Source organism: Numenius arquata, chromosome 4 (assembly GCF_964106895.1).
Source record: "Numenius arquata chromosome 4, bNumArq3.hap1.1, whole genome shotgun sequence".
NCBI classification, from domain to species: Eukaryota; Metazoa; Chordata; class Aves; order Charadriiformes; family Scolopacidae; genus Numenius; species Numenius arquata.
The window spans coordinates 17,171,328-17,459,685 of record NC_133579.1 but is presented as its reverse complement, the minus strand read 5'-3'; the positions used below and the strand labels follow the sequence as shown (position 1 = coordinate 17,459,685).

Genomic DNA, 288,358 nt, shown 5'->3' with positions numbered 1-288,358 from the left:
ATAATGTACATCCCCGTAGTGAAATGAGGAAAATGCATCAGGTATTAGGCTTTCTGAGCCAATGTACGAAACATGAGGAATGTCTTTTCCTTTCAATAGGCAAAGAGCAGCATTATGTAGTCTCGTTCAGAATGTCATTTTAGTTATGCTTTGAGAAAAATACAAAACAAGAAGAATAAATAAGGATTTTAAAAGCTTATTTTGATTTCACTTTAATATTTATAACTCACTTGGTTTCCATGTAGAACGAATCATACATGCCTACAGTAAAAGTCTGAACAGGCCTGAAGTCTAAAAACAAATACAGTGTGTGTACACATCTATGTGGTTTTTTTTCACTTTCTCCATTCAGTAAATACTATCTGTTTTCAGAAAAGAGAAAGGACTGGGAGTCTTCTACTGCCGAAAAGAAATCTTTAAACAATCTGTAACAATTCTTGAGGGTTAGCTCCACAAAATAGTGATCATTGTGCTTAAAACATCTGTACCTTAGTTTCAAGTATTATTACACTTTATTCTTAGTGTGAATGCAGATGTAAATGGGTACGACTGATTGTATTCAAGAATCAAAATAACATATAGGTGGATGAACACAGAAAATGGGGTTGACCAGATCTAGTTTGTTAGGTCCAATACCCTGCTGTCACAGGGTCACAGGGTCACAGGGTACCCTGCTTTTTTTAAAACTAGGAAAAACTATTTTCAGAACAGTTCTGCTTTTTTTTTTTTTTTTTTTTTTAAATCCCTATTGTTAATGGAGGATCATACTAGACTTCATTTCTCTTACTAGACACCAGCTGATTCTAATTTCTGGTCTGAATTCTGTCTCTGTGAAACTGCCAAAATTCTCTGCTAGCTTAAATAGCTTCTCTTTCTTCTCAGAGTTTACTTCCATGGTGCATGAATAGTCATATCCCTTTTCAGCCTTGTCTATATCTGACATGGTCCTCTTGCAAAACAGGGTCTTGTAAGATACAATCTAGACCTTAGCTGGTGGCTCTCTTCTGAACATGTTCCAGTTTTCACACTTCATGTAGAAAACCATTACTGTTTACACCTCTTCAGATGAACTGTGCCAGTGCCTTACACAACAGTGTCATGTTTTGTATTCTCTCTGCCAGAAATAATGTGCCCAATACACACACCTTGTGCAGGTTTTCTTCACAGCGATATCTACCTATAGCAGATCATGATCTGCCATCTGTAACTGGTAAGACTTTGAGCTTAGATGTTGTTGCAACAATTAGTGGTGCATTCTTTACTGCTATCTATGATCTCATTTCTCTTACTTTAGTTCTCAAGGTCTTTTGCTTTTGTGCTATGACTCTGGTCCTCCCACCCAGTGCTGTTTATGCCTGTGCCTCCCTGTGTTGCATCATCTACACGTGTACTCATTAGCAGTACATTTACCTTTTACTGCTTTGAGCTACTAAAATCTAACTTTGAGGTAGACCACAAATAACTTCTCTGTGATAATTTCCCTTTCAGAGTGTCTACCAGTGTAACTGTAGAAGTTTAAAAGCTATCACACATTTAGTTACCATGGTGGCTGTTATTATATAGACAGTGTGTCACCATGCCAATATCAGGATGAATGGATCTGGAAAACTACTTAAATTAAAAGAAAAATTGACAATGGCAATGACATCAGTTGAAAAGAATATGTATTCACTTGAACCCTTGTTCCTTCTCAACACCTCATTTAGCCTTAAACTTTCATTGGGCTTGGGAAAAATTCAAGACAAAACAAAGTATTTGATACTTTATAATTAAACAACATAGCAGAAAAAAACAACATAGAGAAAACCTCTTTTAAAATCAAATTCTAGCATATGAGGTGCAGAAGTTCAGGGGATTTGGGAAGGAGAGAAACACAAATAAACAAGCTGTGTATCTCAGCAAAGCCAACTATGTATTTATAAATCATTAGCAAGTTCTACAACACCCCTGGTCCCCTGTGACTTGAGTTAAAAGGCCATTTTAATTCAGCTCCACAAAACCTAGGGAGAAAGAGGAGAAGAGAGAGAAGCCAGGGAGGTCCAGTTAGCCAGCTGCAATGCCACATGGTTTTAGGTTCTGCTTGCTGGAGTTCTCTATTTCTCCTTTCTAAGAAACTCAGGTGATGGGTACCTGGGTATTGGGGGAACACCTGGGTTACTCAGGCACAAGTAAACAGTCCCTGTCACAATCTTATGCCACAGGGATTACAGAGAGACCTCTGATTGCCACCAAGAGTGAAAAGACAGTTATACATTTCACCACTCCCTGCCTTGAGGCTGGCACCATTTTCATATCCAAGAGATGTGAAATGGTAAATTTTCACAAATAGAAATAAGGAACAATTCTGGAAATATTAATATGCTACTGTGATATATATTATACAGATAGTCCCAGGGACATAATTCAAGAATGCAGAGAGAATAACTAGTCACTGCTGGGTAGCAGACATAAAAATGGTCCCTCATACCAGCTTGGGATTGATCTGGGCTCATACGTCAAAGGGCAAATAGAATGGACGTAGCAATTTCATTACTGCGTCTGTCAAAAGAATGTATTAATTGATCCAAATTCTTTACTGTCTTTAACGGATTGAGCTGCCAGAGAGAATTAATGCTTCACAAATTTGGGTGAATTATAGGTTAGGATGCTCACAAGCTTGTCAGAAGAAAAATGGCCTCTTTACAATGAAACTGATGGCTAAGGTTAGGTCCTCCAAGTGCTAAAAAGAATTTGTGCTAAAGGAATGTCTTTAAAATAGTCACTTAAAACAAAACAAAAGGAATAAAACAAATAAGCTTCTCTCCTATCAAATCTTACTTTAAATACTGTGTTTTCAAATTCAGTATTTCCTGGCATAAAGATCTGAATAACAACAACACTGCAGAATGGTATTTAAAGAAAAGTTGCCTTCTGGATGGATTAGAGGAGTGCACAACAAAGCATACCATTACTCACATGTGGAGAACTCCCACTATTTTCTTACAAAGTAAGAAAATTCTATGCATAGAAGTAGTATCCCTGAGAACATAAACATCCCTGAAAATTTAAACTGAAAAGAATCCTGTTCATAGTGAAAACCAGCACTGACGGATCCTGCATATGGACATAGGAGTTGCTTTGTGTGTGTGGTTCAAGGTCTGAGCTTCTGAAAACTTTACAGCACTCATTGATGCTCTAGGACAGGGAAGGACCATGGCTGATACAGTGAGGAGTGTATGGATGCAATGACTGAATCTTTCATAAGGACTGAATCTTTCTATACCACTGCCATAGCCCGCCTCTGCAGCTCTATCCTTATAAAGGCTTTGTTTGATAGCCTTTCTTCCTCCGCTGTCTCGTGTTTGGGGCAGTGCTTGTTGGTTTTTTATATTTTGGACAGAGAGAGAGAGAAAAGCCAGAAAGAACAGGGACTGAAATGAAAATAGTCTTTTGATGTGTAGTGTTATTTGTCACTCTTCACCCAAAGCAGCAGAGGTCTGGAAAACGTTAACTGTCTGGAAAATGTTTTCCCACCTCTTAGCAAAAAGTCCTTATGATGCATGATCTGCCAGCAAGTCAGATTTTGTGTAAAAAAGGTCATACATAACTCTGACATTTTTATTCAGAAGTCCTGCAATGAAGCTTCATAGCTAGAGTCAGCTAGCTGCTTTCTTTTATGCAACAAACTTCTTTTTGGAACTACACCAATGATCATATGCCACATTTTCCTCTGTGAAATCCCTGCCCATGGGGAGTTTTAACAGTGGATGTTCACTTGGGATTTCTGAGCCACAGAAGAAAAGCAAGCACACTATAATGAAAAAAAGTAATATCTGAATCCAAGTCTTCAGATTTGGCCAAAAGCAAACATTTCAGCCAATTAATTATAATTTTTGCGGACTGCAGTCAGTATTTGCACACATTCATTTCAATTAATTGTTATTGCCACTGTTAGAAATGTTATTAAAGGTGGTGTTGATGGAAAGCGTCTGTCTATCTCTCAGAGTGCTCCTGACAGAGGACTCTGGCTTTATAAATGTTCAGTGGGATGACAGGGTCCTTGCCATCTCCCTGCACTCTCTCTTAAGGCACAAGGACTTGCAGACCAGTAGGGTGGGGAAGCACCAGCAGTGGTTCCGAGGGAAGAAAGTCATGCTGGCTGGCTGCGATCCTGCAGTACCCTTCCAGGATGGGGAGGGCTGTGATGATGGAGGTGACCTGGTACTCACTGGTGACCCGCTTCCTTCATAACGGAAGGTCTGGATTTTCCATCAGCTCCTGGATCAAAACAGTTTGTTACTTGCCACAGGACAAGGCACACAGGCTGCATTCAAGCTTCTCAAGCACTACGCATTACTCACAAACTGTCTACCCTTGCCCTAAACTTACAAGCTCATTGAACTCCTTTTGTTACTCCGTACTGCCTTACATAGTATTAAATAGGTGGAGATTTTAATTTAAAGTCACTGGCATACATGTTGGCAATCTGTTAGAGAGGCTGACATAAAGAGATGAATGCTAGTTACATCTTGCCTGTAGTGTTCACAGGGTCAATTTCAGTCTTAAAAGACAAATTCAGTTTTGCCTACAGGCACTGAAAATCAGTGAATCCAGTCTGGTTGCTGGACAACCACAATCCGCAGGCAAACAGGTGGACACCAACATAACCAGGACCTATTCTGTTCAAGGATTTAAAACTGAAGAAAACCACTTTCAGTCTAAGCAGGAACTGCACGTGGGTGCCAAGAAAAGCAAAGGAGAGCTGGACTGATAGCTCTCTTAGCTGTCTGGTTTGGAAGATGTGCAGCGGCATCATAGACCAGCTAAGCTTTCACAGAGGTTGTTTTGGTATATCCAAGGAGAAAGGATTGCAATAATCCATATCACAGAAAACCAAAAACTTGGATTACAGAGACTTGGTTCCCCTCCAAAGCTGGGTTTATTTGCTACCCACAGGCATTTCTTTCAGTAACTATAATAAGCACCCAAGAACAGAGGAAAACCTGAGACTGAATCCAGTGCTATAACCTAAACAAGGGATGACAGCCGTCCATCTATGAGGCTACGCGTGCAGCTTTTTCCTCTCACCAAAGCGGTGGCCCCTTTTTAAGAAGTTACAACTCTCAGTTCTCTTCCTTCAAAGAAGGACCTTGAACCAGGTCTTTTTCATCTCAAATCCCATTTTTCACTGAATTAGAAGATCATTCATGTTTGACATTTAAGACACTATGAAAGGACGTTATCTTCTGTGACACAGTATTACATATATGCTCACCAAAATGAAGAAATGTGGCATTTAACAGAAGTTTTCCAGGTGAGAGCGCTTGGGGGAGGAGTAGAGGAAGTTCCTAGTAAACAGCCCCAGACTTGTCAGAGAAAAATGGAAGAAGGCTTTCTGAACAGGATGAGATCATCCCACTCTTCCAAGTCTCTCAAGCAAGTCAGCTGCATCAAACACCACGTAAGCTAAAACAGTAATTGCATCAAGGGCGCACCTGCTGGTAGCCATAAGTAGATCATCCATCAGTGGCAAAGGACTCTCTCTATATGCCTAAACCAGCATGAAACTTCACTGGCACTCACTGAAGCCTAACGTTGCAAAACATGGCCTGCCACCAGCTCCTTGGTGCCGATGTGAAGCAAGACACAGCTGGTGCTGTGGAGGACGCTGGTGTCAAAGTGACGGCTTCTTAGTCAGGGGCAGGGGCTATCGGTTAAGAACTGGGAAAATCAACAAGGGAAAAAAAGAAAACAAGAAAACCCACTGGTGGTTTCAAGGCCCCTGCCTGATCTGCAGAAGACTAGCTGCTGTTTTAATATCATTTTTCTGTGAAGCTGAGAAAACCTGAGGCTAATTTCAAAAGCCGAATGTCCTTATAGGGTAGCTAAAAGAAATGTGCTAGTGAGACAAGGTCTTGAAGGAGTAGTAGACATCCAAGTTTTCAAAGTGACAGAGAGAGTTAATGAGTGCAACAGGAGAACACATTCCCCAGCCACCGAATTACGGTATCTTTATTCGACAGCATTTCTAATTATCATCTCTGTCTGGAGTTTGAAACTAAACTGCAGAGCTTAACGCAATGACTACCTCTCAGTACATATCAGCCTTTGTTTATTAAAAATCCTTCATGAATTAGATCTGCAAGCATCAGAATTTTTATTGAAAGCCAAAGCCTTATCTATCTTACCGATGACTTTGTAGATTTGACTCCTAGGAAAGTGGTGGGCCCATGTCAGACAGTTATTTTCAACTTTTGGGCTTAGAAAAGTGCTAAAAAGGAATTAGCACTAATGCTTTTCCAAGGTTTGTTAACCTTGCTTGCTCAACAGCTGCTCTCTGTTCATTTTAAGGCTGAAAAGGAGCTATAATGGCCTTGATGTTGCCAGAATTTGGGGAGCAGTGCTCTAAAAGCTTCAGACCAATTTTCCTCTCAGTGAAGGATGATTGGCAAACGTCGGCAGTCTGAGGACATTTACATTGTGCGATGATGAATGCCACAGACGTACAGTAAATAGGGCTGCTGCGAAATTTAATGGCTGCTTTAGATGTTTCATTTCTTATTAGAAAAGGTCACCCATTGTCCTAGCTCACATGATTAATGTGAGCTCCTGTATCTTTATGGGATATTTCTACAATATGTGCTTTGCAAGTGACTGTTTGTTCGTCATTTCAGACTATACCAAGGTTTACTACTGAATGTGAATTTCGATTTGTTGTTGAATACAAGCATTTTTCCAACAGGCTTGTGTAAGCTGTCCTACTGGGAAAAGGCTTATGTCTGGGGCCTAAACAACACTTGTAGTCCACTTTAGTACAATTTACTCCAGCAGGATGGCTGAAATTCATGCTTACAGTGCCATTTTAAATAAACAAATTACTAAATCCGTGCAGCACTTCTCTACCTGCATTCCGTGAATTTGAAACAGAATTTATTATTTTTTTTATCATTGTTATTTTCCTGAGATCTGGGCAGCTTTAATGCCATCTGTACAAACAGAAAACATTAACAAGTTCTAGTTTCCTTATTCCAAAGTTTTTTATCTTATACCTAGCAGCTCAGCTCTTTACAATAAGTCTCATTGCTTGGATATTGTGCAATGAAAGACCCTTTTTCTAACAGGGACAAGTGCCTTTGAATAAGACCTGGCACAGACTGTTAGGCAAGGTCACATTTGATTTAAGAAACCTAGTTTGATTTAGGAACCCTCAATCTGTTACTCTACAAGTTCAGTTCATACTTAATCTTAAATACTTAGGCTTAATATCCTTTACTCAGAAGTCCATCGCTAGACATTGTTAGAGGTAACAGGCACAAACTTGAACATAAGAAGTTCCATGTCAACATGAGGAGAAACTTCTTTACTTTGAGGGTGGCAGAGCACTGGAACAGGCTGCCCGAGAGGTGGTGGAGTCTTCGTCTCTGGAGACATTCAAAACCCACATGGACATGTTCCTGTACAACGTGCTCTAGGAGGACCTGCTTTGGCAGGGGGTTGGAGTAGATGATCTCTAGAGGTCCCTTCCAACCCCATATCATTCTGTGATTCTGTGACAGCCAAATCGAGCTGTACACCAGTGAAAGCTGGAAAAAGCCGTGAGGTCTTTATACTGGCTACATTTCCCAAACAAACTATATTCCTTAAATTATTCCATGGCAGTTTTACATTTCAGATAAGGTCTATCTTATGCACAGTCCCTCAATCCGTAGTTATTGTCAGTATTTTCCTCTTTGCTTCACAGGCTTTTATGGAGGGAAGGCACTAAACAAAGAAGACTGAACAGCTAAGCTAAATATCTACTGCAGGAGTTATACTGTGTATATGAGCTATATGTAATACAGCTTTATCCATAAGAAAAAATGTGCCAATTTTATGACAAACTAATGTCACTGACAGGCTATCCTTTCAAACTCCTGAATTATTAATAGATATGCCGAACCCATGAGGACTTCTGAAAGGTAGGCATTTATATAACAATTTTCAGATTATTAGGGAATAAAAATAGAAATATGGATGAGACATGTCTCTCATATATTAAGTTTCAGTCAACTTGAGAATCAGCAACTTGATTTTGCTTCTGAGTTCGAAGCCCTGAGCTTTGCTTAGCCTCCATTTATTGCTATAGCTGCCCGTACACCCAGTCCAGCACAAGCATTAAAGCACAAGAAATGTCTGTCAGCAATTGAGGGCTTTTACCCAATATTCTTCAAGGTTTTATAAGTATGTCTTCCACTAAAATAAGATCAGCTTATGTTGGTATACTGAACTGCTGAATATGGATAGCAATTATTTACCACAATTTAAAGACATTAAGAACTTGTCAGAATCAAATCAATTCTTGGTTAAGTAAGGTACATTAATAATTGCCAGTTGATGAAACTAATATGGATTTTATTTTAAACTGAGAGAGTAAGAAAATGTTCATCATCCTTGCCATTTTTATGGAGTTATTCAGAGAATGAATTATTGATTATAGGCACAGGATGAGTGAATAGACTGTAGATGTTTAGGTACTTGTCAAATTAAGAAGTACAATTACAATCAAATGTAGAATTATGACAAAAATGGGTGCAGTGGCTGACAGTTCACTGCCAGTGAAGAACAGGTACAATGGTTTGAAGTCATTGTACAGACTCAGCCAAAATGAGAAAGGATTTGGTTCAGGGTCCTGTATGATTCAGAAACAAAAGACTCTCAAAGGCTAATGTCAAAACATTACCAAAAATATTACACACACACATAGAGCTTCCATAATTTCTGGGAGAAAGGCATCATTCACAACTGGTCCCCAAGGTGTCAGACCCTGAGCTGATCCAGAACTTCTTGTCCTCACACCGAGTTGGCAAGGCATGGGAGAAGGTGGTGTAGCTTGGGTGGCCACCTTCTCTGAAACTCTGTTTTGACTCTACAGTGCTCTGATGAGATCAGATGCAATTGCATAGCTGTGGGCCAGACTGATTAGGAACAAATAATTAATTTTTGTTAAGTGCTTTTCTTATTATTTTTCTTTAATTGTGTATGAGGGAATTATAGTATTAGAAATAATTTGCCTTCAAATGTTTCCTTTCTATCAAAGGCCATTTTTCTGTATTTTGGGCTATATGTTGGTAGTCATGATCTTTCTTTGTGAGATAACCTCTCCAGCTAATATTATTTTTCAACTGTGCTTATTAATGATCACACAACGATGTGATTTAGGTAACAGAATAATGATAAAATAAAATAAAATAAAATAAAATAAAATAAAATAAATTGTTACTTTTGGTTAATGTTGTAATTTGTTGGTGCAGCTGTACTTGTGTGGCTCAGGTCACCGTATTCACAGCACTGTGTAGCAAGCATAACTTTTGATCAGTGGCTATGTGAAAAAAGATCCCACTGTTGACATTTTATCAGGAATGTTTTCATGGGGCTACTGAATGACACACAAACTGCTCTTTGAAAGGTCATACATATGTGTGTATTGATTTAATATTTAGAGATGTTTTCAGCAATCAAGAGGCACAGGATTCTGTGAGCATCTTTTAAAAGCTCCACATGGGTTTCTTTTAGAACTGCAAGTATTGTGTTCACAAAGCTAAATTAAAACTGTGATTTAATTCTAATTATGTATTTGCCCTTTAAGAAATATTGAGCATTGGGAAGAAATTCAAGCTCATTTTTGTTCGGAAAAATTAATCTCAGTAGTTAGACTACAATTATAGCTCCACTTTCAGTCACTGACCCCCTGATAGAGTTAAGTGAGTAATATTTTACTGTAAAGCATTTACACCACAAATAATGTGTTATATTGCAATATATTTCAGACCCCTGAACGGAGATTTTTTAAGCCGATTATACAGATATACAGCATTTATTTGAAAATTTAAGAAGATGTTTTCATAGGAGTTTACCATATAATGGGGACGAATTTAAAGTTTCATTTGCACAAATACCATCAAAACGAGATAGTAGATGCATGTCAGTTACAAGTAAATAAATCCTAATCCTTGAGGCGAAGATGGGCATTGGATTATCCAGTGCAATAGCTCACTTGTCAGCCCTTTGGATAAACTGCTGATTAAGGAAAAGCACTTTGTAATGCGTGATTTAACCCTGCTGATTTCATTATAATGATCTGAATGAGACACGTATGATGAAGTGACTTAAGACCTATGAATCTCTGGACTGTAAAAGGAGCCCTGGTGAGACACCCCTGCAACTTGAGACCCTGCTAATCTCTCCTAAATTTGTTGTGGAGGAAAATACAGGTCTAGAGGTCTGGAGTCTAAAGAAGACTTCATTGCCATAGTGGTGGTGTTACGTTATTTAACTTACGGTGCTTGATCCTCCAAGCCTGGTCCACAACTCTGACTAGAGTGACAAAAAAATATATAGGGAAACCAGGTGCCTAAGAACGAGATTCACAAAGAGGCCTCCCACTCAACTCATACTCCCCACACAAAATCCTCTCCCTAATAATCCAGAAAAAACCCCATATTATTTCTCTCTTGTGTGCTAATGTTGAACTGGCAGCTGTTGAAAGAGTGCACCAGCCTCTATCCAAACCTCTCAGGATAGGAAGAAAACACAGATCCTAATCTAATTTGGCTATGAACTGGGCTCTGGACTGGTTAACTGCATCTCCTGCGTGCTCTGGTCATGCTCAAAAGCAGATCTTTGTGTGCAGGGAGCCTGCAGCAGCCCACGTACAGGGGAGCTGGGTGGCAACACAGCTGCAGTCCCGAGGATTGCAATTTTTCATTGAGAACTGTAAATTATACTTCAGCCACTTTTGGGATCTGTGCCTAAGTTTCCTTCTGGCGTTTTCTCTCCAGGTTCCACATAACTGGAAGGCTTTTTTACAGATCCTGTAAAAAGTCCACTGTGGGGGTGGAAAGCAAAGGCTGCCAAGGAGATGGGAAACATAGATGAAGGCAGAGGCATAGCTGGTGGGCGCTTGGGCTGGAACGCACCTTGAGGCCACAGTGGCATCATTTCCAGGTGGCTGTGTTGCCCCACCAGTTGCTCAGCCGGCACGGTCTTTTTCTTCGTAAGTTCAGCAGAGGCAAACATATAGAAGGTCAGGAAAGTAAACATCCTTCCTGCATCCGACCCATCCACTGGTCCCACAGCCCACTCCTATCTCTACATCCATGTGTGCAAACTGTCATCTGTCACAGGGTGTGCATCTTCCTGGGACAGATTTTTCATGGCTGGAGAACAGAATCTGAACAGAATCTTTTCAAGTACATATCCTGTAGTGCAAAATCCAGGCCAAAAGCATATCTTATTCCCTTCCTTTATGTGCCCTTTTAGTAATTTCAAAACCTGTCCACCTTCCCTACATTTTATGGCTCTTTTTCGTACAACTTTTAATTAACAATAACTTTTCACATTAAAATTTAATTAATTTTTCCCCCCATAGTGAATCATTGGTCAACAATTCACAGCAAGTCTTATTAAAATTCGATGTAATTACTCTCTATGCATCCTGAGAACATTACAAACACTTGGTTCTTACGGTCACAATGATTAAAGAATCGAATTTGCTGAATATTATTGTTAGAGCTTACATATCCACCAAACCAAATGTATTGGTGCTTTGTGCTAGACTTGTAAAAACTACACTTCTCTCAGCCAAGCTACTCAGCTAAATCCTTTCTATCAGATTGGAATTGGAAAGGACTGTGGAGTTTGTAGGAAAATTTGTAAGTGCCATTCTTCTTTTTGTTCTTATTGCTTGGATTGCTGATTGCATTCTCCCCTGTCTGCCTCACTGGATTTTCCACCAGGGATTTACGACAGCTCACCGTATAAAGGAGGAAATAACAAAATAATTAATGACCCATTGAAGCCTGCCAATTCTGAAGAGGTTATTTACCTGGGGCTTTCAAGTATTTCATAATTATTTGACGCTACTGACTGCTTTTGCCAAGTCCACATATTTCCGTATGCCTGCTGTAGACTACAAAAATACATTCCAGGGTTCCAATTATGCACCAGCTCAGCCCAACACGTAGCTCTTCCACTCAATTTACGATGCTCACAGGTGTTCCTTAGGATTCAGCGTGCACTGTGCCACTCATCACATACCTGCCATCACTTCTTAAGTGTCAAAGGCTCATTTTTCCTTCTTTGTCCCTCCTTGCTCTCTGTACTTGCACATAAATCACTCCTATGTTAATGGTGCACAAACAAACTGCAAGATTCTTGCTGTGATGCTTCACTGAGACTACTTTGCAATGAGTTTAGAAAATAAACAGGTAGAAAATTAATTATTTAAAATGCTGAAGACCTCTGGTCTATGTTTCTAAGAGCTGGCCTACATTTACAGAGTGAAAGCCCTGTTTAGCAGAACTGAATTAAATGTACAAGAGATCTCCTCAGCATTTGGTTTCTCAATAGCTTTTGAGACAGATGGACCCCCATGCTGCTGAGTGAGGATCAGTGCCTTCCCGAGTCTGAAGGCAGATTGCATTTCTTTTGTTTTCCTTATAAATCACAGGTGTTGCAGACCCTTCACATCCACCCACCACATTGCGGGTATTAACATTAAACCCCGCTCTCCATTCCACAGGGGCTTGATTTTGATTGACTTTGACCTCCTCTGTACTGGTAAAGGTGCCCCTTTGGGTGTTACTGCAGGTGACCGGGACAACTGAAACTTGGTTTTACAGAAATGAGGATGTACAATCTGTCTCGTTTCTCAAGCTAGTAGCGAATCTCAGATCTATTCACAGTCTCTCCATACTGATGACAACATATTATATTTCAAAAAGTAATCTGATGGGGGAAAGGCAAACACATCAAGACTGTCATAACTAAAGAAAAAGGGAATTAAAAGATATTTCCCTTGCAGGACTAGTTGCCAGTTTCAAAATTCAGCTTGAAGGATTGGTGTACAAAGATCTATTTGTTTGTTCAAATGATTCAGAGAACTGGCCAACAAAAACAAAAGCCTTGAAATTTATAGCCCTTTAATGGAGGATTCACTAGAATGACTGACAAGTCCTTGTATACGCACAGCTCCCCATGAGGTACGTCTTTCTTTTAAAGAGAGGGAAGATAATTTTCCAGGTTTTCCCTAGTTGCCATTATCAACAGGCATGTTTCCTAGGACAAAATTATAGTGCCTGTATGAAAAGATGACTAGAAGATAAGGGGAGAAAAAACAAAAACCCCAAAAAGGAACTACTAAATCACACTGCTATGTGATCTTCCAGTCAAGATCAAGCTACAAAACTAGCTACTAGGGGAAACCATTACAGCGGCGTTTTGTGCTTTTTGCACAACGTTGTTGTTTTCCTTCCCACCAGTGCTTTGGCTACCACTTATTAGACCGCTCCTGACATAGCAACATAACCAAGAGATGTACTTGGACAGAGCACAAAGACGCAGAAGCGCAACAGGGGAGAACAAGAACAGTTCGTGACACCAGGACAATTTCGCACATTGATGCTCTTCAGATCAAAGAAGTAAAGTCTGTGGGGAGGGCAAGGGGCTGAAAAGGCAGTTATATTAAGTATCACATGAAAAATCAGTTCCAACCAGAGCTTTCAACTAATTAGTTTGTCCCTCATTTTATTGCCTTCCAGTATTGCTTATTTACTTTATATTCCAGTATATTCCAGTATTTCTTATTTACTTTTTAAATCTAAAAATTGGGTCACGTGTTGGCAGGAATTTTTACTCACAAAAGGGAGAACAAGACCTTTTCTAAACCGCAGCTAAAATCTAGCATCCACATTTGCACATTTGCTGACAAACAGAAGCAAAATTTGCACTTCCTTTGAAGACAGACAGAAAAGTGAGATGACAAAAGCTGTGTGAAACTTGATAATAACAACAGCAACAGCCTGCATGGCTGAGGCAAGAGTTTTAAACTGCTTTGCTGCCTCTGTGAGCTCACAGCAATGTGCACTTTTAGTTTTGAAAGTTACAAAAGAAAAATTACACCCTCTAGCTGGGAATGAAAATGCATAAAGACACTGTGAGCCCAGGGTAAACTTTGTGATGCAGAAAAAGTCTGCTAGGTGAGACTTGCACACCATAAGCAAAACACATTCCAGCTGACTAGGTCCTCCATCATGTGCTTTTTTGCACATGAAATTTTACTTCCTTAAAAATACTTCCATAGTTAATTTTAATGCCTGTCAAATAAACTATTAATAACAGGACTCAAAATGGTGCCAGCGCAGCCAGTTGTAAACCACACTAGTTTATGGCTAAATACTAAGTACAAATATGAATATGGGATTGGAACAGGACTGGCTCAGCATTGTTTAATATTGAGTTTAGACTCTCTCCTTCAGAGCACATGTAACTGGTTTCTCTTTCCACATTACTCTTCCCTTAGGTGTGTTTGATAGGTGCGTAAATGCATCTCGTAACCCTGATGAAACAGGTCCTCATATAATAACCTCAGAAGGGCCACTTTTCAGAGAGAAATGAATGACAGCAGTGCCAACTGCAGAACAAATATGAGTTGGCTACTGCAGTATTGTCATGGCAAGGATTAATCCTTATGAAAACTCTATTATGGTTTGTCATATTTGTGCCTAGGCAGCTGTGGAAACATCTAAGAGGCCTACACAGATTTTCCATTTCCTGCCAGCTCACAAAAACAAAGCAGCGTGGCTCAGAGAAGGGGAAGGAGGTACAACATAAAAATGTGGTAAAGCTTAGCAAGCATGTTCAACCTTAGGGATGCTGCATGAGTGAGAAGCTCCAGAGGTTTGTATTTATCTGGTTCTGCAAGGCAGCTAAGTTGAACATCACTCACTGCTCCACTGAGGGAGCTCTTGTTTTAGCATTTGCAAACAGGAGAGCTGGAGTGATTTCAGCACACCAACTCCCAGAGCATGCCCTTCTCCATCTCAGAGCTCGGCAGCAGCTATTGCTCATTGTACATTCACAACATGGCCCAGACCCACCTCCCACTCCTTGCTTCATGGGCTGGAAATGCTGGTTGTGTGCAGCTGGTCAGCGAGTGCCTCAAGCACCTGGTTATTCTCATTTCCCCTCTGCACCTTCCCCACTACTCTCACTGCTGCTCTGATTGCCTAGTGTGGCTGCAGAAGAAGATTAACAGAGACAAGCTAAATGAGTCTTCTTTAAGGCAGATATGAGAATTTCACCGCAGTGGCACCATCTCTGTTTTCAGCCCTGAAGTAGTAGCAACCCAAGAAGAAAAGCACAAGGAGAATCAGGAGTGAGGGAAAAAGTGGTTACTGCTGGACTGCAAACTCCCTTAACACCCTAATTTCCCACAAAGCTCTGCAATTCCCTCCCTCTACTCCCAAGTAATGATTATACAGATACCCACCTACCCACAAAAGCACAAGCCTTTTACTAATGCAGCTTGATAAAATAGCCAACAGTAATTCTTGGTAGTTTGTTTTTTCCCCAATAGACAGAACTTTCTCAGGAGTTTATCTGAATAGGTTCTCCGGGGAACTACAAACAATCATGAATCCTAGCACTTTCTCTCTTAGGGAGAACCCTAAGAAGTATATAGTATCTTATATGCAAAAGATGAAACAAAAAATCCTTAGTAGCCAAACAAAAAGAAGAGACACCGCTGTCCATGCTTCTCTGCAGAAGAACAAAACAAATAGAGGACAGGTGGTAGACACATTGCTTAGGCAGTATGGGAAGTTGCTCAGAGGCCATGTTTGTAAATGAAATATAAGATTCTGTGGAACAGAAAATAGAATTAGAGGTTGATGATTGTTATGGGGTGGTTGTGTTTTTTTTTTCAGGAAATTGGAATCATGTTCCCAGTACTGAATGCATTAAGTGGCTTCATTTTTCACTTCAGTTGTGTTGAGTATGCACCTGAAACTCTATTGGTATGTCATTATTTTGAAATTTTCTGATTTCAGGACAGATCCCAGAAAATCTAAATAAAATAGCCTGAGATGTTTCTAAGATATCCTGGAGTACCACTGGGCTACTGTGCATTTGCCACTTTCTTTTAATGAAGTCACTGCAACATGACATTCTGTCTTGCAGAGCAGCAAAAGCCTCATTACATGCTGCAATAATTTAAGCTCGGGTATTTATTTTTAGATTTAATATATTTCCTCATTTTTTGATGCTCTGCTTCCTCTCTTTGGTCATGGTGAGTGTCTACATTAGTAATTTAGTTCAGTTGTTTCACTCCACAGATCTGTTCCTACTGGGCTGCATTCCCTGATATATCAGCAGTACCCAATACCAACTGTTGGATTTGTCACAGCTGTTTTATTGAGTTTACCCTGATACTCCGTGGCAAATTATTGTTCTACAATGTATTGCCTACTTAGTTTTCAAACGTATCATAGACCTTGCCTACCTTGCTTTTGTAAGAGACCCTATTATTAGTGGTATTGGTTTCATATTATTCTCACATATGTTACAGACTATAAAGTAGTCACAACAAATATGCCAGTGAAAGCTGTTCTCTGATCAGCCTTTCTTTTTCTGCTAAAGAAGTTTCTTTTCTGGACAAGAGAAAGTCATTAAGGATGTTTTTATTCAAGGAAGAAAACAAGTGAGCAAAAGGTTGGATCAGAAAAAATAAACATCAGATAAAGTGAGGCAGAGGACTCCAGATAAATTGCAGAATAATTACTGTCAATAACTTCTTATTCATTTTATTGTTGCCAATCTAGTGGTTTTTCATTGTATAATATTGAGATAAGAGATTACTGTTGGGAATTACAAGGAGGAAGACGGGAAGGATAACATCCAGCTAGCCAGACTGTAAATAATCTCAGTCAGGCTGCATTTGCAAAAACCTGGCAGTGGAACAGCATTAGACTATACTATGATCATAAGAGCAGCATAAAAATGCCCTGAATCCATCCTATGTACCTGTCTACTCAAGTGTAGGCTAAGCAGTGACAGATGTAGGGCAAGGACACATCAGTCTCCCTCAGCATTTCCCAAGCTGCAAGCAGCCCTACCCCAACCGCAGAGAGCAAATCAAGTATTTCCAGGCTGGAAAACTGCTAGGACCAGCTCTGCATCCCAATCCTCCATGTGTACGTTGTAGAACCGTGATGCAGTCAGGACCGAAGAAAGAGAGCAAGGCAGCTCTGTGTAAGCTCCCTGTCAGGAAAGGGAGGAGGGGATTTCGGGTAGGTCTGTCTCACAGATGGCTATCATGACGGACTGACAGCCAGCAGACTTGTAGTTTTTGCTCAGTCTATGACCCTTTGTGTTGTGTTAAGCCTGATCACATGGCAAGACCCAGAGCACTCTGGATTCAAGCAAGCCTTTCTGACCTTCAGGGTGTACATGAACTTTATTAATACAGCTCTGCCATGAAAAAATAAACAGAACCACTCTACTATCTCTTTTTTAAACAGAAAGAAGCAAACAAACCTCTGTGTCCTTCACATCTGTGAAGCTGTGGTGAAGTGATTCTGTGTATCTGCCAGGTGGAGAGCATCCTCTCCACCTGTAAGAAGGTAGATATCCCAGCAGTGTCTCCCCTCGCACAGACATGGGGCGGGGAGGGGGGGTATGGCAGCTGAAACCCTTGCCCAGCTGTGCCCGCTTCCCCAGAAATGGTCACAAACCACCCCATGCTGGGGAGAGAGGTTTCATATCCCCTTCATGCAAAGATGTAGATACACACATGAAAAATTTTAACTACACTACCTTGGGAGTAGATTAAAACTCCTTGATTAAACCTCAGACTTCAGTGGAAACTACTAGTGTTTGACAGCCTCTTGTGGTGAATCTATAAGTATTAATTCAGAATGGGTAACTGGTGGGGGCTACCTAACTGCTCCGGTCCTTCTACAGCGATTCATGCAGCCATGATAGCAGTAATGCCAGTCTGTGTATGGGAATTTCCAATCCCAACTGCAGACTGGGGTCCATGTTGTGTACCCACAGAAGATAACCAGCAGAGTGAGACATAGGCTCAAAAATATTAAGCACTTTGCACAACTTGAAGATAAGTTTATAAATAAAACTGTGAGTACAAAAGTGGCTAAAAAACTATATTCAGGGGAGTTCCTAATGGCATCAATATGGTGCCCTGTAAGGATCTGTCTTGTGTTCACTATCTTTCAATATTGTTGTTAATAGGCTGGATGATGGAAAAGACAATGTTTCCTAAATCTACAGGTTGCACCAACATGGAAAGAGAGAAAGGGAAGAAAGACTGAAAATTCTGACAAATTGGAAACACAAACTGAAAAAATGTGGAAGTTTCTAAAGTAGGCAGAAACAATCATCTGCATGAACACAGCTGGTAAACATCTGGAAAGGTAAGAGTTCTGCAGAAAAGACCTGGGGTTCTGTGTCACATGAGTAAATAATATCAGACTGTTGTCAAAAAAAAGCCAAAAAAACCCAAAACCAAAAAAGGTAAGCACCGTACAAACAGGACCCAAACCTGCAAGAAAGTGGCATTTTTTCTTTTCTTTCAGTTGTAAAGATTCAAGTGAAATACTACGTACATTTTTATGTACTGTGTTAGAAAAGGGAAGGGGGAGGGAGAAAAAAGAGTAAAAGTGAATACCAATAAACCTAACTTTCAACACAAGAGATTTGGCACAGACATGGGGGAAAAACTTTCTAGTGGTAAGTATAGCGAGGCATAGGAATAGATTGCCTGGGAAGCCTCCCAGAATAGGTTGGCATCTGTCAGCTAATGATGTAAGTATAGTTGATCCTGCTGTGGGTAAAAGGATGGATGGGATGATCTCTTTATTCTCTAATTTTTGACAAAACACAGTATTAAATATACATTTAAGCAGAAGCCAAAAAAAACCCAATGCTGCTGGCTTCTAATGAGCATGTTACATTGCATAGCTTAAACTGCATTTTAAAAGAAAAAAAGGAAGAATTTTATGTGTTTAGCCTTCTAGAATCTTTTTTAATTATTGTCATTTAAAGGAAAAAAAAATCTCATGCATAATGAGATGTTAGCATTTAAACAACTCTGGCTGCGTACTAAAGCTTGTATCTTCCAGGAAATAAGTAATGTCCCCTCTTTGACTACTAATGTTTGCACAGAGACAAATTATCTGTGCACGTGGCTGTAGCCGCATGATGAAAGAAAGTTAATGTAATATGAAGAGTAAAGGAGGACAAAATGCTGAAGAAACTTAATTCATGACTTCTTTGACTTTTTTATCAGATAGAGAACGTGTCTCTGTGTGTGTGTGTGTGTGTGTGTGCATGCGCACCCACACAAATATATGTAGTGTTTCTATGTGTATACCCATTCATAGCTACATTCACATTGTATCACAGTTATTTTATATTTTGTTGTGGGTTTGTTTGTCTGTTTTTCTTTTAAATGCTATTAAAGGACTCTGGCTTTACATCTTCATAGTGGTTTTAAGTAGCTAATGGCAGTTTGAGTGTGGTGGTCTCAGTACCAGCCTCTCATCCACACAGGCAGAGCAAATTTTTATAGAGATGGTTGTAAATGGTTCTTTGCACTGAGTTGCAATCTAAGCAAAACACTCATCGTGCACACACAGAGGTGGTCTTATTTTAAACCTTCTTCCTTCATTTCCAGCCAAAGAAAACCTTAGCAGTTGCTATATCCAGGCCAAGCTTTCATCTTCAGCTTGTTTTGCAATATTATTGTACTATGAAAACATAGGGAGAATATTTGGATAATGGATTATACTTTTCAACCTGAGGTAATTCAAAAGGTTGAAGGGATTTTGCTCAGTGTTACATCCAGTAAACAGTATCACCTTTCATCACAGCCAAGAATGGAAATGTTCAGCTGAAAATGTAAACATGTTAGTAAGTTATGAATGTGAAGAAAGGAAATTATATCGTTTTGCTATAAAGGTTCAAAATAACCACTGAAATGGCTCTAAGCAAACCTCAAATCTTCCAGTCACATACAATTCTCAACACTTCTTATTTACCTTGCTATTAGGACTAAAAAAAGGAAACAGATTTTTATATTAAACAGCTTCTCTTTTTTAGAGTTTCCAAAATGCTTTTAGGGCTCATATACAGCAATCAAATACAGCTATGAAGCGAAGCCACAGTTTCAGAAGTGCACAAGCTGCATGTGCCAATTTTTCTAAATGCTTAACTGAAAACTGAAGTTCTAAACCCAGTAATGGCACAGGTTATCACAGGGGTACCTGGAAGAACATTCTGTTACTGCGACACGGAGCTACAGGCTCCAGGGCTATGGCAGGTCATGTTCTCAACTCCTGTCAAGGATCCCTTGATTAAGAAAATAGCCCAGCTAAGAGATCATTTACATTTCCTCCAGCACTTCTGGTGTCTGTGATTTTACATGAAACAAACCTGAGCTGGGGCATAGGTCTTGCAAACCACATTACTGAGACTGTCTACAGCCACTAATTTATAAAGTCTTTAAAAACGATGACCTTCTAGTGCTCTCTTGGTGGAAGTTTACTTCGCAATAAGCTGACGGTCATCTCCTGCACCTACCCTGCTCACCCCCACATCTGCTCAGGTAAGTTCCTCCTGTGTGTGTGCACAGAGCCAGGGATGTGTTTTTATGCATCTCCAATAATTTTCCTTTCTTCATCTCTCTCCCTTTTTGTTTCAGCTGGGCTTCTTAAGGTTGTCAGGAACTTCATGAACACTCAGATCTGCAAAAACACATGCATGTTCTTCTGTACTACACACTGCAGTCTGCATACAGGTTTATCATAGAGCCATCTGTGTGAATAACCAAAATGGTGAGAATACACCTCATTATTAGGTGTGTATGAATGGCTGCTGAGGTACGCAGGAGAGAGTGGAAACTCTCACACTTGGACCTACAGGGCAGTCAAAGCCAGCCTGACCTCTTAATAGACTGGCAGGGTCTGTAAATATCATTCATTCATTTTATCAGCTTATTCGTTAGAGCTTGAATCTCTTTCTGATATGTTTGCCTACTCCCAATTTTCAAAGGTCAGTTTGGCTAGTATGAATCATATTCATGATTCACAGAATTACAGTCTGTAACACTGCCAAGAAAACAAGCTGAAACACAGTATAACAGCCCTAGGACTAGCATTCACTCTTTACCAGTTATTCTGGGGGCTATCTCTAACGCTGCAAGAAGAAACCACTTCTATTGCTGCCACAAGTAGCAAAGAGATTCACATTCTGATGAGCAAGCTCTCTCCAAGCTTGAGCGGCTGCCGTTGTTCATCCATTAACTGTAGGTCTTGTTCATACTGTCCCTTCATGCTTACTGAGTTTTGATTGCTTTGGCTGGGTGTAACAGAGAGACTGTGGTTGTTATCAGCAAACACTGTCGATCAGCTTATTTGTTGACTTTGGTGCAGAAATTCACTGGCTTGGCTTTGTACTCCATACACAGCCCTGCTCATGCATTCCTCTGTAAAACAAATGTGTTCCTCCATATTCCTCCTTTTTGCTGCCAAATCTCATCGATACTGAAACGGTGGCCTGGTATATGGTGATAGAAAGCAGCACACAGGCAACACATTTAATCCACAGGATTTTGTTTCTTCATTTTCAGTTTACAACTGGCTGTTTCCAAGTGATGGATCTATCAGTGTTTACCTTCAAATTAAAAGATATAACTGCCTGGAATTTCACCACTAGATATGAAAGCCCTGTAGTAAATACTGCCTTTGGATATGAAGTTTAATAAGCTTAGTGCGATTGCTCTGTACCATTAGGGATTAACTTGAATACTGCCATATTTCTAGATAGAGAAACGTTGTCTATTAATTGCCTGTTTAACATTATGTATTAAAGACATTTACTGCAGCCTAGTATTAAGGTAAGTAAATACTATTTTCCCCTCCTCAATGCAGTTACCAAAGAGCACGCTGTTTCATCAGCCTACTACAGACAGCCTGCCTGTGCACCATGGCCACCTTCTTGTGCCCCACAAATGCCTGCCTGTGCCCCACAGCTGCCTGCACCCCCATGGCTACCTGCCTGCACCCCATGGCTGCCTGTTTGTGCCCCACGGCTGCCTGCCTGCCTGACGGGCATCCTGCAGTGATAAGCACCAAAGAGGTGGGGGGTCTGACACCAAGTCTCTCCCCTTCGCTGTGAAACTCAGCCCTCATCTTGATCATAGCGATTCCTTCTTAGGATTACTTAGCCTGTTTAAACATTTCTATTTTTCCTTGCAATGTTACACAGAATGCTGCACAACTTCAGTTTCCTGAGTTTTTCCCACTTTTCCAGGCACGCCGCATGCCTGGCTGCTTGCAGGCATCTTCCTCAGGAGCATGAAGTGCCATCAAAATGTTCCTTGGAGAGGTTTTTTGTTCCTAATGGCCTTCTCAGACATGCCATGGTGGAATTAGGAGTCAGTGTGGTGATTTAATTGGACAGCTTGCTTTATTTTCTGCACACTAGAGATTTCCCGTCCATCTGCTTTCATGGGAATCAGAACTACAGTCCTTAAATGGAGGACTTGGGCTGAAATTGGTGTATTTTACTAGCATGAGAGCTGAGCAGAAATGAAAAAGACAGATCCTGAAGGAGTGTTATATTGAGATGATTCTCAATGAGTCGAAGCTGCATGCGGTGAACTGTTGTTTTTCTTTTTCTTACTTTGGTACAAGCTGGGAATGCCTGCTCTTCAGTCAAACTACACATGGTGACATTGAAACCTGGGTGTAAAATACCTTTGCCTGGCTTCGAAGAAGCTCCTGAGCTCTCTCTGCAGTGTCTACTTCTATCAGTGTTACTCTCTCAAGCTCCCTTTCCACATTTGTGGTGTCCCTCCCTACACTTTGCGGTTTGCTGGCAATTTACTAGTGCTAATATTTAGCAGTTACTTCAGCAATAAGAAAGTATAGAATAGTGCCAGATCTCTTCTAATGTTTAATGATGGGTAAGCCTACGTTTCAATACTCAAAGCACATTGTAACAACAAAGCATGTCAAGACTAAGGGCAGAAATTGGTTTAATCACATGGCACACTCTACATGAAGGAAAGGTCTAATGCTACTTTGAGTATGGTAAGACAGCATTAAATCAGTGATGCTATCTTCATGCAGAGTTAATCAGATCTATTAAAATCCTGCTTTATACAAATTAACTTTTTCTATAGCAAAATATCTACTGTTAGACTACTTCCATTTTATTCTTCTGTCAGAAAAAAAAAAATTACCCCTAGATGGATCGAGAACATTTCCAGTTTGAACCACATTACTTAGCAGACATTGATTTTATTAGTCACATGGTGTTGTTCCTATTACCCAGCTGAGTGCATATTCAAGCTCCTTGAGCAACAGTGCTTGCCTGGGCAAAATATAATATTTGGTTTCCAAGGACACTTTTAAATAAATTGCTAAAATTGCTTTTCTACAAACGTGGAGGACAAAAGCCTTTTCACTTGAATGTTCACAGAAAGAAAAAACAAAAGGAATAGAGGCAAACATTGTTGCTTTCAACCCAGCTCTATGTCACAGTAAGCAAATAGAAAATGTTTTTACTGTCTCAAATCCCAGATTTCAAATACCTGTTCTTTCTAGATTGGAGGGAAAGAAGGCATTTCAAACTAGGATGAAAAAGAGACCTCAACACATAGTGGTGAGGTTCTTCTTAAGGGTGATGAAACTGAGTCTCAGTTACCAGTTTGTCAGCTCTACAAACCAGAACTACTACAGGAAAAACTGAGTCAATACTGTCATAGCACAGATGGTGGCAGAGGTTTATGTTGCTGATTTGAATTAGTGGCTCAAATTCTGAAACTTTAAGCCCCTAGTCCTTGTTCTAGCATAGGATTATTTCTTATGCTGGGACACGTGCCTTGTTCTTTCCAGAAACTCCATCTTATTCACTCAAAAAATTTTGGTCTAGAAGAATCAAGAATTCCCAGCAAAAGACAGTTTTGTCAGATAGGTGCGATTTTAAAGGGAGGAGATTGTGAGTTGGGTGAAGATCATCTGCTTATACCTAATCTCAAATTTACCAATGGATTTTCCATCCAATCCTGAATGAATGTAAGTGTGGCAGGGAAAGCTCCTTCTCAGAGGAGGACAAACAACATTTTTAAATTACATTGCTTAGAGATGGCTCACTATATCAGGATGGTTCTTTACCTTTGAGACTACAGAAATTCACAGAAATGCAGCCTCCTTAGACTCAAACTCCGTTCATCCAAAGGCAAAAGATCACTATTGGTATGCATTAGAATTGAAGTCCTCAACACAGTAGTCCCACTACAAATACATTTTCTCATTTAACTCTAAGTATCTCTAAGCCTTACTATTTGATAGATGAAACCTCTTCAGATGTTTTATACACAAAACAGGCACCATTAATAAAATGTTGTTCTGTATCATTTGGCAAATCAGGAAAATTCTGGCCACATTAATCAATGGGGATCAATCACTTCAAAAAATCCATGTTTCTGACTAAATGCATGCATGTTGAAATTACTGTAAATGGATAACAAAAAAATATTTTCACACTTTACTGACAAGTAATGGTAGAAATCATTATCCTTATGGCTTATGAACTTTTTATGTTAGAGAGTGACGTACAGTGGAAATATTATGATCAGCAGCAGACTTTCTATTCTGCACTTGACGTAATAAATTAGTGGAAATCATTAATGCACAACATTTCATCTCTGTGTATATTTTACGTTAACTACAGAGAAAATACAAGTGGTGTTCTGTCCCTCATCAAGTCTTAACCTCAAGTCTTCATCTACACTAACACAATAGTTTCTCTAGCTACACTGGACTTAAACCAGCACAGCTTCTCTAATGTGGATGCAGTTAAATCTTTCATACCAATAGAGCTGTTCCCACAGGAGGAAGAGAGTAAATTGGTTTTATATCTTATCCATGTCCGCACCTGTGCCGTCAACAACAGAGACCTCTTTCATTTATTTATAATTGTAATGTGATTGATATTTTCAGCACATATTAATAGCTTCTGTGTTTGGATCAGACCATTTCTAAATGGACAGGAGTATTTCTCCACCACCAACTCCACATGCACTTATTAACTTGATGCTGTGTCCAGCGCTACCATTGATATTTCAGGTAAGCATCGCTGTACTGTTGGGAACAGCCACTGGTGTCCACAGGGACAGCTGCTGCAGCTCAGCAGAATCACAGCAGCATATCAAACTCAACTATCCTTGGAGTTGCAACAGCCTTGAGTGACATATTTTGCTGGAATTACTGGAAGCGAGTGATCCTATACCACCATAACTTTCACACCCTGTACTTGAGGTGGTTCTGCTAGTACAATCCTAACACAGACAGTTGTGACCTTGATACCCTTGCCACTTAGGCTGTTCTGCTACATCACCATGAACTGCTTACCTATTATACTACAGTTAGAGATACACACTGGAGATATATTCACAAATTAAGTTGTGTAGGACCTTTCTACTCATATATCTGTGTCCATATTTTTGGGAAAGGGGGCCCTTATGCCAGCCAAGTTAAAGCAGAGTAAAGGAATATGGCTTTTCAGGCCGAAAAACAATAGACTGGGGGCTAACTGCCTTAAAGTAAGAAAGAGGAGGGGTTTGAATTTTCTACCACTCTCCTAACGCGTCATTGACCTGCAGAATAAGAACTCGGTCAGCTCTCCCTCAAAGAAAAAAAAAAAAAGCAACTCGCCACATTTTCATGAAAACACAGTGACGTTTGAAAAATCTAGAATAATTACTGCACTTCAGATAGATTGAGCCATTACCAGAAAGAAAAAAGTTTGACATTCAGAATCTCACTTCCAAACAGCTTCCTCATCAGCGTGTCCTTGCAGGCAGGTAGCCAGTGGGACAAGTCAAGGAAGCTTTTGCGCTCCTCATGCGGGCTCGCTCCCAGCTGTCAGTGCATCCAGAGCCAGGAGGGGACCGCAGGGACATCACCTCTAGGGATGCTGACAGAAATAGACATTTGCGTGCAGGGTTTTGTTCTTATCGGCAGGAAAACGCCTTTGAGGAATAAAGCCTAGATTACACAAAAGCATAAAAGCAGAACTTCTTTTTTTTCTGTCTGCGGGTACTTCCATTAAAAAAGTTTGGGCCTGCTGCTCACAGAGGCCTCTGCGTAAATGAGAGTCTGCCCTCACACAACGGCGGCAGAAGAAAGGAGTCTCAAAGCAGAAGTTAGCACACGCCGGTTTTAAAGCTCCTTGGAAAGGCCACAGGGGCAGCAAAAATCACGTGCAAGGTGTTTGTTCCTCTCGTGTGTGTCCACACATGCAGGGTGGGTGCAGCCTGCTGTGCCCGTGCTTTGCCCTGGGCAGCCATGACTGCTTTCCCATTAAAAAGCCACCCAGCAGCAGCAGCATTCGTGTGACACCGCAGTCAGACTAACGAAAATGTGATGAATTACAGGGCTTTCATGTGAGAGCTGACTCACACCCAGCTTACTCACAGCACAGTATGCTCCCTGCGCTGGGCCTTGTAAATGTACCCTCAGAGACACTGCAGATTGCTATTATAAACAAGTAAATACAGACAAGCAACTTTCTTTTGTAAGCTTCTCTCTCTCTTCCCTCATTTCAGAGCTTTCTTCCCCATCAAGCCCTGGTATCTTGCTGTCTATTCCTCAAAAGCCAGGAGAGAGTAAATTTAAATGCTCTCAGGGATAGACTTAGAATGAGAACATGCACAGAGGAAAGAAGAAAAAAAGCTTTTCCAGCTCACATAAAATTGGACTTTTTAGTTAAATACAAATTCTCTGCAATTACTATTGTCTAGTACTTCAGCTGACTCAGCTATTGCCTATAAACACAACTGTTACCAAAAGATTCTCAGTCTCCAGAACAGTCAATTTAACAAAAAGCTGGAGCCTTGCAAAAGCATGATCAGAAATGTAGTAGCATTTAACAGAACTTAAGAGAGGAAATAAAGCAATGACTTACTGCCGAGAGACTTCACAGATAGACAGTAAGCTACCAAGCACAGCTCCATTCACTGAAAGAAGGAAATCTAATGTTTATTACAGAGTTTGAAGAATAAGACAACAAACATGAGTGCCTTGGCTAACACTGAGCAAGCTACAAGGCGTCTTTTCAGGGTATGACCCAAGAGGTAAAGGGCATCAAGCTACATGTTTTACAAACACAAAGGACAGGACCCCCCCCCCCCGCTCTTGCTAAGGCTTCTACTTGTGTCAGTGCTGTTTGATGGCAGTGACACTGGGCTAGAACAAGCAGGAAGGAACTAACAAATCCATCCACATTCATTGAAGATGAGTTCAGGAGTTCCCCAGTGAAGGGGCACCGCTTGGTTCATGCCAAAAGATGAGATGCACCTGCAAGGAGAAATGAACTATTCCTCTCTTCCCTACCACTGCATGTCACCGGCATCTTTTTCAAGGTCATTTGAGACATGAGTCTGGCTTCTCAGGTGCAATTTTTTTCCTCTTCTTTAGCTGTGTAACAATATTGGACAGCTCAGTGACGTGAACAATGTATTTCAGATGTTCCCTGAACCGGTTTCTTGCTGGTGAAGTTGAAACCTGACTCATGTAGGAGGGCAGTATATAATGATGCTGTTTTGCTTTACAGCTAGAGCAGACAGGCAAGGATGATACAATGCCTTCAGGATTCTTGACATGATTGATATGTGCGCATATTCCCAAGTGTAATAGTGCAAAATAAAACTAGAAGGAAGTAAGCTCCGGTGAGGGTGTACCGTAAGCACAGCAGTAGAGCTGGTTGCACCCCTGCTTTGTGAAGACAGGAAAGATTGGCTAATACACTAGTGGGCACACAGCTACCTAGCTAGCACAAACAAACCCTGCAAATGCTGCCATTAAATAAAAGGAAAAAAACACAACTAAACAGTCTGTCAAAGTACTATCAAGAGAAGAGAAATATTGAGGCAATGTCAGTCTGGTTGCCACCAGGCATGGCTTGATGTTTGTGGAGAGTGACATTGTGAAATGCTCCTGAGAAATCTCCCTTTGGCATGGGGGTGAGTTTTCACATTTACCCTAGAACCACTTACTGAGCTATTTGCACTCACTGCCACAAGAGTTTCTGTCAAGAGGACAGCTGGGAGCTCTGGCAGGAAAACGTTTCTTAGGGTGCCGTTCTCTAAGAAATACATGATGCAAACAATCCAACTTTTCTGGGTTGTTTCAACCATAATGCAAACACTGCCCAGCTTGAAAACACAGTGGTGGTCTGGATAGAAAACAGAATTTTGATGAGACCAAAGGGGAGCCAAAACCAGGGAATGTCAGGAGAAAAATGTGCCCCTTTTGTCCTGCATGGCAAGAGTGAGATACTGCTTCAAGAAGCTTTCTCCATTCTGCAGTTCCAAAATGTAGCAAAAAGGGAGCTAGAAATATTTTGGTGAGGGTGAGGAGGAAAGAGAAGCCTTGCTTTCTTACTGTTTTAAAAAAATAAAAAAAACTCTTTTGAAATATAAACCTTGGAAACAAGACAAAAGGCACATTTGTAGAAACATCAGCTTTTTAGAGACAATGTACAGCTTGGTTTGTGTAGATCCTAGTATCTGGTCATTTTTCACTAATGCTCATAATCTGGAACAGTATTATTAATAATAACAAGTAGTCAAGGTAACTATGGGATGGTGCTTGACAAGATGAATTGATCAACCCTATCACACTGTTGAAAAGTTATCTGTGCCTTGATTTCCTAGACTTTTAGGTAGCTCTTCTTTCAGAAATATATGCTTTTAAGTATTGTATGTTTAAAGAATCGTAGCCCAGCTGACATGCCTGGATGTTACACACCTGCCTAAATGTTTCTGCTCCACTAGGTCATGCCAGATTATTACCTGACTGCACAAGGTTTCGTTATCCAAGTGGCAAAACTTCCAATGCTTTTGGATTCAGAGTCAGGCTTTCAGATCAAATTGCCTGTCTTCTGCAAAATTATTCTGCCGAAGTGGGAGGAGCATGGCTGGGCATGTTAGACAAAGCCTTGCATTGCAATGCTTTTTCTCCTTCACAGTTCTTTTACTTTAAGCAACAAAATCATCTACAAAACATGTTTTCTATTCATTAAGACAATGATTTTGGCCCTGCTGCCCTCCTTGCTTCATTTACATCATCTATTGAAAGTTGCTCTGCTGATGCTAGTCACATACTGCCTTGTTGACAAGCCAGCTAAGCTGATTTCTGCCCAAGTAATGCACTGGGATTGTAAAAACCCTGGATTTCAGCTGTCTAGCACAAGATCCAATGCAAGTTAGTCACTAACCAGAATGCTTCATTCAAGCAAGATATTAGTTAACTTCTTACTTGTCCTAATATGAGGGTATCAAGTGATTGCTCTTTTGAGGCACTTGTCCCAAATCCTGGCTGCACAATTCACATGCTCGCTGCATACGCAGTCTGGATTTTAAAAGGTAAAAGCAATGGGGTATATCTGCAGCTCTATAACAGTGGGAATTAAAAGCATAAATCCTATCACTGTGTACAGGAGCTGTGTAACTTAGTCCCTGTTAAGTGTATGGAAAATTTGAACTAATCAGGCCATCACTGAGAGGTACAATTTGCAGGGGGGCCACTCAGTTTAAAACAGTTAGGACTTTTCAGGTTCATTCTCTCTTCCATGCATTTTAGACCTTTTGCCTTACTTTGACCCTATCCAGCTATTTAAAGGATGTTAAGTGCTTTGTTCATTGCAATTCACAGTCCATAGCTCCTATCCTTTCTTTCATGTCTGAAAAGAAAGACAAGAAAAAAGGAAAAAGGGGGGGAAAAAAGCCCCTCTGTCCTCTGTACGGTCATGTGGCTGATGCTAACGCTTTTTAGAGAAGTGTCTCACCTGGGATGTTGTACTTGTTCCCCTTCGACTGATGTTATTAAAGGTCTTTGGAGATACTTTTGTTTCATCCTTCTGTTCTAGTTTAGCAAGGGTGATGACATACCAACTGAAATGTCTGGAGGCTTGTTAGCAAAAACCCTGTCACTGGGAGGGATCAAAGTGTTTTTGTGCTGAGTCCCTAGGGCACTGATCCTGGCAATACAGCTGGACTCAGATGCAGCCTCCACATGGCCTAACATGACAAGCAGCTGGATCCTCAAGCCAACAGACAGAGCGTTGTTTTCTCAGGATGAATAGCGTTTCCCAAAACCGAGGGGTGAAATGAGCACTACTGTTAGAAAACCTTACTTAATTTATTTCAGGATATAAGGGGAAAATACTACTTCTTTCAGAGTATTAAGAAGAAACTGGTTCTTTTCTCTGGGAAAAAACAAAACCAAAAACAAACCAAAAAACACCAAACAGAATGAGGACCTGAGAAAACTCATCACCGCACATCAAATTTTTGAACAACAGGGGAGTTGGGAACAATTCGCTTCAATGAGGCCAGCCCTCTGTGTTGATAAGTAATGGTTTTAAGCTGAAAATAAGCCTGAGACTGACTGTCAAATGTATATGTAATCATTGCAGTCTAGCTGGAGGATGATCCACAAACGCAAGCTGGCTGTACATCAGTAATCAAATAGTTGACTGGCTGACAACTGAGACCAGTATTTGGCTTGATGCCCCTGACTAGACGGGAAATGGCATTTCCTGCATCTTGATAAAGCAGATGTCACTTGGTCCCTCCAGCAAAATACATGGCACCAGGGGCATCTTTAGTAAAGGTTCCTTCCCACACGTGTAATATTGGTCAGTTAAAAAATGGCCCTCTCCTCCTGCGGTTTTATTAGGCAGTAGCTTTCAACAGGCTAAATGTTTAGGGGAAAAATTTGTACAACAGATCTATCTTCATAGCTGATTAAATCTGTTGCAGGGCTGCTTTCCCTAGCTGGTGTTCCTGCTCTCATTTAGGTTATGCCCTTCCCTGAGGACACACTCCCTCCTGCACAGAAATGCAGCACTTTCTCAAGAAAGCAGGCATTTGGCAGGGGCTCACGAGTTCAGGGAGACTTGTGAGTTAACTACATCTTGGGCACTCCGTAGTCCCGAGCAAGTTGTTTTGCTGTCTGTCTGGGTTTCCATTAATTTAACCTACAAGGTTTCATTCTTTTTGTGGTTTTCAGGTACAGAAATAGTAACTGTTACTGCAGTTAGTAAATAGCATGTGATTGACGTTTTCCAGTTTTTCCCTGTATTTGTGAATAATATGTGTGCCTTTCTCTAGCAGTTTACTACATAGACATGGATTTAAGTTAAATCCCTTAGCCGTCTTGCACATTGTTTACTTACTGCCCAGCACTTCAGACAGTCATGTGGAAGGTAGAGTTGGCTTCTCTGGGGGCGGCCAGAAACGCGGAGGAGGCAACATGCAGTATGTGCAAGCATCAGACTCTTCTGTTCCTATGATTAGTTTCAGCTGGTTTAATTCCCTGGACCAGCTCACCTCAAAATCACACAAACACCAGCAAGGAAGGGAAGAGCAAAGATGAAGAAGGGACAGGTGGTCAACTGCAATCCCAGCCGGCAGCTGCCTTTGCAAAGGTGAGATCAGGCTCCCAGTAGACCTCTATTCATAGACTTTCCCAGAGGGTAGTTTAGTTCTGGCCCTCTGGGAGAAATAACAGTACTGCCATCTTGCCAGAGCTCAGCGCTGCCAGTCTGTTCTGCCAAGAAGCATTTGGGACCGCAGAGTAGATGCTCCCTTGATTAAATATGAAGAATTTGCATTACCAGATTACTCCACTAATCCATCCGGCTCCACTTTCTGTCCCTGACAGCAGCCAGCACAGGTTCTTCGGAGACTGGAGTGGAGTCCTCATTATAGACAATTTTACAGCTAATAAAATTCTAAAAGCCTGTATGCGGACAAATCCCTGCAGTTTTCACATTAGGAGTTTATGCAAGTTAAAGCTGAAAGCTGACCACAGGATTTGGCCTAGCACAAAATGTCAAGCCCCTGTTCCCCTTAAAGCTTATGCTGCTAATAAACAATGAAAACACAGAAACATAACTAGTGTTATCTGCACAATAACAAAGGACTGTCCATAAAGAACATTGCCTTTAGAACTACATTTAGAGGGAAAAAGGGTACATCTTCCTGTGGATGCCTTTTCCTTCCCACCCCAAGTGCAGATGTCTGAAAGCATCTCTCCAGGATGAGCACTGCATGCAGGATTCCAGATGCAAAACATAACCCCTGTGTAATCCGTCAGGCTGGTTACAGTGCTTGGTATGCTGCGAGGATAGCCAAGCTGAACTTAAGGAGGCAAAAATCGATTCATAAACAATGTTTAGATTTGATAACTGTCCAGACATTCACCGCTTGGGTGAAGATAATTGTACTTTCATGCATTTCTGAAATCTATGGCCAGGGTGAAAATAGGTTTCATTCAATAACTCATCTCTCAACAGTAGCTGTAAATACACTGGGTGATCTATAAAGGTGGCTTGGATTATTTTTTTGTTTTGCTTCCTCCTCTAGTTCTTCATCACCTCCTTTTTCTGATACTCTCCCCACCTCCCTGGAATTAGTTTTAATTTGCACAATCCCTGTAGTACAAGCATGTCATACATTTATACCACCGCTTGTTACCACCCCACATGATGAATACAAAAGGCTTAAGGTTGTTCTCAGCATTAACACATGCAAGCGACAAGAAATCTGCCAAGGACTGCTTTGGTGGGTGGAGGCAAGGTCTAGTGGGCTTTTCATTCTGGATCAATGGGAGTGATAGAGATTTCTAGGCATGTCTTTGGGCCAGACAATTGTTTAGGCATAGTCTGTAATCAAGGGCTGTATATAGCTCACTTCTGCAGGGCCAGAAGCAACATGCAGCACTCAGAATACTTAATGAATCTGCAATGCCTTAGTAGGTGAGGTTTATCCAAGTCAGCTGTGCCCCAGCCCAACATTGTATCCAGTGGCTCTGCCCCCAGCTCTGCTCTTGCCTCCTCCCACACACCACGATTGATACCCACACAGCTGCATGAAGAGCTTGTTTGGGGAACTGAAACTGACTGTATAAAACTACAAAAAAAGAAAAAAAACAACCAAAAAAAAAGCTTCAAGAGCATTCAGTTGGTTCAGATCTCATGCCATGAAGTTACAAGCAGCAGCAAAAAAAAAAAAAAAAAAGGAAGGGTGGGAACATAAAATTGGGGTCAGAAAGGATGGAGGAGTCAGAGCAGCCCTGTTTTAGACTAGCTTATGCTGCGTTGCGTTGCATTCTCACTCACTTCAGGGCCTTCACTTACACTGCTTTTGGGGGGCAAAGAGAGTTCAGCATATACCCCTCAGTCCCCACACCTACCACGTTAGTGTCCCTCAGGCCTTCAAATGTAAACAAATGTGCACCTTTGAGGGAAGAGTCTGACTCAGACTGCAGAACAGGGCTTCTGGTAACACTGAGTGAAGGGGTTTGTGGTGGCCGGTGCCCCCAGTCCTGGAGGAGAGGTGTAGTGGGGGATACAGAAAGGCATCTGCACTGGTTTTGCCTAGCCCTGCACCCCTAGTCCTGCAGTTCTGCTTACTTGCATATACCTATCACCCTGGGGACACTCAATTACTGTATAAATTTATTTATAAATTCTCTCCATTACATTTACTGAGCCACCCATTAGAGTTATTTGCATCCCATGGTCTGCAGAAACTTGGGGATCTGTGTCTCTTAATGGTCGTCCACAAGGCAATTGTGGCTCTAGGGCTTAAGTCAGCGTAAACTTGTCTATTCAACAAGTATTGGGACAATAGATCTGCCCACTTGGGCTTCTCATTGCCATCCCCACATCATTTCTTCTTTTGCATGAGGCGCAAGAAAGGAGGTGATGCAAGGGCAGGACGAAGCAGCTGAGCATGGCACAGCTTCATCTGGCTGGGGTACAGGTCTTACACTGTCTGAAAGCAAAAGTGAAACAATAGCCTAAGAAACTCGACATATTAGTGTAGGCTTAAATTTGCTGTCTGGGGATCTCCTGCTCCTCTGAAAACATTGTCTAAGCGTTCACAGAATAGAGGAGGCTGTAACACCATGGCATTACACTACCCTGTGTGTATCAGAGCTGCTTCAAAGAGGAGGAGAACAACTGCCATCTGACACAATGCAATCAGACCTCTGGCTTCTTCTCCATACCTTTGGGATTTAAGGTCTTTTTCTTTTTTTCAACCTTCAGTCCTCCTGCAAACCTAATCTATCTCTTATCCTACACAAGCATGTAAAGGTTAAGCTTGAGTGACACAAAGTTCATAGAGAGGCAAGCGTCTATTATTACTTCTAAGCACCAAAAGTCAACTTGCTTCTCTACTATCCTCATGTTAACGTTTCACCTTTGTTTAACACAAAGGAGTTCTGCAAGGCAGCACAAAACACATGGTGGGGGCAAGGAGTATATGTTGAAGCAGGTGTATTCACTGCTTGTCCCTTGAAAGTGTGAGAGGTACAAGCAAAATCTTGCATCCTTTTATGCATTAACCCGATTTGCAGTTGTACAAGTGACTACGTGGGAAACAAAAAAATTGAGGGGGGAAAATAAAGAGACGTGGCCCTTAGCTGCTCCTTTCTAACCAGCAGGCTGATGAACAGCAATTGCACAGTGCTGTATTACTGCCTGGAGACTGCCTAAATCCTGGATTAAACAATCATGGACTGGACTGCTGACTCCACTACATTCCTGTGCAGCCCAGTGCCACAGATATCCGTCCTGTTGTCACTTCTGTTTAATAATAAAAGCCCTTTCTGCTTTGTATTGTGCTACATGCAAAATAAACAACAGTAAAAGAACATTGTGGGTGCAAAGTCAACTGTTCAAAGGTTAGGAAATGGCAGGTTTAAGATTTTCTGCCCCTCTTCCTCTTACACTACAGCCTTTAATTATAAGGCCACATGCTACTTTTTTCTGATGAAACCCTGTCCCTCACTCAGTGCAATAGATGGTGCCAGTGCACAGCCGTGCAATATATTGTTTCATTCTCTTCACCTACCATCTAGTTCCAGGCTATGCTTAACTGTACACTAACCTAATCCCTCCCCTCTGTATAAAATAATTTATCTCTTCATGGACTCTCCCGTGGTGCTCCTCAATATGCCACCTGAACGCTTCAGAAGCAGAAGTTAATTTATCTTTAAATTAGAGAAGAGTTTATATTCCCTCCATTTTAAAGATGGGAAGCTGATGAAGTGAGGCTTTGCTTATAAAGCAAAGCAACCCACCAAAATGTGCCCTTGCACCCCGTTTCCTCCAGTCATCCACCCAGGTGCCCAGGCTGGAGCACACGCCTGTCTCAAGGTCTGCATGCAGGGATGGATGTCGACCCCCAGAAACAGGGCTGTGAGAAGGGAGGCAGGAACCTCCACTGCATCCCTCTGACATGGGGCCACAACACAGCGCATGCAGCCACCACCCAGGGGAGCTGCAGATGTCCCATCCTGGAAGTGTTCGAGACCAGGCTGGATGGGGCTTTGAGCAACCTGGTCTAGTGGGAGGTGTCCCTGCCCATGGCAGGGGTTGGAACTGGATGATCTGTAAGGTTCCTTCCAACCAAAACCATTCTATGATTCTACTGTGCACTCCTGGCTTATGCATAACTGGAGTGAGAGGAAGTTAAAAAAACAGCAGATATTTCTCAAGAGTCAGAAAAATAGGTCCCAGATTTTCAGAAGACTTTTACTTCAATGCTATCAAATATGGCCACCCTTGAGTTTATGTACAAGCATAACTGCTTGACATTTTGGTGGGGGTATAAAATCTCCACAATCTCTGGTCAGGAAACTAGGGAGCACAGTCAAAACCTGTGCTGCTGGATTTTCTCCGATGCTATATTTAGTCCAGCATTTTTACAAATGGAAGGGTGTCCACAAGTAAAATACAGGATCTTTAGGGTGAGCCAGACACTTCCAAATGACAAGCAGTTCCGTGGTCGCGGCGGCACAGGTTATCAGTGCTTTGGAGTCTGGACAACCACTGACAGCGCCTCGATTCACAGCAAGCAGCTCTCAGTAATGACTTGGCTGTTCGATAACTAGATCAGCAGCAGAAAACACCCATGTCCTCTGGAGGAAGATTTGTAGATGTTTGCTCGTGCCTGAGGCGCAGCAAGGTTAGAACTGTGGTTACTCTGCCCAGCAAGGAGCTCCTTCCCGTGTATCCCAATATCCATAAACACTCCCTTTTGCTCTCCCAGGGCTCACCCCTTTCAATGTTATCCCCTCCAACCAAGTCTGGCTGGCTTTTCCCAATGCTGTCTCTTTTTTCTAGCCATAGCAGAAATAAAAAGCATCTGTTTAGTTACTCAGAGTGGAACGTTTTATGCATTTCCCAGTCCTTTCATTAGTACGCCTGTCTCATAATGTTTATTTTGTTCACCCCAAGGACTTGGAAGAGTCTTCTTACCTTTCAGATCTTTGAGTACCCTTTATGTATTTTTTGTTTTGTCTGCCTGCATCTCCTCCCTGAAAGTGCTGACCAGTCACTTTATCACAGCTGGGTTTTTTTAATCCGGTTTTCCTGGACCCAGTGTTCTTTCAGCACCTGGTCTTTCTTATTTTACCTTCAGATCTCAGAGCAGTCTCTCATAGCCTCACTGGCTCCTCTGTATCATTTGAATTTTTCATTTACAGTGAGATTGTCTTCGATGGTACTGTAATTATTGTTGCATTTATAATCTAGCCTACTTTTACCTTCTGAGGTAGCGGTCCCGGTGCTGTGTTTGCTGTCCATGGAGATTCGCTCCCTGGCAGGCTGCGTTTATTGGAACATTTTGCTTCAGCCACCATATCGTTTCCTTGCCACAGTCAGGGAGAGACTTTAGGGAGGACTCCTTGCACTGAATGACAGCCACCTTTCATTTTCAAGCCTCTGAGATTTCAGGGGCTCCTGTGCAGCCAGGAGTCATTGCTGTGCTTAGAGCGATCACCTCTTAAATAGCACCGAATTAGAACATCTTGTGCTTGTTATACCCATAGTTCTCTCCACTCTCAATCAAAAAGGAAAAGGTACTTTTTTAAGATCTGCTCTTTTCTTGAGAGCCTGTCAGGTGATGTTTATGCTGGAGCGAGGACTCACTGTAATAATCTTTCTTTGGCAGCATTTACCGCACAACTCAACTGGTTCCTACCCCAAGAACGTGTGTGATCTGACAGCTCTTTCCTTTCTACTGTTCCTCTCCCACCACTAACGAGTTTTGTCTTCTCAGTCCCTGTGAGCTAATCTTAAGTTTTCCACCCGTTTCCACCCCCCCGTTCCCAGGTTTCGGTGCCTGTTTGTGAGCAGCGGAGGGGCTGTTGCCTGCTCCCGCTCTGCAGGGCAGCTCCCAAAGTCATTATGTCCAGCACGTAGTGAATTTATTTGTCAATTATTGTTCCTTTCTTCCTCCTCTTTTTAACTTCCTGTACTCCTAACACTGATGTTTGGGCACATGTTCATATTTCTCAATTTTAAATTTTTTTCTTTTTCAAATTAAGAAAATATAATAATTAGAATTTTTTTTTTCATAATTTTGTTTCTTACAATTTTTCTCATTTTCTCTTTTTTAGGAATTTTCTCACCATAATTTTTCATAATGGTGAGAAAAAATTCAAAATTTTTTCTCACCATACTGCTAAAGAGAGACACTTCTCCCATGCTGCATCACTCACAACTAAAACATGCAGCTACCAAGCTTCCCAAAATAAGCAAGAAAGCCCAATGAGGGAATTACCTTCCCTTTGTCCCGCAGTTTCTTTTCACCCCATAAACCAGCCCGTTCCCTCTCAGTCTCCAGCTGCTCCCAAGGCAGCTGTGCCAGCGGCATGGCAGGACCCATGGCACGTTACTGGGCAAGTGGTTTGCCCTGCAGCCGGCAACTGGGCATGTAGCCCCACGCAGGTGGGACAACAGGGCTCTGTTTGCTTGCGGGCAAAGGGAGAGGAGAATGTTTTGCTGATAAGGGCATAAGCAAAGAGGAGAAGAGAGAGAGGAGGCAACCTCTGCAGGGAGGAAGAGAGAGGAAGGACTTAAAGGCAAGAGACAGTTTTGGAAGGAAATAAAAAATAAAGCCCACTCCTAATTTCTAGACAGTGCCATTCCTGCCCCCCTCCACTTACCACCTATCACAGCAACTAATAATTTCATCACATCGCTCAGAAGGGGGAAAGGATGGAAAGCTAGAAAAGCAACAGCTTGAATCCTGAGAAAAAATCTCTGCTTGTAACCTGGTGCTTCTCTCACATCACTGCTGCCTGCCGCTAGTGCTTTAAGATAGTAATAACCTTCCCGGCATCTGTTTATGTGGAAACTGTCTAATCCAGTCACTTCATCACAAGGAACAGGCTGTGGCACCCCCACCCGCTCCAGCATGAACCTTTTGCCTTCCTCCTTCACGTGGCAGCAGCAGGATCGCAAAGCATTCACTTAGTCCTCAAGTCGCTACCCAAGTCTCAAAAGTCATATTTCACTGTATCAAATACTAAACGTGGGATGACATTTAATTTTCAGCACAGGTTATATACCATTCCAGAGCAGCAATCTATAGATCTAACACTCTGATGTGTGCCATATACCTGTTGAGCATATAACCACACATTTAGAGAAATACTATTGACTTGTGATGTAGCTATTTAAAATGAATTAAAAGCAGCCCCAATTTTCACATCTGCTCCCAAATCTCCTTGCAAATTTGCAACCTCAGTTTTCTTTAGACACTTTTTTTTTTCCCTTCTCACACATATCACCTGTCTTGGAGTACAAGAGATGCAAGATAACAAATTAAAACTGACTATTCAGGGAGAAGCTGTGTGAGTGATCATTCTCACACATACCTGGCACTTGCTGGCATCTCTTTTGATGAGACGCAGCCCCCACAATACCTGTTTGGGACTCACCTCACTGCATCTGGTACATTTTAAGCCTTCGGAGTAGAAACAGAAACCAAACCTCAACTTAGCTTAAAAAAAATATATGCCCGCTCTAGGGGTGCAGTCCATCTATAGCACCAAGTCTCTTATGGCCTTCTCTCCTTCCCCAAAGACTAATCCTGACTTTTCTGGCCTCAGACTCCTGAGCTCTGTTGATTTACACAGAGACCTCTGAGGAACTGGAGACAATCAGCTCTTGCATGTTTTTTTCTCCTCCTGAGTGGCTGCACTAGTAGTTGGAGCCCTTACAAGAAGCTCCAGAGCAGCTGTACTTGGGTCACATCAAAGGTCCAGCAAGTCCAGTACCTCATCTTTAACAGGAGGCAATAGCAGATGCTCATTATAAGCTGCTATCAGTTTACATTAATATGCCAGGCTGCACAAATCACAGCTGAAGCCTCTGACTCATCATCTGTCTTGGAGTTAGCTGTCCTTGTTACAATCCTCACTCCTGCTTTTGGGAATAGATGTGGTGGGGAGAAGGTAATTGGTTGAGCTGCAGCTATATATAAGGAAAAGTGAAGCAAAGCCTATAGATTCTTCCACACGTTTTGAACGTGACTTCTTCCTTTCCAGTCAGAAATTGAACCGAGCCTCCAAATTGCTCTCTGCCTAGCCTCATTCTCCTGCCCCTGTCCCCAAAAATGAAAGTATTTATTCTAAAGCTTTTATGTACTGTAGATTCACCTGGAAAAAGAAAATGTATCTGAATGTGTAAAATAAATAGTAGAATTAAAAAGCAGGGGTTTTTTTTACCTTTGTCAGTTTGAGCATGTAGGTGCTACTTGCAATAATAAGAGCTGGCAAATTCTTAGATCCAGGTATTTATATAAATTTGAAGCTGTCCCTGCAAGTTATCCCCTTAGGGTACAGTTTCACACATTTGAAGGTCAATTAAATTCCACAGAAATCCTCACGGATTGTTCCTGGTGGGAAAGGCCATGGATGTACAGTTTCTTGCAGGAATGGGCGTTTTCATTTGGAACTGCAGCTGGACAGATAAAGTTTGGATCGAGGTTGACTTGTATTAGATCATCTGGTAAATTTGCTTTGAGTAATGGGCTTTTATGTGTTTAAATAATTTTAAAACTACACTGTTGCCTCATGAAGCGTTGAGAAGTATGGAGGTGAGTAACAAGTGTTACTTCTTTCAGAAGGAAGGATATGTAAGAAGAGACAATAGAAAAAATCCTACCTTTGTAACATTGGCATGGTACAAGAATAGCTTGATTACTAGAAGATGGCAGGACAGGTTAATAATTTCAATTTAAACTCATGAACTTTATGGGCAAGTAGTGTATGCTTAGCACTGGGCCTGAAATCATAACTTCTTTACTCTTACTTTGTTTGGACTTATGAAAGACTATAGGGAAACAACACTGGCCAAAATCTGAATGCAGTACTAGATAAAAAAATGAGCTGTCAGTTAAAATCATATTTTTACAGAAAGTTCCCAGCCTCTTGCAATTTTTTTTTTTTTTGCATTGTCAAAATACTGAATGCTCGGACAGCACCAAAACTCTCTCAATTTATCTCTGAAAACTATTCTTTCCCTTTCCCTCCTCTCCTAGACAGAAAAGCTCCCTATGTTTTCCTTGCATGGAACCTAGTTTCCTAGCCAAGCCCCCTAGTAAATCAAAAAATTTTACTACTTTTGCATGTGTGTAAATAACTATGCAAAGTAATGAAGATAGGGGCTGTGGGCCTTCTATGTACTCTGTTTTTTTCAAACCCATTATCCTCCCTGGTTACTGCATTTTTCTTCTCTATTCTCCTTATGCCTTCTTTTTGCTACACTGTAAACATAAAAAAAATAATACTTGAAGGCAAAATTCATAACAACAATGGGTTGGAACTACTGCCGGCTTTTAAAAACCATTGTTTAATTGAAAAGTTATAAAGTAAAAGCAAGTACATGAATTGTTGAAATTGTCTGCATGAAACATTTACAGTGAAAAACTACATTCCATAAAGATAGATGGAAGAACATCTCTTATGCAAAAATAAAACAATTTATTTGCCTGCAAAGTTGACATCTTGTAAGCGTGCCTCTGGAGAACAAACTGGAACACAGATCTGCAGAAAAATGCAACTCCTACTTGCTGAAGCATTCCTGCATCCACATGAGTGACCTAAGGGAGGGGATGGGGAGCCAAAGGTGGCACTGAGATGTAATGAATTAACCTGCCTCCTCCCATGTGAAGAAGTGTAAATAAAAATCAAAGGGATCTTTATCCCACTGACAATATGGTATGCAAGGTCACATGCCCTAATATTTTAAGAGGATTAGAGCTAAATCTCTGCAAACTTTGAAATGGCCCAACCAAGCCTGTGAGCTTTTCAATTTAAATGGGTGCACAGCATGACTTCTACGATCAGCTGGAATTTGGCAGGATGAGATGTAGTGAAGTGGACTCTGAAACAATTCCATCCTGTGGTGGTTGGTTTTAGAGGGTATCTGTTAATTTGGAGCTGTGCAGGAGGTAGAAAACAAGCGGATCACCAGAAGCGCTCAACACTTAATTATGAACAAAGTTTGCACGAAAAGGGAAAAATCCTTGATACTTATTATTCACCAAATTAGGAACACCACTTCCGTAGTTTTGCATCATTTATAGGAGAAATGCAAAGACCAGGGTCTAACTGGAGCATCATAAAACACTTAAACAACACTTCCATGACTCTCAAAAGCCATAGTTCCCTGAAAACATGCAAAGCATACAGGAGAAAGCCCTGCTCTGGAGAGTGAAGAACAGTCTTTTACCGAAACATCTCTAGTTGAACCTCAGATATTACCACATGCAAGACGCATGCGGAGTAAATCTATTCAGCAGATGGGAAAAATTGCTAATTGTCCAGTGGAATCTAGCCACCAGCTGGCAGGCAACTACCATCACGCGAACAAGAAGCAATCGCAATAACCACACGTAAAAATAGCATAACAACATGCATTCGACCTGAACCATCAATTGTTGTTAGGGGCACAGCTGACATACACACACACAAAAAAAAAAAGCATCTTCTGCGAAAGCAAAGTGTGTGGGTTCATGTGCTTGTGTTTTAGGAGTATTGGGAAACGTTTCCACACTAAGAGCAGTGGTAGTAGAGCAGCTGGGGAGTTACATTCCCTCTGATACTGATGGCTGCCCTTTGGAGCCCAGACTTGATCCTCCACATATGGAGAGATGTCAACATTTGCTTTCCAGAGTGGCGTCCCAGGCAAGTACTCTTCAAATATTTGTGCCAACACGGTACTTGCAATTACCTCGGAACTGAAACTGCTGCTGATCTATCAGAAAGTTTGGAAAGATTCAACAATTTTGGCATGAATGCAGCATCCTTCTAGATCTTAAGAAAAAGATTTATTTTCTGAAAAAAGGGGAACAACTTAAATTATTTATAGAAAAGAAGCAGCTGATGAATTCCGGTTAGCTCTGTACCTTTTATCCTTTCATGTGGAAGGGCTGATGTGGAGATGCAGCATTTCCTTTGCTTTGCCACAGCCAATTGGTTTTTTTACGGCTCTGTCATGTCCACTTTCTTCCAGCCTTCCTGTTGCTTCTGCTAAATGAATTCTTGAGTTAGCCAGGAGGCCCTTGGGTGAAATGGAAAGCTACAGGAGAGACAGTGAATTTTTCAGGAGAAAATGTACGGAGTTTTTAACCAACCCCAAGACCCGCTCAGAAGGCAATGTTCAGCGTGTGTGGATTGAGAGTCTCTCAGTAACCCTTAAGACAACAAAAAAAAAAAGTGCTGCTTCAAAAGTTTTTTTTTTTCTTTTCAATGTTATTCAGTGCCAGTGTGTTCCCAGAGGCTTCCCTGGCAAAACACGTCGGAGGCAGCAGGACCAAGAAACTGCAGGGTTGGCTCAGAGTTCTCCAGCTGCAGCTCATTAGCTCAGACTCTGCCCTGTACACCTGTGTGTCCCGGAGAGGTCAAAACAGAAGTGTTGAAGGGTGGAGGGAGTAGGTTAAAAAGAAAAAAAAACAACAAAAAACACTCAAGAAAACAGCATTTTTAGAAGGCACAGTCAAGTAAGCAACATTCTACATAATAACCCAGTTTTAAGCACCTATCTGAAGATCTTAATTAGCCCATTCTGCTGTTAATTTCACATATCCCCTCTTTGCCTTCAGTATCTTTATAGAACAATTTCCAGGCAACTGCATCTATGTTTAAACCCATATCCATCTAGGCAGGATATGATTATGATTATTTATGATTAGTCCTCCAAGCATTCCCACTTGATCAGGGTAAGAACACTAAGAAATTAACCCCCTGCACTCCTGTCCCTAAATATGCCCCTGTACTCCACTAAAATAATAAACTTTTAATGAGTTATTTTTCCTTTTCTGATACACTCTTGTTAAGAGTTTTACAGAATAGTCTCAACTATGTTTTCACTTGAAAGAAGATAATTATCTTTTTATTCTTAGATATTCTTGGGACAAAATGCCAGTCTGCAATTTGGGGCCAGGAGTTTTAGGTTTTCCTGTCCCATGTAGGTGTCCCAGGACCATAGCTGTCCATGTTAGAAGTGATGGCAGCTGCCAGCTCCCTCAAGACTGGAATGGGCAAGGACACAGTGACACTGGCATGACCCATCAGTTCACCCAAGTGTCCCCTTATGGGCCCAGGAAACCACCCCTTCCACCACCCTGGACCTCCCAGACACAGCTTGGACCTCTGTGGTAGGGTCAGAAGAAGAGGTTTGGTTTATTTGTGCAGAGCTGACCATCAGGTAACACTCAGGCAGCACTGCTCATGGGATTTGTCCACCTTATTATCCCCTGTTCCATTTTTGATCCTCCTTTCTTCTGCCCTCATACCTCCCTTTGCCTACCGCAGCCTCCTCCCAAGTCAATGGCTGCTCTTTTTTTCCCATGGGCACCAGTTTTGCTACATCTATACCCAAGTAAAGTATTACTGATATGGTTACCTAGGCGCTGGTGGCCCTGCAGGACTATGGCAAGGTCCCCAGCACTCCCCAGCTCAGTGAAGCCTGGCCGCTTCTCACATAACTCTCCCTCAGCCACCTGTGAAATCCAGCCATCCCTCATGGCGCTGTCTCTGACTTCTGTCAGCTCCTCACGCAGTTATCTGTCACATCCAGCAATTGTCATGTCTCATCCTTTTCCACTGCACATCCCACTTGTTTTACTTAACGCCAGGGCAGGACCCAGCCAGAGGTCCAGTCATTTCCCTGCGGCCCTAAAAATCAGGTGAGGAGACCCAGTATCCAAGTCACTTCTCTCTTCCAAAGTGGAACGTCCTTTTTTGCACAAAAGATACTGGAAACTTGCATCCAGCATTTCCTGACCAATCCTTCCCCAAAGGCCACTTCGAAGGCGCACTGCAGCACAGGACAGTTAGTGCTTGAGTTTTTTTCTGGCCTACAATTCATTGCTCCTTTTTCTGGGCCGTAACTGAGGCAATACACTGCACTTTTTGGAAGAGTTACTTTCTATCATCAGTGTGTTTTTGTGTAATAGGACATATGAAAACAGGAGGCCCTTCAGATCTTGTACGTAACACACCCATGGAGTGGCCTGGCTGAAGTTTAGCTGCTCAGTGAGACGAATATAAAATGAAGCTTCACTTTACAACTACTGACAATGTAATCCCTTCCCCTTGCCTCAGCTCTGGTTGTTCATCTGATCCCACAGCAGGCTGTCACAAGAGGGAAAATACAGAAAGAAGCTCTTCAATAGCATAGACAGCAACTCACTAACGCAAGCTCAGTTTAGGCTTTAAGCTCAGTTAATTTTTTACTTGAATCGTAGTCAGAGATGCCTCTTCAAAGTAAACACAGTCTGGAAGACAGACTTCTGCACCCATGCTAACACCCATATGGGAAGCCAGTGGAGAAGCCAACTGTCCCAGAGGTGGAAGACCTCTCTCACCAAATGGAACACGAGTGGTTCTTTCATAAACTCCAGTTCTTCATGCATGGCTACTTGCTGCTAGACTACTTCTTTTTGTGGCAAGCAGATGTGACGTTATGTTTCCCAGCTTATTTTTGCTTTTCCATAAGCAGGACAAAAGTTCCACCTTTCTAAAAAAACTGACTTCCTTCCAGATTTATCTGGATAATTACCTCAAAGAAGAAAGCATTGCGTGTGGGGGAAAGAGTCATTTTTGAAAGGTCCTGAGATATATATATCTAACTTAGAACTATAAATATCTTTATTGGACAGCACATCAAAATAGCATCTGAAAGAAGCCAATATATTTTCAACATCAAAGAGGCAGAACACTTTATACTAAAATTACAGTATATTGACTTTGCTGCCATTGGCTCCTTTCATTGATAAGCATTTGAAGTCCTCATCCTCTGCTGTGGATGTCCAGACAGTAGCTTTATAAAGCAGAAAACATTTTCTCTTGTAAATTTACATGATATCAACATAATCCCACCTAACAAAATGCAAAGGGAGGAAAATAAAGGCTGTGAAATTACCTTCTCTGGGACTGGAAGTGCATTATGGGTAGCAATTAGAAATTGCCTGCACTAACCATCAACCAAGTGAGCAGATTTAGCACATCACAGAAATTAATGAGTCTGCATGTAAAAGATGATAGCAATTCTTTCCTCAAAACTACCTCCTTGCTTGCAGCACTGAAAATGCAATTTAGCTTCTTGAGGCAGCAGAGATGGTCCGCATTGAAATGCAGAGGGGTGAATGCAGATGCCATGCTCCTTAATGTAAGGAATGCAACAGGACCCGCTGTCCTAATTTGCTCTGCCTTCCTTCAGCTTGACCTCCCTGGCCAAGGGGGTCCTAGCTGCAGTCCGGCATGTTTTATATGCTGTGTTCCTAGTGAAATATCTGTTTGCTGAAATACTTAATCCTTTCATGCTGTGGTTCTCCCTTGCATCCTCCTAGTGGCATTTCAAAGTAAAGGCTTCCTTTACTAAAAAAAAGGACAAAAAAATGGAGGAGAACTAGCAAAGGGAATGAAAACAGAAAGCTGAAAAATAAGAGAAAGAACAGCCTGGCTTTGTATCATCAAGAGTCCCATGATGGTTTATTTCCAATCAGTATCAAAGTTCTCCAGGCAACATTCACATGCTAGAGATGGTCCACCTGGAATAAACAACCTATCTCCTCATTGAGAAGATGCCACAGGCCTAGAAAACAATCAACCACAAGGGAGTGAAATAAAACAATGAGAAGAAAGTAGGGATCATAACACTAGTAGAAACACTGAACCAAGATAGAACAGAGAAGTCTGGAGCATCATCATCTCTTTGAAAGGAACCCGAAGGGAGAGGGCTCACAGCTTCCAAGGAACAACATCTGTTTGGATGCTCAGCACAGGCTGCAACTTGAGGTAGGTCCCTGACACAAAGCAACTGCATTTCAAGCTGTTTTGCCATAATCAGGCAGTTGGCCATCTTTCTTGGTAGAAAGAAGAAGCTGAGGAGTGGCAAAAAGGACTACTAGAGAGAAAAAGAAAACAGAAATGAAACAGCTGTAAGACTGTGATTTTCTGTACTACAAAAAGAACACATGCTTGTTTCCTACCTCCCTGAAAGAGACAAATGTCTAGGGGATAAGGGAATTTCATCATAATAGTGCACAGGTCTTGACTGAGGAGTTACAAGGGCAAGAATTTGCCTTAGGAATGATGAGCGGAAAACTGATCTGAATAAAAATATTTAAGTATATTTAAGAATTAAGACTCATTAAAGGAAATTCCTCCTTTGCTATCTCATTCCATCACCTCCGTCAATTTTACTTTGGTCATGAGAGGACTTGTTCTAAGGGACTTTTTCCACAGGGCCTCTCTTTCTTTCCCAATGTGGTCTTTTCTCATCAATCACTCCCAGCCTCTCCTCTCTGTCCTCTAAAGGTCTTGCTCCAACCGATTGGCTTCACCCTTCCTGAAGAGTAGCTGCCTCAGCTCATGCTGCGTTCACACCTTTCCCCATCTCCTGCAGCCTGCACAGCTATGCCCTGCTGCTCCAATCACTCAAAGACTTCACACGCACAGCAGTCGTCTTTCTGCAGAGCGACACCCAACTGCATCATGCAGAACCGTGAAATCCAGGAATTACACATGATATTCTGCAAGAGAGTGATTAGAAGAGGACTGGGTGTTCGCTCAAAATAGGACTGATCACAGTAATGCACCATTCAAACAGTGACAGGTGATGGCAGGGCTACGTACACCCAACATATTGTCGTGGGGATTGGAGACCTCACTCGTTAGAAGTCCTACTACTCAATTTAAAGAACAGTTGAATAGCTTTCTTCATCTCTGACGGAGTCTGCTGCTTGTCTGCCAGCTGTCATACTGTCCATACATGAGAGAGTTCATACTTCTGATGAGCTCTCTTTACCTTTATAACAAGACAGATTATACTATGCTGAAGATATTTTCAGACATGTTCTCAAGGAAAAAATAAATCCAGTACTCCAGAGAGAAGCTTCACCTGAAAACTGAAGCTGAAAAAATGGTGCATATCTTAGTCCAATCTTAGGAGTGTTGACTGACAGCCATGGTTTGGGCTTAGCAAATGTTTAAATGACCTTCAAAGGTTTTGAGGATAATCCTCACGGGCTGAGATTGGGAATAAGACACTTTGTGGCCTTGAACTTCTTCTTGTCACACCAGTAATTTGCTCTCGCCACAGGGCAGACAGTGGGGGTGGTTTTCTGCACCCCCAGGGGACCTTAGCTCCCTCTTGGCCTATGTTGTTTCACCACTTGCTCTTGGAAGTCTTATAGGAGACAGCAGGACTGCACAGAGAACCAAAATGAATTGGGCAGTGAGTGAAACAGAGAAGGGGTAGGGGAAATATCAGATAAGATATAGTGCTACAGTATTTTTGACCAAGAGTGAAGGAGCTTGGTACAGCCCATCATGACAGCAATTTCTTCTCTTGGTCCCAGCCACTTTTTTATTTCTTTCTCCTTTTTCTCTCACTTCAAATTTCTTCTCAATTTTTCTCCTCTTAACAGTATATCTGCCTCTTTTGCTGTGACTGCAGCTTGTATCTATAGTCAAAATACCTCGAATCAGTGAACTTGCAGTAGCTCAAAGTAAAAAGCAAGCTAAGGAGATGGGTAACTATTTGGGCAGTTACACAGCTGCTGGTAGCTGGGCTAGTTAGTTTAAGGCCATCTTAGATCTCCTTGCACTCCTGTCCTGCACTGTCACTATGACTGCATCTCATAGTAATTGGCATCCATGGTTGAGTTTTAGTTGGTTTTCTATTAGTATTTCCAAAGGCTTTACCATGGAGGGGTAGAGCCTGTTGGAGAAAGCCCTGTGCAATGGATAGTGTTGATATTCCCTGCAAACTACAGGTCTGTAGATGCAAGAGGGTCAAATGAATAAGGGAAGTTCAGTCATATATATATATATGATGCATGCATCTATTTGGTTATATCCCAATTCCACGTAAGGTGATAACTGGTCTCACATAAAGAAAAAGCACTTGCATGGGGCAAACAGGAGCCAGAGCTTGCTCCAAGAGGCAATCAAGAAGCAACCATCATATCTTTTGCTCTCCTAATCAAGTTTTAGAAGACTATTAATAATCAGTTTATTCACATAAGTGTCCGTTTCCTTACTCAGATTCCAGTCATCTGTAATACAACTAAATGCACAAAATAAGAGAGTTTTCCCTGGACAATGCTAAATTACTGTCTAGTGGAAGGGAAAGTTGTTTTGAAGAAATTCACATTAAAGGCAAGGCTGTTGATCTACATAAGCAGAAAGACATATCATGCCAAGTTTTATTTATGTATGTTTTTGTTTTTTCACTGTTTTGTCAAGCACCCTGCAGCACAGTTCAGTGATAGCGGGTAGTGTTTGAATGAGTGGGTAAAGGATGTCAAACTGAGTGTACAGAATGAAAGCATTGGCCTTGCCTATGGAAGGTCTGGTTGATTTAAAAGCTAATTCAATGATACAAGCCTTCACTCAGCTGGTTGGCTGAAAGTATGCAAACAGACTTTTTTTCTTTTCTTTTTTCCTTCCCGTCTTTTGAATGTGTTTTGTAGGCCCCAGGCGTCTGTTCACAGGCTTTCTCTTTCTTACCATGGAGAAAAAGCTTCTCACCTGTCTGAAAGATGGAGTTAGGACACCAGGCCGTTCTAATTAGTTGTGAAAGAGTTTTCTTGCTTCCGTTTGGTTCTGGGCATGCCTTTTTTTTCTGTCTCTCATGCCTCCTAAGCCTCCCTCAGCTACATCGCCTCAGGACACTCACAGCCTGGTACAGCAAGTTGTGGGATGCTCAGTGTTTGCCTCTGATCAGTGCTGGTCCTCTGTGAGTTGACTGCTGTGCTGCGGGGAGGATGGGGCGGGCATCAGGCAGGGAGGGGAATTCTGGATGCTCAGGGATGGAGCCAATCACCTCCTCATTAGCCTTATTTCCAGCCCACTGGCCTGCAGAATGACAGTCTGGAGGTCACTTACTGGTCTGGATCTCCAGCCGGGCTCACTGGGACACCTAATTGGGAACTAGGTCTGTCTCATCCTGTTATAATTGGATCAGTCTTCTGACTGCTGGGCAATGGAGGAGTTTTGTAACATTTTCATGTATATTCCGATACTGTATGTACTTATTTATCTTGTCACAACTAAAGTGACTTAGTCACACAGGAAGAAAGGAAAAGAATAAATCCTTCAGATCCTGCAGGATAAAAATGGCCTTCTTGAATCAATCTTCGTCTGACGGTAGTGTAATTATGGATTATTTACCAAGATCCAGTCTGCTACTCAGAGCACAAAAGTTGCCAAGGTTCCTGGCGCTAGTAAATTAGATAACACACAGGGTGATTTGTCATTATTACAGATCATTAGTTCTTTTCATGTTTAAACTTGCCCTTTCCAAAGATAGACTTTTTTGGGGTGTCTGGAAGATACAATATGCTTCAATCATGACTCAACTGGTATGTTAATCATTGCACTGGATTGATTCTGGCCTCTCCCAGAAAACAGCTTTAAAAGCTTTATAAAGTGAGAGCAAAGAAAGCAAGCCACAAATGGACAAATAAGCCTTTGCCAAGAGAGAGACTGTAAGGTCAGGAACTTTATCAGCAGCCACAAAGTGAAAGTTACTGCTCTTTCACCTATTCCTGTGACCAACACTGTCCTCATCCCCTGTTCCCCAGTCCTTTAAGAAAAGAGAGATCTCTTAATGGGAGATATGTGAAACTCCTGGAGGTCTGACAGAACTGTTTGAACTGGACCACTTGGAAGAGATGGCATCCTAAAATCCTTTCCTTCCAGGTGGGAAAGTGTTACTGTGCTGCCCTCTAATGCTCACAGCCTTGCATTCACTCAGGAATGGTGAGGTTTAATGTTCGTGCTGCTGAATAGGCAAAACATTGGGGGTTTTTTTGTTTGCTCTCATCACAAGAAATTGGAAAAGCAAGGCTTTATGCTAAATTCAGTGTCGCTTTTCCTATGCAAGCACACTTGTTATTACGCAGTGAAAGCATGAATTACTGAGTGCTTTGGGGCTGTAATCCAATTTGTGGATATTTCATTTAAAGTATGCCATGAGTGAATTATCCCACAGTGATATATTGATAGGCCCTAGGCTGATACTGTCACTGAGAGGTAAAATAAGGCAACTCAGCACAACTGGAAAAAATAGGGGAACTTTTCTTGAACAAAATCATGATAGACGTGTGAGGTTCCTGTTCCTTTAAATTTTAGAGGGTATAAAAATGAGGCTCCCTGGTCTATTATATCTTGCAGAACCATTTCACAGGATCACTTAATCTTTTTCAGGAGCTTCCCTACCCTGAGTTTCTTATTGTTCTCCTTCTGCATCACCTAAAACCCTGTCAAAACTTAAAACCACTATCCTAATCCAAGATTGACCGTCTGAGCTTTGTGCTTTCATACATCCTGCTTTGCACTTAAATAGATGCCAGCAGATCCCCCTCCTCTTCTTCCTTGCAAAGAGGTACAGAAAAGTGGGGGGAGAAAGGGGGCAGGAGCTCCAGTTTAAGGCTCATCAGCATTCAGTGCCCTCCTAGCATCAGAGCTTGACCTTGAGAGCTACAGCAGCGGCAGCAGCCACACAATTACTCCCAGGGTGGGGGCAGGAGGAGGAGGAGGAAGAGGAGGGAAGGAAAGGATGCAAGCAGGGAAACATGTCCATAGAAACCCAGTGAGGACCAGGATCTAAACTAGCTTATCAAGCTGCATAAATATTAATCGTATCGTTTAAGCTGACATTCTGCCCCATCTGCAGAGTTTCACTATAAGAGGTTTCTCTAATAGGGCATGATGTCTCCAAGTGCCTTTTATTAATAATTAAAATGTTGTATCTCACATTACCACACGGTTCATGGAAGACAACACTGTGTTGGCAGTGTCAGGCAGGGGAGATCCTAGTGCATAATGCCGAGGTGAAGGGGTTAGGTATGCAGCCTTTTGCCTTTCTCTTCATTATTTACATTTCAGTGCTTCCTAAAAGCTGTGAGATCATGCCCTTCTTGTGCTAGGCTCCTGCTCCATGCTTCTTTTCCCCATCTGCAAAATGACAAAGCTTTCATTTGCTAAGCACTTTGAGGCCTACCAATGAAAAGCATCATGTATGAGCTGGTCTGAAAAAGGACTTGTGTGCCCAAGAGTTTGTTTGTTAGAATATACCAGTGGGGTTATTAAATGCTACTACCAAAAAATCTTGCCTTGGTTGTGTCCTTAGACTGCCACGGGCAAGCTCTCTTCAGGCACATAGTAAGAGGTGGTTCTGGAAAATGAAAATACAGATTAAGGAAAGGAAACACACATTTAGAAATTCCTTTTTGCCGAGGAGGGATGGGAGACAAACGCAGCACAGTGATTCAGCAGCACTTCAGGTGGTAGCACTGCAGGTCACCAACAAGGCTCAAGCAGTGATGGTGGAGGAGTGTTAGTGCCATGGACTGGCCAGAAAGATAGAAAGGTAAAGCACCAACTCATTGTATGGCTTGTAGCACACCGGAATGCATGTGCGACCAGCAGCAACCCTCCTTCAGGGACCTTAGCCATAAGGAGAGGGAGAAGAGTAGTCATTAAGAGAGAAGATGCAATCAATCTAGATGCAAAATATTTTACTTGCGAATTTGTTCTTCTTTTTTCCTTTGGAGATGAATTTACATCTGGCAATAGGCATAAAAGTCTGTACAAAGACAGGCCCATGGCTACTGGTCTGCCATGGCAATAAAGTGCAGGGAATGAAGTAGAGATGGCACAGACAAGACCGAGCCCACACAGTGCAAAACAGACACCAGCACAAAGATGTCTAAGGAAAAGACAATCCAAGCATTATGGTTAACGTGGTGTAATCCATGATCTATCATGTATTTAGCTCTGGATGTGGTGAAGCTGGAATAACCAGAACTCTGCTGCGGTGTGGCATTAGAATGCGTCTATGCTCAGAGTGACTTTTTTCTGGCCAGCTGGGATGTCCCTGGATCACCCTCTGCTCTGCTTTTGATCCAAAATGAGCAGAGCAACCCAATTTGTGAGGACCTGCAACTGGGTCTGTATTTAGAGGTCTCAGTGTTTATATCAGTGCAAGCAGGTCATGCATCTAGTTGTGTTTGAAATTCCTTGTGTCAGAAATCTCTTTTTGTGTCTAGAATGGAAAAGGGTTTTGGAACTGGGCTCACATCGTTTGCAAAACAGTGTATCCCACATTTTTAACTACTATACAGATTTACTTTACATGGTGGGGGGGAGGGGAATCACTGATGGGAGTTGAAGTTGCCAACACAGCTTTCAGTGAGCTACCAGATTTTTCCAGACATGGAAAGCTAGTTGTTCTCATCTGCTCTAGCCATAAGATTACATTAATACTAAGAGGAACCTGGATGCCAGATTTATTAGTCAACAAATCTGGAAGAAGAAAAAGAAATCCCTAAGAAGCAGATGCTGATCAGACTGTTTAGAAAAAGGCTTGTTTAGTATTAAGCAGCAGACAGTGTAACAAGACACTCACACAAATGGAGATGAACATTTTTATTTCCTTTTTGGTAACTATTTGAGCACCCATTTTTACCTTCTTCATTTTCTTTTTGTGCTCCTTTTGCCACTGTTTTCTAATTCTGTTCTTAGGATAGCTGGTTCACAGGAGGCTCTTAATCTTTTGGCTAGGTGTTGTAATTGTTTGAAAACAAATTAGATAGCTAAACTGTGGGACAGGAGAATTAAGAGACATGTCTGAGGTCACACAATAGGTTAATGGCTAATCACAGTTTGAATCCAGGAACTTCTAGTTATTAGACTTTTGCTGCAATTGACTGTTGTCTTCTGCAACTCTGGAGTGCTATAATATCACTTGAAAATTGGTGTAAGGGTCGCATAGGTGAAAATTAAAAATACGGTTACGAGAGAAAATTGAGTTATCGGGAATCACTAAGAAGCATCCAACACTGATCACTTCTTAAACAAACAGGCTGGACTCTGCTGAGATATATTTGATACCCCAGAACAATTAATCAACTCTCAGAAGTGGCACGTGTCAGTAATAATATTTTACCTGTAGATCACTGAATACCCAGTGAAGACTGTGCTTGTGGTAAAATTTTTCTTCCTTTTGTGTCCTTGGTGGAATATGCTGGCACTTACTGCTCAGCTGGGAATGTTATGTGGGAGAAATTCTGGAAGAAGGCAGAGTACTGCTCTCCTTCACCTGTCTCCTTCCAATTAAACCTCCATGGATTTATGTCTTAATAAAACGGCTGTTATACTTTCTTTTTTCAATTCATCTTTGCTGTTAAAAACCACTACTCCAAACATAATAGGTATTGTCTGCAATTGCTTAAATTGGGCATAAACATTTATTGCCTCCCTAGCTAACAAATGCAACCTTGCCGTTCACAGGAACGAGGAAAATTCCACTCAAGGTCAAGTGACCTGATGTTTTCAGGCAGCCTCATTACCCACATTAGCACTGTAGAAGATGAGGCAGAACATCTGGTAGTGCCATAAAAATGATAGAAATGTATGTATATTTGCTTTAGTTCTTCATGCCAACATTGAGCCTGTGCTCCCATTTCGGGTCAATGTTCTGAAGAAACGCTAGAGTCTCACTGTTTAAGGTTTAGCTCAAAAGGTTTCTTGGTCTCTGCAATTCCCTATATCCGAAACAAAATCATGGGGATGGTGAAATTGGCATCTCTTGCTCCTTGTTCATACTATCAGATTTCAGGCAGAGATGGCTTAGCCAATCTGATATGCGTTTTGTCTGATGCGTCTGACACCAGGGAGGTAGCTGTTTATTGGAGAGCTATCAGTATTCCTCTGTCATCACGTCTATATAAATGAAGTTTGCTCACCACAACGAAAACGAGTAACAAAACTGGAAGAAGAGAGGATGCTTGGCAGCATGACAATTTCTGTGCTCCTCTGTTCGTGCCCTCTGATGAGTTTCTGCCCCAGTGGCAATGCAGTATGACTTTCAGACCTTTTGAAGGGCATGAAAAGGCAGCAGCATCTCACCAACCCCTGCAGGAGGAACTCCTCTAGTTCATTCAAGGTGTAAGAGTGGAATTTACCCAGCAACTTGTTTTTTTTTCCTGACTCCGACCCAGATAAGAGTAGTTCTGGGTCGATTTTGCATCAGTAGGTTATGATCACACACTGACAGCTGAAAGACATTGCTTTCTGGCTTTGCATTCCTCCTGAAGTCTGACACATCTGAGATGTGGAAGGAGGGAAGTGCAAGATCTGGCTCTCCAGCTCCTTGTCATATGGCAACACTGCTGTTCGGAGTATCTTTAGTACAGAAATTAGAGGAGCTTCCCCTCCCTTTGAGGCAGGGGAGCACTGCATAAGAGTGGTACTTGGCTGAAAAGCTGCCTGAAATAGATGTACAGCATGGTCCATCCACACAGTATGACTGCTTCGTATCCCATTAGCACTCCTGTTCATTTCAGTACAGTGCAAATGTCTCTATTCAACATTTAGGAACTCCTGCTGCAGGTGCCGTGATCATCAAAAGCTGGACCTTTTGAAACTCAGTCACTCCCAGAAGCTCCAGAATTAAGGTACTGAAAGCAGATGGATATCTACCAAAGGGTTGCTGTGGTGTATTCTGTGTTGGTCTGGACCTGTGATGTAGAAAGTAGCTAGCAAAATAGGGAAGAGCCTGGCAGGAAAGTGTCAGACTGCTCCTCTCCTACTCCCACCCATTCCTTCCTGACCTGCATGTTTTCAGCTTAAGTATAGAAAGGATAGTGAGGTCATCCTCCAGTGAAAATATTTCAGCCTCAGTCATCGTACTTCTGTGGCCAGGGATAATAAACACAAGCTCTACACACTTCTGGTGACTGGTTGGAAACTTCTGCAGACAACAGAGTGTAGGAACAACACTGTGATTTACAGTGGACAATGCTGCCCTTTCCAAGGTGGCCTTAGTGGAGTTCCACGCAGAGATGTGAAACTGAGAAAATCTAACCCCACCACCTCACTCCATCTGATGTATTGCCTTAGCACACTTCTTTGCCTTTATTTTAAAGTGCTTGCAATTCAGAGTAATTTAAAACCTCATCAGTACTCACTAGAGGGTTGGGGTTTAGAACCTCAGTCAATTAAGTCCATGTAGATGAGTAATAGGAGTAAAACTCATAGTTTTCAGTGCAGAAAAAGAAAGAAAAAAGAAGAAAAAAGATTCTATAGCATAGCTATTCAAAAGCAATTATATTTTTAGTTACACGGAGAGACATTTTCCGACTTCTAATTGCTCCAAATCTATCTGCTAAAGAGTCATTACATTCCATTTTAACCCCTCTCTGACACCAGGAACTAATGCCGTAATTGAACTGTGTCACCAGTGATCTCAGTTCACAATCATTAGTAGAGTTGTTCTTTTTCATATTTGCTCTAACATTACTGCTCATTGCCTACAGGCATGGGCCCAGGTTTGCTGCCAGCATATGTGGGTATAACACCACTAAGATCAGTGCTGTTGTGTCCAATTAGGCCTGTGATGAAGCTGGCCCCATGTGCTATGAGGTTTCATTAACCAATATATTCCCATTACAGACTGTGTTCTCTTCACCCAACTACATTCTCCTAAACGTGTGGCAACGCAGTAGAATAAAACTCAGTAACATCATGCTTTTGAATTCTCCCCAATATTTTTTATGTCCTAACCCCATTTTGGGGCAATTTCATAGCCACACACGTGATTATGATTTCACGTGCAGACAATAAAGGAACAATACTTTTAAAGAATTTGGGCTGCAGCATGCTCTTAGAATTGTGATACCTTGTTGATATTACTGTGTGTATGTGAAATACCCTGTGATCATCTCTTTCCTCTCCACAGACCTTCTCTGAAGAATGAAAGAAACTGAATCAGAATAATCATAGTAAACATGTTAGTAAGGTTACACGCAATTTACGTATCAAATTAAAGTACAGGTTTTGTTGTACTTATAAAAAAGAAATATTTAATGTCAGGGATATTGCTAAATGCAGGCCTAGAAAGTGATATTTAACCACATACAGTATGACAGTTATTGGTAACCAATAATGTGAGTCCTATAGCAATCCTTTAATTAAGATTCTACCCACATTTCTACTTTAAACCCTGCCATAAAAATATGCTCTGTACTATAATTTGGAATACAGATTTTAGCACAGCAGTGAATTTTTTTTGTTTTGTTTTTAATTCCAAAAAATCATTCAACCATTTTATAGCAGAGAAAGATAAAGAGTAAACTGGAAGTTTCCAAGTCCTCAGTTATGATCTTACACAACTCATCTGAGCCCAAGATTAATGCTCTCAAATGCAATAACTCAATCTCAATCCCGTGGCATTAGACAGTTTAGCACCCAGCACTTAGTGAGTACTGGAAGAGTTTGCTCGTGCCAGTGTCCATCAAACCAGTTGATTCATAACCTGCCTCACCACTCTGAGCACGTGTTGACCAGGCAGATGTCATTATTTATGGCCTAACTCTGCCTGTGCTCCCCCCAATGGAGCGGACAGCCTTTAGCTGCGTTAGCATATACTGCAAAGCTCTTGTCAGTACAACTCACTGGCTTGAGCACAGCCACGCGACTAACCTTTGCAGGGCCGGAGCTGGGTCATATCTCATTAGGGCAGGGGACAGGAGAGGGTGGTTTGCAACCATCTACACATGACTGCATAGACAGCACCTGAGGAGAAACTGCTTTCTGGGCCAGACTGGCTCATGACCTCTTAGAAGTGTTACACTGAGACGAGTAGCCCCATTTCCATTTTTACCTACCTCATATTGAAACCAGGGACAGAAAGCTGAGCTTGTATCTGGGCCAAGATCTTGGCTAACTAGGTCACCGCCATGACTGTGCCACCTGCAGTCAGCTCCGCTCCCCAGGGAAGAGCAAATGCCGTGTGGTGGCAACCACAGTGTCACACATGCTTTGAACACCACTCCCAAAGGAAACAGTCCTGCTCTGCCCTGACTCCGGTGGCTGAACGGCTCGTTCTTCTCTGTGGAGAGAGCACTAATGCTAGTGAAGGCACATAGTGGTACGGAGCGGGGAACCCATTGTGGGTGAAGCTGAATCAGAGGTGGTTAAAAAGAGAGAGAAAGAAACTGGTTAATATTAACCTGTTTGGCTTCCCAATCCTATTCCCCTCCAGCCACATGAGCGCTTACAGCATCAGCCACAAGCAAAAGCTGATGCCAGCGCAATGGGGGAGTGAGCAGAGCGTGGGAACTACGGAGGGTAACCCATAACAGCCCTGCTGGCTGATGGCAATGATGTGAGGTGTACGGAGAACTACAGCTTGAAAATTCAGGCACGGCGGGTTAGTGATGACCAGCATCGCTCCCTAATCTACTGTGTCTGGTCTGAGAACCTGGTTTTTGACTCAGTCTATGATCAATACATAACAGCTTTTGTAATTTTGAGGAAATAGCAGCATTAGAAATGACTAACTTCTGAGCCTTTGGGCTAGCTCAACATGTATATACATGCTTCTTTCTCTGAAGCTTAATAAGAGCTTTTATGTTATTATTACACAACTTTATCTAAATATACATCAGTTCTATTATTATGTTACTACCAAATCAATATTATGATCCATTTTCAATATTTACTTAGCATAATAAAACCTGAAAAAATAACTAAAAACAAAATTAAAAAAATTCCCCAGGCACAAATCGACTATAAAGACTCCATACTCCCAACTCCTTTCACTTTAGGTAGGCATTAGCCTGAGCTTTTCTAAAGCACTCAGTGCTTCTTTGGCTTAGCTCCCCAAGATCAGAACCCACCCACTTAAACATCCCTGACCTTTTTGTGGCAACTGGAGGGAGGCTGTGTGAAACGCCTCTGCCAGCGCTCCTCTACAGCGTGCCACGGGCCTGATTTTCCCCCACTTTCCTCATTCACCCAAAAGGTAGCTTCGCTTCAGTAGTACAAAATACATCCAGATCATACAGGAGGCAAGCCACTAGTAAAAGCGCCAATTGTTTTTATTAGCTGTTGGAGAATAATCATTATCATTATGTTTCCAAAATTAGGTTCCACATTAATGTCTTCCTGTGGTGCCCTTTATATTAAACCATAGAGGTTTAATCTGCAACTACAGTTTTTTTCCTGCTTCTGTGGGATTATTTTGTCGCCTTAATGTTCCTCTAATAGATGGTATTTTTGGCATGTGAAATGATGAGTGTGTATTGTAAACCAATTGGGTTTTATTTAAAAAAAAAAAAAAAAGTGATTGAATTGAAAATTGAAAACTACCATGAAGGACTGAGAATTTTAATTTCTTGACAGTTCCTGCCTTCAGAAACACTGTTGTTTAGCCAATCTGCTAAACCATTGGAACAGTTTTATTTTTAGATTATGTGGCTCCTCTGCTAACATTTTTCCTTCTCTGTAGAACTAATTACCATCCCATACACTATTGTACATACCTTCAGCTTAAATCAAGAGTTAGATTTTTTCAGCAATTCTTTCTAAAGGACCAGGGGACAAAGAGATGCATGCCTGCGGACTAATTTTGTCCTGTGGAAAAATTCATTTTATCTACCTTCATATTTTAAAGAGTTAATTTCCATTTTGACTGTGTTTTATTAATAGGCCACTGGAAGCTTATAAACACTTCAAGGCTTTTAAGATTGTGTTTTTGCGAAAATGATTAATTATGCAGTGTTATGGATTATGATGCCCTCTTTTCCATGGTTTCCAGACTTCTTGCTTGTTGTCGTGTAGCTCCAACAGTTTGATGAACACAAGAATACTTTTTCCCTGTTTGTTCTAAAAGAAAGTGTGATTCTTTATAAAGGACATATTGCAAATTGAAAATCTGCCACTCACACAGTCAGGTTGTCCTGTGGTGCATATCATATACAACTGCTCGACACTTTTTTAAAGACTAGTTTGGTACTTGTGCAAAACCCCAGACTATCAGCTGCAGAGATTGACAAGCTTAAAGCCAGCAGGGACAGTGGCAATCATCGAGACTGATTTCCCACACAGTACAGACCATATACATTCCCTCACTAATTCTTCCAAAGCAGAGAATTTTTCTTCCTGGAACACGAGAGCTATTTTATCTATGAGACAGCAAAGGGACAGTGTCACCTTCTACCATGTTGTCTCATTCTTTGCTGAAACAATGTCTGAATAGTTTCTTTACATAAGTAATTCTCAAATTCTTTATGGATCATGTGAAACAGGGATCTCTACTGGAGAGTATCAATTTCAATTCTTAATTAATATAGACAGTCTCTGCCACCACTCCTAACATAGACATACCTTTTCTACTATCTTCCTGAGAATATCACAGTGAGTGACTTTATTCCCAGGAATATTAACGCTTTTCTCAATACACAGACACTCAGAGAAATTACACTTTTGACTTAATTGCCAATTCCCACATCAGAAACCTTATCTAACAGGCCTATTTTACTCTGCTTGGAGGACACCCCCGCGTTGCAAAGAAACGGTTTTTCAAATGCAGTCAGGGAATAACTGATATACCAGGAATTGTGCACCGATGTTATCTGTCTGTAGGGCGGTCTGATGGCCAAGTGCATTCAGGAGCCCTGGGGCTACTACACTGATGAGGCACCAACAGAAAGATGTGCTGCTTGTGAAGAATCACATTCTGACCTGGCTTGTCCATCTGCACAGTGAAGCATGGTGGGGAGGAAAAGAAATCTCTTGTTCCCTCAGGGATTTTTCTTGTTACAGGAGACCAGCAATCTATATGTTCTGCAGTAAACAGGCAGACACGGGTGCCCATTCCTCTTGTCCCTGATGTAGTAGCAAACCCAGCTGAGCTTGTATGGACAAGAAAGTAAATGAGCCTAGAAGGCAAATATGACCTATCTCCTCTCTAGTCTGGGGGTGGAAGGGATTGACTGTGACCTACAGACTGGCGTGCACTTTGCATGCAGAGCTGGACAGGCACATGAGGTCTTTCCTCTAGGGGCAATGGGAGACGCAATTCTTATCTGCCGTGCACAGTTAACATGGAAACAAACCATTTACTTATTTTCATGGCTGAAATTTAGTAGCAATACCCACCATCATATCTCTGTTAGGATCTGACATACCAATTCATAATCATGCTTTGACTTTTCTTTGTGCTCTCCACCCTTATTCTTGGAGTGGTTTGCATACATTGGTGAACTCTACCTTTGCAGGGGATCAGTATTAACCCTATATTTCAGAAGGGAAAGGCAAAGTAGGCTGACCAAAAAGGTGAGGACGTGTCATCTTTTACCTACACCTAAGCTGACTGAAGGAGATACTGCAGCTTACCCAGTGCCCAAGGCTAATCATCACTCTCCCAGCAGAAGCTACTGCTCTCCAGGCTGCCTCAACTGCTCACGGCAAAGCTCCCCAAACCATTTCAGCCTAAACAAGTGGGCCTGGCTTAAGAGGGTGGTGAGTAAATTTCTGCTAACCCAGCTGGATGCAAGTACATTCCGGAAGGCAGCTCGGGATGGATTGCCTCTGGCAAGGATGGGTAGCTAGGAGGCAGGGTCAGGCTGGTAACCCTTTTCAGCTGGCACTGCTGCAGCTGGAAAAAGGACGTGTGCTCACACGGTGGCTTGCCCAGGGTCAGACTGTGGCATAAACAGACGTACAGTTGCTTTAATTAATAAGCAGAAGATAAGCACGAGGAAGGCAGGGAAAAGTTCACAGCAGAAATTCTACAGTGCAGTAAAAAGAGAAGATGTAAGAAAAGCCAAGGGGAATAACAGTTTTCTTTGTTAGAATAAAGTCCCTTATTCAATATTAGAAGAAAGCACCTTTTCTGTGATTCTTCACTTTTTGCAACAAAGTCTTTAGACGAACAACTCCAGTTGTAACAGTTTTATGAGGCAGCAACAAAACAATCTTTCCCCAAAACTGTCAGACAGTGATAATTAAAGCTGCTATTGAGGAGACTGTATTTGAACCACCGCTTGACAGGGAGAGAGCATTATGTGGTATCCTGCACCCCCTCGGCATCACACAGCCTTTCCATTGCAATGTACTCACTAAAAATGAAAGTTAAATCACATCAGACAAACACATAATGAGCTTGTGCTGCAATGTTTAATAAGTTAATCAAATATGTTAATGATACATATTTACAAGAAAGGAATTTGACTCGAAATGAAGTCAGGAAACAACAAAGGCTAGTAATAAGAACAGCTTTGCATTGACAAAGTCCAGATGAATATGAGATAATTTGGGAATCAAAAAGAGAACAGAGAAACTGGTAATAGATGGAGCTATGAAGAAGAGCTGAATTTCACAGCATATCCAGTTACAGAAGTCATTACTGATGGGAATAGCAAAACAACTTGTCTATGCAGGATATGAGTAGAATTCAGTGGATTAAATTGTCCAAATCTGTACCACATTTCATATTTATTTTTAAAAGTGGCTTGATACCGTGAAAATTGTATCTGAATCCCAAAGTCTTGGAACATCTGGAATATCTCAGGTCTTTGGCTGTTTCATTAGAAATTGAGGCAGTTGTGAAATTAAGGTTTCAAACTTTATTTCCCCTCTACAACATAAAGCATGTTTGGAGTTGCTCAGGTTAAGGTTTCTTTTTTTCTGGTCAATTCTCATGTCTTCAAAAATAAAATGACTGGAGTAGAATCAACCCGCTGTAAAAGCCTCAATTTTAGATAAGGCACTCTCTCTTGATCTCCTCAAAACCGTGAGACTCATTTAGATGGCTGAAAATGAAGGAAGACCAAAGAGCATCCCAGCTGGGACTTAGCAACATTTTAACAAAGTGTGAGCACTGCCTAATATTTTATTTCTGAAATTCAACTTTACCTGTATTAGGGGCTGCTTTAACAGCTACGAGCTAAGCATCTAACTGAAGGACAAAAGACAGTGTGACAGTGCTTGAACGACCAATAATGCTTTTTTCTAGTAAACTTCATAACTCAGGTGTTAAAACCACTTGGAGCTCTAAATGATGACTCATGTTAACTCATCGTGTCTCATTGTCAGTGGCTTCCAAATGACAGCTTCATAAAATCCCACCTAAGACCAGCACCAGCAGGGCAGACCATCTGATGGCTTTGACAGGTTTTGGTTAGGCTGCTTTTGACGGCCAGAATTCAGCATGTTTCAGACCCTGGCAGAGAGGGAGACGGGAAGCGACTGCATAAAGGAACAGAAGGTTTCCTAGTGCAGCTTTTCTCTTCCTTTGTTTCTTTCCTGTTCTCATCTCAAGGGCTACTTTCACTTGGTCTTCCTGACAGTTGCACTTTTGCCTCCCAGTTCCTCTCTCATCAGTTGTTCCGCTTTTTAGAGTAAAACACATAGACTAGATGGCAAGGAGATGTTCTGTGGACTTCAGTGAACGTCTTTTTCCTTCAGGGTTAACCTCGTTGCACACACTGAGGTTTTCCTGTACTGTCTTTGGCTCTTTTTTTTTTTAACTTTCTCTACACTGAAAGGCTTAGCCTCAAAGTGCATTTTTGTTTCAGCTCTTGCAGCAGGAAAAAAGCAGCTGTGCCATAGCTTTATTTTTTCCAATTGTTGGAGAGACTATTTCTTTGCCTGGTTGTCTATGTCTAGCTAGGAAATAGCTGAAAATAATAATAAAGCAGTTCAACACATTGAATATCTGTGCTAGGCATGCACTTCATCCCGAGTCTTTTCTCCTCTTCATATGCTCCTGTTTAGCCCCTGTTATTGTTCACTCAGCATTTTATAATGACAGGCGTATAAACATTATAGAACCGTGCAGCTGGAGCACGCCTGAATGCAAATTACCTCACACAGGAAATTGTGTAATGCACTCAGTACCTGAAAATAAAGATCCAGATAATGAAAATGGAGATTGTGCTCTGGATGTGAGTGGAATTACGCTAATTTACAGCAGCTAAGGATTTGCCTATGCATATGCCTCAACAAGCAGGAGAAAAAGTTTGTCTTGTTCATAATTGACATCTTTCTTGGCACAGTTCCTCCCACTTCCCCCAGAATTAGATGTAAATTGCCTCCCCCCTTCCCTCAGGACTGAAATACGGGGCTTGGGAGGTTTGAATTGGACATGGTTTAGGTATAAAATGGTTTTAAGAGCACAGACGTTTCAACCCAGCACAAAGGTTAAATTTCTTGAGGGAGAGAAAGCTCTACAGTCCTGTGCCTTGCCTTGAACTGATATGTCCTCCAGATAAAATGCCAAAGAGTTCAGGAGGTAAGGATCAGATTTAGAAAATTGTAATGAAGGAAAGTGAGGCTCTTTGGCAAGCAGCTGATGTGGTGTAGCCACCGGAGAAAGCAAGTCCATTAAGCTATGACGACAGAAATTGAGTCCTTCTCAGTAATTCTTTTCTCTGCCTGCCCTTTACAAAATTTAAAAGGGATTATTATGTCCCCTGGACAACTAATAAAAGCAGACCTAAAATTAATTAATTTTACAGTGTCCTTTCACAGAGCAAATGAGTTCTGCACCAAAGACCCCCAAACAGTTTGTTTTTGATGTGGCAAATGGAAGTAACAAATACCACAGAGAGAATAGTTTGTGCTAAAGTTCCTTTATGGAGTTTTTGTTTATATTGAGTATGTGCTTTGGTTTAATTAGTGCTTTATGAAGAACTCCAGTTGCCTTATATGCCACACAAGCCTTAAGGAGGCATTTGTAGTGGTTTTTGCCCTTCAGTTTCCCTCACAGAAAATGTTGATCCATCTGCCTGAGGAGCTATTGAGGTTCTGAATCAATGTGAGGAGGCAAATACTCCATGCCTTACATCTTGAGTGGCTATTTACACCTCAACAGAAGCAGACTAAATCAAAATGACACTTTTTGATACTTTCTGTTATGCAAATTGTTCCACAAGGGGTAATACCAGCACAGAATGAGGTCCAGGGACCCACAGGAAAAGACTTGCACAGTAATTAAATGCGAGCTGAGTGAACAGTTGCTGATAATTCATAGGGCGAAGGGCTAAATGTCTTCATTTTGCAGCATGTGGAGGAACACTCAGGAACAAGGCAGTCACTTAGAGCAAAACACAGCCTTCACATAAACCTTTAAAGACATTGCACAGGCACTTGCAATGAAAAAACTGTGTGATAGCAGAATATATCATTCTACCATCACAAAAATTCTCACACCTTTAATATCAGATGAGTGGAGATGTCTCCAATTGATAGACATGAATTCTTTTGTACCGATTTGCCCAGAGCATTATCACCCTTGGCACACTGTGACAGCAGTAAAAAGCATGTTGTACACAAACTAACGCACACAGCAAGTTCCACTGCAGGTTGGGAAACATAATATCTGTCAGCATAACACCTATCCATGCATGTCCACACTCTTATTTTATTTTTATTATTTTTGTCAAAAAACATGAATTCATTCACAATCTAAGAGGCAGTTTGCGTGTAAAGAAAGCAGAATTAAGTTCAGAAGCTACATGATACTACAGATAGAGCCAGTATCCAAGTAATATCTATCCCAAAAGGCAGTAAAAGACTAATTAGGAAAATTCTTAAAAATGCACGTCAGAACTTAATCTTCAGTGCTGTGTAAATAATATTCAGTCATGGTGTCCCTCAGTCTGACCTGAAAAATAACTGCCTGAATGTTCAGTTGGACTTGTCTCTTCATTATTCAACACCATGGCTAATTCTTCCCCAGACAGACCTGAGATAAAAGTGAACTAGAGAAAAAATGGAAAAGCCTATGCAATTGTGCTCTTGAATGTCTGTCTGGGTTTCCTGGTAACGTGACATCAGTGGTGTGAAAATGTTGGTTTTAAATTCCTTCAGTGGTCATCAAGCAAAAAGTGCAGAAAGGTCAGGGTAGCACAAAGCTAATACTGGTTCTATTGTTATTTTTGTCCTTATTAGCTCCCTAACAGGAAGAAACTGCTACCTCAGTCTCAATGAAGAGCAAGAGAGGAGCAGGGCAACTTTCTGAGCTTGTGCTCCCTGACACATGCATCACTTTGGTTTATTTCAGAAGACTCCTTTAATTATACTACACTAGACACCAAGACACTTCAGCTGGCTTTTGGGGTGAAGTGTGTATTATATTATACTGTATTGTAGTGTCTTGAAAAGTGCATCTATTTCAAGCTCTATGGAGGTCAGCAGAGGAAGATGTTATTAAAAAGATTTGAAGAATGGAATGAAAAGCATGGCACGTTTCAGGGTTTTGAGTCAGTCCTGAATCCTTTAATGTTGGCACACAAATTGGGTGTGATAAACAAGAGCAGTCGTATGGCTAAAATGAGGGGGCTATCACTGGGGTAGGCAGCAAGGCCCACTGCAATTTCAAAGCTAATGTCCCTCCATCCATGGGGAATTTTGAGGAATGTGAAGTCAGAAATTTGAATACGGGATTTTTCTCCTGTGTACCATCAAATTCCTGTTCTGTTTCACTTGATTGAATGGGATCTGCATCAGGGACTTCCTATATTCCTGCCTAATCAGGTGAAAACACAGTGAAAGATGTGACCAGCCATCTGTAGGGAACAATTTCTGGGCAACAGATAGAAGCACACATTTGCCTTGCTATAAACTGATTCAGCCTGGGATTCATCACCCATCCTGAGGCCCTGCTCCAAAATTCACTGTGATGGATTATATATGCCATTACCAGAAACATCTGAGAACATGTCCCTGTGGGCAACATTATCAACACAAACCCAGATACCCTTTGTTACAATGGATCTCATGCCTGGTCTAGGCTAGAAGTAAGGTTGATTGCTGCAACACCTTGGTTTTTCAGTTGTTTTCATAGGAGGAATGCAAAGAAGTTCAGGAATGACAGTTATATTGGCTTTTTTTTTAGTTTTTAGTTGGGAAAGGAGGCATAGGCCAGTCAAAAAAGATGTCCCATGTGACCAGATATGAAATGAGCCCAACTCAATCAGTCACAGAATGGTTGTTCCAGATGGTGGGAAGAACAGGAAGAAAGGGTCTACCACCCACTGTGGAGCAGTACAGGAGGAGAAAAGAGAGGAAAGAAGCCCCATAGGTGCAGAGAAAAGGCTGAATTTGAGGGGAAAGAGGTCTGACTGTGACTTAGCTGGGTAAGAGAAAAGGTTTTTGAATGACTGGAAGATTAAGTGATGTGCAGAAGTTCTCAAGCAGCAGCTTTCCACATAAAGGACAGGTTTTGTTTTCTCCTGTTCTTTGTGCTGGGGATACAGGTGACTCCTCTGTCAGCATGGGAAATAATACTGCAAGACAGCACACAATGTGACTGAACAAAACTTTCAAGACATGGACTCAACAGTAAATAGCCACTTTTTTACCTTGTATTCAAAATAAGTGTCGTCTTTGCCATCAACACGGCTTATGATGTGGCATCTGTGACCAATTTCCACAAAAGAAGACTATACAGTCGTCTCTTTTTGTTTTAAGTCTCTGTAGGACTGGGAGATGTAGCGACTTATAGAATCCCAGCAGTGAGTTTATGAATGATGCATGAAACAAAATCTCTCTCTGCCTGACGCACAAAGGGAATATCAGACAGGGTTGCGAGACCACTGCTGGGCTGGGCTGCTTGATGTAATATTCAGCTCAGACACAGCCAGGGAAGCCCATCAAGCACACTAGTTTCAAAGTAAATGTGCAAAAACACAATGAGAAAAAAACCAAAGAGATAATGATATTAAGTTGTTTGGCATAGTGGGGTTTTTTCCCCTCTTCCTCTCTCTCCCTTGCTACCCTTCCCTTTCCCAAAGCAGCTGCCTTCACAGATTGGGTAAGTGTAAAGAGCGTTTTCATCACTTCTTAAATACATTCTTTAGAAGCATACCTTAGTGAAATATGCCAACTACATTTCCAAGAGAGGTCTTTCACTTAAAAACAGTGATCTTTGACCCTTTTAATAATGAATTCACTTCCCATATTGTTCAAACTAGTAGAAGGATTTAAGAAATACTGGAAGTTATTTCTGTGGTGTGAAAAAAAAACCCAGTCCATTCTGCTTTTTCAGATGAAAGACCAAGAAACACTGGCTATATAAGGACCTGGTTCCTATGTGCATGTATCTAAAAGGCGGGGGTTTATTTCTTAAATTATGATGACCAAACATTATCTAAAGCCTAGTGAAGTCAAAAGGTCAAAAGGTGTCTTTCAACTTCAAGATATTTTGCATGAAGATTTCATTTACACTGTTTTATACATCACTTGGAGTTCTAAATTCTAGGTCACAGAAACTGTATCTGCAAAATATGGCACAGGAGGTGGAAACCACACTAGAAAATAATTTCTTTTCTGCTGTATATTTCAGTATAGGCAATTATTAGTTACCAAAACCTGTTACTGGTTAACAGGCAATTATAACAGCCTCTAACTGAATTGCTTGTGCTAATGGAGAGATGGAATCAATACACCTGGCAGTTCCAGCAAAGATGACAAATCAACAAGCAGAATAAGTCATCTTCCTACTCTCATGAAAAAGACAAACATGGAAATGTATTTTCTTGTTGTTGATGCACCATCAAAAATTCCACATCAATGTAATCTGAAAAGAATCCTTTTGTTGCCTGCTTCCTGCATCTCCACACTGACAATCTTCAAAATGTAAGTGCTAAGACTGACTACCTTCTCCACTATTTTGTTAAGATGTAAGGCTGCAAGAACTTTTATCTTTTATTAGATTTACAAAACATCTAGTGAAAAATAGTAAGTACAGACTTTGGAGTTCTTTTACGAAGTCTGCTAAGAAGCATCACATCAAAAAGAAAGCTAAAAACAAGTTAGATATATTTGTTTGTAGCTTAATCTAATTTTGCTAATTGATTAGATCACTTGAGAGGAAAGTACTGACAGAGATGTGACACACATTAGCAGAGAGAGAGTTGACAGATCTTATGGAACAGACACAAAAAAGAAACCATTCATGTCCATGAAAATAGGGTCAGATGGCAAATTGTAATGGCACATAATGTAATATCTTCATTATCCCCCTTTTTTGTATCCAGAGGAGCTACAGATTTTAATTCTAGACTTATTATTTGAAGGGATTTGTAGGTCTCCCTTGAGGTTTTGAACTGAGAAGTCAGAGATGCTTTGTAAAAAGTACTGGAACTGAAGATTTCTACCCTTTATTGATTATCTGCAAAAGTTCTTGTTTCTGTACACTGATTATTCAGTTTCAAAATGACAGCACTGTCTTCATGGGATATCACTTTTCAAGAAGAGTACATGTAAAATCAAAGTATTTCGATGGGTCTATTTATGGGGACATTCTAGATGTTTATTAAGATTTGGGTCCATTTATTAAGTACTAGTGTGTGGAAAGTTTTCATGAGTTTGCTGAGGATCGTGTTATGCAAGAAGCAGAAATGAAGATTCTGAAAAGTCGTATTTACATGCAACAAGTGCACAGAGACTCTGAAACCCATTTTGCAGAAACTGAGGGAGTACTAATCAAGATATACTTGTGGACACTCTTCCACCAGTCCTTTAAGTATACTCTTACGTACTTAAGAAGTGAGACTGAGGAACTCAAAGCGGCAACTCAGATATATGGATCAGTTATATCATTCAGAAATGTTTATAGAGAGGAAAAAGTGGAAAAAGCCTGTGCTATCTCAGAAGATGAGAAGAACTTTAAGGCCAGCCTTGAAGGGTTGGCCCTTTAAGAGGGCCTAAGCTGGGGAAGTATGGAGTGAACTGTTCCCCTTAGATCTGTCAGAAAAAAATCTAGTGTCAGTGTTGTTTATGGAGTACACCTAAGCCCCATGACTATCTGCAGTCCACTCCCTCCCATCCTACTCCTTAGCTTCCACAGTTGTTCCATCAGGTGTCACAGGCTGCATCCCTGCCTGTTCTCTTAGCATCTGCTTATGGACCTGTGGTTGATGAATCAGTCACCCCTTTTCAAACCCATTGAAAATATCTGCCTCTACAACCTCTGTAGCAACAAATTCCAGAAGGTCATTATCGCTGTATAAAAAGTACTTTCGTTTATCTGTCTTAAGCCCAACTCCTACTAACATTCCATGAGTGCTCCCTAGTTCAAATATTGCAAGTTTGATCAGCAGCAGTTCTGCATTCATCTTATCCACAGCTTCTGTGATTTCATAAACCTTCATTTATCCATTCATTATCCCCCTGTCCTATTTCTGCTGTACGGCACAGAATACGATGAGCGTATCTAACAGTGGTCAAGTAGATCTGTGGTTGGAAATAAATTATAATGGCAGATAAAAACATTACATTCCTTGCTTTCATATGTCAGTGCACAATTGTATTTGAAGATCAGCCCTTCAGTGGGGGCTGGGTACCTATTTGTTTTTTTGAAGTTTTTCCAGGGAACAGCTGCTCATTCTGTGGAATGCCTATCATATTTGAAGCACTGAAGCAACACAATTTTAATCCAGAGATGTGAGTGCAGACCAAAAGGCAACCTGAAAACAGGAAACCTTGGGGCAGCTCCTGTATTATAGTTCATAGGATGCCCCTCCAAGTCTGCTGTTACTTGCATGGAGAAGTAAGAAAAAAGCAAAGCTAAACGCTACACAGAACAGAAGTCTAGGGTTCAAAACCAGTCCCTGAGTATTCAACTTATTCCCCTGGAGTGAAGTGAGCTGCTACCTTCAGCAACCCAGCATTTAACACATCTGACACAAGATAGCAAACTAGCCAGCTGCTTCCAACTCATGTTGTCAGTGGCCAGGAGAGAAGAAGACAGGAGAAGGTGGTGCGTAGGAGCACCTGCTGAGATGAAGACAAAAATGGTGAGAACAATTAACCTCTGACATACAATATAACATATTATGGTCATCTCCAGCTTAATTGACTATAGTGGCTGCATCAGGAATATGTTCTTACATGTGCATAAGTCTTGCAAGGTTCATTTGCAAAATGCCATGTTTTTGCATTGTCTGGGAGTAATTTGCATTTCAGTTCCCCAATCGTTTTCAGACAGGTGAATGTTAATGAAGCTCCCCAGGTAACAAAACATTAAGAAGATTTAGAATGTGGAAAAAAAGCCCCAAAACCCTTGACACACATTAAAGTTCAGGGCATATAATAGTTTAAAGGAGGAGGCAATTCTTATCAGGTCTCAGGAAAACTTTACTCGTGAGAGTGCTGTGACGGGCACAGGCCAGCACATAGTATGGTATCTCAGAGCCTGGAGACCCACGTCCTCTTTCTAGATCCATCAATTTTTTCATCTTCTTGGGCACATTGCTTTGCCAGTTATCCTGGGGAGAGGGAGGGAGGCTGTACACAAACTTATGCTGCACCTCGGCATACACAAGCTCTATAAAGCACCTTCCTGACAGGCGAGCGGGGAAGAATGGGTGGTTTGGTGCAAGTATATAGGAGCTGGCAGAAAATGGGTAATATCTGATTGGGTCTGTCTGCAGATTCCTCATCCCTAAAATGAAGCCATTGGCACTTCACTCCATTGTAATACAGTTTCAGATCATGAGGGTAAAAGCACTACAAAATGTTTGGGATTTCTTGAATTCTCCTTATTAATAGGGTGACCTCCCATCTGCTTCTCTGCCCATACTTATGGGCTGTTGCTCCATACTTTAGCACCCATTCACACGAGAGGAATGTTTGTGTGACAGGCAGCTAGCGCTCTATTGTACGGGGCTTTACAAACATTGCAGCGTGTTTTCCCAGGCATTTTTAAATCTGTCTCCAAACACATCAGTTTGCCTGTGTGGTTTTGTTTTGTTCTTTTCTCAAGGAAAACAAATCTCACATCTTAATGAGACACTAACAGTATTTTCCAAATGCAGAGATATACACACACACATATATAATATTTTATATATATATTTATATACATATATACGCATGTATAGAAGTGCAATGACAGAGAGTTGGGATGCATATCAACCTTGGAATTAAACCCTGCTGTAACTCTGAATCCAGAGAGAGACTTGTGGGACAATTAAATGTTATTTTTGCTGACAAAACTGCCTTGGGAAGTTTCTCTGCGCTGCCCTGACCCAGCTGCTGTCCCTCCGCAGCAGTTTGCTGTCTCCTTGACGGAGGCAATGCAATTGTTTGTGGAACACTCTGTGTCTTAGACCCTTGATAGAGTCCAGGGCAAAAAGAAAACCTCCAGATAAAAAAGCTTTTGTCCTTGTTTTTGTTTGATTGCTTTTTAACACAGATCTCCCAAATCTGGTCCACAAAATGATCCCACAAGCTGTTGTGCTGGCACATCTCAACGAGTGTGGGAGCAGGCATAAAGGGCTGAAGGGCAGTGGAGGAAGGGCAGCTCATTTCACCACCAAGGAACACATACCATGTAACTGATCCTAACAGCTACCTACAACAATGAACCAGAACTTCAAGTCTTCTAAATTATTTACTGTACTTGATTCATGTATTTCACTCTCTAAATATTCTAGGTGTGGGTGTATTTTTTAAAAAACGTTTCTCTTTTTTTTTCACTAAGGCATACTGACAAGAGCCTATTCATTTCTTCCAAAATAGAGTGTCAGACAGTGAAATGCGGCTTTAAGCTAAAAGATTTTTTTTTTATGTAACATCTTTCTTGTCAGTGGAATAAACAACCAGCACGTATTTCCAGCTGGTGCTCAATTCTTCCTCATATCTAAGTCAGCCCTTGTACTTTATTATGTGAGTGCTATTGTTGCTGTTTGAAGTATGCAGATTGTTGGGTATTTGTTTGCTCAGTGAAGCAATTTTTTTTCCTCTGGGATAAATAATTGTGGGTATTTTATTTATGGAAAGCTCCATACTGAACAAGCTCATACCAGTCCACCAAAGGATATAAGTGTGTGCTTAACTTCAGGAGTAGAATTTCCGCTGTGCTCATCAGGAACGCTCTTTACCTGCTGAGAGCAAAGCATGTGTCTTGCTGGATTATAGCCAGTGTGTTCAGAACCGCCCAAAACTGAGCCTATAGCTCATTGAAGTTACTACTTGCACTTCAGTAGGAGTCAGCCACCTAAATACCATTGGAGATCTGGTCTTAAGTCCTCCTTGGAATCCTACTAATCCCTTTTTTTCAGTCATGTTTTACAGCAGTTCACACACAGCTGCATGCTATTTATGCTTCCAAAAACATCCTTTTAACAGTTTTAAATTGGTTTCCTTTTCACCTTATGGTGTGTCTGTATTTTTCTATTAGGGAAGCAAACAGGTGCTTCTGTCTGACCTTCTCTGTTCTAGTCAGTACTGGAGATATTTCTGCTATGTCATAATTTATTTGTTTCTCTCTAAAGCATTCACCTTTATAATCACTATGTACACAGTAGACATCTTGCTATTCCTCTGATATGTTTTCTTGCCCTTCTCTGGACCCATTCGCTTTCTAGTGTTACCCTTTCTGAAGTGTTGTGCCCAGAATTGTAAACAGTATTCAAGGTGAAGGTACACTCTCAGTTTACATTATGACGCATTCTTAGTAGCATTCTTTTTCTTTCTTAATACAGACTCTTGTTTATTTAACTTTAATCTTAGCTTCCATCAACAGGTGGTTTCCATCAAGGAGACTATGGTGAAGCTGCCTGTGTTTGTTTTTTTTTCTGCGGGCACACCAACTGATCGGTCTATAGGCAGGTCAGTATTTTGCTGTTAGTTTACTTCTCTACGAATTCTTTGACTAACAGCATTTTGTCTTGGGTTTAAATGTCTCCTTCTCAGGTCCTTCCCAACCCAAAGGTTCAAATCTGGAGACACTCTGATCCACACACCAAATTATGGCAGAGTTACTGTCTAATTTATCCTTCTTTCACCTGCTTCCCAGTACAGCTTAGGTCATTCTCCACACACACCCCTGGCTGAGGTCACAGTCACATTGAAAATATAGGCAGATAGCTCCCCTTTCCCTTCCACCCCCTACACAACACATATAGATAAGCAAAAACACAAACAGAAGTCCTACAGATACAGACCTCCACATCCCCAGAATGCAACTTCTTGTTGCTCCAGCAGCAAGTTCCACTGCCTTGTCCAGACACATAGAGTCTATGTTCCTAAAACAGTTCTTTACCTTTTTTTTCCATAACAATGCTATTCCATATTGTTCACAAGCTTTGTTGTATCCTCCTTCACTTCTTTACACAAACACTGATGAATGTATGGACCCTTGCAGTCAAAGGTGTTTTTTAATTTATTTTGCAAGTCAACCCCTCCCCAGGCTGAAAACAAACTGCTTAGTATAGCCAATGCTGCTGACAACTTAGCAGTTTCTAATTAATTATATGACCCTTCTTTTTCATCCCACAACTGCATAGCTGTCTTTATGGTCTCCCAAGGGACATTGTCAGGAAATCTACAGCAGGTGGGAGAGCTCATGTGTCATCTCCTACAAATGAAGGCTGAGAGACTACTTACCCAAGCTCAAGCACAGATAAGTACCCTAAAATTAGCCAGGCATTTGGTGGCAGCAGCTGTATGTAGCAATGCACTGTAAGATGTAGAAACAGATGGCACAGCAGAAAATGCGGGTGTTGTGTTTGCTGTCCTACTGGAGGCCTCTCCACTTCCTTCCTCTGACATCTTTGCGGGGTTTATTATAGATAAATGGGATTCCCTTTCTGCCCCCCCCTTCCTGCCCCTTTTGCAGGCAGCTTTTCTGGAACTTCTCTCCATTCTTAGTTGGTCATTCCTACTGCTTCTTCTATGGTTTTGACTTCTTTCTACTAGAGATGCCTTCTTTTACCTGTACTCTTATATTTTTTACTCATCACTGTGACACTCACTTTACATGGAAGCAATAAATAGAAAAACATGTTTCCTATGGAGTTTTGACACTCATGAGAGAGGCAAGTGTATATATTAGCATTTAGGTCAAAGCAGTCATTGGAAAAATTTTAAACATTTACATCTAGGAGATGCAGGGATGTATGTTCTGCCACAAAAATGCCAGAATATATAGGAAAAAGCTCTTTTAATTTTTTTTTTTTTTACAGAGAAGAACCAGCAGTCCCATGGAAGACCAGTAAAGTTTTGAGAAAGTTCTGGCAAAGTTTCAAATTAATTCCTTCAAAATCAAGAAAATATTTTGCAGTTTGGTTGAACGTCAGGGTAATTCAGCTCAAAGACATTTCCTCAGCACATGTCCCTAAGCTCTTTCCAGCACAGACCTGGGACACCCACTGACTTTCTGCAGCAGTCGTGTTTCACAGCACTTCTTGCTGGAAGGGGATAAGGGTCATGGCAGAGGAAATGAAAAGCAGAAAACTTGGCTAATTAAAACTACACATTTAAGAACAGATTAAGTGGGAATATCTAATGTGTCTCAGGATGCAGGGGGGTATAGTATACACCAAAGTAAGTGCTACATGGCCTCCAGGACCTGTGAGAACAGATTGCTGTTTCAAATGCCCCAGGGTAGCTGAGCCATCCCTGCAACCTGCAGGAGACCAGTGTTATGTGGGCGTTCCAGCCAAAGGCCTAGCACAACTCCACAAAAACGGAGTAAGACACTCATCACTTCCAAAAAGCTGATGAACTTCTCTCAGAAGGACCACAACCAGCCCTCTCCTCAGGAAGCACACCAGCAGTGCCACAGCTAAATCTTCCCCTGGGCCTTCTGCATTTCCACCCTACTGCTGTACACCTTCTTCTGCTGGTCTTCACAGCTTGTCCTTCCATATGAATCTTCTCCTACCCTCCCAAAGAGTCCCTGTGTGGCACGGTTTTGTAAAGCCTCTCTAGCCTTTCTTTGCTGGTGCTCATACAACTCTCTTCATGTGCTGGTTATACTCTCCTTCCACAGGAGCTCCTTTATCTACTCTTTCCTTTATCCACTCTCTTTCTTTTGATGTCTTCCACTCTGTGAAGGGCAGAAGTGACTGGGTCCACCCATGGGGTATCCACACTGTTGCAGAGACACTCCGAAACAGTATGGCAGAAAAACCAGGCAAAGGGCAGCAGAAGAGCATTACTCAAACTTCCCCACCTCCTGCTCTGCCCATCGCCTCACGGAGGAAAGAGAAGTTGAGATTGGGGATAGGTGTTTTACCTATGTGTTTGTAAGTGCGCATATTCTTGGTTTTATTCTGTGACTGTGAGTTTTTGTTTGTTGGCAATGAATTATGTTAAACTCCTGCACTTAATATTGCTTTGCTCAAGGCCCCCTTGTGATTCTCTCTGTCTGTGGGACCTACGGTTTACAAATGCAAGCATAGATAGACAAAGACAGGGGATGCATTCTTATCTATCCTCCACGCCCTAGCTTTCCCTAACTACTTTTAACCTATAATAGCTACTGATGTAAGCCCTGTGCACTTGTAAACTAGATGACAAACTGAACAGTACTTGTGTTCACATAGTCCTGACAAACACAAGCCACAAAATCCCCAGGCATTCACCAGCCTGCTGAAAATTGTTATGACCTTCACTCTGACATGGGATAGAGTGGCTGGGGGCAGAAAGTAGTTGCTGATCTGTGATTGCTTTTGAGGCAGTGAATCATAGCCATGTTATCCCAGGACAACAGGGTTGCATATCTTCCAAATCACTGAAAATTTCAATTTCAGTCCATGAGTGGCATTGTATGACCTGTTTTGCTAAGAGCTTCTACCTGTCTTTCATCTATTGGAAATAACTGAATTGCAATCTTTATACCCTTTGCAGTTGCTACAGTCTTTTCTCATTAATTAATATCTTGAAATGAGATTTACTTTGCATTCCAGGATCTTCAGCATACGAACACCATGTATGACACTGTTTGTATTCCAGCATAGACATTAGGGACTGCAGCGGTGAGGCGCTGTTTTCTTGTGAAAAGCCACTCTGGAAAAGTTTGGAGCACCAATTTAAACACATTTTCTTTCTGTTTAATTTTTGAGAAAAATCGACCACTATTGCTTCACAGGAAGTGTTAAGGGTAACACTGTCTGCTAATGCTTCAGCATGTATAAAGCAAAAATTTACATCTTTCCCAACTTCTGCCAGAGTACACAATGAACAGAGAAGAAATATACTTAAATTTATAAGTGTAGACATACCTTAAGGAATTGGATATCAAGGTATAAATGCTTTCTGTTCCTTAGGAAGAAATATTGTTGCAATCACAGGATGTAGGAACCAGCAGTTCTTCTGAAGCTTAAAAGAAACTCGCTTTTTGGCTATAAAATATGTATTATTCATTTTGCCCAGGTTAACTTTATTTTTCTTTTAAAGGAGCTTTGACACTTCAAACAGGCTTTCATGAATTTAGTGTAAATCTTTGCAATATTAACCAGGTGACAAGCTGGCTGCAGAAAATGAGAATTATGACCTATAGAATAGCCCATTTAAACAGAAGCATGAGGAGTTAGGGTTCAGCCTACTTGCAAGCACTAAACAAGGTGCTCAGACATCTTTGCACTGCCTATCTACAGACATTGCTCCATCCCAGTGTCACAGTAGTTCTTGAGTAGGTGTTAAAATATTTTCTATATGAATTTATTTCTTTCTATTTTCAATCTCTTTCCTAAGAGATTAGTTTTAAAATAAGTAATACTAAGTAAAAATTTCCTGAGGATAATCATTCAAATACAAAATTGAATTAGGTCTGGCCATGTTCTAACCCACTTTGTGTTTGTCTTTTACATGCCTCTAAGCAAGTAAATTTTGCTAACACAAGCGCTCAAGAAAAGTTTTGAAATTCACAGTAGAGACAGTGTATTTTAGGACATTTGATGTTGTTTACGCAGAAAGTGTCTGACCTTCTAAAATCCTTTCACACATCCTTAGCACAGAGACCAGGCAATGATTCAGGAAATGTTTTGGCCACGCCTTCTGGTAATTAGGAGTGCAGATGCAGCCATATTACCAGAGTGGTAATGTGTTCACTGAAAAGTTAATTTGGGGAATTAGCATCAGGAAGGATGAGCAGAAAAAGCAGCCAGGTTGAAAAGCCAGATCATGTCACTGTCTCTACTGGTGATGCACTTGTATCATTGTTTCTGGATCACGTATCACTGCTTCTTAAGGCTGCATAAAGTGGAGCTGCTCCAGCTGATTCCTTCTCAGTGAAATACTGGAGAACCCGTCTGTCTTTTTGGACAAGTTACTTTAGCACTTTAGTGGTTTAGAGTCATCACTGCAGATATTTTCCAATAAGGGCACTCTAGGTGCACCAAGAGTATAGACACAGGGTAGGAAAATATCACAGACACTGATGAATTCAGTTGCTGCTATTCCTTTGCGGTAAAAAAACTATACATTTCTCAGATAAAACACATCTTGTTTTCCTGCCATAACATGGATCTCTTTGCCTTCCTCCAGAAACAGCAAGATGAAACCACTCAAAAATTTTATGTGGGTGAGGGTGGCTGGTTTTGAGTGGAGGTATCTGTGAAACAACATGAAGAAAAACACACATCCACTTCTTTTTTCAACAGAAACACTGCCCTGAGAAAAATCTGGAGCTTGAAGCTGAATGTTGACTGAAACCCACTTTGAGCTGTGAGCAAATACATGTTTAATTCTTTCCACATTAAGAGAATAGAAAGGGATTACCTCAAAGATACCCAGCTCTGTCATCCATTTTTACTCCTAACACAGAGCTCTGAGGACCACGAACTTTGGCAAACAGCAGAGGTCAAAAGGGTCTCTTCATATACCAGTTGCAAAGAGAATGTAAATGAGGGTAGGCAAAGGATGTCAGATTTCAAATGATGAGAGTACCAACAGTGAATGGTTGAAATCATCCACCCAAGCAGCTAAGACTAGAAGGACATCTAGGGAAATACTGAACAAGCCAGACAGAATATTTCAGTGCACATCAGCACAAGAGAAAAAAAAGACTCCAGTGGAGAAAAGATGAAAAACTGAACTCACACTGTGCAGGAGAATGGGATTAACAATTCACTCACCATCGAACTTGCAGGGAGTGAACAAAATGAATGTTCCAATCAAAATATTAGAAGATTGTTGCACCCATATGAAAACTCTGCATTTGGTCATCATGTGTTCCCAACAGTGGGCAAAAGAAGGCAAGGCATCTGGTTGCTTTGTATCAGCCTTTCAGATATCTTTCATATTGATGTTCGAACATCCTGTAGAAGAAATAACTTCTAATGGAATTACAGATGGTTTTAAAAGTGAGGTAGGTAAGGCAGTGATAGCACAAACTAGAGCAGCTATAATCTCCATAAAGTGCGTGGAGGCACACCAGGCAAAGAAAAATCTGTGCATGGCACAAGAACAAATGCAAAGGCTGACATAAGATTGCACAGTAAGCTCTGTTTAAAAAGAAATTGTGTGATAGCAGATCAAGGAAACAAATGCACTCTTGTATTCAAGAAAGAGAATGAGCTTAGGCAAAAGTCCCCAACAAATCTCAGAGCTGCGAGCAGCTAACAAAATCCTCGTAGATGACAGCTTTGAAGAAAAATAGTTTTACAGGAAAGGCACTGGGCTGAGCCTCAGGAGGCTGGTGTCCCCATTGCTATACTGCTGCACATGGTCTCTGGGACTCTGGAGGGGAAAAAAGATTCAATAAAGCTTTCCTTTATAAAATGGAGATAATATTTCCCTTCCCTGACATCCTTTGCCCTATCTATTTATGAGGCAAGAACATCTTTGCATTTACTCTGAGCTGAACCTGCCAGGAGTTACTGTGGAAAACAGCATTCCAGGGACACCTTACAGAAGAAAGTGTGTACCAAGAGAACCGTTCAGAAAACCTGCAGGTTCAGAAGGAGAATATGAGGCCATGAATGCCACTTTCACAGAGGATGTCTTTCATGGGATGGCAGGGAGGCTGATTCCGCTTGCTTCCTTTCATGTCGCTCTGGGTACTTTTATGCTCTACAGATTTTCAGCAGGTAAATCTTACAACCAAAATGGGGTGTCTTGAAGTCCATCGGCACACATTCAACCAAAGGGACCTTTAGTGGTCCCTTTGACCCTGCTCTGAGCAGACTGAAAGACATCCTGAGGTCCATTCCAGCCCAACTGATTCAGCAACTCTATTGTTCTATGAAATACTCAGACTAAAGAATAAACAAAATTAATGACACGATTTCTGTCCAGCACATGGGCACAATTAGGGTCTAACCTTGTGACATAACCTGAGACATGCTGAAGGAGCAGGTCCAGCTCCACTCCCAAATATCTCCATCACTCCTGCTCCTAGCCATGTGCTCCCACTGCTCACTTTGAGCTGACTGCCGTACTTGTATAAGTCACGCAGCAAGCCACATCGGCCCAGTCAGATGGCAAAAAGGGACAAGATGAAGCAGTTTCTTTTGAGATCAAGTGAAGCATTGTAAAGGAATCAGGAGGGAAAGCTGGTGGCTGTGGACAGAGACGGGGAGGGGGAAGGGAAGAAAGTGGGAGTCAGAAGAAAGGTTAACACAGCCTCCCCCTTTTGTCGGTGGTGAACTGGTACATCAGCTTGGCCATATTGTAAAACCATATCCTAAAACCAGGGTTAATTTAAATCTGCAATTGATCTCAAAATTATCCCGCTCCACCCATATCCTCTCAAGACATTGTGTGATGTACGATTACAGCAAGCAGGGGCTTTTGGACTTCAGCAGAGCTCTGAACTCAGAAGTTAAGTACTAGTGACAATGCCTTACGCAGCATAGAAAAAGCTGACACTCTTGTGCACTGTATGCTGTCGTGATGGCACTGTAACAGGGTAAAGGAGAGGCTGGGAAAATGAGAATGGTAGAGAAAACATGGTCCGAGGGGCTTGATCCTTTTCAACGCAGACATAGAGTTACGAGCAAGGATGGAGGAGAACCCGAGCTTTACATTCAAGGAAAGGACAGCTCTGTGCCTGCGGGACAGAGCTGGCTCACAGCTTGTCAGCAGCAGAGGCAAACTTCAGCGGCCAGGCAGCGCAGGACAGACGGGTGAGGCCGTGCGGAACAGGCAGGTGTTGGCGTGGGGGAAGCACGGGCAGCTACCACCCTTACCTCTTCTCTGCCTTATTCTTGCTTGCCAACCCCAGCTAGCAAAGCCAGCCTGCCTGTCGCTGCTTATTATTTCTCACCAGAGGCACATTTACCTTCGCACCCCCTAGTCCAGCCCGTGATGCTGCTTGCACCCAACAGGGCAATGCTCAGCACCTTCTGAGGCTTGCTTTGCTGCCCCGTGTAGGCAGTTGCCTGCTTTATTTTTTGCCTGAAGCCAGGCCTGCTACCAAATCAATTCCTACCAAGTAAGAAGAGTCAATCTGAAGAGGAGAGTACACTCCTACTCAAACCACAAATTCTACAAGGCTTTCCAGCGTCAGTATCGATACACAGTCATCTGAATACACACAGGGCTCCTAATTATACACTTTCCTCTCTGATTTATTCTGAATGGGGCAACATGATGACCACAGTGCAGTGCTCCATAACCTCATAACGGGATATGTCTCTCCTCAATGACCTGCCTGTTGCAGGCAAACAATTTTGTGTATGTATGTATCTTTGTTCCCAAGGCTATGCAGCAAAAAAACCCAACTCCAAAATGCATTATAAGGGTCATAAATGGAAAACAACAAGGCTTTGACGCAGGAAAATGATACACTCAGGCAAAATCTCAGGATAATCTAGAGCTGCTGAAATCATGATGAGTGGTACAAAAATACCAGTGATAATGGACACAGAGCTTGCTAGGCAGAACAACACGTGCTATGTAGCAATGGCCTTATGAGTGAATGGCATTTAGGGTCAGTCAAACTAGAGATACAAAGACTGTAAGCCATAAGAAGTGATTGTATTGCAAGAAAACACTATCCTAAACAGAATAACCCCAGAGCTGTAAGTATACACTTTGTATTAGTAGAGAAAATTTAATGCCAAAGATCTGAAAATGACTCATTCCGAAATTAAAGGGATGGCTTTAGATCACTGTGCTTACTTCTAAATTTGAACTCCCTTAGGCTTACAAGCGTGCAAGACCATGTTTTTAAACTGGATCTTCTCTAAAATAAAAGAGTTACAGTTAACAGGGTGCTAAATTGGCTGTGGTGGTTGGCTCATCCCAGCTCTTGAAGAGAGAAACACATGCAGCTTCTAGGGCTACCTAGAAACGGAGGAGACCTGCTGTTCACATGGTCTGACCAAAGGAAGTGCAGCCTGAAGGAGGCTGCATGATTAAGGAACTCTAAAGAGAAAGAAGAGGAAAATACCTGTTGCTTATATCTTGCAGGTGTGGGGTGAATATACCTTAGTACTGGAAAAGGACCACTTTTGGGGGCAGTGAAAGCTGGCCTGGCTAGGGAAAAACAAATTCAAAACAGCCTGAATCGCATTAGGGCTGTGCATGGGTTGGGTGCACTGATGACTCTGACCACATCTGGGAGCAAAATTGTCTCTGTGCTGGATGCTGTAGTATTGTACATTGCCCTAGTCTATCCCCATTGTTCACTGATTGTCCTCAAGTTATTCTTCTCCCTAGCCTGGATATGTGGGACAACGCTTGGTAGGAATACAAACCTTCCTTTTGTTCAGCAAACCTTACTGGTTCCTCCCCTACCGCAATCTAGTTGCTTTATTTCTGTCCCTTTTTTCGAATGGCACCAGTTGGTGATAACACAAAAGAACAGCCCCACGGGCAGCCCATGTAGCCTTGCTCCAACTGATGAGCTGGGAACAGTTTTGTAACAGGGGTGTAATTGGTGCCTCCAGTTGCCCACCCTGCCCTCCAGCTGTCTCCCCCAAGGCCTCAGAGAACATTCCTGTGCCTCAGTGGCACCTACTCCACAATCCTGCATGTTTATCTCATCCACCAGAGAGGAAGGGTTGGACTGCTGGGGAGATGTGGAGTGGCAACACATGGCCCTTTCTATTTTGAGGTGAAAGCTTCCAGTGGATGGGCTACAATAAACAGCTGGTGCAGTGACACCTTCTGTGGCCACAAGTGTTTTCTCACTGAATGAGTGAGCTAGATGTGTACAGCGTACAAGGACAGGGTTGCTGCTTGAGCAAGTGATTGCTGCAGAACAGATCTGCAGTTCATTCTTGCCAAGAAAAAGCACTAATGTGACTTTGCAAAGTTTTTCCCTCCTAAGGTCAACTCAGAGAAGAGTTCAGCAAGCCCAGAGCTGTATTTCTTTTCTCTGGATGAACAGCTACCCTAAATTGTTAGTGAGGTGCAATTTAAAAGAGCTGGTAATAGATTTGCCAAAGTCTTCTCTGTAGAATCGATATTAGCTTGTACTCATAATAGCATTTCAAACCATCATGTACTGAAGTCCTGACCATCTGGGCCAGGAAATGGCAATGGGAATTAGCATTTCTCCTCTGCTAGCCCCCAGTATGCTACCCTGTGGCTATTACAGGCATCTATTTTGCATTCTGGTTCCCCCGTGATATCGACAATAAACAGTAAACAGTGCACTTGGTAATAACTTCTCCAAAGGAAAAAAAAATCTTCAACAAAAAAGCATAATGTAGACACACTCTGTAGGAGTTTCCAAGATGGTTTGCAGCAGCTACTCAGGCATCAATGCCAAACAAAATTATCTGAGTGGTAGAAAAAAGTCCCCAAACAGCTGCCACCAGCTGTAGCAGGCCAAGTTAGAAATAATGAAAGGAAGATTTTTTTTTTTTTTTCCCTGAACATTAAGAGAAATGGGAGCGGAACTATGTAGAGTGTCTGGATCTTCTAAAGACTCTTTTGTTGCATATAATCCTTATAGAAATTTACATATGTCACCATCTGCTGGTACCCTCCATTACTGCATTGCAATATTACATTACTCTATAACTTCAACAAGATGCTTCATAAAATTCCCATGACTGTGTTTAGAAAAGAATGGATTGAAGATGTCAGTGTAATGGAAATGGCCAAAATGGTGTGAAACCACCAGAGTTTGAGATAAATTTCCAAAGTTCAGCCCACATTTTCACCTGGAGAACCAGGCCAAGGGGTTTTAGAAAGCCATGCCTGGGAATGGGGAAAGGGACTGACACTCAGAGTAGCTTGCTGCAGAATGGCAGAGGGATTTGTCTGCTTCATTATGAAAGACAGAAAGGAAATGTTCTACTGGCAGCAAGGCACAATGTACCACCTTAATCAGTTTGCTATCCTGTCCTTAGGATCCTAGCTTGTGCCTCCCCATCTTTTTTGCTTTACTTCTGCCTGTCTGAGTCCTTGTCCAAACTCCAGTCACCAATTTCAATGTCCTTTTTTCCAATTTTTTTACAGTGATCTTCTTTGGCTTTTTTGGGTGATCTCGAAGGATAGCTAGCAGCTCCATCTCATAACTCTTGTGGATGGTAAATCTGTCTAGTAGTGCTTTCTCCATCCAGACATGAGAATAGTCGTTTATCCAATTCTTCATCATGGAGCAGTGGAGTGCTCACATGCTAACATTGTAGAATGGTGAATGCATGGAGGTTTACAGGCTTTATACTAAATCATCTTTTATAAATTAATCTCTGTATGAAAATAACATGTAAAAAACATATGTAGAAGTGCCCCATGGCAGCTTTGCTCTCCTGCATACATAAGTTTGATATGTCCGTTGTCATGGTTTCAGCTGGGATAGAGTTGACTTTCTTACTAGCAGCTGGTATAGTGCTATGTTTGGGGTTTGGCATGGGAATGGTGTTGATAGCACACTGGTGTTTTTGGTTCTTGCTAAGCGGTCAAGGCCTTTTCTGCTCCTCACACTGCCCCACCAGCAAGTCGGCTGGGGGTGCACAAGAAGCTGGGAGGAGACACAGCCGGGACAGCTGAACCCAACTGACCAAAGAGATATTCGGTACCATATGACATCATGTTCAGTATATAAAGTTGGGGGAAGAAGAAGGAAGTGGGGGGGACCTTCAGAGTGATGGCATTTGTCTTCCCCAGTAACTATTATGCATGATGGATGCCTGCTTTCCCGGAGATAGCTGAACACCTGCCTGCTGATGGGAAGTGGTGAATGAATTCTTATATTTGCTTGGTTTGTGTGCCTGGGTTTTGCTCTACCTATGAAACCATCAATACCTCAACCCATGAGTTTTCTCACTTTTACTCTTCTGATTCTCTCCCCCATCCCACCAGGGGGGAGTGAGCCAGGGGCTGTGTGGTGCTCGGTTGCCAGCTGGGGTTAAACCATGACATTCATCTACTTCATAGCTTCTCTTCCCAGACAAAAAAGTTGGATTTCTAACTGCAGGGAAATGAATACAAATGGGCCACCCTGAGGTAAAAAATACAGTGAGAACAAGTTGTGTTACATTCCCTTCCAGGTAAATTTACTCTAAGCTTAACTTCAAATGGGGAATAGGGTTGATGTAGGTGAATTTACCTCGAAGTGAAACTTTGGTATGATGTTTTCATATGTTTTTTCTTTGGGATAGACAATACTTCTTAGATCAAGGTAAAGACATGGCTTATTTAGCAAATTTTTTGTTCACAAAACTGGTAATTGCTTAGGTTCCTGACAACACTTATCCAGATTTTAGTCTCTGAAATATAACTGCATTAAAGAGCAAGAGCTTCTGTGTTTCTAACAACAACATAAGAACATTTTTTTTGGTAGTAGTGCCTCAGATGTGAATCTTTACCCAGGAAAAACTGAATTATTCTCTGGGGCAAGCCTTGGCTATTGACTACAGGTGCTGCTGCTCCTGGCATTAGCGTAGGAGCTTTCAGCACTGCTGGGGGCTTACCACCACCTCCGAAATGCACAGCAAGGAGCCTCTCAGTAATAAAAGAGGAATTTGGGGATTATTCTTTGGTGAGGGGGTACCTGTCTGTGGATTTGGATGGCATATTCAGCCTTGTACTTCCGACTTGGACTCAGCTGTTCAAAACTGCAACTTGGAATCATCTGTTTACTTTAATCATAAGTTTATAGACATAAGATTATCTTTGTTGAGGTCTCGTTGTATGTATTTTACATGAATAGAGTTACTTCATCTTTTTGTAGTCTTTTACATTTAGGAGACATGCTCTAAGGTTCAGGTAAGCTCATAAGATAAGAGTTAAATGCTGTACTTTATTTTAAGGAATAAGTCACGTTTGAGAAACAGCTTTATCTAGAAAGGAATTTGAATTTTTTTGTAGCTTATCACATTTCTGTTGTATTCAGGCGAAATGTCACACACTGACATCTATAGGGAAGCTATTGTCAGTGACCTTTACACTACCTTGAAAAAGCAATAAAAACTTATCTTTTTTTTTTCCCCATTTGTTCAACGAAAAAAGAGGGGAAACGACTCTGAACTCTTTCATTAGCAGCTAAATCTTCACTTCCTTCTTAACAAAAGTCCTTGTCCAGAACAGGTAACAAGGATTCTAGTCAATAGGCATAACCTAAATAAATCCAATAAATTCTGAGAAAACTTTAGAGTAAAACTGCATTGTTCGTGGCATTAACAGACCCGTGTATTTGCAAGCTCAAATATTTTTTTTCTATTTTTTTACTTTTCTTTCTTGTTCTTTTTTTTCATGAGACTCTGGCTCTCTATATAGGGACACATAAACGTGAGTGCTCCACTGTTCAAAACAAAAATTAAGACCAGTTTGCACAGCGTTGTAGATTAAACAAGAGAAAATGTTAGGTAATTAAATGCTAATGATTCAAGCTGGGTGCTTATGTTTTGGATTACTTGCCTAATAATGTTAGCATTTAAATGGTCAGCTTTGAAGTTAACAAACAGCCCATTAAGATGCAACCGGGGAGTTGTGGGCTCTTTGGGTGCCATTGTTTCAGTCTGGCTGGCTGCAGACTCAACAAAACAGCAGTGATGGGATTTACATAGCGAAGACTATGTCTTGCAATTGGAAGGGCTAGAAGTTTTTTTTTTTTCCTCTCTCTTTTAGTGAAAGCTCGTATTATCGAGAACACAGCATGTGGGAGAAGCCTAAATCTACTAATTTCTTCTGAGTCCTGGGATTTCTATTGTCCCTGCTGACTGCTTAAATACAAATCACTTGGTTCCCAAGCAGTGGCTCTGTACAGTGATCATCCTATTGCAGCCCTTGAAACTCCACCAGATTCTTGACTCCTAGGTGGTATTGCTAGGTACTTGCAAGGGTTAATATAAAAATGCACTCCTGTCAGTGAAAGTTAAAGGCGCTTCAGTGATGGAAATTGCATCACAAAATGAAAAATCCTCAAAGTAGTGACTACTTAAAGGACAGAAATAATTAAGAGATAATTGTCAATAGAACAGTATACTCTCCAGGATAATGGGCTCCTGCAGATGCAAGAATAGCATGGCAAAGCTAAAGCATTTGTCGAAAATAAATGGTATGGTGCAGCTCAGGTTCTTTCTTCTTCAAAGCGCACAACACTGATCCTGTGACAATGGCCTGTTATTCCAAATCATTGATGTAGACTTAATTATTTTATCTAATGGAGGTTGATGTGGGAGTTACTTACTGTGCCACTGTAGACCTATTGCAGTTTGAGTGCCTCTGAAGAGAAAGGCACTGCGGATTTCAGTGCCTGGATTTCATCAAACGTTTTGTTATCCCTACTGTGACTGCTATTGCCTGTACTTACCATGTGGCGTTAACCAAGGAGAGCTAGTTTTGCATTATCAAAAGGGGATCACTGTGACAGTTTGATGTTTCTTGCTGGCAACTGTAAATATTGACATTTTAGTGACTACCACAGTGGGAACTTGATGCAACTCATTAAAGGTAATGGGGCTTTTTTACTGAATTTAAAGTGAAGAATTTCAGGCCCTGTTTGGTGCATTAGGAGGAGAACTGGTATCTTCTACATGACGTAGAAATGCCAGAACAGATTCCTTGTAAAACTATCTTACTTGCTGGTTTTGATCTTTTGTGGTCTGCTAAAGGATTTACTAAAAATGCCACGAAAAATGTACTGTTAGATCTCAGAACTTAATTGAATAAATAGATGATCCAGACGTTTAACAAAGACTTCTTTGAGCCAAAAATGTGAAATAATTCTTAGCTAGAATCATAAATCAGTTGCACTAAAACAATTTTCTTTCAGTTATTCACTTGCCATCTTCATTCTTGTGATTCCATTTGGTAATTTATTACAGTTTTTTTCTCAGAAATGTTAGATAGAACTTACCTATTTATTTTGGTCTCCTGTTCCATCCTGTGTTGACTTAGAGAGAATACCCTTTAAGGGTTATTTCTACATCCAACCACCCACATATGACATGACCAGCAAAATGATGGCTGTTTTAATGCTGCGTGGGCTGTCTGTAGCTGTACAAAAGGGCATAGACTTGGCCCTCTGTATTGCACGCAAAGGCTGAATGTAATAACTTAGCAGGTTGGGCAAAAAAAACCCACAGCAAAAAGCGAATCCAAAATATAATAATGACATAGATAAAGGGAGATCAATAATATGATTAAAGTACTAGGATCACACTGATTTTTTTCCAAGTGTCTACAGCTGTTAAAGTGAATGTCTGATGATTTTTTAACTAGCCCAGTTTTAATTGGGTAGGTGGCTGAGAAAGTCATGTGAAGCCTGCCTTCCCTTCTGACTCCATTTTTGTTAACAGCAAAGAAGTTGCTTTGTTAACAGCAAAGAAGACGTTAACAGCATATGATCAGCTCTATGACCTGATGCTTCTCGCTTTAAGTTTTAAACTTAACAAAAGCAAGGACAGTCAGCAAAGTACCCTCCCCCTCTGCCAAACCTTTCTAGCTGTCTAGTTCAAACAAATTATCTTCTTCACACATATTCCCACCCTGACAGGTGGTTAGCTAGGAGATCACTACAAATCATTGGTGATTTTTAAGCTAAAACAAATCTCTATGCTACAGTTTGATCCTTGTGTTACTATAATAAAGATGCCTATAAACATTACAAGTACACAGAAAAGTTTGCTATACCTAGCTTAAACCCTGCATGTGAATTGGGTGTTGGCCTTAGTGGAGATTATGCCATCTGCACCTTGGATTTAGCCTGGATATACATATATTTATATATAAATTTAGCCTGGAGTGCTCCTTTATATATTATTATATAGTGTTATATATATATAACACTTTTTAATGCAATGTATCTATTTACTTTTTGCCACATATGATGTTTTTGTCTATGTCTGAGAGTTAAGAATAAATATGTGGACATTAATTCTGAACGACTTGGCAAACCTGTTATCTTTACTACAATTTTTCTGGCCTTGTAAGAGGTCATTATATGGATGACACAAGTAATATGGATTACTGTAGTTTTTCTGTGTTCAAGATTTATTATTATGTGTTGTGGCGTTTTAGAATGGCAGTCACAATCTGGGGTCTGCCTCTGAGTGCCAAGAAAGGCCTGCTACAAACTAGCTGGCTGGCTGGCTGCTAAAACCACGTGATGTATTTCATGTTGAGGCTGGAAACAACTGCACTGGCTTCTGTAACCTTTTCTTCTGAGCATATTTCATTCCCAAGCCCGTATCCCAAAAATGCAACTTCTTTGTCTTGCAGCGTCTTGAAGAGGGGACTGAAGAACTTCATGAGGAGCTGCAGATCACCTGAGTAGCTCTACTCTTTTCAGGACTCTTCCCAGACAGATAATTTTCAATGCACTCCACTGCTGATACATATACCCACCGAATTACTAGTGTGCTCCACACCGCCTCTTCTTCTAGTCCTTTCTCCTGTGCCAGAACACCAGACTGTAGGATTTACACAGCTGCTGGGAGGAAGTGATAAAACAACACTCCAAAGAGCAGCTTTCAGGTGGGAAGGTATCAGCAGTCTGGGAGAGTGTGGCTGTATGGCATGCAGAAGCTTCTCTTGCTAAATATGGTGTTGAACGTACTCTTAGATGTACTTAGTTGATGATGATGCCACACCATATCTAGAGAATTTACAATGCCTTTTAAGAAAAGAGACCTTACTGTTCTTCCCGTGTCTGAAAGTCCTCCTTTGAGCATGTCCAAGGCTCTCTCCAAGATTAGTCATTGATTTCTGGCTTAATATGGTTAAGGGCTAATTTGCACACAGTATCTGAAGGTGCTTCAGAGCTCCGTATCAGCTCTCTGTGCCACTATTTCTGCATGCTGCACGTGCTTCAGCGCTTTTCATCACAAGTGACACTGGTCCCTAACTCCTTCCTTGTGGAATTTTAACAGTGCTCAAGAGAGGATGGATCCTGCATTGCGAGGCTGCAGTCCATCATCTCCAAGACAAGAAAGAGACAATCTAAGATAGTATGGCTCTGCACCAGTCCATTTACTAAGCTGTTAAATATTCAGACCTTGGAGAATGACCAGCACTGCTTATGGTGGATACAGAGAACAGTTAACATCGGTCACATATGTATAAACAATTTTCTATGGCAACTATTGACCATAACAGCTATAGATAAAAATTTTTTACAGCCACCTCTTCTTTTGCTTTACACTACACAAGGAGATGTAAAACAATTCATATACTGTCAGGACTTGTCAAAAATGTTGCCCCCAAACCTGCAATAAGCATAATTTTTAAATAAAAAAAGTCCACTTTTAAAATATTTATTTCTATGGTTTCTGTTTTACTCAAGGCAGAAAAATGATACCAAAATTCTCTGGATGTTTTACGGTTAACCTAAAAAGAAGGCAGTCATAAATTTCTTATCAGAAAAGTAGCAGTGCTTCAGTTTTAGACTGTCGCAACCCAAAGAGATGCAAATAAAGACTGTTCATCCACAAAATACACTTTTAAAAATCAAAATTAAGTGCTTCAAAACCTTACTTTCTAGGGTAAGAATTTCAGACATGCTCAGCATCAGCCCAGCTGTATTCTCACTGGAGGCAATGCAACAGTTGGTACTGGTGTCGGTGGAAACGGTTTAGTAGGTCTAACACTGGGTGTAACAGGTTAAGATTAGCTCAGAAAACAGAAGATTGGAATTTCCCAGGCCTCTCCCATCGCTCCACTTCTGCAGATGACTAACTCTGCAGCACTTTCCACCTGGATGTCATACAGCGCCTTTGCCTCTTTGGCCAGGTCTCTCCTTGTTCTGCCACCGCTCTTTACTTACCCCTACCATCAGTAGATTTGCACCATCTTCCTTCAAGGGGGCTAGTTCCCAAGGTGTTATTTGTTTGGAATCACCAGTTGCTGGAAGTTAGTCACTAAGTTTAAAAAAAGAAACCTTAAGAACAGTTTATTTACCAGCTCAGTAAGGCAGAGGTAGAATGGGAGAGGTTATGGGCCCACAGGAAAGCTGTGGCCTTTGGAAGACCTGCAGTACTGATGTGAGAGACACCTGCAGTGGAGGAGAGCCCCCCACTGCTGTGTGTGATAGCTGAGTGGGAAACCAGCTGTGCCTGTGGCATTAGGGCCCCTCTGCAATTGAACAAACATATCAAAGGGCTCCATCAGATCCTGCAAAACAGAGCTACTTGAAGCAAATTCACTCTGCTGCTGCCACTCTATTTTGATTGATATGAACAAGTCTTATCTTCAAAAATATGTATAGCTAACATGAGTATTTCTATAATCACTTCAGATTACATCTTAGAAAGGAAGACAATTTTGCCTGTTCCCTGCCCCTCCTCCTCCTCCTCTCTTGTTGCCTCCACCCTGGAAAAGTCTTATGCATGGTTAAAGCATATGCTGAATGTGGGAGGAAAAAAAAACACCTTCCAAATCTTCATGTCTTTGACAGCAAAGCAGCTGTATATATCCCTCTTCTTTAAAGGTACGAATTAGAACTGAAGAACTACTACTCCAGAATCTCTTGCCTTTTGACAGATCTTTTTTGTGTGTGGTGGTTATGGTTGTCAGCAGTAGTTTGTTGAGTTCATACGAATATCTGATATTGGAGGGAAGGGCCACCTTTTTTTCTCTTAAAGAGGGGGAAATCCAGGAAGAGAAGAGCTGCACTGGCCATGCGCAGCTGTGCCTACGTTTTCAGGAGGCTCTAAAAGGCAGAGCTGCGCATTCAGGGATGAAAGCCCTTATCTCTGTCGATCTCGGTACAGATACTCAACTCTTGGCCCAGATACGGCAGCAGCGCTAGGGGACGACACTTACAGTATAAAAACAACTCCTCCTCCAAGATACATTGAATGTGACTGTGACTATACTGGGAGTGGATCTGATGCTGCATTTTTTTGCATAGGTATTACACTGATTTTTAGGACATCCAGCAAAGATTTTGGGTTTAAAAGCTGGCACACACAGAGAAAAAAACTCTAAATGTCAGGAGCTGGCTACGAAGGCTTTGGGGAGAACAACACAAGAGACCAATCACCACAGGAGGATAGAAAAATGCAGCAGATTTTGATGAAGAAAAAAATCCCCTAAAAGGATAACTGTATTTAAAAATAAGGAGGAAAAAAGTAGGAAAGAAAGAAAGAGAACTGGCTTTAGGTTAGAGCCAATTCACATAGGTTGACCAACCATAATCAATCGCCCTGTTAGTGGTCTTTAAATAAAGGTCAGACAAAATTGTACCGAAATCCACATGGGGATTATTTAAGTGCTTATTTAAGACAGTATGTTACCTGTGGGAGGCAGTGCTCAGTGCTAGTTTCACTGTATTTCTAATAGTGCTTAATTAGTTTATTATTACATTTGGAATTACTCCTTTCTTAGAGACTTTAAATTCTTTTTGTACTGTTCAAAACTCACTTCCATTGACATATCCACCCAGAGTTGCAACAGAAACATAAATTCTTGAGTTCAAATTTTATATCATCATCTTTGCATCTTATCAAAGTTCTCTGGCCTCACCAATAAGCTCCTGTGCAAACAATCAATCAAAATATCACCCCTGCTCCATTTGTCAATGCTCATCTTCTGCCCCTATCATTGAAGCAACATGCCATGAGCTCCATGCACTTAAGAACCTTGTCATTCCAAGATTGATGATGAAATCATGGCTGTTTACCCTTTGGCAAGCTTAGTTATCACGCACGGGGTGACAAAAATATTTATCTAGAATGGTCTGCTGACCTTCTGTTCCCACAGAAGTTGGATAATTGGAAAACATGTGCCGTAACATAGTCTGTATGGTTGCACAACAGAAATGTGTACAGCTTCTGAATGCAACCTACATAGACTGAAAAAAACTTCTGGAGCAGGGACAGTATTGCTGTATATTCTCCTTGTTTCTGTAACACACTAAAATGCTTTAAATCAGGTATACAAGCTTGTGGACTATTTCCTCATGGTTGAGAATGTGCAGTAGCTCTTGCTAAAATACCTCATGTCCTTACCCACCCAAGGGAGAATCTGAAATCTTCCAAAGGACAGTCCTGCATGTGACTTTAGAACATCCAAAATATTTTTTTTTTCAATCTTGTAACTCAGGCCTGTCCAAGACTTTGCAACAGGACCATTTAAAAGTTACAAGATGCAAGATGTGAGCATAATGGCCCTGTGAAAGGCTGAGGTGGAAAATGCTGTACTCTGTAGAGCAAGCAGCTTAAGACCAATTGTTATTGAGAGCCAAAAAGGGACCTCTGAGTAGCCAACACAGGTCACATTCAGAAACTTGTTATTCTCATGTTTGTTAGGTAGCCTTCAGCTCAGCGGTCTCACCACCTAAGGGCACCTCAGCCCTGTCGCCCGTCACCATCAGCCAGCTCTATGCTGCAGGAACCAAGGGTGTTGGAAGGCTCTATTGAGCAGCTGCCATCACTGCCTGTCTGACACAGTAAAAAAAGGAGGGAAGGAGCATTAGATGAGAAACACAGAGCTAGCTGCTGCTTGGCTGATCACCTGCTATCCCAACATAGTGTCCAACATCAGGCTGTGTACAGGATTTGAGCTCATTGAATGAAACATGTTGTTTCAGACAGCTCATCTTTTTCTCTTGGCAATGAAGTTGTCACTGCCTGAGAGGCTTGCAAGAGGTAGCCTGAACTCTTCTAAAAGTGCCAAAGCTAAGCTTGCCTTCAGGAACGTCTACGATGCTAAGGAGGAGACGACATCTTTTATGAGTGTTGGTGTGAAAAGTGAGCCTTGGTTTGTGGAGCAGGAAAGCAGATTGACCAGCACTCTGTAACAGAGCTGCAAAGAAAGAGTACCTTGACCTACTGAAAGAGTTAGATGCTTGACTTAAGCTGCTGTATGTATTTTAGGGTCTAACTGGAACTTTCGTGACAATAATTCTCTGAATCTGAACAATTCACTGTCCATTATTGTTACTGTGAGTTTAAGCCTAATTTTACAGAAGGCTTGAAATGGGAGCACTGTTGGGTCCTTGTACTGCTCACTGCGATATAAATATGTAAGGAGCACAGCAACATACAGACCTACTTTAGGATTGAAACTCCTCTGAAAAGTGTCCTTTAAGGCAAAATTGATTTCATAATACACGAGTACTGTAGGGAACATTTTCCACTCTTTTTTACAGGGAGTGTGCAAGTTGGTCTCTATCTTTCACAAAATGGTATTTGATATGAACTATTATTAGCTGAAAAAGATAATCTGTTCAGTGAAACATGTTCATTTTCTGGTCCTAAATTGTTTCTGTTCCCTAAAAGCACCAATCCCACAGTAATTCAGAACACAGGCTCTGCTAATGTTATGCTTGACGCACGTATTTATCAATCTGATAATTATACTTAAAATGAGGGAGGGAAACAAAAAAAGGCTGACTGAGAAAGAATTCTGATCAAATGCTAGAGGCAGACACTGTTCATGTCTGCTAGCACAGAGGTTCACAAGAAAACGGAAAGATAAAATGCAATTTTACATTTTATTCAGTGCTGTTTATTCAGCTCTTTTTCCCTAAGAATCATTATCAATATTCTGTAGTTATTTATGCTTCCATTTCTGATGGAACTTGGGCTTGGTCAGCAAATCTTTTCTAGAATAAAGCATTCTTTCTTTTTTATATCTGCTCACAGATGTTTTAGGATGAGATATTGATTATCCTGTAAATGGACAAGAAAGCAGTTGCTTTTGAACCAGAGGCTTGTTTTCCTCATTACAGCTCTAAACCACTTGCTGTTTTTTTAACCCTATTCAGTCCCCTGGTTCTGTTTCATCAGCTTCCCTTCAGGGCTTTTTTCTTTGGCCTCTCGTCTCTCAAATCCTTGAGGTTGCAATATTCCTAGGGTATTTAACTATTTGTGCTGCATGGTTCTGAGATAACTAAGAGGCGAGAATGTGTGTTTGTTTCTATATATACTTTGAAAACTTAGTGATGCAGTGCTACTACCACTCAAATATTGGTGACATGCTTTTGTGGTAGGTTGACCTTGGCTGGCCACCAGGTGCCCACCCAGCTGCTCTTTCACTCTCCCTCCTCAACAGATGGGGGAGAAAATAAGACAGGGTGAAGATACAGACAGGGAGATCACTCACCAATTACTGTCACGCGAAAAACAGACTCAGCTTGGGGAAAATGAATTGAATTTATTGCCAATTAAAAATAGAGTAGGATAGCTCCAGCATGGGTGCCCAATGGCCACAGACCCTGTCAGAAAACCTTCTCCTGCAAGAGCTCCTCTCCAAGGGCCGCAGCTTCCTTTAAGGCATGTTCACTTTCTCCACCGTGGTCCTCCATGGGCTGCAGGGGGACAAGCTGCTTCACCATGGTCTTCTCCAGGGCCTGCAGGGGAATCTCTGCTCTGAAAATCTTAAGAAAGTGGATTTTTTTATCACTGGTATCAAAACACTGTGACCTGAATCTTAAGAGAAAAGTGGTAGGCTGAGAACAAGAGCCAGTTAATGAGTGTCTTGTTTTCTTGTTAAACCAAGAAGGATTGGTCTCCTGAATAAGTAATTCACAGTCCTGCCAGCTTCCTAAAGGCCTGTTTGTACTGGACACATCAGATAAAGATTCAACACTATGAAAACCAAAGAAATCGTGGGAGACAGAGAAGTGAGGGCTGAAACATCAGAAGAGTAAAGAGGTGGCAGAAATGAATGGAGGTATCCTGTGTTTATTTGTGCATCTTTGGCCTTACAAGATCTGGGTGGCCACAGAGTACATATGAGGCAGTAGTAAATTTCTGATGTTTCTGAACTAGAAAGTTCATTGTAAGCATAAGCTTATTTGATATTTTACAGTCAAATATTTTTGTCTCCCAAGCACTGTAAACTTTTCCAATAGATACCCATATTTTTACATGAAAATGTGTGAATGAAAAAAAGATGTTAGCACTTTCAGGCTGAAGGGCAATTTGGAGGGTGAGGCAAGCATTGCTTTTAGCAGAAAAAATGCTTGAACTAGGAAGAGATTGAATATGCAGAAGCTGGTGTTATAATAACCCACAAGTATTGTAACACGGTATCACATACCATCTAGGTCTTGGGTCACCATCATTCTTTACATGGACAGTCATGGGCTCAACTTTTGCCTCGCAGTAATCAGCATGAATATCAAGGTCTGTGAAGTTACACTTGTGTAAAAACTGTGTGGCTAGAGGTTGTCATTTAGAAAAGTGATGAATGGAATCACAATAGTCTTTAGAAATATTCTTGAAGGGAGCTCGAGGCATAGCATCTCCTAGAGTCAGCACTTCCTAAAATGACACTGTTAATGAATGCATGACAAAAGCATTCCGTATCACAGACACTAAAGAAAAGGCATTTTGCTTCTTCTTGACTCTTCCGTGAACTAAAGCAATAGTTTTCAATGGCAATATCCTACCACACACTTCCAGTCGCTGAGAAAAAATCACATTCTGACTCACATGTTGAAATAAAGCGGCTCATCAGGGGTCAGCGTGGAGGGCTGCTTCCTCCCCTGACAAGTGCTGTCTGAGAGACACCATCCCGCCTTGCTGTACAGTCATCAGTGTGTACAGCTTTACATCTCTTCCCTTTCCTTTTCTCTGTTTACAGTGGGGTTGTAATTGACCCCTACTACTTCACACCTCCTTTCCCTTCCCGAAAGGCTGAACAGCTTCCAGGCTATGGTAGGACCCAACCTCCCCGCCAGGCTGACGCTCATACTTCAAATTCTTTGACAGAACACTTCATACACACAACTGCTGGAAGAATTTGAAGAATCTGACCAGCAACAAATGATTGCTTTGGTTAAGCTTTTAAGCTGGAATTATGGTCCACTAACATGCTGCTTGGGAGCTTTGGGGCTATTCCCAGTGCAAGCCAGAAAAAAAAAAAATAATAGGGGATTCACATCCATTCCCCCTTGTATCTTGAGGTATATTCCAGGCTGAGCTGTCAGTGAAAGACAAAGACCTTTCAGTCAATGTAATACAGTGCAGTAGGGATTACTTTACTCTTTCAGGGAAGAACTTTCTCAGCTAAAGAAGAACAGCCGTCAAGTGGAAATTCTGTTTTGCCTGGAGTGTTTTGCAGGTCTGGAAAAAAGAGTGGCTACTTTGTGTATTGGGGTGCCCATGAGAGTCTGGAGGGAAGTCAGCCTTCAGAATGTTGACTATGTGGGTACCCATCATTCCATGTTGGCCCTTCTGCATCCCGCATCACTAATACCACACACTCAGAACTACTAATTGATTGATACCTGTAAATAAAAAGCAAGTCAAATTGATAAAATTCTCAGCTAGTGTAAATTAGCCTAGCCTGAATGGTTTCAGTAGCTATGCAAAAGTGAAACAAGAGATAGGGGAATCTGCCCAAATATACGAAATATTAAATAGTAGAATATTACATATGTGTGTGTGCGTTCTCATCTATATAACCAGAATACTCTCACAGAATTCTGTTCTAACCTTTTTTAAACTCAACCTCAAAATAAGCCAAGTTGATCATATTCTGAGGATACTAGGTTTTGTTAAAAAAAAAAAACAAAAAACAAAAGGGAAAAAAGCTTGCAATGCATGAAGTTCTATCTCAGCAATACTGTTTCCTAACTGGCAAGAAGTCCACATGGCTACTATTCATGGCTTAACTAGAACAGATCTGAGGCTGTGTGACACAGACGTGCCTCTGATAAGATGAGCCATTTAGAGGTGGTGCCATTAAAAAGAATGTGCCATTTTCTGACATAACTGTGTACAGTACTTTGTGTACCAAAGACAGAAAAAATAGTGTTTAACCTAGAGCTTTTCTCATTTCTCTCAGAACTCCAATAAAAAAAGCCAAGATTCCTCCCAGCTACTGAATTATTCTTGCTTCTAAAACCTTCCTTTTCCCTTTAGCTTCTAATGATTGACTCTCCCTGTAAACTGCTTTGTAATACTCTGTATGGAGGACAGTATATAAAAATAAATTGCATTGAGTTTGATCCAAACATCATTCGACTCAAAATTACACTGAGGTTTTGGGTTGGTTTTACCCCCCTCCCAATTCTAGGTCTGACTGGAAAGCCAAATCCTTTCTATTTGCTATCATAAAGGCTAAATAAAAGGGCAAACAACTCATTGCTGTTTCAATAAAATTCATGTTGTTATTTCAAAACGTAGTTGTGCTTTGTCAGCCCCCACTCTCGTATACTCATTCATACACAGTGCCACTTGGATCACCGATGTGTTTGCATATTACAGAGTTCGCAGAAATTATGGGATCAGGTTATACCTCTTTTGGTAAACCTGATCACTGGAGAAAAAGCGAGTCCGTTGGAAAATTAGCCTTTATTTACAACACTGACAAGAGTGAAAAGATGTAGCTTCTTGCTATTGTACCGAGGTTATTACCTTCCTTGTAGTAAATCTCAGGACACCCAATTAAAGTTAACTCACGGCTTGCAACAAGCAGCCTGTAAAGTTTGCTGGAAAGAGCCGCCATATTGTCATTCAAAGTACTTTATACTAAACAGTGCAAGCCAGTGACAAAACATCTAATTGTCTGATTATGCTGTAAGAATAGTTTCTTACATGTACTGAATTTTGCATACCATCAACGAATACAGACTGTGTTCATCACTGACTCATATAAACAAATAAAAGAAAATAGGGTATAACAATGGGTTTCAGCTACTATTGTTCCCAAACAGCAGAGATAGATATTTTTGCTAGTACTCAAAAATAAACAGACCTCTCCAGCAAAGTGGGAATTCTGGGGATGTCCAGCTCAGGAACAGAATTTTCTGCCCTCGTTCTGACCCTGCATGAGGCACATGGTGGCCAGACACTGGCCATCTTGGCGGCCAAAACCAGGGCACGGCGCTGAGAGCTGTGCACCAGCCATTTAGCAGAGGTGGTGCTTCTTGGAGTAAAAATATTTTCTGTGAGATGGTGAAGAAAAAAAAAGTATCCTTAGACTTAGTATTTCACATTTGCCTGCCCCTGGCACTGTGGGGCCAATACAAAAATTCATGTGGTGTGAATGAGGCTGGGGATTAGCAGCTGCTTCATCAGAAGTGCTTGAGCATTTGCTCTTACCCTGAAGAGATACCAGCATAACTATCCGGGGGCTGCGGTGGAAGCTCGGACCCGGGGCAGTTAAAGGAAATGGATACATTTCAGTTTTATGTCCAGATTTATCCCACAGCTGCTCGTTTGTCTGAGCAATACAACCAGTGAAAAAGGCAGAAGAGGTTCAGCGAGGAAGCTGCACTATTTTACCATCAGCTTTTCTTTTCTGCTGATTAGGCTTACCGTGGCTGGCCTGCCAGCCGACCACACGGACAGTACATCTGGTACTGTATACTCTTACTGTATTCTCTTACCACAATTTGGGGCAAGACAGAGGTAGAAAAAGGGGGTTTTGGCTATCTTCTGACAGTACCAATTTCAGTGGAGGTGGTTTTTTACTGTGCCACTACGGCACTGTGAGTACCTTCACACCAGCCATAACGTAGCCCCACTTCTTCACAGTCCCAACTGTCAAACCATTAAACATAAATTGTGGCCTCGAGGGACCCTCTTTTCCAAAAGGGAGCAGCAATTTAGCCTCCATAACACATCAGTCTCCAGCGTGTCCTCAAAGGGCTGTCAATTGTCCTGAATTATGTATAAAATCAATGTGAGGTGCCGTCTGCCAGAGATGGGTTGACATTAGCAATTTCATTTTCACTGAGGGGGGTCACAAGTCCCAAATCTTTATAACCACAGAATAACTGCCCTTTCCATCCCTGCTCCTCTGGTTCCAAAATTATACGCATTTTTTTGCATTTTTAGAATTAAAAAGAAGGTCACAACAAGATGATGCTGTCATGAAAGACCTCTTTATTTGTCTGCAATGGGCAAATTTATATGCTGTTGTCAATGGGGTAGTATTATAATCTGTCCGTTTCTACTCTAATTTAATGATTCTCTTCATTAAGTGGACACTCAAAAACATGGGGTTTTTTTGTGGGGGGGATCCCACACAACGTCACATTCAAGTAACAAAAATTAGCACTCTTAAGACTCGCAAGGATTTTCAAGTGGTGGAGAAAATCTCCCGGGCAATAGGATGCACAAAAATGCATAAGTACGACATCTTCATGTGAGTTGGGAGGACAAATAACCTTGTGATGAACTTCAGGGAAGCCTGATGTTTTGTTTGACACTGATTATGAATCCTGTCCTTGTAAAATCACCATTACTGTGCAGGTGTGTTGAATAATCAGGGACTGTGGGCCACAGACCTACAATAAATACTTACACAGCATATAGCTCATGACCCAGCACTTTGCTATATGCTTTTTCTATTGTATGCATGACTGCAGCAGCGACGAAATCTAATTTCACGGAGTCATCTTTTCCCTCTCTTCTAGAATGGCAGCTGATCTGATATTCCTGTGACAGCTACTAAAGGTTTGAGTGTCTTGTGATCTTTGAGACCATCAACGAACAAAATTGCCATCAAAATTCTCTTCCAAATACTCAGTTCCGAAATAGATTTCTGTAAAAGCTCATTTAAACAGGGTTGCCTGTCATCACAGCACGGTCCAGAGTTCAGCAAACATAGCGCCTTAGTGAATAGAGTGAGTTGTAATAAACATAAAGTCATTAAAGGACATTTTTCAAAAAGGACTCAACTGACACTTGAGAAAAACTTGAAATTGTTTTGTCAGTCTCCATTTTCTGAAACAAATGTATTCATGCTTATATTACTGGTTATTCAAGTTTGTTTAGCTTCATATACTACCATATATGGCTGCAGAAATATTACAGACATAAATGTTTTCTCTGAGACGAATGTTGATTTGAGGGCATCCACAATAAGAACATCTCCATTGACTCAGAAGCTTTGTAACTGAACCCACTTTTGAAGGGCTGTATTTTGCCACTTTTAGTTATGTTTTGTAATGCATAGCTTCAGTAAATATATTGACGCTACTGAATTTCCAAGTGGCAACATTCTTCATGAGAACTTGACCTGATGGACTGCTCTTCAGCAAAAGGGATTGCCTTCCAGTCTCTGAAGGGCAAGCCTGAAGGCTTGTGCTCAAAATGTTTCTTTGTGGTCCTCGTCCTGTATGAAAACCTTATTGCTATTTGAGTCTTGCCTGCAAAGAGCTGTAGGCTGAATGGGAAAGCCCAGAAAACAATTTATTTTGTGAATAAATGCAAAGGATTTGTGATCTGTCTCCTTCAGGATAAGATCTAGAGCTTCCCAGAGATTTTCATAGCAAAACTCAAGAGGCTGTTTTCAAAATAATAGCATTCGCTCAGCATATAAAATACCAAGGCACAATTCCTTGTTCCTGAGCATGGGCTGCGGCTTTTTCCATCCCAAACAGTAGTTTAGGCTTTAAAGTCTTTTCTCAGAACAGCAAATATTTAATTAGCCATACCAACAAGGAACAACAGGAAACACCAAAGCAACTAACTCAAAAGTTAGAGCTTGGACTTAAGATACTCTGCAGTCAGATTATTTGGGCTCTAGTCAGTGTGAATTCTTGCCACACAAAAAATGGGAAGATCAAAAAACTTGGCAATAGCCCAGAATTCTTCCGTTATGAGACACAGCAGCAAAGCAAGTCTTTGAAGTTGCCTCTCCCATTCCACGAGGAGTTTTTAAGGGTTGGTTTTACTTCTTTTGGTTGTTTTTCTTGGTTGCCTTCATTCTGCCCAAATGAGGAAAAATCAGTTCTCAGAAAGATAGGGCACTGAACATTGCTTCCTGACTAGGTTGGGCTAAAAGATTAATTTTTGTTTATTTCTCAGTTTATCTTAAAATAACCTTGCTGAGCAAACTGCTCTCTATTAACTTCAAGTCAAAACATACCAGTAATGATTCTATGTTTTTAGTGTAATTCCCTCTAATCATCCTAGCACAAAAACTCTGCTTGTTTTTATAACTGCTTTATACAATGCCACCAGTAATGAATGTTCTAGAATTGGAACATAATTTTGATTATCTGGCCATTACTTTTGATTTATGGAGCACAGAGACAGCTGGGTTTTTATAATCTCACCCTGCAGTACTGCAGATAACAAATGTAATGTAATAATCAAACTTCTGTAACATGGAACACAGAAGGGGTGGGCCCACAGATCTGTCTATCTATATATACCCACACCACATCAACAAATTTTATCTTCAGAAGCAGGAATATAAAAGTAATTTCCACAATGCTACTATTCATTATTCATACCCAGAGTGAAATACATTGCTTTCAGAACCAGTATTTAGGCTCTGCGGGAGGGGGTGAACCACCTGAAGGTGTTTTCACAAAATTACATAAATGCGTACCACCATGAGGTTTACAAATGCATTAGGGTTAAAAAAAAAGTCCTCTCAAGAGAAATATATTTTAAGAAATAGGAGTAGATACAAGGCGTTTTGAAATATGCAAAATCAAGTTTTTTTCTGGGAGCCACACAGGAAAATATGAAGTCAACAAGGACATTCCCCACTAAAAGGAAAAAAAAAATAAATCAGCTGCTTCAAGGAAGAAGAGGTTGACCATTTAGTTCAGTTACAGGAGGTTGTTCAAAGGTCTGAAAACAACAGCAAAAGAGCTGGTTACACAAACTGAAAACGGGGTAGAGGAAACCAGAAACATTCTCTCAGTCTTGCCAGGAGAACTAGGAAAGTAAGATTTGTTAATGCAAATTAAAAGGGTTTTAAAAATATATACTAGGAGAGGGAAATGCAGCAAACAACAGTCATTCGTAAACCTAAGAGCGTGCCCTTCATTAATAAGAGACAAATGGTCCTAAAAACTTTGTTAAAATTAGTCTTTCATGAAGGGAGGGGAAAAGAAGAAAGATGAAAGCAATGAGAAAGTAATGACCATCTCATCCAGGTAGTGCCCAGTCGTAAAGGTGATAAGGGAATGGTGGGGAGGACTGAGGTGAGATGTGGGGGTGCACGAGCTCCAGGTTTTGTGTTTCAGGAGTCATACATGGGTGGCTTTTGTGTGCTCAGGGGAGAAAGGCAAGAGAGCTGCGACTACACTTAAATACTCTGAGCACCAGCAGTTCCATTACACACACATAGATGCATTCTCTCCATGGGGAGCAGTTCAGAGAGCATGTGCCCACCACCTCACCCTGATTGACCTTTCAAAAAAGCTCTGTGGGGGTTGCAACTTCACATTATCACGACATTAGTGTATGTTCCTCTGTGACAGAAAAATCAAAAGAGCATAGAAATATGAAATCTAAGTAGCTACTGTATTACTGGCAATTTCTGCCTTTTCTGATGTTCTAGAAATCCACAGAGGTTGCAGGAGAAAAATACTGTTGGGGACACTAAACTTTGAAAATGAAGACAAGTCTTCCCACCTATTGCTAGGTTGAGAATGCATCCTGAAGGCTACAGCAAAACAACCAAACCAAAACAAGACTGAGGCCTTGATTCTTTGAGGCTGTAAATTGAAGAATATGTAGAGCCTGATTTGTGATTTGGCACTGCTCAACTATCTAGGTAAAGTGAGGGCAAAGACTGGGAAAGCTCGGTGGTGGCGTGTACCCCAGCGGGAAAGGCAGCAGCATGACACTGGGAGCTCCAGAGAAGAGACATCTCCAAGTCCTCCATTAGACCAAAAAAGCTGTTTGCCCAGTACAGAAGCAGCAGGTTGGCTGGAGAGGGCCTTGATTGATCAAAGGATCTCTAACAAATGGGATGCTCTTTCCCCATCTGTATGACGGAAGGCACCTTGAGCCCCTGTGGGAAGAGCCTTTTTCCCTTAGCCAGTCTCCTCTTCTATTTCCCAGCTGGGTTTTGTTGCTACGGGGAAAATTTTTCATTATTCCTGAAGCTTCCTCATTATTTATTGACATATATTAAGTCAAGGACAACTACCCTATGCTTTAGAGAAACTGCTAGAAAAGAATCTCCTTGCCTAAAGTAAGAGTAAAAAGTAAAGCTTATGTAAAAAAATGTGAAGGAAATGAAAAAAGTAAGGACATCATACAAATCTAGATCATCTCTGGCTAAATGAGGAAAACGGTGTATAAAGTATTCCATTGTGGATTAGGTATTAAGGCAGTTGAGTGACTTTTCTGCATTTTATTTCAATAATTAATATTTACTGAGGTAAAGGCAGGGACTTTGCTTTCATGTGCCTGATCCAGAAAGGTAAATCTGCCAAAATCTCACTACTCCTGCCAGAAGGAAGGCTCCTTCGGAAGGTGGGAGTAGTTGCGTTAAGGTAAGAATTGGCAGTGCCTTACCTGAGACATCTTGGATGACTACAGACAGGTCTGAGAGACCCTTTTGGGGACATCTGTCCCATCGCCTGCCAGAAGACATTTTCCCTTGTGTGTTACGGTGAATGGGACCATGGCAGAGCAGATATAGATGTTCTTCAGGGTACAGAGTTTGGTAGAGTTCCAAAAAATACTATGTACCAAGAAACAGAGCTCCCAAGAAACAGACTTCATGTGGCTTTTAGCATCAGAGTGACTTTGCTACTTTGGCACCAGCAGAAAATAAATGGCTGTTCAAAATATTTTTGTTCACAACTGAGAAAAATCTTCTGTCTACAAACCAGTGCAGTACAGGCATAAACATCTTCCATTTAAAAGTTACATGAATTTACAAACATCTTCTAAAGCAGAGTCAAGCAAAACTGAACAACTTGGAGTACGGGGAAGAAGTCAGTGCTCTTTGTCTGCCCTATCAAACTGATTTATGTGAGTTTTTTATATTCAGAAAGATCAGCGAGCTTTATAGCCAGCTTCTAAGAGTGCTACAGCACAGCCAAGAGCACGTCACCACCAGTAAAATCACCAAGTGACAACTCAAACATCACTTGGTCCAGCTACTTGGAGGGAGCATAATTATGTTTTAGACTGTTACAGGATGGGTATTAACATCCTTCACCAATTCTTGGCAATCCGTGAGGAAACACGGGGAGCTAGATCCATCCACACTAAGGCCCTGTGTATCCACTTGAGATGTTTATTCCTCCAAAACACCCTTCTGCAGCTTTTCCACCCCTGAAGTTCAGAAGGACTATCATTGAGAGAAAATACAAATTGTAGAAAGGCTGAGGTGGGAAAGTTCCTAACACCTTATTTCTTGACAGTAATTTCCCTTGGATACAGCTCCTACAAGGCAGAGATAATATAGATCACTGCCAAATCCCATTTCCAAAACAGGCTGCCAGAACTTCCCAAGACAACTGTAGGGTCTAAAGTTCAGCCATCCCCTTTCTCTCTGTGCAGTCCTCTGACGGGGATTTAAGCATCCATTATGGGTACAAAACCTGCTTGCACATTTCTAGAATAAGAACCAACCTGAAACTTGATGAAAGAGAATCAGTTCAAACATCACTTTTTTTTTTTTTCTTGTAAAAGCATTTGAGATGCATAAAAATGATTTACCCTTTGTTCTGTTCAGCAGACCTAACGCTGACCTAACACTAGGTTTGAGAACTGTTGCTACAATTTCAAAGCAGCTGTAGATAGAGCTGGAAGATTGTCTGATCAAGATAAAGCTCCTATTGCTGTGCAAAAGAGCCGAGTGCTCATAAAAGACGACCTCTGCTCCATTTTAACAAAAAAATGTACTATAGCCAAAACTGGAAATCTTTCACAAATCTTTCCCCCTCCATATCTCTTTCACCATTCAATGTCAATTAAATAGAATTCTTCTAGCATTTCCAGTTTCTTGGTTCCAAGTAACAATAATTATTATGCTTAAAATATATTTTTGCATAAATTACAGAAGACAGTAAATCAATGTGCTAAAAGTAGCCTTTTGCTTATTTAACATGCATTTACACTTTAAATCTTGCCCTTTATAAAAGTTGTCCTCACTTGATGTATAGCCAGATTTTCATTTTTGTGTCCTGCTTTACATCTGTTTTGCCTCCACACTGCTAATTAATACGGAAATAACTTAAAGATGGTCAGTGACAATTTTGACACTACTGAAAAATCAAGGCTTTGTTACGGAATCAAGCTATAGTTATGAATACATAAGATAAATAATAGCCAGGTATGCAGACACTGGAATGTTATACCCCAGTCTGAGAGGATTCCTAACTCTCAGCTTTCACAGGGGTCATCAGGAACGAGAGTAAGAAAGGAGACGTGTCCATGAAAAGTGCAGTGAAGAGGAGACATCCTCACTGGCAGCCTTAAGATTTCAGTATTTACCTCTGGAAGTCAGAGCCCATGTCTGTAAATGACGGCTGAATGCTGAGGAAGCACTGAGGTGGCACCACGCTGAAGAGCATCACCCACAGACTAAGCCCCTGCCCACCTGCAGCCTTCCCACCACAGAAGGATGCTACGCCAGTCCCAGCACCCGGATTCCCTCCCGCTGCTCCAAGACTGCAGAACTGTGGCTTTTCTGCCGAGTTTGAGCTTCAGACTGTTCACAATTATGTCCCTAATAAGTGTAAATGTAGACATTAAACCTGAGTAGGCTGTGGCAAGTGAAAGACGGCAGAACTGCTGTACCGACTCGGTTTGCTTTGTTTGCAAATAAATCATTGTAACAGGTTAGAAACACGTTTAGTAATAACTAATCTCCTAATGGGACTTTTTGATAGAGCTCCGTGACCGTGAGCACCTCCTTGAAGGACACGATCTGACACGCACTGAAGTTAACACGGGCTTGTCTTTACTCCAGCGTAAGAAAGTCCAGGTGGCAGATGACTGCCAGGATCTGCAATTTATTTTATTTATGCAACCCGCAGCATAATCACACAATCATTAAACTGTCAGTCTAGAGACAAGCCAAAAATGATGCAAGCTCTGTTATTTAGATAATGTACATTAAACCAAAGAGCTAGCCATCGATGTGGAACTGAAAATTTGGAATTCCCAGAAACAGCACAGATCATTTGGCTTTCATCTGGGAACCTGCTTTCCAAATTTGTGCCAAACTTTCTTCTATATGCAGCTTATTTTCAGTCCAGCAGTACAGAATGCTAAAGAACCGCATGTAACTTCTGACAAAACTCAAACGCGCTTTGTGTACTTTTTATTTACTAAAGTCAGGGCTGCCCAGGTAGGACAAAAAAAATGCCAAACCAAGCACCAGATCCAAAATTAGCATTTTATTCAGAACGTTGGGGTCAGAGGTGTATCATTCATATTCTGGTACACAATACAGAGGCAAAGCTGTTCTCAGAAGTCTCTCCAGTTTGAAAGCTCCTTCCCCCTTCCCTCCCCGCCCCCAAAACATACCGTATATTTACTCGTGCCACCAGTATCAGGCGAACTCCCCTCCCCCCCCTTTTTTGGTACAAATTATGTAAAACTTTTGTGCTAAGAACTTTTCTCCCTCCCCAAACAAAAAAAAAAAATAATAAAAATAAAAATAAAAAAAATATTGAGTACTCTAACTACAGTTCAACAATTGAATCAATGTCACTTGTTTGCAACCTGTTTTGTAAATACTTTATCCATAACGAAAGATATAAACATGCAAAAACCTGAATCCATAGTCCAAATAATACATACACGTGTTCTGAAGTTTCTGCACTTCTCCACAGACTATGCCAATAAAACATTATGTACACATACCATTTTTTTACAGTGAAGTGGGAAAAAAATACTAGAAATTAAAAAAAAAGAAAAAAGTGTACATGAATTAAGACCAAAATGTGTCTAACATTCTAGCATAAGAAAAAAAAAAAATCAATTCTGCTACAAACTGGTGATATGAAAACTCCCTTTATTTGCAACCAGCTGCATAAGTTTTAGAATTTTAGTGAAAAAAATCCCCTAACATCTAAAACTAGAAGTAATGTACATTGTTCCACCTCATGGTCTTCTCTCCCAGATAATAAAATTGTTCCATGAGGATTTTTTTGTTTATTTTTTTTAATCTCCTTATTTTAATAAAAGCAATGCGATGTAACAAAAGCATGTTGAAGCATATTGTGTTTCACCTTACTCCTCCCCACCCCAACATATTTTGTCTCTTTAATGCATCATTTCATAAATCAGTACCATTAAAGCCTTAAACATAAAACTAATTCCGATCTGAAAAAGGTACAAAAAGGCACATAAAATCCCAGTGCTTCTGTACTGTAAAATTCAAGTGTAACTGAGCTCAATATTTTTTTCCAAACAGCATTGGATCACTGATATTCCACGGAGCCCAAATTGGTTTGCAGCCTAAGCCAAAGCCTTCAGCAAGCACTTGTGCTAGTAGACTACAAAGTTAAAGCCTAGCTTCTGTATGCTTTTGGGGAATATCAGTTGAAATGTTTGTACTTGTCCAAAAACAAAGTTCACTTTGAAGTTCAGTCATCACCTCCACCGTACATATCAGCAAGTTTCTTGAAACGTGGGCCCCAGTCATTTAAGTAGTCATAGTCTTGCTCACCACCGCTACTTGAGGAGTTAAGAGAGCTCAAGGATCCAGCAGTGGAGCCACTTCCTTCATAGTCAAAGACTAAGAGGGAGTCATATGGTGGGGCTGTGGGGTCGTTGTCGGCTGCTTTAAGTCCCTGCAAGAAGGAGAGGGAGAAATAAAGTTCTGTATCTGAGAGAGACAAAACATAACTGGAATATTGCAGTGCTGTTATCTATCAATGACCACTTGAGAAAACCAAGTTCTTGTTCTTCTGCAGTCCAATTCAAAACAGGATTCATGTTTTTGTAACTCCAGCAAGAACTTATTTCAATTCCTTTTAGAACGACCAGGTTTCCGCATTACAGCACTGGACATTCTGAATGTAGCTGCAAATACAGCTCGAACAAAACCTTAAGAGAACATCACAGCACTAGGACTGATGCTAATAAATACATAGTTTCAGAGCTCCACAGCTCACAACCTGCAGCATGAGCAATATGGGACTGGTTAAACAGGCAGATGGGGAAGGAGAAATAGGCATGTTTGCAGAGATTCACTTTAACAGCCATCTCACATGGCCAATCACATACGCACTGGCATTGCTGGCCTGCAGTCCATCTGCATGTGCCAAAAGCTTTATTTATTTAGTTCCGTAAAATTCATGTACCTCTACAGGCTGCTGTCAGAAAAAGATATGATGTTGGCTTAAGCCTTATGTGCTTTGCCATAACCACCCATAAGAATTCCACCTGCTCTTCAAAAAATACACACACACAGAATGACAGCAAAGCTAAATACAAGATTATAACCATTTTTGTTTCCTCATTTCAAAGTATTCAAGTTACCAACAGATGAATATTGGGTCTTCAGTAATTTTAAATTTCTACTCTCTAGAGCTGAAAAACCCAAACTAAAACTACCACAAATTGAACAAGAAGAAAGTAGGGAAAGAACCACATTTCTTCCAGAGAAAAGTCTTGACCCTCCCTGTTTTCTTGCACAGGTCCAAATCTAAACAGTAAGTTTAATTTTAGAATATGATTGCTCTGAGCTTATTCTGGGAAGATTTACAAGCTGAATATAAAAGGCTGAAGCCTGAAGTTAAAAAAGCCCTCTTGTGTCTTGGATTTTTCAACCTCGCGGTTTCTTCCACGGGATTAGCAAAGCCTTTTCAAGATCTTCCACTTTGAATAGGTTCTACTCTGGCAGCCACTGACAAGGGATAATACATCTTCCAGAATTCTATAAGGCTGAGCTGAAGATTTTAAATTGCTCACTGTTAATTTTAGCCAGTGCTATTTTGCTGGGTTTAGTTTTATTTTTTAATGTTTATTTATTTAAAGAATGGCTTTTTTATACTCTCAATTGCTTGAAGGATTGAGTGTACCTCCTTCGAATTATTTAGCATAATCTGTTTTTAGAAAAGTATGTTTTACTCTCAATTGTGTTTAGTCTAAATGAGACATAATGGAAACAGATGTTGATTTTTCTTCTAGAAATACATATATAGCTAAACCCATTAATTAAAGCATATGGGAATGATAAGGTAGAAAGAATCCTGGTTCTTTATTGCCTAAAATCATTCAGAACTGTGTAAAATGTACCTAAAATAATTTTGCAAATCAGTGGTGGAAAGGCCCAGTATATTTATCAAACAAATGAAGTCTAATCAAGAACACATTTTTTACTTTTAAGTCCATGATCGTTTCATGTAGTACAACAACATCAAGCAGGTTATTAATAGCCTGCATTAGAAGCGCAATTTTGAATTATCTGATAAGAGTAATTCGTGATGCTTGTTATCTTTCCCTTTGGAGTTTTCCATCCTGATGGCCGTAATAAGGACAAAAGATTTGAGATTCAGAAAAGGCAATAGCAAATGTTGGAAGACGTCCCTTATCCAGCTCCAAAGCTGGAAATAGTTCTAAGGCTTTTCTCTCAATTTATGCTGCTGAAGCAGAAATGCAACTTTACTTCTTAGGCCTTATAGTATTTACATCTTCCCTTAAGCCTGCTTGGAGTGACAGACACCCATGCTTTTCAAACACAGGTGACAGGGAAGGAGAATAAATACCACTCGAGCTTAAGGAGTGCTGAGGTATGAATCCCAGGTATCAGAGTGTAAAAGTCATTTAGAAAGCCAGCTTGGAGAAGAAATGCTATTTCCCTGCAGTTCAGCCTAGTAACAGCCAGCCAACCATGGGGTACCAATTTATTAAAAATCAGCGAACAAAACATTTTCCTACATCACAGCAAAAATTCTGATACCAATCAGCCATCCATGGCAAGGTGGCAGGCAGCCTCTTTCCATCTTTTTTTCTAAAGGGAAAGTTGGACATTTTTTTTGCAATTTGCTGCTGGTATCATGACAGCATTTAAAAAGAAAACTGGTTTTAAGCTACTGACTTACAAGATAGCATCTCACTAACAAATTCGTTGTTTCAAAGGTTGTGCTTATTGTGTAATCCATTTCATTCAGAGAACGTAGCTATGGGCCATGTCATGGAGGTGTTGAATCAACTGCATAGCCCAAGTTACACTGACATTTGCCCCTATCTTCTGGTTAAAAATTCCTCAGATTCATTGTATAATGACGGAACCTAGCCTCTAACTCTTCAAATGATAATCACGTTTTTTTGCCATATTCATATGGCAAGTTACATAGGAAAATGACAAAGAAATGCTACAATTTTTTCACTTTCCCTCTGTTAAGCATATTCTCCGGACCTACCCAGTGCACTGCTCCACTTTGCTGTTGGGTTCTACAGCATGTCTGCAGCCGGAGTTACTGATTGTAAGCCTTGGCAGTGAAACTGGCTCCTGAAACTCCCTTTGGTTTCAGTACTTCCCTTTTTTTTGCTTATTATGTCATCCCTTTCAGTGGGTGGTACCACAACCTGCTGTATTGGCCCAACGGACAAGGCAACAAACAGCTGTCAAGAACTGCTTCTACTGATTTTGCGGCCATGGCCTTGTCAACTGCTTCTGAAGAGATCTCTCCGTTTTCCCCAGCTGTGTTCAAGAATCTCAAGAGGAGCAGAGTTGTTATAGTTACTTGGTTTACAGTTTCTTGATCTGAACACTCACAAGTTTTTACTAGACAGAGAAGCTTACTCAACAACAGAATAGCTGGGGCACGCACCTGAGACCAGGTGATCCTGCTGGGCGATAATGAACAAAGTCACATTTCCTTGCATTTGCCCAATGCATGACAAGCACCCACAGAAGAGCCACAGCACTACAAAGGTCTGCTTGAGACCTAGGACAGACTGAGTGGGCATCTCACGTTTTTCCTCTTCCTTTTTTTATATATGTCATGGCAACTTTCGCTAAGGAGGAGATAAGGGGCAGAAGAGGAGAAACTACAGTGCCTTGACGGAGCAACAATGGTAACCTGAAGTTATACCTTCCTTAGCATGTGTGGCATTCTCATTCTGTCTCAAATCAAGGGAAAGCAAAACCCCCAAAATCTTGAACTAACATGAAACATCAAAAAAATCTAAGGCATGAATTTTCATTAATCCTACTACTTAATCAGATTCAGCAAACTTTTGATGAGAAAGAAAGGAAGAACAAAGCCCTACAGGGAAATATAAAAAATTGTCTAAATCTGGAACCTTTTTTTAACTTGACAAGAAAAAACAGAAAACATCGAGGGACCCCATGCTGCTTGGAGGTGCACTGTATCAACAACTATTTACGAAGAATGAACTGAGGGTCTCCCATGTCCTCATGGGATGAGACCTTTAGTTTGTAATTTAAATTTAGTTTACCTCAGGCTATGTCCTCTATTGATTAGAAATATATTCTGAGCCACAAACTTTCCACCACAATATAATTTGTTTAAAATTCCTAGGGACAGCATAGGTGGTTCTTGAAAACAGGATTAACAAAGCTACTTCAAACAGGCCTAATTTATACTGTCCCACAAATCCTGACTATTCTAAGTGTTAATTATGCTCCACACTCTGCAGGTTATGTTTTAAAAGGCTTAAAATGGAAAACAAGGTCTACAGAGGATTCTTAATAACACATGACTTATTTCACTGACTTGTTTGTACACTAGACTGGAAGAAAAGGATGTTTTTTTCTTCCCCCCTTAAATTAGAGATTCTTCTATCCATTGAAAGAGACAAAACAAAAAAGTCCCTGAGGTCATTTAGCTTATGCCTGCAAAACACATTTTGATTATAAGGCACCTCTGGAACCTTCTTATTTTAGAAAGTTCATAGCTCTGTAGGTGTTATCTTAACTTTGTAAGCGTTATAAAAATACTTGAAATTTCTATCATACTTGCAACTTGTTTTTCAACTGAGAAGTCATTAGAACACTACAAAATACTCCTACTTATGTATGTCTCGTTGAGTTTAGTTGATTTAATACAACGGATGGCAGCTAGAAAATAATTTTTTTTCACTGAATTTCACTGAATTTTTAGAGTACCAAAGTATAATATACTGCCAAAAGGAAAGAAACAGAATGACCCACTAGGTCTTTTTCACTTTTTGTTTCTATGGCTCTGTAATAAAAGTAAAAAGAAAAAAACACCCCATGCTTGCCTAGTGATGGCAGCCAAATCCTCCGATATCTGAAACCAATGACCTACAGTTCTTTTTTGTCAAAAGTTGGAGCAATTCAGAGGCTAATCTGAACAAAGCTGGCTCTGTGCATGAGGTGCTGGTGAGCATTCAACAAACTAAATTAATCCCCGTGCATGGGCCAGCATCCCAAAGGATCACGCTGATCAGCATCTCTGGGATAGGGCCAAGGCCTCCAAAAGACCAGAATGACCTCCAGAAGCGCTGCGTCTTTTCAAACCAATGGGCTAATGCGGACTTTGCTACCGAGGTACTGACAAGTCAAAGGCAGCCTCTCCCTGCTCAGCTGGAGACTGGGCTAGTTTTGCAGGTGGCTTGTGTTAGGGCTGCCCAAGGGAAAAGTTACAGTATGACTTGTAATTATACAGTAAAAGAAAGTTCTTCACCTAACGATGTTGAAGCTGGATGGAAGACAGACATGAACTTTGCCCTTTCTTATCTTGCTATGTTGTTTTCACAGCTCAGCATATCTTCTGTATGAACTGCCCCAAAAAGTGTCTGGTACAGGTTTTACCCAAGATATTTCTTCCATTTTCTCCAAGTAGAACTGAGAGGATCTCACCAATTTGTTTGGGTACAATCTTGCCAGCACTGCAGGTGGAATTCTCTGAAGAGAGTCTGAAAACCTGTGCAGCCTGAATATTTATGCTCTAGATGCTGATTATTTGGAAATTTAACTGTAATAGTGGGGATTAGTGTGAAAGACTGATATTTTTTTCCCTCCCAACACACTGTTTATAATCACATTTGCCATGGGAAATTTTAACATAAAACACAAATTAAGATGAAACAGTTTTGGAGAAATAAAATCTCCATTTTGCTCAGACTTCTGACAAAACAGACAGAGCATGGACAACTTTTGAGTGGCTACTGTCTGCTAAAGAGAGGGTTAGGTGGAATGCCCCATAGTAAATGATACACTGCTGTGAAATCCTAAAGAAATACCTTATGAAAAAAAGAAGCTAAATATATAATGCTTGAAACATAGAAACTTTAATAATTCCTTTCAATCAGAGGATATAATTAATTCTGAGCTAACTTGCAGACAAGAAAATTGCCATGTTTTCTTTAATTTCATATATATTTCCAAGGTTAATTTATTTTAGAGTCAATAACACTACTGACATTATTTTACTGTGTAAGAATAGCTAGGAGAAGCTTTCTTTTGGCGGATGGCAAGGGGAAGCATAAAGGGAGGTGTATCTAACACAATAGACAGCAGTAAGAAGAATGACTCTATGCTCATCTGTACTGTGATATAAACATATTGGGTTAAATCATGACAGCATGTACTGTTTCTACACACTGATGGTATAATCTTCAAGAGTGATAACCTACTGAAAAATAGTATTGCAAGAGCAGCTAGCTAAGTAATTTAGAAATTGTAGGATGCTGGACAAACTCTGGCCCCTTTCTGGCTTTCCAGGAGAATCAAACTCATTCCTTGCCTTGGCTTTGTAAGACAGCTTAATAGCTACTTTGAGGACAAGAAAAATCAGGGTATTGAGGATTACGGGCTCTTTCTGACGGCCTGCCAGGTGGATAGTGTCTGGTCACAGCTATGTGAGAACAGGATGGGAAACTAATTAGAAGATAACATGGAAGCACAAGGAAGTTCTTGTGTGCATGCTGCCCTGGCCAACACCGTGGACCTTTTGTTGTCCTACCTCTCCACTATTTTCCAGAAGCTGATTATAACTGTAATATTTAGAAGTGCCTTTCTAATACAGCTCTTCCCCAAATCTGAAGTCTCTTAAAATTCAAAGTCTTATGAGAATATTTGTATGTTTCCTGCTAGTCAGCTCCCTGTAGGTTTTTTTACAATCGTATTGCTGTTTACCTTAAAAGGAACAAACTCAATTTTCCACCGCTTGCTAACACAAAAGACCTCACTATATTAGCCTGACATTTCTTTAAAGCAAACAAGAATAAACACATTTGCAAAACCAGTTCTGCAATACTCGTCAAGCTCTAGTTGCCAAGGAAGATATGAGAAAATTAGAGAAAGGAATTAACTATTACTATTCAACTACAGAATATAGCTTATTTTTAAGTGGTATATTTAGATTAGTATTTGTTTTCCTATAATCAGCAAGCACAGGAAAACTATCATAAGTACCACAAACCCAATGATTTGAGACTGACCAGTGACAGAAATATCGAAACAAATATTTGTAGGAGCATTTCTTTCAAAACTGTGAGTAATGTGGTATAGTCTGAATCTTACTTACATTTATCTTCATTAGATTGAAGAATCAAAGATAATGCAAAGACTTTTAAAGCTCTATGACAAGACAAGTATTAAAAGCACTTACATAACATTTAATTTAGCTGCCCTGCTCACTAATCGCATTTGATGGAATTCTTTTGGTCTTATTGAAGGTACTGAATTTCCACTATTATCTGGACTCAAAGGGTAATATATGAGGAAAATGAAAACGAACTTCTTTCTATTATTAAATTACTGTGAATTTATAAATGAATTTAGGCTAAACTATAATTTTGTTAGACTATTTATTACTTGGAACCCATAGAATAATCCTGCTTGGAGATACTGTGGTTGCAGCTGATAACGCATTATGAATGTAATTAATACAAATGTACAGAAGTTAATTGATAAATCTTCCCTTTCTGTTTGAATGAATTAATTAAATTTGTCTGCACTTTAAAAGAACATATTTACTTCTATCTAGCAAGACAATTTTAATTGTCTAAGTAAGTTTTAAAAAGTTATTATGTTCAAACATAACAGCTACTCCTGCAGAGTACAATAAACAAAATATAAAAGCTTATCAGATCTTGGGAGGAAACTCCTTTTTGCTTCTTTACCTCATTAATGAAGTCCCCAATGTCCCCAGGATGAGGAGCAGCTGATCTGACTGGATACTGAGGTTCTGCATGGATTGGCCTTTCATCAAGACGTCTGATTCCAACAGGTTTGATGGCATCTGGTTCCACAGTGTCAGGCTGCTGGAGCTGGCTCAAGTCATAATCCTGCAAAATATGAAACAAGGACAGTACGTTAGGAGAATTTCAAACAATCTCTGTCGGGGGAAACAGGAGGAGGAAAAAAGGGAAAATGCAAAGTATCGTTTCAACAGAAGTTCTATTTTCAGGATTGTAACGCTTACTGAGAATAAGTCAGTAACATTGTTATTTGCGTATCAACAGGATGTTATTTGATTTATACTCCCTGAACCTACAGTTTTGATTCTATTCCACCAGATTCGTAGAGCTTCTCATAAGTTTTCCATTGAGAAGCAAGGATTTGAGTAGTACTATTAAGAGACTAAACACTTTGCCTAGTAATGATGATTTACTGCATAGAGCAAAGATGCCAAATCCAACTCTTATTTTTCTAAGCAAATAAATGCCAGACATTCTCCTTCTGAAAAAAAGGCAAGCGCACTGCTCTGCAGTGTTTTATAATACCTTCAAAGAATGAATTTAAGATTCCTTTCTGATTTCATGTGGCTTCCATAATATGAAAGCCAAAGGGGGAAAAATGTCATAAGAAGTACAAAGCTCCTCAGATTTGGTCTTAATTCTAAGCACTTTCTAGAGATTACTTGTGGATCTGTTCATTAAGTACTTGATGCCGCAGTTTCCAACTCTGGCAGACTGATGCAGCTCGCATAACACTATGAATTCCAATAAGCAGTACGTATGTATATAAAAATTTTAATTAGATGAATTTTTATGCATTTAAGATAGATATGCCTGAATACTATTTGCACAGTGTGATGCATTTCAGCATTGTCATTTACTGTTGTCATGTCTAGAAGGTAGATGCCTTTGCACAAGGCACTGATAAAAATGCAGAACAAAGAACTGGGCTTAAAGGCTTAAACCAAAGCCACTCGTGAACTACCAGTAGACTGGGGCTGATGCCAACTCTCAGTATGCCAGATACCCTGCCCCACAAAGAATCCAAGCAGTTGAGGAACATCCTAAATAACCTCCTTTATCATCAGTCTCTATTTTTCAATGGTGTTGTTCTGGTAAAAATCTTATTTATAATCTCAATTTGCTGGAAGCTGGCTGTGTAGACAATTTTCACTGGTTCCTAACTGGCTCCTAAAGGAAGGATGCGAGCATTTACTTCTGCTGTCACCTCACAGGATGTAGGTCCTTTTTGAGAGTATTACTTACTGTGATTCTAAAAACAGAATTTTCAACAGGAGAAGAGGTCTGTTGACAGCAGGAAGGTAGTTTGTTGGGAGAATTGTAACCAACTATCAAATCCACTACACCTTCTCAGGTCCTCAGCTGACTGCACACAAATATATAGTCAAAAAAGGTGGAACAGTTCCACTGAGATCTGAGAATGCAGTTTCATATGCTTTAATTAGATTACAAGTTCCTTGGGGCACAGATGTAACTTCTACCCTTCGGTTCTTCATGTACCAAACAGAATAATAAGTGATCTCCATGAAGTGGTATGAATAGGAGAAAAGTAAACAGAAGAAAACTTTTTATCCTTTCCCTTTTTATTACGTAAAATAAATCAAAATAGTTCAGAGACATGCTATCAGAAAATCTTATTAAACAGAGAAGAATGTACTTTTTAGAATTTATAAATATGTAACACAAGAGGGCTTTTCATACCCACCCAAAAGATAAAGGTGGAAAACCAACAGGGAGAAATGAAAAATACTACTTTTTTTTTTGTATTAAGCATTTCATTATGGAGGAATTCAAACAGGTATGATTAAATAACAATATATTAAAAGCAGGAGAGCCTCTCTGGCCATTTCAGTTTTATAAAGACAATACATTTTTTCCACCCCCTCGCACATGCATACACTTGTTTCTGATTAGTGGTCATACAGAAATGCAATATGAATCAAGCCAGTCAGTCTAGTATTGTCACACCTAAGGCCATCCTCTTGAGTGTACATGTAGTTTGAGACATCCCCAGGCTCTATAGCTAAAAAGACAGCCAAGATTGCCATCCACAAGGCACCAGCAGTGCAGAATGTGTCCTTACGTGGACTCCCACTTTGGGTTTGGTTTGTTTTCTTTTCTAGGGTAATTTATGACACTGCCATCCAGTCTTCTATCAGAGGAAATTTATTTTGCAGGTCTATTAGTGTCTGGACATCCACTGTGCTTATTATTACCACAAACTCTCAAATCTCTCATATCATTAAAATGAATACTAACTGTCAGGTATGGCAAAGTCATCCACTCTCTCCCCAAGCTGGCTTAGTGCTGTGCAAGCACAGCATCATGCAATGACTCCAGCTGTTTCAAAATTCTGTCTAAAGCCAACTCTACTCAATTATTGCAAAGCAAAAGAAGGAAAAATGTTTTGAAGAGCCAGGGCGTAAGCTGTTTAGGGCTGCTGAAATTCCATCTCTTCACTCAATGCTGCATTCACAGCTAGAAAAATGGGAAAACTTTACGCTTATTACTTAAAGCTCCTGAACAGACTTTAAGGTTCGTCTCAAGCAGTTTGTTAAGATTGTTAGGTGCAGATGGGATGGCTAAATGGAAAACTGTGGCACATCAGAGAGAGAACAAGACATGCTGGGGTAGGTTGGCACAGCCAGCTTGGAACAACATTCTGGGTCATTATTTTTACTCTTAATTTCAGGACCACAAGTCAACTACGTTGTATTTTTGCTCCGTTTTTTTTTTTTTCCCATGTAACCTGTTCATAATTACAATCTGCTGAGGCACAAGATTAGGCCCTCCATTGGAAACGTAGTTGAGCAAAGGCTGTGAATGTCTAATTCATATGGCTGCCAATTTTTGTCAAAGGTATTTATTATTTATGTTGTTTGGCTCTAACTCCAGCAAGTTCAGAACAAATACTTCTTTCCCTTCCTTCAGTTTGGATTTAAGCAAATCCAAACAAAATCAATCCAAATCCAAACTCAAACAGAGGGTTTGAGTTTTTCTCCTCAAAATTCCAGGCAAGGTTAGATTGTTGATGGAAGGGAAAATTTAGTATTAGTTCTTCTGTATTTGGAGGTCGCTAAAAGATATTTGCTCCCATTTTGCATCTAGCAAAACCCCAGGCCTTTAGAAACCAGAAATTTAGACTCATCTGATTGTCCATGTCTACAGTCAACAGGGAAATAGAAACCTCCCATTCTATGACAGGAATTTAAGTGAAGCAAGCTGAATGATCCCCTGTCTTTCCCCTGGTTCATAAAAGGATCTGATATTAGTGGATGAGACCATACAGCTAGGTAACTGGTGATTAAAGTGGTGACAACCTTAATGCTTTATGAATATACCTCTGGTTAGCATCTCTGGCATCACTATTTGCTATTGCTGAAAAAAAGACCCTTGATATCTGCTTTGATGCAGAACAAGTTCTGGTTTTGATTTGCTTTTGTTTTAAGACAGAAAATAAAGTCACGATGTACTAAAAAGCCATTTTATCACAAGTTGCATCTTGTGAAATTAAACAAGCCCAAGGAAAAACCCGCAGAACCCCACCAACCCCCTCTCCTCCAAACACTGACCTGATTAGCTATTGGCTTAGTTCTTCAGCTTTAAGCAAAGACTTACACCATTCCTAGCTCACACCTCACATTCCTGAAATGTGAGATCCTAGTGAGACGGTGCTAAATGCCAAAATCAGCTAGCCAAGCCCTAAAAATTAACCACCTTACCAGATGTGTAGGCAGAAGGGTCTGAAACCCCCCAAAACACTTCTTAAAGAACATCTACGCAGCAGCTGGAAGCACAGTTCAAATATCTCAACTTGAATAGAAGAGATGTCAAGAATAGAAGAAAAGGCCATTTTACATTCCCCAATAATCACTGATTTACAAAGAAACAAGATAATGCAGCCTTCAAAATCTCTTCCCTTAAACAACTTCCTCTCATGCAAGGCAGCTATTCATTTCACAGCACTTGAGTAATAATCCCTCATAGAGCAGTCATCAACTCTGGCAGTAGGAGAGATTTTTGAAGAGGTGATAGGCCAGGAAATAAGAGTTTCTCAGAAGCTTCTAGTTTTGTAAAGTTAAGTTGTTTTTTTTTCTCCTGGATTAGCTATTCTGGTTGTGTTTGCATTTTAGAAGATTTACTTAAGTTCTTGGCAAAAACTTAAGGAAGTAAAACTTTTTACAGCAACTGGACCTGCTTTATATGAACGCATATTGGAACATTATAAAGCAGAACTACAAACAACAGAATCAAACCACAACTTACTAAAACTATAAATAGCTATGCATAGTCAGGATTGACTTTTTTCCAGATAGGAAAACTCTGAAAATATTGGAATATATTACACATAAATTGGGCTTTCCACTACTAACAAGTTTCTCTAACACTAATAGTGATACATCCTAACACATGCAGCCTGACTGACATATTCATTAATGATTTAGGAATCTCGCATTTCTGTTATCTCAGGGCTCTTAGTATATTTCCTGGCCATTCATTAGACAGTTTTATACACTTTTAGGGATGTCCTGTTTTTTTACCTTGTACAGAACTAAAGCTTTGGCTATGCCTGAACACAGGCCTAGACATATGACTAATATAATAAAGGCACTACACCTGTTTCTCATTTTCAAAGGATCCAGCCTTTGCAAAGAAATATGAAAGTTCAGATCTATCCCCATGAAAGAAATAATCAATTAGTCACCATAACACTTAATTTGACAATGAAGCTGTAAGTGTCATTCACTGAACAAAATCAACTGCAGTGGTCTAAGTGCACGTAAAGCAACATTGGCAGAAGTTTGCATTTCGCCCACCCCTTCTACAGGATGATGCCCTAGTGTAAATCCAATTTTGTTGTTGGTGTAAGAGAACAGAGCAAACTATGACTTGAAGTACCTATGGATAAAACACGTCCTGCTTTGCCTTTGTGTTCGAATGACAATTACTTTCCCAATAGAGAAATGGGATGGGGAAGCAAGGCAAGAAATATTTTACACAGCTCAATGTTCCCATCTGGCCAGGTCTTTTAAAAACAAAGAAAAAGTAAGCGCTATATCTTACCATTTAACCCCCAAATCCACTAAACATCACCCTAAAAAACTATTGAGAAATTTTCACATAAAATATTGCCAGAATTTGGCAAAAGACTCCAACCAGCCCTAAATCTTACATTTGGTGAAATAATGGGACTCCAAAGAAAGCAAAGCACAGAAGCCTGACTAGATGTTGGCTACAGGTGTGTGTGTGGGGGGGACAGTTAAAATGCCTGTGCTAACAGTTGCTCTTTATTTGGCACTCACTTTTTGATTACTTTCTGCCATACTGTTTTCCCCATTAGTTTTTATTACAGATGCATCTGGAGCATTACAAGTTAGTAATTTTTAAGATAAGCAAGAAGCTAGCTTATCTTCTTTAGTAATAAAAAAAGGTGAGAGGTAAACTCCAGCTGCAGAAAAACCACAGTAACAGCCATAGGTTCTAGATAGGATAAAATAAAACACAAAACAATTTTGTAATCGAATTATGGAAACATTACTTTTTGTATGATGAGATAAAGATTCACCAAGGAATGACAGTTATTCCTCCACAGGAGCACTGCATGAGTCACTCATTCAAAAAAAAATGAAGTTAATGTCTTAGTAAGTAAACACAATCCCCAAAATAACTACCTTGTAATTGTAGTATTTTATATTCCTAGGGATATCTTAGCAACAGTTATTTCATTCATTATCATTAAAAATTCTAAACATAAAATAGGTTCCAATCTTAATGCAATGCAAAATAAAGGTTAGAAAGTGAGAGTAAATAACCTGAATAACACTCAGATAGGGTGGTGAAAATAAACTATAATGAAATGGATTTATAAAGTTCGTTTTTATCAATGACACAAAAGTGCTGGAACAAAGCTACCCTTTCTATAAAGGAGCAATTTCTGTTTAGAATTTAGATCGTATAACATAAAAATAAACCATTATGTTTTTATTTTTAATTCTATTATCACCTTTAAAATAAATGCTACTATTTTGTTTCTCTATATAAACTTGTAATAAGACATGACAAAAAGCAAGCTACTGACTAATGGTTGAATACACTGGTAAGAAAAGGTGATGTAAGAAGGAACAAGCAGAATCCTTACAAAGAATAATACTTTGAATAACAGTAAAATCATTGCGTTAGAAACTCTCATGCTGAAGAGATCTGAGGGCAAGATTAAAATACAGGTTCAAACCAGCTGATCTGCAATAATTTCAAAGCATACCACCCACTTGCTTGGGCAACTTGCTTCAACTGGACCACCTGCATGAGCAAGTACTACTAAAATTCAGAAAACACTACGGAAATGGGCTCAAAGGAGAAGAGAAGATCATCTTCTGCAATGAGATGTATACAAAAGCAATTAAATGGAAAAAATGTATCACAGTTTTCAGGTTGACATATGCTTCACATATCGCAGTCAAGCACCCACTGCCTCGATGTAAATCACATGAATGGCCTGAGATACGCGATGAAAACGAATTAGTGATGCTTTCGGGTTGTGATCTGCTACACGCGTGAACTATGCTGCAGACGTGCTAAATGCTTTAACACTCAGCCAACACGAGGCTTTGGTATTTAGAAGTGACAATAGTGTTACAAGTTGAGAGCACATTGTGTCAGGGGAGAACGTATGTCATTTGTATCTCACACCTCCCGTTTGCTAAACAACTACAAACTCTAGATCACACGGGCCATTAATAATCAAGACGGTCTCTACCAGCTTCATAATTTGAACATAAACTAGGCACATCTATTTCAGAATATAGCAAACCGTAGCGTGTGTCATGTCGTGTGTCCCCCCAGTTGCTGGGTTAAACATTCAGATGGAATTAAAAAAAAAAATCAAAACCAAACCAAATCAAATAATCCCACAACACTTCCCCCGCCCCACCAAACCAGTAACCAAACCAGTATCACTGACTTCTGTGGTGGAATGCTGCTGACTCAAACGGCCCAGCTCCTGTAAGTCAGGTGGCCAAATTGTTAAAACGAAAAAATATTAAACAAAATCCTGAGAAGAACCGCAGACTTTCTATCTGGAATACCTCTGCCCCCTCTCCTTCCTCCCTTGTCCCCAGCTTCTGCTAGTACAGTGATCTTTGCTGATACCAGGAAAAAAATGTTTCTGCCTGAGATGACAGGAGTGCTGTAGAGCTTTCACAGCCAGTTTTTCAGCCCCAATTTCCAAGAAACAGAAGTTTAGGTGAAAAAAGTCCAGAACATTTCCAACAACGCTCTTCAGTGGGGAGCAGGATTACTTCAGTTACGACCCACAGCTCAAGAGCTCTTTCTGGCTTAGGGAATTAAAAGCATTTTTCTCAACTGCTGTGGAGATCACACGACCCTGTGTACATCATGCCAGGCTAGAGGAAGACTATGAATCATTCAAGAACCTCAATTTATTTTACAAGCGTTCAGTCTGTCAGAGTGAACAAAGCAGGCCAAGATGGCCTCAGATGGGATTAACAGGAGACCTTCACAATGGAATAAACTGCTCCTTTATGACAGACTTCACATCATAATTCCTTGGAAATGCTAGCACAGGAGACAAAAAAAAAAAAACCAAAAAAACCCCACCAAACAGGAACTCCACCTTGTTGTTGACAGTTGCTATGACTCAGAGGAACCAGCAGGAATTTTGAACTCATCAAATTTGTTGCAGGAGATGTTACTCTGATAGCATGTACAAAGAGTTTGAAAGGAACATGCCGAGCATGCTTTAGGAGTTTCTGGGTCTGCCATGACAGCTAAGAAACCCAATTGCATAGCTTCCAAATAAATAAATAAACCCTCTTGAATAAGTAAATTACTCCAAGAGCAAAAGCACGAGTCTAAAGCAGTTTGGTTCAGGATGGAAAGAGTCCTAAGTTCTATCACTCATCTTCAAGTCCTACCAGCCATATCTTCAAGCCACCTAAACATCTGGGATAAGCAAGAAAAATATGAGGCCACACAGGGTAAATCTTCCAAGTATTTACCAAAAGAAGCAAGTGATTTTAAAAGGGTGTAAGTAATTTTCTTGCTACAAATAGAAGTAATTTTAAAAGCTACAGATTACAACAATATCTGAAGCTTTAAAAATACTGTTTTCACTGAGATTCATGTGAAGCTTTGAGCATTCCCTTCTATTTTGCTGCATAAGATGCACCCTGGGTTGGATGGTTCTGAGTCTCCTTGTCCACTGTCTTCTACCGAAGCTGCTTATTCAATCAATCCTGATAGTTTTGGGGAGAGTGCACCATAGAAAGTTAATATTGATGTAGAGCATTTTCTTCTGTCATTTGCTGATGACTTGTAGATGCAAGGTCGACATGAAATATTTTTTCTTGATTTTAATAGAACAGTGGCAGTTTTACCCTATGAGGGCTCAATCTGAAAATAGATTTTTGATGGCAGTCTCATGCTTTTTTAGAACACTTCATTGACACTTTAATGCTTACTTTAACTTTGACAAATATGCAAAGATCTTTATGGCAAATGCCCTTTGCACAATGTCCTGCACACAGGTTTGCTTGTACAGTATTTTGCTAAGCCACGGTTTGCAAAAATGAGATTACTACTTGTAGGGAACTTGTCAGGACATTTCAAAAGCTTATCATTCCAAGTCCTTAAATCTCACATAAAATGCATGCAAAACCAAATAAAACCTGACCAAATAAAATCCCTCTTTCCCCTGGGCACAGGAGGGGAGGGGGACAAGGAGGGAACCAAGAACAAATGAACCTAAGAACTATTATCATCTAATTAAGCACAGGTAGAAATTAGATTTTACAAAACGTCAAACCAAAATAAAGTAAAACAATCTCCCTAAAAAGCAAGACAGAACTTATTTCCATCATCCATTGCCCATTCAGCCATTCTGGACAGGAACAAATTCCTAACTTTGGAGCTGTGGGAGAACATACCCCCTTCTCTCTTACACAGTGGTCTAAAACTCTTGCAACAGAAGTTGTTATAAAAGCTTCCTACACTTTGTATGAGCTTTTATTTTCTGTTCCTGCAGTGTTTACTACGTTTGGAGTGTATAAAGACCTTTTAGACCCTCTGATACTATAGTCTACCGCTCAATGGATCAAGAAAGGGACCAGTATACCTGAACTATGCGGCTAGCAGCCAAAATAATTCATTTGCAACCATGGCCTTAAAATTTGTCTTTAGAAAGCAAGCAGGGATTTTGTGGCTAAAAATCATTCAATTTTCTATAAAGGCCTTAAATCTCTATGTGTCTAGGTGCTTCCTCTGCTCACTGTGAGAGGAAATGAACCTAATTTCAAATTTCTTACCACTTTACTGCTACTCCACCCATTGACGATTTTTCCTTTCGTTGCCTCCACTGGGCGACTCACTGCTGGTGAAAGGCTGCATTAATAGATGGTTTACATCCTGCTCATCTCTACGGCATTCACACATTGTCACCTCCTGCCACGCTACCCTGACTATACCTCTCTCAAAGACAGCACTTTCACTGGAGAGAAGCACACCACAAGATCTTATGAGGAGGGGCTGAGGGAGCTGGGGTTGTTGAACCTGGAGAAAAGGAGGCTGAGGGAAGACCTGATGGCTCTCTACAACTACCTGAAAGGAGGCTGTAACGAGGTGGGGGTCAGTCTCTTCTCCCAAACAAGCAACAGGACAAGAGGAAATGCCCTCAAGTTGCACCAGGGGAGGTTTAGATTGGAAGTTAGGAAAAAATTCTACACCAAAAGGGTTATCAAGCATTGGAACAGGCTGCCCAGGGAAGTAGTGGAATCATCATCCCTGGAGGTATTTAAAAGAGAGGTAGACATGGTGCTGAGGGACACGGGTTTTGTCAGTGGTAGGTTGATGAAACTTTCAGATTCGATGATCTGAAAGGTCCCTTCCAAGCAATTTATAATTCTAAGATGGACAAAGGAGAGACTTCAGCACCATTTCTTCTCTCATCATACGCTGTTAAAACAATGCTTAAAAGTTCTGATTTGCAGCCAACCTCTCCCAACACTACTCTAGCATCATCCGTGACTTCCCAATGAACTGTATATACTCTGAGAACCTTACTGACTCTGTCCTGAGGGCTGTGTGGTCAAAAATTAAAAACCAAAATCACATGAATATTGCTAACGGATCCTCCAGAGAATTGTTGGTGAACAAGAGCTGGGAATATGTGAACTGGAAAATTCATTCTCACAGGACTCAGTTTTCTTGATGTTTTTTAAGCTTGTAACTCTTCTGTGCAATAACAGATGTACAAGCTACATGCAATTTCTTGTACTCAAACTATCTGTGTACAAACAATTGGAATACATACAGACTCAAAGGCCTGTCTTCAGTCTATTTAGTAACGTAAGCAATTTTCTGAAACTGCATAAGCTGACATTTCCTTTGCAAATTGCTTAAAAAGGAAGTTATGCAGAAAAGCCAGGAAGTAGGAACAGAACTTGGGGAAATGCAGGAAGCATGGAAATTACTAAGGGGAACACAAATTTCAGACAAACAAATGAGTAGAAGGAAGCTATAAACGTCTGTACCAGTGAAGGGAGACACTTTTCAGGTAAATCAAGTTCCAAACGACCATCACTGGGGATGTATGGAAGAATTACACTTAATTTTTCAAGGCTTTTTACTGGAAAATTTCTTAGACTCCATTATACGCACTGTTCCATTTGTAATTATTACACTTACTTCTACCACTAATAATGTGCATAAATCTACTGTTTGCCATGTTCATAAAGCACTTAATAAACCTCATCTGAAGGAAGGAAATCACACTGCTTGGAAATTCACTAACTTGGAGAGAGAGGGAAAAAGAAGCTATTCTTAGCATATATACACCTCACTCCTAATCCTCTGACATATCAGCAGTGGTTCAACCAGAGGTGACATGAGAGTAAATGCATATGGCACCTGCCTGGTAAGGTATCTGAATAAACACAGATGTGCTTTGACAGCTACTTGAAACATAAATACTTTCCAAGCTGAAATCCCAGTAGTGGCTGATCTGTCAATAGCCAACATTACTGTACATCTAGAGAGGCGTTCACCCACCACTAAAATGGTCATATTTGGAATAGGCTATATTAGGCACTCTGCACTGGTGATTCTGTACAACAGGATCTCAGACAAGTAGTGAAGAATGTTTACAGACTGCAATGAAAGTGGATGTTAATTTTCATTTGAATATAACAGCCTTAGATGCAATATGGTCAGAATGCTGTGAATGTAAGTGGACAAGACACTGGTTTTACATCTCATCCAAAAGGCAAGCAATTGCTATCTCTGGAACTGCAAAAAATAACATGAGAAAGCAAAGGTGTATTTCAGGTTTTTAAAACATTACTTACCGCCTTCAATATTTAATGCAAAAATTAGCTACCTATCATAATGTGTCAATGGAAACAAGATAGATAAGAGTACAGAATGAAATACATAACTATATGTAAAAACCTTTAACCATTCCTCACCTGATCTTCTTCTCCACCACCTTCTTCATCGTATTTCAGAATGTTGTCCCTCACATCATCTTCTGGATCAATCAAGAGCTGCTTTGCCTGACGCTCTTTATCACGGCGTTTCATCCATACCACGAACATTAAAACTAAAACTACATGGCAAAAAGGGAAGACACAAAATCACACCCTAATTCTGATGCACATCCACGGAAAATTATACAAATTTAATAACAAGACTTAAGAAAAGAAAAAAAAATAAAAAGCCAAGGCAGTTGGCTTTGACTGTTCTGGATGATGGCATTTTTTTTTTAAATAAAAAATGTTATAGAAGGCAGCTTAAGCAAGAGATGTTTACACTCAGGCTACTATAGGCAATTTGATTTGGAAATCAATCACATTTTCAAGGTCATAAGTCACAAATCCATTCCACATCTGCAAAATAAACTTGTCATGAAAAGAAATAAGAAAGACCAAGCTTCATAAAACACTGGATTCAGAAGGGAATCTCGCCAGTAGTGGCAAGAATTCTAAAAAATTGTATTATTTATATTTTTTTCTGCTATGTCCCAGGAATATATATTTATTTATATAGTTGAAGTAATTCTGATATTTGAATATCACCAAGCTTAGGCTGATTTGGCATATGGCTCAGCAGTCCATGAGAACAGACCATGTTGTTGCTAATGTTTAGATTTATGTTTAGAAGCAAGAGGAGTCAAGGTTAAGCAAAACGCAGTAGCATTTAGGGCTATATATTTTTAAACTTTAATCTCAACAAATTCAAGTTATACTGTTAAACAGTTTGTTTACAAGCTAAAGCTGTTACAGAAAACCGAATGAGGAACAAAACAGAATAAATGTGATAAAACAAATCTCTAATACAATAGGCATGTTTCCAATTACAACCATCCTCACGGAAAGAAATTCCAAAGTATCTAGAATCATAGAACAGTTTGGGTTGAAGGGACCTTAAAGATCATCCAGTTCCAACCCCCTGCCATGGGCAGGGACCCCTCCCACTAGAGCAGTTGCTCAAAGCCCCATCCAGCCTGGTCTCCAACACTTCCAGGGATGGGGCATCCACAAGGCTCTGGGAAACCTGTTCCAGTGCCTCACCACCCTCACAGTAAAGAATTTCTTCCTAATATCTAATCTAAATCTACCCTCTTGTAGTTTAAAACTTACTCCTCATCCTGTCACTACATTCCCTGATAAAGAGCCCCTCCCCATCTCTCCTGTAGGCCCCCTTCAGGTACTGGAAGGGGCTATAAGGTCTCCCTGGAGCCTTTTCTTCAGGCTGAACAACACCAGGTCTCTCAGCCTGTTTTGGCAGAATGTCAATATATGAAGACTATCTTAAGAGATTTGATAGTTTCAATAAGGTTCTGTTAATTCAATACCTAACATTTTAAGATTATCTTGTATCAGGAAAGTAATTGTACTGCACTGTACAGCCACAGGCTTAACCAGCCTCAAATACTTTTAAAATTTTATATTTTTTGAAACATTTCTCCTTTCCATCATTTTGTATGTTCTGCACTGGTGTAGAGTATACACTGAACAGGTTAATCTCTTCCTTGTGTTTCACTGCAACCAGAAATCAGTTAACCATAATGTGTAGGAGAGCTAACATCTAATTTACTATACTGGACAGACACTTAGTCATGATGTTTAGTCATTTCCCTTATTGAATGTAGTTGACACAAAACCAAAATACAAGCACAGCTTTAGGTAGTGCTTAAACACAAACATCTCTGTTCTTGCATGGCTGCCTGCTTGTCAGGCCTTATATGAAAGGCTGTGATGTATTACTTTCCAAAATCATCAAATAGCCTACTTGGATTAATCTGAAGCACAACAGTAGTAACACCAGAGCATTCCTTAAAGGCACTGTTACCCACTGTGGGCGGCATCAAATCACATGGTACCAGCAGCACAAGAGAGACTAGATGTCTGGGGGATAATCACATCTTCAACCTGGTCACTCACTGATGTATCACAACAAGTGCCCATGGGCACAGATAGAAAATCTCTTTCAGAAACTCACTGTGGGGCTTGACTACTAGGCAAGTGCTAGTTATGATCTATCTCACAGACTCCTAATCCTTTACCATCACAAAGTTTTCGTACTTGTCCAGGACAGTAAACTAAGCAGCAACAATTCCTGGACTTTAATCACTCCTCCGCCTTTGTCAAGGTACATGGAACTAAAACATAAGATGGCACTTACAAAACAAGAATAGAAGAGTTAGGATTAAGAGATGTATCTACTCACTGAGCAAGATGATGATACAAAGCAGAATTGCAATGATAGCACCAGTGCCCAGCCCCGCACCAACAATCCGGTCAACGTCAGTGCAGTCTCCGTTTATGTCACATTGGCAAACTTTCACTTTCAGCACAGAAGTGCTAGATGCATGTGGATTTCCAGAATCCGTAATTACTATGGGCACATCATAGATACCAGCCTCCAGGAACCTGATCCTTAAAGACAGCTGTGCGTGATCGCCTATGTATGAAAATAAGACACTTTTAAACAAATAATGTACTCAAACCAGGACAGGGTTTAAAACAGTATTAGCAAAAATGGTTCATCTTTGAGCTCTGTGTTAATTTACTGTTCAACCCACTACATGACACTCAGGATAACAGGCTTCTTTCTTACTGTGAACATCTTTTCTTTATTAACATTTCTTGTGCTTTGGAGAACTTACGCTGAAGTGGTTTCCTATTCATATTAACCAAATTCATGTATGTTGCGAAGTAACACCAAAGTAAAATACAGAAAAGCATATGCAATAGTTGCTTTAAAATTATTTAAGTTTTCTATAAAATTAATTACCACTAATTCGAACAATGGTCCAATTCCTCTTAATACTGGCAGGTGTGTCAGGCAGCTCAAAGGCAAACGGGCCTGCATTTGGATCTATGTCAGGGTCCACAGCAGTGATGTTAATAGCGTTAGGCTGTAGCGTTTCACAGGTCGTGGCTTCTTTCGGGTTCACTTGGGGGGCATTATCATTGATGTCCAGCAGGTATATCTGAAGTGTGCCAGTTCCGCTCATCGGGGGAATTCCTTAAAGAAAAGAAAATGGTATTGAGGCCGTTTCCAGTTGGAAAGTTACTTAAATGAAGCTATATCAACACTTTTCTACTACCATATACATATGTTCACTTCAGTTTTGGTATTCTGTCTTTACCAAGCCAATCTAACACTGTCACTGCTCCTGGTAACACACAAATTCTTCTGTAGTCTGTCCTCAGAAAAAACTGCCCTACTCAGCAGAATTCAGCAAATAACCGCAGATCCACACATCAGGGACTCAACCACATTACTGACCAGACAGCTAGTTCCTCTCCAGAGACAGTCCACAGCAAATGCTTCAAAGAAAATGGTAAACAATTCGGATAGCTTATCCTCTGGAGAAATGATTTTTGTAACTTTTAAGACTAACCATCACCCTTTGCCACAAGTGTGCTATTTAAATGCTTTCTAATACTGACTTCCAGCACACTACTTCTAGATGTTCTTGCTATTCATATAGAATGTGTGATGCTTTCGTAAACCTTGCTGAAGTCACACATTTATGTGAACGTGTGGCACTGAATTTCTCAGTATAATTAGCAATGGTTCTCATTCCACCCCTACACCCCATAATCTTTCAGTTCCACTTAATTTTTTTTTCTCCAGAACTGAGCCAAAAGGATAGAAGTAGTTGATCTAGCTTTGTTATTCTGTATCAGTTTGCAAAATTTCACCATTTGTCTTCTCTCCATGACAAATAGCCCCAGTGTTTCAGTTTTCCCTCCCCTCTAAAACGAGAATGTTCCTAGCTGCACCTACCCATCTTTCTGGTATCAGCTATGAACACTACAGCACTCCAGCTGCATTCAAAGGACTCATTTCTGAGCAGAGTCTGTTAATTGTCATTAACAAACTGACAATGGAAAGACACATTTTTCATTTTCCTCTGCACTGCTGTAGCCTGAATGTGGAAAAATACAATATCCCTCCCTCAACACGTTACTCCCCATAAAATCCACTCACGCTGTGCATTCACTCAGCCTACTGCACTCCTGCGCAGGCTTTTTCAGTTTTCTGTAAATTCGACTAATGTAACTAAGCCAGTGCCTTTCTCCAAACTCACAGAACTAATTTTCAGCCTGTTCCCCGAGTAGTTGGGAAATATACAGAGTCTGATACTAACACAGGCTTCCGACCGGGTATATTCTAAGCATAGCTTGTTTTCTGCCCCAGCAAAATGGAATGCCATTCAACCACACAGAAGAAAGCTTTTTGAAAAAATATACAATGTTGCTACGTACCATTATCAGAAGCAAGAAATGTTGCATTATACATATTGTTTTGCACATATATTGACTCTCTGTCCAAAACAGCTGTAGTAGTTATTTGTCCATTAATAGGGTCAATTTTCAGCCAGTTTGCAGGATCTGAAAGTTTTGAGTACCTGTGTATTTGATCACAAGATGTGTTATTTATCTGCCAACATAAACATTCACAACAAAGACAATATTAGTATTTCAATTGGTATTCTGAACACGTTTTTGGAATTTGGAGACAGTATTTCACAAATTTCCATTTATTAAGTCTCGACAGTAAAATTCTTAAAAACAGTCCTGCATTTAGATTCTTTAAGTGCCCAGTCATTTTGCATTGCTGGAGAATAAATGAGAAGAAAACCCTTCAGATTTGGTCAACAATCTGATGTGGTTTGCTGCCATGTCAAAATTATTCGTTAATTTAAATTGCAAATCATCTTAGTTCACACAAGCATGTGTCTGCTCTGACTGAATTTGCTAGAATGCCGTGTACAGAGATGCATAACATCATTCCCTTGACAAAGTGAGACTTAGCATTAGAAGATGACCCAGTTTACAGATCTATGAATGCTGATCAGGTCACCTTCTCTACAGCCAAAAATCCCTTTAGAGAAAGCTGCACAAAAGCTACAGGAGATATTGGTACAGCCGTGTGCTCTGGTAAATGCAGCCATTTTGTAAGCAGTCTCTTTGTTCCCCACCCACTCTAGAACACGGAAATTGTATTCCAATTGTTAAATAACTGCAAAATGTTTATATAGACCTTAGAGAGGTTTGTTGCATGTAACGATCTGGGTCTTGAGCAGTGAAAGTCGTCAACACACTACCAGCAAGTAGCCCTTCTTCTTGACGTACAAGCTTAGGGTTTGGAACAAAATACGGGCTCTCATTCACATCAATGACCGTAATGGACACGGTTGCTGTTGACTGGGGAGGATGCTGAATCCCCTTAGCCAAAGGCACTTGATTTTCCGCAGCTACAGTAAGTACGAACATCCTGTTGGTCTCGAAGTCAATCGGCTGGGAAAAGCAAAGAGCAGAAAGTGTTGACGTTTACTCACAACAGCGAGGGACATACAATAACATTTTTACTTTAAAGCACATTTTAAAACATTACTTGTACTGCTTTTCTCAAAAATGAGCACAGAGGCTAAACAGAACACAATCAATGTAACATCTCAACAGGAGACTGGGTTGGAGTTTTGTTTAGCAGCAGCAGCACTTCTGAAGTCAAAACAGCTAGAAATCTTTCAGTTTAACTGACTCTGGTACTGTCATTAGTGGTAACTGAATAAACAAGTAGTTTAATCAGAAAATGATATAGAAACTTCCAGACTTGTGCCAGGCACTCGTGTGAGCAGATGTGCCTCCTGGGGAGGAGGACCTGCCTCTCTCTGTTACGACGAAGGTTTCCTTCAAGCAAGATCATGACCATACCCAGCCCCATAAAACAGGGATTCCCACACCCTTAATGTTTCATTAGAAAGACTCTTTGTAATCCTAGCTAATCCTACTGCTGCTATACTTAGAGCTCCCGTCTTCACAGTCCAGACAACCTTCAGTTTGGGTACTTCCTCACTGAGCCAGAGGTCCAATTTAAGGAGAAGTAAAACCCAATTTGAGGCTAGAGCTCCTCTGCTATGTGGCATAGGGGTGAGGCAATCCCCGAGACCTGGTTTGCCTTACCGTATGACTTGCACTGATTCTAGACTTGAAGGAACTCTGTACCTTACAGGGGCAGTTGGCAGGTAACAGTATGCAGTCAGTGACAAGAGACAATCCAATCTTCATTACAGGTTGACAGATCAACTAATTGCACTGCCAATAAAAACTGCAGGGAAGCTTCCAACTCTTCCCAGGTCTGGGTGCTTAAAGGAATGCCACTGGCTGGACTGCAGAACTGCCATTTACCACCTCAGGCTGATTTTCCTATGCTGCTTAAGAGCCTTGGATTTCAGATGGTATGGCCAGCCCCTTCTGAACAGCACCATCATTCCCTTGTATTTGTAGCAAGAAGTTCCTTTTCCAATGAGGCTCCCACATGCTGCTACTCTGTTGTTAAACCTGGTCAGATGTAGCAAAGCACTGAGATGCTTGGGCAGTAGAGGGAACAGAATTTGTTAAAAATAAATTTGTAGAGTGAGCAAAGCTACATCAAACAGGATAGAGATCTGGAATCTTAGGCTTGCTTCTCTTTATGATACTTTAGTTTAATCTGTGCATATTTTAAATTCAGTTTTCCAGATGGCTCTAGTTTGATACCATTCCTAGATCTGAAAAAGATGCTTACGTGCCTAATTGCAAAGCACAGACATAATTCTTGCTGGAAGACTGCAATATAACAATTGGTACCTGTGGGGAAGTGCAGTTATAAAACAGATACAGTTCTTAAAAAAAAACCTAGTGTGAATTACCGCTATAGCTGTACAAAAATTTTTGTACAAATGTGTATTTTTCTCACCTAGATACTGAGAAGATTAAAAAAAAAAAAAAAAAAAAAAGAAGTGCAGGGGGAGAGCAAATGTTTTAATTTCTAAATGGGAACACTGGCATCTCACACTTGACTTCATAAGTGGATCAGTCAAAACCAGACAGGCCAACTCAGAGATGAGACACTTATCAGAGGGCTGTGAGGAAAGGTGGCTACTGCCTGGCAGGTTTAATTATAGAATCACATTGTTATTATCACTTGAAATAAGTCACCCCTCAACACAGAGCTGTGCTGGCTAGAGAATGAAGATAGACAGGTTATTCCTTAAAAGGTATTTAAGTGAGGTTTTAAAAATAGCCAGTCTTTAAAAGCCTCTTGTAGAAGTAGCCTCCCACCTATCACTTTTTCCTCTCTGATTGTGCCTGGACTGGCTATATCTGTTCGTTTAATGGGAACACGTTGACATAAAACCCACAGATAACAAGCGTGACTACTAATGGAGGCCAGGAGGTCGGAAGCTGTTCCTCTACACTTGCAACAAATACTAAATAAATTCCTTTTTTCACAGACTAATTCCTACCTTTTGGTAAACAGAGCTTCAAAATCCGTCATTTTCAACAACCTCATCTTATTTTTTAAAACTGATCAGTTGGAATACTACTGATAGCATAAGCAAGCAAATGCTCCAAGAGATGGATGGCTAACTTCTACAAGACAGACAGTGCCCATCCATTTTACTTTCTAGACTTGTGCTGGCCACGGGAGTTCACATTCCCCCCACCTCCAGTGTTCTCCCACTTCTTCCACCTCCGCTTAATTCTCTGAAGCGCAAGCACCTCTTACCTTCACAACTGTCACCAGCCCATCGTTGCTGTTGGGATCGGTCAGGATGGTGAATCGACCTGTCGGGTCTCCTCCGGTCATTCGGTACATCGCATTCCATGCAGGCGTGTGGGGCTGATCTTTATCCGTTACCGTCAGATTCGCTACGATCACATCCACCCTGTTTTCCGGCACCTCCCCGTAGAACTGCAAGAAACAAGAAAACATTTTACCTCAGCTGCAAAAGCACACAAGAGCCACGCCATACTGAACATTCATCAATGTTAGGGAGCGCATCTCTCTTTGCCAGAGCTCTGACAATTTAGCTAACGAAGTTTACCTGAGGCCACCCACAAAACTGATGGTTTGATTACCTTGTCAGCTTTTGCTTTTTGGCCTAAGCAGAGTACCATTATCTAAGGGATATATAATCTGGACGTACTTCAATTCTGCCTGTCAGTACACTATTTAGTAAGTAATAAATATTTGCTGTCTGTGAATACAATGGGAAAAGCGGGGAATGGTTATAAATATGCACATCCTTTAGTTACTCCCACCCTGTACTTACAGTCATGGCAGTGAACTCTGGAGGATTGTCATTGACATCTGTCACAGTGATGACAGCAGTTGCTGTGTTTGAAAGACCATATGTTGGGTTTCCTTCCATGTCCGTAGCTTGAATTATTAATGTATATTGTTGTACTTTCTAAAACACAAAATGACATCAACATAAGTTTTAGACAAAATTAACATTACCTTAGGACAGCAGGTGTTTCCGAAATTGCACCTCGCTAAGCAATGGAGCCTATCACACTGTTTTTTCTAGTTAGCATCACCCGAAATGACAGGAGCAAAGTTTGCACCACTGGAACGTAGCACCAGGTTGCACCTCTCTGTATTGAACCACTGGTTGATTTTCTTCACATATCACTGAGATGAAAACAGACTGCCTGCTCCCTACTCTCAAAAACGAAAACCACTTTATACGGTTAACGCTACTCTCACAGATTTAAAAATGCTTTTCCAATGGGGAAAAGTGCAAAGTGCAGTTTATACTAAAACAGGCTAAGTCCTCAAAAGCATTTAAGAGAACTGAGCCAAGGCAGGTTTGTTGGCCAAACGGCCACGACTGCCAAGGTTTTGTTTCAGCCGAGCCCAAGTATAAAACTGCTGTTGCAACTTCTTGTCATCGCTATGGAAACCGAAGATGTCAAGGCTAAGGGAGAGGAGTAAGGGCACTGGCAGAAAGGGGGAAGGGAGCAACCGCACGGGCTGTTTCCATAAATGTTAAACACCCTGGCTGAGATGGCCTTCTCCTCCTACTCCTCCTCCCGCTCCCTGTGTGCCAGCAGTAGCGGCTCCGGTCTCCCGGCAGGCCTGGATCGGGGCCAGGGCTCCCCCCAGCACAAGGAATGCCCAACCGAAGGGATCTGACCGCAAACTGGCTTGCTGTTTAAAACAAAGTTGACAAGATTGTATTAAGAAAAAAACAACAAACCACCAGCTAGAAAGATATTTTTGTGTGGAGTTGCTGAGAAGTTGATTTTAACTCATCAACGGTTTCTACCGTGAAATGCAAACATTGTGCATGCTTTTTCATTTACCAGTTCAGTTTCAAATCTGGCATTTCCCAGCTCGGAGATAGCTAGGTGTTAGCATTCAGTTCTTTCCAAAAGAAAACGCACAAACATAAGAAGCTGCTATTACTTTGAAATATCACTTTCATGAATGGTTTACTAACACTGGCAAAAAACCTCCTGGCAAAATAAAAATATTTAAAGAAAAGCACAGTTTTTTCCACTCGGTACCTTATCTTCTCCCACTACTTAACGACTAGGATGTATGACAGATGACTTCTCATGGAAACTGTTTACAAAAAGGGACTATGGATCACCATACAAAAAACAGGCAAGGACAATTCCACTGATAATGTCTAACTGTCTTCCAAATTTTGGCCAGACACTACGACAGACTATAGAGATTTAAAGGTTATGCACACTCCAAGCAGCAAATATGAGCCACTGAATAAAATAAGTTTTTAAAATAAGCTGTATGAAAATTATCTCCCACTGAAGATAATTTATGCTCATGTCCTCTTTCACAAAGGAACGCTTACAACACACTTCAAATGCGTATTACTGCATATGCACCCCACAGTTCTTCAAAAAAGCAAGACTAATATTATATATACAGAAATGCAATATATATGTTTGATAATGCACAAGTATGTATATACAAATTCTGGCTTGGAAAATATAATTGCAAAGTAACCTTCAAAAGGCTTCAATAAACATCCAAAGGTTTACTTCACAACACCAACAAGAGAAGCAGTCACAAGGGAATCAAAGAATTACTTTTACCCCTTTCATCCAGGAAAAAAAAATTATATACTTTACTTATTGTGAAGCAATAAAATCTAGAGCAGTATTGAAGCAAATCTTGCAGCCAGATGACTCCACGTTATTGAAACAGCAGGTGCTTCTGATTCATCTGGGTCTTAACACATTGATCCCAAGAAGCAAATTTCATTAAGGAAACTCCATTATTATTACACGGAGACTCCACTTCCGTACAATCTTCTTATTTATTTCCAACAGAAGCAGCACACTAGAAACTGCCCCGAAACACAGTGTATATGTGTTTTTGTTTGTTTCCCCCCCACACCTTCCAGCACTCCCATACACAAGATCAACTCCTGGGAATGAAATTTCAGAAATCAATTAGGGCACAACTTTCCAAGTATGGGGGGGTGACTGGGCGAGGTGGCTCCTCTTTTAACTGCGGGTTGAGAAGGAGCCAGGAATGAGCCGTGGAGCGTGTGTCAGCAGCCTGCACGGAGACTTTGCAGCAACACACCCGAAAACGAACTGGCAGCTTCAAGAAAGAACGCAGACCTCGTCAGGTCACACCTTTCCACTTCAACACAGGCCAAATAAAAGAGCACTTCACTGAATTAACCTCACGTGAGGCAGGAATGTCTGTGCGTAAATTTAAGTACCCTGCCTGGCTTCTTCAGCACCTCCAGCAGTTCGGCAGATGTTTTAATGCTGAAGTGAATTCCACAGCAAGAGCGGAAGAAATAAGAACAGCTGGATCTCATGAAAGAGCATCATCTGGGACAGCAAGTGAAAGACTTCTGCCTTTAGCCGAGTCCCCTACCTAAGCAACTCTCCTCTCGTGCATGCTAGCAGAGATAATGTATTGTGCATGTCAACCTAAAATACTAGCAGACGAGGAATGCTATCCTCAAAAAAATGAACCACTTTTTTTTTTTGAATCCCTACAAGACTTATGCTCCCATAAATAATGGGTCACATAATTTAAGAACTTAAAATTGTGTCTAGTATTTTATGAGCCTAATTAGAGCTTTAGAAAGAGAGTCAGGACTTAGAGAAAAGGGCAGAACGGCAGAACTGGGTAGCACAGCTGAGGTTCCTGGACAACATGGAAAATCGTGTAACAAGGCACTCCCCAGTCCACTGTCAGAAGACCCACTCGATTCAGATCTGGCTTTCTAGGCTCCTGGTCGTTTTAATTTAATTGACGTCCATGAAATGACTCAGGAAATGGAAGGAAGCAGAGCAATGGCTTGGGAAGGAAACCATTTTATCTCATATTAGTCTAATTTAATATCTGAATGATTTAACATTAATCATTAATATTCAATATGTGCAAGAAATGTTTATAAATACTCATTTGGGTATCAGTACAGTGATCCATCAGGAAAACTGATGGCAAATGACAAGGCTTTTCCAGCTATTAAAAGGGCTTAAGCTCCACAGACAGCTGGCTTCTTCCAATCACTCCAGTACAACTAGTCACTAAGTAATAAAACCCAGAGTTATCGCTATGTCCTTGTGAAAGTTCACCTGTCAAAGATGACCAGGGGATTTTAAAAACAAGGGCAAAGCTGCCCATCATTCTTTTAATTTAATAGGGCAATACAGCAAAGTTCAGGGTTTTCCTCTGCTCAAATCCACTCTCTTCAAGAATGTTAATAAAACTTTAAAACTTAATTACAATACCTAACAGTCTATTTAGCTTTTCAAATCTTCTGATTGCCCCTTTCAAATTGAAATGCATCAGAATATTAACAGCCAACCCAGAGCATCAGAAAGTATTTTTGTTCTCCTTTTTAAATAAGTATAAGCAAACAGCTAAAAAACTGAACAGCAAATCCAGCTTAAAAAGCCTTCAGATTTAGTGAGCTAAAGTGAGGTTAGTAAAACAGAAGTTGAAAAAACATGTTGAAATAAGATTTCTTTGGATTTTATAGTTTGTTTATAAAATAATGCTTATCTCTTCTGAAGTTTTGAAGTGGTTCAAAAGCACAGTTAGTCCATGTGACAGATCTGGAGTTGAGATGGAAATATTTTTATTCCCACCTCACAGATGGGTGAACCAGAGCAGAGGATCTGGCATCCTCCTTCTCTGGTGGTGGGCACAGTGCAGAACCGTCTAGACAGAATGGGACTTGCCCAGCACATAGCAGGGAATTATTGACAGAGATTTTTTAATTTTTTTTAAAGTTTTTAAATGTGTGTCAAGGCCTTGAGACAAGTCTCTATGTATGCAGTTTCTAATACCAACGGGTTTATTTCTTAGAAACGTGCCTTTCCAATTTTAATATCTGTGATATTTTTCCTGGTTTATTTTAATAAGTGAAATTCAGATGTGGGAATTACTGCAATTTTAGCAACAAAGCATCCAGAAGATTTCAAATATTTACCACCTCTCAGTGAAGAGCAAGGAAGAGGACAGAGGGAGGACAGAAGCTCTCCTGGAGCTTCCAAAATAAATAAAACATAGAGTCAATTCCATTTTCCATCTACTCTCTGCCTATGGAGCTCAGCAAGAGGAAAGGGTTGGAGCTGAGGAGCACCTCCCACCTCAGCACCCAGGCTGAGCACCTGAGGTCCTTATCTGCATCGCTTGTTGTGTACCTGTTCCTTAAAAGCAAACAGGCTTTTGAGACATGATCCTTTCCACAACCCCACAGAACCGAGAGTAACATATACAGAACATGTGGGTTCAATTTTTTTCCAGGGAGAAAGCTCAGACCAGGGAGGGAGAGAAGTATTTGTAAATTACTAGCAAAAAATGTGCTTTTTCACAGTATTAAGCACAACCCAGCCTATGGGATTAAGACCTGCCGTACCTCTCTGTCAAGCCCAGCTGCTACAGTGATAATGTCACCAGTCTCATTGTTGATTGTAAACATGTTTGGAGAGGGGCTGCTCGGGGCCTGTGACAAGATTCTGTATCTCAGCATCCCATTCTGTGCATTGGGATCATCAGCATCGATGGCAGTAACAGTCATCACGTAGGTTCCTAGCAGCAAGATAAATAATTGATGTTATATAAACAGTTTACTCAGATTACACAAGATCACTTACAAGCAATGGTCAAAGCATGTATTTCTTTTGGTAAACTCTGCACATTCCTTCTGTTACTTAAAACAAACTGGTTAAACCCAAGACTCACCAACAGAGTAATTAAAATACATAAGAGGAGATAAAAATACTTTGTGTTTATAAAATATCAGATTCGCTTAGAACTGAAGAAGCTCCATAAACAATGAAATCCTACAATTCTGCCACAAATAACATTTCTGTAACAACACAGCTCCTCACGTTTAAATAAAAATGTTATTAATTGGGCCAAAGGAAATATGCTTAATTTTCAGAATTGCTGCACATACTGATAGTGATTGAAAATCAAGGTAAATAATACTCTTTTAAAGGTCTTTGAGATGCATGTTCTTTTCATCTCAAATGCCAAGTCAACACTGCAAAGTGAGAAAATATATTTCTTGTGCTAACCTTTCTAAAAAAATTCATTTTGCACTACTGACAAATTAAGGAAGTGACTTCAGCCATAGTGCAAACTTTAGTCTGAGCCGATTAGAATTTTAATGAGATGTGAACAACGTTTAGGTTTTTCTTGAGAATTCAAATGAAACTGTTTGATTTCAAATCCCAGTATTTCCAAGCCTCTGAGATTCAGAACTGGATCTGCTGGTATTTCAGAAGTCTCTTATACCCTGAGCTGTCAACTAAATGAACGTCAATGGCCATCATGACTGTAACTGTAAGAACTGTGACACTATAAATAGGATCTTCCAAAACAGGAACCTAACAGTCATATTATTAAAGACTGCTCTGTTTTACTTTATGTACATACTACTTTCTTCTTTTAGAAATTAATCCTAGCATACTAAGAAGCGAATTAAAAATAAGGTGAAATAATAAGACAGTATCTGAGATTTTGCTCATCACACTAATAAGACACCTTTGAAAGTGTCACAAGGTCTGAAGGCACTCCCTTCATCATCTTCACTATGTTACTGCATAGACTTTGAAAGCCTATGTATTACCTGGCTTTGATCCTTCGGGGACTGTCCCATTCCAAACCTGGTGTAAGAATTCGGGTCTATTGTCATTCATATCAATGACATTAATAACAATGTCAATAGGATTTTCCACCTGGTTTCCATTTACATCCACTGCGTGTGCTCTCAGCTGCAAAAATAATGAAAAGTATTAGAATTTGCACAACATACAGGCACAAATAGATACAATAATGTTGGCAGGAAGTTACAGGCCGGACATTTTTAGCTCAATGTATTTTGTTGTGTTCCACTGCTCCCTCATATTGATCATTTGAGTTTTCAGGTTGCTCATGGAACTACTGTTCAGACTTCTAAACTATTCTAAGCTGCAGATTTACTACTTTGATTTGCTGAAAATGATTTTGAATCATGTAATTTCGATTAACACTAATGTCTACTGTCATATAGAAATCTGTTTTTAGTAATGACCATTAGAAAACAGACTCTAGAAATATGCAGATTTATATCAAACATAGCAACTTCCTAACAATCCACAGGGCATGAACACCTGCATCCCTTTCAAAAACCATTTACTGATATTATGGATATTGCATAGACATGAATGCATAGGTAAAGCATATAGAACAGATTTGTGTTACCTTCAACACCAAGGTAAAGTTTGTGATAAATCACTGTCAGTTAACATACTGAAATTCCAGGCTAAAATTAAGCTAAAGTTTATGGAGTGAGTTTCAAAGATACTGAGACACTTAGATTTAATGCCCTGATTGTCAAAAAGGACTGAGTAACTACCTTTGACAGCCAGGTTTACCTAAATCATCCTAAATTGGACAGCCAAAAAAAATGGAACACAGTACTTTCTGAAAATTTAAACCTACATATCCAGGCCAGACAATTGCTAGGCAAAAGAGAAACTTTCTCCTGTTGTTAATCTTGCTGATGCCCGTTTTATTTTTATATGTAAATATATGTCTGTGTGTGTGTGTCTGTGTACACACACAGCACATGTATCTTTCGGCTACAAAACTTCTAGAAAGGAGCAGGAGGGCATTATTAACTCACCACTCTAGAAATGACTCATAAAATTTAAATTCCTAAATCAGTAAAACTTGAATTGCCAATGCCAAATTCTCAGTAAAAAAAAAAAAATCTTATAGATGCCAGAGATGTTGTGCTCGTGAGAGGCATTGCCCCCTGCCTCCCCCCAGATGCCTCCTGCTGCCTCCTCTGTTCAGAGCAGCACTCAAAGGACTTCCTGGAGAGCGACTCGAGGAGTGTTTTAATCCACAGCACGCTGGAAACTCTCTCTAGGAGCTGAGCGGCTTCTGTAATGATTTCAGTGTGGTGTCTCAACAGCACAGACCGCTTTAAGTCACAGCCTGGTCTCCCCCCTTCCTTCAAACCTTTCTTTTCCACTAATACTGGAATCTGTGGTATACTTTGTCAATTTCTTTAGAGCAAAGAATATCATTTTCATAAGCTGACAGACCTAATTTACAATTCCATTAAAATGCTTAGATTTGCCCCTGAAAATGAAAATTGGTAGGTTATTCTTCCCATCCATTTCTCAAATCACAGCTGCTGCAATTCTAATTGCAGTCACGTCCTAATTTAAGTTGCCGAATTAAAAGTAAACTTTTGAAAAATATACAATACAGTGGAGACTATGATCAATGGTCTGTATTTGAATTGTAAGCTACAGTATCCATATTTCAATCTTTTAAAATTACTTTATCTAAATACATTTAATCACTGTTTACATATATTAATGTATTTAAGCTGCTTAATCATAGTAAGAGTTAGCCTTAGTAAGTACAGTAAATACAAATCTGCTACAAACTCTTCAAAATCATATCTCATAGAAAACTAAATGCCGGCTGCTCAAGTCATGTTTGAAGCAGATGTTAATCTTCAATTTGATAATCTGATTTATGGTAAATTAAACTCTTACATGAAAAGAAGCAATCTGCTCCCGGTCTAAAGGCTTTGTCACAGACAGCTGTCCTGAGATGGGGTTGATGATGAAGATGCCTGTTGGAGGTTGGTCAGCTCCTGGGCCAGTCACACTGTACCGTAGCGAGAGGCTTTTATCACGATCAGACCTAATCTACAGGTCAAAAAAGATAACATTTACATTAGCTACAAACAACCAGTGGATGGGACTGCTGCTGAGACAAACAGCAGCTCTTTTTCTTTTTTTTTTTTCCACCTTTAAGCTAAACTTGTGAAAATAATTATTCTGGAAATGGTATAAAGTTAGCACAAAGTTTGAGATTTTCAGCTGAGCTCTTTGTTTGTCAGAAAGCTGGTCAATGAATTTTCAGAAACATAAAAGAATCCCTGCTTATTTCTCATAATAGGATAAATTGCATTAAACCAAAACAAATAAGCGTTCTTACTTTCAACAGAATCATTTAGATCCTAGAGAAAACATATATGACCATGAAACTACGTAAGAAATCAAGTCTGGTGTTTCCCCGCCCCCCTGCCCCTATATCTTCCCAGACGAAAGCTATAGATTCTTTTCTGCTACTGGCAATAGCCTTTTAGAAACTCACCATTTTTGTTTAAAGACTGAATTTTGTTTTCATTTTCCAAGAGAAAAATTAAAGGTAGTGCATCTATGTGGAACAGGTCAATCACCAGCACTGCACATCAACAACATCAACAACACAGAGCAAAACCATATCACATCAACTTGGGTTAATGTTGGAACTCTAGCAAGTTCCAACAAATCCTCATAGAAGTTGATCATGACTAGCCAGTACTATGGTTGGAAGCCCTCTCCTGTGCTGGGCTCCTAACAATGGCCACATCTGTGCTGCAGAATTCTGTGAAGCAACTAGTGTCCTCACCCCATCACATCCTGTTTCCTCCTGCCTCCTGCTGCGCTCCTCCTCCTGCTCACCCCCACACCCTTCCCCAGGTGGAAAACTCCGGTGCAGAAGACTAGAGAACTCCTGAACCAGCAGAGATCGTCCTTAAACACTTAAGGAAGTTATCGCAGCACTTACCACCCAAACCAAGGACACCTTCCGCCAGTACAGGAGCATAGGGACAACTTAAAAAAAAACTGGTAAATGCAGCCCAGCCCAATATGAACAGAGGCAGCAATGTAAACAATCCCAAAAGACTCCGATAAACATTTGGACTTTGAAGAAGACATCATTCACATAAAACCTCTTCAAGAGCTCTCCGAGGGACACTGAAACCACATTTCTATTAACTTTCTTACCCTAACTAATTCCTGAGGAAAAGGTCCTCTGGAATTTTCTGGTAGGTTGATTGGAGGAATAACCCAGTCTCTCTTCTGCCTCTTCAGAGGGCTGCTGTGCTTGTATTGTTGCCATGGAAATACGATGTCTTCAATTTTCTTTTGGTCCGTTCCCAGGTACAAGATAAAATTAAGCACATGTTAGAACGAGAATTACTAGTAGACATTATAAAATAACTCAGATACAATTATATAATTGACTGAAAGGCTGTATTTCCTGTGTTCACAGAACTGTTTTATTTGCCTTCACAGTGCAGTATGAAAATAACCAATATTATTTACAATCACATCGCAAAATTTAAAGAACTCCTTTTCTTTTCTCCATATTCAAGTTGGAGGAGAAATGGAATTATAAACCATGTATAATGTGGCACTACTGTGTAAACTATTCTGCACTTTCTGAAAAGTAGTTAATATTTTGCAGAATTTAATAGTATGCCTTTATGTATTTCTCATTAGCTAGAACTTCAGTTCAGGTAATGTGCTACTGTACATTAAATTTAGATCTGGGTGTGCTAAAATATAATTTGAGTTCCAAGAAAAGTTTAATACATACTGGTAAGGAATGTCTCAAATATTTATGACCCTATTAAATCCCATAGAATTAATGCTGTAATTATTTTAAACCTATGTCAGCCATGATGGATGCAGTAGATGACCCACTTTACACATTGGGCATTAATCTCTGCTGGGTGTCAACATTCCCTTCCTCTTCCCTTCTATATCTGCACTCATTTCAGCCTTTGGACGCCAGCACACATACAGCCATGCTAGCTTGCTTAAGGGTCGAGACACGGCGACAAAAACTTTTTCCAAATCTTTTAAGAGACAAACTTTTCTAAAAAAACCCTAATCAAATAGAGTAAAAACAGATGCCCAACTGAAGACCAGATTCCACTACTCTACATTTTGCTGATGGCAAGGATGCCTGAACTGGATCTTTGGAAAGAACAGGGCATGCCGTGGCATACCTAAGCGTCTTTCACTATTTTTACAGACAAAATGACAACATTAACTTTGTTAAAAACATGCCTCAGAAGATTTAAAACAATCATCAAGTAAGCCAACAAAAAACTGAGGATTACATAGCTTTGGTCTCCAGTGTGTTCTTGAGAAAAATGTCTTGCATAACCACACTGTCTATTTTGACATTATGCTTAAATCTTTAACGCATACCTATTACAGGTATGTTCATCTATGAATAAATTTTGTTCTTTACTTCTAAACTAAGCACTTTACAAAAGAAGGTAAGAAACAGCAGGCAGCAAAAGTAACATAACAGAAAAAGGTAGTAGACCTAATACTGTTTTCCTAACGTAAATGCATTGTTATTTGTATATTGCTAGGCTTGATTTTTGTACATTTTTAGTACATGGTTTATCCTATGGCAGCTTCCAGCAGAGGGAGACTATCTTCCTTACCAAGTAGTGCTGGAATCATGAATAATTTACAATCTACAATCTGATTATGAAGGGACAAGACAAAGCCAATATTCCCTGCCAGAAATGCTTTCCTACTACTGCTGTAAATCTACAGCTCCCATCTAATAAACGTGACTGATGCATTCGAGCACAAATTTGTTTATTTTGTGGTTATATTTAACTGCTTGAATAAATACTATAATACTTTCAAGCGATTTAAAATAAAGAAATGACCATGTCCAACTTAAATTCAGGTATAAATCTCAAACTACACAAACAAAAAGCTCAAACATAAATTAATCCTATATATTTAAACATGCATGCCTTTCCATGCCTTAGCAAAGCTACAGAATAACAGGCTATAAAAAAGTTCTTCCTGAGGCTCCAGCTTTGCATGCACTAGTTGTCCATTAATAAAATGCCTCATGGAGAGGTATATGACAGACAGGATCAAATCCTTATTTTAAAGCCTCTTTGTGGAGATACGTTACTACAGGCAGTGTTTAGTTATTGTTTTACCTTTTCTGAAGCCCCTGCGAAGGCTGGTTCAGGGGTTAGCTTCACTTTCATTTGCCATTCTTCTTGGGTTTCCTTGTCTTGAGCAGACACGACAAACTCTGTGGGCGCTGCTGAAAGTTGAAAGCTTCTCTCTGCATAGACCACACCATCTTCACCTACTCTGAAATCTTCTGGTTCACTGATTCCAAAATGTATTTTTTTGTTTCCATCACAGCTTCGAAACCTCACTGTAAAATAGACACACAAAATGAAGAACAAAAAAATGAAAAAGCAGCCCACTTGAACTCAGTGTGACATAAAATGCATTAAGAACAAATATTCAGCAGCAGAAAGACTTAACTTGTTGCTGCTATTATCACATGCAATTATGAGTTAAGACTTGTACTTCAGGGGTCACTCCACTTAACAGCAATATCCCTCTGTGGACTGGTAGGCAGAGAGAAGATTTTAAGCCCAGATACACTGCTCTCCCAAATACACACACGCACACAGCCCCCAAAGAACGTCATTTCCCTCCGTGTCCTGCTGTATGTTTCAGTCAGTTTCCAGTGGGACAGCTGCAGGGATTTCCACCTCAAGTCTCACAAAAAAGATCCAGTCAAGTCAATTCATCAAAAACACTCAACAAATTTAATTACGCTGCAATCATAATTGCAAACACAACCGTGCTTCCAGCGCCTTCTCTGCCAAGAGGAGTAAGGCAAAAACCCAGAAGCCTGTTAAGAGATTAACTTCTGTGCCCAGCTCAGCCCGTGATTCAGCTGTATCATCTCAGGTAGGTCACTTACAAGTTTGGGGCCCGAGTTCCCTCATCCCTCACCTATAAGAAGCAGCAGTAAATACTTACCTCACAGAGAAAATCTAAGTGAAACATTTTTTTTCTTTTTTTTTTTTTTTTAAGCTATTTCATGTACTACACATGTCCATCTATCTACTTAAGGGTTACCCATTCTTGTTTAGTTCCCCCACACCTTCCTTTTGTCCTGTCTGAAAGACTCACACTGGAACAAGAAGTCAGTAAAACTGATTGTATAGATAATGATGTGAAGTGCACAAAACAGAACTGATAACAGGTTGCTGCTTTCTTTACCCAATTGCTTTCACTACCACTTATCTTCCGGGTTACTGCAAATAATAGTAGGTAAAAAATGAAAGTGTGCTTTTATAACCAATGATCGTTCTTTAATGTTTCCAAAGCATTATGAAGTATTTTGATTGTATGGGCAATAGAAGTGCAAAACATCATTATGAAGGTTGTGCTGAAATGCACAGAGTGAAGATGAAGATGAAATGAGGCTTTATGCCTCATTTCAGTTATTGGGCTTTTTACATTGTGCTAAACCATGCACAAACTATTTAGCTTCAAAACCTAAAGGTCCTCCTCAAGAAAAATCACTACTAAATTCCATGCATCATATGCTTTTTTTTCTGTAATGCACTATTTTCAGGAACGTACTGAGAAGAAGAATCGTACCTTTTTGTATTTAAGCTTCAAGGACTGAGCTGATGTTCAGATGAAACAAAATTTGTTTCCTTACTGCACCCTTTCAGTTATCCAGAATAACTCTGGATATATAATAAATATATATCATAAAGAATAACTTTGCCCTATCCTGACAGAAAAGAGTGTACAAAATACTTCTTTGAAAGGGTTCATCATGTACAAGAGTGAGACAAAGCACAGCACTCCTCAAAATAAATGATAAAACGTCAACCTTCTCAATACTGATCTTGCTGGGCTGGGCACTACTCTTTCCAGATGGCCCGCAGAGCTTGAAGGTCTGCCTCCATGAAACACCAGCCTCACCTCAGGGCGAAGAGCATGCCATGTCCCACAAAGCACTGAACCCAGGAAGAATAAACCTGCCTGGGTAAAAAGCTGAAGTCTCACCGTTTGGGCTCCTCTTGTGGCCTTCCTTGTAGATGTTGCCTTAGGTCTTCCTCATTAGCAGTGAGAGTGCTTCAGTGAAATGCTAATTAAATACTCAGCCCCTTGCATTGGCTGCTCATGGCTTAGATGGGCTTATGCTTCGCTGGGTAAAAAACTGGCTGGATGACCAGACCAAAGAGCGGTGGCGAATGGAGTTGCATCCAGCTGGCAGCCGGTCACAAGTGGTGTTCCCCAGGGCTCAGTACTGGAGCCGGTTCTGTTCAGTATCTTTATCAATGATCTGGCCAAAGGGATCGAGAGAACCCTCAGTAAGTTTGCAGACCACACCAATTTAGGTGGGAGTGTTGATCTGCTGGACGGTAGAAAGGCTTTGCAGAGGGATCTGGAAAGGTTGGATCGATGGGCCGAGGACAATGGTATGAGGTTCAACAAGGCCAAGTGCCAGGTCCTGCACTTGGGTCACAACAACCCCATTCAGCGCTACAGGCTTGGGGCAGAGTGGCTGGAAAGCTGCCTGGCAGAAAAGGGCTGTTGGTGGACAGCTGGCTGAATATGAGCCAGCAGTGTGCCCAGGTGGCCAAGAAGGCCAACAGCATCCTAGCCTGTATCAGGAACAGCATGGCCAGCAGGACAAGGGAAGTGATTGTACCTCTGTGCTCAGCCCTGGTGAGGCCGCACCTCGAGGACTGTGTTCAGTTTTGGACATCTCACTACAAAAAAGGCATTGAGATTCTGGAGTGAGTCCAGAGAATGGCAACGAAGCTGGTGAGGGATCTGGAGAACAAGTTTTATGTGGAGCGGCTGAGGGAACCGGGATTATTTAGCCTGGAGAAGAGGAGGCCGAGGGGAGACCATATCACTCTCTACAGCTACCTGAAAGGAGGTTGTAGCGAGGTGGGGGTTGGTCTCTTCTCCCAAGTAATAAGCGATAGGACGAGAGGAAAGAGGTTTAGTGGCATCTCAGCAGTGCCAGGTTAATGGTTGGACTTGATGATGTTAAAGGTCTCTTCGACCAAAACGATTCTATGATTCTATGATAAGTTTTCATATATATTTCTCTCTAGGCATTCCCTATTGCTCCTCTAATCCATCCTACCTGCTCCATAAAGTACAACTGAAACTTCCTTTCCTATGGATCTACAGACTTACAGGTCTGCAAGGTTTGGAGGACGTGACAGAACCTCTGGTTTTCTGTTCACACAGGAGGAGAAAGGGACAGGCAGAAGCTCCAGCTCCCAGATGTTGACCAACCCATTGATCTCCCAATCTTTTCAACACCGAGCCTCAAGGCTTGAGTCAGCTTACCACAACGGTATGCTGAAACACAACAGCCAACTGAGAAAACACACGGTTCTAAGTCAAGGATATAAAACTACCAGTGAAAACAACCATACCAGTATGAAGAAATAATTACCACAGTCCTAATTCTGTAATTCTGATTAGCCAGCCTTCAGAGCTGGATATTCTGTATGATTTAGCACAAAAATAAAGAGGTGTCTAAGAAGAGCTTACTCAAAAGTCACTACATCTAATGATTTAAGAACTTCATGACTGGACTACTGAACAGTGCTGCTCATACTTCGGAGGCACAGACCACCCACACCTCAGGCACGGAGAAAGCTGGACCTCCTCCAAGTGTCATCTCTGTTCACAAACAAAATTCTCAATTAGAAACAGTTCACATTAAGAGACAACAGAAAAAACCAGCTAGCAATATATTCCATAGCTCTGTGCTTCTGCTGACCTCTCATCTCAGCTACAGCTGCTCTCTAAATCTGCTCTTCAAAAGAGCGTCTGACCAAAAGGATGAAGAGCGAGCAAGATTCACCTCTGGCTCTCCTCAGACTAACTTCTGAAAAGTACGGAGTGGGAAAGAGAATGAATATTAATCTAATCTTTGATCATTACTGTTTTTAAAGAAGCTGAAATTATTACAGCCATTACGGTCCCAAAGACTAAGATATCACAACAATATTTTATAAAAACTCATTTCCCAACTATTGCACTGTAATGTAACATGTTAATTTTTTAGATATTCAAATTCATAAAGAAGAGGATTTCTTTCCCCCCATCGTCTTATATATAGACTCCAGTAGCCAAAAAAGAAAAAAAAAGGCAAGAAAAAACCACCCTGCTAGCCACTTCATTGATATTCCTCTGCCAGGTGACTGTATATTATGAAATTCAATGAAAATCCCTTTCCTTTGACAGCATCTTGGTAAAAAAGTATAAAATTTTCAATGCTTTGTGAGACTTATTCTCCCTTTGCAAGGAGCACACATTAACAAATTATAGTCAAGTATAACCATCCATAATTAAATTACCTTGACAGAGTACAGGTTGTGCAGTAGCTACTCTCCCCCCAACTGCATGGTTATCAGTCTTGTAAATTCTATTTAGATCACTTTGCTTCATTTTTCAGTGTTGAACTGGTATGAACAAAGACTGATTTCTGACTGTAGGTTTTCAGGCAAAGATTTTTGCAAAAATGTGACAGGAATTTTTTTTTTCCCCACTGAGAATAATGACTGTTTATACCAACCATGTTCTTTCTAACCACCACACGGAAGGGAGGCATGCTTTCCGAAAATTATTTTCTGCTGACAGATCAATCGTATGGATTCTTTTCATTTTAAAAAAGGTTAACCAGATATACTATGTAGCACCTAGTCACTTTATATGCAATAGAAAGAATAATCAAGTGTCTTATTTTACTGCTGTTTAATAACACTCTCCATACAAATGATCAGATATTAGTATATCACAATCTGTAAAAACAACTCACTGATTTTTAAATATTTATCTTTCAAGTATCTTCTGCACCTTCTCAAAAGTATCTGCTCTTGAAAAGATTTCTAAGTATATTATTTGAAACCGCTAGGAACTATTCAATCATAATCTGGAATATAACTATTTTGGCTTTATAGAGAATACCTTTGGTCCTATCAGAACAGTAAAACACACATCAGCTTTGATGCATGGGAGTAAATGCAATTAGTTCACATGCTCAAAATAAGACCGTGAATAGGGATTTACAAAAACAAGGTCTTTAAACAGAAGAAAAAAAATGTCTTTAGTATTAGCATGTGATTATTACTAAACACTAGACCCTAAGACAAAAAAATATTAGTATCCTAATTTAGAAGTCTTGCCTTGTCCTAAACCCAAGACAAGTGTAATCTATTAAAAAAAGAGAGAACCTCCAAGACTACAACAAAAGACAACTTCTAAAATTAAAATCTACAGTTCTGTAGTATTAAAGCAAGCTTTCAAGTTAACACTTGTGCATGGAAATAATTACTACATATGTATACAAGTGTAGCGTATGAAGCATTAAGAACTAAACATGCAAATTCATTTGAAGTGCACTAGAGAGCTACACCACTCATACTCGGGTCTTTCGAGATGAATGATTCAGAATATCTATAAAATACACGTCTAACCTCATGTACCTTACTAGTAATCTTCAATTACCTAGAACAATTTCTCAGACAATAAAACCCCTTTTTCAGCTACTCATGTTGGTTTGCACTCTTTGACAACCTGTTTCTGCATTTTTTTTTATCTTAGGCAAATAGCACCAGAATCACTTGACCCAAGGACTGAGAACAGAATGATATAATGGGCTGCATTACTAACATCAATTTTTTGTGAAAATATTAATGTGCAATAGAGAATATTAACACAGAATTTTCATTACTCACTTTGCTCCCAAGATAGTTGCGTTGAGTTTGCCATCTGGATTTCTGCACTTTGAAAATATCCAATTCATTTCTAGATAACATCCACATGCATAGAAGCAAACAACAACAAAAAATATTTCCTTTTGTATATTTGCTGGAACGGTACTACTCCTCCTGAATGCTGTTCTCGATGCCTAAGCATCTACCTCAAGGCTAAGACTCACTTAGAGGACATTATGGAAATTGCAACAACATATGCACTCCAGCAATACAGTTAAGAGTGTGTAGCATAAAACGGAAAACCCAGGCATATTTAATCCACTCAGGATCACTCTGCAGCAGATAAAATAAATAGAATAAGAAAGTAGCTTACGTACAACTACCTGCCAGATACCACTTTTACCTTTGACAGAATGAGAAATTACATGGAAACATTGTGCTTGAACTGTCTAGCTATCTGCATACTTAATATCTGAACACTACCTTCTCCAAGAACACTCTGTATTTAACAAGTCTTCCTACTTTTCAGAGGGAGAAACTGTTGAAAACTACACTAAATTTACACTACACTAAAATTTAACTACTTCATAAATTAGTCATTTATTCAGACTGGTTACTTCTGCATCTGTAAGGTGATATGTTAGTCCTACTAACACAGCGCACACACTCCTATTTCAGCTCACAGCTTGTCGGAGTGGCACGTGAAATGCCCATGAGACCTCCTTTACTACAATTATAGATAACCTTCAAGAGAAGTGGGTTTTTGACATCATATGGTGGACAGTTATAATCACAAAAAACTGAACTACATTCTAACTTCCCTTTTCCATCACCAGCAGCACTTTTAAAGTGGGTCTCATTTTAGAGCTCCCTGAGACCAGCTTAAAAGCATTATTTAATTTTTGATTTTTTTGATACACGGTGGGGTCTGCAGCAGCCAGGCAAATGTCTTCTTCTCACTGGTAAGCTGAGAAAATTAGCTACAGAAATTGCTGATGCTAAATAAATATGGAAGATAATCAGGATTGTTATTTTAGACAATGGCATTTTCCTACCTGTATTCAATTTGTTATTATATATCATTTAGAGGTACTTCAATACACCAGTGTTGTTTCTTGCAGGTTCTTCTAGTCTTTTTTCTAATCCCCTTTCCTCTCCTATTTTTACATTCGTGCACTGTAGTTTATCCTGTACTCCAGACCATCCAGAAAAATCTCAAAGCGCTACTCATTTTGAGCCTTTTTCAAGTAACCAACCTGCGACGCTTTAAAAGGAAGCTTGGCTGTCAAAAGGCAGCTGCTTACCACTTTCTGAAAAGCAAGCCTGCTAATTCAGTAATTGCTTTTGAAAACCTCTGCCTTTGTGCCGAGCACCACGCTCTGCCACCCCAGCCTACCCCGAGTGGAAGGCTACTGCAGCGGGTCACACCAAACCAACTGGAGTTCTGCCACTTATTAAGGGCCAAATCTGGCCGTTTGCTTCTAATTCCTACTTTTGCTTGACTTCACAAGCTTTACAACCTGGTGCCAAGTGAAAGCCAGGCTATGAAGGTCGCAAGAGGGGAAAAAAAAATGAGTCACACCAAAAAGTTTCAACCAAGATAAAATTGGGGATACATTCAAGCTATTTACCAACTTCAGGTGTTCCATGATGTGACTTGTAGCAGCTTAACTTTCCACATATCCATGCTGCACTGTTTGCTTAATCATTTGTCTATTCAGTTAGGAAAACAATAATTAAAAGGAAAAGTGATTTGCAAGAGTTATGGTTTAATTCATACTGTACACTTATTTCATTAGCTGAAAGCAGTTCCAGAGTGATCTGCAGCAGGCATTAGGTAAAACCTAGTACTAATATATGACTCTACTCCATGGAATTAAGATGCTAAGTGAGTAGTGTACTGCAGAAAAGCTGTAAAGGTGTATGAAAAGTTGTATGAAATGCTGGTAAAAATAATTTGTGCTGCTTACTGCAACTGCTGTTTATTCAATGCAATTGTCTTCCCTGCCTCACTCCCAGACTGATAGTTCCAGAGAAAAGAATCTGCACATTTCCTAGAACAACGTGCTCTGGAAGTAACCTGGCAGCCTACAGAACAGCAGGTCCGTGGACATGGACCTCCCTCTCCCTATTTCTGCAGCATATATTTTTCATTATTTTGACCAATTGCATTTTGAGACTTTTTCTTTTCAAGTATTTTGTTGCAGGGTGCAAATGGGAAATATTAAAGCCTAGTGCATACTCTGTCCTAAATTATGGAGCTGCTTCCTCATAAATCCAACTAACTCAAAACAACTAAGGTCTATTTTTCAAGTATTTTCTTTCACAGGTAGTTATCCGATTCTTGCATTCACAGTGAAAGACTTGCACAGTTCTTTAATAAAATGCCATCTTGTTTCCAGCTCCCATAATCCTCTTTGTTTACAGAACAAAGTCCTAACAGGCATGCCAGAATGAAAATGGGGATAATGTTCTTTCTATTCGATGGAAATGCCTCTGCAGCTTTTCAGAACGGGAATACCAGCCATCAGCAAAACACAGGACTGGTATCTCAAACAGAGGCCAAATTATATCTGATTCACTGATCCTTTTCAGCCCTTGCCTCTACCACTCACTGACACAAAGATCTTCTGCGCTTTGACACCCCTTTTGTCTTTATTTTAGAAAAAAATAAAATGCAGAAAAAGAGAATAAGCATCTTCAAGAAGGGGAAGTACTTACATTTCGACAACTGCTTTTGTTTTAAAACACAAAAAGGTTTCTTTCCCTTTTCCTCTACCCTGCATTGTTTAAGGCAGTTTCACTATAGATGAGCCTATAGGCCCCTGCAGAGTTCTGCGCCAGCTTTTTTTTCTAAATGATGCTAGCTGAAAGAAAACTCAGTAATAAATGTCATTTCTGTACTCTGGAGTATGCAGCACACCTTTAATACTTTCCCAAGTATATCAATCTACACAGTAATAAAAAGAAGGATTAAACACTAATCTCTTATACCCATAATGCATCAACTGACTACACCTGCTAAAATCCAATTTGGTAATTAAAAAATATATCTACTGAACAGTCAAACCAGGAGACTACAGGGAAAGTACTGTCTCTGCAGATAGCTAGCAGAAAACAGTTTCAAAATTCAGGCACTTAACACAAACCTATTTTTACCTCTATTCATTTTTATGTGACCTTAAGCAGTGTAAGAAACAAATACCTACAATTATGGTGCAGCAATTAAAGGGCAGTTTTATTGCTACAGTAATGACTTAAATATCTAGTAAAAACTAGATAAGCAGCTTTGCCTTTTAGTCTATCTTTAGAAAACGCAAAAAAAAAAAAAAGTTAGCTTAATTCTTTTTTTCCCTCCCCTTGTTAGCAATAAGGAGAGCAAGAACAGAGAATAGATGCTTTTGTATGTTCTCTTTGCTAACTGTTCCTGGCCCAGAGTCCTTCTAGGCTTCAAGTTTCGTGGTTTTTCCTAGCTCTTCTTTCTTGTTTTTTTATTCCTCCTCCTCCTTCTGCCCTCTCTAGGTGTTCTGTTTTCTGGATTTTTTTTTTTAAACTTACTTTATTCCCTGATGCTCCCATTTTTCCTGCCCCTTCTTTCAACTGTGCTCCTGACCGAGGTGTAGAGGTGCCAAAGTGTCACTAATTTCGGGCTGACAACCCAGGCTGCAGCTCAGGCTTCAAGCACACCCAGGCAGAAAGCGCCTGTCACTGGAGGGCTATTTAAAAAAAAAAAAAACTGATTAACTAACTAAATGATAATGCAGGCTCCTAGAGTTTCTGTAAAGAGCCAGATCTTGCTGAAACAGGCTCATACTTTCAAATGAGCTGATGATCTGTTTCACCAATTCCACCGGTCAGCAGTTTTCCATGGTGGCTTAAGCCCCCTACACTAAGAAGGGTTTAGGAACAGCAACAGAACATGCATATATCACATTTAGCCTATCATGGGAGAAGCATGCACAGATCACATTTAGGCTGTGTGTCACATTTTACCACGAAAAGAAATAAAATAAAATAATAAAATGGATTTTTTTTCTCATTAAATTACTGCTCAGGCAGAAGAAGCAAGTGTTGTATTTGCATTGCATCCCAACAAACAAAAAATTCCCAGCTCTAACAAAATGGCAGTGATCCTGCCAACACTCCTCCTTCCCATTTTAAAAAACAGTGTGTTGAAACAGATGCGGGACCGTCTAATATTTGTTCTGTGTTCTGCTGCATACCCCAGGATACCACCCGTCACTTGGGAGCATATTTTGCAGTCCCTCCCAGGTGGCCATGGATGCAGCAAAGGGACAGTTTTCCCTGAAGTTCCTCTCCAGCTTCACAAACCAGCACAAATCTGAGTGTGATGACCCTCCACAAACATCAGTCTGCTTTTCCTCTCTCCTCTTCTGCCTGTCCAATGCTCTGGTGGCGTTTGTCACTCTCCCACAGGTCGTTCCTCTGGGCACACCGTGGTCTAATTTTCCAAAGCTGCAATTATTTTTAATGATTTTTAAAAGGCCCTTAGTCATCTTGATGTTACCGTGGCAGCTCTGCGTGCCACTTCTTTCCTAAAACATGAATTCTGTTATCTCTGGGGGGAACCGGGAGAACCTCCCAGCCAGCAGAGCTGGACACGGACTGGGACAACACCTTACCAGCCTCCCCATGGCAACCAGTGGGCACAGCCGATCTCAAAGCAGAACCACCCTATAATACATGGGTGCTCATCACCTTAGCAAATGCATAATGGCGAAAAAAATACCCTATTTGCTCGAACACCGTGCTTTTGTATCAAAAAAGGGCAAGAAAGCTCCCAGTAGCCGAATAGGGTGGAAGAAGAGCAGAAACAGCCCAGCAGTACTTACACTGATGTGTTAGATAGCAATAAAACTCATAAAACCCAGGGATTATACTATCACTGGATCATGTCCAGTAGGCCTCAGGCAGAAAACTAGTTGCCATGGCAGCTTAATGTTATCTAGTCAGACCTCAGGTTTTTATTATTATTATTACACACAGATATCTGACCTTAAAAATCAAAAAAGCACTTGGAGACGGGTGCAGGCTAGTACAGGGTATTTCACAGCCAGGTCACAGTAGGGCTTCCCATAACAAAGCACAGGAATCAAAAAGCTAAAGCAGTAGATCTGTCTCATTATAAGGGAGTACCTATCAGTGAAAGTAACCTCTAAATGGGTATTCTTTCTCTCTATGTATAGCCTTCATCATTTAAAATGGCAAAGGTGATGTGGTAATTAATCATTAATTACTTAATCCTTACAGAGGGGAAATACCAAGAGAACTGGCAGGAAAATGCCTAATTTCATATATTTGAAGGTACATCTATCACCTGGGTTGTTCATTCAGTAGCTTGTTATAGCATCTCTCTGAACACACCTCACGTTCCCCCTAGATGCAATAAATACCTAAAAATAAACGAAGGACCGCTAGTATTAGCCATCCTATTTAAATGAATTGGAAAGATATAGGGAATCAGTCGACACTGATGACCATGGAAGTTCCCCTAAAACATTGCAACACCATAGAGAAGCCTTAAAGTTGTATTCAGTCCAACAAATAGCAGCAAAGAGTAATCAGTACGTATTTTACAGGCTTTTCCTCTTGCGCTAAAATAAGTACAACAAGCGGGAAAAAAATAATCCAGTGCTGGAATACATTTTAGTGACTGACGCTTACTGAATGCTCCCAGATGATTATTTGCTACTTTTACCTTCTCGGTTGATTACCTAAACTGTATTCTCAATGAGATGAAAACTGTCCATCAACGTTACCAAATCTCAACAGCACAAATAGAAAAACAAAGAGAGGAAGAGAAGTCTGGCTTCTTTGGGCCTGAGCTTCAGACTCATACCTCTGAGTTGAGTCTCCCAATTATTCTTGTATTTCATGTAAAGCCCACCTGGCTCGAGCTAAATCAGAGAAACACTAGCTGCAAGCAGAAGTAGTATCATCACTTCATGTCTGATTGCACTGTACAGTGCAAACTCCTTAAAATGACCAAGATGAGGTCACTTGCATACAGCTGACACAGTTTAAGCCAAAATTCAAGCGATGCTACTTCCCTTCAAGGACACTTACCATTCTTTGCATATCCTGTCTAGGGATTACAAAATTACAAGGCTCAAATAATCCACTTAAATTCAAATGACAGTAATAAAATTGACAGGAATAAAAAAGGTGTTACGCTAGGAAAAAACACTGATACAAACTGTTTTCTTTGCAAAACGCAGACAAGTGTGACAGCAGCACAACATGGTACCTGGGTTAATACAGGAAGGAAAAAAAACTAAAAAATCCTCAGATACAATTTGCAGACAAATGAGAAGGATACAGACAGACTTCATTTAAGAGGCAACTTTCAATACAACCACCGCAAAATTAAGACATACTTTAGGATCCTATGCCAAGACAGTGCTGTGCAAATTTATGCAATTTATTCCAGGTGGGAACACAGACAGACTTGGCTGAGCAGCCTCTCATTTAACAATCGTGATTCAGTCCAGCCACAGAAGAACAGAAAAGAAAAAGAACAGGCCTTCTGATATATCTGAAGATATGCTTTGTATGATAAATGCAGCGTATTTTTTTTTTTGTCTAGACTTTCCTGTGGGCCTTGTGAGAGCAAAACACAAGACACCTGACATTCAAATTGTGTTAGATCGGAATAATGCCTGAAAATGGCAGGGGCTTGACTGATTGAACTAGAACTGAAAATTCTACTTTTGGCAAAGCCTAAGGACGAGAGCAGGATAACACCTTTCTTAACCCTCTTGCTGCCTTCAACAGCTACATGAGCTTCGAGATCAAAGATTACAGTTATCAATATCGCAATGAAAACCCTACGTGTGATAATGGTTCCTAAAAGGAATCATTAAGATTCATTTCTGGATGGGCCAATTAACCTACTACTGTCTGAGTTAAGACTGTTTTGCTGAGAAGCAGCGAGGTATGCTACTCCATGCAGCCTTGATTTTTCAATTATGAGTCACAACATCCTAAGGTTCTTATTAAAGACTACGCAGCATCACCCACCAAAGGCCCAGACTGCAAAGTGTCTGGGGATTATCCCTACAGCAATCAGTATAATGTGACTGATCCTTGACTGAGAGCCCTTGGGTACTCGATGAAAACATTAACTTGTAACATTTACATGAATCCAACATGGTCCAAGCTGTCCTGGATAACGGAAACATTCATTCAGTGCTAACTTGCAGAATCAATGCATCACACAAATGAAACTAAATTTGCCTTTAGAAACCCAAGTACTGTCTTATTCCAATAGGAGGGCATTCCTCGCTTTGCTCACCAGAATACTAAATATTCCTTTCCAAAAGGAATCTAGCAGAAAATCCCCACTGTAATAAACATTTCAATGGCTATTTCAACTGCCATCTGTATTCCTCTCAATTTTCCTCAAATGCCTGAATTCCCCAAAAAGACACCTGTGGCATTCACTCATGAGAACAAACATCTCTTTTCACTTCCTCTCCCCCCCAAAACAATGCCAGTTTGCAAAGGGAATAAAGAAAGCCATGCTACACATGCTATGCACTTCAGAAAATACTACCCAGTGTGTCCTACAGTAATGACCGCTGATGCAGGGATATTTTTCCTTAGGATAAGCATTATCATGAACATCTTGTACAAAGATCACCGAAACACTACACTTTGATAGCTAATATAAGCAGATTCATGATGTATCTAAATGATCGTGAAAGCTACTTATGGCAAAATTCTTTCCTTTCCTGGTGCATGATGGGCAGTTCCTCTCCAATAAATCTCAGACAGTTACTATAACCAAGACATGTCTTTGTATGCATATGAAAATGCTTTCGGTCCATAAATGCAATAGTTTCACCTATCAAGAGAAGACAAAGTCATTCAGCGAGACAACATACTGAATTTCTGTTGAAACAAAACTGTAGAGCGTGAAATAGCAACCTGTCATCAGATGTTGGGAGTCTGATGTTCAGCAGCAGCAGCTAAAACCACCCTCTCCTCCCACCTCTATCTGAGGGAACTGACAGTCATCCACACACAGGTCTGGCCAGTCTACGTCCTGCAGGCAAGGGCTGGAGTCAAACTTATAGCTTAGGATCCACTAGGGTTTACAGCTGTGTTCTACAAAGTTTGTTTTTTTTTTTTTTAAAACAAAACAAAACAAAAAAAAACAACAACAAAACAAAAAAAACCCAACCAACCAAACAAAAAAACAAAAAACAATCAAACCAAACAAAAACCACCCCAAAAACCCCACAAACAAAAAGCAAACCAAGCCAAACCAACCCAGCACAAAAAAGGGCATAAAACAACCCCCTCTCACACACGCACACCCCAAAAATCAAACCAACAAACAAATCACAAGGTTTGTTGTTTTCTAGTCATTTCAAGTAACTTCAGTGCAGGTGTCCTCCACTACAATCTACTTTCTATTAAAACGTGCACACTGTAAGCAGAGAATGGGCCCATATCCACACCACCCTACCTCATTTTATATTAAAGGCGAGGAATTGAGTTTGCCCTCAGGGGGTGGCTCCCAAAGAACAGGACCGGAGAGCTTACCAGCACAGGCTCGGTAGTCGTCTGAAAGGCACCATCCAGAACACGTGGCATCACACATCTACAGCTTTGTTTCAACAGGGACCACAGGGACAGTACTGCAGACCTTCCTGCCCAGTGCAGAGACTCCACATGGCTGGTGTGTAACACTTTGTCGAGGTAATCAGACAGGTTAGCAAGCAATATAATCAATCTGAGCAGCCGTCTCAGCTGAGCACTCCGAGTCCGGAATAACTCTTACTTAAGTTGGACGATGCCTACGGTAAATGAGTGATGCGTTATTTTGACTTGCCTCTCCGGGCTCAAATCGTGGTATCTAAAGCTCACCTTCCCATGAGAAAGGGATTTCTGCAAACTAAAAGCAGCCTCTCCAGCAGCAGGAGGAAGCAGCAAGTGAAATGGAAGAGATCTGACCTTACACTAAACATCCGAGCTACATTTTAAAATACTGGCACCAAGACATTATTACTTTGCTTTGATATGCTGCCAAGGGAAAGCAAGAGCCACTGAAAACTGAACTCCATTTAGAAGTCACGTCCATTTTTCAATAATCCTTGTAATACTGTGTACATAACTTAAGGATGTTACACAAGACAACAGACTGTGATGTCATAAAATAATAATATTCATGTGAAGGTCTTAACAGATTCATGCTTAGTAGTGTCATAAATGAGAAAAAATTACCAAGGAACATATACATGATACCACAAATGAATTACATACGGTAACTTGGGTATGGAGAAAGGCATTTGGGTAAAATTAACAAGACTTTTGGCCCAGAAGCACACAACATGGCTGCTGTTCTTTATTAGAAGTTAGTGTTTTGATAAAGTTCACTACAGTGCTTTTTTCTTAAAAATGCAGTGATGTCACTTCTGATGTGCAACTACTGGCATTTTGCCCATTATTGATTTCCAGAAGACTGGCATCACTGATCTACATGCTTTTTCCTTAACTCCTTTGTTGCTGGATGTTTCCAATACTGCAACTCAACTTTTTCCAAGGAAAGAGAATAACTTGAGACATCTGATATTTTAGTCATGCAGCTGTGATTTATCTGTGGCACTCAAAAAGCCCTCAGGATAAAAATCAGTAACTGCATTCAATCTATTTACAAATCACATTCAACTGTCTCATGTACAGCTGCATAGCTTTGTTTTTACTTTAACTTACCTTGAGATCGGATGGATTTCTGCTGTTTTGCCCAGTATTGCAATGTTAAATTGTTTTAGTACTAATTAATTCCCCTTTCCTTAATATACCTTATCTCCACCACGCCTTTTCTTAACCTGCCTGCTATACAGGACACGACTCTCTGCCTTCAAATTTTTCAGCTAGACGCCTCCAAGTGTTGTTTGCCATAAAAACTGTCCATGTTGTTCAGGGCAATACTCGTGCTACGTAGGGTCCTTGTCTCTTAGGTGCCAGTGACACCTATTATTCTCCCAAATGGGAAAGAAGGGGAGGGAATAAAAAAAGTCTCAGCTCTGAAGACACAATGGTCTTCTAAAAATCTTGATGCAGGGTAGCAGAGCCAACAGACAGCAATGCCTTAGGAAACAGACCCCCCTCACCTGGGACAGCTTACCACATGATATTTTAGGAGGAAACAACATGGGACACATCACTTCTTTCCATTATTCCATCAAATGTGTTCTCCCCATCACAACTAGAGGTGCTATTATCTAGTGATGGATGAAGACCAAATGTAACTCACACTATCTTTACAAAAGATTCAGAAACAATTCTTAAAGCCATTCTAACAGACAGGCAAGACCTTAATTCTAAAAACTTCCACAAAGGAGTCAGAGATCAGCACAAAGGTCTGCAAGGAAAAACTGGAAAGTAATACTGAGTAATCAAAGAAAAGAATGAGGAAATACAAAACATCACTCTCAAAACGCCGTCCTGAAAACCTATCACTATTTAAACTATGTATGGAAATCTTTGTCTTCTTATTTAAAAAAAATAATTGAGTATGATTCATGTAATGGTTTCCTCTCTTGTCAAATAGGACCATTCTCTCTTTGTAGCCTCTTCAGGTCAAAAGCATAGTCGAGCCTGTGGTGCTCATTGACCTGAAGGGAAAACTGAATATTTAAGAACAGAAAAGCTATGTCCTTTCTCTAGGAAAAAATGGAAAGGATCCATCTTTACTTCAATGCCTTTTCAGTCAGGAAGCAGTTTTTATTTTAAAAATATTTATTAATAATGCTTGTTACTTTTCTTGGTTGTGGTCATCAACTGCAGAACACTGAGATGTGGGGGTTTTTAATGAATGTAAGAAAGAAGGCTTTGTCCTTTACATTTTTCATCCGAGCCTGAAATACATTTAGAAGGCCTAGTTAACAAATGTATGTAACTTCAAATCAGAGGACTGGCTCATCAAAACTAAATGCAGTTTTAATACTGTTTAATGCTGTGCTGTAAAACATCGCTGTTTTCCAAAATCAAATTTACCAAGTTTTTAAAAGCTGTATTTATGTTTCCAGACATAGGACTTTATTACATTTACTGGACCAATACTCAAGTCTACATTTCTCATCTCATCTCCATCGTGCAGATGTAGTAATGATTTGACTATTTCCCTTCCTTACCATGGATGATAAATTCCAAGAAAAACAAACAACAAACTTCTTGGGGACTTCAAGTGTATCTACTGCAGAATGTGATCTAAGGTAAATAAAAACTGTCCAGTAAAGGAGGCAGGGAATAGGGTATAACATCTATCCCAGCTCCCAGCCCCTATTAATGCTGCTTTACTGGGTGAGCCCGAGGAACAAACAGGAGGAGTTTCCTTGCAGAAGATAACGGGAGGTGGAGAGATGGGAGGTGAGGAGCATCCACTGCAGCCAGGCATCTAAGCCTGACCACAAGCAGTTTCTACTCCTCCTATAATCGCTACAGACCTCTGTCCTTCCAGACAAGAGAAGTCATCTCAGCTGCCTCCTCAGACGAGGAATTTATGCTCTGACACACAAACACACAGCTCGAGAATACAACATCAAACGACAGAGAGACGCTGTAGCCCTGAGTTCTCCCGTGCCGCCGCTGCAGGGGCAGCTCTGCCACGCAGGCAGGACAAGGGGTCACGCAGGTCAGCAAAATATCAAGGGCAGCAAATTGTTCAGTGACTATTTTGTTTACTGTGCAAGTGGCTTTTGACTAGGAGGGGCGGTAATTCTTTCCAGCTTGCCTTGGGCAGTGAAAGCTATAAAAGCGTTTGTACTTGACTGGTGTCTAGGGAAATCAGGCCGGGTCCTAGGTTTGTTTCTTTATCAAGTTTGCCAAGTGGTACGCTACATGTGGCACACTTATGTATTTCCACCCACCCCACCCCTTCCCCACCCCAATTATTGCACCTATCATGTCCAGAAATATTATTAAGCATGCCAGTCCAAAAGCAAACAAAGGGCAGGCAAACAAATCCCTCCAACACTCAGTATTCAGCAAGCTGCTTTTGCAAAGGCTTACGATTTGAGCAAGAATTTGCCCTTATGCTCATAGGAAAGCATTTCCAAAATCAAATTTACCAAGTTTTTAAAAGGTGTAAAAAAAAGCCATGCAGATTCCACATGAGAAAAATCTCTCTCAGGCTAAAGATTTGCATGGCAAGTTGAAGGAAGCAATAAATGGCTGAAAAATATTTGTATTTACAGCTTGGCAGAAGTGACAGTGCCCAGTAGCAGGCATTACCAACGATAAAAACAGAAATATGGATTTTTTTAAAGTTTATTTATGGGCCATTATGTAGTTTATGCTGCACCGCTATCACATGTTAAACGAGAAATTACAGCATAGCTGGTGACAACAGGGAATTTCAGTAATAACCTTGAACAATCATTTTATCTCCCCCCCCAACCCTTACCGAGAAAAAAGTGCAATTTTTGTCAAAACTCCTAAAACTGAAGTCAACTGTAAAATATTACATTCTCTGAAGAATAAGGAAGTGACTTTGGCTAATACTGATCCATTTATGAAGAGGAACAACCCACCTTTCAAAACAAAAATGTTCATTTAACATGAAACACTGAAATGATTAAAAATTTAACAGATTATAAATTGTGATAATTAAGTGCAACCACCAACAGTAACTCAGAGAAAAGTGCTTTGTTTTTTAGGTTACTTTGATAGCTCACAGTAGAGTAAAACTAATTATAGTTTCAAGGTCTTCATCATTACGTAACTCAATGCCCACATCAGCCAATTTACTAAAAATGTTACATACACACGAAACAAATGATTTATGGCACAACTGAATAACTAAAGCAGGGCGGCCACAAGATTAGGGTGAATTTAAGCAAGACTTGAAAAGCCTGAGCCAACCAGCCATAGCCTGTTAATGTAGGAAGTGCAATCAAATCAACCTGATTTTCTTATCTAAAACTCTAAAAACCTACCAAAAATGCAATAACACCTGCTCTCCCCAACTCCCAAGACTTCTAAGCATTATTTGCCGCACTGGTCTATTAAATGTGTTGGATGGCATCTACCAGGTATTTGAGTTCACGTTGTTTAAAAAAAAAAAAAAAAAGTAATCTTGGTATTACTTACACTTGCTTTACATGAGACACAAAAGGGAAAAAATGGAGAGACTGCTACAGAAAAGAGAAATGCACGAGTTCTCACTTGTGATTAAGTTGAAAGTTAAACCAAAAGCTTCCTGGACAGGCACCTCAAATTGATACTTAATAAATAAATAAAACATCAACAACCAAAGACCAGCTTTTCCAGAGTAAAGTCACTGTGTTTGCGAAGAAAGCGCTAAAGGGAAACAAGTAGATACCAGAAACCTCTCTGTAGTACGCTCCAGTATTGATTTGGGAGAGTTTGGTATGCATGAGAACTGCAAGACTGCATCCTAGGGAAATGAAAAGGAGCTACGACACGGCTTCTGCTGCCTGGAAACTTTCCACTGAAACGGAGGATTTGCTCCTGTGGCTTTTCCAAAAATTTCTCATGGCTAACAGAAATGGGGGGGGGAGAGAGGGGGGGGATCAAAGCTGACAAAGCATGAAGCATGTCCCAGTCTCCTCTTCTCCTTGATAGTTATCTCCTTGCCCCTCAATGAGGCTGCTCTGCAGAGACCCTCACAGAAAACCAGAGGAAATGCTTCTAAGCAGACAGCGCTACGGGAATACACGGCTGGTCTCAACAACCGCGTGCAGGCAAGGGGGAAACACTTCTGCCATGTTAGTTACAGCCCTGGCCATACACACCATGGGTTGCTCTCATTCGTTCCACTGCAGACTACAGCTCCACTGATAACTGTCTTATTCCAGTCCTTTCTTACTGTCTACAGGCAAGTCCTTACTTATCCTTTCAACTATTCCAATGTGATGCTTGCAGAAATCAATTTATCTTTAAGATACTGCATTCTGACGTACAGATAAATTAATGGTCTACAACAGACCCTAAATGGATGCGGCATCTTCAGGATCTGAGATGGATTTGAAAGCAGATATAACACAAGCGGAATTGTCAAAAGATCCTCAATAAAGATTTCCCAACACAGATAAATGTTATCTATCTATATGTTTATCTAGATATTTTTACAGTACATTGAGGTTGCCAATAGAACAAAATTGCAACCACTCAGGCTGGAATGTGACATGACAGAATTAGAGAATGTTATTTCTTTTTTTTTTTTTTTTTTTTTTTTTTTTTTTTTGTCTCAGCATATGGGTCTCAGCCATTTCTGGAAGTGACAGTAGGAAAAACAGCCGCTTTACTCCTACAGATGCCCATGCTAACTACCTTGACAAGGCCCATTGCAGAGATGAGGTGCTGTTCTTGACTGTTGCAGCTGTAAACCACAAGTAATTACTTTATCTTTAACCACTCCTCACTGTAGCCGAAAGAGACCAGTCTTGGATCCAGCTTCTCCTAGACAACTCTAAGGAAACAGAACAACTGTAATTCCCAAAGCCCCTGACCTCATGGGAGATGACACGTGCTGCCCTTGAAACCACTTTTCATGAAGAGTCTTCTCTAAGCAAGTGGCAGAGAAGCAGCTTACAGAGAAGGGTCCACAGAGGCCACAGTTCCGTGGCAGATGAGCACTGGAAAAGGATTGTGATGTTGCTGCCCAGAGACCACGTACCAGGAATTACTCCTCCCCTGCCCCCCTTCCCTCCCAATTCTGCAGATTTGCAAATCTGCAAACTGACAAGAGCATTATACAGAAATCCTAAAACTGTTAAGTATTTTGACTATCTAAACTTAAAATCGAAACCGGCAATCATTCAAGCAAAAGGCACACATGGGCTACAAAGCACGCAGAACACAAGATTCAGTACATCTCTATTCAGTGGCAGGAAGGCATCTATTATCAGATGCAGAATGGGCCTGAAATGCAAAGAAAGCCAGCATTGTTGCTGGCATTGCTGGGAACAACATCCTAACTGCTGGTTACAATGGCTGAAAGAAAGATGAGCTGGGACAAGCCAAAAGAATATCTTCAGAATTGATAAACCAAATCTTAATTCTTGCAATAAAATTGCAACTGAAGCAAGCACATAAAGTACTTAGGTAGTACCCAGAAAACTCATGGATTAAAAAAAAAACGGCTGGAGGTTGGCCTTCACAGCCCATCTCGGCAAGCTCGCTACAGAGCAGCAGTGAAAGATGCAGTCAGCCTTTTAGACATGGTTGTCTTGGAGACACCAGAACACACTCTATTGATGACAAAGGAAACAAAAAGCTGGATGCACTTTCTAAGGCTTTTAGTCTGCTCTCTTTTATGTGGAGTTTACGGAGGAGGGCCTCCTCGGGACGGGTATGCGGAGAATGCTGGCAGTGGGACCAGCTCATTGAGGCAGAAATCCGCGCTTGCTTCGGACAGCACTGACAGGACAAGGGGTAATGGTTTTAAATTGGAAGAGGAGAGATTGAGATTAGATAGTAGGAGGAAATTCTTTACTGTGAGGGTGGTGAGGCACTGGAACAGGTTGCCCAAGGAAGTTGTGGATGCCCCATCCCTGGAAGTGTTCAAGGCCAGGCTGGATGGGGCTTTGAGCAACCTGCTCTAGTGGGAGGTGTCCCTGCCCATGGCAGGGGTGTTGGAACTCCATGATCTTTAAGGTCCCTTCCAACTCTAACCATTCTATGATTCTATGATTCATGCAGCCCCAGAGCACCCTTTACCCCCAGGAACGCGGGACATGGCTGCTCCTGCAAATGAGACTTGAGTTCACTTGCTCTGAAGGTTTAGCTCTGCCCGAGCATTAAACCCTTCCACCTAAGGATCTTTAAGAGAAATAAAGCAAGTAGTGTCTCCTGGTTTGCGCAAGGGCCCTGGAGCTGCTCAGCTGCTCTGGGGACTCTCTCCATTTATCCCAGGTAGTTTTCTGCTAGGCTCCTTCCAAACTATAGGCACAAATCCAGCAATCATACCTTGAGGTAACAGTCCCACAGAGTTTCCAGCAACTAGCAGAGGAATGGCCAGTGGCATTTAGGCTGTAACTATGAAAAGAGCAGCTTCTATCTCATTGCCATTGAGATATGCATGGAAAAAAATTTCAAATGAAAGTTTGTTTAGTTAGTTAGTTATGACACCATGAACAGTGAATCCTTCCTATTCCAATAGCTAAGTAACTCTTGTAACTCTGTAATGTGTAACTTTCATACCTAACTCTGTCGGATGCTAGTTTTGTGAGGAAATAGCATGTAATTTCACCACCACCACCACCTCCTTTAACCTGCTTGGAGAGGAAGGCTATTACCCTGAAGCAGCACTCGGTGTGAAGGGACCTCTTTTACGCTCCACTGTAGTATGTGCACCGTGTACAAGGATCTTTTCAATTTGCAGTACTTTTCATTGATAATGTAATTCAGACCTACATCAGAGGATGCCATGACGACAATAGTAACTACCTGGCTTTAGATACACCCTGTCACATGCACCTATCAGTCCGTGAATTAAGCGCTAACACTTAGGTCTAGCTGGATAATGTGACAACAGAAGCCTAAATACATACGCCATAAGGGTTCTGGCTCCCTGTCTCCACATCTAAACCTCTTGTAGGACAGGCACGATACTGACTGTTACTTGCAAAGAGAGTGCAGGGGTTGTAGCTATTTCTCACACAAAAAAAAGATGGAAGGTCTCACCCTGCCACAGGTCGCCTGCTTGCATGAATGTTTATAAATTTCCTGATTTCACAGGCTGCTGACTTTTATGTGCCCACTTCCAAATTCTATGAGTACACCAAAAAATTGTGCATGATATATCAACACTTAGTTCTGACTGACAGTAGGATGGGTGAAGATGAGACAAACAGGGAAAAATTGGTAATTTTCCACATCATAACCTCCTCCTCTTTCATGCTGCTCCTCTCTTTTGTCTGTACAGCAGATTGAAAAGGAGGGAAGGATCGAGGCAATGCAAAGATAGGTGTTAACTCCTTGCCTTCCCAGTCTGTTCTGAAGGGTTATAAAATGGACAGATAATAGGTACCTGACAAAGGGATACCGGAATAATCAGCACCACCACCATCACACCTTAGAAGACCTCTCAACATCTTTACATATCTGTAGTAGATGATTGCTACCCTCTCAAAAGTAATAAAAACCCTCTGGCAATAGCAGAAAACCTGGGTCAAATGATGCAGACACTCAGCCTGATGGGATCAACTGCTGCCGGTGAATTTCCAAATCAGACCTGCCTACGCAATAAAGCAGTGTTGAGCTCACCATCCCTCTTAATTTTGGCGCATTTGTCTTGCCACTAAATGCAAAACAGTACATTGTATTAACTGAATTGCTGACGGCAGCTGTGTTTTTTGGGACCACTAACAATCAAACTATTTATAGATACTACAATATGGTTTTTGGAATCTCATTTCAGGCATCGCAAAGCTTAGGCATACCCAGACCAGGCCAAACATCATCAACACAGAATACCTCTCAGTTAGAAAACCTGTGATTTCAGCAAGATTAGAGAAAAAAAATATATAATCCAGGAATCCTGTCCCTCCTGTAAAAGTGTACCTCAAACACCACCTGGGACACCAGTTGACTGTACCCTTTCCAAGCTCAGGCTGTGGTGTTTGCTCTTCTGCTAAGGCTTCAGTATCCTCCAGCAATGCCTGCTTGCGGAGCCACGCCATGAATAGGGCATACTGCCGTCCATATTGCGCTTCACACTTACAGTGTGAAGCTTAACTGGTTGACGCTGACACGTCCCTTTTTTTGCATGTCTAATGTTTGTTTCAAGTACAGATCCATGACAAGATCTACCCAGCATCCCAGCTTTTTCCTGGGTACAAGCCAAAAATCCAAGGGCTTGAGATTGACCACTTATGGCTGCAGCATCCTAATGACCAGTGCTTGGGCGTTCCTTGTGAAGTGCAGTCTTTGACTTGTCAATCATCCAGAAGTTGAAGGGGTGCATTCCGTGTATGCCTATTACCTATAAGGCAAATCTTCCACTAGTGCCATTTCAGCAGTGCAAGTACAATTCTGAAAACTGTGTTAGTTTCCCAGACTGGGCCAATCTGGCAGAATAAAAATGCCTCTTTGATGCATCATTTAGAATTTCTTTGATGATGAGTAAATCAATACACTCTCTGTACAGATGACCTATTCCTTGGTGTAGCTACCCTGCGTACCTGAAGCATTTGTGACAGCACAATTCAGTATGATTGATGAGGAAAAAATATTCTGTTCTGTCAGTTAGTAAAATTAAAACCCCAACTATCCAACAGGGAACACCAGTGGTACAGTGGAAGATCCTGCCGCCCACAAAGGGGTCTTCTGATACGGATACAGACGAATACTCATGGTATCATGATTCCTGCAGTGAAATTTATAGCAACTAAATGGTCAAGCTGTGCTATCATCATTTCACACGTTGATCCCAACAGCAAAGACCAGGCTCAGAAAAACACAGGAGTATGTTTTGATGGTGATGCATGAGGCAGAACACACTATACAACATTCTTTCTCCATCAACTTCCATTTTGTAAATAAATAAAAAAAAATATTAGAGGAGATTCATATAGACAGCAATTGCATCCATTCCACGATGTTGCACTAGAGACACATTCCACGTATCTGGCAGGCAGAACAACCAGATGATTAACAAGCTAGATGCTTTCATACACTTTTGAATCAAAATCACTTTTCAGGTTTGATACCCATCTGCAGTCTACCTCATATTCTTTTAGAGAATGCTAATGCCGCTCAGAATTGGGGCATGAGATTTTTTCACACATTGAATCCATGGGCATTTACTAAAACATTTACACAACAACTGTAATGTACATCCATGGTAAGGAAACTTTTAGCACGCCCTTTAATCTTTTCCTACATCCAATTCAAAAACCTCAAAAGCACACACAAAAGTCTCCTCTTGACTCCCAGAAAAAAAGTAGGATTAGAACTTTCAGGTTTTAAGACTAACTATAATTAAGATCTTCTACCACATCTATTTATAGCCAGGTGCAGTTGAAATGATAACATACTTTACTGATAGCTGAATTGTTCCATTGTGCCCATGGCATATTGGACGTCTATGAAAAATATTTCACCATGGCAAAGCTGCGAAACAGCAAATTACAGGCTATTTCCTTAGAGAGCATTCCCCTCTGCCCCAGCTCAAAATTTAAGAGTATCACTGTAGCTCAGTTTCCCAGACCTTTTGTATGGGTCCGTGCTCCATGCAGCTGATGGACACAGACTGCCAAATTTCAGTTACCACTGATCCACCCTACAATGTCCTGGTACAACAAAACCTAATACCAACAAAGAGGGACATAACTGTAAAAACTAAAACCTGGAATGCTTTTTTCCTTCCTTTTGTCATAGAAGAGAATGAAGCTCTGCACAACTACTACCACTTGGGTAAAAACCTGTTTGTGTTCTGTATCAGCAATAATCAGCCAATGGACTAAGTTTTCACAAGACCGATGCCCAAAATAAATATTTGCAAACTAACATATTGAAACTTTTATTACTAAGTAGAACAGGTCTTCTCATTCTTTGCAGCAGGAGCCACTTGCTTCCATTACTCTGTTTTATGGGAATTCTGTTCCTTATTTAGACTTCAGCATTAAGGGCTCACACGGTTTATGGATACAATTCTAAACCCAGGTCTGTTTCTAATTTTCCAAAGCCAAACCTTCATCTTAACAGACACGGTCAGCATCACAGGAACAAAGGGTGATCGTGAAGGAATGACATGTTTGTAATGTAAACATACACAGTATTATACCACACAATCAAAAAGCAGATTTTGCAGCCCTAGCTAATACATAACACCATGAGGTCATGTGCAGGATTTCCCTGATTGACTGGAAAGCAAAGCCTGAACACGCAAATTCATTTCTGTATTAATATAAATACTCTCAGCCAACAGGACTACTATGTGCTTCAGACTGGACGTATGTAAATTCTTGCGGAGATGCCATCCTAGACAGTTAACACATCCCTGCATTCATACAGTAGCCGAAGTACTGAAGTTTTACACTCCTGCTGCTAAGATAATTCTTATAGCTCCAGCTGGTATTTGCATCCATGCTGTTCCTGTGGTAGAAACTAGCAGGATCTCAGGAGATGCAAGTAAAAAGGTACCTAAGACTGATTGCTTTATTGAGTTATCTGCTTCCAAAGTAGCAAAAAAAAGTCACTTCAAACCCATCAGAGCAGGCTCTTAATATTATATTTTAACATCATCTAGCTCATTTTCCCCTTACTTTTTAAAATCTGTGTATTATATGCCTTCACTGTTTTCACCAGCTAAATCCCTTTTCTATTGTGCAGATGAAAAACAAAACAAAACAAAAAAAGGGCAAAATGAGCCTGTATGCCTGCTGTGGGATTGTGTCACTGAAGTCAAGAGAAGTTCACTAGAATTACATACTGTCAGCTCTGCTCTACTCCCACTGACACTCACGGAGAGTCTTACTGTAGGGGAGGGAACAGAGACGCAAAGCTCTAGCATACAGAAAATACGTATGGGGGGACAAAAGCAAAATGAGAATCCTGGAGTATAATAAATATTACAGATGGCGACTTTCTAAGCAGAAGCAACAGGAACACTAGTTCTATAATCAACGGTCTTCCAGTTTGCTTCCAAATTATAGGTGTGTATGACTCACGGAGTTGGGGGTAAATCATTGCTTAAACTCAGTAATGTCAAATAAATGATACATTAACAATTAAATGTTTTTCCCCTGTAATGCAATATTCGTAACATCAAGTCTGTCAAGTTCCTTTTCAGCTAAAGACACAACTGAGTACACTTCACAGAAGAGATCTGGTTGCTTGTGAAGCTGTTAAATAGACTCAGAACCACTTCAGTCCTTATGGGAGAGTCATTCAAGTTTCTGATGGATGGGAATCTTATTTTCAAAATTCATTTCAACATTTAAGACTTCCAAATACATAGGTTATTGCTACACTTATTCCAACATGGTCACATTCCTCCCTTAGAAATTCTCTAGTAAAGAGTCAAAGTTTGCTAATAACACTGCTGAAAACCTTTGATTTTTCAAAGACTGTATCTGTAATTGATATTAAAAGCTCAATTTCCATTTTGAAGGCAGAACAAAGGAATAAAAGATCAACAGTGAATTGAAACTTTTTGTATTAACTTGTTTCCATTAAAAAATGCTTTCTTTGGCCTTTATCCAAAGACAATTATTAGATACGTAAGAGATCCTCACGTAAATTGAAAGGACCAGCAACAAGCATATTTTCCGAATTACAGCTTACCCCAACAAGATTGATATTGTTATTAGTTGGGGATACAGAAAAGTACAGAATATACTCAGAATGTAAAATGAGATTTTCTGTATTTTAGGATATTTGCATTGCCTATATACACACACATGCTCTACGTACATACACTAATAAATACATATGGATGCATATCAGTGCCTTAGGACAGTGAGTGCTATTTATCCCAGCCCTAAGTGAACTGTTTATTTAAATCCTTGATATAGGGATGTTGTTGATGTTGTAGTATTCACGTAAAGGCTCATGTCTTCAGATGATCCTCCAAAGAACCAGACTTCCAGAAAGTATCTGGCATGTCTTTTACCCCATTTTCTACTCAATTTATCAAATAAATACAAACATTTTAAAGATGGCAATGACTCGCTGAAGATGGTGGAATTCATTTCAACCAACTGTAGTGAGTCCAAACGTCTCATCATCTGGATGCTTTCTGTTCTCAACAGAGAGATAAATTGCTTTCCTAAAGGGTTAAGACAGGCTGGGCAAACTGCCATCTAAAAATAACTCCCTCTCCACTGGAGAGGCCAGAAGCCCAGACAACATACACTAGATGCCTAACAATGAAGGACAAAGTTTTATATGAAAAAGTATCTTTCATTAGGCCAACTCGCATAAGTTTAAAAAAAAATGACACAAGAATTGGGGCACACAGACTCTTTTTTGTTTTAAAATCCTCACAGTGTTATTCTCAGCTGGGCAAGTATTCTTGTTTTGGAGCTAAGGAAAGGCAAACATACAAAGTCAAAAGATTTGCCCAGGGCTACTGTACAAACCATCAGCAAACTAAGATCAAAGATCAAGTGGTTCTGGATGTACATTGGGGGGCTCCTTCCCCAGCTAAGATCACTTCTCTGGTACTTCTGGAGTGCGTGCACTGCACAGAGAGAGACTTGTGAAAATGCCTTTAATTGAGTTTTTTGCAGGGCACATTCAAATCATGAAGGTACTTCGGTGTCATCCACCAAACGAATCCATCAGCTGCTGCTGATAAATGAAACCGATTCATAAGAACAACCCACCAATACTGTGCATGTTTTTAAAATGGGTCTAATCCACCTATGCAAGTATTTCCATGAAGTCAAAGAACAGCCGCCTGCGAGGAAGAAGGGTTTTTTGGTTCTTTTTGTTTGTTTGCTTGGGTTTTTCTATAAAAATGATAACCTCACACTGAAACAGATTTGTTCTTAATAAGATTAACTGGACTGAAAAAAGAGCCTGTTTTCAGGCAGTGTTTCTGAAAGGGAGAGAGTGAGTCAGTACAGATCAGAGGTGGTTTATACATACAGACATCCAGAGGAAAAAAAATTACAGAAAAATTTGTTTACAGGTCTGAGGTCGAGACTGCCTACAGGTAAATAGTCTAGATGAGAATTAGTGTCCGACAGTGACCAGTCTTTCAAAATTCTCTGATCTGATATAACCCTTCCAGCGAGCTATAGCTAGGTGTCTGTGTACTCACCCCCTGGGGACTTGTACACGAGTCCTGACCTTGAATGGATACCAGCTGGCCTGGCAAACACTCCTACCACCAGATCCAAAATAGCCTGGACGATATACCCTGTGTGTGGGTCGCAATTAGCGTTGCCACTTGACCAGGAGTAACAACTCCTCGTTTGCGTTGCAGTTGATGGGCACAAACAAAAAGCTTCCCATGAACTGCTGGAGCAGTACCCAACCGAGCAGGAAGAATCTGGAGGGAAGCTTTAATAGGCCATTGAAGAAAACTGTGATGAGCTAAGTATGAAACAGCAATAGAAATAATAGTGGAAGATTGCAAAACAAGGGCATAAGGCCTAATATATGAGAAGATTTGCCAGCTGGAAGCAGGAAGGAGCTAACGTTGGAAAGGAGATATCACAACGCAATTCTTAGATCAGTCAGATAAAAATACCAGGTTCCCGTTGCCTTTAGCCTACGACACATTTAGTTTCATTGCATATCTAGGGGTGCTGCCCCACTGTTTCACCGTGCTCCTTGCTTGTTCAACAGACTGCAACTCCCGCTCCCCACCAACGAAAGGGGACCCACAAACGCGTGCTCAGGCGGAGACAGGCTGCCGATCGCTTTACCTTCTCCTCCACTTTCCATAACCTGTAAGATACGCCTCCAAAACCTAAGTCTGAACTTTTAAGAACTGTACATCATGACGCTAAGCACTGCAGACAGGCTGGGAAGCAACACCTCCCCAAAGAGCATTGTCCGCAGTTCACAGAGGCTCTGCTTCACTCTTGGTACAACCTCACACTGCTAGAGGGGCAGGGAAGCCATCAGCACTAAAGGGCACTGAACAAAGCCCAGTTTGAAGATGGTGCAAAGTTTCCAATTCGTACATTTACCACGTATAGAAAAAAGGGGACTTGTGGTTACAGAGAGAAATCAAGGCAGAAGTGGAAGACATGCTGTCAACTTTTTTCTAATTGTCTGAATCTGTGGATATATTTCTTCCCTTTGTGTTGTTAAGATCTTGCATAACCATCGAGGCTACTGAAAACACATTACTTCTCTCAAAATACCAAAAAAGCCAGCCAAAAACATGACTTTGGACAGCTATGCAAGGCACTTCCCAATCAGGACCCATCCAGGTTTAAAGGAGAACTGGCTGCACCAGCTGCCGAATTATGGCTAATTAAGATACAGTATCTGGCACTCCCAGAAACCCCTCTATGCGCCCAAAGCCAATCTTAGAGAAAGACATTTCCTTCTTTAGAGAAGGAACCTTTAGTCTCTTTGAAAATTTCTGAGATTTGAGGTAAGAAATGCACACAGACAGAAGGGAGCAAAATTAGCAGCTGGAAGCTGAGCCCTTCAGACAAGCTGGCAGAAGAGATCACATACTTATTCTTAACAAATATCTAACTGCAGAAGATCCGTTGCTTGGAAGGAGGTCGTTTTCCAAGTTATATATGAGAGGTGTCCCTGCTATTTGTGCTTTGAGATTAAGAAAGAAATCATGTAATGTTTGAATACTTCCTCATTTATTCTATTCATATTTTTATTTCCTTTGACTCAACCTCTGCAAAAGTCATTTTGCCACTGACTAACATGAGGGAGAGAAACACGTGCCAGGAGACAGGAGTAAGTACCAGGCTGGTCCTTCCACAGGCAGAAACGTGATAACTACAGACTTAACTAGGCTCATGTTTTATGTACTTCAGCATACCTGATTAGCATCAGATGACGCAGAAGGTGGGACATGAGGAACGTAGGCCGTTACAGCAAGGCTCCTAGATCTGCTCTGGGATTTGCTTCTCAAATGATTTATATAGTTCATAAGAGTTCTTCTTCTTTAATAAGCATTTCACTAAACGGCCTATATGGTAAATTGACTGACCAGAAAGAATCAGTACAGAATTCTGTCCTGCATAAAACAAGAATAACATCAGTAACATCTATAAGGCTATTCTCAGCTGGCAGCATTGCAATAAGAAAAAAACAAATGTGCTTTCCATCTGTAGAAAACAGTCTCACAATCTGGATATATGAAACATTTAACAATAGTCATGCGAAAATTGTTATTAAAATAAATATCCACTATTCCTTCTGCATTCACAAATGAGTTTTAGTGGTTGAAGTTATGCCCTTCCAGCTGCATGGACAAACATGGTACCTTCCGTCCTGTCACTAACAGATGATCACTATGATGATGATTTACAGTGACCACACTTAATGAATAGTATTGCATAGTGAAGAAAGCAGTGTTTCCCTATCAACTTGGTAAAGTAACTGATGAGGCTGAAATGGAATTTACAAGCCAAACGGTTTGAGAGAAGCACAAAAGAATTCACTTTGTTCAAAGAAATCATTTTGTTTGCTTTTTCTAGGACACTTCAATACAAGTTAAGTTTTTACAGTTCTACAACAGCATAGATGCAAGACAGCTGCTTTCCAAGTCACCCTTAGCACTTCCAGTATCAAACACTCCTGCAGATAAGTACGTACCTCAGGGTTTGATTTGCCTCTCAAGTATGAAAGTTGGTGAAACTGTTTCTGTCCTTTTTAGGTTGTTAATTCAAAGATAATTTAAGGGTTAAAATCACAGAATATATTTCGTTGGATGGGACCTTTGAGATCATCGAGTCCAACCAACAAAAAAAAAAAAAAAGCACACCCAAAAAATCCCAGAACACCAACACCAAAACTAAACCAAAACAAACGCCCACAACCCCACCCCACCCCACCCACAAACAGACACAAACCAACGATCTCGGGCACTAGAGCATGCCCTGAAGTGCCATGTCTACACGTTCCTTAAATACCTCCAGGGATGGCAACTCCACCACCTCCCTGGGCAGGCTGTTCCAGTGCCTGACCACTCTCTCAGTAAAGTAATTCTTCCTAATACCTAATCTAAACCTCCCCTGCTGCAACTTCAGACCATTTCCTCTGCTCCTGTCATTATTTCCTTGGGAGAAGAGGCCAACACCCACCTCTCTACAACCTCCTTTCAGGGAGTTGTAGAGGGCAATGAGGTCTCCCCTCAGCCTCCTCTTCTCCAAACTAAACATGCCCAGTTCCCTCAGACTCTCCTCATATGACTTGTTCTCTATCTATCTCTGTAATGAGTATCAATTAAAAATAAATCCAAAAGCAATTCTTATGAGTGGAGCAGATCATACTTTTAACAACAGCCTTCACAGAAATCCAACATTTGTGTTTCTTGCATTTCAAAGAGCGGTATTCCAACTGGTAAACCCTTTTTATGTATTCTGTAATACATTAGGTGTCAGTTGCCCAAACTTACCATTTCATTATGGGTTTTAAACTGTCCCATTTTTTTCAAGAAAGCCTGAAACTTTACATCTCATAATATTTACTTACAGTTCCTCCTGTGTCCTCCCTTTGCCTACCCCCTGCTATACTGGCTTCTGAATGGCGCTGAGCAACCTACTGTTTTGTTTCTTTGTTAATACTTCAGTGGCTTTTTGCTGAACAGACAAGGTCTAAAAATCAGGAGGCAAGACCACAAATCTCAGTTTCTCTATGTATATCCAGCCTACTTACTTAACAACATTATTATCCTAAGGAACAGGAAACTATTCTTAGAGAAACTGCATAAAAGTTACAGAAACATTTACTGTTTGTTCCTAAAAATTATTCATTGAACAGTTGGACAGATAACAACACAGGAACAAAAAAATATTCACTATGTTAATTATCTAGTGATAAACTTGCCCCATCATTTTGTATTATTTCTCTACGATTTGCATTTCCTCATTAGATACAAAATTCAAAAACAAATCAAATCCTGCTTTAAGTACCCCCATTTCTTTTACTCTCTCAAAAATGACTACTCCATTGTATTGCCTCTGATCATTTAGACATTACGCTAATATGTTACTTCTGAATTCAACTCCAGAGAGGGGCACAAAACTACAAAGACTGAGGCTTGTTAGTGCTACCATTGGACAAAATCCTAGCAAAGAAGGAAGATTGTGTCTATTGTTTTTCATTATTAGGATAGACAAGAAATATTCCCAGGTTTACACTATGGAAAACAATCCTCTCAGCTCTGAATTTGAAGCAACCAACATGCAAAACCGCAAAATGTTTTTTTAGAAATCCTTTTTAGTGGATTAAAGTCATACATCTTATATATGGTTAGTTTTGCAAGCAATGGAAAAAGCCCAGTATTTAATTTAAGGATTGTTAGCTTCAACTCAAATTATTACCTCTTCTGGAACAGAGATATAAGTATATTCATTTATTTTCTTAATGCTTTTACATTGTTGCTTCTAAAACAAAGTTTTCAGGACAAGGTATGCTAGACAATACGTAATAGGCATAATATTTTTAGCCTGTATGTGGTAAAGAGATGCTAAATACTATGAGAAGCCCAGGGCTATCCCAGGACCATGAGAAGCCAGGAAATATTTTGGATCTCCCCTTGAACTTCTAAGAATTAAAGGCTAATCTCCTTTTTAAAAGGGAGATTGCTTAAAGCTTTCTGCAGTAGATAAAATCTTTACTAGACGAACTACATCTGTTCATCACAACATTTAGTCAGCCACACGGACCATCTTGTAATAAAACATAAATAACAAATCTGGATGGAGGTTAAAAAGGGGTTATTCCTACTTCAGTCCCCTGCACAGGCACATTTCCATGTGAGCTCCCGGAGTTCAATGGGGGCTTGTGCTCAGCCACCCTTCCCCAGCCCATGCCCTCATCTAATTGCCATTTCTGTATCCTCTGGTCCTGCAGAACTCCCCTTACCTTCCTTTGTGTTAAGGCACTAAAGGCAGTAATTTACGTCTAATTAACGGAACTGAGTCATAATGGAGCGGCTTTCTTTTACCCGACTTGAATGTTAAGTGTCCAAAATAACCAGTGAAACCCGGCTTTTACTCCTGCTCCCTGTGAAGTTTCTGCAGCACAAAGCTGTTATTCAGGCCTCCCAGCTTTGGAGGGTCGGGGGTTACTCACACTGACAAATTCTTAAGATGGCACGCACGGAGGGGTTTTGCTGCCCCCCCACCAGCTCTCACGTGTTAGCTAAGCAGCCACGGTGAGACAAGCTCATCCTTCGGGACCTGTCCAGTTTTCTCTTCCAGCTTTGAGAGGACATCCTTTTCCCACTGGCTGAACGTGACGGTGCTCTTCAGGAGCCATCGATTTCCGTGCCGAAGAGGCAAAAGGCGTGAGGAAGGCCGGAAGGCAGGCGCACAAAGGGCTGTGCATCTGCCCAAAGACAAGCATGGTAAAGCACTTTTGCTGCTGATCTGAGATGAACCAGCTCGAGGTGGTCAGGAGGGAAACCGAGGCTATCAAAGAAACCAACTAAAGTGGGAACAAAAGCACGTACGTATTTGTAACAAGAAAAGAAACTGAGCTTCTCACTCCAAGAAAGAGGAAACTGTTGCTGATATAGTGAATGGAACCACAATAACACAAAACAAATAAAATTTTTAAAGATACTGACCAGTCATCCCAAAAGACAGACCAAGTTCCTCTTCTGAACTACCCTATTTTCATCATTGTGTTTTAAGTAATGTAGATAAGGCTGATGATGCATGTATTACACAAATACAAATACATTACTATAAGGAGGAAGAGAAAAAACAGCCTAAGCAGGACCAGGTAGACTACCAACCCACAACCTTGGACAACTTCCTTCTTCCATGTCCACACGAGGTACCAGAACTTCGGAAGTGAAGAAGTCAAACAGGCTCTTCCACCTGCACAGCACAGATCCACCTCCCACCCCCCAATCCGCCCCCAATCCACTCAACTATGGATGGAAACAGAAAATTACAGATTCAGAAAACAGAAAATTAAAAATACAGACTCTTTGTATCAGAAGACTATGTTGTGGGCTATCAAACGTGACAAAGACTCGGAATCAGGGGGGTTGGAACTCGATGATCTTTGGGGTCCCTTCCAACTCAAACCACTCTAATTATCTTTTTAATCATTCCTCATTAAAGTAATTCTATGTGTTAGTTGTAATATGAGATTTAAACACGATTTTTTCCAAACTGATTTTAAGAAGAGTATCTTCTTAAACCACCATGCCTGATGTCAAGTGACATGTAAATAGTTATACATCCACCTACTCAATTTTATCTGTAGTTCATCGTAAGTGCAAAGTTGTGACAGCAAAAATAAAACCTCAGACTAAAGTTATTAATATTGAAATCCTGTTAGTATGGAAACATTCAGAGATTAGACTTCGTGTCAGTATGGTCAGCTTACCTGCAGCAACCTGCATTTCCATACATATTGTTGCCTCTAACTCTCCAGCCACCCTCTCAAAAAATGTCCTGGAGGAAAGAACAGCTTACACAGGCACCGTGTTTAGCTTTCAGCTGTTCTGACTTACATCCCCACTCCCTCTGCATCATGCTTTTTTATGCAATCTTGTGCTAGCAAGACAAAAATGATAGTTTTTATACTACGAAATTAATGCAATGTGATTTGCTGCATAAACTTTTAGGGTTTTTTGGTTACAACAGATTGAATATTTTAAGTAAGAAATACACAGCTTTCCCCCTGCCCTGTGTTAGTCAAAATAACTGATGCATATTAAGCTAATAATCTAGTTGCTTGGTAAAAATATTTAAATTGCTTAATAGAAAGAAAAAGTGATTATTTTTCAATTGGTTAAAAGCACCATTTGTTGAAACTGAATTACATTAAAAGCACTTTTAATTTTACAATCATATGAAAAGAAAAAACAACGTACGTTTAAAAAATCATGCTTGTCAAACATTCATTTTGTTAATGTACTACTCTATTCCTCCATGTTAATGGCTTATTAAATGCAGTTTTCAAAGAAATTTACCATATAAAGAAAACAATTTAAGTACATCACACTATATTGAAACTAATGCTAATTTGTAAAAAGTACTAGTAATGAAGTAAGCTTGTAAGTGGAATTGCTTTCACAAGCAATACAAGTTCTCAATCAATTAAAGAATTGGTTAATCAAACATGAATATTCTTAGTAAAATTACTGTAATCTCTTTAAACCCAACCACAGAAAGCAAGGTATGTAGTTTTCCATTCCCCCCCATATTATTTTTCTTTATATAAAAACATAGAAAAAACCCCAACATATCAAGAAACGCACATCATGAATTTGTCAAGAATCCTCTTCCTCTTTCTTCAGTCAATCCAGTTCTGCTCCTTTAAAACTGAGTCAAATGGATTTGCAAAGGTTGATTATCATCATTCGCATGTAAAATGCATTTTTACCAGAGTAGTACACAGGGCAGATAAAAAGACAAGGAGGAGGGCAACTGCTAATAAATACATAAACCAAACATGAAAAACTATTTCCATAATCATTTTCTCCCAATAATCCAGATGAGCACACACCCAGAGGACAGAATTGGTGATCTGCTGATGAGCGCTTTGTTTGCTAAGAGCATACGGCTCAGGCTGATGTGTACCACGTTTTCTCAGAAGTTCCCAGAGCACAGTTGCCTGGAAGAGATATTTTTGAAATAGCATACACAGTGTTTCTATCCACAAAGTACAACGCAAGGTACATTACGGGTTACATGCATCTTGCCCTGACAGAACAAATAAAAAATCTGACCGAAGCTACGCAGAATTTTCTACTTCGGTATCCGCAAATAACTTCAATAATATAATATTTTGTTTCTTTAACATTCATTTTATTCACGTTATTTCCTACTCTTCCATTTTAACAATTTTTAACACCATTTATGCAAGTAAATTAATTATGAAAAAAGCTTTGGTTGACTGACAATATATCAATGGATGACACTGTTGTGCTAAACTCGGATTGCTTCAACACGTGCTGTACTAGACCCGAGAGCATCCTATCTTCTCCTCCACTATGAAAACTGAATGTAAAAGGCTACTTCCTCATGTAGATAAAAGTTTAAGTGGGTATAATAAGAATTTACTTCTAAAATTTAGCAGTGGTGGTCAATGAAATTTTAATGCTAGACAAAGACGCCAGACAGGATTCATTTCTGCAATTTAAGTCTCAAATTTGTTTAATTTATGTGGCAATGCAGTCATCCATTTAACAGCCTGCCAAAGCAAAACTTGCAAATCTACGGGAAATTCAATTTCAAGACAGGGATAAAGATGGCTGGAACACGTACTGCTAATGAACTGGCGTGTGTGTCCTTGCTCACGCGTGTTCTGTTTTGTTAATGGACATCTCCCAACAGGAAGCCCCCCCCCCATCTCCTGGCTCTTCGAAACACCAGGTTCTTAATTCTCAGTTACTGGTTCCACCTTGTTAGAAACTCTATTCTTTACTCAGATATAAAAGCCCTTTTGTTCCTATTCTTAGAGAATGACCAGCGGGAACAACAACAGCGACAAAAATTCAGGCTGGAGAAAACTCGTTTTAGGCCTTGTCTCTACAGAGGGTCTTTTTTTAATTGCTTGGTCAGGTTTTTCTTTTCATTCCTGTTTGTGCACCAGTGCAGCTCCACCGATGTCACACTCACACAACATAATGGATGCAGTATTTTACAGCCATGCAAAACACGTGCATCACTATTACTACAACATTACAGGAAGACAGGATCTGCACTGAAACATCAGTGTTGTTTCCCACCCCCATAACTTTTTGCCTTTATAAGGCTTCTGTTTAGGAAACACAAATAATTTCAAGAAGATTAAATGTTTGAAAAAGGCTGTTTGGTTTGGGGTTCTTTTTTGGCTTTTTTTTTTGTGGTATTAGAATTTATCTTTGCATAATACAGTTTCAGCAGAAAATGTGCAAATGTTCTGAAGAGCAAAATTGTAGCTGACACATTTTACCATCTCTGGGAAGAAGGAAATGCACGCTTTTCCCATATACAGCAAGATAATACCTTGCAGCTGTTTACATAGTCATAATAAATAAAGAGCCAATATCCAAGAGCTGGATATCAGATTCAACTTTAAAACATTACCTCTCACTTCAAGGATAGTTAAACAGTAATAAATTTTGATCAAAAGAAGTTCACCATCACGGTTACGTTAAAAAAAAAAAATTAAATAAATATGGACTTTTTGCCAATATCAACCCCAAATATTGCTTTAAAGGAGCTCATCTCAGGCTTTTATTAAGGTCATAATGATGACCACTGAGCCATCCAATCTTCTCTACTTTGGGACTCCAACTTAAAATTGGAAAAAGTCTGAAATGTAGCACTAAAGGCATTTAAAAATACATTACTTCAACACTTTGGGACATGGTGAATTGAAGGGCTGCCGTTTTGTTCCTTTTTTCATTTCTGAATAATTATACGAACAGAGACAAGCAAACCCTCTTTTCAGAAAGGCAACATATTGTTCCCTTCAGAGCAGAATTCATATCCCAGCACGCTTTTCTTTATGAGTGTGGACTCCACTGAATAACATTTCCTCAGTGCTGCAGACCACAGTATAAATCCTGGGTCACAGTTAAAACGTCCCCCAGCTCCATCACAACAGCTAAAATTCCTCATGTGACCTAGCACAGTACAGTGTTGGCATGTGCAGAAGGGGCAGCTTGGGCAGAAACACCACCTGTACGACTGAGGTAGAGAAATATGCCGCATAATATAGGGGTCTCTTTAGTGCTCATTTCAGAAGCAAAAAAATACACAGACAAAAGAAAAAAAAAAAAGTATTTAATTTTCACCAAAATTAAGCATTACTTTAACCAGCATAAGAACAAGAACAGACTACAATAAACTCCTAAAATTGCACGGCTCTTTTATAGGAGAAGAATCAGGATTCCAGAAAGATCCTTCTGTAGCTTATATTTGTTTGGGTTTTTTTTTTTTAAAGCATTTCAGAGTGCTGACTGCATTAGGTAAGCGAGTTTGCCTTGCTGTTCGGCAGACCAGTTATGTACACTAGAATTTGGACTTTGCAATGCAGAGAACAGTCTGAAATTCTGCTGAGGGTTTCTATCTTTGCAATTCTTCAGTTCCCTGCGTATGTCACCACCTCCGTGCAGTCAGAGCAGAACAAAAGAGATGTGCCCATGACTGTTATACAAAGAGTAAAGAAAAACCGTCATCTTGACAATACTGAACTTAAACTACAAACTTCCAGAGAAACTGTACTGATTTATGTGTCCACCACTTGCCATGTTTATTTCCCCACAGTTCTTTTCCTATTATATAAATTACTTCGCCAAGCATTGAGTCTTTCAGGTATGAACACATACACTCATGCAGAAGTCAAGGCTTATGGACAAAATAATTTTAAATCTAACCAGTCATCATCTTGCTATAAGGGATCATCGTACTCTACATGTGGGAGTCCAAAAGGAAATTAATCAAGCTGGCAAAAGCCAAAACACAGCAAGTAAGTTGTGTATAAAAAATATTTCCCATGTAAAGAGAATGGATGCGCTTGGAAATAAGTCTTCACTATCCTGAATACTCTTTGTTAAACAGTATCTATAAGGCTTATTTCAGCAATAAATATCCAGCATCTAACACCCAGGCAGTCTGTTCCAAGCATAGGGGAAAATACTTCAGATAGAACTGTGGTATCTGAGGATTCACATTAAGAAAAACCCATCCATTTCTTAATGATAAACACAACATTTAAAATTGTACTACCAATAGGGTTGTAAAGTATTACACCACCCACTGAAGCTTGTCAGTGGGAAGACTACCTGTCAATGATTACACATTGTCATATACCTCTTTTAAGTCACAAAAAAAGAAACACAGGATTTGGAAAGAGGCACTAATTTCAGGAAGTAAGTTAAAAATTCATAAAGAAGAGTTAGAATGACAACTTTTTTCCCCTTCTTTGTTTTTTCCCCTCCCCAATCCAGAAGCAAGTTTCCAGATGGGGAAAAAATGGGCAGAATCATCATCTCTTTCCTCAGGGCATCCAGAAAGAGCTTGGAACACATGGAATCAAGCAGTTGATGGAATTTTTTTTTTTCCTTTTGTAAAGTCCTAAAACATTTTCCACTGGACATGTACCTCTCCATCTAACAAACTTAAGCCTCCTGAGAGTGGAACTTCTTTTCTTAATACTTCTCCAGCCGACCTTCCAAGATATACAAACAACAGACAGAAAACATAATAATTAAATAGCTATCTTCATTACAAGTGAGATCTGGAACAGACACAAGGCAGCTGGCTGTAGAGACAAGTCAGTCACGGCTACTCAATGCATTTCAAATCCTATTATATTTGTTTTTTTACTCTGCCGTAAGATATTTTCAAAAACATTCTGCTATGCCCCCCCCAAAATCTCGAGATTGAGAGATTTTAACTATTAGATAACAATTTCTGGAGGGCAACAATCCTTTTATTTGCTTCAGTTTGGAGATCTGTCTTTCCTCACTGGTGCTTACTTGAACCCAGTGGGGGCAATGAAACTCAAAACACGTATTTCTTAAAAGGCTGCTGTTAAATTTGAAAAAGCACATATTATTCGGGGGAAAGAAAAGATCATTCTTGCTTGCAGTGATCTCTTGCAGACAGCTGCCAGATGGGACAATTCCCCAGACTGATTTGCTTTCCTATTCTGTTTCGGATACCCAGCTTTCCTAAATAATTTTAATTGTCTGACATAAAATGTCTGGCAGTAAGTCATACATATTTCTTCTGTAACTTGTCATAAAAATTCTACTAGTTTTCACTAGAATAAGAGTTGTCATCATTGACACATTCGTAACAATGTCCTTTCTGTCAGCTGCTCCTTGATCTTTGTTTTTAAAAAAACATTCAAACATACGAAATGACTAAAGGTTATCAGGTCAAGAAAATATAGCTACAGGAGGACTTCAAACCTACAGCCTCTCTCATAACTAGAGTATGGCTAAGTTGCTATGCCTTCTTTAAATGATTTTTCCCTCCATCAAAAAAACCCCTTACATCATTCATTGTGTCTACTTGATGCTCGCCCTCCCTTTTAAGTCAACACAGTAATACTAGAGACGACTTTCCTTTTCTAATGACCTACAGGAGAAAAAGAACATGGCATAAGCTGTTTGTCCAGGAAGCCTACAGGCAGGATAATTAGCGATAAAGGCTCAATCTACTCTATTATCTTCTCTTACTAGTGCTCCTGTCCAAGTTTAAGAAAAAGAAGAATAAAGACAAACCAAAGGAAGTTAAGCAACAAACCTAAGGAGCCTGGCAAGAGCAATTAATACTGGAAGACTGAAGAGCTGAATGTACTGTATGTACTGGCTAAGTAACAAATGAGGGAGTCATGATCATTATCTGCAAAGTATTTGAAGGACACAGAATAGGGAGGGGGAGGAATTCTGTAAGGCTGCATAACCCATGAGGGTACCAGGAGAGCACCAGCCTGCTTAGATAAGAACAATGGAATCAGAGCATCAGGAAAAGTCTTCAATAACAACCACCATGCATTTAAAGAAGTAGCACTTCCTTTGACTCTGTTAACTTCCAAAACCTTGCACCATCTCTGGAGAAAAACAGCTTTTCATGTAGGAACAGCTCTTAGCTCTTTGCAAGTTACATGACAGCATCCAGTCTGTGTTGCTCACCTGCAGAATTTGTTCTCTGCAATTTTGCTGTTTTCCCACATGGGCTTTGCTGGTACAGCAGGAGTTATAAAACATGGATTTGGAAAGCACTATCACTGGCCAGAGGAGTAAGAGATTTTTTATTTTTTTTTAATAAAAACCACAAACAGGAATAGCAAAATAAGAAAGCCCTTAGAGATTCCCTCTCAAACATAAAAAAACACCACCAAATCCACAAAACAACAAAACCCCTGCCTACTTCCCCAGAAGAATCTGGAGGCAGTACTCTGACATGCTCCAGGGATGAACACCTTAACCACAAAGGGGTGAGAGAAATAAGAAGCATGCCCCCGTATGCTTTTTTTCACACCCATTTTTAAAAAGGGTAGAAAGGAGGACCCTGGGAACTACCGACCTGTCAGCCTCACCTCTGTGCCTGGGAAGATCATGGAGCAGATCCTTCTGGACACCATGCTTAGGCACATGGAGGACAGGGGGATGATTCAGGACCGCCAACATGGCTTTACTAGGGGCAGGTCCTGCCTGACTAACCTAGTGGCCTTCTATGATGGAGTGACTATGTCACTAGATAAGGGACGACCTATGGATGTGGTCTATCTGGACTTCTGTAAGGCCTTTGACACGGTCCCCCATGACATCCTGCTCGCCAAACTGGAGAGATATGGATTTGATGGGTGGACGGTTCGGTGGATAAGGAATTGGCTGGATGGTCGCATCCAGAGGGTAGTACTCAATGGCTTTAAGTCCAGATGGAGAGCAGTGACAAGCAGTGTCCCTCAAGGGTCTGTGCTGGGACCGGTACTGTTCAACATTTTTATCAATGACATAGACAGAGGGATTGAGAGCACCATCAGCAAGTTTGCGGACGACACCAAGCTGTGTGGTCTTGTCGATACACCAGAGGGACAGGATGTCATTCAGAGGGACCTGGACAGGCTGGAGAGGTGGGCTCAAGTAAACCTCATGACGTTCAACAAGAGCAAGTGCAGAGTTATGCCCCTGGGCCGGAACAATCCTCGCTATCAATACAGACTGGGGGATGAGGTATTAGAAAGCAGCCCTGAGGAAAGGGACTTGGGGGTGCTGATGGACGAGAAGCTGGACATGAGCAGGCAATGTGCACTTGCAGCCCAGAAGGCCAATCACATCCTGGGCTGCATCAAGAGAAGTGTTGCCAGCAGATCCAGAGAGGTGATTCTGCCACTTTGCTCTGGTGAGACCTCACCTGGAGTACTGTGTGCAGGTCTGGAGCCCTCAATAGAAGAAGGACATGGACCTGATAGAGAGGGTTCAGAGGAGGGCCACCAAAATGATCAGGGGGTTGGAGCACCTCTGCTACGAGGACAGGCTGAGGGAGCTGGGGTTGTTCAGCCTGGAGAAGAGGAGGCACCGGGGAGACCTAACAGCGGCCTTCCAGTACCTGAGGGGGGCCTACAGGAAGGCTGGAGACAGTCTGTTTACAAAGGCCGGCAATGACAGAACAAGGGGTAATGGCTTTAAACTGGAAAAAAGCAGATTTAGATTAGACATTAGGAATAAGTTCTTTACCATGAGGGTGGTGGAGCACTGGAATAGGTTGCCAAGGGAGGTGGTTGAGGCCCCTTCCCTGGAGATGTTCAAGGTAAGGCTTGACGAGGCCCCGGGCAACCTGGTCTAGTTGGGGGTGTCCCGGCTGACTCCGGGTGGGGGTCGGACTAGATGACCTTTGAAGGTCCCTTCCGGCCCAGATGATTCTATGATTCTATGATATTCCGTTTTAAAGCCTTCGTAAGATTTACTAAATCTTAGCTCATGGGTTTTTTTTCAGTTACATCAACATCTGAAAAGCATCCATAAAACCATTTTATGAACCACTTCCCAGAGACAGCACTGAACAGGGCAGAGGCAAAACAGTAAGGCTGCTGAACCTGCATATTCTTGCACGTGTCAAACCAGCGTAAGATAGAACAGATGACAGAAAGGCTTAATTCCCAGCAGTTCCTCACATGGGCTTTCTAACTGGCATCAGTTGAGAAAAACTACCATGGGAAAAGCAAAAGACAATGGTTTTGGTTATGTCACACTCATGAAAGCCTGTACATTGATGCCACAAGATCAAGGAGAAGACAGACGTCTGCTAAGGTTCAGAGTTAGCAACACCGACACTCCAGGACAGCAAATAATCTACATCTAGTTTTTGAAAGGATCTGTGGTTCTCAGATTTACTAAACTAGATTTATTTTTGCATCTCCCTCTCTATAAAAAAGAACTGGCAATAAGAAAAGTTACCTAATTCTCCAAGAAAAAAAACACAGCCCCAAACAACTAATCAGATAAAGTCACTAGATACATACTTCATAGGGGTGAAGGAGACACTTATTTATACACAAAAGGAAAAACAAAGGATAGCATTATAGCATTCCTTTCCAGCAAGATGCTTCCTAAATAAGGCAGTGCATTGATTATAAACTGTGAGCCAAATGCAAAAAGCCAATACACCTATGAAAGTGTTAACTGTAATTATTTTTGGAGGGTGATGGGTTGGTTTGCCTAAGTATCAGGAGAAAGCAGTTTCTTTTATTTCTAAGTATACAGCCTATCTCTTAACAGTACAGCTGCACCAGCACCACTGGGCAAACTTGCCAGAACTACAGCTACAAAAATAAAGGCTTAGCTGAATCCATGCAATTTTTAATATAGAAGATGATAAAGAAAAACACACTTCAAACTTGGGTTCCAGACTGAAAATGCAAGGCTAGCAGTTGGAGGGAACATAATTAAACTTGTACAGTAAGCGTATTTGGTGTTGATCTCACTGACAAACAATACACTGGGAAGCACAAAGCCGTCACAGACACACTTTCCAGAACACACACTTTTTAGGATGAACACAAAATACAGAATCCTCTGTTGACTTTTTGTTAGTTCACTGTCTGAATCCTGTATATATCATGGCTTTCAATTCAACTTCTAGAATGAGTCACATGCTGTGAAATGTTACTATGCTTGTGAAGGCCTCCTCATTTTAGATAAAAATCCATTACAATACCTGTTATAAGGTTTCCCTCCACCCTACGGGGTGGTATTTAAAAAACCACCCCTTAAGTATGGGTATATCCTCCTAATTAGTAATAGATTATTCGAATATCCTGAAGAGTTTTCCGGCAACACCGACCTTTGATGTTTGCTGCTTACAGTAATTATCTTTAGAAGGAGAAAAGCATCATTACTTTCCTCTAAATGTGATAGCTATCTGTTAATAGCCATAAATACAACTAAGGGCCTCAAATCATGTCTGATTTATATGATGCTTTTTTCTACCAAAAAAAAAAAAAAATTCTAAAGTCAATTTTATGTTACCAACATACCATAATCATTTTTACCTATTGCTTTCACGACAGGTGAAAAGGTGCCCTTTGCTGTCCCAAAGGGCACCCCTCACAGCCCTGCCGTCAGCCTGCCCAGACTCTTTGTTCTCTCAGATTTTCCCCTGTAACTTAGGCACAGTTCACAGAATATACATTTCCCTTCTTAGAGTCTAATTTTAAATCTTTATTCAATATAGTGTCCCTTGGCTCCACACACCAGATAGCAATTAGATTTTACCCTGTTTGAAGGATGGCACTCAGACTACCATGTGACCACTCCTTAATTTGACTGCTGCCCCCTTTAATAACCAAGTTCTTAAGCAAAAACCACAGTATTTTACTTTTCTTTCTATTACTCATGCAACGTTTGTTTGCGGTCTCCAAAACAAACACAAAATTACGAGAAAGAACTGCACCCGAGCTATCTGATTCCCAAATCCTGGACAGCCTGTCACAAGCAAGATGCTTACTTGCAGCTTGTCCTTTTAGACGGTGCCAGGATTACATTTCATCCTTTTACTACCCTCCCTCCTCCTGCAAAACGTACCTTTGGCAGAGGTTGTCAAGCAGAAGTGTCTTAAATGGGCCATCTGCACGGAGTGAATTTCATCCACAAACCCCATTTACTGCTGCTCAGTATTTGTGTATTTTGTGCATGAATCTTCTACTATATAATTTATGCAGTCAGTTCAAAAGTACACGGAAGTCATTAGATGAAGCTGAACATTTAGTCTACTCAGAATTATGTTATGGAACTCAGAGCAGCATCAGAAATGAGATTATCCGAGTCACAATGGTAAAGGGAAGAAAGCATAGAGGGTCTTCAGTCAAATAGACACATGCTTTACTTAGCTAACCTTATGTATTTCAAGTTTTTTCTTTGAAAAAGAAATTTAAAAAAACCAACACAGTAATTGTAATACCACATAGCACAGCACGTTGGCCACCTGCTTTTTGGATTACTAAACCACTGCCTTAAAATGATCAACATCTCAAATCTTCACAGAAAGCAAGAAGCTTTAAGCTGTGTCAAAATAGTTGACATAGATGTTGGGGAAAGCATTGTTTGGTGTCAAAATGATCGTTACAGAATCCAAATAAACTTCAATTAAAAAAACCTCTTGAACGGTTTTGTAAATACTAGCCATTAAATAAATTATAACATTCTATCTTTTCTCAAGTTAATATACCTGTGAAAAATAATTTATAAATGAAACTCAACTAGAATGCTTTTTTTGGGGGCATTTTGTTTTACAAGTGAGTATGATGAAAGTATTTTTAAGAAAGTGATTTCACCGAATTTCACTGAATTTTTTTAGAGTTGGAAGGGACCATAAAGATCATCTAGTCCAACTCCCCTGCCGAAGCAGGATTGCCCAGAGCATGTTAGAGCATGTTACTCTGGACTGCATCCAGGCGGGTCTTGAAAATCTCCAAAGAAGGGGACTCCACAACCTCCCTGGGCAGCCTGTTCCAGGGCTCTGTCACCCTCACTGTGAAGAAGTTTCTTCTCATATTTGAGTGAAACCTCCTATGTTCCAGCTTGTGCCCATTGCCCCTCGTCCTCTCACTGATCTTTTACTGTGATCTTTTACTGTGTTAGAAATCATGTTTGTTTGTAAATTTCTAGTACTTGTATGCATATAAAAATATGCCACAGGTGTAAGTACATAGATTAATTTATGTTCCCAAAACTCCACACAACCTATAACTTGCTTCTTTAGCTCACCTGCACAAAGAAAAAAAAAAAAAGAGAGAAAATTCTTTGCAAATACCTTGTTCTAAGGCAATGCTTTCTTGAAAAAGTTAAGCACAAAAAAACTTTCTTCATACATTAATTAGCCAGCTTGCAAACCAGGGAGGAGACAAACTGTTAACATCTTCTGAAGCTCACACTTTGCTGTCTACCAAACGAAAATACTCCCATGTTGGGTATCAAAAGAGTGGTTTTCCTTTAGCATCCTTCCTGTAGCTATTGGCAAGATTTGTCTTGAAAGAACTCTTTGTTTACAATACAGATATTATTCTTCCATGAATTAAACCCAATTATCCAGATTTTTTTTTAATTGAAACTGTTTAAAAATCCTCTAGCACTGTTTTGGTCGACAAACCAAACCATAACCTGCAACTGGCAGGGAGGGGCTGGGGGGGGTTGGGAAATGAGAAATATGGTGGAAGAGGGGGCTTGCAAGCCGGTTAATTAAAAAAAAAATAATAAAAATAATCTAGATGTTCAGTGAGCATGACAAATGGTAAAGAGATAAACAGACTCATTTTCTAACACTTTAGTCTTGGCGTTTGACCAAGAGGTCCCTTCCCAGCGAGGAAATAAAGCCCTGCAAGCTACCGACTGCTCCAAACATCTGCAAGTATAAACTTCTGCTGGACATTTATTCATTCTTAACATATGCCCTCATTAACTTTTACTTCTAATTGCAATCTAAGGATTTTTTTTTTTTTTTTAATTTATTTTAGCTGGTGCTGAAGGACACTCAGCTAAATAGGTCCAGCTGCTGCGACAGCCAGCAGCCCAAATGGAGTTGCCTGTGCCTGGGACTCTGCCAGCACCAGTGCACCCCGACGGGCTGGTGTTCGGGGCTTCACCACGTGGCTGCTACCCAAACTTCCAGCCCGTTAGGAGAGACCTCAGCAGCAAAGCCAAACCCAGGGTTACTGAAAAAAAAATAATAATAATAAATAAATCTTGTTTGCTCTGAGCAGGAAGGTGGCTGGACTTCTGCGCTTTGTTTGCTCTCTACAAATGTACGGCATCTATCTAAAAACTTTTCAAAACTTGTGGTATCCTGGTCACGTCGGACATCTTTGTAGCAAAATCAACCTGGCATTTCCTCCCTCAGCAAATCACCAACTTAAAATGTAGGCTGACTTCAAATTCTAGTTAGCCTTATCATTGTTACAAAGCAAGTTAGAAGGGGGAGTGAATTTCCCTCCCCATTTTTAAGATGACACCACCTCTCCACACGCTGTAATCTCTCTCGGAGAATGAGCACAGCCCTTTTGAATACTGCATCTTGTGGAATGGCTTCCTGCAAAGCAAAACCACAAACATTTAAGTAACTTGAAAGATTATGGGGTTTATGAGAAAATAAGTTAACTTTGGTCTTGCACCACATCCCAAGAGAGCAGGAGACAACTGCAGCATAACTCCTCATTATTCCTGTAGAACCATTTATGCCTCTCTGCTGTGTAACCCCTGCACTTCTGGTCTTTCATTACACTCTCAAGAATGCATGCCATCTCTCATTAAGAATAATTCCACTACTCAACATATCATTTACGTACAACTCTTGAGAAAGAACAAAAACCTATCTCTGCTCCACTGTGAGCCTTATGAGATGATCAGTTCTTAGCAGACAAACCTCATGTGGGCCTGACGTCCCAACTCTCAACATCACACACTTCCTAGGGTTGTCTCCAAGAGAGGAGAAGGCTGTACAAGAAAGGAAAGGTAGATCTGCAGCGTGACCTAGTAAGAACCAATAGCGTAAGAACTATGAACCTTATACCTACAAATGTTTTCGGCATACGCTAGCAATGGATGGTAGCTTTTGGTTTCCCACCTTCTGGATATGCCACAACTCAAGCATATGCAGGAAGAGGCTGTCAGCTGCTAAGTGACAACAGTAACCTGTTCCCATAGGAGAGTACCGCTCCTACAATGCTGAAGCAAAGGTGCCTTTCACTCTTGAGGTACACGCTGAAAAGATGAGGCCTTTCTGGTTTGGCAGGTTGGGGATATGGAGGAGGACAATGGCAGGAATGGGGACAAAAGCAATGCTGGGGTCTGTGTTTAGGGAAGCAGGATGAAAACGTGCAGAGGGGCAGGGCTGGGTCCTGCTTTCAGGGAGGCAGGATAGAGTGGGAGTATAGGAAAGACAGATTTGGGAGTCCTTCAAGTAGCTCCAGAGCCTCTTCTTGCATGGTGCAAAGTTAAGTCAGAAACATCAATTTAGCCTACGTGCAACTACTCTGAAAGTAAACAAAGAGTGGAGCAAGGCGACTCAATCAAAAGTTTGGCGTTATTTTAGTAACACTGTCATTAGTTCTTACATAGAGAAAATCCTAGAGAACGTCTTCCAAGGTTTGCCACGAAGCAAAACCAGCTTTTTGAAGATAATTTAGCTAACTAGTAAAAAGGATGGAATGAACTTTACGTGGCATTTCAAACAGCCCTGTCCTGTCAGAAGATTATAGGCATCACAAAATATGCATGCTGCGCAATGGTTAGACCGCGGATAGGGATAATGACAGCCTGTGCTGCACGGGGCTTCTCATTGCCGGTGAGCTTTGCAAACAGAAAAAGCATCACCACAAAGGTCCTTCCTAACAAAGTTTTGCTTGGAGAAATATGAAAGAACTTTAAACCCCTGACAATCTTCCTCCCAACTTTCCTTCTTGACCACATCCCTCTTTAGACTTCAGCTGGCAAATAAGTATGCCAACTTGAGTCTCTTTGCTCTCAGGTACTGTAAAAGATGACAGAAGACCATCTTGATTTAATGCAGTGGCACATTAATTCTCTCATATATTAATTCCTTATCAAATCTCCGAATCATATTTGCCAGTGTTTGACAGGTCTAACATTTTGAGGGTTTGAGGCTTCTGTTAGGGCAGGGAACATCAAGGCAGGCTCTACAGAATTAGCACTGTACAGCTGGTGTAAGAAGCAATTTGATAAAGCCCAACCCCTCCAACTAAATGTATTTCAGCAGTAGCCTGGATCTGCAAAAAAACGATAAAACAAAAAACCCTGCACCCACAAAAACTTCAGTTGTCACCAACTGCTAAAAAGTTGAATCCCACTACCAGAACTGTCACAATTTCTATTTTCTGTTCTTTCTACATCAAAAATAACTTCCTGGGTGCTGTACCTCAGTGTAGCACTCTCCTCCCCTTAAGTTTTTTCATAGAATCATTTAGGTTGAAAAGACCTTCAAGATCATAGAGTCCAACCGTTAACCTAGCACTGCCAAGTTACCAGCAAATTTAGGTTGAAAAGACTTTCAAGATCATAGAGTCCAACCGTTAACCTAGCACTGCCAAGTTACCAGCAAACCACGTCCGTAAGCACCACGTCTACCCATCTTTTAAATACCTCCAGGGATGGCAATTCCACCACTTCCCTGGGCAGCCTGTCCCAATGCTTGAAATCTCTTTTGGTTAAGAATTTTTTACTAATAAGCAATCTAAACCTCCCCTGGCACAACTTGAGGCTGTTTCCTCTTGCCCTATCGCTTGTTACATGGGAAAAGAGACCGACCCGAACCTTGCTACAACCTCCTTTCCGGTGGTTGTAGAGAGCAATAAAGCCTCCTCCTCAGCCTCCATTTCTCCAGGCTGAACAACCAATTTTCTTTGGGCATTTTAAAAGCTGGGTTAATTTAGTCAGTAAAGGGTACAGACAGCTGGGTTGCACGTCAGGTCTAACCACCTAAGGATTGAAGATTCTTCCTATTATTGTCTGGAAACTTTAAATAACTAGATCTCCATGATTTTACATAGCCAGACAAAGAAATAGGAAACACAAGACTTTTACTCATGTTATTACAATTCTTTTTCCTCCCCATCTTACGTTTATGTGGTTTCTTTTAACAGTACTTTTTGTGTCACCCTTGCACTTTTGATTGTCATACCTTACAGACTGTGCCAGTGGAGAAACAAATGGCTCCTCCATCCAGCATGGCAGGATTTGACCCTCTTTTAGCTGTAAAGGATGCCCACAGAAACATGCTCAGCTACCCACTGTGCTATTAAAAGTATTCAGTATTTATATCTTCACTGCTTGTTTCCCCTGATGTCCTAATTTTTGCTTCACTTCTGACTGAAAATTTCACTTTTCCATTTTAACTTTACTTTATGCACGAAACAATGATGACTACCAACTAATAATAGATCTAGCAGAAAGGACAGCCAATATGCATATGCTGAAGTTCATGGAAAACCTTGTCACTTGCAGATAACTTCTTAAATCACACCCACTACAAGCTCCTGGCGGCACGCAGTCCTTTTTATTTCGTATCTCTACTCTGGGGCCAGAGACAAAGTCACAGGACCGAAATTAACCACAGACGCTTTCTGCTGTGACCATCCTGGGAGCTGCCTGGAGATGACCAGAGATACCTTCAGCATCTGACCTCCGCGCAGCTGCGGCAGGACGGTGGCTGGGTGTACGTACGGCACACGCGCCCCTGTGCCCAGGTCCCATCAGGTCTGACACCGAGGTGACGGCCAGAGACAAGGGCCATCACCCCCCCCACACGCCTCTTATGTCATTTGCTTTAAATAGCCTTGCTATCTGTAGCGTTCAAAGAGAAGCTTGATGTGTGTGCACTTTCTGGTCCCACTCTCAATTCACTCACTTGGTATTTTTTTATTTGTCTTTATTTTCCATGACTTAAAAAAAAGTAAGAACTTTATTAAAGAACGGACACTTACTGGTAGCAACAAAAACCTTTCTTCTCCAAAGTGTAACACTAGATTAACAGAGACTAAAAAAACTAGAGGGGAAGAAAAAAAAGAGGTAAAAAAAAAAAAAAAAGGTTAAACCATCATCCTCAGCTTTCTCCATGCTAAAAATACTGACAGCAAAAGGTCAGTGGTTACTGAAATCTGTCTTCTATGAGAAGTTCAGCTCTGAGCCTCTGTTGAGATGAGGGTGGTTCCCCCATTTTTATTACTTCTTTTCCTTCACAAAGGACTATTTCAGCCAAACATGTAAAAAGACTTTATGTTTGGGATTCTTACATTGTCTCTTATGCTGCAATGGGTAAAACAGAATTGCTCTTTGAGAAGACTTATTTTTCCTCTCTAAAGGCTATTCTACTCGAGATAGTCTCTGGAAGCTTATTCTATAGCTGGACCCTTCTTAAATAGAAAGATTATCTTCTTTGAGACTTGCTTTTTATTCTTTTTTGTAACGCACTTTTAAGAAACACATCTCAAGTCCCCCATGACTTTGAAGATAGCTATTGAGCCTTCGTTCCCAGTGCAAGGGTGGAGCACAGGTTTAATCTTCTTAAGATAGAGATTAGCCTTGCTTGGTAGAACTGGTGGCACGCTGTGCCTCAGTAAACCTAGCTTCCCACTGCCCTCCCTCCCACGGCACACAAATGCCACCGTGCCTGAGGACTGTCCACGCCTCTGCCTCCCGCATCACGCCTGTCGGTGGGCAGCAAGACCTCGCTAGTAAATGTGGCTCCATTCAGAGCTATCTGATCCCAGAGCTTTCCTTCTCAGGTGCACAACGCAGAGGTTTCTAGAACAGCCCACCAGACTCATAGTTAAACTCGGATGGACCACTGCTGAAATAAATCTTGCTGTGACCTGCCGTAGCGCAGCGCTGGTAAGATAAAAAACCACCACGGTACAGAAGCAGTGACCGGACACAAGCTACCTGGACCAGTAATACACACAAAGACAAACATGTTGACTGTGACAAATCACAACATTTAAGGAGGCAACGCTTTGTTTCAGGTAAAGGCAATCAAATGACTTCCAACTCACCTTACACTTACTTTGAGCTAGGTATTTTTTATCCACATGGTAGTCTCCTGGATGCACAATGATCTTTTAGGAGCACCATCTGAGAGATGACAAACTGGACTAGGCATCAAAAACTGGTATTACATACTGAGCTGCTGAATGGCATAAATGATGAGATTTTATTATTTTTTTGCTGTTTCAGGAACGTAAATGAAAAAAACCAAAACAATGCATCTAATGACAGCTGAGCCTATATAACTTAATTTGCCACTGAGGTACTGCATTTATCGTTTGAGAGAAACAGCTATTCCTTGTTTTCACATCTATTGTAGTTTGACAAAAGTATGAAAAATATACAAAAACTAATGCCTAACTACAAGTCTTAACTTGTATTGGTAAACGCGCAGGAAAGTACAGATTTCCATATTTTGCTTCACCATGCATTTCCCAACTTGTGAGTTGGAATAAAAGAAAAATCCATGGCGAAGTCAATCAAATCATTGAGACTTGTCTCTCAAGTCTGTTTTTTCCTCGTGCTTTCCTCCTTCCTCCCCCAATATACTTGCAGTAAGACTGAGATGCAGGTTAACTATCATGAGCTATTTATTGATCTCCACTTGGTAGGTGCACAGATGCAAATACATCAAAATTGTTTCTTTTAAAATGTAATATTCACATTCAGTGCCTTGTAAAGCATTCCAGAAAACCTGAACATAATCAAGTTTCTAGTACTCCTTGAAATTGCTCTACTTTTTTCAGTGTTACAGTCTACTTCTGAGGTTTTGGAGCATGACACGTATTCACCCATGCAAGGCAGGCAGTCACTGAATTCAGATGAGGAAATAATTCTGTACTACTTCTGTCTAAATACTGGAGATTTATTTTCACAATGTTCTCATAAAAGCACAAAATATTTCAAATGTAAAGGAAAAATAATAAAAATTTTGACTCAACAATGAAAGCCCCCTCCCCCCTTTAAAGTCTACTTAGGAAATTAAAATTATTGGCAAAGCCACACTGTATTGCATTGAAAAGCCCCCTCTGGCTACAGCTGTCAGCTTTTACTTTTAGAATCAGGATCTGCCCATGGGCATAGAGATAGCTTGTAGGTAATAGGCTCATTAGAAGCCAAGGGCAAATAAAAAAAATAATGCATATAAACCAGTATGAAACGCTAATGTATCTTTGGATGTTTAGATTATGCAGTTACACATCAGTATTCTAATTAAAAGATACTATCAAACATCCAACTTCAAGTAAAAACCCGTATGAGGAAAACATTTAAGTCACAAAAAAAAAATAGCAAGCAACAGATCTCCTGACCACTGGTTCAGATTAAAATAAAATCAGATACCCAAAATCTTTATCTAAAGAAACACATGTGTCCCATCAGATACATTCTGTTCATCATACACAAAAGCGCACTAATTACTAGTCTCCAGAGACATCCTTATTCCCATTCGTCCCTGAAGAGGAAACCAGCATCGCTGTCATTCCCTGTAACATTCACATAACATACATAAAAATAACTTGCAAATCCTTTCCAGAATGTAACATCTATAGAAGATTCTACAGAATCTCCCTATTCCAGTTGAGGTATTCCAAAGAAGCAAAAAAACTAAATACTAGAAATTTACTCAGTTTGTGGTTGATTTTAGACCAGCCAGATTTGACTTGAATTTCAAGTATTCTCAGAAACGCTGGAACTAATTTTCCTCTTACTTATACCACATTTATACTTATGTAAACCCACTGGTTTTGATGAATTATTTTTATGCTGACCACTAATTTAAGAGGAGTAGACTGTACTATATAAAGACCTTTGGAGCAGATAGTTTAAAAAGCGGCTTTTTTTTTTTTTTTTCCTCTTTACTGGGCAGCTTTAAAAACACTGTCCAAAACAAATCACAGTCTCTTCAGCTTAAAAGGAAGCATTCCCATTGTTTTCAACCCAAACTTAATCAAAGTGATTATTACAGGTCACAGGGAATGTGGGTTTTGTTGTTGTTTTTTGTTGGTTTTTTTTTTAAACCCAGTTGCCACAGTAGAAACACCTGGAACGAGACCTCAACCTTAGCTGAAGAGCAGCAAGCCCTGCCACCACAGGAACTTACTTCAGAAAACAGCCTGACCACTTTCCTGAAGACCACGTCGAAAGTCCCTGTGACCAAACCGGGAGCCCTGGGCTTCTTCTGCCTTCCCCCCACAAAACACGAACGCCCCCAGCCACCTATCTGGCCACTCTGCTGAGGGCAGAGCCTGGTGACACCCAACAGAAGGGCACGTGCATCCTTGCGTTGCTGCTCTGGTTCTGCTGCTGCTGCTGCCGCCTTGGCATCAGCACATCGTTATTGATAATTCACAGGAGGCTGTGACCCTGAGAGGTGAATCCCAGGCAGGCAGCCTGCATGACCAGCCTTGCTGCAGGACGGCAGCCTCCAGCAGAGAGCCAGCATGGATACAGGGAGGCAGCAGCATCCTCGGCTACGATAGGAGGCTCCAGCAGAGTTGCCCCTCAAAGCTCTGCGTGCAGAAGAGTCTGAGGAGCAAGCGTGCTGCTGAAGCTCCAGGAGCGGCCCAGGTAGACTGTCATGTTTTACATGACCCCTGGTGACAAAAGAAAAAGTTCAAGAGGGGGCTGCACGCAAAAGTGGCTTAAAACTGCGACAGTCAGTTCTGCTCGCCCTGTTTTGTCTTGCAGATTTGCAGTAAGATCTACGACTCCTCTGTCTGAAGAAGAATGCCGTTTGCTTAGGGGTTTACTGCTGGATTGTCACAGCGCAGGGAGAGAGACTGGACGGACTGGGGAGAAGATTAAAATGCTCCACATCATTCTCATATTTCACAGAAGGGCCCGAGTTAATGGTGAAATATCCATGATTTATACATTCATAAAAAAAATGTAATCACAGCAAAAAGGTCATCTCATTTGCATACTAGAGGCTCAAATCAACCACTCTGGTTCTGCAGATCTGAAATGACAGCAGAGCAATAATGTTGGCCAGTGAGAGACGTAGGATATAGACCTCAGCAGAGGACAAGCAATGTTTACAGACCCAGCTAGACTGCACTTTTGGTATGACAATTAAAACGATTTAGGCAGAAAATGCTGCTAAAGGAGGTGGTCTTGCAGTCCATGGTCCCATCTCCCCCTTCTCCCAGAAGCTGCTGCAGCGCAGCTGTGGGACAAGCTGATTCATCCAGCTGATCCATGGGAATATCATTCCTCTTTGGCTCCAGGGTAAGCCTGCCATTTGATCAGCCCGATGCATTGATTTGTACTGAGGCTGCACAACCACTATATCCAGTGCAAAAGAAGCATTTGGACCTCTGGGTAGGGGCAGGAAGACATGTGGAACTGCCCTCTCCAATGGTAGTTTACCCTTACATAACTTTAATCGTAACACAGAACTTTGTCCTTAAACACGAGAAGGCAATTCTGCCCGAGCTCCTCTTTCCCCAGCGAAGATGTACTGGGTTGTCGTCTTCTCTGAAGTGAGACTCACATCAGGAAAGTAGTACCATTCAGTCCCCCATCCAAACAGCTCTTCTTCCCCCCCCGCCCCTCAATCTGCCACTGTTTGGTCCTGCTACTTTTTACAGCACTGAAAGAGAGACCAAGCTTTAATTTAACTACCTCATCCACAGCAACGCACCAAACCTCCCAATGCATTTGGGTCTGGGAGAGCGGGACACAAGTAGGACTATTATCAGCCAACCTTATTTCACTGCACATGTTTTATGTTTGCCTCTCACTAGCAAGATACACTTGTCTGTTTGGGAGCTGCTGCTCTGAAACTGTTGTATGCTCTAAATTGGGGGAACTGTAGTCTACTGTACTCTTACTATGAGGGAGCTTGCGGCAATCAATTACTAAATTGGCTTCCTAATCTTCCTGGCCGTTGTCAATAACCCCACATGACAGCATCTTTTAAGTCTTTCAGTCACAGGCAAGTTAATGGCCCTTAAAAAAAAAAAAAAAGAAAAAGAAAAAAGCCTTGATATTGCCTGGAACCTGCATCTTGGAGGGCTCTGGAGAACTGATGATTACACCTGATGACTGAAGTCATGGAACCACTAAAAATTCTGCAACAAAACCATTTTACAAGCTAAACTTTAATTTTCATATTCACTATAGTGAAGAAAATTTATTTTGAATGTTTTGTACGAGCATCAATTCAAAAGATGAGAAATACCACATTTCACAATCACAGAACGATATGGGGTTCGAAGGGACCTCTGGAGATCATCTAGTCCAACCCCCCGCCAAAGCAGGTGCATGTTTATCTGTATGCACATGAGTTTGGAAAGGCAGTAAAGAGGCTGTGTACAAATGAGTATTAGCCCCAAATCACTTTATCAGAACTAAGCAGGTACAGTCTGAAACTTCGCAGACCCACTTGGCTGTCCCTTACCGAGTATGGCAGACCTGACTGTCCTCTTGGCATCTCCAGCTCTTTCTAAAGACTTGTCTAATATTACCATTTCATTAATAAAACATTTTACCTTTTGTTGCTGATAAAGTTAGCAAAGTTAACAAAGTACATGATATGTAAAATGAGTTTGCATTTATCGCACAAAGGTGACCCTTTCCCTCTCTTAGTTTATGGCACCATACACTCAGAATACAATTTATCCCGTGGCAGATCAGTGCATGGCTAGCAAAAATTTTGAAATGAAAAACAGCAAGATTTTTACAAAAGCAGTAACATAGAGACTTGAGAAGTCTAGCACCAAATGAAAACAAAGACTTCTAAGCAAAACCATGTTTTGCCCTTCAGTGACATTTTGACACTACGTATAGCATGTAAAATTCTCTGCATGATAAATACATGTGGCTGGCAGACATTATTAAAACACTTGTGTATTATCAAACCATTGATCTCCACCCCTTTTACAAAGCTATGCTTCACAAGAATATATTGCAATTAAAAAGTACACATAGGGAACTACAGCAGACTCCATTCATCTGCTAGGCTCACATTCACAGTATTTTAATTGTTTGCAAATTAAAAACATCAACTCTGACCCAGACAAATAAACACAGACCACCTCCAACAACAACAACCAACAAAAAAGTATTCCTAAACTCTTTTAGATTTCTTTCTAAAGCAATAATCAATTTATGTCATGGTATTTAAAAAAAAAAAAAAAAAAAGGCATCATGAAAAATATGTAGCATCCAGGTCGCAGATAACCTCGGAGTTCATATTGCAGGATTTTCAGAGTTTGTGGAGGAAACTAACAAAGGTTATTCAATTCCTACATGAGAGGAAAAATAAATAAATAATAAATCTTCAAACATAATTTTCATTTTGATTCATTCCAGAAAAAAAACAGGCACCTTCCTATCCCCCGCAGTGATCCTTACCAGGGAGCCGGAGCGCCGAGTTCATTACAGCGCATCGATCTCCCAAAGAAAGGGGCTGGCTTCCATCGACCGGCTCCAGCTAAGCCGAGTGCTGCTTGCCAGGCCACGCGTGGCGCGCAGCTGCGGATGGCTCAGCAAGACAAGCAGCACAACACGCTCTCCTCCCCGCCTGGACCCAGGCAGAGCATTCTTCTACAGCACGCGCAGAAAGTCACACAACTGCCCTCGAGCAGACAGCGGGCAGTCTTCAGAAACAGCTTTTTCCGAGATCTTATTTGGCTACTCCACAGAAAGTTTACGTGCCATGTGAACGTTGATAGTCACTTACAAGAACAAACGTTCAGAGCTTACTTCTTCAGTCTATTATTGATGTTCTGCACGATAAAAGGGCCTTCAAAAATTAAGAAGAATCTTTGTGTACTTTTATTGTTTTTTTAAGAGGAGCACACAACTCAATACTATTATGACTCAATAACTTCCCTTTTCATTTGAAATCAGCTGGACTATAAACTCCACAAACCCAGAGATGGTGGCCACCTTAAGCCAGGCTCCATCCCTGGGCTATGACCTGGCCAGCAGACCAGAGCAACCACCAGAAGCTTTGCTGGGATTTTAAGTAACAAACCCACTGAAGGCTAACAAAATGTTTCATTTTAGTGACTACTTTGGCTTTTTGGTGGTTTTTTGTTGTTGTTGTTCAGTTCTGTAAATGACAGAGCCTTTGTTGAAAAAAAATCAGGAGAAGGAGCTAACAGATCATTTGCAGTTGTAACAACTGATAAAAATCACCTTCTCTGAGAAGAAAGTGATCCATTTTTATAAATGATGACACGGATCATTCTTAAATATTTCATTTGCACACAAGCATAATGGCAAGATTTTAATTAAATGAGACTTGACAGTCAGAAGTGCCCATAGTGACATGCAGTGCAAGAACGAGAGGGGTTTCTTTTGATGTTTGTTTGTTGTTTAAGTTTCAATGTGATATGGGCTTCCTTCCGGTTCTGGGAACCACACTGAATCAATTACAGGTGGGCAAAAGCACCTCCGGCACCTGAAACACCAGGCGTGCTTTTCGCTACAAGCTGTTAAAACTCCTGCCCTAATACATCTCAGCTCTGCGTAAATGCACTCCAAGAGGTTAAAACTTCATCCCCTATCATTGCTCCTCTCTTCTAGACTGTCTGGAAAGCGCTGGGATATTGACCTTCTCTAACTGCTTTCATACACACAAGCACTCCCTGCCCGCATGTGCTGCCCCAGTTTCCACTAATTTCAGCACTATTTCTGCTCTTACGTAATGAGCACCTTTTCAACAGAAACTCAAGAAAACCAAACCAACCAAGGCTCTTCCTGCTGCATAACCTACCAGGCAGCTATCACTTAGTGGCTGCTGGGTGCAGATGACAGGCTGGATCTGAACCTGTGACCTCCGAGGGCCCTACACTCCCCCATTAGCCATCCCCTGAGAACCGAATTAATCAATTTTTTATAAAAGCACAAACACACACTAAAGCACTGTAAAGGGAAAATTACGGTTATTTGAACAGAAAAGCACAAACTGAATCAGAAAGCCAAAGACCTTCACTGACATTATTTCTATGGTGTAAAAAGCTTACTAGTTGCTTTACAGAAAACTCTTTAAATTTTTTGAGAGTTGGTTTTGTTTGGGGTTTTTCCCCTTAACTCAGAAAGCTAAATCTATGCAAACAATAACTGATTTAGTGAATGCACGGTGATAAGAATTTGATTTAGGGAAGTATGTTTCAAAGAACTTTTAAAATTAAAGATGATGCAGAACAACAGACACCAAGGAATATCTGGGGATGACAAAACCACATAGCTGACCCACTGATACCATCACGCTTCCATCTGTCAACAAACAATACTCTTACAGAGGGTAGTTTGCAAGTTATCAGTGTCAATGACCTAGAGATGTTTTATAGATTGAAGAGTTAATAAAGACCCTGAAATCCAAATTTTAAATGTATGACCTTTATTTACCTTTCCCCAAAACAGTCCTTATGCACCAGCTTTGTCCTGTGCTTTTCCTTTGTAGAAAAGTAAGTTTACAAGCTACTTATGCCAGGCATTTAGTTAAATTCAAGCTTAAGAACCTGCATTCTCTGCAGCAGCAAACCCTACAACACAACCAGCAACAATATTTTATACGTCCAGTTTCTGGCACAAGGCTTGAAAGTTAAATGGCTATCGCATACAGCAATAATTTTAATGATGAACACAAATATGATCCAAATCCAGAGAAGTCAACAGAGCAACTTCCACTGACTCAGCTATGCATCAAATCCTACGTGCACAACTAGTTGACAAAACCTGAAAGAAATAAAAGACAGGAAAAACCTCATATACACTCAGTATTATGTTACTAATGTTTAAAAGCCACTCACTTGTGGAAGAAAAGTGATTTTTTTCCCCTCTTTTCATGGGCTTGAACCAAAATATTGACCTAATGGAAGCAGTAAGCCGCCATTAATAAAAGCTCCATGCTGAAAAACAACTAAGAGCTTACCCTCAGCCCACACATAATTTTGATACAGGTAAGCTAAATGCAGAAACCAAAGACTGTTTACATAGATGTTTTGCTTGCATTTGATTGCCAGTTTACTTGTATTTGAATATCAATTTGCAAGCTAATTAGAGAACATTGCTGAGCCCATTACAGAAAAATAGTGCTCCACCATTAACTGCAGTGCTATCTCACTAATTCCTTTAAAGACTGGCTTCAAACACCATCTTCATCTCCATTCAAAACAATTAGTGTACATTTATTTCACATTTTAAACTGCAGAGAATCAAATTTTTAAACACTTTAACAGACTGCACTGCTATTTTGATAGCTTTTATGTTAGAAATTATGCTTTTAGGGATTCGTAACTTTCCTATTTAAGAGAATGTTAAACTGGAACTCACAGAGGGTCTCTTAAGTAATTCCTCTTCTCTACAACCTGAGAGGCATGTGCCATTAACTTTCAAAACCTACTGCTTAAAAGGCAGCCCAGTGCACAAGAAAGAGCTTGCTCCTGCAGGCGAGCAGACAAGATCATGATTAAATCGGCCACTGCTCACAGGTCTGCCAAAACGCAGCAGACAGCAAAAGAGAAGAGGGAGAATTCAAAATGGGCCAGTTTCTGAAGCTCAGAGAAGCAGGTAGACGCATCCGAGCCGTGCTGTGCTGCTCCTCTGCCTGGAGCATCACTGCCCCCCGTCAGGCAGAGCCTGCAGCGGGGTGAGGGACGGCAGCCGCGGGCAGCGCTGGGTGCCCTGGTTCTCCAGGATTATCCGCAGCCAGGCTGGTGGGTTAATGGGATTGCTCACTGTCATCTGCGACCCAGCTAAGAACCGGCGGAGCCATTTGCCACTGCGCCTGGACGGGGCTGGGATGCAGCAGGCAGCAAGGGATGGGCAGGGAGAGTTGATCCCCAGCTGCCCAGTCCCGCAAAAAAATAAAACAGCAGGAAGAAAGCTCCCAGTTGCACCGCAGGTGGAAATGGGATAAAACAAAACCAAACCTACCAGAGAATCCAACACAGTGGAGCCTCATTCAGCTATGACCTCCTTTTCTCTCATCACCCCAAAGCGACACCTTTTCTCATTAACTTCTCTCCTTTTCCACAGCAGGTCCCAGTAAATCAACAAAGCAAACTGACCCAGGGGAGAACTCACGCACCACAAAAAGCAGGAATGGTTTTGTGACAGATCAGCTTGATGACCTAACTCATCCTGCAGCCACATCACTGCCGCGTATTTATAACTCAAGGCAAGAAAGTTGCATTTTTGGTATATGCTCTCCTACCTTTACTTAAGGCTGGTATTTTCACATACACTTCACCTGCACATCTATAATTAGAGTGAAACAATGAAAAACACTCAAACATTATGGGTACCGATTCATCTGTAGCAAGAAGCAGCAGTGGGTTTCGACACCACTCTAGACACTGATGGTCTCTAAGTGCTCAAACCCAATGGTGCCTCCAGAACAGTGGACAAGCCATGACGTGTGGCTCTAAGTACTACTTTAGTGAACCTCATACCCTGGCTGTAGGATCAGTTTATCTTTCTTGTTTGTGCACTATCTGATCTTGCCTGAATGCTCAGATAAATAGGTTTCTTGGCATTAGTATAATTTGCAAAAAACTGAGAGATGCGGGCATCCTGTTGTCATTGTGATGTCAAAAAGACCTAGCAGTTTCTCCTAGAAAAGTTTCTCAGCACTATCTGCTCAGTTAATTCACTTTGGTGAGCTCCATGCAGTCCTTGGCATTTCTCTCAGGACAGGTACCATGACTACCTTAAACCGGATGTCATGAGGAAATCTGAAAGTACTCCAAAATACCTTCCCTCCTACCTTAGGTTGCTTCTGCCATCTTCTTTCAAGCAATGCCAAGTTTCTCTGTTCTTTCTCAAGTTGTGGAGAACCTGTGCTTTCCTTTCCCGCTTGGACTGCACCAGGGTCTCTATTCATTCCTCCACCCACTCCAGAGTCCTCCATCACCTGGATTCTTCTGCTTCCATCCTTTCCTCAGGCCCATTTCCCCCCCTAGAGTTTCATCCCACTCATCCCCCAACATTATTCTCCTTGCTCTCTGGAGGGCAAATTTTAGCAGCTGGAGTATACAGAGTAGAAAACCATCTGCATTGTGTCAAACTGGGGATTTAAAGGGTACCAAAGGCCAGTTACTCTTTCTACAGCCTAATTAAAAGATAATAGCAACTCTAGTAATTTCCCTTCCATCCAAAATCTGATGCTGTTCCCTGGTAGCTTCCTTCTGCCCCTCCTATCCTCCCAGCTCAGCAGGGCTGACTAATGCCTAGGACATGCCATGAAAGTTTCGAAGTGAACTCTTCCAAAAGTTATCATTTCCAGATTAAAAAATGCCCCCATGTGGAGTGTCACAAGTTCAACCAAAAGCAATGAATCTGCCTCACTGGATTCAACCAAAATCAGAGTTCAAACTGTACTTGGATTTGTTGACTGACATCCAAGTCTTCAACACAGCAGTATTTGACTTAATGAAGTCATTAAGTGTTTAAATACTACTGGAATTTATCTCTATTTAGTATGGTAATATGTTCTGTAATAAAGGACATTTTCCTATAATGTCGGTTCAGTGGGATGCTCCAGTAAATTTGTCTTCCAGATTGTTAGAAAGATGACAAGTCACCAAAAGATGTAGTCTTTAGCGAGAACTTGAGAGCATAATTATACATACCATGTATCTCACGTTATGCTAACACAGATGGCTTCACCTGGAGTTTTTGCTCCATGTATTCTATATACTGATCTACCCGCATAAATAAATACATATATATATTAACATATTTATTTAAATGCAGCTGTTGCAAGGAACAGAAACTTTTCTTCTATCACTGAATACATCTCCCATACCCAAGGGCACCTTTGTCTGCTGGGCAAGCTTTCTGCCCAGCTTTGCAACTGCCATTCCACCCAGCCTCCCCTAGAGCACGGCTCAGCCTTGGAGAAGGCTCTAACTGTAGCAGTTCCAGGAGAAATAATGGGCTCTTGGGAATCAAGGCCAGATGGCATAGTTTAAAACTGAGCTAAGGCTACACTAAATGGTGTTAGAAACAGTATAAAGCTAGACCTGGCTTCAGGGGCAGAAACAAACATCTCCTTTGCCGTTCCCCACTGAGCCATGCGTGCCCAGAGCTTACTGGGAGAGCTGACAACTCAGCTCCCGTAATTCATATTTCTGCACACAGAAAGGACACTACATTTGAGATCCTCATAAGTAACCAGCTGAATATAGGAAAACAGAATAAGTACTAATTAATTCCGTGCATTCCAAATAAATGCACCATAAACAGAAATAGTTATCAGAGCTGAACTAATTAACTAAGATAGTAATTTACACATCCCAGAACACCGCAACCATTCAGGATTTCTGTAATTTCTCTGTAAGTATATTTTTCTCTCTATCAAGATGTAGTTGTAAGAGTCTACACTGGAAATAGAAGCAGCGTTTGTTTTGCAAGGAATAAGGGTGAGTCACGTTTCTTCTCTGGAAAAAGTGAATAGAATAGTGCATTTAGGATGTTAACTACAAAATATATTTCCACCCTAATCCAAATATTCCATAAAAGGAAAACATTTTGTTTAGTACATGTTTATAGATTTCTTTTAGAATGACTTCTTATCTAGAACTCGTGATAAATTCTTTGATACTGGATATACAAATGGATCCAAATACTGCAATTCCCTAATAGCTCTAGGGTCCACCAAGGGATAAGGGAGTTCCGTTTCTGAAATGTTTGTGCTTTGTGCACATCCAAAACATTGCTGAATTTCATTATTTACATTTATCCCTGTTTTTATGCGTGCAATGTTCTACATACAAGCTTCCAATGAGAAAATGCAAACATTAATCAGTAGCTTAATAGTACAGAGTAAAGTCAGATATCACATACAAATCAGACATAGAACTTGACAGAAATCACAGTGAGAAAAAAGGAGACACCATTCAAATAGATATTTTACTACTGTTCAGTAAGGTGAACATGTTATGTATACTCTAGAATATATTCTATGTTTAACTAAGGAGTGGGGAAAAGGGAGTAAGGAAATCACATCTCAAGAAAAGCAATCTCTTGCTTCAGCAAAAGAAAGCTCTGATTTTTAGGGGACAAGTATCTGAGAATACATTAAGAGCTGGTACGTGAATAGACAACAGGCATCATAAAACAGGCACTGTGCTAGTGTAGTTAAAGCAAACAGAAGCTCTTCCAACCCAGGATAGTGAGCTCAATACTGACACAGGAGAATTTAGGATGCTGTGAAGTATAGAAAGAGGACAAACAGGAAAGCTGTTCGAGAAAAGAAGAGGAAAAGGATTAAAAAGGCAAGAAACTGAGAATGGGAATACAACTGTAACATAAAATAAATCAACAAGACACAGCATCACCAAGTAACGGCATTAAAATTTACTCTCTTTCACATGGAACAGGGCAAAACTTAACCTACTAACTGTTAAGCACGACTTGGGGAAAACAAATAAATATTCCCAACACAAGCTTCTGAAAAAAAAAAAAAAAAATCTTACTCCCATTAAGGCTTAAAAGAATAGCTAGAAGGATGGTGTTTTGGGGTTTTTCTTCTCTTTTTTTTTGGAGATGGGGGAGGGTACAGGAAGAGAATTTCAAAAAAGAAATACATTTGGGAAGAATTGAAACATTTTTTCCCAGCTTGCCAGCAGCTCATCGAGAGACCCCATCCATCTGAGATTCTTTGGCTGTCTGCCTGGAAGGAACTTGTCAACTTGTCTTTTGCTTAAGGCAAGGAGACTTCAAACAAAGCTGTTACCATTTTCATTTTTTCAGGGGGAAAAAAAAAAAAAGTCCAAAATTTTTTTTGTGGAGAAAGACCAATTTGCCTCTTGGAAAATATAATTCTGCTAAAAATATTTTCCCTGGCTGTACTGTTAATGTGCCCTGGAATATCAAAGCCACCAATGCATGCTACCATAGTAAGAGTACAATTGCATAAAAGTTGTTTATAGAAAGGAACGAGACATAAGCCTTGAAAGATACGCTGCTGGCTTCAGTTTTAAGCATGATGACTTTTTAAAAAGGATTTTTTTTTCTTAGCTGACAATGGGCATCTTTATAAGTAGAATGGTAAAACACCACTAGCAGCAAAAAAAGCCGAGTGGCTTCACCTGGGACAGACGGTACCCACGTAACCTCCACCACGTCATGAGTTACTTTTAAACGCCAGGCAATTCCCAAGTACTGCATTCCCAGCAATGCATTTCTGGATTGTTTCAGACCAACTGGTATTTTCAATGGTAAGCTACAAAACAAGTCAGTGGGAATGCCAAGAATCAAGTTTTGTCACTCGGCTTGAAAGCATCAAAACAAGTATTATTTTCTAAGTATTTCACTGCTAGAAGAGAAAAGGCAGCAGGGACACCACGGCTCTGTTTAAGCATACAAAAATCTTTCAGCAAAAGCCTAAGGAGTAGGAGTGTGAGTTTTACCCCAGATAAATTAGTTAACCCCGTTCATTTTATGGTTTCATGAGCACTTAGTACCAGGCTCAAAGAGGAGGGATGGCGCAAGCGTGCCTCTTTTGGCAACACTCTCGGCTTAAATGGTTCATGGAACTGTGCTGTTACTCATCCATAATCACCGCTTATCTCAGTGATCAACACCAAAACATTTTTTTTTATTATTGTGCTACTCAAAAAGCTCAGAAATATTTTATAGCTACACAGCACTCAAAAGGATACATTTAAGGATCCTGTCTAGGCAATGAATTTGCTCAGCAGAGAACAGAAATAACGCGTTTAGTAACAGGACAGACAATGTTAAAATAAAGTCTTTGAAAGATAAGAAAGCACTAAAATAAATTATCAGTGCAATAATCTCTGACTCAAAGATATGATTCTCCAAATAACCATTCAAGTAACCTTCCTAGGTGAATGATTTTAGTAGAAAAGCGTTATTTGTATCTTAAAATTTGCAGGAGATAGAACAAAGATTAGATAAACAGGCTGGACATATATATCAAACTGCCACAAGTACTTTTTCCTGGATGAACTACGAAACTGCGATAAAACCTGCACAAGCAAAGGCATTTCATATATTAAACATAACTCTCTCTGACTTAACCTCTTCTTCTCCAAATACTACATCTTTTGTATGGTCCTCCAAACAGCAATCACGTCTTATTTACGGAAACAATTCAGAAGTACTGTGCCTGTAAATTTGGGATATTTACTTCTATTAGGTGGCTGGTGAGTTGTTGTCTGCATGATTTATTTTCTTTTTTTTAAATCTTGGAAAATTGAAGTCCTAAAACACTTCAAACTGTGTTAAGTTCTGGAAGAACTGGAGGCCCAAATACCTCCACGGTTTTATCAGTAAGACACTTTTTAGAGGTGCATGAAGTTTCTTTTAATTTTGTTTCAGAAATTGCTACTTTCTTTTTCCTCCCTTTACAGAAGTGAAGATACTAGTTCTGAGCTCATCTAGTTCCTTGGTAAAAATCACTGTAATTTCACTGAAGTGACTGGTACCAAGTGGAACAAAATATAAAACATTATAAATAAATTGAAAACTAGACTTCTAGTGCTTAGCTTACATGCATCTAGTGACCTAAGCATATTGCACCTTGAAGTCAGACTTGCCACACTTTGTGCAAGACATGAGCTTTGAAGAGTCTCCAAGGCTCTATAAAACTGGTGAAGCGCGTACCATGGAACATGGGAGCACAGGACACCAGTGACACTGTGCCAGAAGGAGGCAACAGGGCATAGCCCATACTGCAGGCTCCCTCCCACACAGATCAGTCACCACCTCCTAAAGGAGTAGTTTCCACATCCTGAAACCAAGAGCAGCTATTTTTCTCTTTTCTTGCCTCTACTCACATTTATTAATGTGATGGCTTTTTTTCGCTTTTCCAATTCATGCTGAGTGTATTGCTCCACTGATTTTTCACATATTGTGACAACTGAACATGTAGTGGCCTCTCATGCCCTTATGCACATAAGGAGAAATTAGTAGAGGCTGACATATTATCCTAGTCATATGAATGAAAAGACATCATTATCAATTATGAAAAGTGTTATTTTTTTAATGTAGCAGGAACAAGTCCAACCCTCCCTCAAAAACAAGCATCACCTGAACACAGAAAGAGAAACCTCTCCAGAAAACAGAGTATCCTGTAGTGCATGGTGGAATTCTGCTCCATACTCTAAAGTAAATATTTCTTCTAATACTAGAAAAACCAGATATCTTATGTTGCTGTAACAACTGAAAAGCACAGATCAACAAGTCGTTTGGTAACTCTGATTTTATTTAAGTTTTGATGAGTAAGATGGAAACTCAAGACCTTAAGACAGGCTTGTCCCCCCACTGTGCAAGATAAAAGCAAATGAGTAAGACCGATAATAAACATATGGTCATTTTGTTGGTCAGTATTTTAAGAAGCATCAAGTCAGGTTCAAATTACTCTGCAGCTGGCTAAAAGGGCCATAAAGCCTCTGTGCTTGTGGTATCAATGCACAAAACCAAAGAAAATTAAAGCTTTCACTTCTAAACCGTACAGAAAACCTACAGTTATAGGCCTCACTTCTGAATTCATACTAGGATAAGCATGCAGTTAGGCAGGAGAGGCAACCGAGATCAGAATCAGGCCCATGGTTATCCCTAGGAAGCAAATGTCATGCAACTATACTTAACTTGCAGCGTCATCCGAATCTAGTTTAATAACCAGAAAATAGGCTTTTGACAACAATAGTATTTCAGAATGACAGTGTAATTAAATTTAAGTCAAAGCTATGCAATGACGGACCATATGTTTATGTGTAACCAGCAAATTATATGCTTTTAAGCATGTCAGAATTTTCAAAAGAATTCACCATTGGAGTAATTCAACTGAGGAAATAGTGGTAGGAAACAAACTCCCCCAGGTCATTTCTTAACCAGCTGATATGATGCGATACATACAGTATGCCTCGTACCAGTTTTCCAGTTCCTACTTCCCTAAAATGCTACGCATTTTAATACCATTCAAGGACAAACCGACAGTCATGCTTCACTTGCTCCTGAGAAGCAAGGGAAGGGACTGTGTGAATGTGATGAATAATCAGAAAGGAAGTCAGTCTGCCACCCTACGTTACTAGTTCAGACTCAGTCAAGGCTGGTCAGTCATTAGCACCGTTGCATGAGCAATGCCAACACAGAATTAGTGGGCAGCCCACTGTAGTTCCTAGATGGTGGGAGGGAATGAAAAAGGAGGAGAAATTGCAGAAAAGGTCTTGATTCCACAAAGAGTGACGAGAACTTTCACAGGACAGGGCAGATCTCAAAACTTGTGTGATCTCCATTTTAAGGTGAACTAGTGGCATGCTAATTAACAGTAACAAACATTTGGTGCTTTCAAGGCAGCACCTTTGGAAATGACTTGCCTGCCGTGTTTCCCTGTTTCTGCCCCTCTCTCTGGATTCACGCATCACCTACCAAAGGAGTTCTGCTATTGCAGAAGTCTACAGTAAAGTCATCTATTAACTCCCATTTGGTGGGAAAGCAAGGAAAAATTCTCTTTCCTCTTTATTATTTTCTCAATTGGCAGAACATTTATTTTAATACATGAATTTCTAAGCTGTCCTTTAATGAAAGAAAAGTATGTGGTGGTAGAATATACTTCCTTGAAGCTGAACAGAAAAAGCTTTAATAACTCAAGTTTAAATACACTAAAGCTAATCAATCCATCCTGCATTCAAGTTTCCATTATACTTCTAAAAAGGCAAAAAACAGGTTTGTAAAAATGTAATTAAGGAGAAAGACTGCTACACACGGCATGTAAAATCAAGACTACAGCTTTAACTTCATTTGTTTTGCAGACTCATTAGTATCTTTTTCATTTAAATGTCTTGATCTGTGTAACCATATTTATATGTGAAAGAAACAACAAATTAAATTAAATTAGTCCTTATTTAAGATGTATTTGAAACAGTCTAAAACTGATGTTCTTAGTCAGTTCCACAGTTTCCAAATTAAATGGGAAAAAACCAAACTATGGTAGCAGTTTAGAAAACAGCCAAATTAATGCACATTTTTTAAACAGTGTTCTACTTCCACAAACTTGTATACTGAAACTTAACTGGTTGGGAAATCTAGGACAGATTCAGAGCATGTGCCTCCGTGTCCTACAGATGATTACTTTATCCCTGAATAATAGAGACACAAGAAGAGCGGCGAACCGAATTCCCAACCTGGATGACCCGTGGGCAGATGCACTGACTGCAGCGCGGCCCCGGCGGAGGCAAGGGCTCGCACTCGCCAAGCAAGCCGTGAACGGGTCATCCCTGTCCTGGGCACCGTGCCATTCAGACGCAGGTAGGTGCCAGGGTGAGACAGCAGCACGGGGTCCAAGGGGCAGCACCGGCTCTGTCCTGCCTCTCCTGGCACCGCTCCTCGCTGCGGTCACTGACCAAGTGTTCACGGGCAACCGCTCTCCCGTGTTCCTGCCTGTCCTGTGTCTTGCGGGTGTCCCTTCTCAGGCTGCCGGGAGGAAGCAGTAAAGGCCAATCACATCCTGGGCTGCATCAAAAGAAGTGTTGCCAGCAGATCCAGAGAGGTGATTCTGCCACTTTACTCTGCTCTGGTGAGACCTCACCTGGAGTACTGTGTGCAGGTCTGGAGCCCTCAATATAGAAAGGACATGGACCTGATGGAGAGGGTCCAGAGGAGGGCCACTAAAATGATCAGGGGGTTGGAGCACCTCTGCTATGAGGACAGGCTGAGGGAGCTGGGGTTGTTCAGCCTAGAGAAGAGGAGGCACCAGGGAGACCTAACAGCGGCTTTCCAATACCTGAGGGGGGCCTACACGAAGGCTGGCAAGAGTCTGTTTACAAAGGCCTGCAGTGACAGGACGAGGGGCAATGGCTTTAAGTTGGAGAAGGGGAGATTTAGATTGGATATTAGGAAAAAGTTCTTTACTATGAGGGTGGTGGAACACTGGAACAGGTTGCCCAAGGAGGTGGTTGAGGCCCCTTCCCTTGAGATATTCAAGGTGAAGCTCGACGAGGCCCTGGACAGCCTCGTCTAGTTGGGGGTGTCCCTGCTGACTGCGGGGAGGTCGGACTAGATGACCTTTGGAGGTCCCTTCTGGCCTGGACCAATCTATGAATCTATGAATCTATGAATCTCTGCATTAATGCGAGCGCTAGGACTGGGTGTAAGTGCAGCATTTCTATGGGAGATGTAAAGCAGAAGGGAAATTTTCTTTATCCCCTCATCACTCGTACATGGGCTCTAAGTACAGACTGATGGTATGCATATCACCAGTGCTAGTAGGGAACACCAGCGTGAATGCTGTGCTGAGAAAGAGAATTAGTGGGCAATCACACGAAGGTTCGCAACGCTTGGTATTTTCAAATTATGGTCAACAGAGGTGCATGTGCTACCACTAATGCCAACAGATTTTCCAAGTCCTATGACAGTAATCAAAAAATAATCACAGAGCAGCTGACGTTCTTTCCTGCAAGAGTCTGTGCCCTATTTAAGGATGAAAATGCTCCAGAGTGACTTATGGCTAAGAATACAGGAAATAAAAAATATGAAATAAAATATCAAAAGATCTTTTCTAACTGTACCGTTGAGAAGAGGCTGTCCTCCATGTACACTCCTTGACACCACTGCACTGTGAACGTCTTCAGGAAATCCAGTCTTGCATGACAGATCTTCACAGGTTGCTTTTATCGGTGCCTGAAATGCAAGACAAAAATTTATGTAATACTCGCAACCCCCATCCACCAGAGAAACATTCCAGTTGGCACATACTCCATTTTGCTGCCGTCTTATAAAAGCAGCCTCTTTGTTTCTGAACGGCTGTAATTAGGACCGCGAGGGCAAAGGGTTAATCTTTCTGATAACTGGAATGGAAGAAACAAATCCCACTTGTCTGGTAAGATCTAAATAATACACAATCTTGATTCTTCTGACAACTGAACATTTCCACTAAACCAGCCATCAAGACTGAAGGGGAATCATAGGGGGAACAAAAACATTCCTTTCTCTGGAAATAAATGTTGCACAAAACCCATCGGCAACTTTTTCATAGCCAGATATATGTGAGAGGAAAGACTTCAACCACTCATTTAAAATGCTTTATTTAGAGTTTTTCTATGTGAGGTTGCAGCAGTACAAGTAAACTGAGATAAAATGCTACATTTGCAGTAACTTAGCAGAACTTATATTTGTGTTAGCATTCAAACGGATACCATATAAAGCCAAATGTTTCCAATGCGATCTCCTTCTATTTCAAAGGAACCTCAAGTTAAAAGGAGAGCAGCTCATTATTAAATTTGCACAACAAGGGAAGAGCAGAGCCACTGAAACTGTTTGTTCTCTCACTTGTTAAGAAAGCTTCCTCTCAAATCACATTCTTAAAGAGTTTCATAAATACCTTTTTATTAAGAAATATAATACAGAATTTGGAAACTTGTTTGCTCTGTAGTGTTTCATGTTCAGAAGATACTTCTGATAGCTAAACTCGTTTCCAAGACAGTTTGTTGCCTACTTGGAAAAAAAATAAAAATAAAAAAAAAATAAAATGCAATTTTCTGTGGCAAAGGACTAAGACTTCTTTTCAGTGGGTTCTTTTTGTCTCATTTTAGTCCTGCACAAAACAGCAGCTCAGCTTACATGTGGCTAAGTGACCATACATGGCAAAACCCCCTTTCACGCTGTGCAAGGCAGAGAGCTCAGCTCCCACACCAGCTTGGGCTGAGATACATCCCAGAAATCGCAAGAGCCCTCACACACTCTCAAACACGCCTACATGCCAACTAAGGGCCTATCCATGTGCATGCCCAGATGTAGTATGTGGTCTTTGACAGCACGAGCAACTGTGCTGCTATATCATACCTAAATCTGATCAAGACTTAAATTAGATTTTCCTTTTTACTTTCCCAGATGGGCTTCCATCAAGTAGACTTACTCAAGGCCACGTAAGCGTGTTTGCATATACTTGGCAAAGAACGCCCTACAGGAAAAAGAAAAAAAAGGATGGAGAAGAAAGAGATGATGGTGGTATACCCATTTACCATAGTAATCTCAGGGAAAGAGAGCATTAGAGCAGAGGTGGGACAGGAGCATCTCAAACCACACAGGTTTCCTCAGGCAAGAAGGACGGGGCAGAAGTGTAATCTCTTCACTGACACACATGGCCAAGCTCAGCATGCCAACCCCTATAAAAATAACTTTATCACCGATACAAGGAGGGATTCAAAACCCATTGCATTGTACTTATGCCAACATGGTCCTAACTAAGCAGCTCAACACTGACACAAGCAAAAAAAACCCAAAACAATTACTATTTAACTCCAAGTTAATGCACTGTCTAGGTAAGCACCCAGTAAGAGAACTTGTATTTATCAAGTGTCCAGTTCACTTAAACTGTGGCGTGGGTTTAATTGTGACTTAAATAACACCTAGGTATCGCTCCAGCGTAAAATTTCTTATGTATTTATATGGAGACCCCAAAGAGAAAGCAAACACCAAGCAACAGCTAAGCTGCCAGGAGAACGTTACCTGCAAAGCTGGAACTTGGATCTGCAGCTATGCACCAACGGTCCATTTACAGGTTGAGTTTTTAAGACAAAGAGATGGTAAATCAAAAGTAATTACAATTCCAACTGCTGGTTTCCTCAGCTTTAGAACTCAAATCACAGGCTCGATAAGGGTTCCATAATTTGAAAGAAAAATAGAAAGACTTGTTTAAACTACCGTACAAAAGGTGACCTCAAAGCAAATGTGATCGAGAAGAAAAAAAATAAAAGCTTTTCATGGTATCTTTGAAACAAAAAAAGGTCCTGGGTGGGCAGCTGAGGAGATATCAGGATTTTTAACAAGTCTGCACTGATGTGCCTGGGAATCTTTCAGCCTTCCCAGCAATCTATATGTACTAAACAGCTCTTATAAACTGAAACAATGCCCACTGAAACAAAGGCTGGGGGACATGAATTGAGAGCCTTCTTTATTCTTTCATTTGCAGCCATCAATTTTATCCGGAAACAAAAGACTGTACTCTGCTCTCCAAAAACAGTCCTTTGTAAAGATTGTTTGAGAATAAAAACACAAGGGAAGGAAGAATTCAAATTTTCAGCAATTCTTAATCGCCCTATGTTAAGCGTTTTGAATGAAGTAGAAGTTGTAGCTTCAGACACACTGGGTCATATCAAGTTCAGCCTAAGAGTACTGCAAGACTTAAATGATTTTAACTCAAAGCAAAAGAGGATGCTGAAATATTTTTATCCCCTTGTCTGGGGCAAAAGGGGAAAGCCAGTGAAGATTATGGGGCACATTATTGTAATTTACAGGATTTTGTGTGATTAGTGCAATTCCCTAGACTATTTCAAACATAAGATAATATTACTCATACATTCATCTACAGAAGGACACTACTTAAAAAAACCTATCGTTTAAGATGGAAAGCAATTACCTTAGCTTGCACCCATATAAAACCTACTTAATGGAGTTACAAAGCTTTGAACAAGCTCAGCACTTGGAAAATTCTACTCTCAAGTACTAACAGACTTTGCTAAAGCAAAAGAGGGTTACTACTGAAAAATTATTCTGCTTTCCTCGTCCTTTATGGTCTATTTAGTCATTTTTAACTGCAAAATGAGTAACAAGCATTACCATCTCCAGATGCTAAAGAGCTAACACCTAGTCAAACGTGGTATCAGATCATGCATACAAACTCAGTACTGTAGACCTCAGATTAAATGCAAAGGCAAACTGCCATTATGAAGCAACATGATGTAAATTAGAAGTCCTCTGTCAAAGTTATTATTCAATCAATTCAAAGAATTGGCCATTTCGATACACTTATGGCAATTAAGCCTGCAGTTTTCATACCCTGCCCCTCAGTTACTTCAGTTTCATATCTAGATATCTGAGTAGGAACACGCGGTTTAATGTCAAGGTTGTATCCCAGCTCAATTTAAAAACAAACAAACAAAAAAAACAAAACAAAAAACAAAACCAACAACCAATCAAACAACTTGTTGATAATCCAAACTTCATAATTCTAAAGGATTCGCATTTACATCTTTTTCTAAACACCGCCAATAAATGTCTTCCAACAATACAGGCTTCATTCACACTTGTGAAAGAATAGAATCATAGAATCATCTGGGCCGGAAGGGACCTTCAAAGGTCATCTAGTCCGACCCCCACCCGCAGTCAGCGGGGACACCCCCAACTAGACCAGGTTGCCCGGGGCCTCGTCGAGCCTTACATTGAACATCTCCAGGGAAGGGGCCTCAACCACCTCCCTTGGCAACCTATTCCAGTGCTCCACCACCCTCATGGTAAAGAACTTATTTCTAATGTCTAATCTAAATCTGCTTTTTTCCCGTTTAAAGCCATTACCCCTTGTTCTGTCATTGCCGGCCTTTGTAAACAGACTGTCTCCAGCCTTCCTGTAGGCCCCCCTCAGGTACTGGAAGGCCGCTGTTAGGTCTCCCCGGTGCCTCCTCTTCTCCAGGCTGAACAACCCCAGCTCCCTCAGCCTGTCCTTGTAGCAGAGGTGCTCCAACCCCCTGATCATTTTAGTGGCCCTCCTCTGGACCCTCTCTATCAGGTCCATGTCCTTTCTATATTGAGGGCTCCAGACCTGCACACAGTACTCCAGGTGAGGTCTCACCAGAGCAGAGTAAAGTGGCAGAATCACCTCTCTGGATCTGCTGGCAACACTTCTCTTGATGCAGCCCAGGATGTGATTGGCCTTCTGGCCTGCAAGTGCACACTGCCTGCTCATGTCCAGCTTCTCATCCATCAGCACCCCCAAGTCCCTTTCCTCAGGGCTGCTTTCTAATACCTCATCCCCAAGTCTGTATTGATAGCGAGGATTGTTCCGGCCCAGGGGCATAACTCTGCACTTGCTCTTGTTGAACGTCATGAGGTTTACTTGAGCCCACCTCTCCAGCCTGTCCAGGTCCCTCTGGATGACATCCCGTCCCTCTGGTGTATCGACAAGACCACACAGCTTGGTGTCGTCCGCAAACTTGCTGATGGTGCTCTCAATCCCTCTGTCTATGTCATTGATAAAAATGTTGAACAGTACCAGTCCCAGCACAGACCCTTGAGGGACACTGCTTGTCACTGCTCTCCATCTGGACTTAAAGCCATTGAGTACTACCCTCTGGATGCGACCATCCAGCCAATTCCTTATCCACCGAACCGTCCACCCATCAAATCCATATCTCTCCAGTTTGGCGAGCAGGATGTCATGGGGGACCGTGTCAAAGGCCTTACAGAAGTCCAGATAGATCACATCCATAGGTCGTCCCTTATCTAGTGACATAGTCACTCCATCATAGAAGGCCACTAGGTTAGTCAGGCAGGACCTGCCCCTAGTAAAGCCATGTTGGCGGTCCTGAATCATCCCCTTGTCCTCCATGTGCCTAAGCATGGTGTCCAGAAGGATCTGCTCCATGATCTTCCCAGGCACAGAGGTGAGGCTGACAATAAAGCCAGGCAGAATTGCTTCGCTGGTGTTGACAGTTCTTCACTAATACCTCTTCCCAATTTCCATACTTTCTAAAGAAGTAGCCACTTAGAATGAAATTCTGTAAAAAACCACCTATTTAAAAATGCAAGCTCACCACACAACTGGAGAAGCAATTTCGTACCAGAACACGCATCCTAAATTTGCAGAAATGAACTCTTCAACACAGCTTTCAAACAGGGCTGATCTTATTCTTTCTGCATATGCCATACACCACTGGAGTTCACTAGTAGCTATTAATCTGAAATACCGAAGTCTCTGTTTTCCCACTGTTTGCATCTGCACGTACTACAACATTGGATTTCTTAATATTGATTGTACCAAAACGCGAGGGAAGTTGTTTTTGAAAGACTCCTTCCTTTTATGCTCAATGTAGGTTACTCCTATAGGAAAATAAGCCTGGGTAGTAAAGTGAGAAACAGAGCGGGGTATGCATCAGAGAAAATATCATACTATACGTTTATAATTGGACCTAGTACAGCTGCTAGTTGCCAAGTCCAGCCAATTCACGGGGCATTATTGTGCGAAGCTCAAAACAACGTTTGACATAATTATATGTATGGCAGAGCAGGAAGGGGGTATTTGAGCATTTCCTCCTTAATAACCAACATTAATTTGCAACTCTGACAGCAATATTCAACTTAAGCACAGATCACAGAAACATTTGTGACTGTGTTTAAAGACTGGGCGTTTCTTCATTAATTTAAAGGCCAAGATGGTACCCAATACTCATTCACAACTTTGTTAACTCTAGGGATCCTTCTATCCATTTTTAGTTTTGTGTACACACATCATCTGACACAGCGGGATATGCTGTACTAGGTGGGTCTTATTTTATGATGAGCTTTTACTTACTATCATAAGATATAAGATCTTCCATAAGAAAGATACTCTGCGGGATGATAGACACATCTCTGAGATGCCTTAGACGCTAAACCTGAAAACGCTCAGCAACTCTTTCTTACTGTACAACTTGCTGCAAAGAAGAGCTGCAGCAGTTTATACCCTCATGCTACTCAGTACTCCAGCAAACGTAGTACAGTTTGTTATCATGCGCTGATTGCAATTGGAGAAAAAGAAAAGTGCCCTTCATTCAAATTGTTCTGAAAGCCAAAAGCTTCCCAAGTGGGGGCCAGGCCGTGTCCTCCCAAAGGTCATCCAGTTACACCAGAAAGGGCTTTTGTTATGCCATCTTCACTTCTAATTAGTGTTCTACTTCATGAACCACAACATTTTAAATCAGAAAATCCAGGTTCTTAAACCAACACTTAAAGCTCTCAAACATTTTCCCAAAAGAATAGGGTCTGCAACTTTTATGCTACCATCTGGTTTAAAATGAATTGCCTTAAACCACCGCTGGTTACCACAGGTTACTGTAGCTTCACAAATTAGAGAGTCTCACAAACCGTGTTCGTAGCCTATTCTGTTAACCCCACTGGGAGACAACACCCATTGGCTTTATTAAACGTGGAAACATCTAGTTGGCATATCCCACGTAGCACAAAGCTGCAACTCAGTTTGGACCTTCCCCTTCCCCCAACTAGGAGAACATGGAGTGCTGCATCTTCCAAGACACGTGCTTCTCCAGACAAGCCATGGCTCCTATCAGAGAAGAATGTCATAAAATTTCAACTGCAGTAACAAAACCAAATGGAATTTTCTGTCACATTTTTTTTAATTACAAAAAAAAAAAAAGAAACAAAACAAAACCAAAACCATATCAGCTCTGTGTTTGACTATATATTCTCATTTAAGAGAGGAAACCTCCTCTCTGATTTGATGACAGCCATTGCATGGCTCATGTTGAACATCTCCACTCACGAAAACTGCTGCTAATGCTTGTGGGAGGATGCTGCGTTTTCCTGACCTTCGGGGGAGGCCTTGCAAGGTCTATCTGGAAGAACTCTTTTTGGGGGCTCACAAAATTTTAACTATGTCTTCAGCTGCTGGGTGATAATTATATGCTAATTATAAGGAATGGAGGAGTCCCTAGAGGAGTCTGTTGGTAAAAATATATTTTTTAAATATGTCAAGGAGTGCCTAGAGAAGAGGATAAATGCGCCTTTTGGAAACATGTTATTTAATTAAATACACGAATACTGACTAAAACCAAATAGTTTAAGTGAAACGTTGAAAAGATTTGGCAGCGATATACCTTCCATCTTGGAAGCTGCTGATCCTGTATCTGTTTTCATAAGCCATTTAAAAATAGAAAGCATAATTTCCCCTCTTTACTCAGACGGAGCTCCCATGATCTTTCAGTGAGAACTGCAGGATCAAATCAAATGATGAATCACGCAGATTTGGTTATATACCTCTCAAGGTGAACGGCGGCACAGCCCAACACCCAAGGGAAAAAGGTCCCTCTCAGATCACTCACAGACTACAAACATCCTTTGGCAAAAAACAAATCCTCCCTAAACTCATCCTGCAATACTGTACACTACCTTTTTTCCTCTCAAGACTCACCTCTACATATGCTATGCTAGTATTAACTCTGCCAACCAGCAAGTCTGGGTTTGGTGGTAGGTGGGGAGAAGTGCTGTTATATTTACTGTCTTTATTGCAAAAGACGTTAAGTATTCCTTCTGCTTTCATCACCCTCTGCCCTGGTAGGTCTCATTGCATCTTATGCACAACTAGTGCCGCTGGGTTAGTGGAAGTACACAGGATATTCAGTAAGGACACTACGGGTTCCTCCTATGCTGTTGAACAAAATGCAATTTAAAATAAAAACTCCAGGGAACATTAGCGGTTGCACCGCCTTTGGGGACCAGACTCATGTTTTGTATGTGCACACTGTTCGAAATAAATAAAATTTTCATCCTAATCGGAGTGCTGGCAAACTACTGAAACTATTCCAAGTTTTCTAATTTGTTTTTTTAACCTAAAAAAGCATTTACAAAAACCCGTGGCAGACAGAAAGAGAGTTTAACTGGTAAATGATCCTCTTACTCAAGCAAGAAAAGCCATTCAACAATTCCTGCTCCTTAACACATGACAAAAAGTCCCTTACGCAAGACTGACTGTATTGAGTAAAAATAACTTTACTCACAACTTCCTCAAGCTATTTTTAAATATACACATGCACTTCTGTCACAACTAAAGTGTCTTATGTGTTACACTATTCAGTTATTTTAAAAAAAAAAAACAACAAACGTAATAAATGAAATTGTTGACATGAAAGCATCATTGAAACTAATTCAGATGGGACATGACAGGGCTCCTCCAGTGATGTCTCTGGGAGTTCCTCCAATTTCTGGGAGCAGGAAGAAAAACAATAGATGGGAAGTTTTTGAATTATACACTCTTGACCAGATGTAGTTCAAAAATACAATCATTTTAGACAGTACTTTAAAAACTGGTATCATGAAAACTGTACATTCATCTTTCTAGCACATCAAGCTGCATACCCACAAAGAAAGAGCAGTAGGCGGCTTTCTAGAAAACACATATTGTTTATTAAAAATACATACACTGACAAGAGAATATATACCTTCTGTTACATCAAAAGCATATATATATACTTCTGAGCTTGTACCGTATCGGCTCAGATAATCAGAACTGGTTTAATACACAAAATTATCTCCTGTTTTGTCAACCAATGATTTCAATTCCAAAAATTGTTGACTTATGCGACCTTACATGTCCTATAATAGATGTAAAAAGCAATTGTAAAAAAAAAAAAAAAAAAAGACTTTTCACAAAATAATTTTTAAAATAGTATCTCCAATTTAATATCCAAAGAGATACTTCTCTTTATTTTTTTTTCTTCAGTTTTGCAATTATCAGAATTTTGAGGATTTGTCAGTGGTATCACTATCACCTAGACCAGACAGACAAGGATTAGAGAGCTCTTTACTGCAATATCCTGCCACATTTAACTTTTCAGATAGATTCTTTGAAGACAAAGCAAAACCAGAACAGAAAGATCTACATCCAAAAAGGCTGAGCCACTCACATAACTATCCTGTTCTGGGGCTTATGAAATGCATTATAAAATGCATTCAATTCACTTTGAAATGAGTTAATGATGTTGGAGTCTGATTTGTTAAAAAGAGACACCCTGAAACTCATTTCTATGCTTATACAATCACATTTTTACTATACTACTTAAAATAGAGTGATTTAAAAAAAAAAAAAAAAAAAAAAAAAAAAACCAAACAACAATCTAAGAGAGAGGTGTATTATGAGAGACAGAAGATGCACCCACAGAAGGAGATCTCACCGCCACTTCTGCACAAAAACGCGTTAATATTCCTCACCCCAGTTCTGCCAGCGACTGCTGCTGGGGGTGATTACGAGAGGGGTGCAGTTGGCAAGAAATGCCACTGCCGGATTCTCAGCAGAGGCAGTTTAACAGGACTGTCATTTAGGGTAGTAGCTTTATCACCTGGATACATTCTCCAAGACCTGGAATAAGACCAAAACTGCCTGCAGAGAGTAATAACTTACAACCTCTGTCATTGTAATTTGAATTCTAACCAGTCACCCAGGCATGAAAGGCTCCAAAACTGCGTTATTGTTTACTTGTCTCCAATTTAGAAATGGATAATATCCACAGAGTGATCCGGTCACCTTATAGATGAAAAAAAAATTAGAATTCCCTTTTTGAGCACTTAATTTCTACTCACCTTTCCAGTTCATTTCTAACTAACTGTAGTTTTATTCCTGTAAATGTAACTCTCATGCCAGCTTTCCCATTGCTTCTTCAATGCTGTTGTTATCCTAGTTCCAAAAACTGCAACTGTTGTTTTTGGCCAGAAAAGCAAGCCTCGCTCCTTTTACCCTCTCCTCTGTCAGGTTTTTAACATAATACTTCTAGATTCATAACAATCTGTTAACCAGGAAAATAAAGTGCAATTTTCTTACATCTCAGGCAGGCTACATATTGCCAAAAATCTAAAGCCCTATTTCCTGAACATAAACAGCACCCACAGATCTGCCTTAAAACATGCTTCCAGTTATGATCTTTCAAGTAATTCCATAATGACAGCTTTTCTACATCACTGACGAATAATGAACTCAGTAACTACAGAAAAAGGTAGTTAGGTCTTGTGTCGCAGAGAGAAAAAAGGTAAGTAGAAAGGTTCACCATTTCAAAAGACCGTGACACAAATAACCTTCTACAAACTAAAAGTAGTAGGTACGATGACAGGGAGAAAAAAAAAAAAAAAAAGTTATCACTGCATCTAGTTTGTGAGGGTTCTTTGCAGTACGCATGAAAGAAGGAGGAGAGGAAAAACAGCTTTTAAAATGAAAGTGTTGTACAGGCACAGGTCTATAAATCTGATTTCATACCCAAGCTCCAATTTTGTTACACACTATTAAAAATCAACCCTAACCTGATTTAATGGATACCCAAACAAGGGGGAAATTGGATTCCCCAACCGTAACGTGCCAGTGACACTGAGTGATACATAAAAGCAATATAGCTAGTTCCTGTCCTTAATTCATAGCTTGTGCTTTAATTTCAAACCTGCCCTGGGTAGGAACAAAAAAAAAAAAAAAAAAAGATGGAATAAAAGCTTACTGCAGAATTTGTGCTCTAAAGATTTATTGGGATAGGAAGACTAAACAGAACTGAAAGCACATAATAAACAGCACATATGGATTTGCAAAAAAAAAAAAAAAAAAGGAAAAAGAAAAAAGAAAAAAGAAAAAAGAAAAAAGAAAAAAGAAAAAAGAAAAAAGAAAAAAGAAAAAAGAAAAAAGAAAAAAGAAAAAGAAAAAAGAAAAAGAAAAAAGAAAAAGAAAAAAGAAAAAGAAAAAAGAAAAAGAAAAAGAAAAAGAAAAAGAAAAAGAAAAAGAAAAAGAAAAAGAAAAAGAAAAAGAAAAAGAAAAAGAAAAAGAAAAAGAAAAGCTGCATGTACAGATCTGCGAAGATACAAGGAATACAGAGGAGAGGAAAAAAATAAAAAAGTTAAAAAAACGAACCAGTACAAAACCAACAACAACAAAACCCACCCAAAAAACCATCCCAGCACCACAACAGTCTGTAAGTGGCACATCACAAGTTTCTGAGCAGGGCGGCTGCTGCTTTCCCATGGAAGAGGCTCATGCCCAGCCGGACGCTTCCGTGCCAGGGCCAGCCCCTTCTCCTCTCAAGACCCAAGGGATAAAATCCCCGGCTGCCGTGGACCAGCGTTTCAGCACCTCGCTCGCCTTCTGCGAGCCATCACCCCCCCACACACACACACACCCCGAGAGCGGCTCGGAAACTGCGGGGACGGACTCAACCGCCCGGAGAGGGATGGGGGGTGTCGGAGAGAGGGGGGAGAGGAGATGGGGGGAGAGGAGATGGGAGGACGAGCGGGCTCCTCCTGCCCCCGGCTGCGGCGGCGGAGGCGGCGGGGCGGGCGGGGGCACCGGCTGCGCCGCACCATGGACAGTGGCCGCCGCCTGCCCCCGCCCTGCGCCAGCCGCTGCGGCCGCCCCGGCACCCCCGGCGGCCTCGCCTCAACCCGCTCCCCCGGCCCGCCAGAAATGCCCCAACCGTAAATACCATTAAGAGGCGATGATCTGCGCCATCTGTCCCTCAGACTTACCGCCCTCGCCACCCCCGGCGCCGCGCCGGATACGAGCTCAGCCAGCACAAAGCCGGGGCGGGGGGGGACGGGACGGGGACCGACACCCACCGCGACGCTCCCCAGCTACCCCTCGGCCTCCGCTCGGGGTGTGTCGTCCCCCCTCCCGCCCCCGGCTCCGCGTTCCCTCTGGACATCCCGCGCCGCCGGAGGGGAGCCCTGCGCGGCGGCGCCCCCCCCCCCCTCGTCCCCCGGCAAAGCGCTGCCCAACTGGGATCCATTTTGTCCTCCCCCCCCTCAGCGTCCCGGCAGTCCCATCTCGCCCCAGACGCCCCCTCACAGATCCCTACTTTCTCCACGGAGAGACCCCCCTCCCGGCACCCCCGGGGAGGGGGTGAGGGGTGCCCGGCGCTGCCCCGCGGCTCCCAGCCCGGACCCCGCCGCTCGGGGCAGGCGGGGAGCCCGCCCGGGCCGCCCCGGCGAGGCCGCCGGGGGGAGGCAGCACGAGGACTTTGATAATAATAAATTAAGCACTTCGGAGCTCGAGCCCGTCCCAATGGAAATTCCCGTTAACGGCAGGGGGTGGGGAAGCCCGGCACCCAGGCGGAGGCTGATTAAATTCTTCCCGGGAAGGGATTAGCGGGCACGGGAACCGGGGGTGACCGAGGCGCGGCCCGCAGCGGCCCCCAGTCGCCCAAGGGGCGCGGGGGTGGCCCCCTGCCCCGCAACCCCGCTCCCCATCCCCACACGGGGCGGAGGGGCGGGATGCCTGCTCCGTCCCTTCACTCCGGTACTTTGTCCCCCGCGATCACCGCGGGGCCGAGTAGACACCGGACGGCCACCCCCCCCCCCCCCCCCCTTCATCTCCAGGCACCTGCTCTCCCAGGAGCGAAGGTGGTGAATCCGCGTCCCCTCAGCGGCGGTGCCGCCACCCCTCATACCCCGGGAACCCCCCTCAGCCGGCCCCGGGCACAAGCTCCCCTCTCCCCTCAGCGCGGCGCCCGGCGGCGGGGCTGCCCCCCGAGCAGGTGGCTCCATGCGAGCGGCCACGACACCCCGGGGCACCCCGGCAGCGGCGGCTGCCCCCGTCCCCCTGCCCTCTCCCGGAGACCCGCACCCCGGCAGCAGAGCCCCCGCTCCCCGCCCCCGGCTCTCCCGCCTTCCCCGGGCACCGCCGCCCGCAGGGGAACAAAGAGACGCAGCCCGGCCCCGCTCCCCGCCGGCGGTGCTTACCTGCTGCAGGGCCGCCAGCAGCATCAGCGCCAGCGGCGGCAGGATCCGCGGCGGCGCTCCCGCTACCCGGCACATGGAGGCGAGGAGGGGCGGCGGCGGCAGGGCGGCCCCCAGCAGTCCCGGAGCGCGGCTGGAGCCCGCCGAAGGGGGCGAGGGGAGCGGTGGGGAGGGTCGGGCAGCGACGGCTGCCGGGGGGCTGCGGACGGCGTCTGCCCCCGCCTGCCGGAGCCGGCTGCCGCGGCGCTGGCTGCCGGCTGCCGCTCTAGCTCATGGGCAGCGATGCAGCGGGGGAAGAGAGAGAGAGGAGAGAGGGGGGCGGAGGATGGATGAAACTCAGCTCTGGGTCAGGCTGCTTTTCTCTCTGCCGAGCCCCCTCCGCGGTGCAGAGGGTGGGCAGGGAAGAAGAGGAGGAGGAGGAGGAGGAGGATGGGCGAACAAAAGGCTGGGAGATAAGAAAGAAGTAGTCGCTGCTGCTGCGAGGCCGGTGCGGCGGCGGCGGCGGCTCCCCTCGGCTGGCTGCCTTCCTTCCCCCCCACGCCTGGATCGTGCCCGCCTGGCTCCTCCCGCCGGTGCCCCCCAGCGAGCTCGGGCAGGCGGCTCCTCTCAGCGCCTCAGCCCGGGCGCGCCAGCCCCGCCGCTGCTCCGGCCCCAGCCCTGCTGCATGCTCGCCCCGCACTTTCTCTCCCTCTTTCTTCCCCTCCCTCCACCCCTCCCCCTGCACGCAAAACCCTCCGCTGAAGCACAATGATAACAATACCCCAGCAGCCTCCGCCTGCCGTGTGTGTGTGTGTGTGCGCTCGCCCGGTGCCTGCCTGCCTCCCTGCCTGCTGCTGGCAGCTCCCCCGCCGCCTCCCGTCGCTCCCTGTCGGCCCGCACGGCCAATGGGAAGGGAAGGGAACGGCACGGCAAGCAACGGGGACCGCTGCCGCCGCCCGCGAATAGCGCTGCCCCTCCTGGGTCCCCGGAGAGCCGGCGCTGGGGGCGGCGGGGCAGGCGACCACGCCGGTACACCCTGCAACGGCTAAAGGGGGTGGGGGGTGGGGTGGGGGAAAGGAGGGGAGAAATAAATGCCAACCCACCAACTTGGTGTGCTGAGATTGTTTGGGGGACAGGGGGCGAGGGGATAACTTGCTGGGGAAGGAAGGACCCGTCCCCGCCGTGCGCGGCAGGGAACGGTCGATGCTGCGGGAAGATGCGGGGGGACAACGGTGGTGCCCGGCCCGGGGGCGCCGGGAAGCCTCGGCAAGTTTCGCTCAACTGTTACTGCTTAGCGGGTTAGCTTTTTTTTTCCTTTTTCACTTTTTAACCTCCACCCGCCCTCCTCCTCTCACTCGTTTTTTGTTTGGTTGGTTGGTTTTTTTTTTTTTTTTCATTTCCCAAACTACCTGCTGAATTCCATCAGCAAGCGTTTTCCAGAGGCTTGGCCGGGGCTGCAGTCCGCGGGTCCAAAAAATGTCAGCGCGCATAAGGGAATGGGGAGGGCTGCCGAGCGGACACTCACAGAAGCGAGTGTCAGTGCTGGGTCATTTGCGGAGCTGGCAAGGATTTTTTGCTCGCCCACAGGTCACCGAGCAAAGTTGTTTTGTTTCCATGCATCAGAGCTCCCATCCTGGGACATAATAAGGGGAGGATTTGTAGGCATTGGCCCTTAGACAATCTCACCAAGTGTTGATTCAAAATGGTGCATTATTTATTTTAAAGCGTCTTATTTTACACTTGAACTTGCAAGAAAAATACTGTTTCTGGGTTGTTTAGTTTGGTGTGGGGTTCCCCCCCCCCCAGCTTTAGAAAATAACGGAAAACGCCATGCTCGTGTTTTAAAAGGAAACAACGGATTTGCTTTTGTATTTTCTCCGGGAGAGGCGGGGTGAGTACATGCTTGCACGATGCCGGTTTCATTGGCTTCGAAATTGAAAATACCGGCCGCTTGCGAGCTGCGATGCAGCTGCTGACCCAAGTCCGGGAGAAGGAGTAAAAGGCCAGAAGCGGCGGGAGAGACGCCCGCCGGTGCCGGTACCGGAGCGGCTGCCGGTACCGCCCGCCGCCTCCGCGGGGCAGGACCGGGCCGGACCCGGGCAGAGGGCGAGGCAGGAGCCACCTGCAAGCGTTAAAAGCCAAATGAGACTCAGCCGAGGAGAGGCGGCCCCAACCAGAAAAATAGCCATCCGCACACATCCCCCCCTCCGCGCCCGCTTTTAAAGTTGTAGCCCATGAAATCGTACCGAAGCCAACAGCGGTGAAGAACAATTAAATGAGGGAAACAATGTCTGGTAATGAGTTTTCTGCGTTAAGCCTAGGGCTGAGGGAAAGTAAGCAGGAAGGGCACAGCTGATGCTTATATCCTGTTACAAGGAAGAGTTTCCCAGCTTTGCACCTGACAGAGCGTGTGTTCGGTCTCTTCGGCAATGCTTGGATTTGCTTATGAAATGGTGACTTTCCCCGAGTAACAGATTCCTATTCGTATTTTCTGGTAGGTAGCCATAATATTAACATATGACTGTATTCGAGCATTTATGCACTCTTACAAGTGTTCTACAAAATGCAAAGCACACAATATAAACAACTCCATAAACCAACTGTCCAATGAGAGTAATTACCAATCATCTAAATGAGCCTGGCCCCTCATATCCCTCAGCCCATCCATCCCTAAAGGCCTGAAAAAATAAAAGGCTCTGCAGTGTATCTGGAAGGTTACCACATCTAAGCTCTGGCTGATGCTTCTTAGGTTATGCTGTTGCCTTTAAATTTACATAGCAGAAATAGTAACACTGGCAGAAAAATCACTCTCGGCCAACACCGTTTTACTGAATCTTTTAGCCTTGAACAAGTTTCAATGAAGCAGTTGGCTTCCCTCATTTACACAATCGTAACCAAAAGTTTCCTCCAGCTCATGGAGTTTCCTATTTCTGGGTGCTGTGAGAAAGAGAAACGGAGAGAGCAGCAGTGGGTTGTATCTTTTGAGGTATAATCTCGGCAGCGCATCTCTTTATGGGTGAGAGGCATATGTTTGGGAGAGGAAAAGCAGAGGAGAAACTTGTGCATTGCTTCCAGACATGGATGACTCCTCAGGGTTTATGCTATTCATCTGTAGCATAAGCCCAAGAGAACAGCTTTTTTTTTTTAAATATTTTTTTTTTCCCTTCAGAAATAATCTAGCATTAAGCAGGCATAGCTGGAGATTCAGAGTTAGAAATGCTACTAGATTGAGATCATCAACCCTCTTCACGTATATCATGCAAAACCCAGCAAATGGTGGCAATTTCTGGCCAGGATTCAAACAAGTGAGTTAGAACTCAAAGGGTTTATCTCATAACTCAGCCACAGATTGCATTTATGAGTGTGTTTTAAGTAGTATAAAAATAACGGACATAAGCTAAGGTTCAACCTAGGAGATCTCAAGGGCTTCCAGAAAAACCTTGTTAAAATTCCATGATTAAGTTGAAGAGAGGATTAGGGTAATTCCCATGTTAGTCATGGAGTTGAGTCTCTCTTTCAACTTGTCCAAATTAATTTTCATTCCTAGGGTTCATAAAAATTCTGTAAAAAATGAATGTTTTCAATTTGGAACATACTAGATTGCTCATGGCTTCAAATATTTTGGAAAAAAAAGACCTTTTCCCTTGTGGGTCTAGCCTTACATTTAATCTGCCAGGTCCTGCCACTACTGTTCTCCTCAATTCAAATGATGCAAATTAAGCACTTTACTGACAGTTCAGGCCTTGATCTGGCAAACATTTATACGTGTGATCTCAGCAAACTGAGTCATGCTGCACACAGGCACACCGTTGTTCCTATGCCCAAGTATTTACAAGGTGGAAGGAGACATGTACCAAGCAAAAGTACCGAGGGCGTATTAGTTTACCTGGTTTCCTTGTTTTCTTCATTGCATATGAGGAAATATTTTTATTTATTACCCCCCCCCCAACACCTAATTAATGGGTCTGAGGGCATTCAATGCTTATTACTGAGTTTTATCACAATAGTCGAAAAACCAGTGCTTGTTTCTTACTGCGGCATGAAGGCTGCACGCACTATCAGCTAAGCAAGATTTTTTGGGATATTCTTTTAACAGAAGAGGAAGAAGCACTAAAATAGCAAAAATCCAGCTTTCTAGGGCAGTGGTTTTTTTGGTCTCTGTGGACTCCTCGAGACCCCAGACTTACTCTGAATAGCCTGTGACAGGCAACAGGGAAAAAGCAAGTTTGTATATTCTATATAGCAACTTCACACATGTAAAATTCCTAAGCGGGGGAGATTTTTCTGAATTGTTAGATGTTTACAACACTTGAAAATTCTTTTAGGAAGAAGATAATCATGCATGGCCAGGGAGAATGGAGTTTTATGTAGATAGCATCAAGTGGAAAAGAAAAACTGAGTGGCACAGATACCAAAACAGCTTAAATATTTTAAAAATTGGGATAATTAAAACGTTGTTAGTGCTGCTGTCTTTCTCTTACTTTAGTAAAATAAGTATGACCCTTTGAATTACGGAATCTGAACTCTTTTTCTAAATATGCTTTTTCACGTTGATCACCTATGTGAACTAAAAAAAAATGTGATTTCTACTTGTCCTTTTATTTATGGAAATAGTCTCAAAACTATTCACTTGACTATATCTTGTAATTTGTTACAGAACTTACCCAAGTTATCCTCATGGGCTTTTCTGGAACTGTCATTACCTAACATGCGTAGCCCCACGTGTTTCTCCAGCCTGTTTCTTACATCAAGACAGTGCAAGACCTGGAGAGGTAACTAGAGCTGCAGCAGTTAGTGAGCTGTTCTGCTCAGATTTGAAAATCATCTGGGTTAGGATGGAAGAATGACGTATACAGCAGTTCTGTTTCTGCTTTAGCAACCCGTGGCAACATCAATCTCTTTCAATCGCTACGTATGCAGAATATATATATATATATATTATAATTTGGTGGAAGAGGGTTTTTTTTCCTTTTTTCTGATAGCTAACTCATATCTGTCACCATAGTTATATTTCTGTTAATTGCTAGCAACTTTTGCAAAGGATTTCTCTATGGAGAAGGAGCTGAGCATATGTAATCCAGATTCATATTGTGTAATTGGCTCTATGTCTATACCCTCAGTTTGATGGTTTGGGATTCGACATAGTCAAGCTTAGTGCATGTCATTCATTCTTCCAGGGATCTCATTCAGCATCACTGCCCAGTGCCTGAAAGCTATTTGGCCTGGAGAGTTTCTATTGAAAATCAAGATAGATAAAAAGATCTTCTGATCAGCATAGCATCTCTATTCAGTCGGTTATCTTCAACAAAAAAAAATTCTTTTCCAGAACAAGGCCTTAATCATATGGTGTGATAAAGGCCTGAAAGGATGACGACTTGTAACAAAGGCTTATTATAATTTCTAATCACCGCAAAAGAAAGTTTTAGTTTCATAGAGCTGCTTCATATGGAGTAGGCCAGTAGAAAGAGGTGGACTTGCCTCTTAAAAAGTAAAAATATATATAGACATGTTTTTAATTTGCTGGTAATTCACTTACTTGAAACAAAGTATCTCCTTTTTCTTGATTGACTTTCCAATGAAATCAAGTAATCATTTTATTGTCTTGGTATCAGAAGTCTCACTTTTTTCTGATTCATGCAGTCTGCAGAGTGCCAGATTCCCTCCCTAGCCATAGCCAGAGTTCACTGGTGTGAATGAACCTGTTGGCTTCTATGAAAATGTATGTATGTAACACCTACAAAACAGAAACATTGGGAATTTCCAGAAGACCAGTCTTATTACTCCTGACTTCTGGGTAATAAAAATTAAGAAACTGGAACCCTAATTGTTTATGGTAAACCAGCATATATAATAATTTGCTTTAATGAAATTGTAAGAGCTGTCATGTGGATTGCCACTTTCATCATTAAACAGAGTTTTTAACATGTATACTTAGATATGCCTAATATTTTCTATCCCCAAATTTTATTTTCATTTAGTATAATATTTCCTTTTTTTAAGTTAACAAGATCGAATTCTCTGGGTTGGTTGGCTGTTTCAAGCCAAGTGCTTTTTGAAAACTTCAGAAAAATTCTTTGTCCTTTTTGAAGAATGACATCAAGGAAAATATGTCATTTTATTTTTGTTATATAATTATTTCTGCCGCCTCACAGTGGGATTCTATTCCAGGTTCTGGAGTACAGACTTTAACTTTGGGAGGAGCATGGTTCTTAGGCTGCAGTTGTGCCTTTCTGAATCGGTGTTAAAGTTGACCAAAACCTGGTATTGTTACAGATTTGAAAATTAAGTTGTTATAGTTCAGAAGAGTTTCACAGCTATATTCCCTGATGGGTCTGCCTGCAACTAGCATACCTCTTATTCCCCCAACAACTGCTGTGTTGCAAAAATTCTGCAAACAAGCCATCTTCATAGAACAAGTCAGTGTCTACTATTTGGGGACTGGTGGAGCTGCTCTGGAGTTTCCAACACTTTCTATTGTATTAAGGACCAGTCAGATGGTTGAGACCGTCTATTTTTGAGTTTGTTGCTCCCCTTGAAAGGTCCCAACAGCATGGAGGGGGAGCTGGTTCTGACTGATGTATCAAAGGGTAAGCTGAAGGAAAGGGTTGAGGCAGTACTTCTCTTAGATGCAATACTGGGAAAAAAACATTGTAGTGTTTTAAGTTTTCCTTGGTCACAAACCAGCAGAAACATATGGCTTTTTCCAGCGAAGAAACTGTTGTCAATATAAGCTTCCTTTGTCGTGGATTGTAATAGTGATAATTATGTTTTCCATAGGAAACATGAAGGTAGAATATAAAATGGCCCAGCATGATAATATAATTGATATGCTGTTATTACCCTTTTCTGCTTCCAGGAGAGAAAACGCAATTACAAAAAGTGAGTTTTAGATCACAGTCAATGTTCCCAAAAATTGTGGATTAAAATGAACATATTACATGGTTTGTTACAAGGATTCAAGAAGTTTAGAGCATTTAGAAAGTTAGGAAATTGTGGATTCAAGCATCTGAAAAATTGTTTTTATTGACAAGTAGATTAATAATAGTAGTGCACTTATTAAAAGCATTTACAATTTGTCCGCAGAAATTCAGTCCAAGTTAAAATTTGACACACAGTGGAGTAGCCATGCAGAAATATTGTACATACTTTCAGAGAAATCTGATAATTAAAAAAAAAATCTTTCCATTTTTTGAATCATTTTTACATTAGTAGGGCTTTAAAATTACTTTCTTCTCTGAAATGACGTTTTGGAGATCTTTCTGGTTTGCAGTAGTGCAAGCCTAAAAGATCCCCAAATGCAATCTGAATTTACATGACTGGATTATTAACCTGAACTTTAGAAAGTTTCTAAATTTTTATTCACAGGGGAGAAATCCTCTTCTTTGGTTACATTAGACCCCTGGAGATTTGGGGTTTTGTCCTCACAGTGCCAGGACTGTCCCGTGGAAAAGGCTGATTTCTGGAGGCACGGCTGTGTCTGAAACTAAACTCTTCAAACAAACAAACAAACAAAAAAGCTTTTTCCTACAGCACTGTGGTTCGTTGCTGTTAACAGATACCCACCTTGTCTCTTCCCAAGGGGTCTCAATCCCCAGAGCTGAGGGAAAAACATGCTTACACCCCACTCCATCTGTTTGCAGTCCACCACGTTAGTTCGAACTCATCCTCATCAGCAGTGTGAGCTAAACAGCTGAGCGGTGCCCCCAGGTAGTTACCGGGCAGTGGATTAAAAAAAAACATAGTGACTCTGAGGCCAAGGGGCAGGAGGGTTGTTTGGATTAAGGTGTTAACAACTGTCATGGCAAGATGAGCCAGGGCTCCTTTGGCAAAGCCCTAAATCTACGTCATTCCTCCTTATAAACCCCTCTCTGCTGTTTCTGACCTTGGGATCAATGGGAGTTGTTGAGTGCTTGTCGTGTTTAAAAGTTTGTCCATTTTTTTCCCCAGAGTCTTAACAGAAGTATTTAGGAGATTAAATTAAAGATTATATATATTTTTTTTTAAAAAAATTGTAGCCCCAAATTTGTTTGTGCTTTAAGGAGCACAATTCGGGACGTGCAGATTCTGAAAATAAAAAAAAAAATAAAAATCCAGGACTATAGTTCTTTGCCTTTAAAATGAATTCTCTTGCTTTTTCTCCGCTGCTAATGGATCAAATCCACTGTGGTTTTTTTGTATTTTCTGAAGTCAGAGGGAATGTTTTCATAATATATTTTGTCTTCATCAAAACACAGGATTAAGAATATTACCTAGTAGTTTCCCTAACAGCGCCAAGAACTTGTGGAGAACAAAGGAATGTTTTTAAGGCAGACAGGGAAGCTTGATTTAGGGTGACAGAATCCACCACAAGTCTTGTTACAGTTAAATTTTCCCAATGAATGCAGTTCTTCTGTGGAAAGTCTTACTTCACAAGTCAGGGACAGACACTTTTTCCACCTAGGCCTTTCTTTGAACCACTTTGGAGAGGGTGCAATATCAGCTGCTGTTATAACCTTGTCTGTTCACGGTTCCTGAGCTGCAGGCAACAGCAGGGAGCTCAGCATGGGCTAAACACCCAAGAATTCGCTTTGATTTGCAGAAGGATTTTGCATCCTGCACTGAGCTTTGTGCTGCTGCTACCTGGTCTGACGCTGCTGCCATGGTATGTGCATTGCACCACACTTATACCACAGTCAATAGTTTTTGGAGAAAAATAAATATTGAAAATACTTATATGCCTCACAGGCTTTGTAGTCAGGCATTCTTTATGCATGCTCATGATTTACCTTAAAATTGTTAGATTGGAAATGTTATATATCCTAGATTAAATGAACAAAAGTCTATAGGCTGACCTTTGATGTAAGATTAGTTATAAAACATTGCTGAAGTAGTTGCTGCCTGAACTAGATTTCTTTTTAAAAAAAAAATAAATCCAATTTTAATTTAAAAATTACTGGTGATGGAGAGTTTAATGTCACCTGTACTAAGTTGTTCCAGTGGATGGTTACCCTTCTCTTTAAAAATGTGTATGTCATGAGTAGGCTGCATTTATCTAACTTGTCTAATTTCCAGAGATTAACTCTTGTTACTTCTTCTGGCACTAAATTCACGAGTTGCTTTTTCATGTGTCTGTTCCCTGTATTGGAACTACAGACCAGTTACCTTTGGTAAGTCAAAGCTTTTTCTCATTAAGCTAACTAAAAGTCCTTGAGCATTTCATTAAAACCCATAGTTCCCAATAATTTAATAAATGTTCCAGTTCTTTCCTGACCCTTTAATTTTTAACATGCTGCTTGAAATATTGGTGCTAGAGCTGCACACTGTATTTCACCAGCAGTGATACACATACCAGATTCCTACTCAATGCTCCCATGTTCACAAATACAGTGATCACACTAACCCTTTTGGCACACCTTTGCTTTGGTTTTCAGTCCACTACCCGGTCAGAACCATGGTTTCCCAAAATAGTATTCCTTGCTCTGAAACACACCCTGCAGTATTTGTTCCCAGGCATCTGACTTTTCCAGGAAGAACCCTCATTTTCCTTCACGCTGAAGCTTTTGTAAATACATTCTTTGCAGCTCCACTTCTGGCAGTCTTCCACTTCCATCCCACGCTCATCACTTTACATCTCTCCGTATTCTCTCCTCTCACTGCTTTGGAGTCATCATGACCAGATTGCCTTTACAGATAAATGCCCTTGGGAAGCCAGGAGTGCCCCGCTCCACTGCTAAGTAATAGCAAGTTTCCATATCCATTTAAAGCAGCCATGTCCCCTTTGATTCTTCCTGAACATAGCTAGGCTTCTGAGGAGGAGCATGTATAATCCCACCTGGAGATGAGTCAGTAAATTGTAAACACGTGAGATTTTCAGAACTAGTGAAGAAATCCCTCTGGGTCTCGTGTCAATGGCTAAAAAGTGGCAACAGAGAAACTGAAGGATGAGGGGACCAGAACAGGACTAGTGATACTGGATGTGCCACAGTTGTGAGGAACTGGATTGTGGTTGCATCAAACCAAAGAATTATGTGGTGTTTAATTATCCATAAACCCCACAACTGATACGATCCATGGCTGTACCTTTGCATTGTTTGCACTAAGTGCCAGGCGTTGGGTTGGCTTGGAGTTTTGTCCATGCATGTTACTTAGCCTCACATCTATTCCTTCCTGGTGCTGTTACCACCCCTAGGGTCAGGGTGCTGTGCAAGCTCCATAAACTTCAGCCTGAGCTGGATGAGTCTGCTAAGCAATATTTAAGTTTTGAAAAGGGTTCATTCTCTCAGTGGCTTCTGCACATTTTGCATACGCATCCATGTCATGACTCAGCCCCCTCAAATCACAGTGCTGGCTCTTCTTCAGGAGTGGTAGGGAAGCAAAAATCTGTCAATTTTTGCTGCTGAAGACAGTATTTTGCTGAGTGCTGGCCAAAAGCAAACTCCTGACCATTGCTTACAAATACAGAGGTGAGCCTTTCTCCCTCCCATGTTCCTAAAGAGTTTAAACATTTTGGGGATTTTAACTGCTCTGTTTTCCTTTGACAGCAACTTTGTGATGCAGGTAAACAGCCTTTCACACTCTTCTTCCTTTAAACTGCAGTGAACAGGTTGTATGAATGAATACAAGGCTGCAAAAGGTATAATATCCATTCAGAGTATCTCCCCCAAAATACCTTAATACTCCTGCTGAAGAAAGTGCTCAATTAAAAATAATTTCTGAATTTGTTTTCTTCCTAGTATCACCTGTCCAATAAAGCCAAAGAATCCTGTATAAGCTAGTTTCAACACGTCTCCTTCCTGACTGGTAAGAATTCCCATTATGGAATAGCAATTTCCTTCAATTAATTCCTGCGAGAACTTTTAAAAAGTTGCATGCTTCTGAGACCCGGTTTCCTGGTCATCATTTTTCCTATGGAAAACAGACAAATGGGATTTATATGTGCTCAGGTGTCACTTCACTATGGAGATGGGATGTAGCTACAGCTCACACCTGGATTTGGGGAATTTAAATTGTTTGTGAGTTCTCCACTTTTTCTCCAAAAAGCAGACAAAACAGGACTTTGGAGGAAAAAACCCAACCAAACATGATGCTTTGCAGAGGAAGGAGGCTTACTGTAGTGACAAATCCAGAATGAAAATAATGAAAGGCTCACAGTTTCCTTAGTGCTCCTCAGTTTTTCCTGTTACTGAGATTTTGTAACGTATATGGCCAAAATCACGTTACAGAGACAATTCAAACACGAGTAGAGATTTCTAAGACATTGCAAATTACTTGCCCTTGAATAGTTACTACTGAATGTTATTAATTTTGCAGAGTATTTTATAATTATTTGTAGGTGTAATAAAAAAGAACTGAAAGCTAAGGTGCACAGGCTTCCCAAGGAAGAAAAACTCTCCTGTGCCTGCCCAGATAGTTAGTATTTCCCTTTACCGTTCCAGCAGCTGGAGTGTATCTACGGTTGAGAGTAAGATGAGGAAAAGATCATGATAAAGAGCACCCCTGTGCATCTTTCCAGTTTGCCTATTGGCTGTTTTGAGTAAGATCCTTCTATACCTCCGGAAAGTCTTGCCTCTGGGTAGCATCCTCAAAAAAAAGAATAGCTTTGATGAATGCAGAATGCTATTAGCAACTATCTAATTGGTTTTCTTTTTTCTACCTACCCACCAAAGTCTAACATTGCTGGTCAAACACCCAGGTACTTCCACAGAAGGTTTAAGTAGGAGAAAATAATTTCAAATATAGCTCAGCCTCTCAAGGGAAATAAAAAGAAATCCCAAGGTAGAAGAGTTGCTGGAAATGGCTCCCTAAAAATGGGGGGGAGGTGGGAAAGGGGAAGAGCATTATTTTATGTTGTTGGCACTGATATTACGAAGAGGAGTCACAAAGTGCCTGGGATACTTCTGTCATGCTGCGTCTTGTGTAAAGGGGGTAACTCTTCTCCACTGAGAAGCAGACAGATCTCCACAGGAAAAGAAAGAAAAAAAAGATCTGTTCGGGGGATTATTGTATTTGCTCTAAGAGAGCCGTGAAGAGACAGCTGAGAAGCAAATAGTTTCTTATACTAGGACCAAGGGACCAAACTGGAGCAAAGGGCTCTGGTAGTGGTCAAAACGAAGAAAATGAAAGGTCAAAATGAAGAAAATGAAAGGAACAATTATGCCAACAGACATCTTCAGCAAAAAGCTGCCCAGTCTGGCTCTGGGCTCTGCACTCTACTGCTGTCACTGTGGGGAGCACCCTTTCCAGCAATGGTGATAGGACCTTCCCACAACAATCACTTGCTCTTTCTTTCCTCCCTGCAGAATGAAACAGTCTTTTCCACACATCCTTGAGAGAAATTCAGCATTTAACCATAAGTGTTCCAAAAGCATTTTCCATTTTCAGACTAAGACAAAATGAAGCCAAACTATTACGCTGAGGAACCCAGAGAAAGCACCATATGCTGGGAAACTGAAAATAAACCAGATATTCCCTACTGAGGTGTGAAATCTTAACACCATTAATATCCAGATTATCCAGAGAGCAGATTTTCCTTTGGGCACTGCTGGAAATGAACCCCAGTTCTTGGCAACGTTAATGTTTCCACATTACTATTAGTGAACCTTCCTTAATAATTGATGAGGCCTTGCAGCAACATGGAAAAAAGTATCTTCTCCTGTAGATGAAAATTTTGGCTTGAAACCTTGCTGAAGGTTAGTCATGTACATCCGTCTATGAGTCCTAATGGAATCAGGAATGCAATTCATAGACCTCTCTGAACAGCCAAAGTTACTGAAATGACACAACAGCACTGCTCCTTCCAGTACTTCTAATCTTCCCTACGATTGCTCCACTGTGATCTGCTCAAATAGTTAGCTAAAGACAAGCAAGCTGCAGTAAGTGAGTTTTCTGAATGTGGAAACACCCATGCAAATACATAGGAAAAAAGCCTTTGTCATCTTGAAATTGTGCTGCCATTGCTGGCAGCATCAATGCTGTGGTCCTTGTCACTGCAGTTGCCTTATCTCAGTAACAGAAGCCAACTAGGAAAAGCTGCACCGTGTTCTGTAGAATTACCTTTTCAGCCTGGTGTTGCTCTTCCGTGAGCAAATGACCATGATATCCAAAGGTACACAATACAACACAGTGATATCCATCTGCTATAAAATTCCAGTTGCAGAGGCACAGCCTATTTGTATTAATCAGATTTATATTCATAGGATTAATCAAGATTCCTTCAAGTATCCTGTCAGCAGTTCAAAAATGGAAATGGCAAAAGTAATGGATGTCAAAAAACCAATGATGAGAATGTTAGCCTGAGTCACAGTTTGAAATTTCTGTCTTCAGGGACTATCCTGCACTGTGAAAAAAACCCACGACCCAAACAAGAAGAACAGAAGTATGTGATAGAATGCCACAACATAGGACATCTTCCCAGAGAGGCACATTTGAAAATATTACATTAATGATGAGACTACTGCAAGTTGCTGTTGTAAAGTGATACCGACCCACTTGGGTTTGATATTGCTAAATTGCTGTGCTTAAACTGGTTCGTCTTACGTGCAGGCAAAAACGTATATGTGAAGCATTTCTTCAGTTGATCTTACTCACTATCCTTTGTTCAAACATGCATTAAAAAGTATTTAAAAAGTACTGAGAAAGTCTGTTCTCTTGACTGCTATGGGTCTCCCCTGGTCTATTCTAATCTAAAAGATGGGCAAAGCCCTGTAAATACACAGAATTACAGAATTAAGATTGAAATTGACATTAATGCAACTTAGTGAGACCATTTCAGCAGTCAGTCAGCATGTTTTTACACCAGTAAAGTATTGTTACAAGGCCATTGAATAGAATTATGTCAGTGTTTAGTACAAAATAATGTACATTACTCTAGCTATATGAAGTCATGACAGAGTACAGTGCCAACACATGTTAAGAACTCTCTGCACAATCTTAGCAAAAATTTAAACGCTGCCAGTGTCAACTGAAGGACAGCAGGAGTTTTGTTCATGACATGCTCAGTCTGAAAAAGACTAACACAAAATATTGAATATGATATCAATGAAAGGTTTTGTTTGCTTCAAACCAGAAGGAAATGAAAAAATAATAATCCTGTTACTATGAGGCGCTCTACCCAGGTAATGATTCATCTAAATCCAAAGTGAAAAAAAAAAATAGAAGATTAAAGAAAACTCATTTTTAAAAATAAACCCATTTCCTCTGTTTGTGTTACATGGAATACTTGATGGAAGAATCAGAAATATACATTTTCAGCTAGGAGTGAGTCCCTTGACTTTGATTGTCCTTGAATTTGTCCCAGTCTGGGAATCTGTCGTTCCTCTGGCTCCTTCTGCAGGGAATGAACAGCATGCCCTCTCCTGTATTGCATTTTACTTACCCTGTCTGCTCCTTCACTTGGCTTGATCCTATATATCCAAGATTTCTCCTAATTCCTTGAATTCAGCTTCAGGTTAATTTCCATTGAACACCACTGATGTTATCTCTTAGACTCTGAGCAAATGTCGAATGAGGAACTGGCTACTACATTATTAAGCAAATGCATCCAAGGCGATTAAACCTTGACAGCTGGCTGGTGTTGAAGTTCTTGTTTTAAAGATTCCTCTAGTTATATTTTCAATCAATCTAAAAGCGATGTATTGCTAGATGATAGGATGCATGGACAATCGATTTGTTTACAAAGGAAGAGCCAGAAATTCTAATATTTATTATTCAGTGCACCAGCCACTTACATGTGTGTGTGTGAATTACATACTGTACTCCTGAAAATAAAATAAAGCACAATATGAGGCAATTTTCAAAGGCTAACAATGCTGACAGTATGTGTCCTTTTAACTGAAGACTTTTTTTTTTTTTCAGGTCTCTTCAGTAAGAGGATAACTTCTTTAAAATAACAAAGTTAATTGTAGTAGAAATGATAAATAAAAGATTTGACTCTCTACAGGAGGCTATTTTTTCAACTGATAAAAGGGGAGAGATGTCTGACAGAATAATGTGATTAATTTTAAAAACATGCTCAGCTTTGGACATTATGTCCAGAGGCAATGACAGGGTTACTGTTGCCTTTAAAGAAAATACAAAAGTTTAATCTTAGGGAAAACATTGGAAATGCTAAGACATTAGGCATTTGATTGGCTTTGAGGACTTAATAGACAGTTTAAGACCTTTCAAATTGAAGGCTGACATGCCAAATGGTACGCTTTAAATAAGTTGTCCGGATTTCACAATCTTGGCTACTATGGGCTTTATTGCAAATCATACTGATAATATCTTTGGTAACAAGTCTAAGTTTCCTTGAGCCGATTGGTTTGGGTACCACCAACTTTGCCTGTCAAGCAACCTGGGCAGGGAACACTCAGACAGCTTTACTGTGCCGATTAAAAAGGAGAAGTTAGTCATGTTTCCGAGGATTTTCTTTGAAAGTGAGATCCTGATCACCCTGAAATTAGTTTATTTTCAAACATGTATTGTTTGTATTTTGTCACGTGAACACACAGCTGTCTGCAAAGAAGCACTTACATGTCCACGCACTGAAGCAGGGTAAAGATACTATAAGAAGCTATTTTGAATTTCCTGACCTTCACAGAACTGAAGTTTCAACTTTAATCAGCGCTAACACAGTTTCTCTTCCCCCCTCCCTTTTCACAATACAAAAAGATTTTATTTGAATATTGTAGCGTGGGTTGTAAAGTCCCAGAGAATTGAAGTGGCAATTCTCCAGGATCTGACTGTGCTAAGGGAAGAGATAAATTATCTTTCTTGAAGGAGTGAGGAATTGCTTCATGTTTAAAACCTCCCTTCTATTAGGAATGAAAAACAAACACTTGGATTTTGCACTGTGACCTCCCTACAATATCCATGAAGAGGATCACATAAATGTCAACTAGAGCAGAACTGCACATAGGATGGGCTTTGAAATGGTTTCCAGAGAGAGTGGGGGCTTTACTAGCTCAAAAAAACCCCCAACATTTTTGAAAGACGTTTTGGGGACAGGTGTATTATTATGCATTACAGCAACTGAACTCTTCCAACTTTTGTTGTTTTAAGCAAAAGAAATGTTAGGAACATTTTAGATTAATATTAATATAACTTCTATCTCTGAAACAGAGGGCATTTATAAAATTTTAAAAATGAATAAAGTATGCTTTGAGAAGCATTCTTGTTATACCAGAAATACAGTTTTATATCAGTCATATTGTTACTGTACAGGATTTGTCTGTCTCTCTGTATGTAATAACAGAGTTCTAACATTAATAAACAGAAACCTAAGTAATATAAGCACCTCTACTTAGAACATTAACTACAATACTAACAGTCCTTGTCATTGTTAAAGTTTAAGTCTTCATTGCCAAATACACATAAGACAAAATAAATCATTTTGTGTAACTGCAGAAACCTTTCTCCCCCAGATTCCTTTATTTTCCCCTCCAAGACTTTTCCATGCTATTTTAGTGGTAGCATAACATGTTAAATTCTTTATGCTGCAGTTTGCTGATATGAAGTTTTATTGTACATGTTAATATAGGAAAGCTACAAGAAAGTTGCTTGATCTTCTTCCAAGTTTTAAATACCAATTTTAAGCAGCAATGGTCTCATTCACTAATTGCTGTTTATTTCCTACATGCTGCTGTATTTTTCCATTTCTTATTTTCTCTCTCTACCACGGCTGAGTCTCTAATTGCAGCACAATTTTTCATCCTGCTCTGGTCAGTTTTATTTCCCTCCTTCCCCCAACTCTAACAATATTTGCACAGAAAAATAGTGAGTACTGTGTTATTTTTGGCTTTTGATAAAAGTTGGCAATATATTCTAGCTTTGTGTTAAAACTGAGGTTAAGTACCATTATAAGTAAGGTGTGGACCAAAACTGCAAAAGCTGCTTAGTTAAAATGTTTTTATCAAGAGGTCTTATTTGCATTTGAGCAATAATTTTGAGTGATGCTAAGCTGGGATCTCATTGCTAAAGAAAAAGATTTGATTATCCTTTCTATTAACAGATTAAAAAAAACCCAAAAGGGCAAAATATTTTTTTTCTACTTCCAAAGATGGCATCTTCTTCTTCTTGATGCTTTAAACATGAAACAGTCATAGCGTCCTACTCCCACATATTTTTCTCATGCCTTGTCTCTTCTACAAGTTGCTCCTCTGCTTTAAGCCTCCAGCCTTTCCCTCAGCTTTGCCTCTTAGGTTAAGAAATGGAAATGGAAACATTAATGAAGTTTTTGCTTCTATTGCCCAGACTCAGGGTCTCTTCAGGCATTCTGGACGCATTTCTAGAACGGCTTAATGCTTCAAGAGTAAAGAATAAGTGTCCTTGTAGTGTTCTATTGTTACCAAACTGGACTTCAATTAGTCTGTATGTTCTTCAAGAAAAGAAGCCCCCTCTCACTTTATACTTGTCTGTGTGTGTCTGTATGTTCATTTGACATCTAGAAAAATGGGATCTTAATTCTGATCCAAATCTAAAAACTGGTCACAGGATAATCAAAAGAAGATCATATACATTAAATGCTCTGTGTTCATTCCTTCTCATTGCTTCCTTCCTCTCTGCATAGCTTTTTCTCCATCTTTCTCTGTTTCTTGCATTTTATTCATAATTCAGTGAAATGTCAAGGTATTTAAACCAAAATAACTCAGTATTAGATAAACCAAGTACTAAAATTGTGGGCTGTTTGTTTCCCCCTACTGCTCTTCTATATTTCCAAAAGATATTAATGATGGTAATAAGAGGCTATTCAAAATTTCCGTGGAAGGTGGAACGTAAGTGCAACTTAATAATGAGCTTCTTAGCAAAACCTCTTTTGACATGCCTATATTATTGACACTGCTTACCAGGCTCCTGCTGAGTTTAGGGCCTTTTTGTTCTGAGCACTGTGTAAACAAAGAAGAAAAATAATTCCTGAGCTAATGAGGCTAGTCTTAGACTTGGCACAGGGAGTGAAAGTAGGAAGTTGTTCTTCGTCTTCAAGAAGGATGGTGAAGAGAGATTTTGTACACTCCATCCTTGAGAGTATCTCTAGCCTGATAAGACCTGACTTAAGAGACTGATACTACAGTTGTTACAGTTGAATGAACCTGTTAAGACAACCAAGAAAAGGAAACTCTGTAAATTGAGTGAATGCTGTCCTGTGTATTCTTAAATTTTAAAAATCCCAAACTTCAGAAAAGTTAGAGGGAAAACAAGACTTAAGACAGGACTTTTCAGCAATCCACTATTACATGGTACTTGAAATGTAATAAACATTGACTTACGCTCTTAGAGTTCTGATAAGTACTTGCATTACAGTTATTGTTGGAACACTCTGCTGAGGTTTTAATAAAAACAGACAACTTGGACCTGCCAAAGAAAGTTTTATTTAAAAAAAACCTTGCACATAAATCCGTATGAAAAGCTTTCAGTAGCTAACTGAATAAATACAGCAGAACACCCATAAAGAAGCTTGAAAACCTCTGCTACAATTTTGTATTACTTTGTTGTAACATTTATGTTAAATAAGCCACTTTAATCTTCAGTTCCACTTCCATCTTCACGCCACATACCTGCTACTTAATGCAGGTATAAAAGATGTTTAAATTCCTACTTCCCTCTTCACAAGACTGGAATAGAGGACAGCTTTGCATCATAGGGAAGAACAAACAATTTAGTTCAGTCTCACAATCTGACTGAAATTTACCTTTTTCTAATTGAGAAGCCAACAGTAAATACGAGCACCTTCTAAGCAGTACAGTCTCTTTTTGAATCATTCTTCCCAACTCATCACCTGACTTGTATGGGGTTTTTGTTGATGTGTATGCAGCAAGCATAAGAAGTGTTTAAGCTGGAGCTATGGTGCGGAAAGCATGGTCTGAAGGAAATAAATGTAGAGCCTAGAAATTTTTAACAATTTGTGTTACATTGTAAAGCTATAAAGGCAATTAAGTCACAGGATTTGTCTTAAAAAAGTAAACCAATATTGCCTCTGTACAAGCACACAGTCTCAAGTCTCTTCTAGTAGGTATTTTTCTTTTATCCAGTATGGCTTTTAAAAAAAAAGTAGGAGTAAACAGCCAACATTGGATCAAAAATAGACATTCCTTCTATTTTCCTTCCTTCCTTTCCTTCTAAAGGTTGAGGCAGGATGAACAGCAAAATTATTCTCGTTTCCACTTCCAGTATCCTTTCATATGGTCCATAGTGTGATCAGAAGAATTCCTTTCTTTTCAAGTTTCCCAACTCTGACGTTTTTCAATTCAGAAATTAATTTCTAAACTCAGCAGCAGTAAGATTTCCTTTCAGAAATATTAAATCTAGACATTTTCCTTGACTTGTGTGTTCTTTAATGTTTGAACTGAATAATAATTCAGTCCTAGATGATTTATTTGCTTACAGAGTTTTTTATCACCATTGCTTCAGTGGCTATTTGGCTACTCTGGCTGCTGCAGATGTGTCATAGGCTTCTCTGTACTGTCTATACAGTTCCATGCTGTTCAACCATTGCCAAAATCATCTTCACATTTTCCACTAATAAAACCACAGTATAGAGAAATTGCCACCATTTATAGTATCACTAGAAATAATAATCCCTTAAAACTTAATCTACTAAAAGGGCAAATAAAACAATGGCCCTCAAGATGGCTGAGGCTATGAAACTCAGCTTTAAAGACTATTTTTTCTTTTCACTGCTGTTTTCTCAGGCTTTGCCATCACTTCATCTTGTACTGAAGAAAACATAAGTTACTCAAAAACAAAGTAAAATTAAGGAGAATTTCTAACTCATAAAAGAGCTTAAAGTATGATGAATCTCAAGAACATTTGTTAGGAAGCCTGATTTACTCACTTCTTTTGCATCCTTCCACCCACAGAAGAAACTGTAAAAACTGAATTTTGCATTAGTCTGAGGAAAGCAAAACATAAACCCAAAACTGTTAGTGTTTGGAGATCAAGTAGGTGTGCATAATAACTTTTTCCGTCTCCTTTTTTATGGTGCATTTATATGGAGACATCCCCTGAAAAGTACTAATATTACATAAAGGAAAGAGACTTGAGGAGGTCTGTAATTTGTTCTCGGTGGGAAACATAAGGCGTACAATTGCTGAGGGGATGAAAGAGCTCTGTTTCTTCCATTAAACAGCCCCAGGTGTCAACCAAAGAGGGGAGCATGGCTCCTCTACCAAATAATCTGTTTCTGTGGGCTACCCAGTGGTGCTGCTTACCGGTCTGAATCAGCAGTGATACTGCTATCATATCACGCCGTTATCTCTTCACCATGAAGGTCTTTGCATCTGCATTCTGATGCGCCCACCTGTGTTATTTGTACTATTTCAAAACACAACAGCAAATAGCTCTCAGAAAAAAATGTTTATGCAATTCCCACAAAGCATAAAAAGAATGGGTTTGAACTTTATGGACTGGGTAGAAACTAGCCCAGGTTTATTTTAAGTATCTGGTACAGGAAATCCAAGCATGTTATTATGGTTGCATGACAAACTGTGCTTTAGATCATGCTAGGGTATTTATCAAGTAACAGGCTTAGTTTCCTTTACCCCTCACAAAAGATGAAGCCTTACAGTCCTGTAGCTCTGTATTCCAGTCTGTGTTAGCATTATGGACCCAGTCTTACCTGTCCAAAGCAAAATCCTTCCTGCCAGAGAGTCTGTGATCAGCACACTGGGTAAAAATGACTCAAAATTAGGTATTTACTCATTCATTCAGAGAACAAAGAAAAGCAGGAAAAATACAAAAGATTAGGTATATACCCATATTTCCCCTTCCCTATGTCTTAATCTTTATTTTCGGTGCTTGGTAAGTCAACTTTCACCCAGTTCTGGTCTGGGAAAAGTAAACTAAGCTTCTGCAGTGTGCTTTATTGAGCTGGTGGTAACTTCGCAGTGATACAGTCTCAGCCTTCAGTCAAGAGGATTAAACTGAGCAACACTCATAGCTGTTCATCATACTGTTCCATCCAGTTAGTGGATGTGCATTTGGCTGCCTCTAAATCTTAGAAAAAGTAGGAAGTAGGCTAAGCTTCTCAACTAGCGATAACGCAGGAGGTCATCTGAAGCCACTCCTAGAGACCCCAAGCTTGAGTTTTAAATCAGTGAGATTTGTCATTGGAGTCCCACTGCACAGAATCAGTCCTGTGCAGCCTTTTTCTCATTTAAATACCATTAAATCTAAATATATTATGCAAAGGGAAAAAAAAAAAAAGAAAGATTGAAATTCTGCTGTACATATTTGGTGTGCAGGAAAACTGCAGTGTTTTAAATGAAACTATGGTATTAGATGGCAGACTGAGTGCAATCCTAGGTGTTAAATTTCAAGAATGATGTAGACTAGCTAAAAATAGAAGAATGAGCATAATCCAGAATTTGAAAAACCTGACTTTCCAGGGAAGACTTCAAAATCATGAGGTGTCTTCCGTAAGGGAAAGAGATAGGGGAAGGACATAATTATGAACTTCAAAGATGTAATGAGCTGCTTGTTTTTCTCTATGTCCATGGAGAGTAATGTAGCACAGAAAAAGAGAATGTGTAAGGAGTAGGTGAGGACTGAAGTGCTCTCAGGCCTCCCAGGTCTCCGTGTCTCACAGCAAGGACTGGGGGAGAAGAGGATGATCAAGTCAAGGGCTGCCTATATAAGCTGGGTGTATGGGACTGCATGGGATTGCTTGGAGGGTATTAAGAGAGATGGTCACTGTGAGGCTGCTGTTTGTCATCTTTGAACTTGTGTCCTACTGCCATTCCCACTTGCAGGTGCAATGAGATCTTCACTATCTCACAACTTGACAATCAGAGCTGGGGCACAATTATTTCTATCCATTAAGTTGTCTAACACCTAACATGTTAAATCTCTAAGAATTTTACTACTTAGATTCCTTTAATTACTTTAAGTTGACACGATGTTATTTATGAATATTAACGTGATACTACTTCTGAATGTTAACATGCTGCTATTTATGAATATTTGTGTTACAGTAAAATTTGCAGTAGATTTATTACCAGATCAGTGTGGGGCTTTTTTTATTTTATTCTGGCACTAATTTCTTGACCTCTTTTGGTTCACAGATGAGGGTCAAGAGTAGCCAGATTTTCTGGTTCTCTAATATTTCTTTCTGAGCTTCCCAAATATGAGCCAGACCGCTCTAGAGTTGTACCTGAAGCAGTAGGCTGAGAGGCAGGCTATATTAGCACTCCGCTAATTTGCCTCTCTGGCTGCTGAGCCAAAGCACACTCACAACTTCCTAGCTTGGAGTACAGCCAAAATAAATCTGTGACTGCACTTATCCAAGCAGATACACACTTCAACATTTAATTCCTTTTTATGAACATCATTCTAAAAAACCCTTTCCTCTTTCAGCGTAGGAAGCCACTGCCTTTATACATGGCTTAGCATCAGTGTTGCCGAAGGCAGTGGGAAACAGTAGCCATTTTGAAAGAGAACAATTCTTTGTGTTTTGCTGGAAAAAAAAAAAAAAAAAAGAAATTGCACTGGCTTCTAATGAAAGTAAGTTTTGGCTCTGTGTCTTTATTGTTAGTTCAAAGGCGACTCATGTGCCTACAGTACTGCATCTATTCTGAGCGGAGGTGAAGGGGGCAGGATAAGGAGGGGTGAGCGTGCAAGTGTGCATTTAAATAGAGTACGGCAGAGGAGCGCACGTGCTGGGGGTATGGTCCTGCAGGGGAGGGCAGGGAGTTGTGAGGAAGCCCAGCATGGACACCTCAGCCACCAGAAAGAGAGAGAAAAAGGTACTTTCATGTGTCCTTGAGAGTGACTGCTTTTAAATATCCCGCTGAAGGTGAGGATCCAGATGACTGCCTGAGTCGTAACCTGTGGTTAGTGCATGATTTCACTGGGCATCGGAGATCAGAGATGGAGTTGATTGTGTTCCTCCACTGTCCATAGCCAGTGCTTAATTTTTAGAATTCATTTTTAACATTTTTTTATCCATATATATTTTGTACTTCTAAGGTCTATTTTAATTATATTCTCTATGATGGTTTTGGGTGGAAAAATACAGTGGAGCTGGTCAAAGAAATTTTGAGCAGGACTTTTGAGCAGAACCACTTCTTGTAGAAGATTCTGTTTTGACAAGAATTTGACAGTTTCAAAAATTGCAAATCAAGGCTCTTTGTCTAGGAAACAACAAAATCAATCATTTTATGAGTCAAAATAATTTTTCAATTGCAAGTTCTAGTTAATTAAATTAAATCTTTTAAATAAGGTGATTGGTTGAAATTGATTACATTGTTGACTGAGTTGTTTAAATTGAGCTGGATTGCACTGAACATCCTCAAGATCTCAATTTTTTCTTGATTTGGGGTGAGAAAAGATTGCAAAATCTTGACCTTTTTCATGATGATTAAACTGTTTCCCATACAGTTTTAATTTCTAACAGTATAAGAATATGTTTTAGTATAGATTTCAGATATACGCTGTCAACCTTAACTCAGTTTTATTGTACGTTTCTATAGCAAATTTATTAACTGACACAAATACATTAAGACTTAAAAGGAGACTGTATTGTAAGCCAACCACTGATATAGACAAATTGCGGCTTAAATTCTATCTCAGCTCCTGTTCTCCCCTTCACCTTCCAGCACTTCATTAAATGAAATGATTAACATTGATCACGTGCAGTTGTAGCAGAAAGTGGTAAGATTTGTAAAGGCCATTATTTCATGTGGTAGCTTACTTCATAGTCTCATAGACACCCCTAAAATGTTCTGTCTCCAGCACGGGCAAACTTTACCTCTATCATAAAATCACCCTTGTGACTGAATAACAGAACTATCACCCATTAGTCATCATTTGAGAGCTTTAGGTGATTTTTTTAGTTGCCTTGGTTCCATGCCAAGAGATGTCTGGAAGATGAAGACTGTGGCCCAGCACAAGGAATAGAAAATAGGTTAGATGTTCTCATGGTAGGTTACATTACTGAGGACACGTGCTTCAGCTTTTTTTCGGTAAATGGCTTTCCTAAGGGCTGAGAGTTTCCGTTCCAGGTAACTTCCTGCAAAAAAGTTTTGGTGGGACAAGAGGATGGATGATCACGTCATTTTCCTCTGGGATGTGATGGAGGCATGAATCACAACCAGATTTACATTATCAAATAGTGTTACTACAAAAAAACATTTCATAAATAAAGTTGTGGAGGAACTTGGTACAAGCAATGCTCCAAAACTCTGTTAGGTTGACCAACTACTGACACATACTTTCAGCCAAAGTGCACTCAATCATGGCAAAGTACACTCCACAAAGTATATTCTATTTACTTGTGTGACCTTTGCCTTGCTTAGATTCACCTTCATTTGGCTATACTTCATTCATGAGATGACCTGATTGCCATCCTAGTGATTAACACTGAAGATAAAGTAGAGCTAAATGTTAACTTAAAATATCAGCTTTATCTCTGCATTTCTTGATTTCTCCATAACCCTGATATTTTAAATTCAGTATTCCTTGTAGTGGTTTTTGTCTTAAATTATATTCCTTTCCCATTGGAAAAATACCTCCTAACTAGACATGTCCATTCTGTGGTATAATACTGTGTATAATGTCCTTATTCTTATGCTATCAACAGATATCAAGATCTAGGTAACTGTATTACCCATTCTAAATTGAAAAGATTCACACTTTGATACAGTTCAGCCATGTCAAAAGGGAGAATTAATGAAATATAGGTGAGCAAATAAGAGACAGAGGATAGGCTTAGGAAATGATGCAAATAATCCTAATGCTTTTCAACATAGTTGAAGAAGTGTGGGGCTGCAGTCACTTGGTGCTAGGAAAGTCTGGTACTGTCCTTTTCCCAATTTCCCCTAAATGTGGAAGGACATTTCAGAGAGTTATCGGCACAGGTGCTTAAGGGATATGTAACGCTTCTGACATCCTTTGATTAGGACTGTGCTTGAGAGCATATCCAAAAATATATGTGTAGCAGGATAGGGGTGTGCATTATACATACATACATACAGACAGACATACAGGGAGGCAGGGGAGAGGAGGAGGTGGGAAGAGAGAGAGATGTATAAGATGTAGTTAGTTATATATTTAATGTGGAATATTGTTCCGTTTGCCAGAGTAAAAATGACCAGTTTGATCACTCCATGGCATCTATATATGTATGTAGCTTACTGGGAGAAAAAACACATTTTACTTTGATCTGAAAGGTGAGTGAGAGATGGTTTGTTCTGATTCATTCCATGTCAGTACAAATACAACCTGTATTTTAGCTGGAGAATTTTTATTGTGAGTGGATGGAAAATGATGTATGGAACAGAAAGAACATAGTTTAATTTTTTTTTTAGGCAGAGGCTGAACAGGGAACATAGACTGCTGGATAAAAAAGCAGTTAAAAAAAGTCTCTTTTGATTTGTAAACTGAGCAGATTTAATCTGGAAATCACCAAGGGAAAATAAATACAGTACATGATAGATGTCATTTTTATAGTGTCTTTTTTTTTTGACCAGAGTTACATTTTAGCAGTTCTGCTGACATGATAGATGTTCCAGAGGAGCCTTGTGCCTCACAGAATTTTAACTGCAAACCTTTATACTTAACACATATCTCCTAAGGCAATAAGACACACCACAATCAACACTAACATAATTTAAACCTGCATCAGCCAGAAACTACGGGTCTGTGTCAGTTACGATTGCTGCCCATTAATGCAATCCTTCGTTATTATACCACCTATTATTTTACCACTTGTTATTATACCACCTATCTCTAGGTGGTACAAATGCAGTTTGCATTATCCAGTGGATGTAAAATGAAATAATATGCTCCTAGAAGTGTTATTACCCCCATTGTGTTGTTTCAAAATCATGCAAACTTGAGTGATTAGTCATATGGGAAAAGAGAACCAGGAATGGCACCTAGAGATTTGCAGGACATGCATTTGCTGCAGTAAGGCCACTAGAATAAGGGGAGAGCCTGAGAGGTGATAATTTTTAGAGGAAGGGTACAGCATGAGAAATGACAGTAGGAAAGTAAAAGAACTGAAAAAGAGGAAAAGAGAAAGTGCAAAGTGAATACTGGCACTAAATCCAGCAAAAAGTGGTAAAGGAAAAAAGCAGATATCCAGGGGAGTGAATAAGCCTTTAGTTATCCATAAGTGGTCCCATTACCAATTTAGAATTCATTACAAGCATTAGCATGGCAGCCATCAGCATCGTTTCTGGAACCTCCCTAAATGCTTTCTTTCATCCTTGTGAAAACCTCCAAAGCATAGCAATACAGCGTGCCTGGCACAGCGCCAGGTTAGAGCTTCTCAGCTGCATAGCAAAACCAGAGTTATACTACTCGAAGCATGAAAAAGTGGGGCCAAGCCAGCGTCCTCTCCTGTCACTGGAATGGAGGGAGATGGGGTGAAAGGGAACCATGGGGAGGGAGGCTCGTTTCTGCGATGGATGAGGGGACAGGCTGTGTTCTTCTGGGGGGACCTTCACCCCAGGCCTCTCATTGGCACCTTGGCAGCATGAGCAGCATCAGTGGTCAGGATGATCTCCAGAGCGTGGCACAGCAGCCTACTTTGCTGGAAATCTATTGTTATCCCAATTGCGCTATGGTTGGATTCCCTCTATTGCCAGCTGAAGAGCAAGAGAGACTGACCAAATCTCCTGATATTTTGGGCATCTCTTGTTTCATAATGTCTGATAATGTATGAATTGGTGTTCTCAGTGATGATAGCTGAGGAAGCAACGATGGAGATATGTTGAGTTGAGAATGTTTGTTGTCAAATGGTGTTTGCTGGAAAATGCATTTTTGAGCACAGCTAAACCTTTGCAGCAAGTTGGGCTGAATTTGATGTACAATTTTAGTTAATAAAGGTTGCAATATTTTAATGTTTGGTAAATATGTTTATTTGGTTTTGCCTCAAATATTTCAGTGTAAAATTTAATTAAAAATAGCAATGTAAAATGTGTTAATAAGTAAGAACATCCAAAGCAAATTGAAACACATCATTTTAAGTTGGACCAAATGTTTCATTTTACAAGAAACAACCCTTTTTTTTCTAATGTCAGTAGTAAATGTGGGAAAAATTAAAAAAAAATAGATCCTAGAATGAGAACTATGCCTCTAGCTTCTCTGAGGACTGCTGCTTTTTGTTGTGTCCTTGGAAAGCATTTGTGCAGTCCTCCAGTAATTGAGACAACATTGTTTTGGCATTTTGTTTTACTGAGGCAGTGAGTCCACGTTGCAGATAACTGAATATCTCTTTTTTAATCAAATATTGAATTTCTCTGAGACACTCAGAGATTCAAACACATTTACAAAGACAGCTGTACCAGTACGGCATCCTTCATGGTGACCCTCAGAGTGTCTTCAGGGAAACAATATTCTAACAGCATAATGTTTTCTGAGAAGCATATTGTTCCCCTTGTAAAAAGGAGCAGCCGAGTTTGAAGTTAACTGGGATAAGCTGGTGTTAGTCTGACAGTCTATCAGGAAGAATTCTGTGCTGCATTTTGCAAACTACATTAATCTCTGAGACAATTTTGGTGTAAGAACATATGGCATCCTAGCACCAAAGCCAAGTTCCAGGCCTTGTAGAATGGTGCTCTCTGTCTCAGTACGCTTGTTGGAAGTTACCTAGGGGCTAGTAGTGATGTGAAAGAACAACTTGGTAGATTAGCTACTAAAGGTATAAATAGCTGTAGATATATAATCAGCACCCCACCCTCTTCTCCCTTTGTTCTTTTGTAAGTATTTATTTCTGTAAAAATAATTTGTTTTGATGAAGTTTAAATCAGGCTCCTAAACTTCTATATTTGGTTCAGTTTTGTTCTTGATATGACTTTGGAGATCTCTTGAAAGAGAACAGAAGATTGTATCCTCTCTGACATCCCTGTTGTTCACGATAAGAAAACAATCAACTTTTGTCTGAATTCTGAATCTAAACTTTTGCATTTCAAGAAGTGTAGCAATGTTGTTACAGTTGAATATTTTACATTGCATCAAAGAAAAATTGGTCTAATTCTCTTCTGAGCTCATGGTTTCTCATCCGTGGGTCACATTTACATAACTAAATTCCTTGATACTGTGAATATTGAAACGTCCTATGTCTTGATTATGTTTCCTTCTCTTTCACTGGTATCTCCAGATAAATGTGAAGAAATGACTACTGCATGGCATTCACTGCCCTGGAAGACATGCCTAATTTCAAGGCTATTTTTACCTTTTGAGCAAAGTTTTTTTGACATTTACTGTGAGTAGGCAAACTGATCATCTTTAACATTTATAATGACATCTGATGTTCAAAATGCAGCTTAAACTGCAGGCTTCTTCCAGCTCGCCACTTCTGTATCCATCAGGCACCATTCTGTGACAGTGCTGGGTGAATGAGAAGTAATACAGACTTGGACTTTGCTGGAGTTTCCCTGAAGACATTTCAACTTTGAAAGTATGGAAGAAATCAGCAGCTTACCTGGGTCAGCAGGGAGCATTTGGTGCAGGCAAAAACTTTGGTCTCCCCTTTCTTCTTTCTTTTCATTTAATCTTGTTGAAGCAGAACAGCATTTTTCCAGAACAGTAATATTTCAGCCCAGAGAAGCTTTGTTGCTAATTATCATTTATTATGCTGAGTGACTGTTGGTTATGTGCTGCATGTCACTCAGTTCACACCGGAGAGAAGATTCCTCAAAAGCCTTAAAAAAAATACTGAGCACAGTGTGGTTCCTGAGTAGTAACAAAAGAGGAGAAAGGGGAGAATGTCCATAAAACTGGTGCGTGGGATGGTGAAGTTGTGGCACTCTGTTGCTTAGATTGCAATTCATCATGTGTAGATATCTTCATTGCCTAAGTCTGTGTCTCAAAAGAAAAGGACCATCAGAAGAACTTAAATGAACAAGGTTGTCTCCAGGAGAGTTCTGCATGGACTTGGCACGTGTTTGGACCATTATAGCAAGCACAATGGAAATAATGGGAAATCTGAGATTCTGAAGCTGGTATTAGATACTGAGAGTAGGTGGTGGCCAAATACTGAAGTCAGATAAAACAGTGGGAAGTGTACCTGAAGATCAGTGTAGCAAAGAATCAGGAGGCAAATACATCCAAATAGGGATGTTTAGACGACTGGTCAGCAAGTATGATTTCAGCGGTAACATCTTCCTAAGCAAATAGAAACAACATGGACTTTAGTGAGATGAGAAAAGATTTCGTGTAACAATTAAACCTGGAAACAAGAAACCTACTTGACACTATTGTTATTGTTATGACAATATGTTTGCCCCAACAGACAGAAACACCCAGGTACTGTGTATGCAGAGACCAGAGTAGCAAGATTTGGATTTGACAGACAGGTGGCAAGGCAGAAAAGTGTAGTGCTTGTGTACATTTTAAAGTACCCCAGTAGTCCTTTACTAGGATGGCATTAGTATGTTACTGTACACAGAACGAGTCTCAGAGGTGCCACATACTTGTGAGCTTACCATCATATCATATTTCCAGCTTGTCCCATCAGTCCCACATGTGTTTTACATCTGTTGTAGAAATTGAAAGCCTTATTTCAAGCCTGGCCTTATTCTTTTTAGCTATTAAGTTGTCCCAGTTCAGTGTAGAAGGTTTAGGTTTTTCATTATTTATTTGCAGTAGAGGAATTTTAGAGGAGAAAAAAATCCATAAAAATTGTGTGTCTGCTTGGAAAAATCTTATCATCTAGGATACATAAATATCCTATGTAACTAACTCAAGTGGTTGATAGTATAAGGTACATAAACCATAAGGAGGTGTTTGCCACCAGTCCTGGACTTTGGCAGGTCTTTCCTGTATGGGAGAACAAGCGGCAATAATTTTGAAGAAAATGAAAGTGCTCATGGTCATTAAGAGCCTGGGACAAGAGGCCCATCTGAGAAAGAGAACATAGGGAGAAGGAAAAAGGAAGTTTTCCTTGAGCAGTGATTCTTTATCTAACAGACAACCTACTAGGTCAGCAGGCCTTACTTGAAATGACGTGGGAAAGAGCAAAAAGCTGGAGAGTCCCTCACTATGTCCCACCTGCTGGTAAGGTGAGGATGTCCTGTGCCCTCAGGCAGGGTGGACCAAAACCCAACAGTTTTGCTTTGTGAAAAATCTCAAGGTGGTTGAGATTGATGCAAGATGTCAGCACACACAAGGTTGAGACTTTCTGTTAGTTATAATGGAAAGAATATGATGAATTTATTAGTCAGTCAAATAAGCCTTTTACAGGGGAATGACCAGTCCAACCGAGTGGGGATATGGGTCTGACTCTGTATGTGAGCGCATTGTGTGCATGTGAGTGTGTGTGTGAGGGTATCCATCAGTGTATCTCATCCCCCCACTGTGCAGCCACCAGTTCTTATGATGGACAAACTGGATCCCTGCTTGGCTTTGCCTCTTGTCCAGCTAATCACATCACTACCACAAGCCCAGCGTTGCTGACTGCCCCCATTAACATCACTGTTTGTTACTTGCTGTCACGGGGCTTGCCCAGTGAGGAATCTGTACCTCTCACAAACAGAGTGGAGGAAAGGTAGAGCAGTACAGCAGGGGAGGAGGGAAACTGAATGTCTTCTCCTTTTTTTGTGCTGCTTTTCACCCCAAATCTCTGTGACTGAACCCAGCTCCTTCCCCCGCAGGAATCCCATTATTTCACTTTGAAAACCTGGTCAGTCTGCTCATCGTTAGGTTAAATCAGGATTCCCTGTGCTGTGCCTAATGTGTTATGTGGGGAATTTAGTAATGACGTTTTAAATCCTTTCCAATTTAAGTTTAAATCCTTCTCCACAATTGAATCTTACTTCCCTGACAAAATTATTCTAGATTATTTTAAAACAATCAAATTTGCTGTGGACACATTTCCCTTGATATGCCGAGCTTCACCCTCCTCTCCCCACCCTGGAGTGACTTGGAGCCCGCGCGTACTCCTCGCCCCTTGAGAGAATATCTCAAGGACAAAAAAGCTGTCAAGTGACAGGAACAAAGCACGGGGAAGTGCTGCTCCTCCTCGCTCTCCCACCCAGTCCCTAATAAAGAAAACTAATAATGCCCATTTTAGGTGTCCTGCTTCTACAACTCCAGTCTCATTATTTCAGCAAAGCAGTGTAAGCTGCCAGCTGTATCTTTTGTACCTCCAGTCACACTTTGCAGAGGAGTTCTTGCTGCTATTTTGAAAGTGAGTTCCCCCCCCTCCTCCCCCTTTTCCTCGTGTTGCTTTCCTAGATCCTGGCTGAAAGGAGGGTAGGGAGAGCTCTTCGTGCAAGGCTGAGGAGGACAGGCAGGGCAGGGGTGTGCAGCAGCAATCCATTCTCCGTCATTTTCTCACTGCCTTACTAATACCTTGATAATTAGAAGGGCTCTCGTTAAGCTTATCCCGGTTCCTTGGTTTAAATGCAAACTGTTTGTTATATCAGTGATATCCTGCCGACTGCTATGCCGAATAAGAGCATTTCTGCTTGCATCCCCAGAGCTTTTCAGCTGCGGAGCCCTTTGGGCAGTCATCTCCCTGTTCCCAGCTCAGCTCTGACAAAGGTTGGGACCTGGGACCATTCAGAGTGCCTCTGTAGGGCTGCAGCACGAGCGCTGCATCCTATCTCCTTCAGTGCTGTCCCTACTGGCCTCAAGCCAAGTTTAGCCCTTGCTGAACACAAGAAAAATCCAAGTGTTTTTTGGCAGAAATACAAACCACTTGGAGCACTTTGGCGTATGGATGTGAAGTGTTTTACAAGCATCCTTAGAAGCCCAGCACAGCTCATTGTATCATAAATTTCTATAGTGTGGACAAGCCTTGAGAAAATACCTAGGAGAGGAACGGGAGGCAACTGACAGCATAATTACTGATTTGGGGAAAAAGGAGACCAGAGATGGAGGGGACAAGAGATACTTGTTGATTTGGGCAAAATTTTAATAGTGCAGTTTCACCAAGAACTGGAAATCAGGGAGGAACTGAACAGCAACATTTTCATTTTGAGATTTGTTTTTTTCCCTACTAATAACAAAAACTAAAAATAGCTAAAATCAGAATAATTTAATTCATCAAATAAAACATTCACATTTACTAGAAACCAGGTTTTCCAAATTTAATTTTGGAATTAAAATTATTACACCACCCTTATTTTACTGTTTACTTCCATACCACACACTCCTCCAGTCTCCCTTTAATTTGCATGGGGCCAATAAGAGGTTTCTGCAGAGACTATATTGTATTACTGTCTGTACAAAGTCTCTGCACCATTGCATTCTTCAGCATGCTAATGTTGATACTAGTATTTTCTGCATGAATTTCCACATTTTTATTTCTCAACTGATGCCTTAGATGCAGACCACAATTTAATTCCATTTCATCAGAAGTGATGACAAATGTTTTTTGGTGAAACTGAAAGATGATATCAGAATATACTTTGTGTGCAGCACTCTCCTAAGTACATCAACAACCTATTTTTCTTAGCCATTTAACTGATGAAAAGGAAGAAAAATTCCTGCATTAGAAAAATCTAGAAAGGAAGTGACTCCACTGACTTAAAGTCTTGTCTCAGTTTCATTGTTATGAAACTGGAGAGAAAAAAAAATAAAGTCATATCATCTTTTTTTGTCTCTCCCATCTTTTTCACTTGAAGGCTCACTGGCTAGTTAAGCTTCAATAGCCATAGAGAAGGACATATTTGTGAAGCTGCTTGAAGATTAGTGGGTACTCAAGACAATAAAGCAGTGATAGAATGACCCCAGTTAACAGGTTTTATTTTGGCAAGGAACTTATTCCCATCTATCTTAACAAGCTTGAAAGTAAAATAAGCAGAAGCTGTCAAGGTCTCGGGAGGTGTGGGCATCACTCCTGAGTGTTAGCAATGCAGTTGCATAAAGCTGAGGAGGCTCAGGAAAAACTCAGAGGTCTCTGCTTAGCTCTGGTTCCTCTCTTGCATTCAGACCATTCCAAACATGTCCCACCGCTAGCAGACATGGCACAGAACTTCAAACCAGACTAAAGCAAATGGTTAAGCAGCTTCGAATCCATTGCTTGTCATACAGGACTTACTCTCAAATGTGGAGCAGGAACCACTAAAGTATTCTGTCTCCAGTGAGCCGAATATATAGGCTATCACATCTCTTTGTAGAGTAAAACTAATATGTTATACGCTGCTCTTTCATTACTGTGTATGGGTACAGGTTTTGTGGTGAATGAACTAAATGATGCTCTCTACTTATTGTTATCTCCTTTTGGGACAGGACAGACCAATCCCTGTGCAGAACTCCCCAGCTATTTACTGCTTTCCTGTGTCTTGCAAAGCAAATCTCCTGGTCTCCTATAATAAACCCTGTACCTACAATTAGAAAACAATCCTGTGATATTACTGGTTTATTAGAGGAAAGTATGGGAGGGGAAAGAAACTGGATGAGAAACAAGTAATCAGGAAAAGTGGGCATTATAGGTATTGTATGCATTTTCCTAGCATGGCAGCACTAGGACAGGCTTTGAAGAAAGTATGGATGTTTCTTCTCTAACAAAAGAGATACTGTCCTTCAGTTCTGCACCTGGATGAGTGCCAGAGAATCTTCAGAAAAAGAGAAGAAAAAGCATTGTACTTCTGAAACTTAGAACAACCTCCTAGAAGCTGGAAAGAAATCTGAATGAATGAGGCCAGCATGGGGAGAAGCAGCACAGCGCAGGCTGTGGACAGAGGTGCACTGGCTGCACCTCCCATCCCCTGCTCCTCCCTCTGACTCCTACTCTTGAGTACCAGGTTTCTCTGGGGGTTGCTTCTCCCAGGGCCACAAACCAAGCTGCTCCTGGGAGCACTGCTGACCCTCTGCAGCCAGAAATAGCTGGGCTATCTTGCTCGTTTTACCAGTATTTACCAGCATGGCATATTAGGACTGCAACTGGTTAAGTAGGACTCACATGAGAATTTATCCACTGGATCTGAAGGATTGTTAGTCTTCAAAGGGACAGTGGAAGTCCTTGAGGAGAGAAATGTCATCAGCTGGCACTCCCAGTTTTGGAAGAAGATGACCACGAGTAGCCTTCATTGTAACTACAAGTTAAAAATACACTGCTAGAAACTTTAGCAAGGCTCAAGAAAATCTTTAAGGCAGTAACTAAAGACAAACCTTTAGGCTGTTCTCTTCAGTTATTCCCAACCTGTGCATGTGTGTGGGCAATTCATTGATATATAAACTTAGGAGCACTGAAGTGTAGGATACAGGCTGAAGCTGGTAATGAGAAAAACAGGGGTTTTGATTGCTTCACCTTCAACAAGTAGGACAGGAAACAATAAGGCAAATGGGGACATCCCTCCACGTGGTGAACAGCCAAATATCAAACATCAACTAAAGATTAAAAGTAATTGTTACATATACTTAGTCTTTGTGCTTTGATATAGACTGAGACAAAGGCAATTTAATCAATTTGTTATACTCCATGTGATATGCATGTCTCAGAAGTTTGTTGTTTTGAAGCTTTTTTTGAAAAAAAAGAGAAGGAAAAAAAGACAAAGAGATTTCATCTACAGATAATATGCTAAAAGTGATTATCAAAGAGGCCTAGAAAAATATAGTACTAAGTAGAGGTTAATAAAGTTTAAAGTAGTAAGACTGGAAGTTAACATGATGATGAAGTTTGACCAGAGAGATATGAGGAGTCCTTTCCCTATATGGTTTTCTACACACTCTTTGAATTTTCCGTGTCTAATCTGGTCTAATATTAGTTTGTCCTTGCTTTTTTTTGACCTGTTGTTAAACTGTCCTTTATTATTGATAATCTGTTTTTTAATCATGTTCTATAAAAAAAATTAGTATCGTTAGTGTATAGCAGGTCTTGCATTAAATCCTTGTTAGCGTTATGTATTAGACTACGGAATCTGCCGCACAAAAGTAAGATAAAGACCTTAGTTTGCTAGTATAAAAATGTGGCCAGCTACAATTCACAGCCACAGCAAAAGAAAAACTGATGCTGAAAATTGGCACATTGAGATATTCTCACTGTTCAAGTCCAATTATCTCCTTGGTAACAAGTTCTTTCATTCATTACATATTCTATTGTCAGAATAAACCATGTAATAGTGCTGTATCTGGGTCTGTACTGCTCCCGCAAATATGGAATACAGAAGCATAAATATGCAACCTGCTAACCAGTTTCTCATGCTTGCTGGAAAATTAAAATATCCCTGTGAATCCAGATCTGCCAGACGACAGTACTCTTCACTTTTCATGTACAACTTTCCTTTTAGATACAAGTCACCAGAAGTTAACGGGCTCTAATTTATTTACCGACTGGTGAAAGAAGAAACTCCACCTGCTTGTGTTTTAAAATCCCCGTCTCACAAACCAATTGCTATTTCACCATGCCTATAACCTCGTTCAAACGAACATAGAATCACAGAGTCATAGAATGGTTAGAGTTGGAAGGGATCTTAAAGGTCATGCAGTTCCAACCCTTCTGCTGTGTTGTACGTTTTATACATTTCATGTATAATATGTTATACGTGTTTTATAACTTTTTACGCTTTATACATTTCATGCTTTTACATAAGTTGAATGGACTTTACCGGGAGCATGGGTGAAATACACTGAGGTGATTTACATAATACCTCAGATGCCATGTATGTGGTTGAGGCTTTATGTGCTGAAGGTAAATCCTGCTGTTGTTGACTTTTGTGGGATTTCTGTGACTGATTCCAGCTTAACTGTAATTAAGATAATGGTTGCTGGGGGCTGAGAGTGGAAGAGGCCATTCATTCAATAATTATCTGATCTAGTGTCAAGGAAACTGTTACGTGTGAAACTGCCTATTACAGCCTTGTGTACGCTGCTATCTGTTTTGGGCCAAGATCCAAAAGCGTTGATGATCTAAAACAGCATCTGGAGACTTCAGCTGGGACAGGAGCCCATTTCTCTTTATTGCACAAGCACATAGGAAGAGAAGTTCTGCCACCAAAGACTTTGCAGTCTTGCTAAAACAACAGAGAGAAAGAGGGTAGGATGGAAAGAGGAAGGTAACTGGGACTGGAAAGTGGCTTGTATATGGCTTTATTATGGCTTCTCTTGTGAAATTGTGGAAGCAGTGAAAGAGAATACCAGAATATTCACCTTTTGGCTGGTTCCTTCTGGAGATTCAGGGGATCTGAAATATTGTTTCTTGGGCTAAGCAATAATATCGTATAGTGCTGGTACAGTTAGAAACCAAGAAAGATGTGATATAAGAATGGTGGCCACAGCTCCCTTGTATAGCAGTATCACCATTCGTAGCAGGAGCTATGTACCTTTTATGTTAGAGCCTGTCAGCCTGCTTACATCCTGCTGCTAAGTTATTGGTATTAACTTGGCATGTTCTGTCGGTCATTACTCTCAGTGTCAATCCAAAGCTTTTCTTGGTACTAACAAAAGTGGGAGCCTTAGGACAGAGAGCGCTGCTGTGCATGAAGTGAATGAGAAGCCTGCCCTCCTCTAATAAAAGCCACTCTCCGCTAGAGCCAGGTGTGCTGCTGCTGCCAATAGCACTCGGTGCAGGGGTGGGCGAATGGAAGGAAACAGTGTAGGCACATAGTTATCACACAGTTATCAATTTTTACATTGGTTAGGGAAATAGTAAATTGGGAAATGAGGCAAGGATTCACATAATGTCCCAAGGACCAAATATCTGAATATCCCAGAGAAAGCAGTGTCCCCCAAAGTCAGATGAAAAGTCAAAATTAGCGCATATGTGGTTCACAAATGCTGATGGGATCTAACTGTATCTGCACAGTTACACGTAAGTGAACTCAGGTACATGTGATGATTTCATACAAAGCAGAGATTTCAGTGAGGCTTCTTTCATCTGTGTTGCACCACATGGGTGACGCTTACTTGAGCCCCACTGTGTACAGCGCAGCTGATCCACATCTGGATTTACACTGGCAAGTCAGTAGTTTTATTCATAAGCACTCAAAAACATTCCTAACCTGAAAGCTCTTCAGCTACACATTATATGTGTATGTTGGCTGACAAATGCACACTCTGGAGTGTGTTAATGGTTACTTAGGAGCAGTTGCACTTTCCTTAGCCAAATTCATCTGGCATGTTGCCTGAACACAGAGATCTTCCCAATTGCAAGGAGTGCCATGATTGTAGGACAGTAGGTTCATGAAGAAGGGACATTGTTTATATATTGGTCTCTTCAGAGAAAACTGCTACAATCAGCAATCTGATCTTGGACACACTGCCATTTTGGGGATTTCTGTTTTATCATCTGACAAAAGAGAAGAAATACACTAGCAGTGCTGCTTTTCTGCTAACCCTTTCCAAGTTTAACATCAATGGGATTTGCTACAGTTTTTTCATAATGACATGGAGAAGAGTTTCTCACTTAGACATACTGGGTGTTTTCTCTTATTACAGAGCAAAAAGCTGCAGCCTAGGGAATAGATCTAGAAAGGTCTGGGAAAAGTCTTTCACAACTGGACATTGAAGCAGTTTCTCATGAAAAAAATAATTAGTTCTGTAATATCTTGTTTTCTTCTCATAGGTCCTGATTCCTGAAGTTCTCTGTTTCAGTATTACTCATCACATGGAGGAGAAGCACGAAGCCAGTATTTATGAAAGTGACTTGAATGATCATTCAAATACCCCTCACTATGTAACATTAAGCATTCAAAGGATGCAAAAAGATGACCACACACTACCCACTGGAGTCTTGGTTAGATAAGAAACCGCTGATTCTGAAGAGAGGGATGTTTTCATTCCCCAAGGCAATGATAATGCCACTTAAAATACCACTATATTTCTGAGCTTTGAGCTAGCTGCTAACTTCAGATGTATTTTAGGATTACTAGTGTTGAATTTGGAAAGAACTTGAGGGTTTTAATACAAACATTAATGTCAAAAGAGAATTACAGATATGCATATTACAGGGTGCTTTCACACGATTTTGATACTGGAAGCTAAACAGAAATTAAAGTACTTCCAAAAGGAATTTGGATAGGGAATAGGGATTTTCCCAGCCCTATCACAATTTTATGAAATCTATTTGATGTGTGTTTTTGAGGAGGACAGAGAACCCTATGTCTAAGTTTTAAAGTAATTTAGAGACCCAAGTAGGGCCCTATAAACTTTCCACATTGACTTTCTTAACTGGTGTTGGTTCTCAGTGACTTTTAACTGTAGGTGAACCCTGTCTCCCACCATTAAACCATGGCAAAATTCTAATTCATAGAAATACTGCATATCCGCATTGGGATTTACTTCTAGGGCTATAAAATCTCAGCAGATGGAAATTTATATCAGGTCAATACAATTTGTACAGGTATCTTTTTCATTGGCCTAGCTAAACAATGATTCTTCCTACTAAAATAAAGGCATTACTGGAGCTGGTCCTGGTGGGACTGAGGTACTTAAATTTGCACTTTTCCTGTATATTACTGCTGTTGCTCTGGCATTCCTTTAGTTTCACCAGCAATGGAGCTGCAGTATAGGTCTTAACAGCTGACAATGTTTTAAATACAACAGTGCTTGATCCAAACAGATCTAGACTTCATAAACCTGCCTTTATTTCTCATTCTTTTTTTTTGTCCTATGTAGGTTGTTCTTTCTGCTGGTATGATAGGTCTTGGTGGTGAATGACAAGATTTGCGCCAATATGTAGTCATGATTCCAGCCTGTTCTTTCCTTTGGAGTCTTTTTCTATGTATTGTGCATGTTTGTGTGTTTATTTATTTAGGAATGTAGAAAGCTTCTTTGATTAACCTTAGTTCCCAAGTGACTGTAGCATGTATCATCTTTTGCAAGTTAGAGGTATCATAAAAGACAGAGACTGCCCAGGGGCCCCTATAGTGAGATGGACACGAGGGGAAAAGAACAGAGACTCAGAGGAAATCAGGCTTCATGACTGCTGCTGCTCATGGAAGAATTATTGTTGTTGTTGTTGTTATTATTATTATTACTAAATGTATTCTCCTAAGGGCTGAAAATCCAGTGCTCTTTAAGTGACAGCCTTTGGTATGACAAGTATGTTAAAAAAAAATATATGGTGAGAGAGGATACATCCCCTGAAGCTGGGGATATTTCTTACAGTATTTCTTCTTCCCAGCTCATTATCTGTATGGTTTATTGTCCCAGTGCTGTGTCTCCCATAGAGAGTTAAAAAAGCGATAAACAAATAGATCTCAATTTAGCAGCAGATCCTTCTGGGAGAATATTTGTAAAGCTGGAATTTTTCCATCTTCCAAATTTCCTGGTGATTTTGTATCTGAATGTTTTTCAGATATGAAAGTCTTTTCATATCAGCTTGACAGGAAGCAGTGCATACCACACTACTGTAAAGTACCTAGAGTTTAAAATGAGAGATGAACAACCTGGCTTAGCAGGGGATGCAGGAAGAATTGGTTCAGCCCTCGAGCCAAATCTGAAACCGACCCCAAACTAATTTGTGTCTGGCTGAATGTTGTCTTTGAATCTTATTTGTTCCAGGGTTCCCTGGAGAAAGAAGATAGCAGTGAATTTTGAGCCGCCTCTTATGTAGGGAAGCCCCATAACTCATGAGATTTGAAAAGAGCATCTGGTGAAAGCCCGGCAAGGGGTTGAAAAGGATGCATAAAAGACAGAAATAGGGCCCAAGTTCCTCAGAAGTTGTTTACCCTGTCTACGAAAATATCTCTTTGGCTGTTTCTCTGAGTCATGCCATGATAATAACAATACTCTGCACTATTACAAGAGTGGTTGGTGAGAGAAGAGAAAAAGTGAGGTAGTTCCCTTTGCTCTAAGGCACACTCAGTGAGTAATACATACGAGTCTTCACATTCAATTCCAGCTATCTCAATAAAAGGATTGTTTATTTGCCACAGGGTAGAAAAACAAAGGTAAACCAAAGAAGAAATAATCAGAAAATAAAAGTTAAGCAGACTGTAAGCACTATAGAGCAGATTACTTCAGGGATATGTTTGACCCAGCTAAATATATTATCACAAAAAAACATTCAAGCTGGGCATGAAACCTGACCTCTTAAAACACGTTTAGTGTCTAAAGTTAAGCACCTAAATCTAGATTGCAAGTGCTTAAAAAAAAAAAAAAAAGATAAAAGGCATCTTTCCTAAGGTGGTCACATTTCTGCAGTTCTTACAAATGCGAGCAGTACCTGAGGGGAACCGTGTTTTGCACCTTTACAATTCAAGCGCTCCACCTGAGACAACCCAGCTCAGAACTGTAGTGAAACTTCAGGGCATAGTGTCACATTGGCACCTCTCTTCCTTGCCTTCCTGCCGATGGAGATGCAATGAAAATTCAGTAAAAGACACAAGCAAGCAGCTTTGTATCTGGATTCCAGCTTTGCTATAGGAAATGGGTATTTATAAGCACTTAACTCCTGTTCTCACTGTGGTTGTTCCTAATTTGCTTTTCTGTTGTAAACTCTCCCATATCTTCTAGCTCCTGCCATCTTGCTTGTCTAAACTTCCTAGCTTCTCTGTGGGAGCATGGGATTGGGCCACATCCAAGCAAGGCGTGCGAAATATAAGCTGTCCTCTCCTTTTCACTTATGATATACTCTTTCTTTTCATTTCTTTTTCTTTTTCTTTTAATTTCTTCTTTCTTTCATTTCTTTTTCTTTTCATTTCTGGAGTCTTCCAACTCAAGGCCTGTTGTGGAAGGGATTCAATTGCCATAGTTCAGATCCAAAAAGTTGTACACTATGCATACTTCCAGTTGATTTCAGTGGGAAATTAGGGAGGTAAATAAGAGTTAGGAATACTTTCATGGACCTAGAGACCATGCTCAGTAATGCAATACATCTTTCCCAGTCAATCAGATGGAAGTTGTTTTTGCTGTAAAATTGCCTTAGCAGATACTGTGGAAAGTACATAGAATCATATAATCATAGAATTGTCTAAGTTGGAAGGGACCTTCAAGATCATCTAGTCCAACCATCAACCTAACTCTGATAAAAAAACATCACTAAACCATGTCACTAAGCAATATGTCAACCCGTCTTTTAAATGCCTTCAGGGATGGTGCCTCAACCACTTCCCTGGGCAGCCCATTCCAATGCTTAATAACCCTTTCAGTGTAAAAAATTTTGATCGTGATATGACCCGTGCATTTTGAACACTGTAAAGTCCATTTTTCTCTTGTTATTTCACATTCAGTTTTGGTTTACTCTCTATTCGTATTGTTTACAACATTAATGGTTTGCATTTAATCAAACAATTCCAGTCCAATTCCATTGTATAAATTGGTCCACCAGGTGTTCACATAAAATCCTATTAGCGTGTTTTCTCTCAGCACTTCTTGGGATACAATATCCCATTACTATGAAAATGGAAATGACTGTATTCCCAGGCAGGTGAAGTGTTGTGTAGCATAACTGCCACGGTAGTACAACTGCAATGTTACTAAATTTAAGACTCAAATTTTCTTATACAATATAATTTCTATCAGAAATGCACAACAGTGACTGTCACACATGATATCTGCTGTGGGGTTTTTTTAAGTTTTAGCAGAAATCAATCTAGCTGCATGAGTTGTGAGAGCAGGAACTCCCTCCCCCACCTCTTCCATATGTTCCAAATGAACTGCTGCATTCACATGAGCAAAACGGAGCTGGAAATAGAAACTGGAGCCCAGATCCTCCTTTGGCATAAACTAGTACAATTACAATGAAGCTAAAGGGCACTGGTTAATGTAAAGTGAGGATATGACCCTTAAAATTTCATTTATTTTATTGTCTTAGCCATAAAAGAGGAGCATCCCTGCTTCGCAGGAATTCCTGCTTTAAAAGACAGAAAGGAGGGTGTCCCCTTTGGAAATGCTGTGCTGTACATCTGAAAAATTCTTGGTAGAAAATTTAAGAAACCTTAAGTAATTACTTTTTAACATCTTTATATGTTTTCACAATATCATTAAGCTAGCTTAGGCTAGAATATTAGCTATAGAAAATGAGGTATCTATCTCAGCTGTCTTTGTCAAAGTGTGGTTGGGTTAAGGACACCTCACCGAAGCAACAGGGAAACCCTGAGAGAGTTCTGAAAATTGGAAACAGCCAGAACGGACTTACAGAAGGCAAATTTTGCTTGATTAGCCCAAGTGCTTTCTCTGGTGAAATGCTGAACTCTGTGGCTAAGTGGAGAGCAGTGGATGTTTGCCTCAAATTTAGCAAAGCTTTTGACATACTCTTGCAGAGTACCCATGTAGCTTCACCGAGGAGATAAAGGACTGGATACGTGGTAGTGGTTAATGACTGGAAGTCTAATTCGCAGCAGTCTGGTGTTCCTGGGGGGCTGACCCTGCTCATCTTCTTCATCAACAACCTGGGATGGCATGAGCCAGCACTTTGCAAGGCTGTCGATGGCACAAGTTTGGGGGATGCAGCTGGCATGCTGGAAGGCAGGGGTGCTGGGGAGGGAACCTCAGCAAGCTGGATGAATGGGCAGAGAGGAGCCTCATGGAGTTCAGAAAAAGCGAAGGTAAGTTCCTGTGCCTGGGACAGAATTACCCCATGCATGGGTACCAGCTGAGGTCAACGGGGAAAACAGCAGTTCTCCGGAAAGGGACCTTGCAGTCCTGGTGGTCAGTTAAATGTTCCAGCAGTATGTCCTTATGGGAAAGAAAGCTAACCACATCCTGGGCAAGAATGCATCCAGCAGGTTAAGTAAAGTGATTTTCTCTTTGCTCAGTACTCACAAGCCACACTTGGATTGCTGTGCCTGGTTTATGGGCACCTGAAAAGAGTTGTTGACAAACTGGATAGAGTCCAGAGGAGGGCTGCTAAGACATTGAGGAGATTGGAGGATGTGACATACAAGGAAAGTCTAGGTTTCTGTGTGTGTGTTTCTAATTGTAGTCTTCCATTACCCGAGGAAGGGCTACAGCAAGCACAGAGCCTGACTCTTCTCTGATGTGCATAAAGAGAGGCTGTGAGACAGCAGTGACAAGTTGCAGAAAGGGAAACTCAAAAATTCTCAACACAAAGGGCATTGAGACAGGTTCACATACATCAAGGTGTATTAGCGAGGTCTGTCCATAGCTGATGGTGTACATTGATTATGATGGTGAAAGCTATTTTTGGGGAAAAATATAATGGTAACGAAGGAGAGACAGACAGACAGAAAGAAGGTACAGAGTAAACTGCTCATGGGTCAGCTGGGAAGGGAGGTGATGAGGCTCCCCACAGGAGCATCCTCCTTCCATTTCTCCCCTACACGGCAGGGTCCCCTCATAGTAATTTTCCCAGAGTAACTCTATAGTTTCCACCAGCCCTTGCTCAAACTCCTCATTGGTCATTCCTGCTGAGGAACATTAGCGCTGGTTGGAGCACACTTTGATGAGGGACAGGTGCTGTGAGCTGCTTGGTGGTTGAGCTTTGTCTATTTGCATTGTTGGTCCCCTAATATAACCCAAAAGCTACAGCTGAACGAAAAAGGGGAGAAGGGAAGAAAGAAGGGGTGATTGTCACAGAACACCCTACAACGCTGTCGGTGTTTGCAGGTATATGACAGAAGCGGCATGAGGAAACAGCTTGATAGCAACAAAAGAAAGACTGTGGCAGAGGCTCTGAAAAACACTGCCCTGGCAGCTTGGGTGAAAGGGTACAAAGCTGGTCATGAAAAGGCGGTCTACAACATTGCAGGCAGAAGTCCCTTCGCGAGGCATCTAAGGCACCATGCAGTGAGGCTTAGGGGAAGAATCCTTCACTGAGAGAGTGGTTTGCACGGGGACAGGAGCCCAGAGATGCCATGAAATCTACCTCCTCAGAGACACCCAGAGCTTGACTAGACAAGGTCCCGAGCAATGCAATCAACCCTCGAAAGTAGCCTTCTCTGAGTGAGGGGTTGGACTAGGTCATGCCCAGACCTCTCTTCCAACTTAGATTTTCCTATGATTCTGTATAAAGGGTGTTGGGTATCATCAGCACTGTAAATGTATTTCAAATGTGGTGACTGGAGGCTTAAAATTTGCCTAAAAATTCCTATAAGGGGAGAAGACAGAGCTCATGCTCACACTGGACATATTTTGATCTTTATAGGAAGATGATTAAAAAACGATTATTTTAATTGACATAATTTTTATAGGGATTTCATCTTTTTTACGCTCTTTGGATTGTGACTTATGAAAAATTTAAAAGATGATTCAAGCATAAGTACCAAACACACTGAAGGTTTTGCAGCTATATTTGACTCAATAGTGACTTCAAGGAAAGCTATAATCATGAAGCTTTCTTAATGTCATGAAATCTCCTTAATAATACTATTAATAAAAATGAAAGTGTTTACTGTCTCCCCAACATTAAAAAATCATCCTCACATATCAGTTCTTCTATTTTCTTCCCCAGGCTTTCCAGCAGATATTCTTGGAGAGATCGTCTTTGCCAAGGTTTATAAAAAGGAATGGGAACAGGTGAGCAAATTTATGTATAATATGCATCTTCAGGGAGTTATATAAATGAAATCTGAATTCTTTCTATTTACTATAAATCAGAGTTTAGATAAATGAGGCCCTGTCCATATTCTGGGTAAACTCAGTCAATCCATTTTAGGATCAAATTTAAAAACAGCCTCCAGCACAGTGACCAGCCGCTGTGCAACCTATCTAGCTACATTACAAAACAGTTTCGTTAGAGTTACAGTTCCTAACTAGCATTTGAGAACTGTGGGGATTTTTTTTTATAAGCCCTAGAAGGGAAAGTGAAAGGGTTATGGGACTGATGTCATTCCTGTACGGGTGAGTGGACTAAAAGGCTTGAACGAGCTGGAGATTTGGGATGGTGTTATAGTTCCAGTCTATTTCAGATGCTGGAGAAATTCCTATGCAGTATTAGGTTCAGCTGTTGGGAAAACTAAATTCATATTTTTCCTATTTAGAGCAAAATTTTCATCTTGGCAGTGCAGCCTTAAAGAAAACTTGTGGTTTTTTTTTTCTTTCTTTATCTGATTAGCTCCATGGACAGTTGAATGACTGATGGGTACAGACCACTCTAAAAATTATCAGAACCATGCTGTTTTCTGATGGAGGGAATTATTCTGTGCAGTCATTTATTTACAAGATACAGGGTGGCAGTGTTGGTCCCTGCAAATAAACACAAGAAATCCAGAGGAAACCATGCGAGATCAGGATTATGCTTTTTCCATGTTTAGAAGTTAGCCAAGGGGACAGTGCCATTTACTCTGATGGAAATCCAACTGCGTACCTTTGCCTGGGAGAATGGAGAAGGAAGTCTTTTAAAGTACTATTGGAGTTCTGTAGACTGATCCTTGGGCCTAGATATTCAAGGGTTAGCGCTGTCTACTTCTGAGGTAACTGAGAAGTCTTTTTTTTTTTCTTTATGTTTTGGTTATACTTATTCTAGTTATTGAACCAATAAAGCTTTATGGAAAGAAAGACCAGAACATAAACCTGTGAATGTCTAATTCTAGATTCAGAGATGGGAAAGGGGTAATAAAGATATCTAGGCTGTTTTTCTTTGCATTGTGTCTCCTGGTCTGCTGTAAATGAAACTAGAATGAATGGACTATTTCATTGGGCAGCAACCCTTAGCCCGCCTGCAATATTCCTGGACACACTGGAAGGGTAGTGTGGCGTCTGTTGCATCTGCTTTGCACCACTTGGGAAGAACACAGGAATTCTTGAACGTCAGGGTTCTGCTGTTAGAGCAGGTTTCCAGCAGCCAGTTGAGTGAGGGTCTGTAGCTGTGAAATAAGGACATCATACAACGTGAAGTTGGACTCCTCAAGTTGAATTAACCCTGTAAATAAACATGAAATGCTATGAATTATATGCTTAAATGTCCTGGGTTGAGAGACACAGGACTAACTTTTCTTCTAATGCTGGGGAAAATTGCACTTCTAGAAGACTCTAGTGTCTGAATTTGTGAAAATATTTACTTTATAGCGAGCCAGGCTCCGTGGGATTCAAGGTTAGTGTTTTCGGGCCTTGCCAGGTGCAGGGACAAGGAGGAGCAAGGCCTGGGCATTTGACCTAGGCTGGCCAACAGGAGTATTTCATACCATGAACATCACATCCAATATAAATTAGAAAAGTTTGCTGCGTAGCTCTCTCTCTCCCTGATGGCGGCGGTCCAGACAACTCCTTGCTCCGGTGCCGGAGCCCTGAGGCCTTCCCTTCCTCCTGAAGCCATTGCGCTCGCGGTGTCCGATACTTGCTGTCCCCTGCTGGGAGTGCACAGCTTCCTACTGATATAGTCGGCTGAGTATAATTCCTGTATATCTTATATCAGTATCGGGATTAATACTGGTTCTTTAGTATTATTACTAATTATTTAGTCTTAGTCTAGTAAATTTATTTATATTTCAACCCTTGTGTTTCTTTGTGTTCCCCGATTCCCCTTTCCAGGTGGGGAGGGGTCAACGGGTGATAGAATAGTTGTCTAATGACAATAGATTGTTATGGGTTCTCTCAAACCATAACATTAAATTTCATACAACCTTATATAAAAAAAAAAAAAGTCGGGAAAGGAACCACATCTGCAGCATTTTATCTTTGCACATCACTTTCTTGATTATTCCCTTGCCGCTTTGCTGCTAACATTCAAAAGCAGTAAGGGCACATAAGGGACTAAGGAAAGCTGTATCATTGCTCACCACAAGAAGTATGTGTAGCTCAGTGTAGACAGGGCTCGTCACATCCTCTGGTGTGTTTTGAGGGACGTTCTGCAGCCACCATCAAGACCAGACTGTTTGTCTGGACAGCAAGACTGCAAGTGAGGTCTCATGTACAAGAGAAGGCTTCCTTCACAAAATTCAGTCAGTCTGAACATACTGGTTGACCCATTGAGCTGCCCAGTGGTTTAGCACCCCCACACCCAGGTACACCCAGCCAGCAGGTCTGTTAGGCCATCACTTGCTCAGGTGATGGAAGATTGGAGAGAATCTAAACAGATCAGCTAGTTTCAGCCTATCTCCTTGATCTAAAGTTGGATTAACCATTGTTATAATGAATACTTGAAGTCTGCCCTGACTATTCAATTATTTACTGTCAAATAGTGCAAAACTGGGGGTGTTATACTTACCACTGAGTGATCTCTTGCTTACTGCTCGGTCTGCCATCAGCCATGCACTGCTATGTCTGCTGCTGTAAATTTGATGGAGGAACCGAAAATGCAGGAACTGCCTGGCACATACAGTCATGTTTTTCCCTGCTTTCTTCTTCATTGCGGACATCAAGAGAGGACCAGCTAATGTATTCTATTGTTAATTTGCCTTTGTAAGATATTGCTCCCTGAGCCTTGAGACAGAAGGGTATATCTTCTGCTAATCCAACCCTCTAGAGGCATTTTAGCAGCTAATCTGGTTGAATCAAATCATTCCTGCTGCATATGATTAATTTTGGGCCAATTTAATTTTTATTAGTCATGGGTTTCAGTCACCTACAGTTGCACAACTATAATTGCCCTTGAGCACATGGAATTTCTTTGTAGATTTGATTTGAAAACACACTGGGGTAGCCCCGCCTCTACTTCACCTATCTGTGCACTGCTAATCTTATCATGCGCCCTCTTAAATATAGGTTGGCAAAATAAAACCTTTGCGGACTAAATTAGTGAGTCGATTTGCCTTCCTAATTGTGGGATTTCTCAAGTGAATTTAGTGCTTTAGAATGTGGTGCCTATGGCACCCGTGAAAGGATCAGTTTATGAAGGCCAGCTCTTAGAAACAGCCCAACAATAGTGCCTTATCCTCGGGATCACTTATCAGTCAATGGGAGTTTGTTCTCAGGAGGGCCAGAGCCAATGGGTAAACCCCTGTTTACGCTAGCTGAGGAACTCTGTCTCAATGTTTGGATAAATTATCACTTTGTATCCTGTTGGAGGTAAAGTAGTATGGGGAGCTTAGAGGAGTCTTCATCTTTTGCTCATGCAGCTTTGAGTCAGCTCACTCCTGCCTGTGCAATGGAATAAAATCATTTCGACGCGGAGATGCGTTGCCTTATCTCGTGCTTCCCTTTTCCCACCCATAAATCCCCTCCGGTTACACCAATGAAGCGAGGGCATTCCCGAGAAGTGCACGGGTCTTATGGGACCTGGACAACCTGGGACTTCACGATGAGGAGGGCAATAATGGCGCTAATGAGTGCCAGCAGGGATAATGATTTTTCTGCTGCAGATAGTGGAGAGAAAGTGCCAACTCACTTAATCGAGGCAACAGTACCATTTTTGGCCAGTGCCAGCTAGGGCTGGTTTGGAACTAAAGGCCTGGAAAGGTTCCCGGTACCATTGCACCACCCCCAGGCACCCAGCTGGCTTTTTAGGGACTGGATTTCTGCATCTCACGGTGAACGGGAGGTCCTAGATAGCTGTGCTTGACTGGCACGACTTGAAGAACTGCTTCTTGTTTAACGAATATAGTGTAAGAACAAATGAAGGGAAAGCCACGCTATCTCTTCTAATAACATTCGCTCTTTACTAAAATCCCATGGAGATGTAGCAGACATCGGGTGGTATTAATATTATGCGACTTAGCTGATGCTAAGAAGCATTTGGGAAAACTTTGACTGGCTGGCTCATGCAGTTGCTAATGAGGATATCTCACTTACAGGGATATGGCAGAGTAAAGAGGTTTATTTCTCAGTGTGCTATTGCCCCGTCTGAGAGATGAGAGAAATATTCAAGCAAATAGGAGACGTGAGGGGCTGGAAGCCTCTGGCCTGCCTCATCCCTGACAACAGGAGGCAGTTAACGGTGGCCTCCTCTCTACCTAACTGTGGTATATAGACACCGTGACGCTCTGAGCTGCAAGATGGAGCTTTTTGCATGGAGGTGAACACCCAGGAGCAGCAGCGAAGAGAGAATACAACCAAGAGCCGCTTTCCTAGGAGGAATTCGATGAGAGACAGATTGCCTCATGGCTTGAGGCACCCAGGCACCAGCAGTGCAAAACACTCCCCCTAGATGAAGGCGTAGAATTGCTCATTTTAGAGACACTGAAAGTTTCAGGATATAGCACTGCCTGCCTCTGAGGAAGTGACTTGTCACCCTTGTTACCCTTGAGACTTCTGGCTGACGCTTCTTCCATTAGCCACCTACTTCTCTGCGGCTTCTCTGGGAGGAAATAGTTCTGCTTTTGTCAAAGCACAGGAAAAGGGATTTATTTATTTGTTTATGTTTTTTGGGCTGTGCCTTTTTGCCTCTCACAATGGAGGTGGTTGGAATGTGTGACTAGAGAGAATGAGGACAGATTGATCTGCACTAAATGAATGTCATGACAGCTTCTGTGAGAAACCTATTTGAAATGTCTTTATTATTTTACAAGAGAACTTCAGCTACAAGATTTTTACCAAGGATACAGTGATTTATTATGTTATGGACTCCAATAAACTTCAGATTCCAAAATAGATACAGTCACTGTGAAACTGCATTCATGAATTTTTCTCATTTATTCCCAACCTTGGAGTGTATTTGCAAATGTACAATTCTTAATGGTATGTTTCACTTAATACAACTAAATTCTCATATTGTCGGTGTGGGCAGTAATGTGACACCAGGTATAGTCCTGTTGAAGTTAGTGAAGCTCTCTGTGGACTACTCAACATGGTCAAAATTGTTTTCACTCTGGTGTAAACTGAACAGAAATCATTGCTTGGAATGTACACTTTTGTTGCTCACTTTTCATTGTACGCTTTTCAATGTACACTTTTAATGTACAACTCTCTCAGCTGTTTTGAAAACCAGTGGTAAATACTGGCTGTAGGGATCTACAAGGCTGGGGAGAGTCTGTTTACAAAGGCCTGCAGTGACAGGATGAGGGGCAATGGTTTTAAGTTGGAGAAGGGGAGATTTAGATTGGATATTAGGAAAAAGTTCTTTACTATGAGGGTGGTGGAACACTGGAACAGGTTGCCCAGGGAGGTAGTTGAGGCCCCTTCCCTTGAGATATTCAAGGTGAAGCTCGATGAGGCCCTGGGCAACCTCGTCTAGTTGGAGGTGCCACTGCTGACTGCGGGGAGGTCGGACTAGATGACCTTTGGAGGTCCCTTCCAGCCTGGACCAATCTATGAATCTATGAATCTACATTTTTCCGTCTGATAAAAAAATATAACAGAAACCCAGCTGTAAACTTCAGGGTTAAAACATTACTGCATTTCTGGTCATGCTCTTTGTGGTATCTTTCAGAAGGAGGGTAAGCATAACTGGAAACCCTTAAGTACAGTTTATATGCATTTTAAATGGGCTGAGCTAACATTCAGTTTAATTGGAAAGAATCCTGAATGCAAAGCAAAGCCTTCCCACACTGTAGAAATCCATATGTTAAAATACTTTCTTTTTTTAGAATTTCACAGTGCTATAGCCAAGAGTTGCTAGAACAAGGTCCCTGTGCTGTCCTGTTTTGAAAATAAACAAATTGACAAATCTGTTCTTTGTGCCACAGCCACCAGTTCCTGGGTATATTTGCAAATGCAGAAACATAAAGCTGAATAATCCGCTTCTCTCAAGACTGCACATTAGGCAATTAAGGGGGTATGTTTGCAGGCAGGCACACCGGGCATTAGGCACACAACTATTAACAATAATAAGAATTGGGCATTTAATTCCCTTCATAGGGATGAAAATGTATCTGTGCTGTTTAATGCAAGCCAGTGTAGTATTATGTGATAAACACGGATCAATAGAAAAGGATTTTTAAATTTAGAATACCATTCCTCTACCACAGAATTGGCAGTAGAGACTGTTTCCCAGTAATAGAACCAGTCTACCTCTGCTGAGACAGGAGCAAAGTTATCTGAGGAAGTAGCAACAATGTCATTTATTTTAATGAGACTTGTTCTCCAACAAATGCTGTTTCCGCACTCTCGGGAGGGTTCCAGTAATGCTATAAAAACTGAAAAGGAGCCCTATCAAATGCCCAAGTACACCTGTGTTTATTTAAGCCCAGATCATGGCATATAGCAGGGCCCTACGCTCAGGCAGTAGCAGTTATCTAACCAGGGATGTCAGGGCTCATTACAATCTCTGCCCTTGTTGGGTATTCAGCTTTTTAGTCCAGCTGATGAACTGATTGTCATGTATCCTTAGGTGATTCGCCTATTTGTTGAACATGAAAAACTCCAGATTCAAACTTCTCCAGATGGATGTTAAAAAAACCTGCTTCTTTTAAGACATTAGGGTTTCATTATCCTTGGCCCTTTCCATGGTATTATGCTATACACCCTTTTGGCTTGCCAATTCCAGTCCTGATCGGGGGGAAAAAAGCCTAATATATTGGCTTTGCTGTAGGGTTTGCCTTTGTTAGTATAGGGAGAGAACCAAGCTAAAACTGGCACACAGGCTGCATTTACTTTATTTTTTATTTCAGCAGCCTAGAAAACCCAATGGGAAACTTAATTTCTAAACATGAACATTATTGAATCGCAAAAGCTATATTTAGATCAAGCTCTTCATGCCAAAATTATTAGACTTTACTAGGAAAAAAATACGTTACTGGCTAGAAACATATTAGCACTGCTTGTGTTAAATGGAATAACTGCATTTTAATGCACTTTTACTTAATTCTGAAGACCCAGTATCTACTTCTGACATTTTGAAAAACCCAGGAAGCTTGTATCTGGATATTTTACAAATATTTTCTTTATCAGTTAATCACTCAATCTGGGTTAGACAGATACTTCTGTTGGGGGAATACTCGACCATTTTTTCCCCTGCCTGTGCTGCTCCTTTCTTCGTGCTAGTGGAATTGTTATGGTGAAGGAGAGTTTGTTTGAGAAACTGATCTGGGAAAAAATACCACACAGAAAAAGGTGGGGGAAGTTTAGAGAATTTCAACATTTGAAAGCAGAAGGAAAAAATATGCAATGGTATGGAACCAGTATAACCATGTGGTGAAAATTTAATGTTCTTTTAGCTGGCATGTTTTTTTGAGCATGCTAGTTGGAGTTTCATTTACAGCAATGAGTTATCATGCCTTGTCAGATACAAAGCTGTGGGTTTATTATAGATTAACTCGTGACATTTTTAACTTTCCTGAAGCAATTTTGAAATGTAAGTTGGAGTAAGAGCACAGACAATGTTTGTTCCATGAAGCCAGAATTGATGAAAATGGATTTGATGAGTTAAAGAAGTTATGGACCTTTAATTGAGGATTAAACCCTATTCATAAAGAAACTTCATGCTAGGTAATTGGGATTGTAATTTTTTATGATTCAGAAAGAGTGGGCAATGCTTGTAGCAGTGTGAAATGAAACTTGAGATCGGCAACAAATTCTTTTCTTCCTGTCCACCAGCAACAACTCATTCCTGATGAGTGAGGAATTCTCTAAGGAAGAAGAAACTTAAACTGGAATAAAATCAGAAAGGCACAGACTTTTCATGCAAAGTTAGCAAATGACACCTGTTAACACTTGCATTTAACGTAGCGGTTAGTTTGCTGTAGTCCAGAGTAAGGTTTATAATCTGCATAGTACTTTTCCAGACGTCTCTTTTAGAAGAAAACATCTAAGATAAAGTGTCATTGAAAAATTCTACAGTAAAGATGACTATCAGTTGCCCTTTCACCTTGTCACTTCTCTATTCTGAGCTTCAAAAGAAGGGGATAAAATATCTTGCTGGCAAAAATACTACATCATGTGTGCTTTAGCATGGTTAAACTCTATTTTATAAATTAAAGTCTTGCTAAATATTAATATTGCCATGTGATGAAGCCTTTATATTCTGCTGTGGTATAGATTTGTAAAAGGTCAAACTAAAGTGTTCTGAGTCTAACCTCACCACATTAAAAGCATATCTTTATTTGGCATTCTCAGCCTGTAAAATTCTCTGAGACAGAATATAATCCAAAGTTAAGCTAAAGTTAACTGTATATTATTGACAGTTTATGCTACGTCACCCTCTCCTCCTCTTCTTGGATAAACCCAGTGAGTATGCAATACATAATTTTAAATATGTAGAATAAAATACCAATCCCTTTGAAGTGAGTGGAAGGTTTCCCAGAGAAAATACCAAGGCAGTAAAGATGCTACAATGGATAAGCAAAACCCACCTAATTGTTTAGACATCTATTAAGGATCAATGGTTTAATGCAGAAGCTATTCCTGTTTCCCATAGCAGCATAATAGGTTTTTTCTATCAGAAGCAATGTTATCAAGGTGAGGTGTCTGGTCAGGTGTACCAGGGGCCACAGAGTATAAAACATGGGTCCTGCTGAAAAAAGATTTCTGGGGCTCACTATTGTCAATGCATCTATTCCTATGACATTACCCAGAGGAATTAAGGAGCCCAAGCTGTTATCCTGAGCGGACACTTATCTTTGACACTCAGGAACTGGTTGGTGTAAGCTAGTTAATGCAACAAAACAAAGGGAATTATCCCTCAAAAATAAAGAACGGATCAGATTCTTCAAATGCTGAGAGTCTAAAAAGGAATCTCTTACCCAATCCTGCAAATAGCCCTGCCTAATTTTATAATTCCTCTAAATTAGACTAGCCACATGCTTACTGCTAAGCTCAAATCTGTCTGCAGGATCTAACATATGTTAAATCATGTGTCTGATTCCCTGCAACCTATTCTGTAATTCAAAAATGCACCAAAAAGCTGTCCTGTAGTTTCTACTTATCTACAGACAATTGAAAACAAATCGTGACTGTGTTGCTGAAATTTTTGTGACCCAGGAACATTTTGCAAGAAATGTGTTCGTACAAAAACCTACCAAACCCACATAGGATGGGAAATCTGTGTTTTCAGTGAATATTTTACTCTTCTGCAAAAAGCAAAAGCTACATTGGAAATCACTTTGCTCACTACAGAAATACAGTCACCTCTGAATAACTATTTTTGGAAATTTCTTGTTATAGCTGTAATTGACAGACTGTGAAGAGTTGCTTCTTTTGAACATGTTGAACCTTAGTAATTCCTTTTTTTGATTTTGTGAAAATACAAAATTAAGTGTGATTATTTAAGTACGTACTCCATTTGGAAGGGAAGTGATTTATGGCATATTGAAGCTAAGAAATAAAATTCAGGTCACACTTCTGAAGGACTGTCCTGATTCCTTTACAGATAACTGATTTCAGCATGTAATATTAGGCACTCAATTAATTTGCAACTTGAATTTTTAGTCATGTCTTCTTGACTCAAGCAGCTTTGTTTTTCCTGGATACAGTCGCACTATGCTTGTTTTCTATACAAGTGAGTGGGGAAAGCTCTGTTATGATGCAGATGCAGAACCCAAGTGAAATTCCTTGTAAACTATGTAGTGTAGGCAGGCTTACCAGCTACTTCTTGTCTTTTCTAAGAGTTACTGTCTGCATCAGGCTAAAATTACTTGTAACTCGGAAAAACCTCAGACCTCGACTAATTCCAAAGTTAGCCGTTGTGCAGCCCTTGAGTCGGAGAGTGTTAACTCCCCATACTGCCCTTTAATTGACCTCAACATTGGACTTCTGGAGCAAACACTGATAAGGGGTGAATGACAGTTCAGCTGCATGCAAGCTCTGAGCTAGGTGACTGAGTCGCCCCGACCTTGCCTATCACCTTCTCTACTTGTGTGATGCTGCACACAGACCTTCATGCTGAAGGTGCTGAGCCAAAAGCACCGAGCCTGTCTCTTTCAGTGCCTGGGTTTGCTTCCAAATGTCAGTGCTTGTATAAGGATAGGTACTAGAATCACTCTTTTGACAGGTCCAACAGGAAAAAGAACCTAAAAAAAAAAAACAAAAACGACTGCCGTTTAAAATAGAGTGAAGTTCCAGGGAAGGTACTTCACTGCAGAGTCACACAGACACAGTGCCAACGCTTAGCCTCCCATAATCAGTTGTTAGCTATCGTCTCCCTACTCTGCTAGTTACTTCTCACCTTCTTAATCAAATTGTCGTAAATAGGTCAGGAATTCTTTCTACCGGTTTTATTCAACAACACCTCTTTATCTCTTACTTGTCCTAATCCTTATCCAATTTTCTCTTTCTTTTCCTTGTGCTCTGTCCTCATGACAATCACTTCTGTTTGATTGCTGCTACAAGGCCCTGATTGCAATTCCTCACTGATGAGAGAACTCCAGGACTCGGGGCGGGGGTTAGGGTTGTATTCCAAATTCTGCCAAAAACATCCTGACATCAGACAGTGCATTCTAGGGAGATGTCCTGATACTTTCAGTCACCCAATATTCATTTACTCCAGGAGGAAAGAGTAAACAGGAATCAGGAAAATTAGTCCCAGAATGATTTTCTGTATTATCTGGCAGAATTCACAGGTTATAGCCCGCAATCACTTTTTACTCATTTTTACCTCTGATAAGATCGTGCCTTTTCTTGTGGGAGACTGGAGGTGTATCTCTGTTAATGATTGTGATATGGTCTCTGACAAGCTTTCAAGAATGTGTTTGCTCTCTGACGCTGGCCTGATAAGTGTGAATAGAGGGTTAACAATCTTAGTTCGTTGACAATGGACCATCTTGTTTTGGTTTCCGTATTTCATCATGGCTTGGTTTTCACAGATTGTGTGTATTACATTTGGATTTATCTTACACCCTTAGTAAAACCTTAGTAAAACCAGATTATATGGAATAATTGTGGGATTCCCTGCTCCGCCATGGGAATTCTGCTGTCTTTCCTCACTCACTGAAAGGAGATGAGTTTTCTAGTACGAGCCTGGGAATTGGGGAGTCCAGCTTTTATTCCCAGCTGTGTAAGTGATTTACTTAGGGATTTCTCAGTGCCTCGGTTTTGCTAGAATAATGGTGTTAGCTTTCCTTTTGATAGGAGTGCTCGGAAAATCCCTGGATTGTTTGCTGCTTCCGTGAAAGATGAGGCTGCTCTACAGTTGCTGAGGGCAGAGTAGTCATTCAACTAATTCTGCAAGCAATAGCTGGAGACATCGCGCTTGTACAGAAAGTTATGGCTTATGTCTTGGTTTTTATCACTGTGCATAAACTGAGTATCATTATTGTCCCAGCCCTACTGGGTGCTCCATTCTTGGGTTAAATGGGAGTATTGGAGGCTGCTGTGGCAATCTGAATCTATGGGACTGTGTGCAGCACCTGACATTCTCTGAATCTTTCTCAATTAAATGTCCAAGCTGTTTAATTCTTCCCATTGTTTATATCCCCCCACATACATGCATATATATACAAAACCATACACACACACATACACACTCTCTCTTAAGACTAAAATTCTCTGTCCTCTTTGTCCAGACTGGCAAAAATCCCACCAAAACCAAAACCAAAAAAATTCCAACAGTTGAGGAACAAGGAAAGTTTTAAAAAAGCTATTGCCTTCATAGATAATTTGTTCCAAGAGATTAGAAATGACAAGGTACATTTGTTTTTATTCAGGAGTGATATGGAAAAGGTAATTAGTTCTCTCTTTTTTTTTTTTTCCCCAAATCCTCTATGTATATTATCATTATGTCAGGAGTAGGTGTACAAAGCTTCCTCCTCTATAGTGAGACTGCTTAGGTATATAATCATATTAACATGACTAAGGAGAGAAGACAGCTCCCAAAAGTGCTAGGAAAATGCTTTCAGATTTCTGGAGCTTTTAGTCCTATGCGTATGAATATACGTATGTGATGTGCATGCATGCACACATATATGTATGTACACATGCATGTATGTACACATGAATCTAACTATAGCCCCTTCACTCCTCCCCCTGTACACCAAAAAGGCACTGCAGAGTTTCCCTTTTACAAGCTATTTTATCTCACAAAGGATTCACATCTTCAAATGACCAGTTTTAATTAACATAACCTAGTCTTCTCAAGAAGTACAATGAAATAAATATCAGAGACCAATTAATTTATCAAGCAACTAATAGGTTATACTTACACTGCTCCGCTGTGTATATTCACAGCACAGCCATTGCTTCTGCTGCTCCATCTTTGTTATTTTATTTTTTACTTTCTACCCTGCAGCAGCAGCAGCTCTGATTGCAACAACCAATAGACATGGTTGGCAGTGTGAAATGTAAAATAACAAAACTTACAGTCTGGCTAGCTTTGTGGATAATATGCTGCAACAACCAGCCATTTCCTGCCTGTGGCTGTGTCAGCTGAGCCATCCACAGTCCATTTTTTCATTGGTGTTATTTTTTTCAGTGTCTATGAAATCAGGAATGGGACACAGCATGCTTGGAATTTGGCCAGTATCCTGTTGAGTTAGTAGAATGGAAAGAAAATAAAATCTACACTGACCCAATTTCTTTGACTAAATATACTGGGCCATGGCAGCAAAAGCTATGAACGTGTTTATTCTCTGAATCATTTTTCAGATGAAGTGGCTTAGGACAATACATTACAAATGGAGCTGGAGATCAGGGACTGAAGTCTTCTCATCAGGCTCTCCATTAACTTCAACTGGCTTTTTACGTCCCGGGTCTCAAAGATTTAACAGTAGGCTTAATTTTTTTCTTTCTGTTGTTTTTCTACCTAAGTTCTTTTCACTGAAAGTTTCTGTCCACTTTTTTTGTACCTGTTTTAATTAAAGGATTTGAAAAACAAAAACAAAAACAAAAAAACCGTCAGGTTGTTTATCCTTCACGTGACAAGTACCTACATTTAGGATTTGGGAAGACTGTGCCCCTTGCTCTCTGGTGTGGGCAGAAATGCATCTGGCTGCATCTGGAAGTGAGGAGAAACATAATAGCACAATCAGTTAGTTTTTCAAATGCAAAGTGGAGAATGCACTTAAAACCTGATAATCATCGAAATCGAGCAGCTTGCGCCTACCTTTGGCTCTTCCACACCTGTGCCATTCATCCTGCCATCCCACGCAAAGCGCTGTTCCAGCAAGGAGGAATGTGCCAAGGGGTCAACTGCTCTATTCTTGGATCTGCGTCCCAAGAAGGACCAAACAAACCCTGTGATCTCTGTCTCAGTTTCCTCATTCATAAAATGGGTATAATGATCTGCCTCCATCTTTGCAGAGCACCTGGATATATCTGAATGCAGAGTGGTAGGACGTAATGGGAGCCAAGCAGAACTGTTCTTGAGTGCCATATGGCCAGCCAGGTTGCCAGCATTCAGAGATAAAGAAGCCAGAGTAAATGGTAACTCCTCCCTCAAAAAAAAAAAAAAAAAAGAAGGAGGAAAAAAAGAGTCACAAGCCCAAATAAAAAATAAAGATTTAATTTAGCGCTAATAAAAAAAACACATTTCAGAAATGCCTGGCCAAATAAATGTTCCCTCGCAGCTCCCCACCTGCTGGTACTGGCAGAATAATAATAGTACCTGCAGTATGGTGCACAGCTCCTCCTCCGCTACATCCCTGCTTTTGTTGTCTTCTTCAGACCTACAACATAAGGTCCGTAACTTATTGTCCTCCTGCTCTTCAGCTTTCCTTTCCAGAGATCCACCCAAAATGCTTAAAAATTGTAGAAAGAATTATGCACTAGGAGGGAATGAGAGAAAGATATATTTATGTATGCAAATTTGTATTTGACTTGGGTCTGAGCTTTAGCCTAATTCACTGATCATTCAAGTCGAATCCTCAGCTTGGTTTTGGCAGCCTCTGTCTTCGACATTGAAACCCTCTGTCATGGGGAGCAGAAGGGCCAAGACCTGAAGAGCCAGGGGAGGGATTGAACATCTGAGTGAGGGCAAGAAGGACATTTTGATCAAACTCTTAAGTTTATCTGCCCAGGCGAGTTTTCTTTTCCCATTCAACGGCAGGTGAGTGTAAGCCAAGGTGCTTTAAGGTATCCTGCTTCTTTTGGCAGAAGGGCGAGGAAAAGTGGTCTCTCCAAGACGATGGCTCGGGGAGTTCTGTGGACAAAAGCCCAGTCTAAGCCAGGTGTTGGTACTATTTCAAGGACCCTGAAAGCACAAAAGCAGGAATCCCAGGATGCCAGCAATTTATGGGTTGGACCCTAGCTGTCCTTCAGGGTGAGGGTCCTCCATGCAACGGTTTCACAAGCAACATCTGTTTTATACAACATATATATCGTTTTATAGAACATCATATATAGTAGTACGGTGGTACAAGGTCTGGGCACTGGTTTCAGGCAAGCACAGTTATGTGGTACAATTTTATTTTAAATAAGACATTTCATTGTAAGTGAACCCCCAACTAACGTCTATTCATTGTAAGAACTGACAGAAGTAAAACTAGGCGAAGGAAAGCAGATGGCTGAAACATGTTGTTGAAAGAAATCAATAGTCCCACTTCTGATGCATCGATATTTGGGTGTGGACACATTCAGAATTGATGTTTAAATGTCAGCTAGGCCCAATTTGCAGCATTTCAAAGCCACCTTTGTGTTTCAAATTCAGCAGGACTGAAGGTCAGAAGTTTTACTAAGTATTCAACTCCAATGATACACTTTACAAACATTAATTTTTATCTGAAAAGATCTTCTTTTTTCTTGTTCCACTGGTAGTAGTCAAGGTGGAAGAACATAGAGCAGGCAAAAGTTCAAAACTTGGTCGAAGGACAACAGTTGCTTATGTTATCTTGATACTAAAGCTGCCATCATTGCTCCTGAAAAACTAGACAGCTGCAAATCTGAATTTTTCCGGTGTGGAATTATATTATATCAATAAGTTCTTTTTTGTCCAAATATGTAAAGATACTGTGGCCAATAAAACTCTTCACTGAGTTTGTTGTTTTTGATGTGTGCATCTTTTGTAGTAGAAAGAAAACTGTGGGGCTATTAAATAGAAAGTGTTGATAGCACAGAAAAGAACATAAAAGACACATATTTCCTTTTTAACAGTATATATTTAAATTACCAGAACTTCAGTTAGTACAATGTGGCAAAGCCTCTTTAAAAGTAACAGAAACGTGCATTTAAACCATCTGAAGAGTTAGCTAGTTATGGACCTTAAAATGCAGTTAAACAAGAGCTGAATGAAATTGTAAAAAAAATCCCATCAGTGTTTCAACACTGATACTAATAGAATAGGCTGGTTTTCAAATTAATTTAAAGATGTTGTTTCATTACTTTGACATGGTTACCAAACAATATTTTGGACGTGCAGAAATAACGATTCAGTTGTGCATTTCACAAACCTTAGCAAAGTAGTCCCTTCTTTACATGTAGTAGGGACTTCAGGAAGTAGTAGTTGAAGTTTAAGCAAAAAGGACATTATAAAGAGGATTTTGCGAGATAAATGCAAAGGGACAGTTTTAAATCCCTTTACTTTAACTGAAGCAGATGTCAGTCAGCATACTGAGGG

General features: G+C 40.7%; 1 protein-coding gene across 3 annotated transcripts; it reads right to left on the bottom strand.

The window, feature by feature from the left end:
• Positions 1-106,135: 106,135 nt before the first annotated feature.
• CDH2 (cadherin 2) lies at positions 106,136-228,762 on the bottom strand. Of its 3 annotated transcripts, none has more exons than XM_074146727.1 (16): positions 228,400-228,762; positions 215,718-215,829; positions 145,530-145,756; positions 143,551-143,688; positions 142,267-142,422; positions 140,340-140,484; positions 139,122-139,294; positions 134,532-134,669; positions 133,985-134,170; positions 131,474-131,730; positions 130,696-130,838; positions 129,212-129,445; positions 128,645-128,878; positions 126,382-126,521; positions 114,824-114,988; positions 106,136-107,550 (listed from the first exon to the last, which is right to left on the bottom strand). In XM_074146727.1, exons 1-16 carry the CDS (start codon positions 228,472-228,474, stop codon positions 107,344-107,346), a joined length of 2,730 nt encoding a protein of 909 aa, XP_074002828.1. In that variant the 5' UTR covers positions 228,475-228,762; the 3' UTR covers positions 106,136-107,343. The 3 variants fall into 3 exon arrangements, with proteins under 3 accessions (XP_074002828.1, XP_074002826.1, XP_074002829.1); XM_074146725.1 differs by having other exon boundaries at positions 143,551-143,698; positions 145,531-145,756; positions 228,400-228,474; XM_074146728.1 differs by lacking the exons at positions 215,718-215,829; positions 228,400-228,762 and adding an exon at positions 151,125-151,751.
• Between the last annotated feature and the right edge of the window lie 59,596 nt (positions 228,763-288,358).

Coding starts and splice junctions, on each gene's coding strand:
- CDH2 (XM_074146725.1), bottom strand. CDS start 228,474: ATGTGCCGGGTAGCGGGAGCGCCGCCGCGGATCCTGCCGCCGCTGGCG. Junction 215,830..228,399: donor TGCTGGCGGCCCTGCAGCAG/GTAAGCACCGCC, acceptor CTTGCATTTCAG/GCACCGATAAAAGCAACCTG. Junction 142,423..143,550: donor TTCCTCAGGAATTAGTTAGG/GTAAGAAAGTTA, acceptor TTTGACCTGTAG/ATTAGGTCTGATCGTGATAA.